Here is a 255,800-nt window from a genome sequence, read left to right as displayed (position 1 = left end):
AACTTACTTTCTGAGTTTTTAATTTTTTAATTTTTTTTAGTTTTCTGGTTCTAAAAATTCTGTAGATACTATTTTTCCTTTGTTTGTCTATACCCTATGTATCAAGCCAATCTGCTTGTATTGGTACTAAATTTTAGAAATTATAAAGAACACTAGCAACCTGTCATATGTTGCAAGCAAACACACTTCTTTACTTGTTTCAGAGTAGCAGCCGTGTTAGTCTGTATTCGCAAAAAGAAAAGGAATACTTGTGGCACCTTCGAGACTAACAAATTTATTGAGCATAAGCTTTCGTGAGCTACAGCTCACTTCATCGGATGCATTTGGTGTAGCTCACGAAAGCTTATGCTCAAATAAATTTGTTAGTCTCTAAGGTGCCACAAGTACTCCTTTTCTTTACTTGTGTATTAATAACACATTAAGGGATAGAATTTTTTTAAAAATCCAATTAACCTGTCAGTTTATGCTTATTTACTGCTCCTAGATGCAGGATGCTCATCTCTTCATTTACTTTCTGTATTTCTCTGTTTGGCTGAAAAATGTCACGTATAGAGTCTTCATGTTTGGGTTTCAAACACTGTTGGGTAATGATCTTTTGATTAAAGATAACTGTTTTCACTAGACATTTTTTTAAATACAAACATTTCTCTTTGGTCTTAGATGTTATGAAATTTGGGCAACATTTATGTTGATAAGGTCCCTTTTATAGAAGAACATAGTTTATTCCATCAAATGCTAAAATAGAGGAAGGGAATTGTTATATGTATTTACATTGCTATGCAATAGGAAGTGAAACCTGTCTTAAATGACCACTCAAAGGACTAACACAAATTGGGTTGGCCGGTAGAGATGGTCTTCAGAGATATCAAAAATGTACTGGAAACTCTAGGGGTATTTTAAAATGGTCACATAAGACAGGCGGATTGCTTATTGGAGGTGATCTTTAATGCAGGTTTCCCTTTATATCAAGGGACATACATTATATTATTGTTTTTGGTTATGCCTTCTGGTAGAGGTTGATATGCATATTGCTTGGAAGGACCGTTGGTGCAATCTTTGTGAAATTCTGTGTGTGTGTACTTTTATTTACTTCTTATTTTCTTTGTACAGATCCGTCGAAGGCGCCTTGCTCGGCTTGCAGGTGGACCATCTTCCCAGCCCACCACCCCCCTTACTTCTCCACAAAGAGAGAACCCACCCGGAACACCTGTAGTAGTGCCAGCCCCAGGTCCATCCCCCAATTTTGGCCTGAATGTCCATAATATGATCCCAGCTACCTCTCCAATTGGCGCATCAGGTAGGTTGCAACTTAATCACTGAAGAATTATTTTGTGGTGGTGGTTGTTGTGATTATTCTATTGAAGATTTTAAACCTATGATACAAGTGGTACAGTTGTTTCTGGTATAATTTGAAAGGAGTTGAGGAAAATGGATATTTTTTGATGTTGTATATATTTAATTATTTTCTGGTAAGCTATATACAATTGTTTAGGTGAATGCATTAACATATTTTAAATTACTTTAATTTTCTTTTGGCAACCAGTAAAGGAGAGAGCTCTTCTGTATAATTTTTTTTGGAGAGAGGGAATTACAAATGCTTCTAAAACAAAGTTTACTCAGAATTAAAACATGGTGTAGAGTGAAGTATCTAATTTAGATGATAGTTGACAATGCTTACATCTTCTGAGTAATCTGAACAAGAAAGAACATTTTTTTCCCATCTGCCTTTTAGATTATCTAAGATTTTAAATAACTTTTTTCTTTTTGTTTTGGTTTCTAGCTGGACTTCAACACTCAGTCCCAAAGTCCAGTTTTGTTTCAGATCGTGCATTACTAGTGTTTGGTGCATTTGAATGATGCATGTGGTATCTCTATGTATTGTTTATAGGAGCAAAGTGTGTGAAGTCAATAAATAAAGGGAAAAACAGTCTTCTAACATTTCTGGAGGGTAAAGGTAGAATCACTTTCAGTTACAACTCTTGTGAATCTAGGAGTCAGAAGGCTTGGAAAATGTCCAAACCAGACTAATTCCTTTTTATTTATTTATTTTATTTTTAAAATGAGCAGGTGAGAATGGGAAGAGGGATGTTCTTTTGTTGAGACAGAGTTAATTATGCAATTTTTACTTAAAATCTGGGTTTTGATCTAAACTTGGCACACTTGCCAAATATTATGAACTTCATCTGTAATCACAAATTATATTCCATGTTTATAGTTTTATGAAATGGGAGGCACTGAACTGAGATTTTTTTTTTTTAAATGTTCAGTATTTCAAAGGTGGTGATTTGCTATTTTTAGCAAACTGCTACTAAAAGATCAGAGAGACGTTAAATAGTTGGGGGATAATGAAAAATATTTTTCTATGCCTGTGCAGATCAAGCTAGCGCATGACTTATTTGCATTGTGAGCCTTTGTCTAATATGTTGGGTTGATGGTTATGTCCTTTGGAACATACATTCAGTAAAGTCAACCTAGAAGGCTGGAAACCTCCTCCTTTTATTACATACAGTCCTGTGTCAGGACTAGTTAGAACTCTGACTCCTTGTTATAGTGTTGACTTGTCATAATGGGTTGTTTTTTACCTATTCTTTCTACTGCCCATTTCTCTGCATTTCAGTTATGACAGAGAGTAGTTATTAAAAGCATTTCCAGAGAAAAGCTAATTACAGTTACAGTTTAAAACAGTACACTGGCCTTGTGATTAAAAAGAAATGAGACAGAAGCAAAGGTGATGAAAAAAAAAACAAAGAAACAACCTGATAGTCCTGTACGTAACTCAGTAGGAAGGGTGCAGAGTCCATGTAGTTTGTGTGATGGTTCTTGGAATACCCAGGAGGACTGGGAGTCACGTTATTACCCCCTGCTTCTAGCCAGAGAGAGAGAGAGAGACACTGACTTGTGTTTAACTGAGTATTGGGTCCTTGACATCACCAGCCTGCTGTTAGCCAGACAGACAATCTACTCTGGGCTATTCCAGGCCTTGCTTTGCCTTGCAGGTTAACAATAAATATCACCCAGTCCCTGAATTATTTTGAAGCATTCCCCTGTAGTGTCCAGTCCTTTATTTACTGAATGCTCACAGAAATACCAGGTCTGTGGTCCCCAAGAGAGCAGTATATACAACAGCTTGCCTGATTCAACTAAGGATCAGCATCTAGCTTCACACCACAGAACTGAGATATATTTATAGTGAAAACGGTAAATTTATTATCAAAGTTTCAAGAGTCCATGAGTAAGGATAATGGAAAAAAGGGGGTTGCATATAAAATAAAATCATAATAATCATCCTAGAGATTAATCTTAATTTACCAAGCTAACCGCCTGTCTAAAGAGTTCTTAACTCACCTGAAGCCTTTTGCAGTGTCTTCCACCATGGTAGGCAGAGATCCCATTTTCATCAATGTAAATGCGCTGTCCTTTTATTTCCTAGGTGAAGAATAAAGGTACACCTACTTCCTAGGTATCTGTCTTGCTTTCTCTTTGTATCTTACAAAGTTTATTTTCTGTACCCAGAGTTAGGATCACCAGCCATGGCTAATTCTCAGTGTGCTGCCTCCTTGTTGATTTCATACACACTCCCCTTCCCTCCACTTAACTCTGTGTAAATGATTCCCCATTGTGTTATCTTGCAATGCTTAATTTGTATGCCAGAGAGACAGGTGAATAAATATCTCGTCTGCCTTTGTAACTCTGTCTTGATACAGACTTTAAAACACATTTTCAGTATACATACATAATTCCTTACATAGTATCTGTACCTAGAATTCTCAATTATATTAATGACCAGTGTGACCTTGGCTTTCATTTAAGAACTCACATGACATTCTTTGGTGAACCAAAATATACATACCAGAATCAGGATATTCTTGTAACCCTCTTACCAGTTGGCATTGAGAGATTCATGGGTCACAGTTTGTTTACCTGGGGAGGTCAGTCTGGCAAATTTATTAGTCTGTTCTAGAAACCCATAGCCTAGGGATGCATGAGATGTTGGTTTGTCATGGCCAAAAGCATAAAATCATTAGTTAAAGTACAGTGTTCACTTTCCATAGTACTGATTACTGAAACAATGTTAGGTTTCAGAGTAGCAGCCGTGTTAGTCTGTATTCGCAAAAAGAAAAGGAGTACTTGTGGCATCTTAGAGACTAACAAATTTATTAGAGCATAAGCTTTCGTGAGCTACAGCTCACTTCATTGGATGCATTTGGTGGAAAAACCAGAGGGGAGATTGATATACACACACAGAGAACATGAAACAATGGGTTTATCATACACACTGTAAGGAGAGTGATCACTTAAGATAAGCCATCACCAGCAGCGGGGGGGGGGGGGGGGGGGAGGAGGAAAGCCTTTCATGGTGACAAGCAAGGTAGGCTATTTCCAGCAGTTAACAAGAATATCTGAGGAACAGTGGGGGGTGGGGTGGGATGGGGGGGAGAAATAACATGGGAAAATAGTTTTACTTTGTGTAATGACTCATCCATTCCCAGTCTCTATTCAACCCTAAGTTAATTGTATCCAGTTTGCAAATTAATTCCAATTCAGCAGTCTCTTGCTGGAGTCTGTTTCTGAAGCTTTTTTGTTGAAGGATAGCCACTCTTAGGTCTGTAATCGAGTGACCAGAGAGATTGACATGTTCTCCAACTGGTTTTTGAATGTTATAATTCTTGATGTCTGATTTGTGTCCATTCATTCTTTTACATAGAGACTGTCCAGTTTGACCAATGTACATGGCAGAGAGGCATTGCTGGCACATGATGGCATATATCACATTGGTAGATGCGCAGGTGAACGAGCCTCTGATAGTGTGGCTGATGTGATTAGGCCCTATGATGGTGTCCCCTGAATAGATATGTGGACAGAGTTGGCAACGTGCTTTGTTGCAAGGATAGGTTCCTGGGTTGGTGGTTCTGTTGTGTGGTGTGTGGTTGCTGGTGAGTATTTGCTTCAGCTTGGGGGGCTGTCTGTAAGCAAGGACTGGCCTGTCTCCCAAGATCTGTGAGAGTGATGGGTCATCCTTGAGGATAGGTTGTAGATCCTTGATGATGCGTTGGAGAGGTTTTAGTTGGGGGCTGAAGGTGATGGCTAGTGGCGTTCTGTTATTTTCTTTGTTGGGCCTGTCCTGTAGTAGGTGACTTCTGGGTACTCTTCTGGCTCTGTCAATCTGTTTCTTCACTTCAGCAGGTGGGTATTGTAGTTATAGGAATGCATGATAGAGATCTTGTAGGTGTTTGTCTCTGTCTGAGGGGTTGGAGCAAATGCGGTTATCTGGTAGAGCTTGGCTGTAGACAGTGGATCGTGTGGTATGATCTGGATGAAAGCTAGAGGCATGTAGGTAGGAATAGCGGTCAGTAGGTTTCCGATATAGGGTGGTGTTTCTGTGACCATCGCTTATTAGCACCGTAGTGTCCAGGAAGTGGATCTCTTGTGTGGACTGGTCCAGGCTGAGGTTGATGGTGGGATGGAAATTGTTGAAATCCTGGTGGAATTCCTCAAGGGCTTCTTTTTCATGGGTCCAGATGATGAAGATGTCATCAATGTAGCGCAAGTAGAGTAGGGGCATTAGGAGACGAGAGCTGAGGAAGTGTTGTTCTAATTCAGCCATAAAAATGTTGGCATACTGTGGGGCCAAGCGGGTACCCATCGCAGTGCCGCTGGTGATGGTTTATCTTAAGTGATCACTCTCCTTACAGTGTGTATGATAAACCCATTGTTTCATGTTCTCTGTGTGTGTATATCAATCTCCCCTCTGGTTTTTCCACCAAATGCATCTGATGAAGTGAGCTGTAGCTCACGAAAGCTTACGCTCAAATAAATTTGTTAGTCTCTAAGGTGCCACAAGTACTCCTTTTCTTTTTGCAAATACAGACTAATACGGCTGCTACTCTGAAACTAAAATGACTGCAGAGGATTTTAATTCCTTTAGATGTGAAGAGAGCAGCTCTAGCAAAATAATGTCCTAGTAAGTGTCCCTTTGTGTGAGGAGTTGCATACCATGGTGAGGTCAGAGCACAGGATCCATTTGGTGGAAAAGACTCTTATTACTTTGTCCCTATTTGAGAAGCATATTTAGAGACCCTGGAAATAATAAATAAAATAAGGGAGTGAGACACATACAACGTATGTGTTCAATGCACATCAATATGTATTTACAGTGTTTCCATTTGCATTCTTTTATTTTAAAGAGAGACTGAGTTTTGAAGGTCAAATGTTTCATGGAGTATTTGTTCCAGCACAATGCAGGTGTGAGGTGTTGTGCAAATTATCTCAAGATAGAAAGTGACAGGCGGTCTAGGGGCCCCTGATCCCAAACTGAGTATTGCAGTGTGACCACCAAGGTGCTTTTGTCTAATAGCAGGAGCAAGGCCCTGGGAGGCATGCAGAGCTTTGCACCTCATGAGCATGATGGAGGATCATGCTTACCACCTCCATTTTCTGCTCATAGGTCTATTCTCTCTGCCCCTGCATTGTCTGTAGATAATGAAGTAGGTGTACTGGCGCCATTGGGTCTTGTCTACATTAAGGACATTTGCGCTGAAGTTACTAAATGGATGTTTGCTCAGGCACTGTACTGAAACAAAGCAGGGGTTACACCAGGATACCTTAAACCAGACACGTAGTAATGTATCCTGCACTAATGTAAGGCTTGCTTTAAACTCGTGCAGCACGTTTACATAAAGGATTAGCACTGGTGTAACTACATCAATGTAGTTACACTGTTGCAAATTTCCTTAATGTAAATGAAGCCTTATGCTTGCTTTTACTAAGCGTTGAGGGGTATACCTGAGGTTTATGCTTCCTTGAGCTTGCATTTAGCCATCATTTGTGCTGGATTGCAACAGATTTGTGCATTTTGCAAGGATTTGCAAGATCAAGACTGTAGCATGCATTCCATAATCTCTCTCATTTCAGTGGGATTTATTTTTTCTCATCCATGAAGTTGAATAATTTGTGAATATCTAATGTTGACCGATGGGCATTGCAGCAAAATTTAACTTGTTTTACAGGATCCCAGATCCCACTTTTCCTCCTCATTTTTAGAGAATGCTTAATTGGCTGGTTTCAGAGAAGCAGCCATGTTAGTCTGTATCTGCAAAAAAGAAAAGGAGGACTTGTGGCACCTTAGAGACAAACAAATTTATTTGAGCATAAACTTTCGTGAGCTACAGCTCACTTCATCGGATGCATCCGATGAAGTGAGCTGTAGTTCACAAAGGCTGAGAATGCTGTTAGAAATGACACGCTAATTGTCAGCTTCAGCCCAACATAGATTGTTAAACCACACTTACCACATTCCTTTGTTTTTGTTCACAACTGTTAAATTTACCATGTAAATCGTGGCAGGAGTGAGTTACATATTCCTTCTGTGTTTTCATACCACTCTATAGAGGATACTTGTCTTTTCAGCCACAGAACTGTGATGTTTTGTTAATCTTAGTTTAACTGTATTTCTGGTATACATGCTAATTAATAATACCTTGCACATCTATTATGCCATTCTTCTAATGATCTCAGAGTACACTTCAGACACAAAACCTGTCTGAGGAAGTTAAGTATTATATGCACTTTGCACAAAGGGAAGTGGAGTCAGGAATAGTCTGGGCTCCTGGTGGTATGCTCTGGCCGCTAGACTGCATTCCTACCCCATTTGATTCAGAGGTTAAAGGCTTATGCCCTGTTCCTGGAGATATGGAGATTTGCTTTTTCCCCTTTTCAAGAGAGAGCGGTTATTACCCCGTCTTCTATGAACTCTTCTTTTTTTAAGGCCTCATTTCAAGGCCACAGAACTCCTGCTAAGCAGGGTTTGGACACACTGCCTGATCAGGCTTGGCAGGTGATGGTTTGCAAATCGTACTCATTAAAACGAAGTGCTTGTTCTGTTCCTTTTTATCTTGTCTTATTTTAGTTTGTAATTTTAAAACTATTAGTTTGCGTTGGGATTACCCTGTAAGTGGATGGAATCCAAAATGGTGGTTGAATTTACAGAACAGTGGCTATTCCAGGTCTACTTTGCTGCATGAATCTGCCATACTTTTCAGAAGAGAGCAGCTGCCATACTTTTCAGGAGAGAGCACTTGAGCTCTAATATTTGCCTCCTGCAAATCTGAACCTACTGGTACCTCTGTTAATACCTAGCATTTACATGGAACTTTAAATCTTCAAAAAGGTGCACAGACATTAGCTAATTAACTAACGTTGAGAAGGTATGATTACATTACATGTGGCTTTTAGCATATACAGTGAAATAAAAAGAAATGCACAAAAATATAGTGACTATAAAATTCTGTCCACACACAGATTTTGCCCAAAAGCTTCTCCTTCCATGCTGAAATGGGGAGGGTTGGCTGGGTTCACTCTAATTATTTATCTACTTTTTTTTTTAACAGAAGAGTCGATTACCATTGATAACTAGTTTCAGAGTAGCAGCCGTGTTAGTCTGTATCTGCAAAAAGAAAAGGAGTACTTGTGGCACCTTAGAGACTAACAAATTTATTTGAGGATAAGCTTTCGTGAGCTACAGCTCACTTCATCAGATGATTACTTTCAAGCCACCTAATCTGGGGAATTGGGAGGCTGACATAGTTTAGCAGTAAGAGCAAATAAATGTCCCCACTAGCTTCCATAAATAATTTAGAAGATTTTAAAACTGAGCTCTGCAATATGCATTTCAAATCATCCGAAGAAAGCATCTCAAAATTCCAGTTATACATTAACATTAAGAAATCTATTTTTGATGTAGAAGATGGCTTTGAGAGTAACCAGTTGGTGTACAGGTTTCAGAGTAGCAGCCGTGTTAGTCTGTATTCGCAAAAAGAAAAGGAGTACTTGTGGCACCTTAGAGACTAACAAATTTATTAGAGCATAAGCTTTCGTGAGCTACAGCTCACTTCATCGGATGCAAGTACAGTTGGTGTACTTAACTGTCAGCTGGTGTCTCTTCATCTGCCCTTAGCATGGCAAAGCTTTAAGGAGTGCATACTAATTTAGTGTTGCTCCATCCCCATCAAGTTACTGGGCCATCATTACACTTTGTCAATAGTTCAGTTCTTTTTGGAAGCTAAATCTGTACTTGTTATCAGAAGTGTTCCGAGAACTAAGACCCCAGGAAACCCATAGAAAAAGTTAACCTTCATTTTAAGGGGTGTTATAGAGACATAACTGTAACATTACAGGCCTAAAAATGGCAATTCTTCAACAAAAAAACTTCAAAAACAGACTCCAACGAGAGCCTGCTGAATTGGAATTAATTTGCAGACTGGATACAATTAACTTAGGCTTGAATAGAGACTGGGAGTGGATGGGTCATTACACAAAGTAAAACTATTTCCCCATGTTTATCCCCTCCCCCCCCCACTGTTCCTCACACATTCTTGTCAACTGCTGGAAATGGCTCACCTTGATTATCACTACAAAAGGTTCCCCCTTTCCCCCCCCACTGATAATAGCTCACCTTACCTGATCACTCTCCTTACAGTGTGTATGGTAACACCCATTGTTTCATGTTCTCTGTGTATATAAATCTCCCCACTGTATTTTCCACTGAATGCATCCGTTGAAGTGAGCTGTAAGCTCACAAAAGCTTATGCTCAAATAAATTTGTTAGTCTCTAAGGTGCCACAAGTACTCCTTTTCTTATAACTGTGACCCTTTTCAAAATATGCCCTATTTTTGGCTATTTGTTTCAATGTTACTGTGTATACCGGAATCATGTTAAGATACAATAGTACCCCCTCAAATTCTGATAGATGGGACCATGCTGTATTATAACATGATTCCCCCAACACGGTACTTTTTGTATGTGTATGTGTGGAGCTGATTTATTGACATCCTCTCTGCATTGCAGCTGAAACTTTCCTAACAATAACCATATGGTTGTTTCTAGTGTAGGTCCCTGACCAAGTTGAATAGGGATTTTTTTTGACCATTTAGCCAAATTATGCCAGAGTGCATACTGTCTTCCATACCATGTTTATAACGTGGATTTAAAAATACAAAAGTCCTTTTCCATATTGGACGAAGAAACTGCTAGAAACAAGGACATCTGACAACTTCTCACTTAATTAATTTATACCAGTGTAACTCCATTGAAGTCAATGGAATTACTCCAGATGTACACTCGTATGTAGAAAGAGAATCTGGCCCAACCCCATTTTTAAATAGCTATTGCTAACATTTTGTTATAAAGTGAGGATGCAACCAGATGCTTGTTTTTTTTTTAAAGTTTTGAGAAGTGTTTTATTTAACTTTTTCTTCATTTTGACCAAATGAAACAAAATGTTGTTGTTTTTTTTTTCAAATTGTATTCTTCTGCAGACTGGCCTTACTTTTGCTGTTTAGATTTTCTCATGAAGTTGAAATTTGTGTCAAGGCTTTGAAATATTTTGTGAAGAAACTGTTTAAAAAAAAAAAAAAAAACCACTTGCAGAAAAAATGGCCTAATCCTGGATCTGTTTTACTTCACTGTTCACATTAACTTGAAAATGTGATACTGCCATAGGCATGGGAGAAGCTACTACAGATTTTAGTAGTAGTGCTGGAACAGACCCAGTGCTAGAATTTAAAAGTAGATTGTCAGTCTGGTTTTATACTTTTAACCTGAAACTTAATACTATTCGGGGAATGTCTTGTAAATAACAGATGGAAAACCCTACAGGAGTGGAATTCACTGCTGCTTTCATATTAAACAAGCAGGCTAATACCTTTTTCTTTGCCTGGTCTTCAAAGAGCCCAGTTATCGGTACACAAGTATAATACCACAGAACTGCTACAATAACAGTTTGTAATTTATTAGTAGGCAAGACTTAACCTAACATCCCTCTCCCTGACCCAGTATCACCAGGCAGGAATTTTAGGAGTGTGCTGCACTTCAGCGCTGACCTCTATATGGATGTCAGTAGCACTCAGTCTGCTTTCAGTTGTTTGAATCCAAGGTTTATTCTGCATTAATATGAATTTTGTATGTGTATTTCTCTGTACACCCTAGAATGCTGGTGTGCACGCCGTCACATCAGAGAGAACCTGGCTGACTGGCACCCAGGTTAGCCTAGCCATATTGCATAGCTGCACTTCAATTATTTTATCCTCGCTGGTGCTGCACTCATCTGTTTGCATTTCTAGGATATCTGGGGCATATCCTGTGGTTCTTTGTGCTTTAGTAAGTTGAGCCACACTGGTTCTTTCCCACTGAGTTGTGGGAGAACTTGTTTGTCCTTCTGGGCACATGGAAGGAATCATGGGAAAACAACAAGCATTTGAATGGTCTTAGCCTGCATTCTCACGGCTAAGTGGGTAGGATGCCACCCAAGCGAAAGCCTCACTTGGGGTTGAGACTGTACTCCATGACCGGCCAGCTAGCTTGGGTTGAAAGCACCACTGAACTCAGGTTGGAGGTTTTAGTGTGTGGAGGAGAACCAGCTTATGGGCAACACTTGGGTCACAGCTGAGGTTAACTCTGCAGTAAAGACTAAAACTTTTGTGTTCATCTGAAGATAGATAAACAGACGGGGTTGGGATGACCTGGCAGTCTTTTGACATCATATAGCACTGTCTTAGAAGTGATCAGAGTTTGATAGTGAGCTTAGTTCCTCTCTTCCTTGCTTGGGAAGGTGGACTGGGGCTGCACTGGTGGGACCCAGAGATAACCGTACCCAACCTGCCTCAGACAGGAGAGTTGGGTCTCTGCAGAAGGGAGGCCTAGAGAGGGAAATTCCTTTTTTCTTCCTGCCCAACCCACAAAGGCAAAAATGAATTTGCATATAAACTGCTTTTGGTGCAAACTATTAGCTTGTGTGAGTGCATCTCTGAGGGTGATCTGTCCACATGAGGGATGGGGTCAGAGGGATGGACACACAGTGATACCTACACATATCTAATAATATATCTATAAACGACTCCATGAACTTTAAAACTTGGCAACAATTTGCTGTGAGGCACTTCTTCTGATTTGGTCAGTCACTTTCTACAGCCCAAGGGCTGTTTTGTTTTGTCTATTAACAGCATGTACCTTATTTACTTTAGGATTAATTTTTAGAAACTGGCTGACCTCACAAACCTGTAGGGAAATTGTATCAAAGCACCAGTATGGATTACCTTGGTCTCACATTAATCACTTCAGTGCAATTTTTTTGGAAGGAGGAGGGATGGGTGAAGGGTGTTATTGAGCTGGGTAAGTGTATTTGACATATCCATATTTCTTACCTGAGCAGGTTGGAAATGAGGAAAAATTCCCGTAGTCCTCTTTTTGAGCTCAGGTATAAATCACTGCCAACATGTAAATCTTTCGAATATGTAAACCTTGGTACAGTTAAAACATAGAATTACTACAGCTTCACATATCCCTCAGATGTACAGAACACAAAGAGTTTATTTAAAATCAAACAGTGCTTTTCTTAGAGGGAACCCTGAGCATTTCACAGACATGAATTAAGCTTCCATTCTCTAGTTCATGCTGCAGGTAAGCATTCTTACCTCTACTTCTACGGACAGGGAAGAGGAAGTAGAGGCAGACAAACTTGCCTGAGGCTATACAGTAATTCAGTGGCAACAATATTGTAATGCATTATCTGGAATCCTTAATAGCTGGCTTGAGAAATGATTGCAAAAAACTACATGGATCTCACTGGATAATTATGTGGTGGCTTCGAATCTCTGCAGCACTAATCTGGTTGTTGCTTTTCTTTAGGAGTAGCCCACCGAAGCCAGAGCAGTGAAGGAGTGAGTTCACTCAGCAGTTCCCCATCTAACAGCCTTGAAACACAATCTCAGTCTCTTTCCCGGTCCCAGAGCATGGATATTGATAGTGTCACCTGTGAGAAAAGGTAAAGAATGCTGCTTATACTACCAAGCAGATACTGCTCTACAGGCCATCTAAATATGTACAAAGAAAATACTCTTTATCCTCCCCTCCCAACCATGTTTAAGGTCAAGTTTAAAATGTTGTATTATTTCCTACAGTGTATAACCTTGTGCTATGCCCTGTCTTTTTAATGGAGTCTCCTTCTCCTAAACTGTTACAATACAGAGCGTCATCCTAGCCATTACAAGTGACCAGCATGCTAATGGGTGTGACTTAATAACTGTATTAAAAATAAATTGTAAGATGGAATGGGTGTATATTTTTCTTTGCCTGCTTAAGAAATTCAGAGTCATATTTCTTGTATTTAAAGCAAACATAATATGAGAGTCAGACCCAAAAGACCCATTTACTGACTAGTAACTTAATTGCCACATTTATGGATCTGGCTATTCCCATGCATCCGTCCTTTTTCCTGAGCAGTTTCCATTTAAAAGAACACTCCTTTAGTCAGCATCTTCATAAAGAACTATCTTTGGGTTTCCAGCAATTAATGAGCTCTTCTGTTCTTTCCTCTTACAGTATGTCCCAAGTGGATGTAGATTCAGGAATAGAGAACATGGAGGTCGATGAGAATGATCGCAGAGAGAAAAAGAGCCTGACTGATAAGGTTGGCTAGTCCCAGAGTCTTTCATTTCAGGCCAGATGTAGAAACTCTGTATTGTGACCTTTAGCTCTTGCATTTTATAAGCGCGCTTACTTGGATTATGCAACTTAATGTTTAAATTTAAAGCATGACTCTTTTGTTTAACGTAATGCATGCTACTGTTTCATAAAGTATTAAGTTTGTTTTACGAAGACTTTGTCTTAGACTCGGTCTACTGCCTTTTACTTGTATTAGTGAGGCAGATGGACTAATAGATGAGCATTATGATACTGGCTTTGCTCTCAATTTTTCCATGCAGATGTCTTGCTTTCCCTTTTACCGCTAGAAGTTTTAAATCAGACTTAGAGAAATGTCCCTAATCCAAATCAATCTTTGGTAGGCCCCCCAAAAGATGTGGAACAATAGTCAGATTGATGGAAGAGCAATATACAGTATTGCTCTTAATCTGTCTTCCATTGGATCACTCACCTTTGTACCACATAGATGTTTTTGAGGGGAAGTACCAAACCTTCAGGCTTCATCTGACTACGCTCCCTTCCTCAAATTCCCTGGTCAAACCTAAAAAAGACAGAGATAAGTTCATTATCTCATCTCATGAGATAAGATAAGAGATAATCTTATGAGATTATCATAAGAGATAATCATGATACCTCATGAGATATCATGAGATAATGAACTTTTGTAGCAAGCTATTGGATGGTCTCAGAGTGTTTTCTGCACAATAACTTCAGCATTCCAGTGGATGGACTCTGGGGAAAAATGCCCTTGAGACCTAGGGAGGGATAGTATACCTTGAAATAAAATTAGTTTAACCCTCAAAATCTGATTTTTCTGTGATGGGATTAGATCAAAGCAAACACTTGTTACAGGAAATAACTGGTATAATTTTGAAGACCATGTTCTCCTTTGTAAAACACTTTCAGATCTCCTAATGAAAAGCACTATATGAGTTAGGTATTATTATTATTATTTATTATTTATTACAAAAGAGAGAAAGAAGAGCAGCTAGCTCTCCCACACATCCAGACAAGGGCTGGGACCCTGAAGAGCAGAACAGGGGGGAACCAGACCCAAAGATCAGATTCATTCCAAAGTTATCACTTGATTCTGGGTCCAATGCTAGAAATGCGGCCTTAACGTGGGTATGGAGAGGCTTCCACCAACAATTTTCGCAGTGCTCCTTCTAAGCCTTTGTTTACCTCTGTACTGTCATTAATAAACTCAGTTGGTGAAAGTCTGGCTTTGAGCCATGTTGCAATAACTCTGATGCAGAACTAATTTTTCTGATCAGGCTCTGGTTGCAAGCCAGGCAGTCAGACAGCTTCCATTGTGCTGCTGTGAAATAAGTAGTTTAAAATCAAGGGTGGCTTGAATGGGGGGCTCAGTGAAGAGTACGAAGAAGCTTTGAAAACTTGGCTTGATTCCTCTTTAGCCTTCTGACTACTCTGAGTGAATGAATTGGAAAGGAGGCACCCCAAAACCATTTTATAAGTAGGAAATTTCCTTCCCTTCCTTCTGCATGGAAAATGTGGGTATTATTTTAGAATAACTTTGATATTTTGATAATGTCAGTATTGAAGCCTTTTTGTTTGCATGAAAAGGAAGCAGAAGAGTTTGGGGTTTAATTCCCTATAGGTTCTTGTGTTGTGTGAAATAGAAATAGTACCAGTTTAATTTTACATACCTTACAGTTGTTAATTGAATTTACACTAAGTTACCGTATCCTGCCCAAGCTTTTAGATTATTTGAGGTCCGTAGAAATGTATATTGTTTCTTGGTTGCAGAGGAGGGATGGAAAAATATGAAACAATAGTGGTAGATAACTTTTGTGGGAGTGGTAAGGAAATTGAGGCAATCTCTGCTGGATCTTGAGTGCTAACCTGTATCAGTTTTTTATTTTTTTTTTATTTTTCAGTTTTTTCCAGTTTGGATTTTCTCCCTCCCCTGCCAACCTTTCTTTTTTAAACAGAGCAGCTTCTTCAGAAGTTACTGAGTTATCCTGATACTTTTTAAAAAGCTCAATATCAGCTGAATACCTGATGTGTTCTATTTGATAACTATGCCATACTCTTCCAGGAGAATGGGCTTTGATCCAACAGGCTTTTTTCCATCTCTTAACTGTTGTGGCTTAAAATTGCATTTGCTGGTATTTTGTCATTGTGATGTGATCTGGTCTGTTTACTTTATGTAATTGACAACTTTAGCATGCATTGGAAACTGATGTATGGTAAAATGAGAACAAAGGCATATGGGTTTTGGCTATTCCAATGCTGACCACATCAGGTGACTTGTATTGTTTAAGTCAGTAGCTGCATTTGTTGCCATTAAAAAGTCAGCATTTGCTGATGAGAAGGAAAGAGAATAGAAAAGATGGCAGGTGTGTTGGGTTTTGGTGTGATGAAATTAGGAGAGTGGGGTGAGGATGGTCGAATCACCAATCCAGTAACCAGTGTGTCCCAACAAAAGGTGTTTGGGAACCGGTTGGACGTGCCCTACATCATAGAGCTCCAAGTGCAGGGTTCTTGCTGGGAAGTGCTAGAGAGAAAAAGAAGAAACAATTTTAGGCAGAAACCACTGACCTTTATGCAACAAGTATTGTCAGTGTTCTTGAGTGATTCTTGTGTCTAATTACAGTTAGCCTTGCCAGCCATGATGGAGAACAAAGGTTGCTGGTTACATATATGTTCTGGAAAGGGTTTTAAACACTATTAATTCCTCCCTCTATGCAAATGATGATTATCTGAAACTTGCTTCCCTTATTTCTTGAGCTACTTTTCCACTTATGCCCCCCAAAATCTGGCATCACCTTTGTAAAACTACCGTAATTCATTCCTTGTGTTAGCAATTATTTATTGTGACACCTTTTTGATGGGAGTAACTGCAGAGAAGCTTGTTTTGCCTTGGAATTGAATACAGTTAACTTGGCTTTACTAAGTGAAGGGAGGAGAGGAATGAGGCAGGCCTTTGAGTACTTTGTCCTGCTCTTTCCTCTTTCTAAAGAGAGGCAAAGCTTTGGGACTGGGTGGAACAAAAGCTAGATTGAGCAAGCAGCAGTTTGTAACAGTTCTCCCTAAGTTTTATGACCAAAAGTTTTCACTTGGTATCAGGATTAATTTTCTCAGTTTATTTTTTTTCTTGTATTCTCTGACAAAGTACTTATTAAATCTGCTGGGACCTATTAACATTCATTCAGGTCTCATCTAGCAACTGGAAATTCCCAGTTGCTTCCAGGCATCACAGTGTGCAGACTGCAGTTTCATTTACAGTGGAACTTGTGTGTAGAATTGTTTAAGAGACATTGACTTGTGCGAGAGACTGCTCCTACTCCCATTGAAGTCAATGGAAATACTCCCACTAACTTCAAAGAGGTGGGATCGGGCCATGAATAAAGAGCATTCCTCTGTATTTAACATTCTGCAAGCCAGCTAACTGGAAATGGTTTTTAACTGTTGTATCAACACAATTATTTTTCTTGGTCTTTCTTTGGTAAAACAAAGATTAAAAAGAGGGGGAAATCTTTAGGTTTTCATTTTGAGATGAAATCTTAAAAAATGGAGATCTTGTCTGGTCTGGGTGGACGTTAAATAAAATTAAAATCAACATAGAACTCCGTGTAAGAGTAGAGTTGTGCCAGTATCCAGGCTAAAATTTTTCTTCCTCCCACACTATTTTCTAATATGATGTATGCCAGTTGCTTAGCACCATATTGTTGTGTGCTATCGTTATTTCATTTCTCCTATAGCTCTTCTTTGTATCATTTTACTTTTTGAAATATCTTCTGATACTTGTATGACTGTCGTTTCATAAGCACCCAGAATCTGCTACCAGAGTCTAGTTGTGGCTTTCAAACTGACATGCAAGAATCCTTTCAGAACATTTTCTTTACAGAATGAATGGATAATAAGTGTTGGGTTTTGTTTGTCCTGTTTCCTTTTGGCCATCAGAGCTGATTTAAGGTATCATATTGTCCCTGTTGAAACTTTGACTTGCATAAGCCAAACCAAAATGAATGCAAAAAATGTTTCCCTTTTCCCTCAACAAGGAGCCTCCATCAGGATGGGAAGTATCCGAGGAGCAGGCCTTACAGATGGTCTGTAAGATCTTCAGAGTATCCTGGAAGGACCGAGACAGAGACGTCATCTTTCTCACTTCGTTCTCTGAGCAATTTAAGCAGAACCCAAAAGAAGGTAGGAACTTCAGTCGTTCCGATAGTGCTAGTTAGAGTATGAAAGAACAGATTGGAGGAGTCATGTCTCTGTTTTCAAAAATTAAGACGGTGTGGCTGGCTTGTTGTCCAGCTTCATCTCTCTCTTTTTGTTCGGCTGCAGTCATATAACTGATGCTGCAGTGATGCTTGATGCTTTTCTAGCTGCGTTCTTTGCTTGATGCAGATGTTATTGAGCACAAAATGCATTTGTCATCAGCAGGTGCCATTACAATGGGGTCACAATACATGGACAAAGGCAAGATCCTTCAAAGTGCTGAGCACCAGCAGCTCCCATTGAAGTCAACTGCCTTTATAAAATTGATCAATCTGTTATTGGGAAACTATTGTGCCAGCGTTGCAATGCTTCTGAATCTTTCAAAAACCCTTTTAAATTGAAGTATTCAATATTGTATCAGAATAGATATGGCTGCTGTTCATTTAATAAAACTAAGGAAGTCTGTTGTCTATTAGATTGATCACCATTTTGTCAGTTATAAATGACTGATTACTAGATACCTAAACACTTCATTGCTAATTTAAACTTGTGATTTCCCTTGACATTCTGTGACCTTATTCGACAAAAGGAAGGAAAATACAAGAGAGTTTAAAAAGAAAATTATCTGTAATGTCCACAATAATGACATTAGACCATGCACAATTCTTTACATTCTCCACAAACCTTGAGCTTGCATGTTGCTGTCTTCTCAAAACCCGAGATGATAGAGACCAAATGATTAATTTTTTGTTAAAATAAAGTAACCTAGTCTATTGCTATTGGCAACAATAGCATTTAATTTATGGAAATAGAAGAAAATATTTTGGTTGGGTTAACCACCGAGGTCCCTCAGGAGAATCCTCATCACCTCAGCAGTCCCTAATGTTCTTACTGTCCTCTTCAGTGTTCTCAGATTTTAAGGACTTGATTGGCCAGATTTTAATGGAAGTTCTGATGATGTCCACCCAGTCGAGGGACGAAAACCCATTTGCCAGCCTGACGGCCACATCCCAGCCAATTGCAGCAGCTGCCCGGTCACCTGACAGAAATCTGATTCTAAACACTGGCTCCAACCCAGGAACAAGTCCTATATTCTGTAATGTGGGCTCCTTTGGTTCCAGCTCCTTATCCAGGTAACTTTGGGTACACTAGAATGTTGGTTTTGTAAGTGTAGGTAAGGGGAGCCTTAGGCCAGGTCTACACTTAAAAGGTAGATTGACATAACTATGTAGCTCAAGGAGTGTGAAAAATGACACTCCCCTTACGTAGCTCTTCTGACTTAACCCCTGGTGTAGACATTGGTAGTTCAACAGAAGAATGCTTCTGTCAACCTCACTACCACAAATAGGTGGAGTTAGTGCCGTGACAGAACAACTCCTTCCTTTGCTGTAGTGTCTAAACGATGGGGTTACAGCAGCATAGCTACGGTGCCATAGTTATGCTGCTGTAGTGTAAACAAATCCTGAGTTCTTGCATTTAATGTCTCCTGCTTCATATGGGCCTCGAAATGCCACAAAAGCAATAAGTATAGAGCAGGGGTCGGCACCCTTTCAGAAGTGGTGTGCCGAGTCTTCATTTATTCACTCTAATTTAAGGTTTTGCATGCCAGTAATACATTTTAACATTTTTAGGTCTCTTTTTCTATAAGTCTCTATAATATATAACTAAATGATTGTTGTATGTAAAGTAAATAAGGTTTTTAAAATGATTAAGAAGCTTCATTTAAATTTAAATTAAAACGCAGAGCCCCCCGGACCAGTGGCCAGGACTCGGGCAGTGTGAGTGCCACTGCAAATCAGCTCGCGTGTCACCTTTGGCAAGCATGCCATAGGTTGTCTACCTTTGGTATAGAGGATTAAAAAAAAAAAAGTTTCATCCTGCTGCACCAGCATGTTCTTCCCACTTTTGACTGGATGCCCGTGGTTAAATGCACATTTGGTCATTAGGGCCAGATCCTCAGCTGATATAAACTGATATAGCTCCATTGAAGATAAATGGATATAAACTAGCCATCAACAAGTTTAGGCTTGAAATTGGACAAAGGTTTGTAACCATCAGAGAAGTGAAGTTCTGAAACAGCCTTCCAAGGGGAGTAGTGGGGACAAAAGAATCTAACTGGCTTCAAGACTGAACTTGATAAGTGTGTGGAGGGAGAGGTATGATGGGACAGTCTACAATGGCATATAGCTGATCTGTGGCAGCAGATATTTCCAACAGCAGGTCATGGGACACTGTATGAGAAGGACTCTGAGTTACAGAGAATTCTATCCCAGCTGTCTAGTTGGTAGGTCTTGCCCACGTACTCAGGGTCCAACCGATCCCCATATGTGGGGTCGGGAAGGAATTTCCCTCCACATCAGAGTAGCAGAGACCCTGGGATTTTTTCACCTTCCTCTGCAGCATGGGGCACGATCACTTGCTTGTTTAAACTAGTGTAAATGGTGATTCTCTGTAACTTGAAGTCTTTAAATCATGATTTGAGGACTTCAGTAACTCAGCCAGAGGTTGGGGTCTATTATAGGAATGGGTAGCCAAGGTTCTATAGACTGGAATGTGCAGGAGGTCAGACTAGAGATCATGATAGTCCCTTCTGACTTTTAGAATCAGAGACTATGACGTAATTGGAGCCTCACTAATTTAAGAGCCTGATCCTCAGATGAGTTAACTTTTAAATGTATAATCCAAGCAATGAAATTGATACATTGTTTAAATATTGCAAATGAGAATCAGTAAGTAAAAGCATTGTGTATGATGTGTTACGGGGAATATACATATACTGAATGGTTAATAGTAGCGGGGTGTTTCTGTTGTTAATTTTGTCTCTCTTGCCCTTCTTCTATGTATCCTAAATGGCTGCTTCTTTTCCTCCTTCTCCCCCCCCCCGCTTAATTGATTTAGTCTCTATGGGACTAGTCCAGCTTCTAGTAACAATTTCTCAAGCCACGTGCCAATGACTGGTTCATCTGTTACCCCACCAGCCAGTTCATTTGCCACCACATCTGTGCCTTCCATTTCTGTCAGCCCTCATCTCACAGCAGCAAGTCCTTCTGGAGTCCAGCCCTCCTCTCCGAGGTACCACCCATATACCGTCACCCACCCCTGGGGCTTTTCAGCTTCTCATATCCCACGCTCCTTGAGTATCTCCATCCCAGCTAGCTCACCAAGTCCTCCAGTCATGGCTACCAGTCCTCAAGCTGTGCCAGTCAGCTCGTCCAGACAGAGGCCCACAACAGTGGGTCCACCTTTGTCCACTTCTTTGCCCGGTACCTTGAGCAGGCGTTCTTCTTTCCTAAACAGGATTCCTTCTAGGTAATTCACAAGCACAAACAGTGTCTATTACATATGCAGTGCAGGGGGTGGTGCATTTATGCCATTTGGAAGAACTTGTCTCTATACTGAGCTCACTCTACTTACCAAGCGTTGATTTTTCTGTTTGTGTTGAGCTAATACGTTGCCTTGCTAACAAGCCCTGGCTGCCAAGGTACTCAACCTTTTTCTGTTGGTATTTGATATTTAACATAATTGGCATACAGGTAGCAATATCGTTATACGTTTCCCCTTCCTTTTATTCTTCTTTCCACCCGTCCTCACTGGTAAACTATCTTCCTTTGGTTTAAATTGCAGTTCAGTCACTCATGCTGGATAGTCTATCAAAGAGGTCTCCTGGTTTGTAATTAACTTGGTGTAGATCTTCACTTGGTTTGTTGAATGTTCTTGCTTGCTGGAGTATGTCAGATTTGACTCCTTTAGTGTAAGGATTTAAATGATTAGCTCCTCTTTGTCAGCAAAGACAGGTACTACTATCCTGTCCCTCTGCTAGCTGCTTCCGGGATCCCCAAGCCTCTGCAGGAGGGAGAAACCAACAAACAGCCTTTCTGGTGCTCTCATTTTACTCTGCAAATGCTGTGGTTCAGTTGAGCAGCTCAGAGCTCCGATTTTTAGTATTCAGTGAGATTGAAGGGCTTCCATTTATGCAGTAATTTTTCTAAAGACTTTCCTTGTTTACTTCATTAGTTGTGTGTGTAGGTTTTTATTTTGGTATGTGAATAACTCATAGTCAGTAGCGTCATGGCGCATGTTAGCTTAATTTTGTTTTTTCTAATATCATGGATTGAATTAACCATTGTTTGCTGCATGTTTAGGAAGAAGATTTTTGACAGATAATTTATAAAGGAAAATTATAGCAGTTTTACTTTTCTTGCTGTCTTTTCATTTTAAAATCTGCTTTGTTCTCTGATGGCCTTTTTCGCTTTTGTTGCGGTAGTATATACGACAACCCTTTCTCCCTCCTCTTCCTTGCCGTTTCTGATGTGTCTGGGGACAGTAGTGATGAAGAAAACGAAGATGGTGATTTTTCTTGTGTCCAGTTTGGGTCCAGGTATTGGAGAAATAGAATGTAACTTGCATGTTTGGGTGCTCTAGGAACTAACAGTTTGTGGAGCTTTAAGCGTTCTTCAGTGGAACTTCGGAAATAAGTAAAGAAGGAGATAACTTGGACAGGCCTTAATGGGAGATGAAGGATAAACATGCATAATGAGTCTCAGTTAGCCAGTTCTTCTTTTTTAAAAAGAGATGACTCAGAATAAAGGAAATGTTACTCATGTTGCCCTTCAGGTTTAATGACCACAAAGTCTGAAATGCCCATGTAAGTGGTACTCCTTATTGAATGCATATGAGGAATATTGCTCATCAAAAACTACATCTTTCAAAGGCAGTGCTATCTCCTGCACAAGCACTTCTTCTGAATACTTGAAAATGAGGACAGAGGTTAGAGGGGAGTAAAAGACAGAGCCAGATCCTCAACTAATGTAAATTGGTGCAGTTCCATTGAAGTTAATGGAGCTACAGCAATTTACTCCAGCTGAGCATCTTTCCTCTAATCTGTGAAGCGCATGTTACCTGATTCTCAAATGCACAAATAGAAATCAGCAGCCGGTGGAGACGAGGTGGTGAAGACTGATACATTTGGGACACTGAGTTGGGGAGAAAGATAGCTTATTGTGAATCCAAGACATACTGTGAAGTTCTTCAGTTTATATGGCACTAAAATATATGACAACAAAATGAGAATGGATATGTTCACTGCATGTGGAGGTTACCCATTAGCCTTGCAAATATAATTACAATTTGCTGAATACTGAATATGGAGGCAGGGAGATGCTTCTAGGAATGACAATGAAGGGCAGGATCTTCTGTAATGATATGTGTAGCTGGAGAAGAATAACAGCAAATGGCTGAATGCGTTATCAGTGTCTCTCAACCTCCTTTGAAACATTTTTGCTGTAGGATGCAGCTTCTGAAATGAAAAAATAAACTACTCCCTGAATGTGTGTTGTTCAGTTCTAGGTGATCTGTGTTCCAGGTCTGGCCCTGGCGATATTGGTTCCATTATCCCCATTAAACAAATATCTACAAGAAACATTTTTGGTATCTATTCTTTTCTTTTGCACATAGCCAAATTAGGAGATGGCTATAGGAATAGTATATGGGAAGCATGCCCTTTGGAGAAGGGGAGCTCTTTGGAAAACAGTAGCTCTATAACATTTCTAGTGTATTGAATTCTTTACACCTGTCTTCAGTTTCCTGACCCAGGCTGATGGCGGCCAGCCGCTCATCTGTCTTAGGATACTGTAACGGCTTCTTCATAGCAATACAAATCTAATCATCATGCTTGCAACATTGTGCTTATTGTCTCATGTATTCCAGATAGAGTGTTTATATCTTGAGTAGAACAAAGAGCAATGAGAATTTTTAAAAGGAGAATTTAGTCTGAATATTAATTTTTAAAAATTCCTAAATTAGGAAAATCTAATTAGGATTTGAAGTATCCTCCCAAGAGAAGTGTGTGGAAGCACCATTGCTTGGGACTTCTAAAACTAGACTAGACAAAGAACTGGAAAGTGCCATGTAGGGGAAATGCAGTCCTGCACAGGAGTGAAAGAAAGTCCTAGAAGACCTTTCCAGCTCTTATGTCTGTGGTTGTCCATGGTGGAACATTAGAACATAACTATTGTGACAAAGTTAAAAACTGTAGATTTAATAAATAGCTGTTGGAAGATTCTCAGGGAGGTGAGTTTAATAAACTCCCATCTTCCAATCCACACTGAGTAATTTCAGGAGAAATATTTTATGCAGATTGAAGTTTTGCATTTTGTGTACAGGGAATTCTGTGGTGTTTTGACCCTTTGCTTTAATTTCAAATCTTACACCTGTGCTATTGAAAACGTAGCCAAGATGTTAGTTAACACAATTCATGCAGTGTAATATCTTGTGGGACTACTACACTTCAGGTGACTTTGCTGGTATATTATGTCCTGACGTTCTGACTGACTGCAGTGGAATATCAGTTCGTCATGTTCGTACTTTAATCTAATGTTTATGCAACAACTTTCATTTTGAAGGTTCCAAAGCACTTTGCCTATGTAATAAACATATACAGCTGTGTATCGGAATAATTTCAGCCATTGCTAAAATGAAGTTGCCTACAAAGTAACTAACCTTGCCGTGAAAATATTTTTTGAAAAGAAGTTGATATTGTACAAATAAAGGTGGTGATCTTCAGGCTGGAGGTGAGAAATTCAAGGTACAAGAAAGAGACTACATGGAGAAACGCATATGTATGTGTAGTTTTACACTGGATCAAAGCCTGAACCAATAGTAGGGTTAAACTGGTCAGTAGGGTTAAACTGGTGATTGGGGTGGAGATGTTAGTAACGAGAGACAGACGGTAGGTCTACACAGCAAATAAACACCACGGCTGGCCCATGCCAGCTGACTTAGGCTTGTAGGGCTGTTTCATTGCTGTGTAGACTTCTGCGCTGGAGCCTGAGCTCTGAGACCCTCCCTCTCCACAAGGTCCTAGAGCCTGGGCTCCAGCCCAGTCTCTGGGTATGCCTACACAGCAGTGAAACAGCCATGCAGCCTGAACCCCATGAGCCCAAGTCGGCTGGTACGGGCCAGCTGCAGGTTTTTGTTTGCTGTGTAGACATACCCAGAGACCCTTAAAAATGGCCTTGTGAAGAATAGCTGTTTGACCACCCATATTGACAGGTTTTTTTTAAATTTTTTTTTAAACTTGTTACATGTAGTGACTATGTAGTTGTAAACCACTTTTATAAACTGGGATTTGCATGTTACATAAAATTGCCAAGTTTAAATTGGAGAGAGAGAGACTCAGGATAGAGGATCCAGGAGAAATGGGTTCTGTTCCTGTGTCTGCCATGGATTTCCTGTGTGAGCTTGGGCAAGTCCCTTCATCTCTCATTTTTCATGTCTGTAAAATAGAGGATGGTGATGACTGCTTATCCCAGGGGAATAAATATGAGATATTGCCAGAGACTGAGGTATCAAAAGGGAGGTGCTGGTATTAGTTGATAACCAAAAGCACCACATGTTGTCAGGACCAGATGGTATATCCAAGAATTCTGACAGAACAAAAGAATGCAATGGCTGAGCTGCTAATGAAAACAACCAGTCTCGTAAAAGTGAGCTGCTGTATTGGAGACCTGGAGGTAAGCAAATGGGGAACCTATCTTAAAAAAACAGAACACGCACCTACCAGAAGCCAGTCTAGTTACATAAACTTACATAACTTAGTACAAATTTACTTACAGGGAGGAAGAAACGACTTAAATTTCTGTGATTCACATTTCTGTGATTTGGAGAATTAAAGCCCAGTAAACATCGCTTCAGTCCCAGCCAAACTATTTGAAATTGTAACTTAAAAATAGAATTATGTTGCATGATAGAATAGGGAGAAATTAGCATGGCTTCTGTGACTGATTATACTAACCAAATGTGTGTACTCAAAAAATCTGAATAAAAAATTATACAAAAAAAAAGTGTGATTGTGGTTGAATTTACAATAGATGCCCAAGAGAGAATGTGAAGCAGCTGTGTGGAGGGGTTTTGTTACTTTTTCAATGTTGTTGGTCAGATAAGTTGGAAACCATAAAAAAGAGTGCAGGATAGGGTACAACTAGCTAGAAGCATTACTGCTTGAAGACTGGTATCTGCTTCACCTCTGTAATCCACAATTTGAGAATCACTTTTATACAGGCCCGTTATCGTTACATGCCTTTTACCCTCTGTCAGATATCTAGTCCGTCTTGATTCCCCTTTAGGAATTGCATTATGCTACTTGCTGTGCAAGCAGGGAGAGCGAATCATGTGAGAATATGGTCCAATCCCAAGATCTGGACAAAAACATTTAGCAGCTTCTGCTCAGGTCACACAAACATACTTACTTTTACAGGTCTTATCTGCATGAGTGTGGTGTGTTGGGATGGGGTTTTCTGCTACAAAGAAGTTGTTTGCCAGAGAAAGTTGGGAGCATGCAAAACATTGGTAGAAGAGGGATATACATCTTGATTTTCTTTTTCTCACTTTTTTTAAAGTGTGGGAGGCTCTGCTGGAGCAAGTGCTTGTGATTCCTGCAGTGACCATTTCAGCATTGAAACTTGTAAGGAGACAGAGATGCTGAACTACCTCATGGAGTGTTTTGACAGAGTTGGAATAGAGGAGAGAAAAGCACCAAAGGTATTGTAGAGAAGAGTAAAGCCATATTGGCAACAGCACTGAGGCTCAAACTGTCTTCTCTTACTTTACATTGCCCAGAAGGGAAAGATGGTTTGCAGCAGATGATAGCTCTATAAAAGTTTTGTGAGAAGTTTTGTTTTGTAAGTCTCATTACTTCAATTCCTATTTGGCCTTTTAAAGTTTGTGTTCAGAACCCCCATCTGTGTTAGTTTGATATCAGTAAAATTGACATTGTTTTGGGGACTGACATGCATCTATCTATTCCCTTGCATTTGCTTTAAATTGTTTATTCCACATAGAATCACATCTCTAAGACCATCAGCCTTTGCTGTTAATGGAAACCTAAACTTCTCCCTTGTAGACAGCAGTGGAATGGAAAATAATTAGTTCAGCTCATTAAATGTAATCTGAAGAATCTTTAGCTGGAAATATGCCATCTGTTTGCTTAGATTGCACGAATACAGAAGTTGTTCACTGCATTTCCTATGTGTCTTATCTATGAATGTTTTCATTCTGCATTAAAATGATTTCTTTCTTCTTCTTAGATGTGTAGCCAGCTAGCGGTTAGCCAGTTACTGAGCAACATCCGATCACAGTGCACTTCCCATGCTGCTTTGGTACTACAGGGATCCTTAACACAACCAAGGTGAGTAAAGTTGATGTTGGTCATGAAATATACAAATTCTTTGTTAGATGTGTGTCTGTTTACAGAAGTAGATAAAAATTGAATAAAATCAGCTACAGAAATGGGTCATCTTTTCAGTCAATATGTATAGTATGTATCATTACATACATACAAAATGGGAAATGATTGCCTAGAAAGGAGTACTGCGGAAAGGCATCTGGGGGTCATAGTGGATCACAGGGTAAAGATGAGTCAACAGTGTAACACTGTTGCAAAACGAACATCATTCTGGGATGTATTAGCAGGAGTGTAATAAGCAAGACGAGAAAATAATTCTTCTGCTCTACACTGCGCTGATTAGGCCTCAACTGGAATATTGTGTCCAGTTCTGGGCACCACATTTCAGGCAAGATGTGGACAAATTGGAGAAAGTCCAGAGAAGAGCAACAAAAATGATTAAAGGTCTAGAAATCATGACCTATGAGGAAAGATTGAAAAAATTGGGTTTGTTTAATGTGGAAAAGAGAAGACTGAGAAAGGACATAACAGTTTCTAGAACATAAAATGTTGTTACAAGGAGGAGGGAGAAAATTGTTGTTCTTAACCTTTGAGGACAGGACAAGAAGCTATGGGCTTAAATTGCAGCAAGGGTGGTTTAGGTTGGACATTAGGAAAAATTCCTAACTGTCAGGGTGGTTAAGCACTGGAATAAATTGCTTAGGGAGGTGGTGGAATCTCCATCGTTGGAGATTTTTAAGAGCAGGTTAGACAAATGCCTGTCAGGAATGGTCTATATAAGTCTTAGTCCTGCCATGAGTGCAGGGGACTGGACTAGATGACGTCTCGAGGTCCCTTCCAGTTCTATGATTACAGTGGCTCAGGGTTTGTCTATATGGGAAGATATACCAGCATAAACTAAGGTGTGAATTTAAACTGCTGTAATTCTACCAATATAACCCTCATGTGGACACTCTTATTCCAGTATAGGAGTGCCTTTATCCCATTCAGTTTGTCACTTTGGAAAGCAGTTTAAGCTAAACCAAAAAAGTCTCGTTTACTCTGGAGTAAGTGTGTCCACATGGGGATTTATATTGGTAGCTCTTCTGGTATAGACAAGCCATAAGTATTTAAAGGGGCAAAGTCAAACTAGAACACTGACCTGACTTTTTTTCCTATTTGCCAAAATCCAAGTAATTTACGTGTATCTATTCAAAACAAATACTTCAATAAGCGTCTCAAAAATAATGCGAGCCACCCACTTATATAAGTGAACAACCCTAGAGTAACTGTGTTTTTGTGTGTAATAGAGAAAAAGGCAACATTCAGTTTCAAGTTCATAGGATGTGCTTATAAAAAGTAAGTGTTAATTTGGAAAATACTGTGACTTCATCCTTTCCTTAAAGTTGGAAAAATGAACAGGTTGAGATTAGTGGAACAAACCTAATGCTGTTGCTTCACTAGGATGAACCTCACAAAGGGTCTTTTCAGTAGAAACGGATAGAGGGGAGAACCAATTCATTTATATAGGCCATAGTTTTCTTCTAACCACATTTGACCAAAGTGGGGTTTTGGCAGCAGCATCCCCTGCAGTATTATCTTTGTACAAGGACTTGGGGAGACTTAGTTGCTTCTGAAAGAAGTAATTGTCTCAGTCCTGACATTCCATTATTTGGATGTATCAATAAATGTGAGGCCAGTTTTTTCTGAAAGATCTCTCCCTCCCTCCAACTTTTTTTTTTTTTTTTTTAAATATATGAATAAAGGTCTTTGCAGCAGCAGTCTCTGTTGGTACCATACATGCTGTGTAGGAATCTTCCATTTGGCTTCATCCAAGAATTGGTGAGAACAACTCACCAGGATGAAGAGATGTTTAAACAGGTAAGAGGCTAGTTCAACTTGCAAGCATTAGCATACTCTACAACTTAGTGCCTGAACTATCCAAGGGAATGGCTCTCCAACTCTTTGTTCAGCAGATCACATTCTGAGACCACAGTTTGAGAACCATTGCTCCCTGGACTGGCAAGTAATTAAGTAATTGGGAGAGTTTGCTGTCTCTCTTGTTTCACTTGTTAAAGGGATTCAGAAAGAATGACTGAGCTTTGTATGAAGTTTTACTCAAAGTAAGCAAATCTATAAATCTATAGATTTGTTGTGTAAAGAAGATTGCATAATAAGCAGCACTTTTTTTTAATGAAACATTGAAGCATACTACCAGAAATTTTTTTGCATATGGTAGTATCCCATTGTAAGGCTTTGTCTTGGACTGTCACTTTTCAGATCATTCTATCCAAATTTCCCTGATCCATAAAATGGCAAACTTCCCAAATCACACACTTAGAAATGTTAGTTTTTGTCCATCTTGCCAAGGACAGAATGAATTAATAATATAATAGTTTCCATCTATAACACTTCCATCCCAAGGATTTATAAGCACTTTATGAAAATTAATTAAGGCCTCACAACACCCCTCTAAGTTAGGGAATCATTATTATCCTCCGTTAGAAATGAAGATGCTGAGACAGAGAGTAAACAGTTGCCCTAGATGTCGGGGGTGGGGTGGGGTGGTGTCAATGGGAGAGCCAGAAATTGGAATCCAGTTCTCCTGATTCCTAGTCCTGTGCTTTAATTACTAGGCCACGCTTCTACTTCACAGTTTAATGCCAAAGCAGGTCAGTCAGGTTGTTATTGGCTCTAATTAGCGCACCCACATGCTATGACATGATTTACTCACAGCAAAGAAGCACTCAGAATGGTATGAAATCTCTAGTATCTTTAGAACATGGTTCTCAAAATGCAGAGAAGAACACTTGGAGAGATACACAGCAGAGCTGGGGCCAGCCCCCATGGTGGGGCAGGGAGGGAGTGCCACACTTCCAGCCCCATTCTGCCTCCAGCCCCGCTTTGCCTCTTGGCCAAGCTACTCCTCCATCCCCATTTCTGCCCCCCAGCTCCATTGCTGAGGAAGCCTTGGCTGTGCAGTAACAGAGGTGGGACATGGACAGATTGTATACTAGTAAGGGGGGACATGACTGGAAAAGTTTGAGCACCACTGCTTTAGAAAATGTAGAGTAATTCTTACGTTGTATTAACTCCTGAAAATTATACTGATATGCGTGAGGAGCAAATGCATCAACACCAATAGGAACTGGCTTTTGGAAAAATATTTGATCACTACAGACTCCTCTGCTTTTAATTAACATGCTCATGTGAATGAGAGTCAGGAAGAAATATTATCGTTCCTATCTGGAATTAAATATCAGTTTGCAGAGTTAAAAGGTCACTTAATTTACGTGTTAACTCTTATTCGGGCTCTTGTTATCAAAGTGTGCTTTGACCTGGAGTGTGTCTAAGATACTGTGGGTATGTATACATTGCAGCTGGGATCCTCTCACGTGTTAGCTGTACTCAGGCTAGTCACTCAAGTTCAGATCCACAGTGTTGGGCAGGGTTGTACTCAGGTGGCTAGCCCATGCTCTTTTTAGGATTACTCTGGGAAATTCTGCGCCAAAAAATAAAAAATTCTGCACACAATTTTCAAATTCTGCAAAATTTTGCATATTTTATTTGTCAAAATGACACAATATAATCACACCAGTTTCAATTATTTTTGGTTATTTATTTCAAAATACCTGTCAGCAAGTATGTCTGTAACAATACAGACAACAAAAAAGAGTCAGAAAATGTTTTTTGAGAAATAGATTCCTTACTAGGCATATTAATACAGAACTCAGAGTAATAATTCATTTAAACTACAATACAGAACCGTATTTCCCACACTGCTCAGAAGCAGTGCAAATGCTTGGGGGAGTCGGGTAAAGAAGGTGCTGAGGGAGAGGGACGTAATTGCTCGAAAGGAGCCTGGGTGTGAACTTGGAGGGTTGTTGGGTATGAGTGAGAAGTATGGAACAGGGTTTTTTTGGGGCGGGGGGGACAGTTAGGGAGCTTCCCCCATACAGACCCTGGCTGACCCCTAGCCTTTCCCATTCAGTCAAGCACATCTGTCCTGTCCCCATGTGCCTGTGCACCCGTGTGTCTCTCCACCCCTTCCCTATCCCCATTTGTCTCTTTGCTCCCACTCAACAACTCCCCTGTCCCTATGTGTCCCTCCCCCCTTCCCCCTGTAGCGCTGTTCTCCCCTCCCCCTTTGCCCATGTGGCCCTGCACCTTCCTCCCCCTGTGATGCTGTGCCTCCACTCTCATTCAGCCCCTGCACCGTCTGTCCTCTTCCACTAGCCCTTATGAGCCCCTGTGTGGCCCCCCCAGCAGCCCCACACTCTGTCTCCCAAGCTGGCTCGCTATGAAGAAGGCTCTGCAGGCTCTTTCTCTTCACTCACTGGCTGGAAACAGCTGTTGTGGTTTATCGCCACAGCGCCTGCTGGTGGGCAAAAGGTGGAACTGCAGCAAGATTCCAGCCGAAGGTTTTTTTTTCTGTGCAAAAAATTAAAAATATGCACAGCTCATTAATTATGTGCATGCACAGTAGCACAGAATTTCCCCAGGAGTATAGCCTGCTTGCTTGAGCAGAGCTAACATGTATCTGTCCTCCCAGGTTGGGAGGCACACTCCAGCTGCAGTGTAGACATACCCTGTCAGGGAATGGCTATGGAACATGGTTAAGATCAAGATTGGAACCATGCCCCTAACTGGATTAGGGAACAACCTTGTTGTAATCAGGCTCCCTAACATGATTTGATGATTTTATATCTTTATCCAAGAGACCCAGTACAGTTCTATTTGGGTTCCAGTGGTCACTCCTGTATTTTGTAAAACAAATATTTGATTTTTATTCCAGAAGGAAAAATTCGATATATGATTGGGCTCTGGTAACTGGGTGGTGTTGCTTCTTGGTTCATCATTTTCTCCCTTCTTCCTTCCTCCTTTGTAGTCAGTGACTGCTGCTGTTTTGTTTATGCCTATCACAGTATTAAAATTTACCGACACAGGCATAAAATCTACTTGTCCCAAAAATACTATTCTGCTGTATATAATCACTATTAACTCCAAGTTAATGGGTCAATAGAGTACTGCAAGGCTGGGCTATCAAGCTCTTAAAGGAAGCCCCAGACTCTTTCTTCTTGGTAATAATCTCTCTTGTATTTTTATATTACATGATTTCCACCTGTGGAGAGTTTGCTAGATCAAGTCCCTAATCTTGTTGTGGCTTTACCATTGTTGATCAGCTATAGTGTGTCTCTATGTTCCACTAGCTCTATGACCAAGTCCAGATTAGTGTGGTGTTTGCATTGCTAGAATTTTTTAGACTATAATGTAGGTTCTTGGCACTGACCAGGAAAACTTTTCAAGTGCTCACATGTTTGGAATTTTTAATTGTTTGTACAAGTGAATTCTCATGTACAGACATCAAGTTGATCTATCATTTACACTGTATTTGGATGTGTTGAAGATTCATGCCAGATGCCCTTTTCAAAATGTAACCAAAAAGATGTTGTCTCACGGGCTGAACTTCATTGCCTTAAGCATGAAGAAACTGGATTCAGGTTGTTCTTCTAGGTTTGCTCCTCTTTTTACATTTAAACATTACTATTTATTTTGAAATAACTTACATAAACTGACAGAACAGACTATATATTTTGTTTCCTTCTGTGGACATATTAGTGTTTGAGATGTGAGCAGGGGTTTCATGCTGCCCGGGGCTGTGGCTTCACCTATGTCTTATTGGTTCCCATTCTGAAGTGTATAAGTAATGTACTTCTGTTTTTACAGATCTTTATCCCTATCTTACAAGGCCTGGCTCTTGCTTCCAAAGAGTGCTCCCTTGATAGTGACAATTTTAAATATCCCCTTATGGTAAGGACTATTCCTTTTTAGCAGCTCTTGCTTTAAGATACCCAATATTTGATGCAGACTCTGTTCAAAGTAACTTTAATTAACCCTGTTTTGGCTTGCTTCAAATGTCTTATTGAACATTGACCTCATGTTGGAAATTTCAAGTGTTATCAGGTGAGTAACAAAGAGTAATAATGACCAGCTGGAATCTGTGGCGCTCATAGTGTCTCAGGCTTAATGTACAGTAGACTTTATGCAAATTCTATTCAAATGTTTATATCCTGGTGATGCAGATGAGAGATGTTGTCTTGCCCATTAGTGCACATGCCATGTGTTTTAAAAACTAAATAAATCCCTTACTTGTTAAAAACCCTAAATTATCAGAAATGGAAAAAAAAATGTAATATACTTTCCACTATTTACTTCTGTTTGTTTTTTTGTTTTTTTGTATTGCTCTCAGCCTAGCCAATTAATGTCCATTATTCTATAAACAAAATGAATCGAACCCATGGCTGTCTACTGTAGGAAACTCATGGCAGTCTGACCACTGAAAAGTGACTTTATTTTACTCAATAGATCAACTTCCAATGTATCTTTGAGGCAGAACTGCTGATTTACTGACACAACCAAACTTTTATTCCTGTAGGCAACATTGCTGAGCCAAGTACAGATATAAAACAGCAAGCAGAATTCTCCTCTATCCCATTTATTGTAAATAAAATCAGATTGCAGGATCTCTTACTGATGATTTTTTGAACCAGAAAAAGGACTGCTTCAGATCTGGGTTGAGTTTGCACTTCTGCCAATTAGCTTAAACCACTTTGGGACTTAGCAAACTAAGCAAATTTGATGTCAATGATCCACATTTTAAAAAAAGCTTTCTCTGCTTGTTCCATGTTAGCCTAGTTTCAGGCTACCCCAAACTTAAATAATTTGAACCCCTTGTGAAATTCAGCTGTCAGCTTCAGCATAGGCTAACAACACTTGCTGGAGTCTCTTTTGCAGAGCCTTGAAGTGGGAAAGGGTGGAATAGTAGTTTACTTGATACACTGTAATAGAAGTATGAAAATATATAATACAAGGAGAGGAACATGTACAAGCTTACGTTATTTTTGCATTTTCAAAATCCTCCTTTATAGCCTCTTTATTTCCTTCTCCTCTGCAGTTTAGCTTGAGTTAGAGACTGTAGATAGGATTCTTTGTTTCAGGCCTCAACATTCATCTGACGATGTTCCACTTTCGGTCGGAAGACAAAGGCCTTCATGTGTATAGGAGAGTAGCTCTGTTTGTTACTCTTACTGACTCTTGTATGGCAGTTTAGGAGTTCACCAACATCATTATGTATCGAACAAGCAAATAACTTGCTCCGCTAATTTTTTTAAAAGTGTGATATTTGGCTTTCGTGAGGCAACTTGAAAAGACATAAAAGCTGAGATAGTTGCAAGGTGTGCATCAGCATATTTAGATCCTGTTTCCTTCGTAGACAATTAATGTTTTACCATTGACTTAACTGGAGCAGGATCTGGCCTTTTAAGCATTCTAGCATGTTTATCTTTTCACTGATAGCCAGGGTGCTCTAAGAAATGCACCTGAACGAACTGTCGTTGGTTTTTTTTTTTTGTTTTGTTTTGTTTTTTACAGGCATTATATGAACTGTGTGAAATCAAGTTTGGGAAAACGCACCCTATATGCAGTTTGGTAAGTGTCCGCACACCTAAACGTAACAATTTCTGCTACATAATACTTAACTTCTGCATAGCATTTTTGTTTTCAAAACATTCTGGAAACATTAGTTATTCTCACAACACCGTTAAAAGTTAGGTAGGTGGTATTCCTATTTTACAGTTTGGAAACTGAGGCACATAGAAGTCTCTTGCTCCAAAGCCAGACAAAACGTCCGTGGCTTCCAGTACTGGAAGCCATGAACTCATGGTTTCCATCCTCATATCCAGTCCATTAGGCCTACCTCATCTCTAATTTGCATGCAGTTCTTGCTGATGGCATGGTTTATTCTTTATATTCTTTGGCAATACCAATCTAGTTGAGAATTGCATCCATTAGATGATGGACCATCCACATTTCTTCAATAAGTTATTTGGGCCAGAGACTCTTGTTACGTGGTTGTGTAGCGTCTTGCACAATTGGACCCTCATCCTCATTGGGGGCACTCGGGAGCTATGGTATTTAATAGTAAGCAATAATTAAGATCTGTCCAAGGAAGAACAACGTCAATAAATTGAGTTGCCTCCCCTTGAGAAGAGAAATAACTGAAGTTCAGAGAGACATAAAACAAATATTGCTTTCTTAGCTTTCTGAAGCACTACAGACTTCACTATTTTGCTACGAGTGTGCTGGGATGATGAAGAATCAACAGAGTGAAATGCAAATAAGGAAAGAAGGCAGTGCAGATTGAAAAATGTCAGTGATTTGGCTGCCCTGTCAATGTCTTCCTGTTCCTTTTTTTTTTTTGGTAGGTCGTTTCTTTGCCCCTGTGGTTGCCTAAACCTGTAAGTCCAGGTGCAGGACGAGAGTTGCAAAGACTTTCTTATCTTGGAGCTTTCTTCAGTCTCTCTGTCTTTGCTGAAGATGATGTAAGTACTATGCTATTTGCAGTCTCTCATCTGGAAAAGAACCCAAAAGATGTGTTTGTACTCCTTGCAATTTTTTTTTCTTTCAGACTAAAGTGGTTGAAAAATATTTCTCAGGGCCTGCCATTACTCTTGAAAACACGCGGGTTGTTAGCCAGTCATTGCAGCATTACCTGGAATCTGCAAGGGTAAGTGTCCTGATATTTAATTGCTACCAGAGGATTTTTTATTTTATTTTATTTTTTTTACATTTTTGGTTTTTATAATATGGGTGAAGAGTGTTTTACAAAATATAGTCCATCCACTAAACAATAAATTAGTTAAGAAGAGGGGGAGTGAAAACCCAGCAAGAACAGTTTAACCAGAGAGCCACAAAATTGGAGATGTTTCTGTAAGCCCCCTACCCAAACCGAAGGAATATCGGTACTGTTATCACCAACTATTGATTATTCACAAACTTCTATCAACGTTCAGTTCTTGTGGGTGAATGAGTAAATAAACCTGGTACCTTTCCATAGTGATTATGTTGTCATGATTTTTAAGCTATAATCTTGTGTAGATAACATTCTTCTGTCAATAAATATTTTTCGTACCTGGGATAGCTGCGTTCTTTACAAGAACACTACAACAGAATAGTAGATTCTGTATAATACTTTGAATATGCACGTGTCTCCGTGCTGCTGTTTTCATGAACTTGCTGTTCAGTGACACAATTTTCACTTAAAATTTCAGCAAGAACTGTTTAAGATTCTACATAGTATTTTGCTGAATGGTGAAACTCGAGAGGCAGCTCTCAGTTACATGGCAGCTGTTGTTGATGCCAACATGAAGAAGGCACAGATGCAGGTAAAGACTGAACTTTATTCCTCTGATTCACAGATGTAGTTAGCACAAATAGTTCTAACAGAAGACAACAGACATTCTAGGGCCTGAAGCAACCAGGAGTTCCATCTAGGTCATTCTTTCAATATTATTTTTCCGTACGTTCTTTTTTTTAAATGAATCTAGTTTGCTCACTTTTCTCTGAGTACTGAAATACCTAAATTTGTTAGTACACGAGTTTGTGCCTTTTTATTGATATATGCTCTTCCTGGCTGCTTCCACCAACTGATTGCAATGAAAACTTGTTTTCTCCCCCAGTTAACAAAGTGCCAAGCACTCACTTTATTTGTGGCTCTTGTAAATTTGAGTAATCCCTGGTGAGAATTGGCACAATTCCACTGAAGCAACAGGGCTGATTTTTTTGGTCATTGGTTGGTTAGTTTTTGCCTTGGTATAACCTGGTTGTGAATCCTAAATGTGTGCAATTTGAGGTGTCAGTGTCTCGAAGTCCCCATTTTCCATAGAGGCAAACATTTTGAAACTATTTGCAGAACTGTTTTCTTCAAGTTGAAATGAAAAACTACTGGAAACGTTGCTTGTATGGTAAAATTTAAGAACTGAAGCTTCGCTACTTGATGAATCTTTCTTGTTCCTGGCTGTCCCTATGCTAAAAAATTTAAAAAAGTCTCTTTGAGACTCTTTCCCCCTCTTTTCTCTCCCCTAAATATGTGCGTTTAGTACTCATAACAATGACTGGTGTTGGATATACACAGGGCAGGGAAATGCTGTTAACAGTTACAGCTGCTCACATTCTAGTTAGCCTTAGAGGTCCTGATCCTTGTTTTGTTTGTTTTTTTTTAACCATGCATTGTGCATTAGCGATGGATGCTGAAATCCCAGGCCTGCCAACTGCAATGATCTGTTGCCTGCTGCTTTCTTCTAAGCCCTCTGTATTTTCCACCAAATGCATCCGATGAAGTTAGCTGTAGCTCACAAAAGCTTATGCTCAAATAAATTTGTTGGTCTCTAAGGTGCCACAAGTACTCCGTTTCTTTTTGCGAATACAGACTAACACGGCTGCTACTCTGAAACCTGTCAATTCTAGCGTACACTTTCTCTCCCTTGTCTTGCAGACTGATGATCGGATGGTGTCTACGGACGGTTTTATGCTCAACTTCCTGTGGGTGCTGCAGCAGCTTAGCATGAAGATAAAGCTAGAAACGGTTGATCCCACCTATATATTCCACCCCAGATGTCGCATCACCATCCCAATGGATGAGACAAGAGTAAAAGCAACAATGGAGGATGTTACAGGCTGGATGGCTGAGCTTTGTGAGTAAAGAGCATGCATTTTCTACCTTTTCTTCTGGTATTAGGGATATTCCAAAATATTCACTACTGTAAATGTTTTGCTTGGGACTGTCTGTTGCTTTTATAGCTTGTTTTAAGACTGCACAGAAGTGAGTTATTCGAAGTCTGAGCACTAATTCAGGGGTGGCCAACCAGTGGCTCCAGAGCCCCATGCAGCTCTTCAGAAGTTAATATGTGGCTCCTTGTATAGCCACCGACTCCCAGGCTGGAGCTACAGGTGCCAACTTTCCAATGTGCTGTGGGGTGCTCACTGCTCAATCCATGGCTCTGCCACAGGCCCTGCCCCCACTCCACCCCTTCCCGCCCCCTCCCCTGAGCCTGCCGTGCCCTCGCTCCTCACCCCTTTTCCCCCAGAGCCTCCTACATGCCACAAAACAGCTGATTGGGAGGTGCCAGTGGGTGAGAGGAACTGGAGCTGCTGACGTATTACTGTGGCTCTTTGGCAATGTACATTGGTAAATTCTGGCTCCTTCTCAGGCTAAGGTTGGCCACCCCTGCACTAATTCATGTAGCTTTTTTCTTACTCTCCTTCATCCTGTTTTGTTCTTTTTTTTGTAGACAGGGATCAGTCTCCATGTTCTGAACCGAAATTCCCAACAGAATGCTTCTTCCTAACCCTGCATGCCCATCACCTCTCCATCCTGCCAAGCTGCCGCCGCTACATCCGTAGACTGCGGGCCATCAGGGAGCTCAACAGGTTAGAAGTTGTGTTAGTTACTTAGCATGTGTTCTACAGTTTTCCCCGCCACCTTGAATAGTAGGTGCTTTCCTATGTATGATTATGGTTCTTGCAAATTTGATGGAAATTAAAACTACAACCTAAGTAAATCCATGCTGTGGAGTATTGGGGAGTTTTATTGACGAGTCAATCTGCTGCTTTGATAGCTCTTGCAGAGTATTTTGTGTCTGCAGGTTCTGGTTGTGCTAATGTGCAATGGCATCAGTCGTGAATGCGGTTTCTAGATAGGATCTCAAACTCTAGGGGTAGTCCTAGAGAGCACTAGACAGTTCTTGAAAGCATCATAGGTTGTACAGAGTTACAATGTTTTGATAGTTTAAACTTTGTTGAATAGTAAGTGGTATGATTGGGGATGTCAGTGCTTTAAGCCTTTTGCATTGCTGTGGAGGTGAATGCACATGTACCTCTGACATGCAGGTCATTGTAGTGGTTGCTTGATGAGGAGCATGGCATCTCCTATGTCTGGGATGTTGCATATCTGCCTGCAGAGCAGGTGTTTATCTGTTCCTTGTGGCTACTGTGCTGTTGGTGGATATCAGATGATCTCCTTCTTTGTATAAAAGCTTTCACAGTGAATTCTAAGGTAACTGCATATGTAATTCAACTACTGGTTAGCCATTTTAAAAAAACTGCTTAAGTTCTGACGCTGACATGAAGATGCTTTTGTTTTTCCTTTTTCTTGGCATGAATCCAAATAAACTTTTTATAGCTGCTGGATCTCTAAACCTCAAGGAACTTTCTCAGTTAAAATAAATAAGAGCAGATTGCACAGCATCAGTGTTTTCCACTATTTATAATTGCATTCACTTAGTAAAAGTCCCTTGACATTAAGATGGCAGGTTTGTTGGAGGATTTTTGAACTTTATTTACAGTGTAGACCTACAAAAGGTTAGAAAAGCTGTAGACATCTGTGTGAAAACAGTCAACACATGTTTTACACAAACAAGTGTTTTCAAATAAACCAGATCCTGGATTTAAAAAAGGAATCACTCCTCCTTTTTTTCCTTATTTGGAATGTAGTGTTGTCAATCATGAGTTATTTCCATGCATGGTCAACACTTACCAGGAAATGCTTAGCCCTCTGTAAACTCAGGCCATATATTTTGATGTCGCTAATGAAAGAATTAAGGTCAGATGATAATCTGCAGCAGATGGAGGCTGGGGTATGGAGAGAGACTAGTTTACATCCAGGTGTGGTAGGAAATAGAATCATAATAGTGTAGAATATAAAATCTAAAATACATTAAGATTAATACAACATACACAAAATATTAATCAGCTGCTACTTTAAATGAATTAGGTCCAAATGATGAGACTTGAATAGCTTCGTGTGGATGATGTGACATAGTCATTGCACTTAACTTTTATTCCGTGTTAGGTCTAGGCTGACTGTGACCATGGTGGAGGGGGCAAAACTTAATCTTTGTTATAATGATGGGCCTTGCACTGAAAGGGAGAGCATGAGAAGTTTTCCCATTTTTTGTGCTCTTTCCCCACAGGCTTGAATTGTAATGGGGGTTGTGCAGGGGGAAGGGGGCTGCCAAGAGAAATCTTTTATAGAAGGAGGTTGAGAGAGAGGTGCTGGAAGTGCATTTGTATCTGTCCTACAAAGGAGAGGAAGGTATTTTGAACCGTTCCTGATACCAACCTTCCTATCTTCCTCTAGTAGCTTCTGCTTTTCATCTCTCTGCTCTTACTTTGGGGGGTGAATGAGATATGGCCTTTGCTTGCCTGCCTGTCAGATGTTCTGGATCAGCCTTGCTCTAATACAGGGTTACTGTTCTTAATTACATGATTTTAACTTTGCTTTTTATAGAGATTGTGAATTTGGTATAAACCAAGTATTTGAAATGTGATAAAATGATGAATGTGTCTGGAGGGGAAATCCTTTTCCCCACTGTCTCCCCAGTCATATTTTTTTGCTGTGGTTCTTGTTTGCTTAATGGAGTCATCAATCGTGAAACTAGTGTACTTAGTGTATCCCAGCATTTGGCCTTGAAGAAGATTTTTGTCTTCCCTTTCAAAAGATGCAAGAGCAACTTGCTGTCCTGATGAATGTGAGGGATAGTTTCTACTAAGGTGATGAATTTTGTAATCTCATTTTTCTTTCTTTCCAAATTTGTTTCCTTTGTAAATTGAAATTAGGTAGAGTAAATGTTTTACCTGCTGTCCCCTTTACTGTCACCACTAGTGATTTCATGTGGTTTACAGAACTGTGGAAGATTTGAAAAACAATGAAAGTCAATGGAAGGAGTCTCCTCTAGCTACCAGACATCGAGAAATGCTGAAACGTTGTAAAACACAACTTAAGGTTTGTAACTACTTAGGATGACAATTAACTGGCCCTGTCAACCTGTGTGGTGGTGTGGTGGTGGTGGTAGTAGTAGTGGGTTTTTTTTTTTTGTTTTTGTTTTTTTCCAACTGAAGAGGTGTGCTAGCAACCATGTTTTCGTAGATGTTGGAAAATATCTTAAGTGTATAGGAGGATTGTTTTCAATATATTACACTGTTGTATGATACCTGTTGACCTAATAACACTATATAATATGCACAGTACAATACAGGATGAGACTGCTTAGCACTTATAGAGCAATTCAAAATATAAAAGCAGATGACAAGTCAGTTCTTGCAACACCTTCTGAGAAATGACAATGTTGCTGTTTCCATTTCTCGGATGGATAAATAACGGCAAAGAAGGTGAGTGACTTGCTCATGGCTTCAGACAATTTCTATTTAAACTGGATTTAGAACTCCAGAGCTCCTGACTCTGTCCTGAGCTCTTTACAAAGTAGATGCACTGGAATCCTTCATTATGAATTTCAGTACCCTGTTTAATCGTTGCAACTGTACATGGATGGCAGTTTTCTACTCTGTACCATCTAGACAGCTTTTTCTGATAATTTCTCAGATCTTCTAGCTTCTTAACTCTCCTGTTCTTATTGTTGGAGTGTTTGCTCCTTAACTACAAGTCAGTGAAGGTTTTCTCCTTGTGGATCTAGTTGAGTTGTACTCATCTGTCTTTATTGATATATATTGGGGGATTTTTTTAAGTGTCCTGTTCTTTGGGCCATGATAAAATATTGTGTGTGGAGGGAGGGGCAGAACTGTCTTAATTATTGGGAGTGTTGAGTGGAGTGGATGGATTTGATCTTTATACTGTGTTTCTTGTATCTTGCTCTTGATTAGCCTTTTGTGTGCATCTTCCCTCCTCCTGCAGAAACTGGTGCGGTGCAAGGCTTGTGCAGATGCTGGTTTGCTAGATGAGAACTTTCTGAGGAGGTGTCTGAATTTTTATGGTATGGTGATTCAGCTGTTGCTTCGAATCCTCGACCCTGCCTACCCCAAGTGAGTTTCAGGGCTGGGTGTGTAAATCACTATCTCAAATATCTGATACCAGCTGTCTCTACCTCAACATTACTACCTCCTGGGATTCCTAAATTTGTGATTGCTTCTTTTCAATGAATGACTGTTTTTAGACTGTAAGTCTGATTTTATGTTGTTGTTTCAGTTACAGCTGTAAAATCCTGAGTTATGTTTTGCTAATCGGAAGTGCTGAGATTTGAATTTTAAAACTTCAAATATTTATGAGGATATTTGTAAAGGGCCATTTGGCAATTATGTAGGAGAGTGCAGAAGATATTATTTAACCCTGATATTCTGCTGTCCTCCTTTTAACCCTGTCATTGTCTTTTCTATTCCACAGCATAATACTGCCTTTAAATCCTGATGTCCCGAAGATGTTTGCAGCACTGCCCGAGTTTTATGTGGAAGATGTTGCTGAATTTTTATTTTTTATTGTACAGTAAGTAAAGTCATGTTTTGAGGCAAACTATTATGCTTCCCACATCACAGATGGTGTCCTTGTAATTGTCTGTGGACTCCCCTCTCTACAACTGAAAACCAGTCAGAACTCTGAGCTAAGTCAGTTCTAGCGGAAAGGGAGGGACTAATAAGAAAATGTTCAGTGATCAGTGATTCTCTGGAGGGGAAAAAGGCAGAAAAAGAAGAGTGAGGGGAAGCAAACTGGTGAATATCAGTTGCTTAGACCTTGCAGGCCCCGCTGCATGCATGTCTGAGAGGGTAGATCAAGGGTTTGCTTTAGCTGTGCTTTTTTCCCCCTCTCTCTGGTCTTTTCCTACTTCTTGGGGCTTTTTATCTAATTGTCTTTCATTTCTCGATTTTTTTTCTTGCTTTTGTGAGTTTCTGTCCCTCTTTCCAGCTCACTAGAAGGCTGCATGCTGCCTGGGCAGATGGACTAAGCATCTGTTGGAGACTCCATACGGCTACGCTGGTTTCCTGTTGCACAAAGCTGTGCACCATGAGAGCCAAGAAGAGAAGCTTGTGGCAGTGGGCTGTTGCAGTTGCATGCAGCCCTCCACGTATTAGCTGCTTTTGTTGCTGACTGACTGCCTTCGGAGTCATTGCAGAAAGAGGAATGGGGCTGTGGACATGGCTTTCAAAGAGCCAATTTCTGCTTTACCCACAGGCACAGGAGCGTTTTTGCAAAGGAGATTGCCTTACTCTAGGTCTGCCCCAATCTCCTTTGCTGCCCATGTCTCTCTTAGAATAGTCTGTAGGGGGCTCACCAGTGACTCTGCCCTCCAGAATGGGAAATGGTTTCCTAGACTATTATAAATTGAATGTAGTACCACATGTTAAAAAGGCAATTTCTCTTTGATATCTTAATAAGGTCTGAGGTATTCACCATCTCTAGAGCAGTATTAAAGATAAGAAATGACACTCTAATAAACAAATGCACTTTAATTTGTAGATTTGCCAGAATCACATTAACTTTTAAGATTTACCTCATTAAAGCTGAATATGGTTGTTGCCTCAGATTTGTGGGTCCACTGGTGTTCATAGAATTCAAGAGATCTCAGTCATTTTCCTTCTTCAACCCCATGTCCAGCCCCTGTCTTTCTCACAGTGCTTCAAAAAGAGGCAGCAGTTGTCCCTGCATGCCGAGGAGGTAGCATTAAAGTGGCACTTGAAAGTAGTGTTGACGCCATATGAAATGCAACAACTGATTGTGGCTGTGCTTCAGAGGTGGTCCCAGGAAACTATTATTAGCAAGAGCGCCTAACATAACTTAATCAGAATTTAGTTTCCATAATGACTTATGCTTTTGCTAGGGCTAACAGGTAGTCTGACCTGAGTTGCCTGAGACAAGTATGTAGTTGAATCCTTTACAGGTTTTGCTTTTTTTTTTCCCTCCTCTTACCTCTCTTCAGATACTCTCCTCAGGTGCTTTATGAGCCCTGCACTCAGGACATTGTGATGTTCCTTGTTGTGATGCTGTGCAACCAGAACTACATCCGAAACCCATATCTGGTAGCAAAGCTGGTGGAGGTTATGTTCATGACAAACCCAGCTGTTCAGCCACGGACACAGAAGTTCTTTGAAATGATTGAGAATCATCCTCTCTCCACTAAATTGTTAGTTCCCTCGCTGATGAAGTTTTATACAGGTAAGATGTTGTGTTTGCAGGGTATTGATCAACACAGTGAGGGATGAAAGCGTTGTAAGGCAAGAGGTTCTGTCAGTCGGCTTAGGCTCTTTATTAAAAAAAAAAAAAAAAAATCAAGGGCAGTCCTTTGGAACATCTTTAGATGACGCCTTGTTATATTGCTTTCTGACAGTCTTTGTGCTGCTTTATTGTAGCTGGACACTAGCAGTGCTGCAGTGGCACTTTAATTCCAAGGCAGGAAAGGTTTTTTTGTTTTGTTTTGTTTGTTTGTTTTTTTCCATGTTTGGGGAGTGGGAGGGGGCGCTTGGAGCTGAAATTTTGTTGTGCATGAGCTTGTAAGTACCCTGATAGCCACATAAACCTTGGACAGCCCTTGTGGGCTCTGACTCTGGGATGTCATCAGTCCCCTTCAATCCCCTCTGATGTCCCATCTCTCCTAGCTCCCTTTTGCTTTTCAAACATACATCCCAGGGATCCAGTGAGTCTAAGTGGCCTTTTAGCTATCTCAGCTTCAAATCTACCATGATCTGCCAGCTTTATTGCACTGTGGAGCACAGAGTCATAGAACATATAAAGGTTGAATTGAATAGGGTAGCAAAGGAATTATATAGTCCTACACACATGCTATTTTTCTTTTCCTAAAAAAAAAAAAAAAAAAAACAAAGAAAAAGCCTACACTAATACAATATGCTGATACTTTAAATGCACAAAAATTAATTCATTTGAGTGTTCTGGCTTCTCCTTTTTTTCAGTTTTTTTCTTGCTTAATATCATTAATTGGTTACATCCTTCTGCCCTATTCTGTTGTATGTTAATGTGACCTTAACTTTTGTACAGTGCTACTTACTCTGGGATGGTCACTACAGCAGAATAAGTGTATAGTATAATCTCCACGCAGTTCAAAGTTCTCTCTCTAGTAAGCATTTATCGACTACACTGCGCATATTTTTACCCACTAATAACCATATTATTTTTCCCTGAAAAACATCAACCAATCAAACAAAAAAGCCCCCAAGTAAATTAATAAAATCTAAAAAAATCAAAACCAAAAGCAGTATGCCAAAAAGGGAGAAGAACCATACACCCCAGGAGGTACACTAGAGATTTCATTATTGCTATTGATTTTACATGGAAAGTGGCCAGATGCTGTGGTGATGAGCAGAAATATTAAACCCTGAGAGACATGGATATTCTTAAATCAGATTACTATACATTTGAAAGGGATCTACAGTTGATGTAGAAACAACTCAATTTACTGATTTTGGGACGGGGGCAGGGTGATTTAAATATTCAACATAATGTTGAGGTAGGTTTTTTTTTTTTTTTTTTTTTTGTATTCAGTAATTGAGTTTTTTTTTATGGGTCTCTATATTTACTTCAATTATTTGTCTTTACCATCTAACACATTGGAGAGCCCAAACAATGTGGGTTTTTTAAAACATGGAATAAAAGTAGTATGTAGGTATTCTTCTCCAAAAACGCTGCATCATGAAACTTGCTTTCCTTTGAAAGGAAGGTTGATTCTGAGAAATTAAGTGAAGGATGCCCCTTTAAAATGGGGACCAAATTGGAGTTTTACAAATGTATGATTTATTTTTTTGCAGCTTTCAGCTGTACCTGACCTATTAGATTGAGGGGGTGGGAAGTGTGGTACATAGGTTCCTAGTAATCGGCACAGCATACTGGAGGGAAATTTTGATGATGGGGTTCTAGTTTTAATACTGGGGTCTTCTATTTTCTTCTCAGATGTTGAGCACACTGGAGCCACCAGCGAGTTCTATGACAAATTTACAATCCGCTACCATATCAGCACCATTTTCAAAAGCCTTTGGCAGAACATAGCTCATCACGGCACCTTCATGGAAGAGTTCAAGTGAGTAAAATGTTGTAAATGCCAGAGATAACTGCTTAGACACTTGCCTTGGATTTCTGAATTGTGGAGACCACTGGAGTAAGGAACTGAGGCTGATCCCTCCAACTAGAATATGTAGCCGAAGAGCCAGACTACTCAAAGATATTTAGCTTCAGAACATGAAAAAAATGTACAAGACCCGTAAGTGCAAGAGGAAAACTTCCCCCCAGTATATATTTTCAAATGTGCCTCCCTATGATGATCTGCATAATGCTTGCTTCTCTGTCATGTTGGAGGGCACATCTTCTGCACTCTCCCCATGCGTTGGTCATGTTATGCCACAAATACTGTGGAAAATGCTTTTCTTTTAGTCTTTCTTAGCTGCTACCTTATGCTTCTTCTGAGTGTTTTCCTGAGCTCATGGTGGTGATCCCAGTTGGGAACCACTGTGTATTTTTCTGAGCATACTTCGTTTCCAGTTGTTAATGTCTGTCATCGTGTTGTAGTCCAAATGTGCAGAGACAGGGATTATCCCTTTCATCCTTTTATTCCTGCTGCTGGTCTGTCCCAGATTCCATTTCCAGACCCTGGTGATGTTTATTTGGGCCTCTCTTGTGAGTTCCTAGATATTTGACAATGTTTCTGTCACTGGCCAACAAGACCTGCTTTGTCCATTGAAGATGGATTTTCCCCCCTCCTGCTTTATTCTTGTTTAGGCTCTCTCTTGCTCTTACTTTGCTATTACTGTCAGGAAGGGGAAGGATACCTCGTTTGATCAGTCCCAGTTTACATGATTAGGCCTTTCCACTATAGCCATTCTAAACACAGAGGAATGTAGGGTGCCTCTGGACTCTGGTTCATCTGGCCTGTGGAGTGGGGGAATTAGTTATTCAAACTGTGGTATGAAGAAGGAATGTTGCTAGTGCTCCAGACTGAGGGACGTGTTCTGGATTGAATGCTCCTGTTGTACTGTGCAGCGATAAAGGCATTTTAATGTTTTCCAGCTCTGGGAAGCAGTTTGTTCGCTATATCAACATGCTGATAAACGACACCACTTTCTTGCTGGACGAGAGTCTGGAGTCCCTAAAACGGATCCATGAAGTTCAAGAGGAGATGAAGAACAAAGAACAGTGGGACCTGCTGCCTAGGGTGAGCATGTGTTTGTTTTTTTTTCCTCCCCCCACAGTACCCCTTCCTTTTGTATGCTAGGATTTCTTTGGCTAAGGGTAGCTCCAAAGAGCTGCTCTTGCAGAGCTGCCCTTGGAGATAGCATTGCTTGCTGCTACCATGGTCAGGGTCACTTTGGGCACTGCGTCCTGAAAGAGAATCCAGGCTGCAGAGCTACATTAGGGGGGAGGGTATATAAGACTTTTAAGAGATTGTGTATTTAAAATACTAAATGGAGAAATTGAGGCCTTTAATACTTTTTCAAAGGAAGTTCTAGAAGATGCCCACCAGCTGAATTCACTTCAAAGAACTGTTCCAGCTAAGAGCTTTTTTTCTCCTAATGTATTGAGCTCAAAGCAGACTTTGGGATGGAAAGAAAGAGAATAAATTTCAGGATTCAATGTCATTATACAATATTTGTATGCATTCACCCACCAATGTCAGATATTTTTATACTGAGGTTATTGATTTAAAAAATCTGAAATAAAAAAAATACATAGAAAGGGAAGATCCATTTTGCAGAGTTCCTTTCAGATAAGAATGTTCTAAAGTCTGTATTTTCCCTGCAGCGTTACTTCCTCTTTTTGATACAGATCAGCGTTAGTTACCCTAAAACTTTCACACAACAAGAATGTGGACAGATGGCTCAGATAGAGCACATGAGTGCAAATCTTGGAAGTGGATAATCCTTACAGTACAAACAGTGTTGCCAAAAAATAGAGCATTAAAGTCCAATGTAAAGTAGGCAGCTGGATTATTCTCTTCTTAAATAGTCTTGGATAAACTTAAAATTTACTAGGATAGTAAATGACTGTATGCAGTTGTCCTGGGATTCACTTACCATATAGTGGTGGAAATATTCTGCATGGTTGTAATCTTTGGTGCTTAGGTGGCTGCATGTGTATGTGTGAAGGAGAAGATTGAAGTTCCATTTTATAGTTGCAGTGGATTATCTAGTTGTAGACATGTTGTCTGTGATGTTTGTCACAGTGGGAAGAATACAAATTACTATAGTGTGTTAAAAGTTAGAGAGAGAAACGACCTTTTAGATTAGCGTCCAGTCCATTGACAAGTGCAGGATATAATCCCCTGATAAAAGATTTACCAAATATTAAACTGACAACTGCACTTGGCTGTAGTCAGCAACACTGTCTTCTTTTCATATTGCAGCAATAACTGTAAAATATGAATAATGCTATACAAAGGGACTGTAAAGAGGGCTGCTTTAGTATGTAAATATAAGGATAGTGTAAAAGCTGATGGGTCTGGAAATTAAGACCATTTCCTGGTCATCTCTTGTGCTATTTTCATAACATTTGTATTGATTAAAACTACTTTGTCTTTGTTTCAATCTAGAAGTGGCTCCAACACAGCACCCTGTATGGAATTAGCATTTAGAACTCTCTCTCAGGGTTTTGGATCAGCAGAGGCTGATCTAGCCCTTGGCAGGTGGGGGGATAGCTCCCTGCCTGATGAAGGTCTCAAAGGTCCAACTGTTCCTCACTTTAGATCTAACTTTCCTTCTGGACTTCAATTACTTAGTGTCGTTCTCACATTTGTTGTTGTCACCTAGTGGAACTCCCTATATGAGGAATGTCTATATTCCATGTTGATAATTGAAGTCAGACTGACTGAGTGTATGATTGTAAATAACATTCTTCCATACAACTTGTATGGAATTAGAGTTGGAACAGTTCTATTTGTCCTCCAGTCCAGCCCCCAGCTAGGGCAGAATAGTTCACTGTAATGTATTCTCCAGCACTTTTTTGTCAAGTAGTTTTAATAGAAGATTCGGAGATCATTAATAGGTTGTGACATATATGTCATGAGTCATGTTTCAAATCTAGAGGAACTTTACCTTTCAAGTGTCAAACAGCATGACCTCAACACCTGACAGTCCTGTAGGAGCTTGCTGCTAATCGTTCAGAGCTGAAAGTTGTGCAATAACTCATCCACATGACTTTCTGTGATTTACCTTTCAAAGATGTGTGGATCTGAGAGCCCTTATGTCTTCCCCATAAAAGTAATTAAGAAAAAAGATTCAAAGTGAAGTTCTGGGTCAGCAAAATGACTCTCTAAAAAATCACCTTCACAGCTTCTGCTTCATGTGTTCAGTCAGAATCAGGTTTGCTCTTCTGAAGCCTTTATAACAGTTTACTACTGTTAGCATGGCAGAGCCATTACTAGGTGAAGGAGTGTATTGGTACATCTAAAGAATTGTCCCAATTTTAGAAACTTTATTACCTGTGTTAATGAACAAGCCAGAAAGAACCCAGCTGACTCTCAGCTCCAACATTGACTCTGCAGTGCTGGTATTTGGGATGGGGGAGAAACCTAACCCACCCTTTTAATTGTACGTTGAGCAAATTGGATATGGAATCAGTGAGACTCGCTAAACATGGGACCCCACCACAATATCATTTGTACAGTCCTTTTTTTTGAGTGATACAGCACTTTACAGCCTTGATACTATCCACTTTTACACCCCTCCACCACACCAGACTTTTGTCTAGGACATGCTACTGAAGGGGAGCTGTACCTTAAATAAAGGAGCAGCTTCTTAATACAACTTGAACCACAGTCTGTCACTCTGCTCCCTGCCAAAAGGATATTAGATCATGTCTGTTTAGCTATTGAGTAGGGAGTTATAAGGACTTGTAATTGTGGCATGTTTATTTTCTAGGACCAGCAACAGGCTCGGCAGTCTCAGCTTGCTCAGGATGAGCGTGTCTCTCGCTCATATCTTGCCCTGGCAACAGAAACTGTTGATATGTTCCATATCCTTACCAAGCAGGTTCAAAAGCCTTTCCTCAGACCTGTAAGTATAAACTGTTCTGCTCTAGTGTTCCTCATTGCCTGGCTGGTTTCTAGCTTCTTTAATATGTGGGTTGGCTCTTTTTCTTTACTGGATAAAATCCTGGAGATAAGCTGTAATGTTATCCACAGTGCACTGAAATCTAATTCTAAGCATATGTATTATTGGTAGCAATGATTTGGTGCTATAAAATGCATTTCCTTAGTCCCTGAGATGTTAATGCTGCTTTTAGACATGTCATAGATTCCCTCTGTGTTGGGATTATAACAAGCCTGTTACAATGATGCCAAGATTGGATGGTAGGAAGGGCATTCTAGGATTTACGTTTGTGGAGACAGTTTCTGTCCTTCTGGCCTGAGAAAAGTCACCAGGATTGTAGCACTCTGAAGAGGGATGTAGGCATGTGATGTTTTCATCTTGTCACCAGCAGAAACACCACCTGGAATTATATTACCAACACTTTTTTTTTAAATGTGTATTTTTGAGCAGATGTTCACTAAAAGTTGCATGGTTTTCTACTTCATATGATGAATACTTGAGTTTGGATATAAGTATAACTGCTTGGAGAAATAGCAGTCAGGAAAGGCTCACCGTGTGAAACTTATGAAACCGGTGGCAGTCTTCCTGAAGAGAAATCATAGTCTCGAATTCCTGAGCCAGATGCATGTGGGCCTTAAGGTGGTGTCCCTTCCCCAGTGCCTCCTCGTTTTCATTTGTACTTTATTTTGACCTTCTAGGAACTTGGTCCACGATTGGCTGCTATGCTGAACTTTAACCTTCAGCAATTGTGCGGCCCCAAGTGCCGTGACCTGAAAGTTGAAAACCCTGAAAAATATGGGTTTGAACCAAAGAAGCTCTTGGACCAACTGACTGATATTTACCTGCAGTTAGATTGTGCTCGCTTTGCTAAAGCAATTGCTGACGACCAGGTGAGCTCCAGAAAAAGAGGTGGGTGTGGTGGTGGTGTGGGTAAACAGAACTGGCAGAGCTTTCCAGAATTACTCCTGGAAGAGCTTGCCCACTACCTGTGCACTGCCAACCAATCTCCTTCAATTTACTTTCCGTGATTAATCTCTGCATGGGCACTCTTTTCTCCTTTGAGATAGATACGTTTATAAAGTGATTTGCAAACCTATAGTGCTATATAAATAATACATAGTCGTTCATAGAATATATGTAGCACTTTACATATGCAGAGCATTTTACAAACATTAACTTTTAGCTGCTTAGCCTCCTATGTGAGGTAGGAGTAATAGTAGTATTGTCCCCACTTTAGAGGGGAAACCAAGGCACAAGAGTGATTCTAATCATGCCTGAGGTCATGACCACACAGATGGTCTCTGGCAGAACTGGGATTGTGATCGAAGGGCCTCTTCTCACAAATCTAGGCTCATTCCTCTAGAACATAGTTCCTTCCAACAGTAATCATTAGAGTGACACTTCTATGTTTATAAATAGCGTTGTGTGTGTGATCGATCATATAGGTAAACTATGGCTCATCTGTAACCTTGGTTCCTTGTCCTGTTGTCTGAGAGTTGAAAGGACAAATGTTGGTCCAGGGTTTTGTTTTGTACAAAGCCAAGCTTTTCAGAATCCAAAGACCAATAGAAATGTTTCTAGGGCTGCTTAGAATTCTGATGGAAATGGTTTTAAAATAAGTAAATATTCCCCTTTGAGTGTGCTCCTCCAAGCAGCAGAACTGTGGAAGTGGCTTGATTGATTTCTCTCCCCCCCGCCCCCCCGACTAGGCTGAGAAATACAGGAAACTAACAGTATAAATGGAGAAAAGTAAATTGGATTTTTAAGCTTTTTCCATTCTGATGATCTCACATGGTGTCAGTAATGTAGGTAAAAAGATGCCTTTTGTTAGCTATCTATAACTTCTAAATTGACAGTGTCCCTTTAACACTATTCCAGTTCCTGCACCAATATGCTTTATTTTAGTTTGTCACCACCTTGCTGCTATGCATTTGAGTTGTAATTAGTACAGATGAGTTAATGTTGGATAACACAAAGTGGCTTCTCATTTAAAAAAAAAAAAAAGTGGGGGAGTGACTAGCGTCTTGGCAATAACAGGAAGGAAAATCCAAGAAAACACATGATGCTGAAATAGCGATTGGGTAAAAAGTATGTTCTAAAAGGTCACCTGTATGTAGCAGAGATGTTCTAAAGCATTTTGTTGGGTCTCTTGATTTGCAATCCTAGCATGTAGAAGAAATTTAAAGAGCTTCGCCAGCCCCCAGGCACAGTTCCATAGTTATGTTCTCCTCTCCAGGTTGGCATGGAGTTTGGGTGGGCACACTGTGTCCTGAGCATTGAATACAATGTTTCAGTGAGATCTGTAATACAGAGTAGAGAATTACCACTGTGTTTAGAACAAATTCCCAAAGAAAACAGAATCTCGTAAAACCCAGTATGTTAAATCGTGTTTGTTGCTTAACTCGGTCTCATACTGCGTAGTTTAAATAGGTGTTTGTTAAAAGAGGGCTTTTAAAACTATGAAAATAAATTTTAAAAGGCTTATTTCAAAGCCCAGCACTCTGAAGTTACATGTAGGTGGCTTTATAGTCTCCAGAACATGAGCAGTTTGCAAAAGTTCTTGTATATAGCTTTATTCTTAGTTTTTGATTAAACTGATGCATAAGTCAGTTGAAGCTGTAAAGTATGCGTTCTGCCTGTGGCAGGTGTAGCTGCGCAGTTCTAGAAGCAGTGTGCTGCATGGTGCATCGAACTGGCAGGCTCCCAGCAGGTACCAACTCCTTCACTGAGACTTCTTGCTAATTTTTGCAGCAGGATTTTTAAGGATCATTCCTCTTCTATCTCTTCCCAGAATTGTCTTCCACTGTGTCACAGATAAACAGATCATCAGCCTATCCCTTATAGCAACTGCATGCCCATTTTTAGCTGGTGAATCTGATTTTTTTTTTCCCAGTGCACCTGATTACCAGTATCATGCTGGTGGGTGGGCTAGATATTCTGTGCTTTCATCCTTGTTTTCTAGATTTCTCCAGTGTCATACTGATTCCCACATCCCAACACTTGCATGGCATGTAACAACCCTTGACAATAATTATAGCAGTTAATAATTCAGAAAAGCCAAACTATAGGTGATGTTTCCACCAACATGTGCGAATTCATTTCTGTTTGTATTGTGCCTTGTGGAAAAAGATGACTCTATTCTAATCAGTTAAGTTATCCCACTGTTGCAAGGCAGGGTGGGAGATTTGGGCACACTGCTGTTCCTCCTTACTGCATCACCTTGTGCCATGATCATCTCACAAGCAAATCAGGGTTGGGATGAATCCATTATTGGAAGAATACCTAAAAGAAATGATTGGGTGAGAGTAGTGGTGATTCAGTCGATGACACTCTTCCCTCTGAAAGCCTGTGTAGCTGAAGCTGCCATCCTTTTAGATGAAATAGAAAATATACCACTTGTGTTCATAGTATGTGTCACAAAAGTAAGGGTGGTAAACCAGGGATTCTGAGTAAACACCAACTCTGACAATTAAGTTTGGCCTCCATAAACTCCTCTACAACTCTAATTGGATACAGTACTCTTCATTTCCTATCCTACATAGATACACAGTGGTCCAGAAGCTGCACTCCATCCCAGAGGTGGCTACATTTCAGTGCTCAGTGAAGTGACTCCTATATACCTCTTGTCTACCTCACATTCGTGTTAAGGCTTAATTAGTTTATTTTTATGAAGTGTTTTAAGATCGTTAGATGAAAGATGCTGTAACTGAGCAAAGTTGTCAGTAGTTCACATTTTCTCCTTATGCTGCTTGTTTGCAGAGGTCCTACAGCAAAGAGCTATTTGAGGAGGTTATTTCAAAGATGAGGAAGGCTGGAATCAAGTCCACGATAGCAATAGAAAAATTCAAACTACTGGCAGAGAAAGTGGAGGAAATTGTTGCCAAGAATGCCCGTGCAGAAATCGATTATAGTGATGCGCCAGATGAATTCAGAGGCAGGTTGATTTTTTTAAATAACTTTTTGGGGGGAGTGCAGTTGCTTAAAGTATATATGATATGTATAATTTAGACCTGTGATTTCTAATGGAAACAGCCTACTGTTCTCTGTAGTCCTGAATCTTCCACCAATTCAGTGAAAACCGTTCAGGTTTGAGTGAAGAGAGCAAAGTTGTTCAGGGACTTATTCATACCTAGCCATGTGCTTAGACCAGCTTTGCAAACATGGGTCATAAAACAGTACAAGATCTCTGAGAGCATAGTGAAATGCTCGCACTTTACACTTTGTTCTCCTTCCGAAGTTTACATGAATGGCCAGCTCTGCATTCTAGGGCAGCCTTCATCCCAGCAATTCCCCATTTCCAGCAGCAGTTGCCCACCTATATGAGATCTAATCTGATGGTGCCTTCACTCCAATTCTGGATCTGTTGGCAGGAGACACCTAAGAACGCTGCTTTTTCTCCCTTTGGGGTACCGTGTCACTTCAATAATGTATCTGGTCCTCAATGATCCAGAGAGATTCTCCAGGTCACTTCTGCGCTGTGAGGCATCAGGAAATCACTTATTTTTTTCCGTTTCTTTAATTTAATTTCATAAGCTTCATCTGTCTCTTCAGATCCACTCATGGACACTCTTATGACCGATCCTGTGAGGCTGCCGTCTGGAACGATCATGGACAGATCAATCATCCTGCGACACCTGCTGAACTCCTCCACTGACCCCTTCAATCGGCAGCCACTGACAGAAAATATGCTAGAACCAGGTAGCTCTGCCTTTTATTGATGGAGGGTTGTACGGGTATGTCTCAGACTTCTGTAGGGTAGTGTCATAGCCTGGATAGAACAGCAGTCCAGTTCTGCCCTCCCCACTCTCAGCTTTGGCCCCGTGTCTCTCAGAAAATGTCTGTTTTATTCTTTGCGGTCAGTCTTTGTATTTTTCCCTTCTTTATCTGAATGAGTCCAGAGCTCCCACCATTTAGGCTAATGCATCTTATAATGGTAGGTAAATATTATTTTCACTTCGTAGATAGATAAAGTGAGGCAGAGAGAGATTAAGTGATTTGCCTGAAGCTGCATGACAAATTCATTATCAGTGCAGAAAATACAGCTCTGGGGTTCCCTCTTCATTCTCTGTCCTAACCAAAGGACAGCACTATTTGTCCTATAGTGGTTTCTCAGTTTAATGTTTCTATAACTTCGCAAATTTCACATTAACTATTTAAATTTTTTTCTCTCTTCATTCCAAGTGCCAGAACTGAAAGAGCAAATCCAAGCCTGGATGAGAGACAAGCAGAACACTGATCATTAAAAACTCCCTTGCAGTGCACGCCAAGGCCAATGAGAAGAGCAGGGCATGGACTGATGCAGTGATGATGGTGCATATAATCCATTGGAAGCTGAAGACGGAATTAACGTTCAGGGTGCCCACCACCACTGACTTGTAATAATGACCAGAAGCATGTGGACGAGAAGAAAAGCAGCTTAATTCTTGTACATATATTTAAGTCGTAACAATGGTCAATAGTGTGGAGGACAAATTAGGAAGTTTCTAATGTTACAAAACAAAGTCCTTGAATATGTCACAATTTGGGGGTTTTACAGCTGAATTATTTTAGCAAAAATGAATGGATCAGGGCAGCATCCCTTCAACTTTATTTTTTACAGCCAGATATTCATTAATTTGATTGTGGTTAGAACCTTGGACACTTTGCTGCTAAAATAACATTTTTCCCTCCCCTTTATCCCCCAAAACCTGCACTGCTGTCTTTCTTTTTTCTTTGTAATGCAAACAAAAACAAAACTCCACAGTGAAAATAGTCCTTCCCCTGCCCCAGGAGAACATATTCTGTGAGATAATTGTGCCTGCAACAAAGTGTTAATCTTGGGATCGTATTTTTATATTATACATATTCGCATATTTGTTTTTTAATTGGTGTTAGCTGACACAAGAATAATAATTTAAAAAATTTTTGACATACGGATTTTAAGTTCTTTGAGATGTCCCTTTTCTTTGTGTTGAATAGAGAAAATCTTGATGCTCTGGTATTTTTGAAAAGCCTTATGATAGAACATGTTGAAACAGCTGCTACCAAGGAGGTGTTTGGGAATGCCAGGACTTCAGTGACTTAAAATAAATAAATAAATTCTTTTAAAGCCGGAGACATAGTATGCTAAGTGACAGTTCTGAGCCGTGACACTTCGTCTCCGGAGAGTGGATCCTTTTATTCTTGGAACCTGTAATTTGGGGTGGGGGTCATTTTTATGTTGCGTACCAGTTTGTATCCATGGCTTGGCCTTACCAAAGCAAAAAGGGTGCAGGAAATGTAGAATTTTTTTAAAAAAAAAAAACTAAAAAACCAACAAAAAACATTTTTGTATTACTGCCCCCTGCTTAAGATACTTGAATTTCCTTTTTAAAAAGGATTTGAAACCGCAGTGTTTTAAAATTAAGCCTGTAAAAAAAAAAAGTTGTTTGTTTTGTTTTTCGCTGACAGTGTCCTCTGTTCAGTTCCTGACTCTTAAACTAAAATAAATGGTGATACACATTCGCAAGGAACCTTCTGTCTCCCCATCTTTCAGTGACTTGTTGAAGGAGGGGAAAGGATGGAATGGTTAGGTGGGAATAGCCTATTTTGCTGCTGGAAATCTTGCTGATGATCAGTTAGGGTTCCAGAGGAAAAGCAATTAGACATGAAAAGCTGCATAAACATAAATGCAGATTCTCCTCTTGTGGGACCTTCAAGCTAATGCTCCTTTTCCCAACTGGGAGAGCCTCACCCCACTTCACATCCATTTCATAGCTGAGTAGGGAGTGAGGTGGACAGCTCAGAACAGAGGCTTGTTCAGCCTCTTCAGTCAGCCACAATGTAGATCCTTGAGAGATGTGGGGTAAATGAGAAGAGAAAAAATGAAGGGAGGAGTATTTCTCTGCATTGCTAGTGAGATGGAGAATACTGGGGTGTGCGGATGAAGAGTCTGTTCTATCACTTCTTGGCTGATTTATCCATAACTCATGACACTGAGGACTTTAAAAACAAAACAAACCCACACCAAAAAAGCTACCCCTGAAGGAGCACTTATCCTCACACTTGGTCATGGCTTTTGGGTTCTGCCATAACTGTGTGATGTTCAATAAGGAATGTCCCTTTCACAAACTCAATTTTTGTAAAGATAAGGCCTAATTAATTTTCTGTGTGTAAACACTGATTAATCTTACTACTTCCAATAGGGAAGACATCTAATTATCAAAGGTTTATTGCTTAAAGCTATTAGAAAAGCTCTGCAAGAGTTATGAATTCAACATTAGTTTGCTGGAAGAGGCATATTCAGTAATGTGCATGTTTGTTTTTAATGCATGATCTTCACATTTTCATGGTTTCACCTTGACAGGCTCTGAACGTGTGTTTGGAGAAAGGAGAGATGGAAAAATTCTTAGTTCCCATTCAGCTGTTCCAAATTAGGTATTTGCATTGATAGATTTGTCTCTTCTCTTGTGGCTCACCTGCTTTCTGGGCTAAGGATGCCTGAAACCATAAGCAATCTCATGCAGATTTAGGACTGATGATTAAAATGTGAAAAGTGCAAACAAAGACAGCGGATCCCTCCTTCATTGATGGAAACCGAGACTAAGTCAACTACATTCCTCACGAATTACAAGTATATCTTGTCTCGGCCCTGAGAGCTCCTATTGTCTACGTGGACAGAAATCTCACTGCTATTTCACTTTGAGTACTGTGTCCAGTGCTTAATTTTTGCCTCGGCTGATTTTTGACACCCTTGGGTTTGACAGTTCATAGCCCTGGTACCTCTGGGCTTGCTGCATCAGTTAGGAATGTAAAACAATTGGTTGAGCTCTGGCACCTCTTTCATTACAAATTAAACATTGAAAGTATTCAATAGACTGATCCACAGTGGAATCTTATGCAGAAGGGTTATTGTTTGACCACCCTTTTCAATGGAAAAGCACAATAGAAATCTCAGTCTTTAGTCTATATAAATAGTAGTTATGACATATGTGCATTTTCTTCCACTTACCATCCAAGCATCAACAGAATGACTCATTAGAATGAACTCAGAGCTGATCTATTCTACAAAATTAGGTTGGTTTAACTACATTGCTCAGGGCTGTGAAAAATTTCACACCTGAAGTTGACCTAAGCCATGTTACTATTTGTGGGTAATGGAACAGACATGTCTAGCTCTCCTCCCCCCGTCCCCAACCAAAGTGGGGCAGCCATTGGACCCATGCTGCAACTGAAAACGGGGGACAACAAATGAAAAACAGGAACAGAAGTGATGTCAAAGCTTGAAAATCAGGGATCCAGAGGAGGACACAGAGCAAAGAACCCCTGCCAGTGGTACAACTCTGCAGGTACACAGAGGTCTTTCCAGGGTTCCATCAACCATCTAGATTGCCTAGTTTTACAACAGGCTACGTAAAAAGCACTAGTGAAGTCAATACAAAGTAAAATTTTATGACTTGTTTATACTGCTCTATATGCTATACACTGAAAAGTACGTACAATATTTACACCCCAATTTATTTTATAATTGTATGGTAAAAATGAGAAAAGCAATTTTTCAGTAATAGCATGCTGAGACATTTTTTTTAGTTCTGATTTTGTAAGTAAGTAATTTTTAAGTGAAGTGAAACTTGGGGGTACACGACGCATCAGACTCCTGAAAGGGGTATAGTAGTCTGGAAAGGTTGAGAACCACTGGGATAAGGGACCAGAAATAGACCCCACAGTCACAGAACATGCCTGCTCCCCAGCTTTCCTCCTCCTAGTGTGATGGAGGGCTATCTTGGCCAGCAGGGGGTTGACAAAGAGATCTTGCAACTCCAAAGGGCCACAGCTGCAGTGTGTAAAATCAGGAGGTGTGAGAAGAAGTGCAGCCAGAACCTCAGTATGAGGTGCTGAAGGAGAACAAAGCCCTGATCAAGCAGAGACCAAGAGCTACCTACTTACTGCCTCTGAGAAGTGGATTTACTATTGACACAAGAACTCCTTCCATTGCTGTAGTAGGTGTCTACACGATGGCACCACTGCAGCAGCTGTGCTGCTGTAGCATTTCTTGTGTTGTCACACCTTTAGGAAGTTTCATTAGACTTATCCTGGAGAAGGGCATGTGGTATGTATTCTTGTTGCAGGATTTACAAGCCTATAGATGAAGTAATTTACTGTGGTTGATTTGGCTTTTTACTAGTGTAATCAAGATCAGAATTTGACCTGGAACGCCTGAAGTGCTGCATTATGCTGCAGAACTACCATGGACATCAGTTATAACTCATCAAGGAAAAGCAGACAAAGGAAATAATTGTGTTTTGAGAAAACAATACCAAATGTTTCAGAAAGGCATAGAATTAAGGAAGTCATCAAATCAAGCACAATAGCTTTTTGAAAGTTCAGCATTCATAGTGTGCTAGACCTAAGAAGGTAAGAAAATTATATGAAATTTAGCATAAATGTCATTACCATTTGAAACAGTGCCATCTTCATCTGGAATGGATTCAGGAACCTTTGATGAGCATGTGCAGTTGAAGGCTAATGCGTATCTTAATGAACATGTAAGGGAAATAATATAAATTAAAATCCCAAGTAAGCAGTCTTCAAATGAGGAACAACAATTCAGTTGAATAAAAGCAGCTGGTCCCACCTTTGCTACGTACAGCTGGAGCTGAAATATGGGGGAAATAGGTGGCTAAAACTTAGAGAAGCAGCCTCCCCTGCATACGTAGAGCAGATAGCGCAAACTATGCTTTAGTGAATTAAAGCAGGAATCAGTTTGATGCTTGCTATAATATTATGGCTGGGCATTTCAAAAAGATGTCTGCAAATGAGTTTATTAAACTTGCTGATCTGCATGTGTGAAGCTAGAGCCTGAGTTAAGGCTCCTAGGAAAGTTTCCTTAAATGTTCATGAGGCCACCTCCACAGCACCCCTGGCCTCAGTCAGAGGAGAACTGAAGCCCAAATAAGAGCTTTTGGTTTTCAAAGTGGCAACAGAAAGCAATGGTACTTTCCAATCTGCTCTGTCTGCAGGGGCGGAGGGATAGCTCACTGGTTGAGCATTGGCCTGCTAAACCCAGGAGTGTGAGCTCAATCCTGGAGGGGTCCATTTAGGGAGCTGGGGCAAAAATTGGGGATTGGTTCTGCTTTGAGCAGGGGGTAGGACTAGATGACCTCCTGAGGTCCCTTCTAAACCCTGATATTCTAGGAAATAAAATTTAACTTCCCCTGCCCCCCATATGAACAAATTATGACTGTCCTAAGCACTTGGTTTTTCACAGCAATCCAATTCATGGCTTCCAATCCAAAGCAGACTTTGATATTTGCATACTTGTCAACTGAAAAACAGTATTGTGATTGTAACATTAGTGCTGTTTGGAAAGCATCCCATTCTTTCTGAGGGATTAGTTAAAGATCATCAAACTGGATTTATAGCAGGCATCTAATAATACCAATAACCTGCATGATTCATATCATCATGCATGGAAATAAGGCAAAAGTTTTTAATAGGGAGAGTAATTAATCATTGGAACAACTTACCAAGGGTTATGGTGGATTCTCCATCACTGACTTTTTAAATCAAGATTGAATGTTTTTCTAAAATCTGGTCTAGGAATTATTTTGAGGAAATTCTATGGCCTATATTAGCAGTTCTCAACCAGGAATACAGGTATCCCTGGGGGTACGCAGAGGTCTTCCAGGGGGTTCATCAACTCATCTAGATATTTGCCTAGTTTTACAACAGACTACATAAAAAGTGAAGGCAGTACAAACTAAAATTCCAGACAATGACTTGTTTAGACTGCTCTATATACCATACACTGAAATGTAAGTACAATATTTGTTCCAATCCATTTATTTTATAATTATATGGTAAAAATGAATAAGTACTACTTCACTAATATTGTGCTATGACACTTTTGTATTTTTATGTCTGATTGTGTAAGCAAGTAGTTTAAGGTGTAACTTGGGGGTACAAAATCAGACTCTTGAAAGGGGTACAGTAGTCTGAAAAGGTTTAGAGCCACTAGCCTACTTCCACCAAATAGCCGTCCATTCTCCTCTCCCTGGAGAGGTTTCTTGTATGACAGAATATAGCATCTTCATAGAAAGGGCTATCTTAGTGCATTTCTAGAACACCATGTAAAATTTCCCACGCTATATAATGATTTCATAGTAATACAGCCTACTATAGTCAAAGGGTCAGATTGGGCTATTATATGGCAGTATGATACATCACTACCTTTTTACTACCGCCTTCTCATTCTCCAGGGAAAATAGATTAAGGCCAGAAGGGACCATAACAATGTTGTCTGACTCCTGCATGACAAATCCATCACCAAATGATTCCTGTATTAAGTCCATAACTTCTGGATTTGCTAGAGCATATCTTTTAGAAAGACATCATGTGATGGAGAAGCTATCCTCTCCTTCTAAGTTGTTCCAATGTTTAATTACTCTTCTATAAGAAGTCTGATTTCTAGTATGAATTTATCTAATTTCATATCCAGTTACTGGATCTCAGACATTTGTCTGCTAGATTAAAGAAATCTCTTACTGTCAATCTTTCCCACCCACATTGATACCTAGGCCAGGTCTACACTTAGTGCTAGAGCTGCGCAGCTGTACAACATGTGCTGAAGACATTCTATGACAATTAAAGAGAGCGCTCATCAGCATAAAAAAAACACCCCTGGGAGCGGTATAAATTATGTCAGCAAGAGAAGCTCTCCCACCAACACAGCACTGTGCACCTTAGCACTTATGTTAGTGTAACTTCTGTCACTCAGGGGGGTGAAATATTCACCCCCGAATGTACATTTTGCTGACATAAGTGGTAGTGTAGATATAGCCTTAGATCATGATCTCTTTAACCTTTTCTTTGTTAAGCTAATTAGATTGTGAGCCCTTCTCTAGGAGTAAACTTCTTTAAAGTGCAGACATGAGAAGTGGACACACTCTTCCAGTAACTATCTCAGCACTGATGCATGCAGTGGTGGTAACATCTCCCTCCTTCTACATAATATTCGCCTACTTACACAAATAAGTTTATTGCCTTTGCTCTCTTAACCAATTGCATCATACTGTCAGCTCATGTTCAACTGGTTATCCACATAACACAAAGCCCTGTGGAGTCACTGCCTTCCAAAATACTATCCTCCACCCTGTGTGACCTACATTCTGGTTTCTACTATATATAAACCTTGCATTTAATTGTATTAAAGTGCATGTTGTTCAACAGACTACTCTGTAGAATTGAACTGTCATTTATTCCTCCACTGTTTGTCTGTATTACCAGGAATGATAAGTGTTCTTCCAAGTTGGATTGATAGAGAGATTAAACAGGATTGGACCAAAAACAGATTAATGTGGGGGGCCCCACTGGATGAGGATTTCCCCATTTATAATTAGTTAAGGATGTGTCATCCAGTTGATGGCTTGCTACTGTTAATTTCCGGGATTCAGAACATCCTCATGCTGTCATCAAAAGGCATTGCTGCTTCAGTCACTGAAGGAGCCCCTTCTATTCCTGGGGGCTTCATATTAAAAATAAAGTTTCTCCAACTCATTTAAGCACAGGAATATAAAAACAAACCCTTACCCCTCTCTAACGATTTAGGGAGCACATCAAATTCATGTTTTGGTGGCACTCAACTATACTTGTATGTATTAAACTAGTGCAGATGTATGCAACGGTTACAAGAAAAATGAGGAAATGTTATGTAACAAGACTATATGATAAATTTTTAATCTGAGTTTGGGGTTTTGCAAGTTATTCTAGGAGCCCTGGAAGCTTCTTTTCTATTACATTTTTCCTCTTTAAATCCACACCTATTCAAAAGCTCTGTATTGTAGTGATCAGCCATCCCAGCATCAGAGTCTGGATTATCTGGAATCCATCAGCATTTCCCCTTCATTTGGTCAGAAGTACCTCAAAGAGCAGCATCAAGGGGCTCCAGCACCTTACAGAAGTGAAGAACTAAGACTAAAATGTTTGATCCAATAGGGTTCCACTCTGCCTGCTGGCGTCATGGGCAACTTGTGCATGGGGGAGTGTGCAAATGAGCAGCTCTGCTCTCAGTGTCAATCCAGCTGTGCATGGGATATTGGGTTAATCCTCCATTATGACATTTTAGGAGCTAGTCGTTTTGGGATGTTAGAGAAGGACTGCCAAAATGATGATTCTAATGGAATAGTTAGATGACAAGGTACAATGCCTAAATACAGACAGTGTCCTGTATTTAGCAGAGGCTGCCAAAGGAGACACAAAGAATTTAACATTTAAGCACTTCCCAAACGGAAAAAAACAAAAATCACTATTCTGAGACTTAAGAATCTCCATGTCTTCTCTCATGTTGCTACCTGTACGTAGAAAGAACCACCTCAATTCTGCATGCCATACAACCTCCCGCCTCAATATCCACCTTTTCCCCCTACCATCTCTAAATTGATTCTCTAATTATATCCCTTTAAACAATTTTAAAAGTTACTCTAAATAAACCAAAACTTAAGAACTAGGGTACTGCAACTGTACTACGCAAACAACCTCAGCCTTATTCTACATATTCCTCCTTCCTTCCCTCCTCTCCCCTGCTTCTCCTTCTTTCCCACTGTTCTGGATAAATTTAGAAGTTAATTCCTATTCAGAGGAACTTATGTCACGTACCATATACACTTAACTGAATATTAAAGAAATATGTTAACCATTGCAATTTGTAGTGGGGATGTTCTGTAATCAGACTAAAGCTTTGGATGCATTGCGTCTCTACTATACAACAAATCTGTGTTGTAGCCAGGTTAGGGGACAAATGTCTTAACTGTAGTGTAGATATTATCTTAAGAAGCTTGTATACTGTAATCCCATGTTAAAATATATCCTTTCACTTAAAGAAACCTCTATTTGACTCCCTTAATAGAAAAAAGGACCTATATAAAAAAAGTTCCTGAGGTCAGTCATTATAGGATTCATAAGACAGAAAAACTGATCTTTGAAAATGATACAGAAACTAACATTCTTCAATTACTGTCCAAAACAACCAAGCTACCCTCAAACAAAATATGGGATCAATCCAGTACCTTTTGAAAGGGCTCATGTTACTGGACTCCTCTTACCGAGTGTGTGTCTGGAGGAAGCTATTGTTGCTGACAATGACTGATACACTGGAAGAAGAGATCAGAGGAGAAAAAAAATAGTAGAAAATGGAGAAGTTATACCTAAAAAGGTATTAAAAAAAACCCCTCTGAAATAATACTTACCTCTCTCAAAATCCTCAGAATGGGGGACACGTTTTCTCTCCTGTATTCAGAGCTTTTTATTTTTATTCCTCCATGCTGAATTTTCATCTAAATTTTTTTAAACACAGAGGAAGGGCTGATGATTCATGCTGCGTCACATACACCAAAAAGAGCAGTTTTGTCCTGAATTTTTAAGGGCATCTTGGAAATGTGTTATGCCAAGACATTTTTGGCAGTCCCAGTTCAGATGCTTTTTACTGTCATTGTTTTACTGCCTTGGGAGAATGCAATTTTTTACAACAGCTCTTCCATTATTTTCTACCTGTCTCCAGTCACATTGCTGTAATTGCTGGATCTGCTTTCGCCAATGTTATTCTACCAAACTGTCTCCAGCGACAACAGAGTGATAATTTCCTTCTCTTCTGCTATTCAAATCAGATGAAATTCATCCCTGTACATGCGGGATACCACAATACATATGCATCACTTCAATCCCACTTAAACCTTCAAAAGATGGGGTCCTTCAGAAGAGGCGGTAGGACTCATCTAGTGCATAGGCCATGAGTTCAGGTGACATATGCATATACCTAATGTTGACCCCTTACACAGGGGTAAATTTTATCCACAGTGAGTTTTGTGTTCTGAGTGGAAGAAGGGATGGACTCTGGAATCAGAAGACTGCATATGCTTTGAAAAAAACAGATGGAAATGGATAGTTTGAGATAGGCTCTTCTCACTGAGCAAACTGGAAGCATCAGGAAGGAGTGGCTAGTAGGAATGTGTAATTTCAGAAAAGGAACCAGACAGGAATTACTCCCCAGGAAAAGATAATAGGAATATACAGATGCTCCTGATTTTCTCTCTGGGTTGCACTGAAAAAGGTTTGAAATGCTTCCCCAAACTGTTCTGGCATAACATAAAAAACAAAAACATTTTCTCCTCCTTTGGCTAAAATCTAAGTTCTGGCGAAGGAGAAATGAGTTCCAGGAGTAATATTGCTAATGTTGTTTGTTTTGTAAAGTATTTTGTAAAGTATTTCCTGCACTACACAGATAATTTAGATGACATTGCATGGGGATTTAGGGTCAGAGACGCAAATGATTAGATCAACAGATACCAGGTCACTTGCACCTAGATATGCAACTTTACTGAGCATTGTAAGAAATTTCACCTGCATCCATTGATGTCACTCTGTTGCATTTGTATTCAGGACTGTTCATAAACACAGCATTTAAAGAGCTGGTGTGGGGATGGTTGTTTTGTAGCTTAGGAAGTTCTGGGTTATTTTGAATGGACACAGTGTAAGTCAATTACGTTAACTATATAGTCTATAACTGCTCCACATTATATCAGTCAGAACATAAAATCACTAATTACCTACAAGCTGATATAGGGTCAAGCTGCAGCATTGAAACAGACAGTAACACATGCTTGGAGTATGGGGATTGTCAATCTGCAATTTTGGTTCATTTCATTAGTTGAACAGGAGCTAGTCATGAAGTTTGGCTCTGGACTCTCCTAAATTTCAAGGTTGTTTGGATCTGGGTTTCTGTTCACGTCCATTTCTAATTATAAGTTTAAAACAACCAACAAAAAATTTGTTTGTTAGTGTTTGGGAAAAATTTATCCATGACTTAACTTCAGTTACTTCAATGGAGTTTTACCAGGGACCACTTTGGCCCATTCAGTTTACCCTTCTTCCCCCACAGTATCATCCCTCAGGTGAACTAGCTCATACTTAGTTCACACAAAGAATGTATTTTATATTCCTTGTGACTGACAAAGAAAAAACCAAACACTTAAGAACCTGCATGTAATGCCACTCCATATGGAGACAGTTTAAGCCTCAAGTTATCTCCTCCTCATATCCTTTTTATCCTTTACAGAAAAGCGATTATCCCAACACACACTCGAGGAGCACACCATGCTATTCCTTTTTGTAATCAATCCTTAGGTATGGTTATATTTGTTCAGTTTACAGACTTGTATGAAATTTGGTGGCGAGCCTCCTGAAGGCCCTTTCCTTCTTCTGCCCAAGTGTTTGGAGACCATCTGTCACTGCACAGAAATTCCTATAAATAACAACTTGGGATTTTTTTAAATCATGGTTTTAAGACCTAAATTAACTGATATGAAGTTGTTCCTAATTATTAAAAAATGTCTGTTATAGAAAAATTATGCATGAACTGCAGTTCAGGAGAGACAAATGGTTCACAGGATCTTTGAGTGAAATTAAACACCTCCAGCTGTTGCCAGGGAAAACTGTGGGATATGGTGACAACAAAACATATCTAGTATTTACAATTTATAGTAGGCTTTTAAAGATAGGATTTTTAAGAAGGCAATGTCAAACTCTAAGCACCAGATTCAATCTTGCTTAGAATCTGGATAAATATCCAGATTCTTTATTTACTTCTCAATCTAATACTCTCATCAACAAGAACTTGAAAACCATAACAATGGTATTTTATAAGACCTATAAAACCACATTTTGTTCTTGCTTTGCAGGTTCTGCAGCAATGTTTAATTAGTAAGTAATGTTTCCACATCTGTACCGACAATCATACTACCATGCAAAGAATCACTATGAATGCAAGTTAAAATTGTAGCTGCTAAACAAAAACCACTTATGCTCATGTCAACTTCATCCAAAATCACATGGGGGGGGGGGGGAAATAAATGTTTGCCAAATAGAAAAGGGTTTAAATAATAAAATCCCCCACCCCATTTTCAAGCTTTTTAGAATGTGTTAAAAGGAATTCAGATTAATACAAATAAATATTGAACACTGTGACTGAAAGGAACAAAAATAAATCTTGTACTGGATATAAAAATCTTGGGTATCAAACATTTGCAAAAGAAATTGTTCTTAATAAAGGACCAGCATGATAGTACAACTCTTCAATTTGTTGTTTTATGTTCTAGAATGTTTAAGTCTATGATGTTGTGGTGAGAGAGACTGCTTTGCAACATTCAACAGCATCCCTCCCGTTAACTCAGAAGGAAAATTCAGTTCTCAAGGGAGTCCCATCCATTTCATCTCTGCCAAAAGGACAGTGCTGCAAGCAAAGGCCTGGAGAAATACAAGCAGGCAGTCTCAGAGCTCCAGCAGATATACAGAGTAAACACACTCCACACGAGATTTAATCTTAATTTAAAATATAGTTTCAAAAACTAAGATTTAAATACAAAGACAGCAGGAAGATTTGGGGTGTTAGGATGATACTGAGAGACTGGGTTTCAATCTCTAGAACCACTCAAGTTTTAGTTGTGGAAAGGGTATGAAATTTTGCAGTTGGAAAGCTGAGGGATTGGAATGTGATTAGAATCTCTGTGAAAGATGAACAGACTATCAAAAGCAATATGCAGACTCTGAGGTCTGCTAAAATGAACATCAAGACATATTGATGCAATAGGTAAATATTGACCTTAGTTTTACTTTAGTAAATAAACAGTTACCTTGATGAACAATAAAGCCTGATGGCCACCAAAAAACAAAGGCCATATATGTATTGTTGCACATGTGCTGAACAACAAACCATAGGTTGAAGCTGGAAATAATTTCTATGGCTGAAGGTATTTCACAATTGTGAATTCTTCCTTTTCAACTAATGAGAGAGAGTTAAAGATACAACAAAGATACAGCAAAATTATTATTCACCTCTGATAGGCAAGAAGGAGACATTTGCATATCTATCATCCAGTTGGCTCATCAGAAGTACAAATAATAATTTTCACTGAATTTAGTTGCATTCAGGATGCATTTGTTTTACATAGATGATCTGCATAGTTAACATTGCTCCAGACCTCACTATTACTTTCTTGGTAGAATCTGACATTAATGTTTTTATCAGTTCATGAATGAGAATTTTCTTCTGCAACTACTATTTTTCTACCCTGCAGGAAGCCTGGCAACAAGATCAGGCTGGGGAGAATGCTAACTAAAACAAGGAACACAACACTGAACAGAAGAGACACTAACATCAACATTTTCAGGACTGCCCCCGATTTATGTGCCACTTTGGGCCTGATTTTCAGGAATAATGAGAATCCATGTCTGCTTTTGAAGTGGTAGGTGCTCGGCACTTATATCAGAACCTAACATGTCTCAAAAGAACCTAACATGTCTCAAATGGAGCACCAAAAGTTGAGGCACCCAGAACTAATTGCCACTTTTGAATATTTTGGCCTTATTTGTGCAAAATGCTTCCACCTCTGACACAACCGAGTATTACATGTTAATCACTCTGAGGATCAGAAGCAAGAGAGAGCCTCATGGCCACATACAGCACAGCACAGGATCCCCTCCTGACAGTTCCAAAAAAAAATCTGTGACTTCATCCTTCTTTATTGGATGACCTCAGACAACAGTGGTTCTGAAAAAATTGAACTTGAAATGGTCTGCTAGGATTCAAAATCTTGACACTTTGCTTACTAAATCTGTAAATGGAGTTTTGTGGAACAGGTAGAAAACCAGACTTTATTCATGCATGCAAGATTTTTCTCTACATTTTGATACAGGTATACATGCATTCACTTACACTGCAAATATCTAGCAATTAACCACATAACTTATATGTCTGTGTCTATCCAAGTATCAGGAAGAAAGGAGTGCACTGCACTGAAAGCCCTTATTAGCAGACTAGGAAGATATTTTAAACCCAACTTGGACAACCAAATGTATCCTGGGCTGATGTGATTTAATTGTCCTAATGCTTCAAAACTGTGAAGCTTTAGCAGGACTACAGACTGGAAATTTGTAATAGTTTAAAAACGTCACACCACCTCTTTAAAAGTGTTGATTAAATTAAAATTTCGGTGGGCCAAGAAAAGTGCCATTTCTCCCATCCATAACACTGTACTTTCCCTCAAAGGAAGAACTGTGAGTTTTGACTTCCCTCTTATTAATTCACTCATTGCCTTTGCTCAAGGGCATATGTTGAGCTTTCCCCTCCTTCCAATCCATTTTTTCCTAAAGTAGCATGGGCCAATCTATATAGAGCTAGAAAGAGTTTTTGAGCAGATTGTCACTACAGATCAATTTTTAGCATGAAGCAGTAAGACATACCATGAATATTTAAAGCACTCAAATATAACTTTAGATTACACAACAAGTTTATAAAAGATACTTACACATTCACAGGAAAACAAATAGCCATGAGAATGTGTAAAGAAGATGCCAGTTTGTAGCTCTAGACAACTCAAGCTGTCTCGTACCCAAAAACGCCCTTCTAAAGAGAAGACTACAATATATTTTCTGTACGTGAAATTTACTTTCATTGGGCCCAATCCAGCACTCACTGCTATAGGTTAAAAACTTTCCAAAGGGCCTAACTGCCTAGGAATCACTGGTTTACCCTTTTATAGCTTCTCCCAGCATGCCTGTGTGGTAACTGCCCCTTTAAATTTGGAAGAAACAATCAGCGGCATTGCTAAAGCAATTATTTTGCCTCTGCCTACTATAGGTAGCCCTTCTCTTCCTTCTACCTAATAAGTGCATAGCTCCTTTTACGTTGCTTTCTTACAGTTAAAAAAAAAAAAGTATCCTCTTTCCATTTATCTATAGTTTTTACACAAATGAAATGTTAAGGATTACCCAGGGTCCAGAGTAACATACATATTTGTGAGTAAAATTACTGACCTATGTAAGAAGATATGGTATGTAAACATACTGAACAAATTAAATCTTGATGTGGAATTACATTAAAATAAGTTTGGAGATGCTGTTACACTAGTAATTTATTTGACTCACTAAAGAATATGAGTTTTGCAAACTGATTTTAGTGAGTCTTGGGATAGCTGATATTTTTATTCAAGCTGCAACTTCTGGAGCCATGTGACTAAGTGAGACTCTCAGCTTTAATTTTAGAAGTAAATTTATAGTCTTCAGGAGTTACAGAAAAAAGCCTGAAAATGTGAACCCTAAGGACTCAAAAACCAAAAGGCATATACAAAGAACCCAAAGTGTATTAGGTTTTAAAATCTAATGAGTTTGAGCCAAGCAAGTCTTTTGGGGACCTGACTCATGAGTTGGCAATAGGTATATCTGGGTCACGAATAGCTGGCCTAAAATACAGCTCCTCTCTCCATATAACTCTCTTCCAGGATTAGGGTTAAGGTAAAAGGGCTTGTGGGGGAGAGGAGATGGAGAACAGCTCCCCCTCCTTTGCTAACAGCAGAATTGAAGCTACCCTTCTTTTGCTGGCCTGGGAGCAGTTCTTCCTTCTCCTTACCCAGCATAGCCAGAGGGGTACCTCCTTTTTAACAGCCAACTAGCAACCCTCAAACTATCATGTAGGATTTTATGACTGCCCTTTTCCCTTCAGCAAGGAAGCTGATCAAGAACACATTACTCCAGTGTGCAATTAGAAACCCTGATCTTGCCGTGAGATGGGGCTTTGTCTGGGACTGCAAAAACTGGGGCCATGGCCTGGAGTGATGGAGATGCCCCTGTTGCCAGGCGATCTGAGTTAGTCTCAGCGGCTGGGACACGGAAGAACTTCCCCCCGTGAAGCAGCCTGTCCCCCCCAATTCATTACCCTTATCATGGGGCAGGCACCCTTAATTAGGGGTGGCAGCGGGTTGTGTTACAACCATGGCAGAACTAGGCCTCGAGCCACAGCTCTACCAGGCAGGGTCCCAGACCTGAATCCCCATCCCCTGCCCCCGGGATAGCCGCCCGACCCCCCCCTTCCCCACCTCCCTCCCCCGGGATAGCCGCCCCCTTCCCCGGGATAGCCACCTGACCCTCCCCCTGGATAGCTGCCCGACCCCCCCTTCCCCACCTCCCTCCCCCGGGATAGCCTCCCGACCCTCCCCCCCTTCCCCGCCTCCCTCCCCCGGGATAGCCACCTGACCCTCCCCTGGATAGCTGCCCGACCCCCCCTTCCCCACCTCCCTCCCCCGGGATAGCCTCCCGACCCTCCCCCCCTTCCCCGCCTCCCTCCCCCCGGGGATAGCCACCTGACCCTCCCCCTGGATAGCTGCCCGACCCCCCCTTCCCCACCTCCCTCCCCCGGGATAGCCTCCCGACCCTCCCCCCCTTCCCCGCCTCCCTCCCCCGGGATAGCCACCTGACCCTCCCCCTGGATAGCTGCCCGACCCCCCCTTCCCCACCTCCCTCCCCCGGGATAGCCTCCCGACCCTCCCCCCCTTCCCCGCCTCCCTCCCCCGGGATAGCCTCCCGACCCTCCCCACCTCCCCCCCCGGGATAGCCTCCCGACCCTCCCCCCTCCCTCCCCCGGGATAGCCTCCCGACCCTCCCCCCCCTTCCCCGCCTCCCTCCCCCGGGATAGCCTCCCGACCCTCCCCCCTTCCCCACCTCCCTCCCCCGGGATAGCCTCCCGACCCCACCTCCCTCTCCCCCACCGAGGCCGACTCCCCTTCTTTCCCGGCCCTGGGCCCTGCGGCGGTACCCCACTGTTAACGACCGCCTCCTCAGCCGCTAGGGGGCGTAGGTCCGGGCCGGTGCTCTTCCGCAGCCGGACGGGAGAGTCGACGAGCCAACAGCCCCTCGTTCCCCTTCATAGGCGAGGGAAGAAAGGAGAATCGCTTTCGAACGCTGATTGGCCAAAGAGACGAAGGGGCGGACTCTTAACGCCGTTTCGCAGTGGGATTGGTCAAGGAGGCAGCTCCTCTCCCCCCCCCCATGAGTGGCGTTGAGTTAGACGAGTCTATTCCTCTGTTTCGGGCTGTGATTGGAGCAGTGGCGCGATGTGATTGGGCGCTCAGCCCACGTCGCCGCGCTGGGATGGGGGGGAAGGGGCGTCGCCGCGCTGGGATTGGTGGCGGGTGGCGTTGCTTGGGGCTGTGGGCGGGGCGCTGGCGGGCTGAGGGATCGCCGCCGTCAGTCCGCCCGCGGGGCTCCGAGGCAGCGCAGCTGCTGGTGTTTCCTCCCGGGGGTTCGCTCGCTCGCGCTCTCTCTCTCCCGATCCGGGCGGGCCCTGGGCTCCCTGCCTGTCCCGGGGCACCGTGATGGGGCTGGGCGGCCCTTTTCTTCTCCTCTCCCTCGTTCTGCGTGTCTTCGTCGGCGCCTCCTGCTGCTGACTGCGCCGCGGACCCCGCTGGAGCCCCATCGTCCGCGGCCTGCGGCCCCGCTCCGAGGTGAGCCCCTGGGGGGCGATGGGGAAGCCGCCCGTGACAGGGGGGCAACAGCCCAGGGGCGGGGGTGGGAGGGAGAGAGTCTAGGGTCGGGGGAGGTAGGCGCCATAATGCGGCGGGGATGGGCGGGGGCCGCTTGTTTCCCCGGGGGTGGGGGCCGCTGGGTAGCTTTGGAAGGGGTTCGGGGGAGCCCCCCGGCGGCTCTGGCAGGGGACGCTGGTCCTGGAGCTTTGCGGGCAGGGGAGATTCCCCGGAGCTGTCAGTGCAGCGGCCCAAGGGCGTGGAGCTCGCTCGCAGCCTTGCCTCCTCCCTGCTGCGCCTGCCAGACCCGGCGCATCAGTCTCCCCTTTCCCCCGGGAGAAGCTCGGTGCCAGAGCCTCTGCGGTCTCCCCGGACCTCGCTCCCCAGATCCTCCTTTCTCCCCAAAGTGCGGGTCGAGCCGCATCTCTGCATCCTCATCTTCCAGGGTGCCTGGGGGAGGCTGTATTTGCTCCCTCCAGGGTTGTGAGTGAAGGAAGGTCCCAGAGCATCTGCTGAGGAAGGGAGGGGGGAGGAGACCAGAAGGGAAGGGGATTTACAGCGTTTTGGGACCCATCCATAGTGCTTGCATCGTCTGTATTCAGTACAGCAGAATTACCAGGGCAGCCATATTGGGATGATGAACGGACAATCCTCTAGGAACTAAATCGGGAGAGGGAAGGAGGGGGCAGGAGACGGAGAATGCAGAGGCTTAGCCGCTGTGGGGTCACGGACCGAATACAGCCGCTAAATCCAGGGTGCGGATTAGTACTACCAGTCACTGATGTCGGGTTGAATTTTACCTTTTTTTGTTGTTGTTGTTGTTGTTTTTGTTTTTTTTTTAATGCAGAATCAAGCTTAGGAGTGAAGTTATGTTCATAGTCCATTATTCAATGTCTTTCAACTAATAGTTTTTCCTTTCAGTGCTGTGTGTGTTGTTGCAGTTGTTTGCAGTCCTATATTTATTTCCTTTCGCATTCCTGTGGGGGGGGGGGGAAAGACCTTGTAATGACAGGGCTTTTGACACTGTATCCAGGTTCCACTGTATTCAGTATTTTAGCTGGCTTCAGTGCTTTCATTTAAACTGGGGAAAAAAAAATCAAAGTAGTTTGGCAGCCTGCACTGCAGCAATCCAGCTGATGTCTCAGGCTGTTATTTTTGTCTGATAGTTGGTGGAGTACCCAAAATTGGAGTCCTTATGGTTCTCTTGTTCATGGAGTCTTATTGCTTTGAACAGCTGCTCTGCTAACTTTCCACAGGCTAATCTCTCTGCTTGCCCCTGTTATCTTTTTAATGATGGTGCAGTGATTAGGTTACAGTTACCTAGGAGCCCATTTTTAATTTAAAAAGTAACACACTGTGCTAGGCAAATCCTAAGAGATGTAGAACTCAGAATTTGTTTTCAGTTATTGTGTAGTCACCAGTTTGGCTTAATCAGAGATGATACAATAGTTTGTCATTTCTCAAATATCTATCCTGTATCGAGATCCTAAGCTCCTTTTGCTACTTGAAGATGGAGGTCTGGCTATAAGACCATCAACTTGGATTTAAGCTGTGTAACTGGTTTTTTTCAGCTTGTCACTATTTATTTATTCACCCAAGTCCCTAATATCGTTGTCTTCAAGTTCCATTCTGCCCTTAGTTTCCATTTAACTAAAATAGATGTTCTTTTTTGGGGACAAAATAAAAATTAGTGACTGCAAGGAGAGCCTGAATCCTTGTGTTCCTGAAGATACTGTTGTGACTAGTAACTTACAAAATTGCTTTAGATAGCTGAAAACTTCATTTAAAGGGAAACTCTCAGCTACTTATAGGCCTCACATCTAGGTCTTGTATTTTTAAGTGGTTGTATAAAACTATATATAGAAATTTTTGAGTCTTTAAGCTTTAGCAAAAAAGAAAAATTTAAATGCGCTCATGTTTTTAACCCAAACATTGTACTAGTAACAGTGTATTAGAAGCCCAGAGGACACTGACCAGTGTATTGTATTTGTCACCTTGCGTAATGTGAAAAATGGTAAAAAGTAAACACTTCTGAAACTTGCTTGTTATTGACAAATTTAGATATTTAAATGCTCGGAGGTGGGGGTGAAATTAGTAGTAGTTTGAAATATGTAAATATAAATATGATAGGAGGCAGCAAACAGGTTTATTTCTCTCTTGACAAATACCTAGTTAGATGCTCAGGTGTTGCTCACCTTTAAGTTTGAGAACCAGGTAATGGTTCATCTTAAAGACGTAATAAAAGAATTGACAGTGCAGTTCATGATTTATGGGAGAGGTAATTGTTGAATTAGTTCTAAGTGGCTCACAGGATCTGGTCCAAGAGGTGAATATGACTGAAATATTTAATGTAATTAAATTTAACGTCCTTATAACAGGGAAAATACCAAAGATGCCCATCTCAGTCGCATTTAACTCCTAAAAGGGGAACAACACAAAAATGAGAAGCTAGTTAAACAGAAACTAAAATGGAAGAGTCGCAAGATTGAAACACGCCTGCCAACTGCATGGAAACGTCACACAATGCACAGTCAACCTGTGGAAGTAGTTGCCAGGAGATGTTGTGAAGGCCACAAGTATAAGTGGGTTTAAAGACAGAAAAAGAGAAGTTCGTGGAGGATAGGTTCATCAATGGCTATTAGCCAAGATTGTCAGGGATGTAACCCTATGCTTTGGGTATCCCTCAGTCTCTGACTGCCATAAACTGGAACTCGATCCATCCAGGAGATGGATCACTCAGAAATTGCTCTGTTCTGTTCCCTCTAAAGCATCTGGCCACTATTGCAAGACTGGATTCTGTGCTAGACGCACCATGGGTCTGACCTAGTATAGCCATATTCTTATTTTCTTATGAAAGTATTCAGTCTTTTACTTCACTTTTGTCCCAGTTTGATACCATGCAGAAGAAATGCCTAAGAATAGACCTTTAACAAACTCTTTCCAAGTCATTAGGAAAATGATTCATTCTGGGATGAATCTATTGGTAACTTTCTATGTGATATAAGGAACAAATCTGAGTTTGTGAATCTTATTGACCTAAACACCTATCAAAGTCTATGAACTCCAGCTGCTATTTTCTTGCAAGATGCATCTCTTGTGACAACTCCGTAGGGAGGCTGTGTTCTGTAGCGGTAAGAGTATCGGGAGCTAGAGAATCTGGGGTCTATTTCTAATTCACCGCTGGCAGCGGATGTCATACCATGGGTAAGTAACTTAACCTTGCTATTCTTCGGTATGTTAGAAAGGCATGAACCCATCTTAAGTGTTTTGAGGTCTGATTAAAATTGTTGTATAAATACAAACCATTGACTCTAATTTCAGCAAAACTTGAAGCTAATGGAGTCTTAGGTTACATGCTGTATCAATGTATTGGAAAGCGACCTTGTTCAGTGAGACAGTAACGAACCTGTATGGAATCCACTTGTAACCCTACATAAACAACTTTAATTTGTTTTTAGCTGTGAAAAGTAGCAGAGCTGAGATTGAGGTAAAATGAGGTGCAGTGTAATTACAACTGTAGGAAAAGAGTCTGAAAACATGTAGACAATTTATAATCAAAACCAGCTCATTGGTGTGTCCTATGGACTGTTTTGTTGTTTTAGTGATCCAGTTGTGTCTGAACTTCATTTTCTTGATTTCTGCCTTTAGAACAGGGTATACTTCAGCCTACAGTTGAGTCATGATGTCCTGCATATGACAGGCATCCTGTCAGTGTGTAGAGCCTTTTAACGTGAATAAGGTGTATCTATTTATAAAATTAGTTGACTATAGTTGAATGTGGTATCTGAAAATATGGCATGACTAATAAGAATGAAAAACCCAGTATTGTTTTGAGGCCCTTTGTTGTCCCTGGAAAGCTGTGATTAAACTCATCTGCTGCTGTTGGAGAGAGCATTGCAAAAGTACACCCAGGAGCAGTACCTGGCTTTTTGTATTCCAATTGTGGGTGGTTGTGTGCTGATCGGGCCTCACTCCCCATACTCCTTCAAATAATCTCATGTGGGATCTCCAGAGGTTGAGAGATATCCAGCTGCTTCCATTTTTCATGAATTTGGTTGTCTGCAGCATTGCTGCTGGAAGTATAGAGGGAACTCATTTTTATGGGGGGGAGTTATTGAAAAGAACAGAGTACAAAATACATTTGAACAAAGTATTTCATATGTTCAGCTTGGAGCATGCAAAGCTGACTTGATAGTGGTTAATCTGGGTTTTGAAGGAAGGGAATTGATTTCTCTTAGACGCTCCAGCAGGAAACTTACTTGTTTTAAAAAAAAATTCTGATCCACCAATAAGCAATGTCATTACTAAAGAGAAACCTGTCAGAAAGCATTTTGTCCTTGTGGGTTTTTTTTTTCCGTGCAAAAGGGCCAGCAGATGACTGAGACTTTTAGATAAATGGTTGAACTGTTTTCTTGAGGTTTTGATAGAATTAGGTACTGGAGGGTGTGAGGGAAGAAACATGACCCAAATCATTTTATGCTCTAAAGCATTAATGAGTGGAAAAGTTCAAATGAAGTAAAATACTTGACCTGCAGTACAAGTGAGGGCTTCTAGAACTTCCATTACACCATTCTGCTGTTGTGATGCTCGTAAATGTGTCACAAAGGGAGAAAAGCAGGCCAGTCTGGCAGCCAGATTCTATACCAGGGAAGGTTCTAAATGAATAGTATTGTGAGTGGTAGCATTGTCCTCACTTCTGGAACTGCACATCCCACACTTGATAAAGTTAAAGCTTGCACATTTTGCAGTCTTTTGATCTTCTTTACCATTTTTATTGGGGAGAGAGGGCTGGTGTTTTTATAATTGTCACTTCCCCCATTTAAACCCAATTTCAGTGAAGAATCCATTGGTATGTGTAAATCAAGATTCCTGATGATGCAATACAGCCTCCTATCATCCAGGTGTGCTTCTATCACAAGCACTTGCTGGGGGACAGTGACAGTGAGGACTAAAGCTTCAGCGTAGGCCACCCATGGGTTTGGTATTTTCAGAATGAATGGTACTTTCAACTAAAATTTTACACATAGCCGTAAACTGTCTACTAAAATTCAGTCTTATGCAGGGCTCTGAAGTTCCAGGGATAGGAGAAGGGACAGTTATTTGACTGCTTCAATAATGTGGTTGGAAGGAAAAATAAGCAATAATGCAAACCAAGGATTTTTATGAAATTAAACAACTTCAAAAGTTTAGGAAATTTACCTTCTAAAAAAAATCCTCTTAGCTGATGGCCCTGCTTATTTACCCTGGATTTGCTAGGACTTGTAGTTAGCAGCTTAACAAAATGTCAAAAATATTTCAAGTTCTTTATCAGGATGGGTGGGGGGAGTAGAAAGAAAAGAACCACTCAGCAAAATGCCTCGTAAAATTTCAGATAGCACATTCTTAGCAAAAAGCTCTATGTCCCCTTTATGAAATCTAGTTCTAGTTCTGTTATGTGAGAATGTACCATATAACTATTTTAGGCAATCACCTTTCTCCTCTATTGGGCCAAATGGATCCATTGTCTATTAATTTTGTACCAGGTTAATCTAGGGAGTGCTGAATCTTTCCCTAAACTGGATTTCATGACTAATTCAGCAAATTGCTTCTATTCAGGCAGGTTGCTATCTTCAGCAGCAGTATGCAGTTTCACTTGAGCATTAGTTTGACATAATGTATTTTTCCTTAGAGTGTACTGGTATCTGTGGGGATCATATCACTTTAGGAGGTGAAGGGGTGTGTGTGTGTGTGTGTGTGTGTGTGTGTGTGTGTGTGTTTAAAGTCATCTGATAAGGGTAAGGAATGGTGATGAAGTCCTATGTTTGTTGCTACCTGCCATGCAGGGAATGTTCTGTAGTGTTGGACTGCAGTGAATAACCATCTGGGGAGGGTAATCTATATGTGAAATACAGATCACTCTGCAGATCATCATAGGCCACTCAGAGTTGCTCTGGTTGGATTGGACTTTACTCTGTGGAAGAGCTTTTCCTGAGACTTGGTTTAAACTCTGTTTGTCTTAGCAGCAATTGAGAAGGAGGTATCAACCCTGTGCATATCTGTGACTTGTCACGTTCTGTCACCTTAGTTACATTGTTACCCAGTTGCATGTTATTGATTACAGTAGACAACTAAAATTGTAACAATTACCTGGTTAGCTACCTTGATAAACCCTTGAGAGGAGCAACATCCTTGTTAAATAACTTGTCCTGTTTTCTGGGATGAGACAACCTTTCCCTCTCTGTGATGCAGTGTCATCCTCTGTCATTAGTGAGGTGAAGTAATACAATTTTAATTAAATACGACTGTGCCATGTAAAAATATCAGAGAATGAATTAGGCCATGCCTAAGACTTTTTTTTTTTTTAAACCAGCTGGTGAATCACTTTTGTACTTCCTGGTCCAAGCCTGGAATAAAAATGCTCTTTCACTGGAGATTCAGAGTTTAATTAACTATGGGATCAATTTCTGGGTGCTCTGACCCATATATCCACACTTACAGAGCTATATCCAGCACAGACCCAGCCTTGGCAGAAGGAATTGGGACTTTACCTGTTTAATAAAATAGTATTTAAGGAGAGATGTCGAAGGTTCCAGGGTGTACTGGTTCCAGCCTGCACAGTTATCTGGAGTGGACTTGCCTCCTGATTTAGAACTGGATGCAGTGCATTGTTTTGTGCACTAAAAATGCTCAATCATTTGGATGTGACAAGAGTTGAGCCATAAATATTTTTATTGTGATTTGAGCAGATGAGTATATTGGTTAACATCTGATGAGGTAGAAATTTTAGGTGGGAAATCCCTTTGAAAGGCAAGTCTCTTAGAGTAGTGTCTGCTTGAAGGACACTAGATGTGCAAGCAGTAACCTAAGATTTTAATTTACTTTTGAACAGAGGAAATCCCTGGGTGTTTGCCGTGTTCTCTAAGCTTCTATGTGCCAGTGAAAAGAGCAAACGGCACAAAGACCTGGGGTCCTTTTCTCTGATGCTATGGGCAGAGCAAGAGATGCCAGTAGTGCTAGTCTTCACTCTTTCTGGGAAGGGAGGCAAGGAGTGAAAACACTTATTTGTTCACTTCAAGAGCAGTCTGCATTGGGTGACCATGGGCATTGACTAAGAGCATGATGGGGATATCTCTAGCTTTGGATTCTCTGAATAGACATAAAAACTTGTGATGTGTTATGTGTTAATCTGAGGCAAGATTACAGATTAATGTAATCTGACTTGAATGTATTTTTAAAGTAACTGAATCTCACTTTCTCTTTAGAAAACTACAAGAGATCATAAAAAGGAGAAAAAAACCCCACCTTTGCATCTGATTTCTGGACTCAACACTATAGGACATCAAAATGTCGGGAGCTTCTGTGAAGGTGGCTGTCCGGGTCAGGCCCTTCAATTCCAGAGAGACCAGCAAAGAATCCAAATGCATCATCCAGATGCAAGGCAACTCAACCAGTAAGTTCATTCTGACCTCCTAATAAAATCTACCCCTCCCTGTTCCCCTCCTTTGTCCTCTTCTTTGATCAAAGTAAACTGAGTACTGTGAACATTACAGCATCTGGAATTACCCTTTTAGGGAACCTGTTTCCTCTTGCAAGGCTCTTATGGGTGATTTCATTATTTTTGTATTTGACTAAAGAAGGCTGAATCCTGGGTATCTTGATTTTTGCGGCAGGTAATGTTAGCTGGTGGTGAACTGAGAGCTCTGGGGGAGGAATATGATGTTGAAGTGAATGTTAGGGCTTGTCCACATGGCTGAGTAATTTGTGCTATGGGGGTGTGATTTCTAAAGTGCCCTAATATTTGTCATTAATTGGTTCATGTAGGCCCTGGTGGTGCACACTAAAGGTTACTGTTTGAGTCATTTAATCAAATGAGGGGTTACTTGGAGTTGGGATAGTTTTAGCCTCTGGGACCATCTTCCCCCTGCAGTTCTCCTTCATGGTTGGTTGACTGAGGAGGCCCAGAGTTGGAGGGACAGGTAGTTGGGAGACAAAGCGGGAGCTGTTCACTAAATGTAAACTAAATCAAAAACCTATACCCACCCTTTTTTATGTAGCTTTTAATTTTCAGCCAACTTCCTCTGAATACTGACTGCTTCCCTACTGGTGTGTTCCTTGGGGCAGACTGCCCAACACTACATTATTGGGTAACCAGAAGTAAACATACACCATTTACTTGGATGTTACTTGCTTATGTTTAGGTAACTGGTAATATTCAGTAACTGGGGCTCTCTCTCCTTTTGAGCTGAGTTTCTCCTTCAGACTGATCCTGCACTGACGTGTTAAATCTGTTTGTGACATCAGTTTATTCTTATGATGGTGGTTGTGACATCACCAAAAGAGATGGGCCATGCACAAGACAGCCTTAATCTCAGCACAAATACTTCTAACTACTGGCATGATGGAAGATCTTGGAAAGATGAAATTCAAGTTTTCTGTCTAGTAGATTTGAAAGTCCCCCTAAAAACAAAATGAAAACTGGGACTTAAAATATTGTAGATGCAGTTTACTTCCCAATAAGTATTTTAATGTTTAAATAAATCCTTTATCTAAAGATTGCGTGCCAGATTACAGCTCAGTGCGATTTAGATTGGGAGAACTAAAAGCCCTATCAGATGGCATTTATAATGGGAATGCTACACAGGCATGGAGTTAGAAGACCTTAACTCAAGCCTCTCCTTTAACCCTGAAATGAGGTCTGTGTGGGGTTTTTTTTTGTCTGTTTTTTGTTTTCCCTTCCTTCTTGCTGGGTTGGTATCTTGAAGCAGTAATTTTCAAGTTAAAGCACAGGCTTGAGTTAAGATCTTCCAACTCCAGGTCTGTGTGGAAATGTCTTGCTTATGGTCCAGTGACAAGGGTGCCTGGGTTCCAGCCTAAGTTAATATAACTTATACTGCTCAGGGGTGTAAAAAATCCTCCCCCCCCCCCCATTTCCCCCAAACAACACAAGCTTTGCACTGTCCACACCAGCGCTATGTTGGCAGGAGATGCTCTCTCACTGATATAGCTTCCGCTTCTCATTGAGGTGGAGTAATTAGGCCAACAGGGGGGTCTTCCATCAGCACAGCATGTCTTCACCAGACGTGCCACAGCTGTGCTGATGTAGCATTGTAGTGTAGATTTGCCCTGGGTCTCACACAAGTTGGCTGAGATGATCCAGTTTAAATGACCAAGGCCATTTAAAGACTGGGGGAAGGGAGTCTTAAATTGCAATGGTTCTGGAATCATTGCAGTTTGAATCGGGGGTTGGGGGGAAGAGAATTAGCTCTCAACCTTCACAGTAGAAGGAAAATATGTCAGGAATCTAGAGGGGTGGGGGGAACAAGAGTTTTCTTAAATGAAAAGAACAGGTTTTCAAGATGATAAAATATGGGGGAAAAGAAATGGGAGGGAGGAATGACATGTCTTGCTGCGATTGGTCACTAAAGAGTCTATAGGAGGCTTTGGTCTGACCATATCCAATTTAAAGTTAGGGTTTTCCTCTTGTGTGCAGATGGCCTAGACATTAGATCTGTGGATACAGATTTAAGACTTCTGGGTTCTATTCCTGGCTGTCATTGACTCATTTTGACTTTGTGCAAGTCATTTAACCTTGCCAAGACTGCTTTCACTGACATAAAATAATTGTAAAAGTTAGGCTTGGCCTGTACTGTCTTAAAAAATGAATTCAGAAAAGGGCATAAGCTTAGTTTAAACTCCAATTTCTCTCTAGTTAGTATCCAAAGAAGAGCTCTGTGTAAGCTTCTCTCTCATTATCAGAAGTTGGTCCAATAAAAACTACTACCCCACACATCTTGTTTCTCTAGGGACCAAAGAATGCCATACAAGTCCTGTAGTTTTGGTAAGAATCTCTCCTGATACCTGATTTTTGAACATACGGTAGTAGAACTCTCAGTAACGAACACTTTAGGAATGCAGGTTGTTTGTAACTATGAACAAAATGCTATGGTGGTTCTTTCAAAAGTTTACAACTGAACATTGACTTAATACAGCTCTGAAATTTTATAATGCAGAAGAAAAATGCTGTTTTTAACCATCTTTATTTAAATGAAACAAGCTCAGGAACAGTTTTCATACTTGTCAAATCTTTTTTTAAACTTTCCTTTTATTTTTTTAGTAGTTTACACTTAACACTGTACTGTACTGTATTTGCTTTTTTGTCTCTGCTGCTGCCAAATTGCATTCTTCCAGTTTCAAATGTGGTGTGTTATTGACTGTCAGTTTGTAACTCTGAGGTTCTCCTGTATTTCTCACATGGTCCCTCCCTACTTATGCTAGTTGGGCAAGCCAGTGATAGGCTATATAATTTAAATTGTGTTCAAGCTTGATTTTTAAACATCTCATTAAATGGTGCAGACAGGAGTCTATCTAAGGGCTTGTCTACACTGTTACTTTACAGCTCTGCAACTTTCTCACTTAGGGGTGTGAAAAAACACGCTCGGAGCGCTGTAAGTTTCAGCGCTGTAAAGTGCCAATGTAGACAGTGCACCAGTGCTGGGAGTTGTTCCCCTCCTGGAGGCTGGTGCCGCGACTACACAGCCACCTTAAAGCACTTTGGTCCTTCCACCTGATGATCGTATAGAAATGCAGAGTAGCCAGTAGCAAACATACCAATGACGATCACTCCCCATCTTCATTATCTGCTTTTTAGGCAAGTGAAAAAATTTAAGAAAAGCTCTACCCCAAATTTCTTGAAACCTCTTTTAAGGCATGGCTACACTGGCACTTTACAGCGCTGCAACTTTCTCACTCAGGGGTGTGAAAAAACACCTCCGTGAGTGCAGCAAGTTACAGTGCTGTAAAGCGCCAGTGTAAATGGTGCCCCAATGCTGGGAGCCACGCTCCTATTGCTCTAAGCTAATCCCCTCGTGGAGGTGGAGTACCAGGAACACTGGGAGATCTTTCTCCCAGTGCTGGCACTCGACCACACTCGCACTTCAAAGCGCTGCTGCGGGAGCGCTCCCGTGGCAGCATTTTGAAGTTTTGAGTGTAGCCATGCCCAAAATGTTGTTGTAATTGCAGGCAGGGTTGTTCTTTGCTATAGTGCCTTTGTAACTGCAGGGTTTATAGGCTGGCTTCTTAGGCTGTTAAACTTTTTGCCAGTCAGTGCCTAGCAGTGTTGTTGGGGTTGCTACCTAGCAAGAGAACCCAGTGAGATTAAGTGTAACCTCGTGGGCAGCGGGTGAACCCCAGGCTCCGGGAGACTAGCCCCTTGCCCGGACTAGCTGCTGGAACACAGAGTTCCTCACCGGTCCACGGCAGCCAGTCCCCCCGCCTCCAGCCGCTCTCTGGCCAGGAGCTGGCCACAGCAGGTCCATGCTGGAGCCGGTGGGGAGGCAACCCTCTCCCTTGGCTGTGGCCCTGAGCCCCTGTGCAGGGCTTAATAGGCAGCTGCGTGGCCTTGCAGCTTAGAGGGAATTTAGATCCACACTAGGAGTTCTATTAGTATAACTATCTTGGTACCCTCTCCTCTCCCACTCCCAAAATATCGCACCTCTATTTGAAAGTTATAATAAATCTTCAAGTAATGGATTGGGAGAACATGTGATGTGGTGGTGTCTCTTGACTGAGTTCTTTAGAACATGTGGCTTGTCGTATGTTTCTCTTAATGTGAATTTGAGTCATGTAGGGTGGCGTGAAGGAGCTTGTCACAAGTCAGTGATCTTGGTGTAAGACGGCAAACAAAAGCACTGGAAATAAGAAAAAATTCCAACTATGAAGAGTCAAGTTTAGATATGATAGCTTGAATGCCTGCTTGAAAATATCATTTCAAAAGCATCCGAAATTTTTTTAGAAAGGGGATGCTAATAGTTCAGATCCCAAAATTTAATTCATACAATAAGTCTTTACAAAATATAGCATGTGCAAATATGTTCACAAAATATTTTAAAATGTCAATTAAAGTATTTGGTATTTATTCTATTCTTGATTCAGTGTTGAAAACGCAATTACATTGTGCTAATACATGTAAAACAAAAAATGGGTTCTCTTGTTTTAGTTTCGGTTGAGTTTCACGGTTTAGGCTGAGTGAATTTAAGTAAATAGCATAAATGGTGAAAAACAAACTATTTGTAAAATGTTTCTGTAAAGTTGCTAAAAATACAAGTAACAGACCTTTTAAAAAAAAATATTGCCCTCTAATTATAGAGGTAACTGAGTCTTAAATTTTAAAAGGCTTTTGATATGCCTTCATAGTACAAATGACACAGAAATATGAAACTGTAGAGGAAGCATGCTTTACTTGGTAAGGTACTAACTGGGGATCAGACTTGGGTTCTATTCTCAGTTCAGCCACTGACCTGCTGTGACTCTAGGCAAGTTACTTGCAATCTTAATTAACACCACAAAAGAGAACAGAGGTAAACACTTGGGGTAGGAATTGTTTTACTGTCCTGTGGTGTTTGTACAGTGATTCGCTTAATAGGTCCCCAGTCAATCTTGTTTGGGGCTTATAGGTTTAAATAATAAAATGCTGGTAGTCATACTGATTGGTCCCTTCAAACATACATTTTAAAATGCCAGAATAGCTTGTTTCATACTAGGGACTTGAACCTATGATGTTTAATTAAAGAACTTCAAATAATTGGGGGCAGGGGAATGCTTTTTTTTTTAAATTTTCAAATGAGTAACTGGGTCTGTTTCACTTTCTAGAAACTTCTGAGCAACTTAAATAAACTTTGGACCTGAGACCTTGTCTAGTAAGTTCTGTTCTAGGGTCAGTGTTAGAGCAGTATGTTAAAGCATTAGAAATCTGATATTAAGCATTTCCATTATAATTATAAGGTGGATAATGACTCCCTATTATACCCACAAATGTTATGTGTATTTATAGAAATAACTTCACCAACCAGTGAAAGAGCTATTCCATGGCAATTACTTAACAGCACATAGCAAAACTATGCAGTAGGTACAGACAAATAAAGAATACTATAGCCACCTAAAGCTGCAAGATGCTGAGGATGATATACTTACTCTTGCAGAAAGTTCTGAGGGATTTTAAGTATCATGAGTAGCCAAGATTTTGAGTTCTGAAAAGGGTAGGTAGAAAGTACCATGGGAATTTTCACATCAGTTCTGTGAACATATTTATTAAATGCATTTTCTGTAGCTGTGTATTAAGTTTTCTCTCTTAATATGCTAGCTTATAGTGTAAATTTTGTTTGGCCCTGGTGATGCACGGAGACTGCAGGAATAACAGTCAACCCAAGTATAATACTGTGTATTTAAGGAGTTGTGTGAATGAATCATCTTTTCAGAACTGAAATATATTCTGGAAAGGCTGAAATCCTGCAGTCCAGCTGAAGTCATGTGCTCACTGCATTAAGGGACTGGTACGTTGGCAGCAAGCCTGAGCTGCTTGTTGAGATCATAGTTGATTGCAGATGGTATGCAGCTGAATGTTACTGCCATAAGGTCTTTGGAAATTGAAGAGGAGAATAGAGAAATTGTTGGAGATGTTCATGGGCATGGAGAACTGAGAAGTTACTAAACAGTACTGTTTAGGCACTTAATTTAAAAAAGCAGCAGGGTTCAGGTCAAGGCCAAAGTAGTGTGTGTGTTGGTTTTTTTTGTTCTGTTTTGGTGCTTGGATCTTCATTTAATTCACTGAGTTCCAGGCTCATTCCAGCCAAGGAAGTTCTAACTTCTTCCTAGGATCTGATGAAGATTTGGTGTTAATATTGAAGAATGAAAATGAAGACTTAGAAATATTTGCAAAAACCATCTTAGTATGGAAAGTTGATTTAAGGAATTGCTACATTTTAGTGATGAGTAAGTGAAATGACCCCTGCATCTAATGCATGGAAAGAAAGGCATGCTCTACATGTAATAGTCATTATTTTTACAGTGGTTATAGAGATCTGTCAAACGTAAATATATTGAGATTTTCTTTCTTTGTTTATTGGATATGCGAGCTCAACTCTTATGTATTTAAGAAGCTCTGTGTTGCTTTACTTCAGTGGAAATGATTGGGTAAGCTCTCTGTCCAGACACTTAAGAGAGACGTAAGGCCAGGTTTCTGAATAACAAAAGAATATGGTTAAAGTCAGGTTTGAGCAATGGCTGAAGCTGGAAGAGAGAAGACCCCATTTAAATACACGTTCAGCTAGCAAAGAATGCAATTATTGCTTATAAAATTCTAGTTATTCAGCTTGTAAATATTAATACACCAACACATCCCTTTTCTTAAGTCAATTTGAAGAGAATGTTAGTCAAATAACTGGAAGTGAAAGAACCACAAAAAACTCGACTCCCAAATTAGCTGCTGGCTGGAATAGCAGCAATTTTTGTTTTTAAAGAGTTTTAGATACTTTTGTTTTCATTTAGAATCAGATTCATTTAAAAAAAAATAGCCACCAAAAAGATGGTTTTCTGGGATTAAAAAATTGAACAAAAACTAAACAATCATTGATTTTTGCAGCTTTCCTAGCTGACATACGGCAGCTTTTTACAACTCCTTGGAATTTTTTTTTTTTTTTTTTTGGCTGGGTACAGTTAGGTACACATGCACAGCACACCTGATTATTCAGCTAGATGAGAAGGAAACTGACAACATGTAACACTCGGGCCTGGGCGGCACAAAGGAGGGGTTGAAGTAAGATACGCAACTTCAGCTACGCTATTCGTGTAGCTGAAATCGAAGTATCTTAATTTGACTTACCTGGCCATCCTCACGGTGGCCTGTCAACCGTGGCGGCTCCCCTATCGACTCTGCTTAGTCCTCCTGCCAAGGTGGAGTACATGCGTCGATTCGGGGATCAATTTATCGATCACTACCCCCCGATACAGACATTCCTTAAGCTTTGACTGCTGCTTGCATAGTTGACCACCCCCTTGAAATGGTCACATTCCACAAATCTCTGCTTTAGGTTTCAAGGCTTAACCCCTTGAGTTCATTCTGCAGTTTTTTCTTTCACAGAGTTGGACAGTGATCATGAAAACTTGGCTGTTCTATAACCATTGAGCCAGGTGATCATTTGTATTGAGATAGTGTTTTCTGCATATGGGGCATCATCTTCAGTTAGCCTTCTGCTTGCGATTTCTATGTTTTCATTCCCTCCCACTGTCATTCTACCATGTGCTCTTAAAATCTATTTCTATACCAAAATGTTATGCTATTTTAAAACCAGTTTACCAGGAACCTGAAGTAACTAACATTCCTTTAAGTGTAAACATTTCTGTGTATTGGTAGCATGCTGTATGGCACACTGTCATGTGATTTCGGTAAGCCCTCCAAACAACGCTTCAGGAAACATAATGAAGTTAGCTGTAGCTCACGAAAGCTTGTGCTCAAATAAATGTGTTAGTCTCTAAGGTGCCACGAGTACTCCTTTTATTTTTGTGAATACAGACTAACATGGCTGCTACTCTGAAACCTATCATAATGGAGTTAGTGGATTTTCATTTTTTGAGTTAGGTGCATCTGTTGCTTAGCAGAGTGCTGCTTTGGGATAGGCAATGGGTACTGTGGTGAGTCAGCATGAGGCAAACTAAGTCACGTATCCCCAGGGATATGACTTGTGGCTTTGACTATGGTTTAAGTAGCTGCTATTTGGAGTGTGGGACTGAGGAGTTGGGATTGGTATTCATTGAAAGATTGGTAGAATAAAGGAATCAGATCAATAATTCTCAATAGCTACCCTAGATAAATTGACTGGGATGTCTTTTAAATTCTGCCCATTGTTGATTTGGAACATCTTATGGTTGTGGAAAATATTATCCTCCACTGTATTAACTTAAAAAAAAAAAAGGGTACTTGTGGCACCTTAGAGACTAACAAGTTTATATTTGAGCATAAGCTTTTGTGAGCTACAGCTCACTTCATCGGATGCATTGGATGAAGTGAGCTGTAGCTCATGAAAGCTTATGCTCAAATAAATGTTAGTCTCTAAGGTGCCACAAGTACTCCGTTTCTTTTTGCGAATACAGACTAACATGGCTGCTATGCTGAAACCCGTAGAAACTTAGTTGCAAATAAAAATATTTGACTAGTAGCTCTGAAGATGTTTGTTAGCTTCTTGTCCCTTATTGTGACAGTGATCTGAGTTTAGGTTTATTTTTTTAAATAGAGAAAACTACAATATATTCAGTGGCTTTTTTTTTTTTAAAAGCCCCAAAAACCCAACCAACTAAACCTAAAAATCAGATAGTATTCTTCCTCCCTAATAGCATTATAAAACCTGAGGTTGGATATGAGTGACCTGATGCCAAAGCCTAATGAATTTAGGCTCTCCCAAGCTACTTCGTATGATTTTATTAAAGTCTTAGGGCATGGCTACACTGGAAACTTCAAAGTGCTGTTGTGGGAACACTCCTGCAGCAGCACTTTGAAGTGCGAGTGTGGTAGCTCCCGAGCGCTCCTGGTAATCCACCTCCAAGAAGGGATTAGCTCCAAGCTCTGGGAGCCTGTTTACACTAGTGCTTTAAAGCACTCGAAGTTGCTGCGCTCAGGGGGGTGATTTTTCACACCCGTGAGCCAGCAAGTTAGAGCACCATAAAATGTTAGTGTAGCCAAGCCCTTAGTCTAATTGAAATAGTTGGGTCTGAATTTGTGGTGAGACCAGTGTTGCTTGGCAGAGACTGGCTTTTATCTACACTAGGATCAAGGTCACTTAGGAGGAGACATAGGAGAGTTTATTTAACTGCTGCTTGTCCTCTCTAGTCTTGTGAGGGCCTTGGGAGGGGCAGAAAGAGGTAACAAAAGACTTGGGGCTTGTCTACACTTAAAGCTGCAGTGGTGCCACTGTGTTTCAGTGAAGACACTATTTATACTGATGGGAGAGCTTCTTGCATTGGTGTAGGTAATCTTCTCCCTTGTGGGGGGTAGCTAGATTGATGGAATTCTCCCACCAACCTTGTGCTGTCTGCACTAGACATTGGGTTGTTCTTACTTAATCATTCGGGGTGTGGGTTTTTCATGCCTGTGAATGACGTAGTTATGCCGACCTAATTTCCTAGTGTAGATCAGGCCTTGATTGTAACCTGTCTGTCCCAATAATCCTATGAGCCCAAGCTTTGCAATCAACATTTCCTGCTTTTTCTCTTAAAAGAATTGTGTGGTTTTGGCAGCCAGGAGAGATTAGAATAGGTGGAAGTGTCCATTTTCATAAACTAATACCATTCTTGACGACTGCTGTCTTCTGAAATGTACAATTTGTGGATGTCAGTAGTAAAACTGGCAGTATCCCATCAGTGTGACATGAAATGCATGACATGCCTGCCAGGAAATGTTGGCGCTCAAGACATTTTTCCTCTTCGTTTTTTCTCTTGGGCAATCTGAATCTCAAATTGATTATTTTTTTCTACTTACACCCATTTTTTAATGTTTGTACTGTTTTTGTGGACCTTGGGGTAATGAACTATAAATATGGTGATCAGAAAACTTCAGAGCACTGAAACCTGACGATGCCTTAGGATGGCATTTCCTTGAACCATTGGCCTGTTTGACAAGTGAATAGCTCAAGGTGTGGCACATTGTTGCTGTACCTAGGAACTCATCTCCCTGCTTGAGATGTGAAGGTTATATTTAGATCGTTGTGAATAATAATACTAGGAGTCAATTGGGCTCTGATGTGCCAGCTTCATTCTTCTGTATAACTTTACAGTGCTCAAGCATTCTCTGTGGTTAGAACATATACTGAGATTCTGGAATCCTTGTTTTGTTCCCAATGCTGCAGATGTGTTGCTCTATGACCTTGGGCAAGTCACTTAAACAAGTGGATAGTTATCTATAAAATGGGTGGAATACTTCTACCTCAAACGCTTGTTTTGAGGTTTAATGCTTGTTTGTCTTAACTTTTTTTTAGCAAATAACTCTGATGTTATCTGTGTAAAAATGAGGTTTAGTGAAATCCAGAAATATTTCACTGGCTGGCAGAGGAACTGATGTCCCATCTTTCTTCTATACTTTACAGTGGGGCAAACAAGGAACTTCTGTGGTTATGATGCACTATTTTCATTTCTGTTTTGTGCTGTCACAGTTCAATGGCATACACCTACACGGTCCATGTCGGGGAAAGAGTCATAGAATAGGGTTTTAAAGGAAGTTTTAAAAAAAAAAAAGCAGCTTGTATTATGGGCTGAGCCAAAATCCTTTGCTAGTTTGTTTAAAAAAAACCCACCTGTCTGTTCTTTAAAGCCCTCTTGTCTGTTTTATTGGAAGGTGAGAGGAGCTTCTTTGCATAAGAATAATTCTTAGGTGAGCTTTTAAGGATTCCCAAATCACTTGACTTCCTGTAAAAGCACTGGACTGAGAGGCAGACCTGGTGAAGTCACATGATTTCTCTCCTGGCCTTCTCCATCTGTAAAATGAATATTTGAATATCTCGTAACTGTGTAGATGTTTCTAAAATTTGTTGTGATGCTCCCATGAAAGGCATTTAGAAATGTTATCAGAATGGTGTGTGGGAGAAGATAAATTGGTTCTCCTGTTTTGGGATACATAGGTGTCGTCAACTTTTGAAAGCATCTTGAATCAGAAAATAGGACAAAATTATAGCAAAGCTAAGTGTCCCAAAGATCAGGGAGTGACTCACCAGCCACCACCTACTTTGTTGAAAATGCATCGGCAAGAAAGCAGCACAAGCTGGCCTCAAACAAGGAACAGTCAGTAATTGTCATGTAAAAAGAGGGAGTCCTCTTTGATTGATGCTAGATGATGAATCAGCCTCATTTTATTTTAAGTTATTGTATAATTTCCACCAAATGCATTCGATAAAGTGAGCTGTAGCTCACGAAAGCTTATGCTCAAATAAATTTGTTAGTCTCTAAGGTGCCACAAGTACTCCTTTTCTTTTTGCGAATACAGACCAACACGGCTGCTACTCTGAAACTTGTATAATGACTGTGGTTGGGGAGGGGGAATTAATCAGAAAAGCAGGTGTCTTGTTTATGCAGCACTTTTAATGTCACTTTAACATAATTTTAAAATGCTGTTTTTTTAATTTTTAATTGAATTCTAGTTTCCAAATGCAACTTGACACAAATCATGAGTCAAAAATTAATCTGTAGTAAATGAATTTGTTCAGTTTCCTAATGTAATGCAAAAATATAAAAATTAAGAATCTGAATAAAGGTATGGCAATCTATGGATTGGTTACATTATATCTAAACATATTTATCCTCCTGGTTAGCAAAAGTACCATATTTAGTGTAAAGGTTATATTTAGTTTAAAATCAACATTTTAATGGTTACCAACCAATGAGAAGCCACCTTTCTTTAGGAAAATAAGTACAAATGCAAAACAGGATTGAAATTTATTAATTAAGTCAAAGTTTCCTACTTGCTGATTTAAATGATTTAAAATTGGTGAGTGAAATCAATCCACTCCATTATGTCCTGTTAGCTCAGCCTTTATCCATTTCTAAAGACCACAATATCTTTTTGAGAGATGGAGTCAAAAGTGAAAGGTAAAAATGATTTCCTTAATAGCTGGCTAATGGTTTTATTGTATATCTTACAGATGTTTGGAGGTAGCTAAGTACATAAAATACGTATTTAGCTTCTGAGATATTAGTACATCTGAAGTGTTCAAGGGACAAAACTGGAGGTCTGGACAGGGATTTAGTCAAGATTGCTAAACAGTTAGGATGATATGGTTCAAGTAACTAGCTCCCACTTGAGGCAAAGTCTGCTGGCATGGTGTCTTCCCAAAACGCCAGCTGCAGCGATGGTATTTATAGCAACTGGATCTGCAAGAGCAGCTGAGGATGAGACTGCTTTCCAGCAGCTTCTGTGGGCAAGCATTTGCCTAGCATTGATACTATTCTGCATCACTCCCTCCCCCCACCCAGCCTTCCTCAAAATGCAGGGATGGAATTCCTCATATGGGGAGTGAATCTTGTTGAATTCTAGTTGGAGCTGTTCTTAGTCTGTATCTGCAAAAAGAGGAGGAGGACTTGTGGCACCTTAGACCAACAAATCATATGCTCAAATAAATTTGTTAGTCTCTAAGGTGCCACAAGTCGTCCTTCTCTTTTTGCAGATACAGACTAACATGGCTGCTACTCTGAAACCAGTCTGTATTTGGTTTCCTTTCTTTCTGATGGGTTGAAAAATGCAAACCATGTCTTGATTGAAAGCAAACTGTATTTTGCAGGCTGGAAGTGTCCATGTCCTTACATTTGTTTCTTGTAATATTAACTCTGGTTTTTCAAGCCTTTCTCTCTCGTATTAAAAACGAGGTAGCCAAATCTCTTTAATTGATGTTGCATTGTATCTGTGAGAGAGAGAGCCTGTACTAAACAGGAGTGTGTGTGGTCTTAATCATGTTCTAATTCATAGGAGTCTCATTCCACCCTTCTCTCAGTAACAAACTTGTTTCCATTGTTGCTATCTGCTCTGAGGGTGTGAATCTACATTTTCCAAACAGACTTGCATTTTGTCTCTAACATTGGTTTAGTCTTCTGGGTCTGATGCTGAGGGCCCCCAATCTCTCCCTAATCTGTCCCAATTACATTGGCTACATAGGCATGTAAAAAATACTATGTTTTACTTCAGCAATCCTCTATTAATATGGGGCGAGGTGGAGTGGAAAAGGCTCCTTCAGATTCCATTTCCTTAAATATATCTGAATTTTAAACCTGCTGGTAACATCCTTCCCCTAAAAGATTGTCAACACTAGCATTCTCTCTTCCCTGCCCCCCACCCCAAACAAAATCTCTAAATATTGCTCTACCCATGATGCAGTTCACTTGAGGTTATTTAAAAATGTTCAGTTAACCCTAAGTAAATATAAATGGCAGTGGTAAAAATACCTTTGCTTTTGTCTAGGCTAATGCTTCCACCATTGCTCTACCACCAGTGGGAGCCTTAGCCTGTGTGAGGACTGATTGGTGAAGTAGGAACTTGGAGCAAAGCTCTTAGTCTTTCCCTAAGAATGTGTGTTCTTCCAGTTCTGGTAGATATGGAAGAAGCAGCAGCATGAATGTCTGAATTTATTTTAATCCATTAATTACAAAAGGAACCTGCCTGGAATCAGATAGATGACAGGAGACTTACTGAATGGCACAAAAGATGGAAAATCAACTTCCCAAACTGTACATATGCTTTTTGCCTCTTACTGGCCTTTAAAAATAAAAATAATTAAAAAAAAAATCCAGCAATTGATGGAGTCCTTGCTGGATTTTAATCTCTCAATCCATTCCCCCACCCCCCTGAATGTTTCAGAGTAGCAGCCGTGTTAGTCTGTATTCGCAAAAAAGAAAAGGAGGACTTGTGGCACCTTAGAGACTAACAAATTTATTTGCGCATAAGCTTTTGTGAGCTACAGCTCACTTCATCGGATGCCCCCTGAATGTACGTCTCATAATCCAGGGATTGAGCCCCAGTTAGTTCCATCTGCTGGTTCTTATTTGAAGGGCAAACTGGAGTTAGCTAATTCTTCACTGGAGTGAATATATAGAGGGAGTGGCATGTCTCTTGGTATGATGCCCTGTAACCTGTCTGATCACTGATGGAGGATGAGGATGCCAAATGTGGTGTGTGTACTTTAAATGAGATGAGGAACATAGTAAGTGATGGCTTCTTTTCTTTTATGTGCTGTCCCCACCCCTCAGTCAGTCTTTCTGTGAAAACATCCCTTCTTTGTACTACAGCATTCCAGAGATTTTTTTTTTCAGTGAGCTATTCATAGGTCCACACAATGGGCTGCCCAGGACTCTCTGGGGACTGTGGCTGTCTGACTTTAAAATAAGTGAGGTTCATGTCAGCTATCTCTCTTGTGGTCCTTTATCCAGTGGTGACTGTAGGAATGAGTAGAGCCCTATCCGCAAATGTGGTCTGCAAATATCCACAGATTTGCAGGGCTCTAGGGATGAGTACATGTTTGAGAGTAAATTTTACTCTTTTTTTAACATGAGGTTCTGCAAGGGTTGTGTGAAGTATAAGATAAATATATATTTTATTAAAATACACAATGAAAAATTCAGGTGTATATGATTGCTGTTCAGATGCAATATCTACTTGGTTTCTTAAATTCAGAATATCCAGGGATTAAGTTGGTCCACTAACTTTGAAAGGCTGCAACTTTATCTACTTGCTACACCAAAATGATGGAGCAGACTGAGTAGATGGGGATAGTAAGAAAACTATTGTGGGGATTGAGTAGTGCTGCAGAGGATGGTCTATAAAAGTGTCTGATTCCAAGGAACAGGAGTTACCTGTTGAAGTGCGCAAGAATAGTTACAATTAAGCATCTTTCAAACAAATAAGGCTGCCAGTGCTTCCCTAGCACATCCAAGCTAATTCTTCCACCCCTTGATCTGCTGTTGCAGCTGCTGCACCTCGGTTCTAGTCAGGCATCCCTCGCTATACTTGACACTGGCTTTTCCTGCACAAAGACTGACAGGTCAAACTGTGTGTGGGTATTCATCCCTTTGTAAGCCAAGGCTGCTTTGTGGACCATCTGTCCTATTATGAATAAAGTAATCTTCTGTAGTTATCAGTACACTTAAGCTGCATCTCAAAGCAAAGAAATGGTGAGGAGAAAAACCTTTTGTCCGTTGTATTGCATTAGCTAGCTGTGTCAGTCATCAGCTGGACTGGGGAGCAAGGCTGGTATTGCTCTTTTGTTTTGTAGGTGATTGTGGGAACAAAGGTTATATAACTATCATTCTGTCTTCATGGCTAATGATCTGTAGGTCATTTTGTAGCTTGTTCTTGCCCCAGGAGCTCTCCAGTTGCATAATCTCAGTTTTCTTTTTAGAATGGACCCTAAGAATGTGAAACTAACCTTTCTAAAGCCAGGGTGCTCACTTCTGACTTTTGACAGTCAGACTGCTATTACAGGGACCATTGCTATGAGCTGCCTTTTAGGACTCTGACTGCATATGGCTTTTGGACCACACATTGGGAGTCTTAAATATTTAATAACCTTCCTTCCTCCAGGAAAAAAATACAAAACATAATGTTCCCATACTTTAATATTGGTGTACAGTATTTAGTTCAGCTTTTGACATTTCTTTATAGAAGATGTAACAAACCCATTCTATAAATGGGGACCAGTTATGCTTTTAATTATGGTTTGTGAATTCATTACAAGAGGAGGGCTGAATACTTGCATCATTTTCAGAGAATGATCCACTGTGAACTGGGAGGGTTTGAACAAAGGTCAAGGGTAACATATGGCCTTTGTTATAACTAAATTTCCTATTAAAATGTTGCATTCATTATCACTTATTAGGTGGAATAATATTTTAGGACTGTTTGTCTTCCCCTTTGGTTATTGGCATATGTAAGTAATTTGTGTACATGGATGCAGTAGGGAGCACACAAAGCAGGCATACAATTATGTGCTCCCTTTTATTTGAAAATCTGGTCCTATAGGTTTCAAAACATGCAGAAAAATAGCGTGTGCAGGTCCCACTTCCTGGAGCTGTTTCAGACTAAGAAGGCACTTTATGGCGCATCTTCACAACCATAAGGGATAGAAACTTTTTAAATGAAAGTTGACTTTCTACAGAATCTGAATCTGCCTGGGGTGAGACACCTCAAGTGCAATGGGAGGTTCCACACCCCTGCCCTCAAGTGTTTTGCAATCCAAACTGTGTAACATTGAATTTTTAATTCCTCATGAAACTTAAACATTCTCCAAGCTGAAAAACTGAAAATGTGTAGCTTAAGTAAACAGAAGTGTTTATCCAATATTGGCGTTTGTAAAATTAAAAAATATAATTCATTTAAAAGAACCAAAATGGACTCCAATGCAAGTCATCAAGCTGGACAGAGCATAAACTTAATATCCCACCCTTTCCATGCCTCGCTCTCCACCTTTTAATTCCCGAGAAAAGAGGTGGACCTTACAGTGTGGTCTCAATACACAAGTAAGGGCATTTGTTAAATGGTTTCTAACATGACCGTATCCCCATAAGTCTTAGTTTGGGTTTCTTCAGTGATCACAGAAGTATCTGTAACAATCTTTTTGGAAATTAAAACTACTTTTCCCCTACTCTCTACTTCTAGAGTACTTCTCCATTAGAGGAGAAGTATTAGTGTCCCTTTAAAATCGTAATATTGGCTTTATAAGAGATACTTAAAAACACAGTATCCCTTTAGTTACCCCTACTTAAAATCTAGGATCTGGAACAGGTGAAAATTACACCGAAGGTAGCAGAAAGGGTCTACATGACATAAGAAATTGACTCTAGCTTCAGAAAGGGTCCTGGAAAAGGGATTGGGTTTCTCAAACTGGCTGTTTAGGTTAACTCAGTGTTCAAAGTTACTGCAGTGTCACTCCCATGAAAATTAAATATAGCTGCAACACAAAAACCTTTGTGTCAGTTTGCAAACAGAATAGTTAATTGCCACACTGGGCCTTTGAAATGGCAGATAAACAAGTTTTTTCTGTAAAATAACAAGGCCAGTAATGTGGGCCCTGATGTAATTGTCTGCCTTATTGCCGTTCTCATTTCCTAGGACTTAGTTCTTAAACCGTTAACCTGTGTAGGGTGCAGTGAAGCAGCACTGGAGCAGTAAGACATGGGTAGGAAATGGGACAGTTGCATAGATCATGACTCACTAATGTTTCATCCTGACGTTACATGGATTGCAAAAAAAAAAAAAAAAAAAAAAGACTTTTAATGTTGAGTGGGATTTTTTTTTGGGCGGGGGGGGTGGAGTTGATGCTCCAGTTTTTTAATTCTAGCATGTTTTTTCATTTTTTCCCAGTCAAAGTACAGCTTTCCAGTTGTTCACAAAAATGTCAAATGTTGCCAACAGTGTCAGATTATTGCATGATCATGGGTTCTTTTAGGTTGGTTCTTACTGTTCTGCAGTTGTCTGCACTATCAGATTCTAGACTGAGATTTATATATTCAAAGCAATATTACCTATTTTCTCCAGAAGTCCTAGCCAGTGTCCTTCATAAATGGCCAGATTCCATCCATCTACCTATCCCGTAAAGGAATCAGTTGGTGTGTACTGTATGATGCCTAAGTTCTACGTGGCACTTTCTTAAAACAATATTCCTAATTCTTAGCTGCCTTTCTGTCTCTTGTCAGGTGTTTGACTTCAGAAAACCTCTTACCTGCATCAGTCATGACTGAAAGGTGTCATCTAATGACAGCTTGCTGTCTTACACGAAGATGGTGTCAGTTCATTTCTAATGAGCTGATGTTCACATCCCGCAAAATAGCTTTTACAATTGGGGCCCTCTTGTTTCCAGCCTTAGTAGAGAGATTGAGGATTGACTAGCTAATAGTGACTGAATTCCACTCTTGTCCTTGGAGACAGTACATCAAGTGCAAGTTTGAAACAAACAGATGGAACTATGTCAGAAGTTTGCACTGTATCTGCAGGTACCATACTTGTTCTCTGGATGGAAGCCTTCAATTTCCTGAACTATAAATAATGACACCTTTTAATGAGCAGAGAATTGAGTCAAATACTTTATTTCAGAGTAGCAGCTGTTAGTCTGTATCCACAAAAAGAATAGGAGTATTTGTGGCACCTTAGAGACTAACAAATTTATTAGAGCATAAGCTTTCATGGGCTACAGCTCACTTCATCGAATGCATGTGGGCTGTGGCCCACGAAAGCTTATGCTCTAATAAATTTGTTAGTCTCTAAGGTACCACAAGTACTCCTGCTCTTTTTTTCAAAATACTTTGTTACTCTTCTGTGAATTGAAACACTCAGCTTTCATTTTCCATCATCAATAGACTTCAGCTGTACTGAACTTCCCTGTAAGTGTTCTGTATTCATTTTAATGTTGTTGGACATTGTTTCAACCAAAATTTCTTGCTGTGCCATCCTGGGGCTAAAGTATCTGCATGGGGCCCTAATGTATTCAGCACCTCGGGATGCAGTATTGAGGGCAGTACGTCAGTTACTGCTTCAAACCCTTAACCTTTTGATTTGGTTTCTTTAGCGAAATGCTCTAGCCTGTTGCCATAGAAATACTGAGGTGAAAATCTTTAGTTACCAAGGTCCTTAGTAGACTTGGAGATGAGTCAGGTTGCAGCTCCAGGAGATGGTCCTATTTGCATTGTCTTGCATACATCAAGAAATGCTCCTGTTGCTTTTAAATGATCAGTAGTGGTGTGGTGCTGCTTTTCTCACAGCAAAATATCTTGTATGGCAGGGAAGTGAGGTGGATAGATTTAATGTCTCCTACAGAATCCAGAGTAAACATTCCTTTTGGGGTTAAGTATTTAACCCTCTGAAAGGAGATTAGCTATCAGTTTCACTAGCAAAAGCAATTTTCTTCTTTGTATGGAACAGAATAGCAAGGACAGCTCAGTCTTGCCCTAGTTCTGCCCCTTCCCCCTCCCCCCCAGTCTGACTACTGCACAATCAGTGTTGCCTAGACACAGCTCTGATGTGGGGGTGCTTAACTACTAAAACTCAGCCAGAAATTCACCATGCGGTTCAGTCGTGCAATATAGATTAAACCAAATTGTGCTAAATCCCTTGAACAGTCTCCCCAGATGGTAGATTTTTATAATGTTGACAGGTCCATAAATGGGACAGCCTATTTGGTATCGTTGGTCATTATTCCATGAAATACTTGTAGTGTGTGACAAGTAATACTGTTGATGGCGACCATAGTGTTTTTAAACAAACCTGTTGAAAGTAAGTCTTGTTATTTAAAGGTAGGGAGGAAGGGGGCACAGGCTGATGTCAAGGTGTAGATATACACCGGACCCTCACTAGAACATGTCTATATAGCGCAAATTCACATATAACGTGATTGCAGCCATGGATCCCAAATTTAATTACTTTAATTGCAAATCACTTTAATGTGGTCCCCGCTATAACACGGTACTGCACATGGATCCCAAATCCCGTGTTCTAGCAAGAGTCTGGTGTAATTGTGTTGTGTCCCACAGCAAAGGGCCCACCCAAACTTTGAGTCAAACTCACAACAGCAAGATCCCTAAAAGGTGGGTGGCATGAGTGCAGTGCCCGTTAGTATAAGGCTTGAGATGGTTACTTATAAACTATTTAGGACAGGGATTTTTTAATGTTATATCTAGTGCCATTGCAGCAACAGTCCTAACCTCAATATCCATATCTTTTTAAATATGGGAGTTTTGAAGACTCTTCATTAAGAGGGACACTAGCACCTGCTTTCTTGTCTTTTTGTGACAGCAGTTGGCTGTCATTAAATATCTTTTAAAGAAATGCATTAAGTGAGATGCCTTATGATAAATTTTAGATGGCTTTATTTCAGCAGCTAGTATGGCAAAATTAGCTTTGGGGAATACTAGAATGATTATTTTAGGACTTGCATCTGCCATGGAGATTGGTATTTTCATCTGCCTAGGTTTTAAGGAGTTCTGTTCCAAGTGCCAGAACTAGCTGGGAAATGCTAAACCTATTTAGGAGGATTATAGGACTTTTTTTTTTTTAAATATTATTTCTTGCAAGGTAGATTTGATTTAAATTGCTAGTCAGGAAGACTCGATTTAATCATGGATTTTGACATAAAAGTGCATTCTTGTTGGTTGTTATAACCTTAATACATATTCTTCACAACCCAGAGATAGATGTAAGTTTCAGTTTTAGAAGGTACATACTATGCATTTTTAAAGATAGGTTTCAGAGTAGCAGCCACGTTAGTCTGTATTCGCAAAAAGAAAGGGAGTACTTGTGGCACCTTAGAGACTAATAAATTTATTTGAGCATAAGTTTCGTGAGCTACAGCTCACTTCATCGGATGCATTTGGTGGAAAATACAGTGGGGAGATTTATATATACACGCACAGAGAACATGAAACAATGGGTTTTATCATACACACTGTAAGGAGAGCGATCACTTAAGATGAGCCATCACCAGCAAGAGGGGGTGGGGGTCAAGCATTATAACATTCAAAAACCAGTTGGAGAATACTTCAGTCTCTCCGGTCACTGGATTACAGACCGGAGAGTGGCTATCCTTCAACAAAAAAAACTTCAAAAACAGACTCCAGCGAGAGACTGCTGAATTGGAATTAATTTGCAAACTGGATACAGTTAATTTAGGCTTGAATAGAGACTGGGAGTGGATGAGTCATTACACAAAGTAAAACTATTTCCCCTTGTTATTTCTCCCCCCCCCCCCCCCCCCCCCCCGCTGTTCCTCAGACTTCCTTGTTAACTGCTGGAAATGGCCCACCTTGCTTGTCACCATGAAAGGTCCCCCCCCCCCCCCACTAGTGATGGCTCATGTTAAGTGATCACTCTCCTTACAGTGTGTACGATAAAACCCATTGTTTCGTGTGTGTGTGTGTGTGTGTGTGTATAAATCTCCCCACTGTATTTTCCACCGAATGCATCCGATGAAGGGAGCTGTAGCTCACGAAAGTTTATGCTCAAATAAATTTGTTAGCCTCTAAGGTGCCGCAAGTATTCCTTTTCTTTTTACATTTTTAAAGTGATTGATTTATTTTGAAAACTTTTCAGATTAGTATTACAGCTATATCAGAAAATGAGTGATTGGTTATTTCATTAACCAAAGGTAATTGAAGCAGATATTTATGAAGTCAGTGGGAGGTGAACTGTCTCCAGTTCAATAGGTTAATCATTAATATTTAGAAGATTTTCTTGCCATGCTGTATTAAGAGAACATCTCCAGATAGACATTTAAATTGTTTTATTTAATGAAAACAATGTTGTGTATTCTGGATTTTTTTCTTCAACAGAAAACATATAATATAATTAACAAAACAAGCATATGAATTTTTGAATTTAAACATTCAAGTTTTTTAAAATCAGGTTTTGTTTATGTCAAAATTGTTTTAACAAAAATAGCTACATGAAATTTAAAAAAAAACAACACAAAAATTAAATTGACTGTCAGCCAGATCAACATGAGAAACTTTTTAAATATTGGCTTCTGCAGCTATCTGTCTTCACCTTCATTTTCCTGTTTGTTCATAATCTGGAAAAGAAAAACTCATGTTTTTTCAGGCCCCAAATGATTTCTCAGTTTGGAATGAATTAGTCCAAAGGAAAAAAATAATCTTTCTACACCGGCAGAAGAAGCTACTGCTGTTAAAAGTGAGATCATCACTTCAACAGTCTCTGAATCCAAGTGCTTTAGTGACTTCCACCAGTTCACTGGTGTTACTTTCTTAAAAACCTCATCAGCAAACAAATTTCTTGAATGGTTCACCCTGAGCTCTGAAGTTTGATGGTTGGCATTACAGAAGGATGTTTGCTGGATGTCCATGTCACAGCTAGCTCCTCTTCTTCAGCAGTTAAGGTCTGACCCTGGTACCGAGTATTGAGAATATTTGCAAGAAAATGAGCTGGAGATAGTGCTTGTCCCTTTTTTTTTTTAAATGCTTGTAATTTAACTCTGTCATTGCATATTTCTCTCTAAGATCTCGCTCAGTTCCTTCCAAATTTCAACAGTATCAGCAATAAAACATCTATTTTCCTGCATTTTGCAAGGCTAGAGAAATAGGCTTCAGGGTACTCAGCCAGTGTTCAACATTTCTCTTAAGCTCAATGTTGAGAACTTTGGCTGTGACAGGGCCATCTATTTTTTCACTATTTTGTTCAGAAACAAATTATTAGGCCAGTTCTTGATACAGTGCTCAAAACAGTCCACTACTAAGTTCCATTGCACATCTTGTGCGAGAGTTAACTTCGTTCCTCCCACTTTTTCAGAGCAGCTGCTGCAAAGTGGTTGTTACGGAAGTATTTTGCAAGTTCAACAACATTAGCCTTTATTTCTGGAACACTGAAGTCTTTGGCTAGGAGGTGCATCAAATGAGCACTGCAACCGTACGTTATTAGCTTGGGACTCTCTCTTCTAAATTTCTTCTGTAAGGAAGACATTCTCTTCTTCTTCTTTTATACAAGCGCATACAACAGGATCATTGTGGACATTGCTCCACCCATTAAGACTCAGGTTAACAATTTTGCCCTCTAGACTTTTAGCACACTGCTCAATTTCTCTTTCATAAACTTTATCTAGGAATTTGCCTGTGACATCTGCTCTGTTGGGTGGACTGTATCCTGGTGTTAATGAAGTGTAGGTTCTCAATGCTAGGAAAAGGAGAGTTTGTTGCATAAACAAACTGGGCAATTTTTTCATCTATTACCTCTTTTTGTAATCTGTTGGCTTTTATCACAAACTTATCTATGGTTGTTTCTGGATGACGGGAGATTTTCTTTCTTTCTTTTTGCTACAGGTGATGTACTGTGGCTGTGTGACATACATGATGTGACTGAAACACTGTCATTGGCAGATAACTCTGAAACTATAGAAAATGATGGTGATCTTGAAGGCGGATAGTCTTCAGAATCCTGTATGTTGAGGATAGATTCTCCTAAACAAAATAAGTCAATGCAGTTATTTAATTTATTATTACCATACTGCTCATTTAGTATTGCTCATTATATTCACTGACACTCCATACTACTTGAAAGGTGAAATTGTAAAGGAAGATTTGCCTATTTTGGCTATTTTTTTATCACAACTGCATCTAAAATAATAGTACCATAGAGTAACAACTATATTTTTTGCTCAAACATGAGAATTCAAGAGTAGTCCAGAAGGAAGACAGGCAGTCCTTAAGAAGTATGAAATAAAAAAGTTTACCAACCTGAAGATCCTGCATGTTCAGACATGTCATCTTCAACACAGTTTTCTTCTGAGAAGGAACGCGTCTCATGATGTTTCATTTGGGCAGCCAGGCCTTGCATTTCTTTGTTGTGCTGTTTGCATTTTGCACGCATGCCTGTCTTACCCACAGATAGAGGAATGTCATTAAAATATTCCCAAACTGGGTCTCTTACAGTCTGCTGCCATTATAGGTTTTCCCTTTTAGTGAGAGAATGGTATGGTAGATCTCAAATCAGTGAAGGCTACACTCACAAGACCTCAAGACTTCTGGAATATGCTACTCTAACAGTTTCACTTTTGTTTCTACTGCCTGTCTCTCCCTTCTCACATTTATCTCCAGACTACTTCTCCTTGTCCAGTTCTATTCCGCCCCCAACAATCTTGTATTCATTGAACTTATTGAAACTTTGCACTTTAAGAGAGGTAATGGATTGACTCTGTGTACACAAATTTGCAGAGGGACAGTAGGGTTGAGGTCTGTTGTTTCTCACCTCTATATATTTATTTATTTTTAAAACCTTTTTGTTGTTAACAAGCATGTTATCTCTGGAGACACAAATCCACAGTTTGAGAATTGCAAAACTAGAGCCTCTCTGATGGTATCTTCTAGACTGAGCGCTGAGTCCCATTGGGTAGATAGAAACATTATCCTAAATCTATACAGAAGCCCTTGGAACCCCATAAGATTGGGTCCCTAATTCATGAACTATTGGAACTCATTTACAAAACTTCTCTTAAACATTCCATGAATATGTTGTCTCATACTATAGAATTAGAATTTATAATCCCTATTCCATGATGAGATATGATCTATAATGTATCTTACTTAAATGCTCAAAAAAGATAGTTTATCAAAAAAATCCAATTTTAAATAAAATCTGATGTATATATTTTTAAATCATTGATTTTTATCCCCCCTGGTTTCTTGGAGGTGGTGAGTAGCTAACTTCACCATTGACTGTCTGTATACTGCTAAATCCCATATATATCAGATATGTGACTAGGAGAAACTAGATCTTTGTGGTTTTTTGAAAGGTGACCATTCTGGATAACCATTTTGTCTTTGTCTTCAAGACACAACATGTGCAACAGTAGTCAAGACGTCCCCAACATGGTATTTGTGTACCTCAACTTTTTCATGGAAGGAATGACTCTGGGACAAAAGCGTAGTTGCTTCTTTGACTTCTCTGAGGCTGTAATGATCATGCTAGTTAGTGTTGATTATAAAATGCTAATCTGGGGCAAAATTTAAACTCTGACTTGTGAAAGGTCCTCATTCCCTGGATGATAAATTGTATAGCTCTCTTAAAATTCTTGGCTCCTTGTGCATGCATCCTACTCCTTTATGAGAATAATTGTTTGAGGAAATAAGGGTGTTTAAAATAAGCAGCTATTACCTAATTGCTTAAAAGAAGTTAACCTTCTCATTGATTTCTTCATGTTCCATAGTCTTTCATCACCTGCTTGAACCAGGCTCTTAGTGCATTAGATAAATGCTTTCTATCTGTCTGTCCGGCAATCGAGCATCTTTTTGGAGATTAAGGTTAATGCTCTTACAATTCACAGTTCACTTTCTCAACAAACTTATCTTTGAGTAACCCTAAACAGTTCCTGCTGCTTATTCTGTTTTCAGTGTTACTGAGGGCTTGTCTACACTTATATTTTAAAGCTCTCTAATTTGCTGGCTCAGGGGTGTGAAAAATCACCCCCCCCGAGTGCAGCAAGTCAGAGCCCTTTAAAGCGCTAGTGTAGACAGGCTCGAGCACGACCACACTTGCACTTCAAAGCGCTGCCGTGGGAGTGTTCTTGCGACAGTGCTTTCAAGTTTCCAGTGTAGCTATGTCCTAAGACACAGAGTCTTAAAATGCAATGTTAACTCTTGTGCAAGTGTAGGCATTGCCTTCGCTGACAGAAAGGTGTGTTTACAGAGAGATAACTGATACACGACGATTGTCTCTAAAATCCTAAATGGCAACAAGGCATGGGCAAATTTTTACCCTGAGGTAGCTAAGTCAGGTCTGCATAATACTGTCTACCCATAGTGGACCTTGCCTAGTTGACCTACTGGGAAAACTACAGTGCCTTGTCGTCTTTATGTTTTACAGCAGGATAGCTAACATTTTTTTATCCTGTAGTAAAAACACACACTTTTGTTAGTGAAGATATGGCCACGTTTCTGTTGCTTAATGCTAGTCCATTCCTGGCTTTGCATGTCAGGAGGAGCAATATGGAATGTGTCAGAGTGCCAGATATGGAAGAGGGGATAGCAGCTTCTTTCCCTCAGCCTTTTACTCCTCTTGCATTTGTAGTACCTGTAGAGTTTGGGCTGGCAGTGGCATGGTATTGGGATTATTAAGTGACATAGTGAAATATAATTGTCAGGACAGTTAGCATTATTGCATCTGCCTTTCTATCTGCTTGGAGTCGCTATCAAGCTAAGGCAGTGGTTCTTAACCTTTACAGCAGCCTGCACCCCTTTGGTTCTCAAAATATGTTTTTGCACCCCTTATCAAAAATGGTTGAAGTAGTTCAGTTCTTTAAACCTAGGTATATTTACTGTTTGTATATTACAGTAATCGTTAAATACATAGGTTTGATAAAACAAAGTAGTTGTACTTGTGTGCCTGTGATTAATTTGCGTTTTCGATTTACCTTATAAAAAAATCTGGCATCTCACACCCCCAGAAAGGGCATCTCACACCCCCAGGGAGTGCATGCACCCCAGGTTAAGAACCACTGAGCTAAGGTGTACTTGAGAGAGATGGGAATGGATTCTATCAATTTCTGCACTTAATGGTGAAAATTATTTTCACTTATAAACTTTGGCTTTGAAATCAGTCAAATAGCCTACTCACTCATAAGGATGTTACTTTGAACTCATTTGGTAACTAGTTTTAGTAATCCTTTCTTGTGAGCACAAAATTTCTGTTCCTTGCAAGGAGGTACAGCCTCTCATCACCTTTCAGTGCTGTGGATGGTGATGGTTATGAATGAGTGGGGTGTGGGGAGGTAATAATAAGAGCAAGGACAGCATCATAAGAATGGAACCCTGAAAACTGAACCAAAGGGATTGGTTTTGGGTTTTTCTGATTTCTAGAAATGGTTGAAATGTGTGTGCCGTAGAATTGTTATGGCTTGGCTGAGACGATTAAAGGGAGACTGAAGCCACATTTGATTGCTTAGGTTACCAGTTTGTTTTTTGTTACTAATGTTACGATGCCCACGTTGCTATCCAAAGGAACATGTCTTTGCCATGTGACAGCATACTGGTGTAAAGCATATTAATCCTTGGCTTTGCATGTCTGTCAGCTTTTATAAGGCAGGAATGTCAGCACAGGGCAAATCTAAGCCAAGTGGAATTGGCCAGGAAAAATACAGTAGCAACTGCTGCTATTTGTGGCCAAAACAGCAGTCTGGGGCAGAGATCCCCTTCCCATCCCATAGCCTTGGATAGTAGTCTTGCTTAGGGAAGCAGCATCTGGTATAGCTGTTAAATCTTGGAAGGGAATTTTGAGGTTATATGTTTTCAAAGGGCTCAGTTCCCCTTGGAATTCAGTTTTGTAATGACTGAGGTAAGAGATTAGGGTGTTGTAGAATAGGACACCCTTATAGGAAAAAGGGTTAAGCTTTCCTACAAGTATAGGGTACCTAGGCTAAATATTTAAGAAATAAATGACCTTTAGTGAGGAAGATCAAAGTTTGGCTTCAGGGTATAAACTGTCTGTAGGAGCAGGAAGAACTCCCACTTCCACCCCGATATATCCCTGCACAACTGGTTAGGTCCTTGGTGGGTTTTGCATTCTTTCATATTGGTTATGGATCACTGCCAGAGGCAGGATGCCACTGAGGTGGAGGGGGGATATGTAAACCACACTATCAAAGCTGACTTTTGGGACCCAAAAGAATAATCTTTTATTTTTAAAAATAGATGTCTAACCCTTTGCCTTGTGGAGATGGTCTTGAAAGCATGTAACTTGCAACCAAGCAATGTGAAATCAAATTAAGCCAATCACTATGGTTGAAAGGAGGAAGCAAGTGAACTCTACTGCTGTAGCAAGAGGCTGTAAAGATTGTTCCATTTGAAAGATACAATCCACAGACCTTCCCTAAAATCAAAGATTTGTGTAAACTTCAGCCCCTTGGACGTTGAGGTTGATTTAGCAGCTGCTTACTCGGGCCTGGATTCAGACTGTACTTGTAGTCCTGAGTGTAGGGCAGCATGCAGATGCATCAGTCCCAGAACAGCTCCAAAAACAATTGTGACACAGATGCATCCCTCGGAGTCAGGTATTTCCATGTTATACAAGGTGGAGAGAGTATGCTGCATTGACCCATTGCCAGTTGCTGCATGCCCCCTCAATGTCCAGTCTGCTCCTCTGGCTGGTACGTTGGGCGGGGGGAGCGGAACCATGGCCAGCACTCTCCCATCCAATCTTAATGTTCACAGAGATAAATTAGCAGCCCTATAAAACCTACTTGTCTTCTCTCCCCTCTCCCCTAATGCCTGGACTCCTCATCCTGATAAGCCTGCCCAGGGGATTGGCAGAGTGACCTCTTACTCACCTGCATGGCTGTCTTAGGCTGCGTCATAGTCAGTCCTCTGGTAGCTGCCAGGCTGCTGATATACCTGTTATCTCTTTTGCAAAGGGATCCTTTCCTCCTGCTTTCTCCACTAGAGCTACTTGGAGTGCACATGGGATATTATTCATCCCCTTTCCCCTCCTGCCTGTCTTTCCAGCAGGGCACTAGGAGGAGAGGCGAGGCTAAATTGCTGTTTCACTGAGTGGCAATCCTGTTGCTCAATTCTTCCCATCAGTACTTGCTTGCCCAACCTCAGCCTGCAGTTTGAACACTGGAATCTTGTTCTGTCTGTCCCTCAAACTAACCAGAGAAGACTTGATCACACGCCAACTAGGGAAGGCTTTTCTCATCTTAAGAACCAAAGAGCATTGCAGCCTACAACTCATTTAGGGCTCATTCCACAATCGATCCCCACCCTCCCCATCAGACGCCATATGACACCTTCCTATTGCTGCAAAAAGCTGCTAGGTAGCGGAGCCCCCTAGGAGAACTGAATTTTTAGGGAGTGGTCAATCTGGTGGATTGAGAGAGGTCTGGGGGGAAATGTGGGTGGGTGGATGGATTTGGGGAAAGGGAAAGAGTATGGAACTGATGAGTGTTTTGGTGTGTGCCTGGAGGGGAGAGGAATGCTACGTGTAGGCTTAGTAGAATTTGATTTTTATTTTTCATAATTTCCCAAATCTATTTAAACATTCATTTAGATTTGTATGTATTTACATTTTCATAATTGCGGAAAATTAAGGGGGGGGAAGCCCAGACAATTTAATTGCAGTAGACATTGAGATTCAAAAAGTTAAAGCATTAAACACCCATTGTTAACACGGCAACTATACAAACTAAATATCTTTAAATCAAGCAAGTTCTCAAGCAGCATTTTTCTTTGGACATCTGTAAGTTTCTATTATCATGGAAATATTTTGTCAGTGTACAGTGAAATAAGCATTTACCAATAAAAATCTAACCCTCTAAGCCTACATATGTGTATCACTGACTGAAGCAAAACATTTAAAAGTCCATTTTTAAAATATTGGCACATCACTGCAAGAGTCCATATTAGATGAACTAATGGTTTGATCTTTTGGCATATCTTAAATCTGGGGAGGCCACGCTGTGACTTGCGAGCCACATATGGCTCTTTTACCATTAAATTGCAGCTGGCAGAGTCCCCTGGCCCCACCATTCTCTACCTATCAGATTGAGGGGGAGGGGGAAGAGAAGAGCTTGGGACTCTGTCTTGCAGCAAGGTGGCGGGGTAGTAGCGTCTGCCAAGCAGGGAGGAGGGCCATGGGGTCTTCAGTCCCACGGGGCGCACCTGCCAGGGCTTAGGGCGTCAGCAGGAGCGGGGCTGAAGCCCCAAATCCCGGCCCCCGACAGGTGTGCCTCAGCTCTTGAACTTCTGAAGATTGTTGTATGTGGCTTAGAAGGCCAGTAAGTTTGGCCACCCATATCTTAAGTTCTTACTTTCAGTACCTTAGTGAGATTGTAGTAAGGAGACTAGCTCTGTTAAGACTGTTTGGGGTTTAAACTTGTAGAGAGGTCCTCCCAGAAGGCTGTAACAAATTATAGATGTGATATTCTTTTATTGTCTGCTGACATAGTTTACACAAATCAAACCAGGAATGGGGTCACCTTAAAAAGTAAATTATATTGATGGTTTCAAAGGGTAAAATGTTGCCTTGTTGCTGTGATCTGGGAATAAAAGCAAGGTTTGATTTGGGTTTCTATGGGATTGAATAGCCATATGCAGAAGGCAAGGTTTACAAATAGTTTGGCGTAGTTCATTTAACGTCAGTCCTATTAAAATCTCCATGTGGGCTCTGCACATTTTATTTGTAGAAGAATGTTGTAATATGTCATATCAGTGTAATCCCTGAAATGTTTGTAGATCCTCCTCCACCTCCTTTCATTGCCTCCCACGATGTCGTATAGAATCCTGAGCCTCTGAAAAAAAAAATCCGTAGGCCAAGGGCTTTTATCCTTATACTGTAACGTGAATTTCCAAATAAGCTTCAGTCATCCTGCTGTGAAATCCCGGGGCTCTTGAGCTTTTCATTATTGAAGTGCCTTGAGCTTTTGTGGGTTTTGGCTCTTCCTTTAATATTCCTCCTTGCACCCCTCCCTCCACTTAAGTCTCCTCCATCGCTGCTTATTATGAACTTTGTTTAGTAGGTGTGTTCCCTTATGACTGATCTGCCTTTTCGTGACCTGCTTCACAGAGCCCCTACAGATGTATTGTTTGTTGTGAGGTTGTGATATGAACACCCATCCTGATCTTATGTCCTTCAGTGTAATTTATGAGCACTCTGGCTGTGCAGAGACATCCATATTGACTGGGTCTGAGGGTCAAGTTTCATAACGTTTCTTGCTGCAACTCATGATCTGACTCTCTTGGTTTTCATTTTATGTCCCTAAATGTTTTGGATAGCTGAATATGATTTTTATTTCTTCTAGGTATTATCAACCCAAAGAACCCCAAGGAAGCACCAAAGTCCTTCAGCTTTGACTACTCCTACTGGTCTCACACCTCAGTAAGTTTCTGAATGCACTGTAGCAAAAATCACTGTTTACCCGTCAGACTGGCCTGGATTGTCTCCCGACACCCCACTTCAACCAGCTGCTCCTACTATGACTTTATTGTACTTTTGAGTGATAAAAGTTCAGAGCTCTGTTTCTATCTTCTAGCTTTTTTTCCATCCTGGGAATGCGAACGAGTAAGGTCTGGGGGTCTGAGAACATAGTCTGGGTATGTGTTTGAAGGAGGGGGAAGATGTAGAAAAATGTGTGTGTTCAAGCAGCTGCAGAGTGGAATTTGAGCCACAAAAGTAACTTTTCAGTTCTAATTTATGCTGGAAAAAGTGAAGACTGGGGGGGGGGGGGGGGAAGTGAGCTGGATTCCACTGGCTTACCAGGAAAAGGCAGAGTAGTGATCCACATTTCCTATAATTGTAAAAGCAATACATTTTTGTCCTCTAAGCATTCTGCCCCACCTCTCCAGAGAGCAAGATCTGAAGTCTTGTTGACTTCCAGTGATTGTTTTATAGCAGAGCTCTACAGTTCTGCATTAGGTCCCCTCCCCTGTTTTCTTGAAAGGTGAAGGAGATGATTTCCCCCCCCCCCCCCCATCAGCTAAACATCAGTATTTAGTCTGGCTGATGGGAAAGGAATTTGACATTTTCTGCACTGGTTGACACCCTCAGATAATGTGTTCTTGACCAAAGCTTAAACTTTATATATCCACAGAGCTTTTAATGAAATCTCTTTATTGAATAAAGCAGTTGTGAAGAAACCATACAATTATATTACATAGATCAAGCAGAGAAGCAAAAACACCATGAGCACTATATAGACTAAACCCTAATAGATGAAAACATCACTTTTTATATCCACAGCTTTTGCTGTCATTTTAGGTCATGCACATCTTCAGGAAGAACTTACTATTATAAAAGTTTCAGTCTAACATTAAAATCAGCCAGCACTATTACATCATGACCATTCTTCAAAAAAAAAAAATGAAAACAAATGCTGTCAGTGCCCACTGCTATGAGGGGAGAGAGAATATTTGAGTAATCACTAAAAGTATATTCCTACAAAAAGTGTTCTGATTTTACACCATCAATGTAATCTTTTCTAATTGATGCAGCAGAAAACACTTAGTCTCACTTGTAATGTATAATATGTTGCATAAAGAAAACAGTTGCCAAATAATTGAACAAGGGCTTCTCCAGCTAGCCAAGGGAGAAGGGGAGCATGTCAACAAAAGGGGATGTTAATATACACAGTGAATTCTGTTAGTTGACTTTTTGTGTCCTAGACCTTGCTTTGAGCATCATCTTGGGTAGAGTGAAGTAGTTGGATGCCAATGTCTGATCCCAAAATAGAATGATTTCTCACTGAAAGTGGCAGAACTTCACCAGGTACAAAATGGAGGATTCAGTTCTTTGTTTAGAAAAAGTCTTAGGATAGCCTCTGAGGTTGCACTCCGATCTGGGTAATACACCAGTTTGACCCCATGTAAATTGCCCTTTTTGTAGTACATTCAGCAAGCAAAACTCTACCTTGATCCTTCTGATCAGACAGTTATGATGGTGCTTCCTCTCTAGGGCTTTTTGATGGCTTCCTGTTGTAGGAGTGTAGTAGTTTTTTTTCAAAGTCAAATCTTTTACCCTTGGATTCAGGCCTTTTGGCATCGTACTTCCCAGAGAAGAAAACAGGCCTGAGAGGGGGAACAATTGCTTTATTTTGGGATCTTGATTTGATGGTCTGTAACCATACTGCCCTCTGCTAGTTTTGTCATAACCCCTCTTTGTTCAGCATCATGGTTTCAGATAATTTAATCCTATTGTCCAAGTGCTGTACTTTTCCACAGTGTGTCTCTGGTTTCCAGTTTAGTCAAATTATTAAAAATCCCCTCAATGTTGTTTTCCATAGAGGAGCTGGCAGAGCAAATAACTTTGGAATTGATCTGCTCTACTATTTCTTGGACTGGAAAATGCTCTATCAGCTGGTGCTGTGAAAGAGGCCTTAGATTGAAAGAAGTCTTGATTATTTTTAGTGGTCATGACAGGGATCTCCATATTCAGCATAAGGATTTTGAGGCTATATTTGCTTTCTGTCATTCAGTAAAATAAATGAAAATCAAACTTCTCACATTGATTTAACAGGAACAAGATTGTTCATGCTTCCACTTGACTCTCAAGCAGAGCTCTTGATATTTTCCCTCCCAAGTACATTAATGCCACACACTTATATTTTAGGAATTCTAAGATCCTTTAAAATAGTTTAAAAATTTGCTAATTTGTGCATACATAAACAGTGGTCTCCCTTCTCTGCAAAACTTTAGTAATAGATGAGGCTGTAGTAAGTTCTTGTGTTAGTAGGGCTTCATTGTTTTACATCATGCTGAATTTTAGATAAGCACAATACAAATGCCTAGAGAGGCAAAATATACATCAGTTAAGTGTTATCAATACTAAACTATCGTTGCCAAAATCTTTTTGATACATTGTCCTGATTCTTGCTTTGTTCACCTACTTGCTAACTTGGAAAAGTATATCCATTCACAGTGGGTTTGTAGTCATTAATACAAATTTTGTTAAATTGTACTGTAATTATAAATCTAGATTGGGATTTAGAAAATGGAATCTGACAGATGCAAAACAGGTTAATTCGTTTTCATGGCTTGTTGAGAGTGGTAACTGGAACTCAAATACAATTTTCACTCTCTCCCCCCCCCCATGCTGTCTCCCCCCCCCCCAGGTCCCTGTCCAGCCTTAACCCATCTGAGATTTTCTGCCCCATCTCTTCTTTGTTAACTTTGATCCTCTTTTTAACTCTGTGCTTGTTCTGCCTTCCTAGACACTCAAAATACTGTCTGTGGGATTTTGCACAGAACTTCTTCAGCAGTATCAGCAATGGTAATAGATTGCTTCCCCACCAGCAGATTGACATTGCCTAAAATAGTTGTTTTCGTTCCTCTTCAACTGGTACTGTCTTGAGAAAACCGGTCTGTAAGAGAAGCACCAACATTACCTTCCACTGTGGGTTGATCCACAAGGTTTCTTTAAGTGTGGAACAACTCTTAATACCTTTCTGAATTTAGACCTCTGGGGTGTGAGTAGAGGGCAGTATTTATTCTCTTTTCATCTTTACAGCCTGAAGATCCCTGCTTTGCATCTCAGAACCGTGTGTACAATGATATTGGGAAGGAGATGCTGTTACATGCCTTTGAGGGCTACAATGTGTGTATCTTCGCTTATGGGCAGACTGGAGCTGGGAAATCCTACACCATGATGGGTAAACAGGAGGAAAGCCAGGCAGGCATCATCCCACAGGTAACAAAGCCCAGGCTGGGTATTTACTTCACAAAACATATTTAAATATTTGCTAGTGTATGATTTGTTAGCTTGCAGTAATGATTCACAAATAACCAAATCTTACTTTTCAGGAGGGAAAGACCTTGGATCTGGTTCAGTCAGACTTGACATAGGCTACCACTGCTGTCTAACATGACTCTAAAATCATGTTTTCTGTCCATACTTGCAAGAAACAAACAAGATACAGCACAGCTTGGTTGCAAACATACATCTCAACTGTTTTAAACTTAGCTGTTTTTGTAGAATAAATGGAGCTTATATCTTGAGTGTAGATTGTTCAGAGGATATACATGTTTCTGTCATGTTTAACCTCTACCACAGGCAATTAAAAAGAACTGTAAGAATGAGTGACTCAGATTTAGGAGAAGTAGAAAGAAAAGGAGTACTTGTGGCACCTTAGACTAACAAATTTATTTGAGCATAAGCTTTGGTGAGCTGCAGCTCACTTCATCGGATGCATGTAGTGGAAAATACATATAGTAGAGAAATTATTCCAAAGAGAATAGTTCTACAGAATTTAAAACCAAGAACAAAATACTTAGTGCACTATCTGCCCTTTGTAATTCTTCCTAAAACAAAAATAACTCAGTAAAGTAATATAAATGTCTGATTCCACTGAGTTTTCTGGCTTTTGCTCTGATTGTTGACAGGACAGTACAAGAATACTTATTCAGTAAGAGTCCAAGAGGTGGTGTCATTGATAGAACGCTCAATAGAGAGAGGGGTCTGGAGAATCTGTCTTGTCTTTCCACCCTGGGAAACGAATGTCTCGCTGTCTTAGCGGTGTGTGTATGTGTGTGTCTATATTTACATATAGATTACTAAGTGAGAAAATAGGTAGGAATGTTGAGATACTGATTTGTATAAACGCACTAAATTAACCCTATCCCCAAGAAAGCATTTATTTTGAGACAAGTTTTAGTCCATGACAACATAAAGAGCCTGAAAGAATGCTCTGGGAAATTCATGGCTGATAATATTTCATTAAGGCTGTACCAGGTGTGTCTAATGTTCAAGATGATGTAGCTGTTGGTTGCATGGTGCTTTTGCCATACCTCAGCCCCACTCTCATGTTGTCCTGGCATTACTGATATGTTGTGTGCATGTTTTGGAAGGAGTTTTCCCATTAAAGTGGAGATTGGGTTTCAGCCTCAATAAATAAATTTGCTGACTAGTCTGTCATCGTTCTGCTATAGGATCAGCAGCAGGAGTTACTGGCTCTATGCCCCAGGTATGAAATAGACAATGGAAAGCATTGCTCTCTGCTAATGGCTCAAACCTCTGCAGTCAAATGCATAATAAGTGTTCTGTTGCCACTAGCAGTGGCACATAGGTTAGATATAAATGTCAACCACATGCTTGGGAGACGGTTACTCATAGATGTGTTCAGAGCATAGTTAATAAGGAATGTTGTTCATACATCTAACACCTTTTTGAGCATAACACCTGAAATGGGTCCAAAGCCTTTATACAGCAACTTGATGTTTCTTCATTTGCTGTTTCCACTGTAAATTTGGCGATGCTACATTCATCTTTCTAGCTCCCTAAGGTTATACAAATCAAAGGCCTTGTTAAAAACGAGCTAACCAGAATATTTCTCCTGTTATCTACTTTAGGTTCTTAGGACCCTCTCCTCCCCTCCCTCCAGTTGCATCTTGTTGAGAGATTATACCACAGAAGAAAAAAACCAGTTAACTACATAGAAGGGAAAGCCATTATTTCTGTATGAAATATACTCACTGGTTTCTCTGCCTTCCCTGCCCAAAAAAATACTCGGGGAGGCAAAATTGTCCTCCATGCACAAATGTAGTCTGTGGTCTTCCACTTTCTCATGTTCACTGGATTCCCCTACCAACCAACCTCTGACACATCTATGTGGAGGTCTAAAATAGTCATATCTTAAAACCATGCACTGACTTAACTGTTCAGAGTGTGTGCTCCTGGCACTCTGTCCACACGGTTGCATATCTTGTGTGCAATGGCTTGTTTAGGTACTGTTGCTCGTGAGGCCTAATTCTATCCTCTATCCTTTTTTCATACCCATGCTTTCCCCCCATGCAATCCCAATTCTTCTAATGCATTTCCAGCTATAACATATGCTGCTCCACTATTGGTAGCTTCATTTGTTATCTTAATTTTAAGTAAGCAAAATACAGGCCTCAAACACAGCAGAATCTCTCCTATAGAGTCTGTCTAGGTAGCTTCAGCATCCTTCATATGAAGTTACTAGCTGATTTTAAGCATCTACTAGTTGCCTCAAATCTGATTCCTTGAACTTTGTCAAACCAATGGACTCTGAGGATTATTCTCCTAAAAATAACCATATATAGCCAGATGGGAGAGGATTTAATATTTTTAATCATCTCATTCTCTGGAATTTATAATCTGTTTTTCTTATTTCAATTGTTAGACTGTCATTTTTGTATTGTGGTGCTGTAGCTGTGTTGATCCTAAGATATTGGAGAGACAAGGTGGGTGAGGTAATACTATTGGACCAACTTCTGTTGATAGGAAAAAGATGAATTACAGAGCTTTTTCTTCAGTCTGGGAAAGGTTCTCAGTGTCACCGCTAAATACAAAGCGGAACAGTTAGAGTTAACACGTGTTGCAAAAGACCCGTTCAAGGTGAAGTGGGCAGTTAATACCTTTGCAGTTACAGGAGAGAACCTGCTTCAGTGGGGGAGGGGGGGATGGCCCCTAGTTGTCATCTACCACCCCATAATGGAACCCTTATGGGGCATCATTAAACAGTTATAACTCGTGCTCAACAGAGATCACATCCAATTTTTCCTGAACCCCCTTCTTCTGGCCCTCAGAACCCCCCCCCACCTCACCAAGCTCATAGAATGGTGGGGGAGGGATAGCTCGGTGGTTTTGAGCATTGACCTGCTAAACCCAAGGTTGTGAGTTCAATCCTTGAGGGGGCCATTTAGGGATCGGGGCAAAAACTGGGGGTTGGTCCTGCTTTGAGCAGGGGGTTGGACTAGATGACCTCCTGAGGTCCCTTCCAACCTTGGTATTCTATGAATCAAACTCCCCAAAGACCAGGACACACCAACTCAAAGTGACATGAGCCACTGCTATAACATTTTTTGCAAAAGAAACATTCCGTATCTGACTTCTAAAACCACATCCTCAAAGGAACCCTGCACAATACATTCAAAAGATGATCCTGGGAATTTAAATTCATTACTTTGCTAGATACCGAAAACCATGAACTTAATACAGAAAAAAAGAAAAGGAGTACTTGTGGCACCTTAGAGACTAACAAATTTATTTGAGCATAGGCTAGTCTCTAACGTGCCACAAGTACTCCTTTTCTTTTTGCAAATACAGACTAACACGGCTGCTACTCTGAAACCTTAATACAGACACTGGATTTGAGGTTCATGGCAACAATCTGTAACTGTTTATCTCTTTGTCCTACAACTGTGGAGATGTTAAATGCCCACTTCACCTTGAAAGATCTCTTGCCACATGTTAACTACTTATATGGTCCATCTTTTATTTAGTTCTGACACAGAACACCTTTCCTAGACCCAAAGAAAAGCTCTGTGTAAGCTCAAAAGTTCGTTTTTCACCAACAGAAGTTGGTCCAATAGACTACTAGACGATATTACCTCTTGTCTTACCAACCTTGTCTTTTTATTTCTTATGTTAAGTAACTCTGTTTTTGTATTGCAGATTAATGTTGAACTGAGGCATAGTTGATGAGAGAAAAATAAAACGATTGAATACTAGTGATTGTGGATGGAGTTTAACTGCATATTTACTGGACACTGTTTGGTGGTTGTCATTAAAGTGACTTTTGTAGATGGGAAGGATAAAAGGAGAACAGATTGAGTCAGTCTGATACTTGTCATTGCTCACTCATGTCTGACTCAGGCTTAATCTCTCTCTAGCTGTGTGAAGAGCTGTTTGAGCAAATCAATGACAACAGTAATGAGGAGATATCCTATTCTGTGGAGGTGAGTACACTGGTGGACTGAGGCACGTTCCTGTTAGTGGGTATGATGCTGCTGATCTGAAGAAGCTGCTACATTGTTGGTATTGTTTTCTGCTTTATATGTTGATGAACACTCAAGTCTTCCCCTTTCTCACCTGACACAAATGTATGAACAAAGCCTTTCTAAGGTAAACTAGTCTGTATGAATGTTAATGCACCTTCCCTGAACTCTGAGTGGTGAGTAAAAGGTGTGAATTCTAAAAGCTAGCCTTATAGCCGCTTTCTTGGATTCTAGGCCTGAAAAACCTTAATGAATTTGCAAACATTTTACCACTGTTGGTTGGGAAACCTATTCAGTGTGTTCTCTTAATCAGTTCTTATTAAATGTAGGCCTAGTTTAGAATATCTGATGTTGCAATCTTACACAGGAATCTTTTGTTAGCCTGCTACTGGGGGGTGCCATTCTCTTGCATAAATGGATGCAGAATATATACTAGGGGGAAAAATGACAGGAAGATAATGTTATAGACTGGGCCCCAACTGACCAAACTAGCCCTCTGTGTTAAGTCCTAGAACAAAGGCAATTTCCAGGCTACTAGCCAAGTGAATGTGCAGGAAGATCTGTATGTTCGTAGTTGGCAAAGGATTAAAATGTGGACTGTAAAAACAGCACTTTAGTTGGCAGATCTGCTCTGTGTGTTTAGATATAATTGCTCACTTTCCAGACAAATAAGTGTATTCCTGTTAGTCCCGAAGTCAGCACAGTTAAGAGATAATCAGCTGGATTCTTTTCTGGGTCACACAAGTTTTTTGTAACCAAGTTCTGACTGCAGAATCTTTTCAGACAGGTGATGGGGTAAATCAGAGTGCAGTTTGAGTCTTAGCTCCTAGAGTGAAATTGCAGGGCATTTAGTAAAATGATCTTTTACATGTGTAAACTAAACAAATTTAACAGCTAGTCATTGAGAACATTTGTGGAACTCAAATCCATTTTAAGTTAGTTTTCAGAGCAGACCCCATTTTAAGATTTTCAGTTCAAAAAAGTCAGTTACAGATTGTTACTCCATAAAAATAATTTAGAACCTGTTTGCACAAGGAATTTGGTTGAAGGCATTAACTTTGAGGTGACTATCTTCATCTGACTTGGTCCAGAATGTTTAGAATGCCCTCTTCTTTTCAGAAGCAAGGTGGGCTAGGGTAATTTTTTTTTTTTTTTTTTTTTGGGACCAACTTCTGTTGCTAAGAAAGACAAGCTTTTGAGCTCATACAGTGCTCTTCTTCAGGTCTCATCTTTTCATATAGCTTCCTGAAATCCTTTTTAGTAACTTTTTCAACCTATCTTTCGCATTTGGGGTCAGAGTATGCAATTGGGAAAAATGTAAAAACTCTAAAAGGGAAAATATTTGCACTGATTTTAATGGACCAGTTAACATAAACCAGAATAATGTGCTGAAGCACTGAAATAAAGAAATCAAATACAACTTAATTATCTTGGTTTTGTATCCATTTATTTTAAGTAAGCAGATGATTCCAATTATTAGTTTTTAGTGAACTCTAGAGCTGTGAAAAGGTTACTGATTTACAGTCAAGAAAGTTGGTCAGTTTAATAGGTTTTAAAGCATTGGGTCATTTTGGAACTTGAGTTTAATCGGAAGGTGGGACTGTCACTGGGACAACGTGCTTAATACTTGTGAAAGGAAAGAGCAACATACTTTCAAACTGTTTTCGCTATTTGATGCAAGAGTGGATGATGAGTCCAGAGAGCTGTGCAAGGAAGCCAGAAAAATGATCTTTATTATGATGGAAGGCTCTGAGAGTGGACATGGGACAAACTGGGTGGGGGAAAGGCTAGAAATGGGTTGCAGAAATTATTCTGTAAATGTTAAAATAAATCTTTACTTGTGCAACAGTGACCACTTGATATTTTAAGTTCTTTTGTCTCTGTTTTGGTCCTGGTTTAGATATTTTGGATTCCTTTTTGTATTTCTAAAACTGCTGCTTCCAGCTGAATTCTTCCCACAGAATGAAAGTGAATAATTTACTGTTTCATTTAATATCTTGGATGCTGAAGTCACTAAGTATCTGTTAACATGGGAAAAGCTTGGTGCCCTGAGAAACACGCCAATTAAAATTTATGCCTTAAGAATTTTAGCTTTGTAATTGTGCTGGAGTTAGTATGCAGGTATGACATGTAATTATGGTTTGCATTGTTAGCTGCATTGGAGGTTTGGGATTATCTGACCTGCAGAGTGTGTTGCTATAAATACTAGAGAGCCAAAAGCGGCTCCTCAATGAAAAGGAATATTACTTTAAACCTTTTGTTCTGGGTCCAGAAGGAAGGTTCCCTGAAAGCAAATTGCTTTCCCTCCCCTCCAGTTAACAAACATGATTAAACATTAAGCCCCATATTATGCTTTATCTCAAAGATATTTTACTAACTCTCCATTTCATCATGGAACTACAAAAGTAGTGGATTTTAATTAAGTGGCACAATTTCTGGAAAGTAAGATTTGCAGCACGGATATTAGTTTGAACCAACCAGATTCGTTGTGGTTGTGTGAAAGAAAGTCAAAGGAAAAAGTTGAGGAGAGAAACTGCTGTGGATAGAGAGTGTGAAGCTTACATTATAGACCTAATGTGGGCTTGCTCTCACCTTCTCCCCATGAGTTTGTCAAGCGGTGACATATCATAATTGTGGATGCACCTTTTAAATGAAGGACTCCTTCCTAATGGTGGTGCTCTAAAATTCTGCAGAGCTTCTCTCAACAGAAAATGAGGCCTTCAAGACCTGTAAATTATCCATGCAAATCTATTCACAGGTCAGTTACATGGAGATTTATTGTGAGAGAGTCAGAGACTTATTGAACCCGAAGAACAAGGGGAACTTGCGAGTGCGAGAGCACCCTCTGCTCGGACCCTATGTGGAGGACCTGTCCAAGTTAGCAGTCACGTCTTATACAGACATTGCAGACCTCATGGATGCTGGGAACAAAGCCAGGTTGGTTATGATGTAGATGTGCACTCAGTACCAGTTGGGGGAGGGGGGAGGAAGGGTTCTTGCTCCACATCTGGAACCATGACATATAGTGCCAGTTTTGGAATCGCCTTTAGCTTTTGTCATATGTGGAGCTCGAACTTGCTTTAAATATTGCTAAAAGAATTAAACCTGGTGTGAAAATAAACTTTTGTGCATTAATGCAATTTAGAGGTAAACACTAATTTGTATTATGAAATGGTTTCACAAGTCATTTTATTGATGTCTTATGCTTGCAGTAGTTTTGGTAAAATACACTAGTAGTTGCAGTTCCTTCTGGTAACATGCCTTTTAATTCTAGCTTTCTCTTTATACAAAAATACAGTGATAAATCAGTTAAAATAAAATCTACTTCTCGCCACCCAAAAGGTGCCAAACAAGAAAGTTGGCCTGTCAGCCATACTCTGGTTGGTTAATCCATATAGCAGGCTGTGGAGAAAGGAAGGGTGATGTAACTGGATGGAGGCTGGTACAGAGGGAGGAGTGGGTGTAGCATTAGGGAAGCACAGATAATTGTGTAGATTGATAGTACTCAGTATAAACTGTTGAGAACTAGTTGCAGCATGGAGCCTACTGATCATTTAAAAAAAATGAATGTCTGACTTTATTTTTTAGGACCGTGGCAGCTACAAACATGAATGAAACAAGTAGCCGCTCTCATGCTGTGTTTACGATTGTCTTTACTCAGAAGAGACATGACACAGAAACTGACCTTTGCACAGAGAAGGTAGAGGAGTGAGGAAAACTGACCATCACCTTAATTCTGCTTTCAATTACCTCATTTTACTGGGGGTGGAAGTAGTTCTCTCATCCTGATGTACTCTCAGTGGGGGAGAATTTGCTTATATGCTTATATATCAACCCTGTCAGAGCACTTATATTACTGTTTTTTTGCTGGGCTCTGTTCCTAAACTGTGTTTGAAGTAGTGGCTGAGATGGGGAAAGCAGGAATGGCAAAGATATAGAGGTGGCAGGGTCGGGAGGGGGAAGGAAAGTAGACCAAGCAAGAGGAAAGATGGAATGAGCTGGGAAGTAAAATTTCCTCCTGCTTGTATACAGAAGCTTCAGTGTTTCTGCTTGGCAGGGCCCAACTAATTACTGCTTCATTAACTATCCTCTACAGCCTCTTTCAGGCATAGGCCTGCTTTAGTAGGGATGCAGTGGTACTCAGGCAAAATAAAACGGTGGAATTTGCATGTTAAAAGGAAGTACATTGTGTATGAGTGGAGATGTTTGGCCATTCGTTTGGGTAGTGGAAGAGCAAAGAGGCTCTGTATGCATAAGTGTCTATATAAAAAAACGAACCATCTTCACATATCTGCTCCCAGTGTGTATTTTGGGTCAGGTCTGTTGCCGGTGCTGATAAAACCCAAGCTTTCTCTCCTGAATTGTTTTGGCTCTTCAGGGTTATGAGATGGTGACCTACATTTTATTCTGCAATTGTCCCAGTTCTTTATTACTGATTGACCATATACAAATATGGATAAAACATAGCATGCCTTTTTTCTTTCTCATCCTAGGTTATTTGCAGCACTAGCAGTTAAATTATCTTTTGACTCAGTTTGCTCTGGAAGTCCTTAAATACTTAAACAATATTCTTTCTTTTAGTTATTTTTCAGAGTGTAGCTGCACTTTAAAACAGAATGTATTTATATTAATGCAGAAACAACTTTGTTTCTCTGAAATTGATTGCCAATGAAAACAGTACAGCTGTAGAATCTATAGCAGGCTATAGTGATTTTGGACAGTAGACTACTTCATGAATCATGTGGCATCAGAATTATTTTTCTCTTGCTCTAATTCCACCAGAACTAGTTCTGACTATTGCTATGTTCCCTCTTTAGGTCAGCAAGATTAGCCTTGTGGATCTAGCTGGGAGTGAGAGAGCAGACTCAACTGGTGCCAAAGGGACTCGATTAAAGGTAGTGGGATTGCCTTGGGCCACTGCTGTATGGGGGAGGAAGGAGAAATGGTGTATTATCAGTCTGAGGATGTTCTTCTGCTTATTAAGTAATGAACAGAGAAGAAAATAACTAAAATAAAAATATAAAAAATTCAGTCCCATCAAATATCCAGAACTTCAGCCCCGTTGATCAATGATGCTGTGGAATAGTAAGAATTTGATTTTTTGTTTAGTCTTTCTATGGCTGGTGTAATGGGTATGTTACAGTAGTCCTTTTGTTCTTGAACACATTAGCTATTGTGTGAAAATGAGATCTCTTTGGTATGCTGTCAAGAACCAAAGAGGCCCCCTTTTTCAGAGACTGATTATTTATTCAGTTGTGTGACGATTGTCGTATTGGGATACTTAAAAGAAAAACGTAACACACTGCATGAAAATGCTTGTGGGTTCGGTTTTAATTCTGATACTTTAAAATATCTAATTTTGCCTTCACTAGTATGTGTGATTTTTATATGGTGAGTGTAAGGGTTATTTCTTCATGAGGTAGCTTGTTTTACACTGGTAACCCATGTTTTGGTCAAGCTTTAGATGATAAAATTAGTGGAGGTACCTGTGTGAGAAATCAGTGTTAAGCTCCAGATAATCATGGCAGTGTGGTCACAGTAAAACTAATTTTATTGTGAATCTAAGACTTTCTAGTCTTAGGAATCTGCTTTCACAATGATACCTGCCATGATCTCCAGCTCCTTTTAGTCTGGACCAGAGTTCCTGTATGAGTAGTGTGAATCACCACATCAAATGATTGTCTTTCCAGGAAGGAGCAAATATCAACAAGTCTCTCACAACGCTGGGCAAAGTAATTTCAGCCTTGGCAGAGGTGGTAAGTACAGTATTGCATCTATCTAGAGGAAGTTGTCGTCTTTACAAACCTTCCAGTTCTTGGTGGTAATCTGGAACTGCAAGAGACCTTACAGTCCAGCAAGGCCCTTACATCTACTTTGCTAATCTCAGTATTTGGCCTAGCTGAGCTTTTTTTTTTTTTTTTTGATAGTGACATGCAAGGATGTTAATATCTATTAATCTCGTAGGTTCTGGTGCAGGACTTGCTCACATTAAGACAGGAGCATTGATTTACTTAGCCGGGAAGAAAACTTGAAGTACAAATGTTTGTAGGCTTCTGCATAAAATTTTTAAGAAGTAAAGCAAACAGAGTACATGTTTACATACTGAATTTTGTGATTTTTTTTTTTTGATTTTTTTAAAGCAAATTTTTTTTTTTTAATTAAAAGAACAACTTTATACAACCTGTTGAGTTTTCTTGATTTGAATGATAAGGGGTCGTATGCAGTCATTTGGTCTTTGGGTTATTCTACTGAAAAACTGAAATTTTTATCCTGATGTCTAAACTACAGGAAAGTATCCTATAATCTAAACAGGTAATCACAGAATAGCATAAAAATGTTTTCTTTTTACTTCTTTCATTGCAGTTGCAATGGAACAGCATGTTGGAAAAACTGCTGCTGTGCACTAAAGTTACACAAGATTTAACCTTTGGGACAGTCTGTCTGGACTTAAGTGCTTTCTAATTAATTTAAATGTTTTCTGGGAGATTCAATTCTCATTTATTTGGTTCCTCAGAAAAGCAATATTCAATGTATATCCTCCAGCGTAACAATTTGAATGGTCTAGTCTGTCTTGTTCAGACACTCATCTTGTGTTCTTTCTTCCTCTTCTTTTAATGCTTTCAACTTTAGGATAACTGCACCAATAAGGTATGGTGGGGCTGAGTAACCATGAATGTTAAGTGCTAGTACACTGATGTAGAGACAGATGTGCTTCACCTAGGAAACCAAGAGCAGGGATCTGTCAAGAGCTCTTATGACAAATTGATTTGAGTTGTAGACTGAACTTTACTTAGTGACGAGGCTTATTGGTGTGACCATGAAGTAATGAGGACTATCGGTACTAAAACTCAAAATAAAAATGTTTTTTTAGGGTTGGGGAAGAAAGAGAAAAATGCAGGTGTAACGAATGTTTAAGAATAAGTAAAATTTTATAGCATATCCCTGCTCCTGATTTGTGGGTGACATTTTTCTTAGGAATACTTAATATCTTAATGTCTTTGCTTACTACATGTGGTCTCCCATACTTTTTTTCTTCGCTCCAAAGGATGCCTCACAAGTTGCTGTTTATGCTAACCTTATAAAATTGCCATGGAAAATTTACAAGTCTTGATGTGCAGTTTTTACTCACTTTTCTTGTCCATCAAAAGGTTACTCACCTGAGGCAAGTAGGAGAAAAGAATTTTTATAAGGCTGGTATTCACTCTTTTGTGCAGTAATCACCTTTTGAGTGCTAGTAAGATGACTTTCACATAACATCTAGTCAAAACTACTATTGCACTATCAAATCTTATATTAGTGTCTTGTAGAATTAAACTTTTGGCAGTACTTGAAACTAGATGTATGTATGCTAATCTCCCTCCCTGCTCTCTTGCACATGTCAGCAGATGACAAAGTACCCCATTCTGCAGAGCTCTTTCATGGATGACCCCTAATTGCTGCTCATGTATCAAAATCAAGTTGGGAAGCTAAGAAGGATGGGGATGGAAAATATTTACAGTGGAATTTGTAGGGAAGTCTGTTCCTTACCCACAAAGGAATCCTTCTTATAACCTTTTATGAAGACCTTGATTGACAGAATGCTTAAAGACTTGGGGAGCTGTCTGCGTTGTGAGCTTGTGTTTTTTGTTTGAGCAGTCCCCAGATCCTGCTAATCTGCAGCCAGGTACAAGGCTACTTAAAAATCAAACAATAAAACAAAACACCCTTTGTTCTCATGTTTCTAATTTCATTGGCTCAGTCTTACTGTCCTTTTTGACCTCTCCCTTCTCGTCACCTTTCCTAATAATTTTTGCGTTTTCCTGAGTCACTTATTAAATGTCCTTCTACCTGTTCCCTCCAGCCCTGTCTCTTCCAAATTGCTTTTCTGGCTTTCCAGAAAGCATAAATCCCTACAACCTGAAAGGGAAAGTGAGTTTTAGCTTGAGAGCCTTTCCCTTGTGTATTAAGATTTATTATTATCTAAATTTAAAAATCCTGATAATAGTGCTGGAGAATTTAACCACTGTATAATAACCCTTTCTTTAAGGAGTATTCTGAGCAAGACATGGGCTCATTATTCTTTGCATTCCCACTGTGAGTCTGTCAGGAGAGTTTAAAATTGCAACAAATAAAATATTTATCCTGGCTCATGGAGTGTAAATTGCATTGGCATTTAACATCCAAAGAAAACTTCAGTTCTGTGTCCAAGTACAGGTTGCATGGGATTTTTTTAATGATCTAAACGTCAGTAATGTTTCTACTGACCGCTATTCCTACCTACCTGCCTCTAGCTTTCATCCAGATCATACCACACGATCCATTGTCTACAGCCAAGCTCTACGATATAACAGCATTTGCTCCAACCCCTCAGACAGAGACAAACACCTACAAGATCTCTATCGTGCATTCCTACAACTACGATACCCACCTGCTGAAGTGAAGAAACAGATTGACAGAGCCAGAAGAGTACCCAGAAGTCACCTACTACAGGACAGGCCCAACAAAGAAAACAACAGAACGCCACTAGCCATCACCTTCAGCCCCCAACTAAAACCTCTCCAACGCATCATCAAGGATCTACAACCTATCCTGAAGGACGACCCATCGCTCTCACAGATCTTGGGAGACAGGCCAGTCCTTGCTTACAGACAGCCCCCCAATCTGAAGCAAATACTCACCAGCAACCACACAACAGAACCACTAACCCAGGAACCTATCCTTGCAACAAAGCCCGTTGCCAACTCTGTCCACGTATCTATTCAGGGGACACCATCATATGGCCTAATCACATCAGCCACGCTATCAGAGGCTCGTTCACCTGCGCATCTACCAATGTGATATATGCCATCATGTGCCAGCAATGCCCCTCTGCCATGTACAGTGGCCAAACTGGACAGTCTCTACGTAAAAGAATAAATGGACACAAATCAGACGTCAAGAATTATAACATTCAAAAACCAGTTGGAGAACACTTCAATCTCTCTGGTCACTCGATTACAGACCTGAGAGTGGCTATCCTTCAACAAAAAAGCTTCAGAAACAGATTCCAACGAGAGACTGCTGAATTGGAATTAATTTGCAAACTGGATACAATTAACTTAGGCTTGAATAGAGACTGGGAATGGATGAGTCATTACACAAAGGAAAACTATTTCCCCATGGTATTTCTCCCCCCCACCCCACCCCACCCCCCACTGTTCCTCAGATGTTCTTGTTAACTGCTGAAAATAGCCTACCTTGCTTGTCACCATGAAAGGTTTTCCTCCTTTCCCCCCCCTGCTGCTGGTGATGGCTTATCTTAAGTGATCACTCTCCTTACAGTGTGTATGATAAACCCATTGTTTCATGTTCTCTGTGTGTGTATATCCATCTCCCCTCTGTATTTTCCACCAAATGTATCCGATGAAGTGAGCTGTAGCTCACGAAAGCTTATGCTCTAATAAATTTGTTAGTCTCTAAGGTGCCACAAGTACTCCTTTTCTTTTTGTGAATACAGACTAACACGGCAGCTACTCTGAAACCTGTCAGTAATGTTTCTGTGTGGAAGCAGGGCTGTTCATCCTGTTTTGGTTCCTTCACCTGTCCATTTATACATTTATATAAATATTTATCTTACGCTTTCCAGTTAGTTTCTGATTGTACTTCAAATTTGATTTTAAAAAGTAGCGTGTGAAAACACTACCTAGATGGATCACTATTTGTGGCCTGCTCCATCTCTGGTGGAGGAGGGATAATGCAGCCGAAGCACTTATATTGCAATTTATGGATGAAGGAAATAACAAAACCAGAGATTTCAGAGTAGCAGCCTTATTAGTCTGTATCCGCAAAAAGAAAAGGAGTATTTACGGCACCTTAGAGACTAACGCATTTATTTGAGCATAAGCTTTTGGGAGCTACAGCTCTCCTTACCTGATCACTCTAGTTACAGTGTGTATGGTAACACCCATTGTTTCATGTTCTCTGTGTATATAAAATCTCCCCCCTCTATTTTTCCACTGCATACATCCGATGAAGTGAGCTGTAGCTCACGAAAGCTTATGCTCAAATAAAAATCAGAGAGAGTAAAGTAGTTGAGCAGAAATGTCAAAAGTAAGAAAATGGAGGAACTACATTTATAGTTGTGTGTGGTTCAATTTATGGTGATGCTGTTGGTAGTGTTTAATTTTCCAGTCCTTTGTTTGGCTCATAGCATTAGGATGACCAGATAGCAAATGTGAAAAATCAAGCCACATGGGGGTGGCATGCGGGGTGGAGGTATACCTGTGTACATAAGGCAAAGCCCCTAACATCTGGATGGTCCTGACAATATCGGGACATCTGGTCACCCTGTGTAGCATCCACTGTCTTCTATCCCTTTAGAGTTTATAGCTCTTTCATTTCTCATTTTCCCTCTTGAGCTGCTATTCTAATTACATTTCCCCAACCTCTCCTTTCTCTGACCCTAAAGTTCCTTTATCATCTTCATAGTCTGTTGTATACTTTTTTTGCAAAGGTCAGTACAGTATCTGTCCTTTAATATAGTGTATGGAATTTGATGTATGGCTTTATCAGCCTTGTTGTCCAGCATCTTAATAATTTTCTCTTCTGATGTGTGCTCTGATTCTCTTGTGTACATAGCAGCCCCCTTCAACTGCTGCCAGACATTGACATGATCACCCCAGATTCTTAGTCCTAATCAGCAATTTGCAGCCTGCGACAGATTAAGTTCCACTTCTTCTTCCAATCTTGTTCTCATTGCATTCAACTTTCTACAATAAACTGCATATACTTTTCCATCTCCTTAAAAATTAAAGCATCTAAGAAAAGCGATCTGTTCAATTATGATTTCTGCCTTTTGCCTAAACTCAATTTTTCATTATCCAGATACTACTATTCAGTAATAAGTGTCGTCTTTTTTGTAGAGTAAAAAAAAGAAGAAGACAGACTTTATCCCATACAGGGATTCTGTGCTAACATGGCTACTTCGGGAAAATCTAGGTATGACTATTCTGACTATGGAAAAATTCCCCTGAATATTGGCCTCCATTTTCATGTGTTTCATAGCAATTTTCTGCCTCAATCCATTGTATGATAGGGTATTAAATATGGAGGTATCTATTTTTAAGTTATACTATTGTTACAGCTGTTTCATTTACCCTGGGTTTACTCTTTGTGTAATTACTGCTTTGTGTAATTTTGTTGAACACTCTGTAATATGGATATTGTTTAGGCTGGGAAATACTGACATTCAGTAATATACTTATTACAAGGTGCCAGTGCAGCTTCATTTAGGACCTTGCTTGTGCATTATAGGTGGAAACTCCAGAACTGCCATGGTTGCTGCTCTGAGTCCGGCAGATATCAACTATGATGAAACGTTGAGCACTTTAAGGTACTTTAGCCTCTCATCTGGAGTGGAAATGTTTGGCTTTCAGCTCGGGTATCTAGGTGCCCATCCTTCCTATTGTGAAATATGCGTTAGGCAAAACTGAGAGCATTCCAGGGGACTACACTGTGTACTGTAAAATCCATCATTCTAAAGTGAACCCCAATCCTGTGGTGTGTGAACAAGAGGAAAAGGTGTAGTTGCTTCACTTAATCAGCTAAGTTCAGTTTGACCAGTTCCAAGTTATCTGTACTTATAGATGAGGATGAAATTTGTCTAATGGTGCAAAGGAGAAATAATCTTACGCATGAAGAGAACCCAGTTTAAAATGGCTTCACTTGTAAGACCTAGGCCTGATTTTTTTTCAAAGGTATTTGAGTACCTAAAACTTCAGTGGAGTCTAGGGAGTAGCTGGAGCTTAAAACCTTTCAGTGTGGCTCCTGCTCCTTACTCTACACACTTCTGAGGTAGAGCTGCTTGATTCAGTATATTGTTGGAGCCTGAAATAAAGGCAGGGCCTTCTATAGGACTATAGAGAGTTGCTGCATATGTCCCATATAAAACCAAACACGCACGTCTTTTGGCTACTTCCAGATATGCAGATCGTGCAAAGCAGATCAAATGCAATGCTGTTATCAACGAGGACCCCAATGCCAAGCTGGTGCGTGAGCTGAAGGAGGAGGTGACGAGGCTCAAGGATCTCCTGCGTGCCCAAGGGCTAGGAGATATTATTGATAGTAAGTGGATTCGGCAGTCCAGTCCTTTCCATCATGGGACTGTGCTCTGCTGCAGGAAATAAGCAAATTACCAAGGCTCTAGAGCTGGAGAAAGCTGGGCTTGTGTGGGAAGGGGGTGTAGCCATTAAATTTCAGTACTTCACAGTTTAACTTAATTTTTCACATTGCTTTGGTGAGTCATCTCTATCCCCTTCTGTAAATAACAAGTCCTAGCACCTTTTTATGTTTCTGCTACATCAGATTCAAACTCTCTCCTCTGTCTCTTGCTTGCAAAGAAAAGCTTGAGGATGCTGAAGAGATGGGGTTGTGAAATCCCTTTTGCACTAATCTGTGGTGATGACCCTTCCTGATTAAGGAGCAGCCTTGGGTGGGCTCTGAAAGACATTAGCCCATCCTCTGTGAAAAGGATGGTAGCTGTGACGAGGGGAAAATAACTTCATAAGGAGGACAGAAACGATGCCGTATCCCAGGGGTTCTCAGACTTTTTTGTACTGGTGACCCCTTTCACACAGCAAGCCTCGGAGTGTGATTTTTTCCTCCCCCCTCCCCCCCATACATGCTGGAGGCAAAGCGGGATTTGGGGTGGAGGGTGGCAGCTCATGACTCCCCCATGTAATAACCTTGCAACCCCCAGTTTGAGAAGCCCTGCCCTATCCCTTTTTTAAGAATTAACTCCCGTCTTGTTACCTTTAGTTCAGATACTGTTTAGTCCCTAGGAGGATGATAGTTAACCGCTGTAAGACAATTGCCCAAATGGCACAACCATCACACCATTTGCTCTGCATTTGGAATAATAGCTTCTTGAAGGGCAAAATTTTGAGGAATGTTGGAAGAACTGTATAGTGGGAGCTTGCACGTTATGTGCTGTCATTACCCTAGCTTTGCCAATGCTAATACTACGTCTCAGGATACCAAGACAAAAGACAGGTTTCAGAGTAGCAGCCGTGTTAGTCTGTATTCACAAAAAGAAAAGGAGTACTTGTGGCACCTTAGGGACTAACAAATTTATTTTAGCATAAGTTTTTGTGAAAGCTTATTCTCAAATAAATTTGTTAGTCTCTAAGGTGCCACAATACTCCTTTTCTTTTTAAGACAAAAGAGACTCTGATGATACTGTCTTGGATTTGTCCTGTTTTTCTGACCTTCACCTCCAACACAGAAAACAAGTTAAAATCTTTCATGCTAAATTCTCTGAGAATTAGGGCTGTGACTTAATTCCTTTTACAGGAGCTGCCTTTAAGTGTTAGTGTTAGTTTTTGTGGCAAACTGGTTTTCCTTTAGTTTATAGTAGAAAAATCTCTGTGAAAATGTATTTAAAGAGTGAATGTTGCATTTGTTTATCTGATTTTCGGTGCTTATTTTCCTGTGAAGGGAAGACCCTGATTTAATCACAGGCAATGCGAAGTGTGTAACTTGTATGTATCTTCTGTCGTTATTTGTTCAAGAGAATGGATTAAGAAAAAAACTCAGCTCAAATTCAGAAGTGTTCACATTTGATGCAGTCTTTGTTTTAGGTTCAAAAACGGAACTTTCTGCTGGATTGGAACAAATCAAAACAAAAATTTTGATGTGAAATTGAAAACCGTTTTTGTCTTTTCAAATGCCAAGTATTCTCTTCCCTTTCTGTGTCACTGTTGATCCTGAAGTTTGATCCTCCTTGTATTTCCCTCTTGCTTCCCTTCAGTTGATCCAATGGGAGATGATTACTCTGGAAGTGGAGGCAAATGTGTGTATTGTGTGGTTCTATAGCTCTACTTGCTAATCTGCTTCTGCTGGGCCAGCTTTTAACTGAGCTTTGCATGCCAGCATTCCTCACAGGGAAATCCCAGACAGAGCAGTTGCTGCTGAATCTAATATTTCGTGAAAATGAAATGAATCTCCATCTCCCTTACTGAGCCATCCTTTGGTAAAAGCACAAAGTTGAAACCATTCTTTAATACGTCTATTGCTTCCTTGTTTTTGGGAGACTGAGGATGGAAATACTTCAACATATATATATATATAATATAATTTTTTTTTTTTTTTTTACAAATAATGGTTCTGATTTGAAGTTTCAAAATCTATTTTCTTTTAGAATATTTTTTTTCAAGTTCATAAGTTAAACCGGTTCCCTTCCCCCTTGACATATTTTCTTATCCAGAATGTGTTTTAATATTTTATATTTGAGAATTGATTCATTAAACTAAAGTAAAATGAAACCATAACAATTTCCTCCGAGGGAATGTTTCTTTGAAAGCCTCTGCACATGTGTGGTGTTGGGTGCTTTGTGCTGATAGCAATCTCTTTGTTTGAACTCTTATTTGTCTTTGGTATCAGTATAGCTGCTGTCTAGAACATAGATTTGTTTTCCTCTGGAGGAAGGAATCTTAATGTGAGGAAACTGATAAGGATTAGGTAGTAGGCTCAGAGAACAACAGTCAGTAAAACAGCACTTTTCTTTCTGACCTCACCAACTATTTCTGTGAAAGGCAATGTACTTCCTTTATAATCCACTTCAGAGAAATGTCTTGCTTCTGTGAACTGATGAATTCTCTGTAGATTTTCTTTTTTGGGGGCGGGGGGGTTTGGGTGAGTAGGCAAGTCTCAAGCAGACTTTTTTGGTTTTGTTTTGGACCTTGCCTGTGCCCTTTTCAAAAGTCCCTTGCTCACCCCAAAACAATACTGAACAGAAAAGATCTGTCTGAAATTTCCTGAACTCAGATACTGGTGGTGTAAAGACTCAGCCTGGCCTTCCTTTTTTGGTGCTGCTTAAAGCTTGTTTCCTAAAAATCTGTCATCTCCATGAGCAGCTGCAGCATCACCCAGAAAAATGTGCATGATGTTGAGCGATAGGTTCTGTATGGACTCTGCAACAGCCAAAGTGATTGCAAATGCTACCTCCTTTGTCCCTTGGGAGTGCATGTGCCCGTTGGCCTTTCAAGACCCCATCCTCCCTGCTCTGTCCTACCCGCTTGCCTCCACCTGGCAGCTCTCCCTCTTCTGTATTTTTCCGATTCCTATATCTGCAGATGGCGGTTTTCAAACTGAGTTGAAGCAGCTACTAACTACAGGCTAAAGTGGTGTGAAATAGGACAGAAGGTTATGTTAGCAGGATTGTTCTGGGTGGGAAGAAAGGAGTAAGGGCGCTCAGTGAGGCCTGAGCTACTTAATTGTCTAACATCTGCATGTTAGCAGTTTTTGACACAAGTGAAGATTTTTGTGAGCTGTATTTGGAGTGGATTCAGATCAGAGTAAAAGGTCTCTGGATAACTTTTAATGGAAGGAAAGGTACACAAATGACCCGTATTTTCCACTTTCATAGACATCTTCAGGCCTTCTGGGTTTTCAGTATTTAGAGTATAGGAGCTGCCTCAAACTCCAGGCATCTCTTGAAATGCTTCCCTGTGTTCATTCTAAGTCCTGATCAAGAGACTTAAAAGTGCCACCTCTTCAAGCCATTTGCACAGGTATCTGAGCAGAAAGGTAACCTATTGTATATTGTGGATCCTTTTTCCACAACAGGTTACAACGGGTGTTGGTATAAACATGAGCCCATGCTCCTATCACTCATCCTGTCAAGGACTGGATAGGTGGTTACAGCACCCTGTTAGGGAACTTGACCTACAGGCAGTTATAGTTACTCTTGTGCTCTGTGTAGCATCTCAGCAGGAGTATTACCTTTGGAGACTGATTCAGCAAATCATGATTTTTATTACTGTTTTCCTTTCAGATTCCTTAGTTATGAGGTTGATTGAATTTAGCAGCTCAGGCTTTTTGGCCCAGTAGTACGCTTCCTGATAACTGGCCATCTCTGTTCCCAGCTTTCAGCTCCACAGCTCATCACTGTGACAATGCCCGATTGTGTTAAAAGGCTGAAGGTATCGAATAGGGCAGTGCACAGCTGTTACCTAGATCAGGGGGATCCTTTTGGTTTACAGTGTCTTGTTGACTGTTTGACTTTGTTTTGGCAGGAGTTTACTGGTAACATTAGTTTACACTGGAGTCCTTATTTACAGTTCTCAAGGACTGAATGGAACTTTTTATCTCGGGGATATCTGTTTTAAAGGATTTGTTTCAGAACTGCCATCTAAAACTATTAATCTTGTCTGTGTTGCAGCTTAAATGCTTTCCTCTTACACTAGTGTTTCCTTCCTGTCTTCCTTTTTCCCTTTTCTCTGCTCCTTGTCTCTTCCTTTCTGCCTTCCCTTCTGTCTGTCTGTCTCCCAGATCTGAAAGATTTTCAGAACAATAAACATAGGTACTTGCTAGCCTCCGAGAATCAACGCCCTGGCAATTTTTCCACAGCCTCCATGGGGTCCCTCAGTGCATCTCCATCTTCCTGCTCTCTCAGTAGTCAGGTGGGCTTAACATCTGTGTCCAGTATACAGGAGAGGATCATGTCTACACCTGGAGGAGAGGAAGCCATTGAACGTTTGAAGGTATGTACCATTGCAGACTGAGCCGGATGTAATTTTGGCTGACTGGGAAGCTGGGTAATGGGGAGATGAACAGACTGTACTACTTCCTATGAAAACATAACCTATGCCTTTCTATTTCTGCCTTTACACCCCAGAAAGTGAAGCTGGGTTGGACAAGATGGGGAGTGGGTTCATGTATAAGCTTTTCATTCATGAAGATCTGGGCTTGATTTTGCCTTTAGCCACAATGAAATAAACTTGGCAAGAGCAAACTATATAATCCAAATGCACACTTGCTGACAATCTTATGTGGTAACAACAGAGGATTGAATAGCAGAGTAGCCAAGGGGAGTTTTGGGAGACCTGTTCAGCATCTCCCTGAACTGGCCAATGCAATGAGCTTTTAAAAAAACCTAAATGTGCCCAAACTAAAAAAAGAACAGCATAACTCTGTCACTGTCTTCACCCTACCCCCACAGATTAAAATGTGAAGCACACAGAATAGCTTGCCTTATCCAGACAATAGGAGCCTTGTCCTAAATGTGTGTGAATTGAACAGCATCAAAAGTGCATTACAGTGAAGGGTTTCTTTCATTTTTACCAAAGCTCCAAGCCCTCATGGGTGGGTGAGTGGGGGAAGCTGGCTATGTTGAATGTGAGTGTTGCGTTCTCATGTCTTTTTTTTTTTTTTCCAAGAGACACTGCCTGGGGGGGAGGGGGTTTGGATGGGCTGGAATACATGCACATCCTCCTTCCATTAGAAACCTGCTGTTGCCATGGAGATAATGGCGCTGTCTCTGCAGTCCCCTGACACCCAGTCACTGAATGACGTCTATAAACCAGATTTAAAAAAACCCAACACTCATAAGGTGGTTTGAAATCTGAGTGAGGCTGCCAGGGAAAAGTCTTTTTCCTTTCCCATCAATATTCAAAGCAATTTCTCCTTGTAAAACGCCACTGGGAAGGGCAACACAATTTGACAACTTAATGACTACAAGTATTGAGGGGTTTTAGAGCCAAAAACAAATGGAAACGGAATTAAACTTGTGGATACCTTTATTTTTGCTCCCCTGTGGGATTTTGGGCAGACTAGCTTTTCTGGAAGAAGAAAGAATAAATGGGGAGGGGGGAGGTGTGCCTGTAAAATGAGTTCTGGATTTTCTTACACAGATGTGATTTCCTGTTTGGGTGAGATTTTTGATGTCTTCCACTTTGCTCCATTGTCATACATTATGCTTTAGTCTTAAGCTGCTTCAGAGAGTAGAGAAATAACTGTTTCTCTAAATTCAAAACACTGGATGGAGTGGAGAGGGGAAGAAACATTCCCCTTTATCTCTGTCTAGAGAAAAGAAATGGTCTCTTGTCCTAAAGCTATGTAAATGCTGTAGCTATTGAAAAGGCTCCTGTGAAAAGCTTCTTGGGAAAAAATGCTGCCAGAGAAGCTGTTGGCTTCAGGTTTGTAAGATGGTGATGAAACCCTCTTACAGTGGTAGTAAATGCCACACTGAATCTTACTGATTATTGTGGGGATGGGGAGCTACTAGTGTCCTGCTCGGTCCTCAGTACCAGAGCGAGAGAGAATTGAGCCCCCATTCAGCTTGATGCTCACAGCCTCATTTACTAAAATTCTTGGACACTTGACAACCTATTGCCCAGTGCTGCTGGAGCTCTTATGCCAAACTTTCTCTGAGAGCGCTAGTCCATTGATTTGATAGAAGGGCTGGACTAAAGACAGCAGGCCCTCAGAATTCCTTGAAATAGATGCCCATTTGGGCGAGGGGCGGGTGTGTGTGTGTGTGTGTGTGTGTGTGTGTGTGTGTGTCAGAAATGGAATGAAGTCTGGAAGGTGATATAGGAAGTGATAATTTATGGGGCTGAGGGAATTCAGTTTTAATTGCCATGCCTCCCTCATAGGGAGTCTCTATGGTATGAGGGTTCTGTTGCCTGTACTTGGCTTTAATAGTGACAGTAGTCAAGGATCACTTTAATGTTGGCCTGCATATATTATGATAAGTATTTGATCTGAATATTTGTCGCGTACAAGGGCTCAGAGTCCTTGAGGAGGTTTTATGATTTAAAATGTATTCTTTTAATACAACTTTAGGCTGAATTGAGAGAAATTTTTCCCTTCCCCAGCTTTATTCAGGGGAGAAGAGTCTCTGTATGACTTTTTGCTTTCATTCCTGTGTATCCCTAATGCAGCAGTGCATTCCACTGAAGCATAAATGCTTTAACTCTGCTTTTTCTTTTATGAATGGAGAGAATTCCTCGGGGGCAGACCTGTTCATTTTTAATCCTGCTTTTAGATAAATTTTCAGTCTTTTGTGCTGTAGCTTGCAGATGTGTTCTTTAATATTTCCATTATGAGTGTGCACGTGTGTGTGTGTGCGCGCGCGCATGCGCGCAGGGAGAGAGGGAGCTGCATTCCTGAAAGATTACATTGCTAGAGGAGCATGGAGGGTGATTAAAAAATGGAAAAGGGAAGGCTAATGAGCTTCCTAATTTTCTCATCACCTCTACCACCATCAGTGGTTCAGTCTATTGCACAGCAATGTGGTTGGTGCAAGTCCGCAAAAGGCTACTTTTGGTAAACAGTTGGCCACAGCCTTTTGCAGCCAGCTGTTCACAATACGTTTAAAATATGCTCTTTATTTATTTGCACATTTGTCCTTGAATGTAGCTTTGCTGAGGAAGTGTAGGTTAAGGGCTGAGGTTTATTATGAAATAGCTTGGACTAGAATATCAATCTGACTGGCTGAGAATGCAGAGCAGATTCCAAGGTGAAACTGGTAAAAATAACCCCTTCCTAAGTGCAGCAAGTACAAACTACACAGCCTGGTATGTATCATATGCTGAAGGCATTTGACTTGTCACCTTGTCCATTATGATGAAGCTGATTTTTGGGTATGTGGCATCCTTAACCATACCCTGTTGTGTATTGTCTTTGGCGCTCAAGTTGTATACATATAGCTCCAGGAATATGCAAGAACAAATAATAAATGTTATGACGCCCATTTATATAACACTTTTCATCCAGAAGGCTCCAGAATGCATTACAAACTAATTTACAGGACGAGATACTAAAATCGGAGACTTACTAGTTATTATGATATCAAGACTGCTACAGGCAAAAAATTCTCAGCAGACAGGAGCTGTTCCTGCTTTGTCTAGCAAGATTCCTTTCCTGGAGACTTAAACAGCACCCATTATGTCTTGACTATATAATCTTCTGGATGCTTATAGCCCAGTGTCTTGGAATTGAAGCTGCTTGCAGGGTTTTTTGTAGCTAATCACTAGGCTGGTCAGGCCCTGGCCAGTACGAATGTATTGAGCTTTGGGAATAACAGTAGACTTCAAAGGTAGAGGTTCTTAGTTATTGTAGGTTTCTGCAAAAATGGGTATTGTAGGAGGAGTCTGGGTTGCCCAGAGATACTTTGTGTTAATAACTTTGCATTGATGATGAGGCTTAAAATTAGCACTTGAGTATTTGCTGCTGGGTCCTAATAATTCAGATCACGTTTAGTCTGAAATACTTGTTTAGCCCTGTTTTTTTGAGATGTGGTGTTAAATCGGGGGGCTCCATATCATCCCCCTTCAGTCTGTTAATTCTATACTGGGATTTTACACAGGAATCGGAGAAGATCATTGCAGAGCTGAATGAGACATGGGAGGAGAAGCTGCGGAAGACGGAGGCCATTAGGATGGAGAGGTCAGGAGCAAGAAATGCTGTGGATGTCCTCGGGGGTGGGAGGGGAGAAGAAGAGTATAGTCAAAAGTTGAACTTCCCTAGAAAACCAGAGCATTGAAGCAGCTAGCACACTTCTTGGTGGCATGCCATTTGCTCTTTGTATTCCACTATGGCAGGTGAGTGGGTAATGTGGACAGAAGCAGTATTTCAATACCATACCTCAAGGACACTGCTTAGAATTGTCATAGAAGATACTCCTGTTTGGTTAAGGTTGGGACTGAACATCTAGATGTGGGACAACATCTAGAGTTGCTGCATCAGCCTTCTGGGGTTTCAATCCAGGACGGCACAGAAAAGAGGATTGGTCGTTAGCATCTTAACTGTCTTTGAATTTTTAGGGTGATTTAATCTAGTGGAGGGAGTAGACTAGTTATAGAATGAACCAGAAAAATAAACTCAAGCTTTTCTAATTTATCTAGCTTACCCATACTTGTTTACCATGAATAAATGTTGCCATTTAGAACAGATCTTAGCTTTTTCCTAAGGGATAGGATAGGCAGATTTATGGAATAAATATTGTAAAAGGTGCTCACTCTTGTGATGCATCACTGCCTGCCCTAAACTGGAGTGTCAGACTTACATAAATTCTGCTTCTTCAGTTCTGCAGCCCTCTGTGTTATGGAGCTAAAGGATAGGAGTTAATCCTGTTGCATATGTAAGATACCACCCTTGGCTGGTGGCCAATCAGGATGCAGACTGGTTGGTAGCACACTACATTATACAATGACTAGAGCCCTACCAAATTCACAGTCCATTTTGGTCAATCTCACAGTCGTAGGATTTAAAAAATAATAAATTTCATGATTTCAGATATTTAAATCTGAAATTTCATGGTTGTAACAGGAGAGGTCCTGACCTAAAAGGGTGTTGTGGTGGTGGATTACCAGGTTATTGTAGGGGCATTGTGGTATTGCCATCGTTACTTCTGTGCTGCTGGGGTGGGGGTGCTGCCTTCAAAGCTGGGCAGCTGGAGAGCAGCAACTGCTGGCTGGGAGCCCAACTCTGAAGGCAGTGCTGCTACCAGCAGCAGTGCAGAAGTAAAGATGGCATGACATGGTATGGTATGGTATTGCCACCCTTACTTCTGTGCTGTTGCTTACAGCTGCTGCTCTCCAGCTGCACTGCCTTCAGAGCTGGGTGCCTGGCCAGCAGCTGCTGTTCTCAGATCACCAAACTCTGAAGGCAGTGCAGAAGTAAGGTTTGCAATACCATCTCATGCACACGCAAAATAACTTTGCAACTCCCCTGCGACCTCCTTTTAGGTCAGGACCCCCAGTTTGAGAAACACTGGTCTCCCTTGTGAAATCTGTGTATTATAAGGTAAAAGTACACAAAAGACCAGATTTTACAGTCCGTGACTCGTTTTTCATGGCTGTGAATTTGGTAGGGCCCTAACAATGATAAGTTGAAACTTTCATTTGGATCAGATTTGCACCAGTTGGGCTACAAAGCACCTCCGTCACTTCTTGCTTTCCTCTCTTTGTAGGGAGGCCTTGTTGGCCGAGATGGGAGTTGCCATTCGGGAAGATGGAGGAACACTGGGGGTCTTCTCCCCTAAAAAGGTACAGAATATTGATGATAAACGTTGAGTCAATTCTGGAACAGGCTGGTCAGCCAGGTGGGACCACCCTTCACATAGAGCAGGGGTGAGCAAACTTTTTGGCCTGAGGGCCACATCGGGGTATGGAAATTGTATGGCAAGCCATGAATGCTCACGGAATTGAGAGGGGTGCGGGAGGGGGTGAGGACTCCGGCTGAGGATGCGGGCTCTGGCGTGGGGCCAGAAATGAGGAGTTCAGGGTGTGGAAAGGGGCTCCAGCTTGGGGTGGGGCTGGGGGTGAAGGGTTTGGGGTGGAGGAGGGAGCTCCACGCTGGGACTGAGAGGTTCAGGGGGATCAGGGCTGGGGCAGAAGATTGGGGTACAAGGGAGGGATGTGAGGGCTCCAGCTGGGGGGCGTGGGCTCTGAGGTGGGGCTGGGGATGAGGGGTTTGGGGTGCAGGAGGGTGCTCTGGGCTGGGACCAATGGGTTCAGAGGGGGTGTGGGTGTGAGAGAGCGTTCTGGCTGGGGGTGCGGGCAGGGGCAGTGCGCAGAGCCACCTGGCCATATCTCTACCTACTATATAGCAGCTGGAAGGGGGGTCATGCCGGCTGCTTCCTGGGAGCTGCGTGGAGCGGGGCAAGCCCCTGACCCCACTCCCCAGTGGGAGCCGAGGGCCAGATTAAATGGCTTGATGGGCCAAATGTGGCCCGCGGGCCATAGTTTGCCCACCCCAGACATGGAGGCTGGTTTCTTTGTAAGCTACAGAGACACTCTAGTGGTCTTTGGTCCCCAAGTAATGGATACCTTTCGCAGAGTTTTTGGATAACCATTAGTTGTTGGTAAAAGCTACATTTCATGATTTATACTACTTGTAAATTTCTGCAACACTTCAGTCTTGAAGGATCTCAGTACTCTGTATGCAGGGATTTCTTCCCCCACTGCTGAAATACACTCACCTAAAAAGTGAAAACTGTCACTTGACACCTGCAACACTAAACAGGAGTTAGTGCTCTTAGGAGGCGAAGTAAAGAATTATGTCCACAGTGCTTTCTGCTGATTATTATGGTAGGCAGAATGTATTCTACATGCTAGCCTCAATTTAGAAAAGAAACTGGAGCAGTATGAGAAGTACTATAAGACTATCATGTCCAAAAGTGGCTGAGAGATCTAATGTTCCTTTAGAAAGAGAACACTTCTGAGAGCAGGATCTCTTGCTGTATGCTAGGCCACTGATTCGGTATTGACTCAGATGTGCTACCAACTAGCTTGCCAATATCACTTCCTGTAACAACTGTTGCTTAGTAAGGCTGCCATTAAATCACATCCCAAGATATTCTGGTTCCATTTTCTTTATAAAATGTCCATTAATTTGTCACTGAGCATTTATCGGCATGGGGGTGGGTGGGTGGGTGGGAGGGTGCAGTGTTCCTTTAGTCCATATCAATCACCTTTCACTAACATTTAAGTGGAACTAGAGAGGCACAACTATGGAAATATAATAAATCTAATGTCACCTGAACTTCTGCATGGGAAGAGGGAGCTGTGGGAGGAGTTATTCATTCAGTGAACACAGTAATTATTAGTTACAAGAACTGAAACAAGACTTTTCTACCCCCTTAAAACAAATCTTAGCCTAGCTTTTAGATTGAGACCTGGGCATCATTACCTAAGTGCATAATAAATCTGAGAACCCCCAGTGTTGCTGTGTTAACTAGGACCCTTCTGAAGACTTTGCACAGAAACCCAGGAGGGAGATTTATTGATTTGCCTTTAGCTGAAATGATATCTGTTGTTTTTCCTGATGTGTTTAAATGAACATATTTCATTTACAAATGATTTTTGGTTTGTCTTTTGTAACTTACTACCAAAGCATCTCAGGTTCATAATGTTTCTTCGTTCTCATGACACATTTCCTTGATTTTTTTTTTCTCTTCTCACATTGTGGATTGTATCACCATGTAGATTTTCCCTGAGAGGCCATCTACTCTGTTTAATGACTCTTTTGATGCATTTTCAGCTGACCAGGTTTGTTTATGAAAGCTATTAGGGATGTGTAGTTGCTTCAATAGAAGTTAGCAAGTTCTACCTGTGGAAACATGTACTAGAGAAAATAAGCCCATTAAACCACTGATCTGTTACTAGTTCCCTCTGCTCCTGTTCCTTACTACCCACTTAGATTAGTTTTTATAGTTCTTCCTGTGGTAATTGGTAGCAGTAGCTGTGAAAGTATTAGCGCTCTAGATAGAAAATTAAAATGTTTTATAAAGCTTTTTACTTCTGAGTCACTAGTATGAATCTATGATAGTTTGTGTTCGTGCCCATCTCTGTGGTATTGGAGTACTTCCGTAGTATCTGTATCAGCTTTACAAATCAAATGACATAAAATGAATTGTCTGTCTAGTTCCTGAATGGAAAGGTATCCACATCACTAACATAACCATCTCCACAATTTGTTTTCTTGGTGGCAGGGTACTGTTTGAAATGAACTGTGGAAACTGAACTATAATGTCGGCCCTGGAGGGGTGGGAGCAGGGGAGATCTTTCTAGATCCTTGAGGAACACTGGGCATGGAATGCTTGCACGGATGTTGATGGGCATATCTATTGTGCAGAAAAACAATGGACTTCAGGGTGGTTGAATTGCCCACTTTACCAGTACCAAACATCTTTCAAATTGCCAAATTTTCTTGATTTCAAAGCTTTCTGATTTAGGGTTACCCAGTGACAGGGCAGTTTGACTTTCACTAAAAACTAGTACAGGCAGTCCTCGACTTTGCCATTCATCGTAAGTCAAACATGGTACTTTTGATGTTTCTGAATTGACACCCTGATTCACTTCTGACAATCAGTTTTGACTTTGTGATGCTCGGTCCCGCAATGGAGTGGATTGTGGTTCCGAGTTATGATGCTTCAACTCACGACACAATTTTCAGGAACCAATTGTGTCATAAGTCCGAGGACTGCCTATTTGAAGCAGTGCACCAAAATACACACGTCTAAACCACGGGGCACTTTTTTCTAAATGTCCATACGGTGTTAATCCCTTAATGCTATTTGTGGTAGCTGAGCCTTCATGTAGGATTTGGCTTCTTTCAGTAGATTACAGCAGCAATTTCTAACACTTCTACAACTCTAAATGCCTTCCTTTTGCACACTGAGCAGCGGTAATGCAGTGTGTGGCATATCTTCTCTTGTAGTGTTTTGTTATCTTTATCTTTTTTTGGGATGAGGAAGAGTCCTGTTTTATTTATCTGTGCCCCCTCTAACTCTGTCATTGGGCCACAGAGGCTCCCTTCAGAGCTAGACTATTCCATTATGGGTTTCTGGTGAGAGGAGTCACTTGACTCTGAACACCCACTAGGACTGCTGGGAGGGGAATCCAAAGCATAGAGGACTGGAGCCTGAACCGAGTCCAGCTACTGCCCCAATTTTGAGGTTTCTAGCCACAATCTCAGGGCTCAGATTTTCTATCTGGCACCTCTGCCAAGTGTTGGAACCCAGTGTCCAGCCACCTAATCCCCAGTGCTGACCCTTAAGATTCTGTGGTGTTTAAACTCGCCCCTCCCCCAGAACTCCACCATAAAAGTATGACACTTCTGGTTACATTTAAATTCTCTGTGGCATGCAGTAGTTGTGAAGCAGTCAATACCCATGCAAGCTTTTTGCTCAGTCTAACACTTTTGTGCTCTTATCCTTAATCATGTAAAGCGCAGGAGATACAGATCATACAAAACAATAAACATTTGAAACCGTGATATCCCTCACTTTCTATCTCCCCATTCCCTTATGCGCCCTTGGAGAGGGATCTGGGTCCAGGAAGGCAGGCAGGCAGGATGGCACTCATTCAAATTGGGCCCAGCGGCTGCCCCGTTAGGCCTCCTGGGCCAACCCAGAGCAATGTTATGTGCCAGGGGCAAGATTGCGACACTCAGAGCAGGGAGCTGAGTCCAGCCAGCATTGTGGGACTAGAGCTACTTCAAGTCGGACAAAGGGATTTGTGTTTCAAAGTGGGGAAAGTCCAAAAAACCCAAGGGCTACTTAGAACAGTGGTTCTCAAACTGTTGCATTGGTGACCCCTTTCACACAGCAAACCTCTGAGTGCGATCCCCCGTATAAATTAAAAACACTTTTTTTGTTTGTTTTTTTTTTTGTTTTTGTTTTTATGTTTAACACTATGATAAATACTGGAGGCAAAACATGGTTTGGGACTGATGGCTCATGACCCTCCCCACCCATAATTGAGAACCCGAATTTAGAAGATTTGCCACATGAAGGCAAACAAGCCATAGAGAGGGCAAAAGACTGCACATTCAAAATGGAGTTTGCAGCCACACACACACACACACACACACACACACACACACACACACACACACACACAGAGTTCATAATCTCATATACAATTCATAAATTGTACAGACATATTCCTGAATTATCTCACTTACTCCTCTCTGATCTGTTGCTGGTTGGTATGTTTTTTTTTTTGTTTGTTTTGATGCTCAGCCTATCTGCTCTCCTATTGACTTTTCTTAACTTTATTCTCTAACCCGCATGGTGCCTTGCCCTTGGCTAGATTTTCACACCAAGGCCACAGGACTTGTTTGATTCTGGTGGGACGTTTTCACCAAAGAAGGTTTGTTTTAATCAGTTCAGATTTTTGTGAAGCTCTAAACTGAGCTCTCTAGCTGCCAGTAGCAGGAAGTGTCAATAGGTTAGAATTTTTCAGATCTAATATCTAGAAAACAGACGCAAAAAGAGTATCTCCTTTATGAAAAATTTATACAAATAATTCTAATATGTTAGGTACTATAAAACAAAAATAATACATCATGCCAACTTTGTATTTCTTTCTTTGCATGAGCATGCAGCTTTCACCCTAATGTGTACTCCGATCATTTATTTTGTCATAAAGAAATCCTGGATTTCTGAGTGCAGTAAAACTTTTTCAGTGTATGAATATTTATTTAATAGTAAGTGCTGTCATTACACTTCACCTTTATTTCCATTTATCATTTTCATAAATAACCCCCATTCAAAGTGAATTAGTAAATTGGTATGTGGGTACTTACATGATTTCAAGAAGGTCACTTTCTGCACTGAACTGACCTCCCATATTTGTTCAGCTAACTCCCCAAAATACAGAAGCCCAGGGACCGTTTATTGTTGGATGACATAGCTGCCTGGTTTCAGAGTAGCAGCCGTGTTAGTCTGTATTTGCAAAAAGAAAAGGAGTACTTGTGGCACCTCAGAGACTAACTGCATCCGATGAAGTGAGCTGTAGCTCACAAAAGCTTTCCTCTGTTTTTTCCACCAAATGCATCCGATGAAGTGAGCTGTAGCTCACGAAAGCTTATGCTCTAATAAATTTGTTAGTCTCTAAGGTGCCACAAGTACTCCTTTTCTTTTTGCGAATACAGACTAACACGGCTGCTACTCTGAAACCTGTCAAATAAATTTGTTAGTCTCTAAGGTGCCACAAGTACTCCTTTTCTTATAGCTGCCTGGGCATTTTTTACTTTTAGACATGAGAAAGGATTTTTTTCTCTGAAATGGTTTGACTGAATCTGTAGTCTATAATCCCATTTGGTGCAAACAGTGAGCCAAACACGATTCCTTTCAGACATGGTGCTCAGTCCACACTTGACCATGGACAGTATGAATTCCTTGTTTGTGTTGCAGAATACTTTTCTCAGTGGTGGCTAATGGAAGCAGTTTTAATTTGACAAGGCCTGTCCCATGGGGAGGCACATGGGAGCAAACATTGCAGGGGCTATAGTTCCCATTGCTAGTGCACGGGTGCCATGTAAATAGTATACTTTAATTTCTAGGTGAAGGTTATTGCTTTGTCTCTCAGATAGCATGCACCAGCTCAGCTGTCTTGTCTCGTATGTAAATATCCTTTGAGCTTCCATGAATTGTATGCTACTACATATCTAATGAGTAAACTCCTTTTGGAGTTACTATAAACTGATGGAGCTAAACATTCCTAAGGGAATGATCCAAACAGATCTGCTCAGTTGTAGGTTACAAGAAACTGGCTTGTGAATATTTTCATTGTCCTTTGGTCTGATTCTTTGCTGTCTGGTTGACCCTTGTTTCTTACCCTTCTTTTGTGTTCTTTAAACTGTGATTTGCTGCTATCTCATTGGCCAGATTTTCACACGAAGGCCATGTGACTTGTTTGCTGATTCCAGTGGGGTGTTTTCACCGAAGAAGGTTGGTTTAATAATTGTAGAGACTACGTTGAGTAGCACTGTAGGTGAAGAGATTCTTAGCTGCTTGTATGAGGAAGTATCAGTAGTTTAGATATCCTTTCCAGGTTTAGAAGCTCTGGAGATGGAGTATAAGGAGGGTCTGTTCTTTATATTAAAACAAAAACAAAACAACCCCCCCTTCCCCCCCAAATTCCACAAGAGTCTAGATTTTCACACCAAAGCATATGGAAGAATGCTGCTGTTGAACTTTCCCTTCCTCTCACCTTTATCAAAACTTGCTGAGACAGGGAATCCGTAATTCTTCAGTATAAAATATTTTCTTCCCTGCATTCTTTACATACTTTAGAATATTAGCCAACTGGAGCTGTGATTTTACTGGCTGATACTTGTCCCCTGTCCTGAGATGGGTCTCTGCCTGTGTGAAAAAGTTTTCATTTCATTTACAAATGCAGGTTTTTTTGGAAAAATCTGGAGTTTCACTGATGTATGTGATGAAGCGGTTGGGTTCCTTTACAGTCTCCACAGCAGGCAGAGCCGTTGAAGGTACTCAGCTCTCAATTAACATGTTGTGTATTTTGTTGCAGACACCTCATCTTGTGAACCTTAATGAAGATCCACTCATGTCAGAATGTCTGCTTTACTATATCAAAGATGGCATCACTAGGTGAGATTTGGCTCTATTACACTTAAGAGACTTCTTGTTAAAGGCAGATCAGTTTAAATTACTCTTCTCTTTTGAACTGGTTTACTTGCTGTTGCAAATAAGAGCTAAGATTACCATAAATTACAGATTAGAGAAATATGTTTTGTTTAGTTTATACTTTAATAGTACAGTGTATTGTCACTCAGCTTCCCTAGATGTTTTCCACTGGGTCTTTCACAGAGCAACAAGAAAGAGAAACCGCTTTGAAAATATAGAAAATACTGAAAATACAGTGTAATTTATAGTAAAACTGCATAAAATGGGGGACTTGGGTAAGTGGAGTACTCAAAACTGCTCAGCTCTGTAAAGACAGTTAGATTTCTAGTGTCGCCTTAAATTAAACTGAAAATAGTTCTCTATTCTTGTTTTTCCACACTTTCCCCCTTTTTAAGCACAACACCTAAACCCAGATATGTTGTTTTCTTGAATAGCAGTGTAGACACACACTTGACATCAGTCCTTGTTCATGTGCGCAGGATTAAATTTAGTTGCTGGATTTGGAGTTGAGAAGGCATTTTTTTCCATAGTGTATTGGCAGGAGAGCTGGGAGAAGAAGAGAAGGAGGGGTTGATCTTTGTCTAGAACACAGAGTAGTGTTCAGCTGCTAGGTGGGCATAGTCCTCCTGGAATAGATGGAGAGTAATACAAAATTAAAGTATGCCATTATATAGATCCTCTTCCCTGCACAGTGCTCCTCCACACCTTGCCTTCCCACCCCCCAAAAAATGTGCATCATCTGGTGAACCATTCAAAAGCCAATGTTAAGCATAATATCCTGCTGGCACAGGGGTGCATTGTCTCAACTCTTAAAAGGTAAGGGATAATAGTCTGTAGTATTTTATTCCCACAATAGCCAGAGAAATGTATCTGCTGTATGGGCTATAAAGTAGACAATGTTTGAGTTGTGACTGAAATGCTGTCTGTTGGGTGCAGGGTTGGACAGGCAGATGCTGAACGGCGACAAGACATTGTGCTGAGTGGGGCTCACATTAAAGAGGAACACTGTCTCTTCCGAAGTGAAAGGAACCACAATGGTGATGGTGAGATGGCACTTACAATTCCTACATGTAAATGCAGGAGTAAGCGCTGCTTTCTCCATGAAAGTGGTCTTCAGCACTGGATAGTTTTTGAGTCTTTCAAAAAACAGATCTGTGTACTAGCAGCTGTGGTCCGAAATGTGTGTTTGAAGTGTGGAGGGGAGAAGAGCTGAGAGGCTAGATGGGATCTGAATAGCCCTTGTGCATCAGATCAGTGAAGTTATTTTCTCTGTGGGTTTGATGAGACTTAGTTATTGGAGGTAAATCTATAACTATAGTAATGCAGTACTAAGATTTTACATTTCTGTATTGCATCCTTTGGCTCAGATGCTGGCCCAAAGCAGGAGTGCTACCATTCATATCCAGTCTTGATCCTTTGTGCTGTGACCAGGTGGAATGGGTAGTACAGTTTAGACAATTCTTTGGATGAAACTGTAAATGGTGTTTCCTTTTGTTCTGCTCTGGGTGTCTGGGTTGCCTCTTGAAAAAAGTGGAACTGAACCCATGATGGGGGTAGTCGGAGGATAACAGTGGGAGTTCACTTAAAACCTGAGTTTTAATCCTGGCTTTGACCGAATCCCCCAGTGGCCTGAGACAAATCGCTTACCCCTCTGCTTTAGTCCCCTCACCTATAATACAGGGATAATACTTGCTTATCTTGGGTATTGAGGATTTAGTGTTTATAAGGGGTGGTTTAGTTATTGCTATAGAAGTATTTAATTTTTTGGCAACTCTGGAGTCTTAGCCAATGTTCCCTCTAGCTGCCTGTGGTGTTACTGAGGCAGATATAATCTAATCATGAGATGCTGAGCCCCTGTGAGTCCCAGTTATTTCAGTAGGAACAGTGTGCTTAGTACATCTCGGGATCAGGCCCATAATGCTTGTCACATCTGCCTACAATAATTACAGTGCTGAAATCCATTACAAAGAAATGAAAGGGCTGATGTGTGAAATGTACTAAGTTCATTATTCAAACCTTATAACAAGGCATCTGTGTGACTGACCAAGGTTTAGGCAGTGCAAATATCTAGGATGACAGCACAGTCATTACACCATGAAAAAACGAGGAGAAAAAACAAAACAACCCTAGCAAATGAGTTAGATGGATACCTGTACTACCTGGGTGGTCAAATACTGGCTGAATAACTGCACCACTTTGTCATGTGCTACTATCCATTTCTAACCGGGATGTGATATCAAAGAATAACCTCCCTGGAATCTTTGTGGAAGAAGTAGGCAGCAGTGCATTGTCTGCTTATATGCAATGTGTTGGTAGGCAGGGGATGTGAAGATCTCTGGGCTTTCTGCATTTTCTCTCTATGGAACACTCACTAAATAAACTGAGTTCTGTGGCATTAATACTGTTGTGTTTCTTCTAGTTATTGTTACTCTGGAGCCTTGTGAACGGTCGGAAACGTATGTCAATGGCAAGAGGGTTGTGCAGCCTGTGCAATTGCGCTCGGGTAAGAGACTTCTGAAGTTTCACTTTTTTTGACAGATTGTTCCTCAGGAATTTTCCATAGAGGATATTTCTTGTGGGATTAGTGAGGAAAATTGGATGCTCCTAAGATAAGGGATGTATTCTTTTTTGTAGTGGAGGTACCATATAGGAGTTAACCTCATTTATCTCCATTAGTGACTGTTCCTGCTTTTCTTATTATCTCAGGCTCTTCACATTGCAGCAAATGAAAGCCGGATTTAAATGTTCACTGCAACACAGGACGCTCTCTGCTTGCGTCTCTCTCCCTACTTACTCTGATATTCATTCAGTATGTACTTAGCCAAGATTGCTGCCCTTGGCAGTTGCGATGTGAGAGAGCAGACTGCCAGCTGCTGATGGAAAATCCCTAGCTTCTCTGGCAGAGCTAAGATGTGACCCCATGCAGGAGCACAACAGCGTGTCCTTCTTTTTTTAACTCTGTGTACTCAGTAACCTGGTTAGATCTCCACATGTCCCTCATGTTTCAGGGGCCAAGGAGAGCATATGTTCTTCTAGTCCTGAAATGCAATCTAGTGCAATGGAGTCTGGACTGTAAGTGGATGCTTGCAAGGAATTAAGTGCATCAACTTCAGCAGAATGCTGGATGTGGGGATGGAAGTTGGTTTCCAGTTTTTTTTTTCTCTCTCTCTCTCTCCCTCCCCCCAACCATTCCACACTCTTAAAAAAATGCTGGTGGAAGCTGGGCATGTCCTGCAGAGGGGGAACTGCTACTCATGTTCTCTTACAAGCTATCTTAAAAAATAGCTTTCTATACATCTCTTTTCAGTGCTTATTGCTTGACAATTACATCACTAAAACTATTGATTAAAAATCATTAACCTCTTTAGAAGGCAGTTGTTTTACTAGTAGGTTCACAGTGACGGTCTTGATTGCTCTGGAGGTTCATTTATGTTGCATGGAGAGAGCAGAAGTATTTTATCAATTATATTAGGCACTTGTTTTAAATTTCCTGTACATCTGATTCCAGTAGCACTTAGATGCAATTCTTACCTTACCACTTAACTGTGGCTCTTACTTGCACTATGGAGAATGAAGTAGTAAATGCCTCCCCAGAAATTCCACGAATTAGGACTTGAGTAGAAACTTAAGTGACATATTGGGCCGATCTCTACTAAAAAATGTAAAGCATCCATTCTTCAGATGGTTGAGGTTAGATTATCTAAACCAGAAATGTTTGTAGGGTGGCTCTTGCCCATGATTTCCGCACCTCTTTTAAAAAATTAGTTGACTAGCTGACTTGTTGCAGCTATCAATCCATCAGCAAGACATTCTTTATTTTGTGGTACGTTTCTGCAGGGGTTTAAATCTGGCGCTATAGACAAGTTTTCTTATGTGAGCGTTTTCTGGGGCAGGCAATGGGATATACAGTTTAACCTCCTCTGCGCTAAGTAGGGTGTTGCTTTTGTCCATTTGGCCACCTACTATTAAATGTTTAAATATTGTCCAAATTCTCATTGGGCAATCCTGTCTTCTGTTGCTCAGGTTACCTAAACAGCTTAGAGTAAACTTCACTGGATACTAAACTTCATCTCTTACTGGTTCTAGTGTTAAGCTGAAGAGTTAACTTTTTTTTTGTTACTGTTTTAGGAAATCGTATCATCATGGGTAAAAATCACGTTTTCCGATTCAACCATCCTGAGCAAGCACGAGCAGAGAGGGAGAAGACTCCATCAGCTGAAACTCCCTCTGAACCAGTAGACTGGACATTTGCTCAGAGAGAACTCTTGGAGAAACAGGGCATTGATATGAAGCAGGAGATGGAGAAGAGGTAAGTGGACTAAACTAACTCAGTTATTTTACTTGGCATGTCTGATGTATTTTGTTAGACCTGTTTAGGGTTGCGTCACCTCTTACATCAGTCTGAAGTTAAATAAATGCCTGCTTTTCTCTAGGAAAGGCTGGTTAATTCCTACCTCCCGTGAAATGAGGGCACCAGAGCCAGACTTTGCCCCCCACTTCAAAAAAAAAAAAAAAAAAAATCCAGACAAAGCTAGATTAACACAAACATACTCCTATTTTGTACTGTAGAGTGTCTCTGAGAGAGTTGCCCATATTTTTTTGTGATCTAAAGCTGGATCTGCCAAGGGGGCCCTCTGCTCCCAAAGTGGAGAAGATCAGGCTACTTGCTCATATTTGTCCCTATCTCTTTATTTTAGGAATCTACTTCTTTAAAATTCCACTTATACCCCCTAAGCTATCAAATTTATGGCCAATGCAGGTAGTATAGGGGGAGCAATTGGATGGTCTCTTGACACATCTGTTCTTAAACTGACAAAGAAGGAATGCTGGAAAATTATGCCATCTGGGACTTCCCTGAGTTTTTGTCTCCAGAAGACTGTCTGCATATAAGGGTTAAGAGGACCAGAAATCATTCAGATATGGTGCTTCAGTATGGTGCTTTGTTGACTGAGACTTCTCCTTGCTTTGTATTTGGAAGAAACTAAACCCCTGGGTTGCTAATAAATCAAACTATTAAATATACAAACTAGCAATAGTACTTGTGACTTCTCACACACAGTAAGAATTACACTTTGCAGCCTTAATTGTATGCTGTGACATGTCGTCTAATTGTATGTAATCCTTTATTTTAGTTCAGTTACAGAATTGATGTTTTCATGCTTGTGGACCATTTGCTTAAATAAGGCTTTTTGTACGCTTCGGAGAGTACAGTCACTAATATAGGCAGTAGTGGAACAGAATAGGTCAAATTCTTGGTCGCACAGATCTAGGGTAATTTTCATTCCAAGTGAACTGAGAAGTGTCTAGTTTGAAGGAGGCAAGAAGTATAGTACCTTTCATGCTAGGGTATTGACACTCACATGTACACCCCAGACTTGCCCATGTCTCTGTTACTTAACAGAGTCTGTGCACAGAGACTAACACAAATAATGGTTTACATGGCTGCTTCTCCTTCCCTTGTGATTTTTCTCTCCAGGTTACAAGAAATGGAGATTTTGTACAAGAAGGAGAAAGAGGAAGCAGATCTCTTGTTGGAGCAACAGAGGCTGGTAGGTGTCAATTCTTCTGGTTGCTTGTATTGTTGGCAAAGGTTAACTGCTGCCTTTATTTACCCTAAAGTCCAGGAAACTTGCTTGGGCTGTCTGCATAAAGCACAATTCTCTCCCTTACCCCTCCCCCCCTTACACTATCTACAGTAGTGAAAATTAGAGTGGCTAAATGGACACATCTCATGCTTTACTCTTATTAATGTGGAGATTATATTTACCCACCTGTGGGCACTAAGCAGTGCTTGGGAGGGCTGGTCAAGTTTGCTGAATTGTAACTTGGGTCAACAGGAGGATGTTTCTTCATTGTCATTGCTTTGAAGTTACTTTTCTATAGTTTGATTAGTTGTTGTGAATGTTGGAACTCTGAATGTTTGTCTTGGATCACCAGGAAGTACTAATTTTGTGCTACCAAAACACTTAGACTATGTTCATGTGCTAGGTTTTACAAATTATGTCTGAAAATGTTGCTGCACTGTGCATGTTTTAACCCTGCTCCCTCCTTCTGCATGGAGTCTGAATCCCTTGCAAGGGTCTTCATGGCATAATACTGATTGAGGGCAGGTGTGTTGAAAAGAAGTTTTAATTCTTCCAAACCCATGGGGAAAAAACACCACCTATATAGCTAGGAAGTCCAATAAATAGTCCTGTTTCAACTTGAGTGTTCATTGTGTAGTAATTGGGGGCAGGAATTCCTTGCTTATACAGTCAGATATGTTCTAATGGAACATAGCTTTTAAAATGCAATACAGATACATACAGAATCCAGGCCTCCTGTCAACCAGAAGAGCAAGTGTGAGCCCAGCAATCAAGTCTGATCTTCCTGAGTAACACTGGGTCAATTATATCTGCTCTTTATTATTTTGGTTAGCCACAGGACAACGTTAACCTTGGTGAAAAGAACTTTAGGGGTTGCAGTTTGTTGTTAAGAAGAGTCTGAGATCCTGGGAGACCCTAGAAGCTCTGGAAGAGTTGAATGAATTTCTGGATTTGTCACAAGGCTCTTTCCCCAAAGCAGAGAGAGGAGCTAGGACTCCTGTGGCATCCATTCCTTGCTAGACAAGCTGTGTGAGAGTTAACATTATTTTTCATTAACTACAATATCAAGTGGCCTTAACTCCCACCCAGAGTTATTCTTCAAAAGGGATAACTTTGAGAATGGAGAGGCACAACTGCAAATTGAGCCAGAACACAGTTTGATGGGACTAGTCACTAGTGTTTGATCTTGGCGACTTTGTATTGAAAGTAAAACTAGGAAGGAGTGAATTGAATGCATGAGATAAGGAAATAGTCTAGGTAAAGAGTAGCCATTGGGTGTTTGCTTGGAGCCACAGGAGATGAGAAGTGGTGTTCCCTCCTTAAAACTTAGCTTAGGAAGAGGTGGATATAGCTTCAAGATGGGGCAGCATTTTATCCCTGAAAAGCACATGTGTAGTTAACAAATTGTGTGAAATAGACATGCCAAAACTGTTTAAATTATTTTGAGGCCTGTTTAAAACAAGGCTGCATTTGTAAAAGTTCTGTAAAGCAGGGTTCATTTCCCTGTTCTGTGTATATTCCTATGGAAAAATAGTTAATACTGTAATAAAAGTAATTTCTATAAACTCAGTTTATTTTTGTTTATCTTAAGGGGGCAAGGTTGGAAGATGTCATTCTAAATTATCAGTGATGAGATTATTTAAAAATTGTTTACCTAAGGCTGAGAAATTATAATAAATCAGATCACTGGTCTATCTGAACAGTATGCAGCTTTTGGCAATGGCCAATACCCAGTGCTTCAGAAATGCCCACACAGTGCATTGGCCATTTCTGCAGTATTGTATGTGGGGTTGGGGGCGTGGATAAGGTAAATACCTTCCTGACCCTTAAAAACAATTGGTTAATGTTCTAAAGCATGGGCACTGATTAACTTCAGCTTCTGTAACTGGCAAATGTTTATGATGGTTACGGTATCATCCAACCACAGTATCAGACTTTGTGACCTACTGCCATAGTGAATTCAACATTTGGTAATTGTGAAATGGTATTTTTTTCTGTTTGTTCTTAACTTAACAGCAGCAAGGGTCTCCCAATCAAGATTAGTATCAACAATTTATTTTGTGGCAGGCTTAGATGTCAACCAGGTTGGGCTCCTGTTGTGATAGAAGCTTCACAAACGTATAGTAAATTACAATTCCTGACCCCAAATGTTATAACTGTATATTTGGATGTCTTGCTGGCATGACCAGGGGGCGAGGCGTGCCAGACTTCCTTTCAAATTTGGAGTGAAAATGAATATGTACTTCTCAGATAATCTCCACATCTGACTTGCTGCCCCTAGGTGGCCATTCCCACGAAGCGGCCACTGGGAATTTTGACATTGGTAGCGGTGCCAAATGGATTAGAGTTAATTTTTGAGTTCATGTAGGAGAATGACCACATAGTGTGTCATTTTGTGCTATTATTAAATGTATGAGTAATATTGGTGACATCAAGAGTGATGAATGACTTTTTCTTTCTGGATAAAGCCTTGAACTCATATAGCCTGTACAGTGTGCAGTGTCTTTCTGTTGGGTGTCTTCCATTTCCACTGCACGATGCAGTATGGTAGTAACACTACTTTTTGAGGCTCCAGATTTTGCCTGCCATAAACTCATAATGAGTTATTGTCAGATTCTAATTTTTTTTTTTTTTTTTTTAAAGAATTCACCATTATTTTACTGATATTTTCTGGCCTAAACGGAGAACATGGTTTAAATGATTTTTATTACAAATCTTAAGATAATATAAGGTCACAAGCAGTACACATAATGTTAATAAGAAAAAAGTTTTTGACCCTAGAGAACAAAACTTTCTCTAATATCCATCTCATCATTCCCAGAAGCAGAATATATTGTATTGCGTATACCCTGCTCTTTATTGCTCAACTATTCCCAGTAGGGTCTTTTAAATTGTCTGTCAATCAGTGATTTAGAACCAGAAATGCGTATTTCCCTAGCATGTAATTGACGGTTATTGTTCTTGATTTTTCATGTATTCTGTAATTCTTTTGTCTGAAAAACTTGCGAGTTGCAGTTACTTCAACAGAGATTGACTCTTGCAGTCTTTTGAAGGAGATACAAGCTCTAGAGAATCAGATTAACAACCAGAAATGGACAATATATTGAAGAGTGATCTCAAAGTTTAAAAAACCCACCTTTTTAAAAATAGGCTGATTTAATTCTAGGTTGCAGTTATAAGTGATGAATACACTTAGTTTTTGGTGCATTTATCTCTCAAATAACCATTCATAGTTTATAGAAACCTGAAGAGTTTCTCAATAAAATGATTTCATAAGAGTGACCTCTTCAGAAATCCTGCTGGAAAACTTGGAACAATGAAGCAAATCAAGTGCAACCCTTAGCAAACGTATGGCAGCTGCAGGTGCAAATTAGTTAAATGTTTACTAAGGTTTGAGAAGATGGGAAGAAAACTGGGTATCGAATAGCATTTTTATTGGTTAAATCAATTTTTAAAAGTTACTACAACATTCTTCTGATGCTGACTCTTCAGACATTCAAGCCTGTCAATATTTTTAAAATACACAGCAAGGTGGCAAATGGAAAAACCCTTTGGGACTCTGATTCTTGATATCCCACTAGCTTGTAACAAGTCTTCCTTGGATTATGAAACGTCTTCACCTGTCATAGTAGCACTTATAGTACTTTTAACATCGACCCTATTGGCTGCTTCTGTTTTTATTATTTCTTATCCTCTTAACACTTCTCTGGCTGCTCTTGTAGTAAAGTGGATTCTAAACTCAAGCATCCCAGCACCATATACAACATTACTAACCAGTGTTAACCCGACTTACTCTGGCTGCTCATCCCATCATTCTACGATGGCTGTTGTGTTCACTCACTGGGGGAGGATTTTCTGAAAGAAGCAACATCAGTAACCAAGGCACATGTGTGTGGCATGGAATTGCATGTCTTCGTAACATATGTGGGGTGCAGTTTACACCTTGTTTTTTGCGCAGGGACTTCAGTTCTGTTTAAAGACTTTGGAGGGGGGCTGGGAGGGGATGAACTTAGGTTAGAGGTAGTATTTTTAAGTTAGATTTAAATGTAAATTTTAGTAGACTGGAGAACTTATATTTTCAAGAAAGGGAGGCTGACAGAAATGTTAATGTCCTTACACTCAGTCGTGAGAGACATCCATATGATTTGTTCTGTTTAGTTTTTATTTGTTTTAGTTTTCTTTGCCTGTTTTTATTTAGTTTTTCCATTTTTTTTTTCAATTTTAATTTTGGTTGTTTTGGGGCCACTTCTTGATTTTTGTTTTTCCAAAGGATGCAGACTCTGATAGTGGGGATGATTCGGACAAGAGATCGTGTGAGGAGAGCTGGAGACTGATCACCTCCCTGAGAGAGAAGCTGCCCCCCAGCAAGCTGCAGACCATTGTAAAAAAGTGTGGTCTCCCCAGCAGTGGGAAGAAGCGAGAGCCTATTAAAATGTACCAGATACCACAACGCCGGCGTCTTAGCAAAGACTCAAAATGGGTCACCATCTCAGACTTAAAGATACAGGCTGTGAAGGAGATCTGCTATGAGGTAGCCCTTAATGACTTCAGGCACACTAGGCAGGAGATTGAGGCACTGGCCATTGTTAAAATGAAAGAGCTTTGTGCCATGTACGGAAAGAAAGATCCCAATGAGCGTGACTCGTGGCGAGCTGTTGCCCGGGATGTCTGGGATACTGTGGGAGTTGGAGATGAGAGGATTGAAGATGTCATGGCCAGTGGGAAGGGAGTAACTGATGTGGATGACCTCAAGGTACATATAGACAAATTGGAAGATATTTTGCAGGAAGTGAAAAGGCAGAACAACATGAAGGATGAGGAAATAAAAGTTCTCCGAAATAAGATGCTAAAAATGGAGAGGGTTTTACCACTGATAGGGTCACAAGAGCTGAGAGCCCAGTCAACCACAGCTAATGCTGCTAATGTTAAAAATCCAAACTCTGTGAGAGTGGTGGATGATGACAAGAAGTATGCGAATGCTTTGAAAAAAGATGAGAATGATGAGTTTGATAAAGAGGAGCGTGTTTCCCAATTAATGGAAGATGACCCAGCCTTCAGGCGTGGGCGGTTGCACTGGATGAGGCAAGAGCAAATTCGGTTTAAGAACTTGCAACAGCAGGAAATCGCCAAACAGCTCCGTCGACAAAACATGCCTCACCGATTTATCCCACCTGAAAACCGTAAGCCCCGGTTTCCATTTAAGAGCAACCCCAAACACAGAAACTCATGGAGTCCAGGTACTCACATAATTATCACAGAGGATGAGGTTATTGAGGTCCGAATTCCAAAGGAGGAAGAGAAAGAGAACAAAGAAGAGAACAGAGAAAAAGGTGGCAGTGCTGTCTCCCAGGATCCTCGGCAACTGTGGAACCTACATGACTCACAAAGGAGTCAAGATCATATCCAGATTAACTGGCAACAGCTAAACACTCAGCCACAGCCTAGCAATCAGCAACAGACACCACCTCAGTTACGCTGGAGAAGCAATTCTCTCAACAATGGCTACCAGAAAAGCTTGCGCCATCAGACATCTGGCTCATCTGAATCACTGCACTCCCACAGTGGGCACCAGAACCCAGACCTGCAGAAGTTCCAGCAGAAACGCCACATCCACCAGCACCATCAATCCTATTGCAATCACAACAATGGAGACAATACAGAGAGCAATGCAGTTAACATCCACCCAAAACAGATTAACGGACGCAGCCGTTATGACCAGTTTGTGACACCTCCACGGATGAGACGACAATTCTCTGCACCTAACCTCAAAGCTGGCAGAGAAACTACAGTATGATTCACTGGACATGGGAGAAGGGGTCGGTGCTGGCTTATCATTCAGACGCGTTGTATTGCGACAGTTTTGACCACTATCTACCTTGGGTTTCAGTTGGCCAATTAGAACTTGAGTGACTTGATGTACAAAGCACAAGATATTGGTATTTCAACACATCCGTTTTGCTTATGAATCATGGTGCAATTTTCAAGACTTCGGAGAAATATTGTGAAAAATGTTGAGACCCCTTTATAGATTAGAAGACTGTGGAAAAGAAGGTACCCTATTAGCTCGTGTACTTTCCTTATTTTTTGTCATGGAGATTTTTCTAAAGCTGAAAATACTGTCTGGAATATATAAAGAACTGCTTCCCTCCATGTTTTTATGTAGACAATCAAAAGGGGAATCTCGTTTATAGAGTTGAATGTCTCTTGTGACCTTTTGGTTAGAAATGAAGAAACCGATCATTTGTATTGTAAGCTTAGCTCTGGCTCTTCAATTCAATTCAGTTTTCACCTCCTAACCCATGTTTTTAAATAATTATTGATAAACCAAAAGCTGTCAGCTGGCAAGACAATATGTGGCTTTTTGTAGATGTGCTGTCTCCTTTACACAAACTTGAGAGCTACTTGGACACTTGACCCTCTCCCCTTTCTCCCCCCCCAACTCCTTAGAGAGTACTATGCCTTTTGTCCTCCTGCCTAGTTTCATCAACATCAGTATGAAATTGCCATGACTGTAGAAATCTGCTTCTAAATGGGGTTATATGGGGGACTGTGCATATGGCCAGAGCCATGTTATGGAAATAAGCTTTTTCTCATTCCCATTTTGTCTCTATTATAACGGTTTTTAGTTATAACTTACCATACTGAGATTATAGACGTGCACTGCACTTTTTTGATCTTTAATGGTGCAGTAAATGCACTGTGAGCTGATTTCTTCCACTGCAGTAGTTAGGCTTTGGGTCTCAGATGTATTACTGGTGAGGATTTAGAATACTATCGTGAATTGGAGGGGGCAGAGAAAGGAGGGCTAGAGAACTGATTCATTTTACATAATACCTCATTCTAGTGCCTTCTAGTTTCAGATTGCTCTCTTTTTCAAGTCTTTAAGGGGAAATCACATTTGTCGTCATTTACTCCCCATCTCTCAGAAAAGTACAGTTTAGATGCAGTATTTTAACTTGTACCATAAACAAAGGTACCTAACTTTACAAATGAAAACACCATAAACACTTGCAAACCCTGTGATCCTACTTCAAATCTCCCGGAACAAATGACACTAAAAATAGTGGACAAAAAAGCAGATGCTGTTTGACTAAGAAGTAGGTTTATGGGTTTTTGGAGTTTTTTATGTTGATTGGAAAGTGCTACTTTTAACTATGGGACTTGTTTCTTTGCTTTTGAAAACGTAGTCTTTTCATTAATTTTTATTTACTTAAATTGTTTTTGGACTTGAATTTTTAGGACAAATCTGAATCTTTGGAGGGAAACTTGGTTTACTGTAAGGTTTAACCTGAATGCAATTTTTAAAATGAACTTGAGTATTTATGGCTGATTTTAGTGTGGTTGGGTCACGTTCTGTGTTACATTTGTACAGTTAAAAGACTTGTGCTGTGTTGCACAAATATCCTTGACTTCACTACTTGAGGTCATTTTCCTTGTGTTTAAACATAAGCCCTACTGGTAACAGTTTTACTTTTGCATGTTTCAGCATAGCTATAGATGAGCAGAAATTGCCTCCAACTTACCTCCCCTTTATTATTTCCTGCCTACATATTTTCTTCCCTTCTGATCTATATTATTACAAAGGTGCTGGTTGTAACTCCATGGTTAAATTGCAACCAGAGACTTACTGCTTTGGTATCAGTCATTCAGGTCTCAACACTGCAGGCCGGTCACATAAATGTTTCCTGACACATTATGATCTCTGGGATTTAGGAGGTTCAATAGCGTTGCTTCCCAGATGGCTCTAAACTGATGACATGGTTAATTTTCTGTCCAAAATGGTGATGCCAATTGCATCTGTTCCATATTTCAATCTACGTGAACAATGGAAACACTGAAATCCCTGATCCTTCAAAGAAAGGAAGCCCTTGTACAAAGGCAGCACTTTTCTTTCAGCTTGAGTCAGCACTCTAATTTTTTTTTTTGGGGCTACACATAATCTTGTGCTGTTAGCTTTACTATAGAATTCTGTGTAAATAGTTTGTCCCATTCCTACTATTTGGCAATAATGAGTGATATGATTTGTCCCTCTGCCATCCTTTTCAAATGTCTTATGACCTGCTCTGTTTTGTGGCAAGCAGGGAGAGATGAAAACAATGAGTATCTGGGGAAATTCCCATGTGCCTTCATATGGAACATTCCAGCCAAGCAGAGATTATCCTGGATAGGAGCCAGGCACAAGGGAAAGACCCAACAAGTCTATTTTGTGTGTCCCCCTTCTGTTTGCGCAATATAGCAATAACCTATGCAAAACCAGCACATGGCTGAGGTATGCAAAAGGAACATGCCGCATGCAGTTTTTTTGAAATCCACTCAAGTATGTATTTTGAAATGGGATAAAATCATATACTAATTTGATTTTTAAATCCCAGACTTTAACTAAAAGTCTTGTCAATGTGTGTTGGCTTAAAATTACCTTGAAAGAAATGTTCTCCTTAGCTCTAAATATCTGATGGGGGAATGGGTTTTAAACCCATCACTCTATTACCCAAGACTGTTAGTGTTTTTTGGTGCAGCACTGAAAAAACACCCAGTTTGTTTGAATTCTGCATCAGTTACCTAGCAAATGCTGTCCACATAAATTGCTTCTTAATTTTCGTGCATGACTTGAAAAAAGCAAAATACAGTAACTGCCGAGTGGAGCCAAAATTGGGCAGGGGAAGCTGGCTTTCTTTCAAACTTTTAAAAGGCTATTACAAACCATGTAGGGTGAAACCTAAAAACTATTAAATTATCCCTTTCTATCATGCAGATGGAATTAACCAACACTAAAACAGTCAATTTCCTATACAAGTGTGAAAAAGGCTTACGTGCTAATGGAAAAATGCAGCATCCATGATGCAGGTGCCTTTTCAGGAAGTTAATTGCCAAGGGCTGATATTCTGTTTGCTTTGTTGGCAGCTGACTTGCATGCACCAGTGCCTTAGCATGAGGTTTTCTTGTCCTTAAAGAAATCTCACTGGGGACTTGGGATGGGAGGGAAATGCTTCTTATTTTTTCACTTCAGTGTCCTTTTTCAGGCTATCTGACTTAAGAAATTTGTCAAATTAGGGGGAGAGCTTTGTATAAGTGTTATGAACATATTTTCAGTATCTTTCCCCATTCATTCTTGTAAGCTGTGTGTTTTTTAAAACCCAGATACTTGCCTCTGAACCACTTTAAGAACTGCCAGATGAGAAATCCATGTTTACCCATTGTTACTCTAAAGGAGGTAGTAAGTCTCCTTCCAATGAAATTATGGGATTTTCAGATCTGTCCAGTTCACGTTTTTTTTTAAAAAAAAAGTTTGATTGTCTTGAGAGCAAATGCTTTCCTCCTGAAAAGCAGAGCTGGTTTGTATTGTAACAAGTGCTTTTTCAATAAACTATGAAATACTCTTGTAAGCGTCTGACTTATCTCTGGTATATTCAGTAGCAAAAAACTTTAGCCTTTCTGATTTATTTATTTTTTTTAAAATTTTTAACTTTTTTTTTGTCTTTGTGGTCCATTCTAGTTGAGTTCCATTTAAAATTTCTTCCTCTTTAAGTTGTTCCTCAAACTGACCCATGTAAAATTAAATTACTCTTGAGACAGATATAGCAGGGGCCCCATTTGCTTCTACCACGATGTTATGAAACTTCATTTACAGTGTGGGAAGGATATGGGCTGTAATCTTGTTGCCTACATTAGTTTAAATTCTGAGGAAGCACAGCAGGGAATTCACAATTTCCTTTATAGACTAAGGAATAGGAAAGTTGCATCTTTACCATCTTGCTATTCCCGAAGAATGAGGCACAGAAATTCAGGAGAGACATGACTGTACCATGATGTGTTCTTGGAGCAGCAGACCCCACTCAGGCATTTAAAAAAAAAATCCTATCACACATTTGAAAATAAAAGGCTTTAAGGATTTTTCAAAGGGGTCTTGTTTTCTCTATACAGTTTTTTTGTTCTGTTATACCACACAGTTTTTTTTCAGTTGAAAGCTACCACTCAGATAAAAAGAGAGAGTACTCGTGGCACCTTAGAGACTGTGCCACAAGTACTCTTTTTCTTTTTGCGAATACAGACTATCACACTCTGCTACTCTGAAACCACTCAGATAAAGTATCCAACACTTGGCCTGAATCTCTTTCCACTGTGTGGGTTTAAAAAAAAAAAGTCAATAACCAGTATCAAAGCCCAGCAATCCCATCACATGGTCTGTGAATCAAGATGCCTGTTCATCCTTCTATTCAGTATTGAAAGCCAGGCTGCCTGATAGCTTAAACACTAGAGTACTGCCAGTTGCCGGGAAACAGTCCTATCTTACAAGAATATTTATTTAACTGGTGAGATGTTCCCTTATTCTCGGAAAATATGCCTGATCTAGTGCACTTAAAAAACAAACCTGTTTCTTTTTGTAAGATGAGGATAAAGGGAAAAAAATTACGTACTGTGAACATGTTCATACCTTTAGATATCTGTCTATATATGATTTTTGGTTTTAGTCCACATTAAAAAAAAAAAGGGGGGGGGGTCACTACAAAAAAGGAGACAAAGGATGAGTTACTGTGTCCTTATTGTACCCAAATAATATGTTTGTACTCAAGTACTAACAGAAACAAGCTTTGTGATGGAACATTTTTGATGCTGCAACCCTTCTTTCTGTCAACCTTCCTTTCAGCTTCTCTGAAAGAGCCAGAACAAAGATTCTTCTTTTCAGGGATACTGAAGGAGTTGGTGGATAATGCACCGCTATTGTAAGCACTGCTTGAAATGCATCTTCCTTAGATTCTGCTTCTCCCACAGCACCTCTGTCTCTGTAAACAGGAAGTCAGGAGACCACTAAAATGTCATCTTCATATTAATAGTTTCTCTGAAAGCTCCAGACCAACTCCAGGAAAATGAATCCTACCTTTCATGTTTGACTGTTTGACTTGTTTGTTGTTTGTTCTCCCATCCTTCACCCCACTGCTCCATATCTGAGTTTCAAATGACAGTGTTATAGTCACTTAGGGGGGAAAAAGTGATTTCTAGAAGACAGCTGTCTTTTATATTGAAATGTATTTAGAGTTCTAGGTATTCTATGTCGCTGTCAAACTTGGTGCAGCTTGGAGCCTTCATCTCTCTCTACCACCCCACCCACCAGGCAAACAAACAGAATCCCTTCCTTACAGAGCAGAAATCATGAACTTCTGCATGGGACACAATGTTTAAAAAAAAAATCTGTTTTACCTATGGCTCTTATTCCAAAGGGATAATTAATAAACAGATATATCATCAGAGGAACAGAGGAATCCCTTCATCTCCCACTGAAATGCAACCCCTTGTGGAGAGAATGTAGCAACTACAGTTTAGGATGAATGAATTTTCTTCAGCTGAAAGTTTAAGGAAAAACAAGGAGTTGAAACGTGGTCCAGAGAAAGAAATGCCCTTTGTCCTTTTTTTTTAAAGGCTCGGGGGGCTTTAATGACCTCAAGTGGTCAGGACGTCTGTTTCAATGTCTTTAGAATAAGACAGCGGTCACCTCCCTAATGCCATCACCTTGTGGGAATGGTGCCACCTGCTGGAATTCTAAAGTTCATTGCTTCTGCGTGCTCCTTCATTCTTCCATCAAAGTACTGAACTGGTGTGATAAGATATACTATGGGTGCACGAGGTGTTTAGCTTAACTAGGGGCTTGTCTACACAGGGACACTCAAAGATCATTCACATGTTTAGTTAATGTGTATTAAGTTTCCTGGGTGTCCCCATGTAAATAAGCCTGAAAAATTTTGTTTAAGTAGGGCTTAAAACAATGTAACACTGAGGTTTGGGCACTAGGCTCCATTGGGATGGGGAACAATGCAGTGCTGTCAATTTCATAACAATTCGGCTTTAGAATGTGGCATTAGAAGAAATGCATTAAGGGAAAGAATGATTTCTAGGATTTTGGATCATGGACTAGCAAAGAGGTTTGAAATGCAACCTAAATATCTGCATAAATTCTTCCAAAGAACCCAGTAACACCCTCTGCACTTTCTGAAGTATTGGTGTGTATATGCCCCTTGATCCCCACATAAAAATCTTAAGAATTAAATTCATGTTGCATTTATATGCTTGAAAGTGTCTTTAAAAAAGACAAGTGAGTTCTGAGATCTGGAGCAGAGATGAGACAAGCTGGAATCTTCGAAGATCTTGAAATAGGGGATGATTGAAGTGCAAAGTTCATGGCTGTGAGAAATGCACATACCACCAACTAAAAAATAATCACCATGCCTTGGTGGGCAATAAGTGGTGATCTTCAGCATCAAGGAGATCCACAGATGATCCAGTGTGGGCCCCGTTCATGCAATGCAAGTACCTAAGGTCTTGAAGTCCATTTCAGTTCATATACAACTAGAGCCTCATAAACCACTGCCTCTTCATTCTCTCATATTGATGTATCCAGTGTTATGGGGACTTAGTTTCCAAAACTTTTTTGGGGAGCAGGGGGTGGCCAAGAGTGCTGGAGTAGGGAGGATGAAGGCAGAAAGATTAAAAGCATGTCGCATGAGGAACCAACAAATTCATAATCTGTGAAATTGTTTCTTCTGTTGAAACACTGTTCTGGGTTCTGCTCCTGTTTTTCTCCCAGGCTCACAATAAGACTGAGATTCTGTCAGTGCTAGGGTGTGTGTGTATATTTATATTACATATAATGTGTTAAAGTAAGGTATGTAATCCCTTAATCATCCTCATTTTGGTACAGTGTGAAGCTGAAATTATGTTCCAGTGCTGAAAACTTATTAATAGCGTTGCTGCTTTTAGTTACATATGGGACCTCTTTGCCTTTGCCACCCTTTCTGTTAAGAGGTTATAAAATCAACTTAACTGTTACTGTGAAAAGGTTTTCCCTTCATCTCCTGTATGCTTCTCCACCAAGAATGTCTTGTTGGTTCAAAAGCAGAACTATCCATTCAAACCAGATTTAACGCTGCAGATGTCTTGACCAAGCTCCTATAAATCACCCAATTTCTTACCACTTTCCTCCTCTTTTACAAAACCTACACCAGTTGAGAAATGAAAGTAGTAATTACTGCATGTTTCTAAAGTAAACACTCTTCAAAGCTTCTCTTTTTTTAAAAAAAAATGTAAAAAAAGGAAAAAAACACCCCAAAGCTATTTTCTTCAGTAAGGATACATGCTTACAAGTGGGAAAGATGCATATGTATGTGTCAAACCCTCACATGTCCTAAGACAATCTAGTATAGTGGGGCTGAACTGTGTATGTTCAAGGAAAATAAATTTGTCCACAAATGAGGAGGGATAGCTCAGTGGTTTGAGCGTTGGCCTGCTAAACCCAGGGTTGTGAGCTCAATCCTTGAGGGGGCCATTTGGGATCTGGGGCAAAAATTGGGGATTGGTCCTGCTTTGAGCAGGGGGTTGGACTAGATAACCTCCTGAAGTCCCTTCCAACCCTGATATTCTATGAAAAGAGAAATGCCCGCTTGTGGAGTACCAGATGGTTTGACAGATGCTCTTGGCAGTTTTATCTCCTTTGCATTCCCCAAAGCACCCACCTGACTCAGTCATAACTAAGCCCCTTAATACCCAGAAACTAGAGTCCATAGATTTCCTTGACCTCTCAAGAGTATTGTTTTAATGACAGCTAGTGACAGAACATTAGTCTATAGTGGGGATAGAAGTGGCAAGTGTAGGGACATACGACACGGCGAATTAACTAGTTAAGGGATTCCATGGCCTCGTATGTTACAAGGGCTGGCTACTGAAAGAGCCCATCATCTCACTGGTAAAACAAATCAAACCATGAAATAAGGGGAGGCCATCTAAAACATGAGAATTCCCTCACAGATCTTTTCTCCCCTTTTTACTCTGTCCAGCAGTCTGGAGCTATGTTTATTTTATCCTTTTCAAAAGAACACCCTGGCTACTAGGACTATAGCACTGCAGTGGTGCTCTGTGGTGGAGAGGTCTCCTGATCCATGTTAAATTGGATATGTTTGCAACTTTTATTACCAAAGTGAATTTTAGGTAGTTTTTACAGAGGGGCCAGTTTTAAGAGCATCCAGCAAACACCCATTTAGACATCTAAGTAAGTGTACCGACATTCAAAAGTGGGAGCTACAAGGTGCTGAGTACTTCTGAAAATCTGGTCCATAGCATCTTCCCTACCTCTTAGGCTGGATGAAATTCTCTGGTCCAAACCCCTTCTCTCACATGCATCTCCACAGCCAGGTAGTCAGCCGTTCACAATTAATAACTTTCTTATTGACATTTAGGATGTCAGTGTATTCTGTTAAGCTTCTATCTTCTCCTGTACCCAAGTTGGCATCTGATCTAGAGCCTGAGATACACCTTTGAGTAAATGCCCATTTGTCTTATTGTTTTTTTTTTCTGTATTTCCATGAATATCAGTATTTTCTTTCGTTTATTTGAGTAAGCCTTTTGCAGAGTCCTCTGCAAATTAGCAGGATATACTAACTTTCACTTCTAATGCTGCTCATAGGGGAGCTCCAAGAGAAATTGTTTTCCTGTGCTGTCCTTCTCCTTCTCTCCACCCACTGGGAGAAGGAACTTGGTGGTGGTAACAGGACACTTTATCTCACTTTGTCCAAGCAATTACTCTTGCAAGATACAACATCCTAAACATTTTTCTACTAGGATGGGTCTGAATCTTTTCCAAACACTTAAGAGTCAGAAAAATACCTCTGGTCCATTTCTGCACTTCACATGATATGGATAAATTTTTCACTCCCTGCACGCCCTTATCAGTGGGACCACAGTATGCTTGGAACCAAACCTGCTTTGGCCTAAGCACAATTAGTCTTATCTGTATAAACAACCTAAAACTATTTTCTTCCTGTGTGAAATTAAATATACATAATGATGTGTTGCACTCACACCCGAGGTGGTGAGAACTTGATAAAGGAATAAACTTCATTTAAAGCATACCATTAATTCCATTGCACCAAAAGACGAAACTCAATGGAATTACTAACTCTTCACGGTCTTGGTTAAATGAAGATACACCATCTCTCCAGTCCATCTCCATGTAGCCTAACTAAATAATATAGAGAACAGTGCAGAAATGTTAACTGCATAAAACTGTTTCACAAACACTTTAATCTGAGGCACTTAACCTCAATTTCTAAGCACTGATCTTCAGCTTTTCTATGTTTTATAATCCCACTTTGGTCATTATTCCACTATTTAGTTTGTATCAGCAGTGAGTTTTCCATTTTAATGACTTTTATGGTGTGTGAGGGTTGGAATAGTGGGGCATGGATCCATTGGCCCTGCACATTTTTATGCAAAATGTGCACTGTCACCAGAAGTACTTTCAAAACTAGGTAAATTATACCTACAAATTTACAGATGCCCTCTTGACATTCCAATTTTGAGTTCTTTCCCGCCGGAAAAAAAAAAAGCCCTCCACTGTCTAAGGCCATTGTGTGTATGGGGGTCTTATAATAAGGAAAACACATGGCAGACATACCAGCATTTCTTACAGACACCCTTGTCTTCTCCTTTCCACTCTTCTAGAAGGAAAAGTTCCAAAGATGTCTAGTATGTTGTTGAATTCAATTTCAGAGGAGTCTGAGCTCTTTGAGAGTTAAATGGAAATATTTGTGCATATCTCCTCTCCACTTGTGTGTCTGTCACTCCTGAAGTGTTTATCTCTCTCTGGCTGTCTCCTCTTCACTTTCATGTCTGTCTTTTTCCTACACGGTATCTCCTGTCTTCCCACAGGACTATGAGAGTAAACTGCAGGCCTTGCAGAAGCAGGTTGAGACACGATCCCTAGCTGCTGAGATGACAGAGGAGGAAGAGGAAGAGGAGGAAGGTGAGTTTGAGACTGGAAACAATTCTGGCTGTTTCCAAATTTTTGGTGCAAAGGAAGGTGTACTACAGAGACATTTTCCATAAGATGGAAAACCAACTTTGGAACTTGTGAAAAAGTGATGGCCTCTTAAAGAGCAAATTTGACAGCCATATAGACTGAAATTCTGTATCCACAGAACAGGTTCTGAATGATCATTGAACAAAGGAACTGGACCAGAACCCTCAAATTTATTTAAGCTACCCAGCAGCCATTGGATGGGAATGAGCTTTGGGCTTCATATTCTGGTGCCAGTCCACAGAGCTCTAGTGTCCTAAACAGAGATTATTCGTGTATTTGCAGTAGGATTCTCTAATCTGTGGGCTGGTCTACACTACCGTATAAGGCAATCTAATTTAAATTGCTCAGGGGTGTGAAAAAGACATTTCCTGAGCGATGTAAATTACATCGACCTAAATGCTGTCCACACCAGCACTATGTCGGCAAGAGACCCCACTGACATAGCTTCTGCCTCTTGCGGAGGTGGAGTAATTATGTCAACAGGAGAGCGCTCTCCCATTGGCATAGCGTGTCTTCACCAGACATGCTCCAGAGGTAGTGTAGCGCTGTAGTGTAGACTTGCCTTGTGTAAGAACTCCTGATTGGGTCTAGTGTAAGTGAGAGCATCTTATGCTGCTAACTCCTCTCTGCTACAGAACACCCAGGAAGGGAGGAGTGATTCAACAGATGTAGAGCTTAACGGTCTTCTCCCCGGGTATTTGCTTTCTCTTTTTGTTAGCATTTTACCCTTCTGGATTTCTACAGATCAAGTAACCAGAGCTTGCTTAGTTTTTTGTTTTGGTCTAGCTACTCCAAATGCTTTAGAGCAGGGGTCGGCAACCTTTTAGAAGTGGTGTGCCGAGTCTTCATTTGTTTACTTTAATTTAAGGTTTTGCGTGCCAGTAATGCATTCTAATGTTTTTTAGAAGGTCTCTCTCTTTCAGTCTATGTATTATATAACTAAACTATTGTTGTATCTAAACAAGGTTTTCAAAATGTTTTAAGAAGCTTCATTTAAAATTAAATTAAAATGCTGATCTTATATTGCCCGCTCGCTCAGTCCTCTGCCGGCCTGGGGTTCCGTTCACCTAGGCTGGCAGCAGGCTCAGGGGGGCCTGCGGCCAGGACCCTGGCTGGTAAGGGGCCGGCGGTCGGGACCCCAGACTGGCAGTGGGCTGAGCGGGGCCGGTGGCCAGGACCCCAGACGGGCAGTGGGCTGAGCAGCTCAGCCCACTGCTGCTCAGCCCGCTGTTGGTCTGGGGTTCTGTCCGCCAGCTCCTGCCAGCCAGGGTCCCGGCTGCTAGCCCCACTCAGCCCGCTGCCGGTCTGGAGTCCCGGCCCTGTCCACATAGAGTAGGTACCTACCTTCTCCCTGGTTCTAGCCCATTCTCTTCCTCTCTCTGCACTGAGCTGAGGGTGGGAGTGCACTGAGAACAGGGCTGAGGGTGAAGAAGCAGGTTCGGTTGCAGGGTCTGGCCAGGAGCTGGAATGAGGGAGGGGCTTAGAGTTGGGACAGGAGGTTTGGGTGTGGAGTGCTTAACTGGGCAGCTCCCATTTGGTGTGAGGGGTGCAGGTGGGAATGTGGGGGGTGTGCAGGAGCTCCCGTTTGGTGCAAAGGGTGGGAGTGGGGATGTGGGGGGTTGCAAGAGTCGGGGGGATGGGTATGTGTGGGGGGTGCAGGATTCAGGGCAGGGGGTTGGAGGGGGCTGGGTATGTGTGGGGGGTGCCGGAGTCGGGGCACAGGGCTGGGGGTGTGTAAGAGGGGTGCAGGGGTAAGGGCACGGGGGCTGGAGGTGTGGGCTGGGGTCGTGGGGGTGCTCCCAGCCCCCTGCTCTGAGCGGCTCACAGCAGGGGGCTGGAGGGGATATGCCCTGATTCCACCCCCTTCCCCAAGGTCCCCGGAGCAGAGAGTGTGCTGCGGCTCTGCTTTTACCTCTCCCGCTTGCTCGTAGTAAGGGCCATCAGCTGACCAGCTGCAGGGCGGGAGAGAAGGAGGGGCAGGAACCAGCACGCTGGTGGAAGAGGCAGGGGAAAGGGGAAGCTTGCCTGCCCTGCAAGGAGAGAGCGGTGGGCTGGGGGGCGGAAAAGAGCAGGCCGGACCGGGCAGGATTTTTAGTGGCATGCTACTGTCCGCCTGCCCGGGTCTGGCAGACAGCAGCGTGCCAATAACAATTGGCTCGTGTGCAATAGGTTGCCGACCCCTGCTTTATAGGTTAAGCTTCCACTGCTTGGAGTGGAAGATCAGAGCTAGTTACCCATTGAGCAATGAGTACAACCTATCTCCTTTCCATGCTCTCTTTTCAGTGACAACATTAAGAATTTTATAAGAAAATGAGAAGTAAATAACCTCTGAATGGGTGTGTTGGAGGGAAAACCATTACATTTGACTAAGCTATTTCCTTGCTTTCTTCAGTGCCCTGGACTCAGCATGAATATGAAATGGCCCAGTGGGCGTTCAGGAAATGGAAGTTTCACCAGTTCACTTCATTAAGGGACCAGCTCTGGGGCAATGCAGTCTATCTGAAAGAGGCCAATGCAATCAGCGTGGAATTAAAGAAGAAGGTAAGATTGTACAGACCACCAAACTCCTAGATGGTGTCTGTATACTGATCCTGGTTTGATGTATTATACTTATTTTTCTTGCCTTTAACCCACCATACCTCGTGGTTTATATTTTGGTATACGAAGTGCTTTGAGGCTTGACTGCCATGATTCGGATTCCATACTGAATTTGTATTTCTTTCAATCCATTTTTGTATACTTCATCTCCCCTACATTGTCTCCCCAGTCCCCATTCCAGTTATCCTTTAAAGCCTGTATTAAGATAGAAAAGAAAAGGCATCTTATCTCTAACTTCATGTTGGGTCATTCATTTTTATCAAAAAGTGAATGCTAGATCTAGAGGCCCAACATGGCAGTATTATATGCTGTTGTTAGACTACCAGACTGTTCCTTAAATGTTTTGAACTTAAAAAATTGGTGCTGCTCTCAGACATAAAAATCAAGTTGTTTCCTTCTTTCGTTAGGTGGGTCCCGGTCTCATTTTAATGAGGCTTTTTGGGAGTGTTTTTGCTGCTAGGGTTAAATAGAAGCCCCCTTGTGCCTGATTTCTATGAATATATTTGTTTTTCTCCATTCAGGTGCAGTTTCAGTTTGTCCTGCTGACCAACACGCTTTATTCCCCTCTGCCCCCTGAGCTGCTGCCCAATGAGTCAGAGAAGACTCGGAACAACAGACCTTCCCCTCGGACAGTAGTGGCTGTGGAAGTCCAGGATGTGAAGAATGGAGCAACACATTACTGGTCCCTGGAGAAACTCAAGTAGGGTCTAGTTCAAAATTACTAGGGTTTTTTTTTCTTAAGGTCTCTCTAGACTTGTCCCAGTTCATCTCACTGCCTTAATATTTGTTTCCTCCACTTGTCTGGTACTCATTCATTCTCTTCTGCTTCAATAACTCTACCACTGATAAACATAATTAAAAGGTAAAACTTCAGTAATGGAGATCTGCCCTTAGAAAAACCTCCCAAATTTTAACAGTCTCAAGTCTGAGGTGGTGGTTTTCATCATTCTTGTGCCATGTGCACAAGATAGGCCAAGGTTTCCTACTCGTTTGTGTGACTATGGATTCTTCCATTTATTTTTGCATTTCTAGAGTGTAATCCAAGGATTTTGAAACATAAACCTTAAATAATCCTCTGTATGCTTGAGGTTTATAGTGGGGTCACTTCACCAAGTACTGAAATGCAGCCACTTTTTTGAATGGAATGTGACAGCTGTTCAGTAGAGCACACCAACACAATACATTGGTTCAGTGCAGAAAGTAAAGAATGTGCCTAGATGAAACTGCAGGAGGAATTTGGGGAGGCAGAATGTAATGACTGAAGCTTGAATTTGACCAGAGCCTCAGGGCTTAACTTGCTCTTATGAAAAGAGCCATGGGATATTTATTGACCTTGACTGGCATGTGTTCTGCATTTCTTCTAAAAGATGGCATCTCCCACAGCACAGTGACCCCTAACATTATGGTAGAGCATTAGTATAGTAGAGATGAACTGGCCCCTTACCTCTTTGTACCCCCCTTCCCCTTACCTGTTTTAGGACGGTACTTTATTCTGTCCCTGTAATATGCATGCTCCTTTAGAAAAATGACCACAGCATCTCTGTACTAATGTCCTCATTCATCATACTGTAGAAGCAAATTCTTAGTTTCTTTCTCTTGACAATTTTTTGGGGGACTTTTTGCTGTGTAGGCAGAGGTTGGAGCTGATGCGGGAGATGTATGACAGGGCTGGAGAAATGGCGTCCAATGCCCAGGATGAGAATGAGAGCACAATGACTGGTAGTGACCCCTTCTACGATCGATTCCATTGGTTCAAACTGGTTGGTAGGTACGTGATGACAATTCTATCTCCTGGCACATTCACCTACTCATTGCTGGGAGAAAGCTGTGACTTTGAATAGAGTTTTAGGCTGTGTAGTCATATTAGCCATGTATGTGGGGTCTCAGGATTGATGATCCAACTTCTGGATCTTATTGATTGTCTTGCATCACCAAAACACTGGTAAGAAGCAGGAAATGCTGCCTAAAACTTTCTTGATACAGATTTAACCAGAGGGTAAGTGTTTGAATTCACCCTTAATCATACTTAAGATTTATTTCTAAAAGGAAGGGATTGAAATAACTAGTTAAGTGTTGTCTGAAGTTGTTGGAGTAGTGCTGTGAGAGAGACTGCAGACTTATGGAAATACCAAGGGAAAACTGGTCCAGAGCTTGAGGGCTTTGTGTGGATGTGACACTAAAGCAGTTTTGTTGCTTTTTTTTTCTGGAAGGATTTAAACACCTAGTGAGAGGAGACCGAGATTCATTAAGTGTCTGATGCTGAGCTACTCCTTTATTTTTAAAGTGCCTTATGGTGGATATACAGATTGTAGATATGCTAAGTGAGCTAATAAGAACAATGTAAATAACCATACATGATTAGCCTTGTTTGTCTTCATGTTTCCTTTGCTTTTTGCTCAGTCCAAGGATTCAGTCTTTCCCTAACGATGTCAGCAATCCCCTTCTTCCCATCTCATCTCAATCCAGATGGTCTAAAGCTTTTGCTTGCTGTTATGGTGGGGTCTGTTCTGACTGCAGCAGTATGATCTGTGTTATGAAGCATTCCTCTCTCCCCTTGCTGTGTTAATCAAAGTGTTCCGTTAACTGATATCTAGCTCCCCCATTTTCCATGGCTGCGTGAATGAGCGCCTTGCTGACCGCACACCCTCCCCCACTTTCTCCACGGCTGACTCCGACATAACCGAACTGGCCGATGAGCAGCAGGATGAGATGGAAGACTTTGATGATGAGGCCTTTGTGGATGATACTGGCTCCGACGCTGGAACAGAGGAGGGATCCGACCTCTTCAATGATGGGCACGACCCGTTTTACGACCGGTCCCCTTGGTTCATTTTAGTGGGAAGGTTGGTGAGGTTACTGTGAGAATAGCCAAAAGGGACCAGCTCTTGACATAGGCTGCAGAGGCTTTGCCTTTCAGAATGGAGAAGGTTAATCAAGCCCAGCCATATCTAGAAATGGAACTCATCAGACCTACTCAGGCAGTCTGTCAGTTTTAAGATTATAATGCAAATCTTACACATTAAAGGGCCCAAGGAGCCGTTGAGAATACAAGCTTTACCCATCAATACGTAAAACCAATTCCTTTTCCCTTGCTTGTAGTAATTAGGGTGTTGTTTACCTGGACACCATACTTGATTTGCAGAGATTACGGAAGTATTGCTCTGACTCTTCTTTTCTCTAAAGGAGCATTCCAGCGAATATGAAGGAAACTGTATCATCTAATTTAATAAATCCTCCTTTGGAAAACTCATTTAACATCCTCTTTGTGACTGGGGTAGAATGGGAGGAAAGTTGAAGGCCTGAAAATAGCTCATCCCAAGGTTCCTGTCTGGACTAGGAGAAATAATTGGAATTTTAAAACATCTCAGTTAACTGTTTAACATAGTTTTTAAATACCACATACCATGTTGTGTAGACAGGGTTTCACACCTTTAAAACATGTTAGCTAGTTTTCTGCATGTTTCAAAGGTGTTAAACCCTGTCTACTCTATATGCTATGTGGAGTTTAAAAACATGTTTTTAGAACATCAACTATTTTCATAGTCTAGATATGCTCTAGCGAGTCGTAAAGACTCTCGTGTAGACACAGCCACATACAGCATGTTACACGGATAATACTTGCGTGTTTTGATCACAAAAAGTGTTCACAAATTTCCTGTTAAATATCCAGTAGGCAGGTTAGCCAGATTTTACTGGTGGGGAAATTTGAGAACAGGATTGTTGAGTGACTTGCTTAGGCTATAGAGAGAGCTCATAAGTGATTGGAATTGTGATTGGAGCTCAGAAGTTCTTAAACCCCCCTTAAACCCTGAGGAATAAAAACTTTAATTCTTAAAGATGCAAGGAAGCAGACAATTCCTGTTCCCTGAGAAATATTGTATCCTACCTCTCAACACCTGAAAGTCACATTAGAAAGCACAACTATTTCAGGTTAATCTAACACACAGATTTGTCAGTTTTGGTGTGGAGTTTTCTTTAATTGTCCTGTATGTGCAGCAACTACTTGCAGTAGCAAGAACCACGCTTTCACAATAGTGCCAGCAGGCTGAGTGTATTATGCTATTGTGTATATTCAATTAGTGTGTGAGTGCTTGGGAAAACTTTGAACTATTCATCTTCATTTCATAGTCCTAATGTCCAGACTCCACAGGAAGTACTGTATACAGGCTGAGCAAATGCCGCTTATGAAAAGAACACTTGTGCTTCTTTGCAGTTAGGTAACTTACACTCTATATCCACATATAAAAAGAATCCAGATCTCTAAATCTCTAGATGTATATAAGGCCATCTGATCTCCTGTAAATTGCCTCTATTATATAACTCCACTTTTGATCATACAGGATTTTAATGAAACTGAATTAATAGTTTGATGAGTTTCCATCTGTCCTCTGACTGCAATTGAATTGGAAGCTATCCCCCTAACTATAGATTTAGTTTTATCAGTTTGTATAACCTTATGCTGGTTGTAACAGCAGTAACCTGCTGCTGTTCTTTGACTAGACTATAGCTGGAGATTGGGCATCACCAGAGTTCAACTGATTTCCATTCCTTAGTATTTTCCAGCATGTATCCTGTTTTGTAAACTTTGCATATGGACAAGTAACTTGGCCTACCATCTAGGCAGATATTGTCTCCAACAGTGGTGATTGCTTGATACAGACTGAGACAAAACCCCATAGTACACTTAATTAGCTGTGCATTGCTGTGTAAAAGGAACACAATGGGACAGAATAGCATTCTTTCCTGACCTCAACAGTGATGAATTTTGTCATGAAAGGGAGAGTTAAAATACTGAGGTTTAGTCATAGATTCATAGATACTAAGGTCAGAAGGGACCATTCTGATCATCTAGTCCGACCTCCTGCACAACGCAGGCCACAGAATCTCACCCACCCACTCCTACGAAAAACCTCACCTATGTCTGAGCTATTGAAGTCCTTAAATCATGGTTTAAAGACTTCAAGGAGCAGAGAAGCCTCCCTCAAGTCAACCATGCCCCATGCTACAGGGGAAGGTGAAAAACCTCCAGGGCCTCTCCAATGTGCCCTGGAGGAAAATTCCTTCCCGACCCCAAATATGGCAATCAGCTAAACCCTGAGCATATGGGCAAGATTCACCAGCCAGATACTACAGAAAATTCTTTCCTGGGTAACTCAGATCCCATCCATCTAATATCCCATCTCAGGGGATTAGTCCTATTTACCCTGAATATTTAAGATCAATTACTTACCAAAATCCCATTATCCCATCATACCATCTCCTCCATAAACTTATCGAGTAGAATCTTAAAACCAGATAGATCTTTTGCCCCCACTGCTTCCCTTGGAAGGCTATTCCAAAACTTCAGTCCTCTGATGGTTAGAAACCTTCGTCTAATTTCAAGTCTAAACTTCCTGGTGGCCAGTTTATACCCATTTGTTCTTGTGTCCAGATTGGTGCTGAGCTGAAATAATTCCTCTCCCTCTCCTGTATTTATCCCTCTGATATATTTATAGAGAGCAATCATATCTCCCCTCAACCTTCTTTTAGTCATTCAATTACCCAGCCCTTCTTAAAATCAAACTACAATATTTTATACTGCCTTCTATCTGAACTGTAGTCTTTTCTTTTTCAAAGAGCTGGTCCCTTTAGCCATCTCTTCTGGCATGTTGGGATGTTAAGTCTGACTGTTTAATGGGGTGAAATATCAAAACATTTGGTTTGTTTTGAGGGAGGCGGAAGAGGGTTATGCTGTATTTTCTTCAAATCCTGAATTGATGTTGTGTATATTTAAAGAGGAAAAATTCCATGATCATTCTGAGTTCTGTTGTTGTCTTTATGTTTGGTAAAAATTTCTGTTTGTAAAATTTCATTTCTAGTTTTGTTGTGAATATGCCATTTTACCTCACCAATCTTTCTGCTAATACAGTTCCCCTCTTTCAGTCTGCTGGGCTAAAGTGCAGGGGGATACTTGAAGATGGGGATGATTGGGGGGGAGTGGGACAATTCTCCAATGTGAGGGGGAGAGGTGAAACATAACCTTAATCTTTCATCCACTCCCAGCTTGGCATACTCCTGTAGTGTAACAGGTGGAGGAAGGTGGTATTGCTGGATAAAGACAGCTTTTCTCTGTACAGCCACAGCAGCCAATGTGCCATTGCTGTTCATGCCACACAGGATCCAGCATTTCTTACACCAGATGGGAACCCTAAAAGATTCTTTGTATACATAAATTTCTTTACCTGATTTAAAACAATTACCTATAGCTGGTAACTGGATAGAAGGAAGTGGAAGACAAAAGGGGTGTGTGTGTGTGGGTGTGTGTGTGTGTGTGTGTGTGTGTGGGTGACTCTCAAATTGCAGCTGACCATCTAAAACCTGAATGCATTTGGATTTGCATCTGTTGGATCATAACTTCAAAACCTGGGTCATGTGCATAAATATATTTTCATTTGCCATCTTGGGATAGAATGTTCAGGTAGCCTTAGCTTTAGAGCGGGAAGGCCTTTTGTAGAGACTGCCTGTGAGACTGTCTCTTATTGTATATGCACACAGATATGAGGCTAGCTAGATTCCTGCTGGTGGAGAGATGAGGAGAACTGGGTGTGTGTGTCTACTTTCCCTGGACTTAATGTTGTTTTTTAAACTGCGTGTATTATTGGTAATGATGGTGATATTGTACCTCCCTGAACTCCTACCCTGGTCCAGTCAGTGTAAATGATTTGAGTTCATTACTGTTTTGTTTGGCTTCTTTCCCTTCAGATTAGCACTACCTGAAAATTTTGGGTTTAAAGTCACCATTATTTTGTAAATAACTTTTCTTTTTCTGACTTAAGTTTTAATCTCCCCTCCTCACCCTGTTTTATCATCAGGAGGGCCCTACCAAATTCATGGCCATGAAAATGCGTCATGGTCTGTGAAATCTGGTCGGTCTCTCTCTCTCTCTCTCTCTCTCTCTCTCTTTCGTGTGCTTTTACCCTATACTATACAGATTTCACAGGGGAGACCAGGTTTCTCAAACTGGGTGTCCTGACCCAAAAGGGAGTTGCAAGGTTATTTTTTGGGGGGGGTCACAGCAGTGCAGAAGTAAGGGTAGCAATACCTTCACAACTGGGCGGCCAGAGAGCAGCAGCTGTTGGCTGGGCGGCCAGTTCTGCAGGCAGCGCAGAAGTAAGGGTGGCAGTACCATACCATGCCACCCTTACTTCTGCATTGCTGCCTTCAGAGCTGGGTAGCCAGAGAGTGGTGGCTGCTGACTGAGGGCCCATCTCTGCAGACAGCAGCACAGAAGTAAGGGTGGCAATCCCACACCATGCCAGCCTTCTGTGCTGCTGCTGGCAGCAGCTCTGCCTTCAGAGCTGGACTTCTGGCCAACAACTGCTGCTCTCCGCTACCCAGCTCTGAAGGCAGCACCGCCACCAGCAGCAGCCCAGAAGTAAGGATAGCAGTACCACACCCTCCCTACAATAACCTTGCAAACCCCCCAACTCCTTTTTTGGTCAGGACCCCTACAGTTACAACACTGAAATTTCAGATTTAAGTAGCTGAAATCATGAAATTCATGATTTAAAAAAATCCTAAAACCATGAAATTGACCCAAACGGACCATGAATTTGGTAGGGCCCTATTTATCAGTGTTTACCTCACTTTGGAGCAGACTGAAAAGGAAGTAGATCCTAATTTTATTTATTCGTGTGCTGAGTTGTGATTGTTTTTGTTGTATATTTCTCTTCATGTCTCTTTTTTTTTTTTTGCTCTTACAGCTTTATTAATCCTTTTCTTCTGTACTGCATTTTGTCATCGCTTTATTTTAGCAGAATTATTTTAGTCTCTTTAGTTTGTAATTGACAAATGCCTACCCCCTCCTCATTTCAAAAAAACCCTTATGTTGAGGAGGTGAGGCCCAGGGAGGAATGGCCTCTTATTTTATCTAATTTGGGTTCTTGACTATGGGGCAAAAGGCACTGAGTTCACCTCTATTTTTTTCATCTGTTTTCCTGTTTCTGGTGAACACACGGTACATATGAGGGCACTGGTCAGAGGCAGCAGGGATCCATATTGCTTACCCTGTACACAGAATAATAATTGTTATAAGCTTTATTTTTGATTGTACTGGATATAAAGGCCAAGAGGAAAACTGAGTGTACGTGAAAGGAAATCCATGTGTTCAGTGCTGTAGTATAACTGTCAGCTCAACTAGAACCATCTGAATGAAACAGTCATCATGTAGATTTTTAGTTAATGAAGTATAAGGAAATTGTAGCTAGGAGTATTACTTACCCTCCCTGCATTCTTCCATTGAATTCTGAAACATCTCATAATACTGTCTTTCTCAACTCACTTAAAATCCCTTATCCTGCCTTCCTTGTTGAGAGCTATCCGTGGACTAATCTTTTAGGCTTCTCTGCATTTAGATATTTACTTTGATTGGGGGGTACTCTTTCCACACTGAAACTTGCATTTTAAGAGCCCTTTACAATTTTAAGTTGTGCTATTTAAAAGAAAAAATTTAATGAGCTTTCTAATATAACTCAAAGTATAAAACATACTTTGCTTAAAGTATAATTTGAAAGTTGTGAACAATAAATTGGTCAAACTACTAATCCAAAATAAGACGCCCCCCCCATTTGGTGTTAAAATTTTCAGTTCTAATAAGCATTGTAATATCTTCCAGTACTGGTCCAAAATGCTGCGTTCACTCTGTTGTAAGCTGCAGTGTTTTGGACTGTTGCTTTAGAATTTCAAGGTGGCTTGTTATATGGCAGTGGGCAATCTAATATATTCCAAGCTACTTATCTAAAGAAACTACTGTAGCTCCCCCAATACTAAGTATCTAATCTTCTTCTTAGAAGCCTAAAAGATGCTTTATAATTCACTGGGGAATTTTTATAGTTACTTCACATATATATATAGTGTATTATAAAATATGCATAGAGGAGAGAAAATGCTTAGTCAAAAATCTGTTTTAAATGCTTGTATATATTCAAGTTAAACATTTGTTAGATTGCTAAACAGTCTCTCCTTTTAATTTGTCATCTCTAATTATCTTTAAACTACAATCACAGGATGGAAGGTTCCTAATGATGCTTTGTATGCAGTAGAGTCTCTTGAGTTTTTAAGGTCTTTCTAACAATGCTGTTTACAACTGTATTGCATCAAAAGTCATCTTTCATAAGCCAACATCTTAAATGTCTCCTCTATATACTTTATAACTCACTAATGTAGGCCTGTTGGCTCCAGCCAGCTCTGGTTTAAAGTGTGTCTGTGTTTTCACACAATTTAGCTTGAAAATACTGCAGGAGCTCTTTAAGGGCAGTGTGAAAATAGCAGTACATAGTAAAAGATAATGTGTTACAGCAGAACTGCAGACACTAGGCTGTATAAAGGCATTTGTGTCCCGTCAGCCAATCAAATACAAAGTTCTCTCTGCAAGTGGTGGTCTCATGTTGTTTTTCACTCCTATTACCAGGGCATTCGTATACCTGAGCAATCTACTATACCCAGTGCCCCTTATCCACAGAGTGGCAGTTGTCAGTGAGAAGGGGGAGGTTCGAGGATTTCTGCGTGTGGCAGTGCAAGCAATAGCAGGTAAAAGTGTGGGAGTGCTCTTTGGGTGGCTTTTGAACAGCTGTATTTTAAAAATAAAATAAAATTAAAAAATGGGCGAACGGGGCAGGGGCGCTGGCTTCAAAATGTTTGCTTTTTTGCTGCATTTGGTTCTAGACCAGCTTTAAGATCTGGTACTTGTAAGCCTCCCAGGACACTTACTCTGTCACATTAGAAAGACGGGGTTGTATTCTTTCCAGTGATATAAAGCTTTTGGCCAAAGCTGACTAGCAAATTTGACCAATTAATGTGTAGAAAATGTATCCTCTCTTTTAGAGGTTTTGAAATATTCACTGTCTACCACTCTGAGATTTGTATGTGGTAACTAAGACAACCTGAGGTGTAGAGACTGGGGATGGAGGAGAGGAAAGATTGTATGGATATATATTTCAAAACACTTTTTTAAAAAATGTCTTTCCTCTACAGTATGGCATAAACATAATAAGTGATGGTGCATGTGACTGCGTGTGAGAGTATAAAGGCTTGAATGGCACTATTTTTGGATGACCTGCAGAACTAGCTTGTGGCTCTTATGTCTTGAGTCTCATGTGCTTGTCCCAAATAAACACCCATGAAACCTTTACTTCATTACGTACCATATATTCATCCTGATTTCAGTCTTTCCCGTCTTTATAAATCACGTACAAAGTGCTCTACCATCTTTATATTATATTCTCCTCTCTATGGATAAAGGCACCTCTAGAGATTGGGGAAGGAGTAGAGTTAGCATTAATTCCTCAGTTACTAATAGGCCAGATCAGTGTCCCTCAGCATCCAAAGAAAAGAATAAACCTTTGTCTTTGTATAGTGGCTGAGGGTCTTTTGTTTCTCCCTCCTCTAGGGTGGTTTCCCTTACCCTTATAGCAGGTATTGTAGAGAACTACATGCTAGCCTCACCCTCTTCAGTTTTGCATGGGACAATGTTGGTTTGACTAGTTGGGGCTGCTGGGTAAGGACAAAAAAATTCCTATTTCTTTTCAGGGAAAACTTGATTTAAAGGGGGAGGAGGGGTGGAATATCTAGCTAAGATGACCCTTCTCTTTGCTGATTTTGAGAAAGAGGAAGAGGTAATAAATTTCCTTTGACTAGGTCTTTGATCTGCCAACCAGTTGGTGGCATTTTGTCCTTTTTTCCCCACACTGAAATGAACTAGTCAAGGTTTATCCCTGATATTTGATCGTGCACCATTCATCCTGGTGAGAGCTCAGATACTTCTTGTAATTTATCTGCTCTTTCTAGCAATGGCTAACTTCCAACCATTGTCTCTTGTATTGGAAGACAACCCTACCGGTCTTATTCTCCATGGGAACATGTAATGAAGTCTCAGACACGGAGTCTGTGGGATTCACTCTGGCTGAAGCTCAAATGGCAGATGAAACATTTTAATACACTCAAAAGTTTTACTTCTAGCCTGGTTTGCTTTCCTTGTCATTGACACTTTAATACCTACAGTCAAATGGATGATACGAAAGAGCAAACCATGGCTATTACAAATTGATTTTGCAACATCTCTTTGAAATATGTCATGGCTTTATTTAGTCCAAGTGATATTTCAAGATGGCATTTTTAATTTTGTGATCACTTCTGTAAGTATGTGTCTCCTATTAGAAAATATCTCACCCCTATCTGGGCACCCCCTCCTCTCTTATTGTCAGTCTCAGCAGAGACTGGGCTGAATGGGCCATAGAGACCAAAGTAGTCTCTTGCTTTGAGAGTCTCTCTGGATCAATATGGCACATGGAAGCTGTGCCATTGTGGGTGCTCACTCTGAGGTAGAGGATTTTAGTTTTCAGGACTGTAAATCTGGCTGTTTGTTCTTTCTTGAAAGACCATCATCCCTGATGGTCCGAGGGATTGCTGACTAATCTGGCAATGTTCATAATTACTAAACTCTCTGTAAAAAACCTTGGATTGCTTTTTATCCCTTTCTGTAAAGCTGCTTATTGCACTGGGTGTCTTGTCATGGTCAAACTGTCATTAATATACACCTTGTGTCATGGCAGGAAAGGGTTATAAAGCTATTACCCCAGTGAACTGGGCGTGACTATCTAGATGAATAAGGTAAAGAAATTAAAATGGCTGTAAACTACCTTCATTATCGATATATTCTTCACTATGTAGCAAGAATCCCCTATAGATAAGGATCTTGAGGTGTGACAAGGTCAGTGGTTGCATTGGAACTAGTGTGGGGACAGGAATTGAAAATCTGTTCTCTGCTAATCAAGCCATGGATCCTTCCTGTTTAGGGTTATATTTAATGTTTCACATGTTTCCAGTTGGAAAAATCTCTACGATATTCTCATCTCTGATTGTTGGTCTTTTCACTCATCATGTTGTACACTTTTGCCCATTCATTTTGGATGTAACCTATTTAGAAACCAAGCAATTAAACAGTAAATATGGAAATAAATTTTTAACCCAGGAATTATCAAACTCCAGCATATTAACTTTGAATCTTCTGAGTATCACTAACCTGTTTTGCTGGTCTTTTCCATTCCCTTCCCAAAAGCCAGTGCTAGGTAGTTCTTTACTGTATTTTATCTAGCAACTTGTTCCAGTGTAAATGACGCAAGTGATGGGGTATCCACCACTTGGGAGACTAGTATCCCATCGAGTCATTCTTGCCATTGGAATTTGTTTCCAATATTATATTTTCTTTGCCTTTCTAGCTGATGAAGAAGCCCCAGATTATGGATCTGGCATTCGGCAATCTGGCACAGCTAAAATTTCTTTTGATGATGAATACTTTAATAAGGTAAGAAACGTTAATTGGTTTGGAGAGATTTGTGAAGGGAGGGGAACAATGTCTTGTTCTAGATACAAATCAATTAGGGTGGGTTAAAAAGTACAAGGGGCAAATTGGAAGCTGCAGGGCTCTCATCTGCAGCCCCTGTCTTGTGTTCCTCAGAGTGACTTTTCTTCGGTTGCCATGACTCGTTCTGGATTGTCACTAGAAGAGCTGAGAATTGTGGAAGGGCAAGGTCAGAGTTCAGAGGTCATCACTCCTCCGGAAGAAGTTAACAGAATGAATGACCTGGGTAGGTGGGCACTGCTTCTGGGACTTGAAGGGACAAATTTGGGGCTGTTCTGATTCTTTATGAAAAGGGGCTCTGGGCCTTATTCGGAAGTGTGCTACAGGTGAAGGAATGTTGTCCTTAGAGTGCCAGGGTACATAATGGTGACTGCACTTCGCTGAGATCACTGTGTCTTGTCTACACCAGGATTTTTTTTATAATTTAATTTTTCAAGTGCAGCTTGTTAGGTGGTAGCCTTGGTGATGACTGTAGTGTAGACAAGGTTCAGAAGAACCCAGGCACTTTTACCACTGTCACCTAACTCTGCTCTGAGTTGTTAGACACTTTGGAACAACACTTGAGCCTTGACTACCCTACCATTTTTATCAGTGCTACCACTAGTGAAGCTGCATGTATTGTGAATTAAAGCTTTGAAAAATGCTTTTGTAGATAAACTACCGGAGATCAAGTGTTCGGGGGTGGGGGATTAAATCCCTCCTTTGCTGGGTCAAGTATCTGCAGATATAGTAAATCTGAATATTTCATGGAGGTCTTTGTGTCTCTTTAAGGCCTGAAGTCAGGCACTTTGTTGGATGGGAAGATGGTGATGGAAGGGTTTACTGAGGAGGCTGGCGACCACCTGAAACTGGGTAGTGTGTTCATCTTCCGTGTGACAGTGCTGCAGGCCAGTGGCATCCTCCCAGAATATGCAGATATCTTCTGTCAGTTCAAGTAAGAATCTCTCCTTGGTAGTACAGGGTGGGGAAGACTTCTGCAGTGAAGAGGAGTAACTGATGCTAGATACTGGGAAAATGGAGATAAAACTGGAGTGATTTTTAGGAGTCAGTATGGCAGTGTCCTGTGGGACAGGAGTCAGAAATCTGTGTAGCCATCAGATCTTGTGCCCTGACCAAACATCTGCTTTGTGTTAACGTGGCATCATGGAGTAAAGCTTTGTAGAAAGGGAATAAGAATCAACTTTTAAAAGCCACACATCCAATGCCTCTTGTCCTAGGCATCCCAAGGTCTTTTGTAGAAGAGTCTTTGAGGTCCTCTAATGAAAAGTGCTATAGAAGTCTAAAGTCCTAATACCCAGTAAATTGGTTTATATTTATTACATTTATAAGGTCCAAATCAATGGGCATTTAAACACCCGATAATGATACCTATGTATAACTTTAAAATTAAAACCATCCCATGCATACACCCAGCGTGAATCAAATGGTCTGGAATTAGGGCAAATTCAGCCGCTCTCAAATGAGAGCTCTGTCCCCATTTAGATTCCAAAGGATAAGGATGAGAAGAGGAGTTACCAAACATACAAACCAATAAAACGGTAGAGGGAGCGCCAAAGTTTTTTAGAATAAACCGGCCTAAATAAGATTGGTCAAGGCCTAAAAGGTAGCCAGCAGAGCAGAGATATGCAGGTTTCTCTAAGAGGTGGAGCTCATAGCTGAGCAGTTTTCACTAATTTGATCTGTTTTGGTTTCTTTTAGTTTTTTACATCGACACGATGAAGCTTTCTCTACTGAACCTCTCAAAAACAATGGCCGGGGGAGTCCTCTTGGGTTTTACCATGTTCAGAATGTAAGTGAAGCTTGGTGATCCTGTATGAAGCGTGAGTGAGTGTCCATAATACAGTGCTATTTAGGTTGATTTCAGTGCTGGGGAATGCTTGTAGCCTTCCTGTCAGCCTCCTCAGTGAGACATGTGCAGGAAAGGGGTGGGGGATACAGATGAATAAACAGAGGGGGAGTGATCAAATGAGTGATATAATCCTTTGTGTAGAGCATAATGCCTATTAGTAAATTACAGAGCATTTAAGGAAGTGTGTGTAGAGGCTATATGAATCTTTTCCCTTCCCTTAGTTCTGAATTCCTTGTGTTTCCATTTCACCCATCAGAATATTGGGAAGTGCAATAAAAACCTCTCTAGAGGTGCAGAGCACCGACCGGCAGCTCCCTGGTCCCAGCTCACCTCTGCTCCGCCTCTGAACACGCCGCCCCGCTCTGCTTCTCCGCCCCCCCTCCCCAGCTCACCTCCGCCTCCCTGGGCCTGAGCAGGAAGCCGCCACTTCCTTCTCAGCCAGCCCCGGCTTCCTGCGTGAACAGCTGATTCGCGGGAAGCCGGGCGGAGAAGCAGAGCGGGGCGGTGTGTTCAGAGGCGGAGCAGAGGTGAGCTGGGACCAGGGAGCTGCCGGTCGGTGCTCTGCACCCACTGAATTTTCCCCTTGGGTGCTCCAGGGCTGGAGCACCCGTGGAGTCAGCATCTAAGGCGCCACTTTTGGCTGGTTAAATTTAGAAGCCCTTTTAGAACTGGTTGTCCCTCTCAGAACAACCAGTTCTAAAAGGGCTTCTAAATTTAACAACCGGTTCTAGTGAACCGGCTCCAGCTCACCACTGAGTATGTCTCCCTTTGCTGGGATTGGCTCTAGTCAAGCTATCAGCCACGGGATAAGAAATGTTTGAGTAGCAGCCAAGTTAGTCTGTATTTGCAAAAAGAAAAGGAGGACTTGTGGCACCTTAGAGGCTAACAAATGAAAGCATAAGCTTTCATGAGCTACAGCTCACTTCATTGGATGCATTCAGATGTAGAACCCTGGACTCTAATCTTGGCAGATATAAGGTTTTCATTTGATCTCTGCCCTGACTCTTTCTTTCCTTTCCTTTTTTGCTAGATTGCTGTGGAAGTGACAGAATCTTTTGTGGAGTACATCAAAACTAAGCCTATTGTGTTTGAAGTCTTTGGGCACTACCAGCAGCACCCTCTCCATCTGCAGGGACAGGATCTCAACAGGTATTGACTAGTTCAGAAGTACAAGTGTCCTTCCCCTCATACTTCTCAGCAGAAGGAAAAAATCTTGAATGGGAAGTAGACACCACATACCCCATCCCTTTGCTTCCTGAATTCCATGCCTCACATGGAAGTCTTGCTACTTAGCATTCGTCCCAAGTGTGCCCTAAGCAGATTCTAATATTAGACAAGTGACAGCCCCCCTCACCCATATAATGGGTACCACGTAGGTGATAAGAATACATATTTAAAGCCAAAAGAACCCTGTACAAAATGAAACTTGCTTCAAACTTCTCATGACTTCCAGAAGCACAGCAGCCAAGGCTGCTGAGCACCTTAAATGTTCTGAGTCAGGGAAAGGTTTCCTAGTCTTCTTGCTCTTTGGTGTGAGGGGAGAGGATGATGCATGGATTCCTGGGTTTGGCTTGGATTGGTGGAGACAGTAGCTGCAAAGAGGAACCACATGTGGGTGTTAAAAGGAAGAACCAGCAGAGGTTTGTATCCTTGTATAAAGTCATTTTCAGGAAATGCATCTCTCTTCCTGTTTTCCCTTAAGCAGAGACTAGGGAAAGGGCAGTTGAAAATATTAAAAGGTAATCCATCTTTGCTTAAAGCTGTGCAAAATTGATCTGGAATGGAAAAAGGGGTACGTGTGTGTTGGAGCAGGGCAACGAGTCCTGGGTTATGTATGTTCCAGACATGTCCCGTGTGAGATTGGGCACATCTGTACTTGTTACCTTCTTTGTAGAATGGAGGTTGTATGTATCTGCCTCATAGGGTTGTGAGGCTCACTGTTTTTTTGTAGAGTGTTCAGAGATCCCTGGGTGGGAAACACCAAAAGTAACTGCTCCCCTTTCTCTGCAGCCCTCCTCAGCCATCCCGACGATTCTTTCCACCTCCCATGCCTCTCTCAAAGCCAGGTGAGAACAAACATGTTCTATGTAGGTGTCTGTAAACTTATCACATAGAACTAGGGTGTGAAATACTCGGAACCGCAATCATTTTGAAATTGAGAAATAAAATGAATAAGCAGTGCAAAGGGCATTGGAACATCCTCGCTGGCTGTGTTCCTTCCCAGGTGTTCAACCTCATCTCAAAGCAAAAGTAAAGGAGTACTTGTGGCACCTTAGAGACTAACAAATTTATTAGAGCATAAGCTTTCGTGAGCTACAGCTCACTTCATCGGTTTCTCAGGGCAGTTGGGGGGAGAGTTGCATCTATGAATCATTCTGCTCTGCTTTTTCTAATGTTGCTTGCACTTTCATGCACTAAGCCAACCTTGCTGAAATGATCCCTCAATTTTCTTTAATTTAACTGTGCATGTTGAACTTTTTTTTTCTTTTTTTTCCCCTGTCCTTTTATCTCCTTTCCCTTGTTCCCATCACCTGCTTATCTCCACCACTCCCATTTTTGTTCTCCATTCCCTTTTCAGACCATGAGAGAAAAATTGAGTTGATTAGGTATCTCATGTCTGGCTATGTAAATGTGCATGTGCTGAACACACTGTCTGAGCACGCCAATGTGCTTGCGTCCTCTGCTGTGGCTGCATTCCAGGATGGGGCTGACCAGCTGCCACCTTTTCTTTTTCTGCCTGTTCCCAGCTGCCAAAGGGAGTGGGTTCCCAAAAGAGATGGTTAGTAGTCAAATTCGATCTACGGTAGATGTAGAAATAACTCCTAATCTTGACCCCAAAGCAGTTTGTCCACACCTTTACCCTGTGGTGTGCTGAGTACCAGAAACTACCTTGGGTTCTGTGCTCGTTGTGGAGTGATGAAGCTTCTAGAATAAGCAACATCTAGTGTCTAGAGTGGAGTATGGGGAATCTGAATTTGTATGCCACTCCCAGCTCTGCCACTGATTTATTGTGACTTTGTCATCTAACTTTGCTTAGTCTCAGTTGTCCCATCTGTAAAATAGAAATATTTACCCCTTGCCCTTTGTAAAGTGCTTTGAGATCATTGATGCAAGGTGCAAAGTATTATGTAGTAAGTTATAAAATTGAGGGGTAGAGAGCATTTTCTTTCGAGGTTCTGTAAAAATTCTCCTTCCTGCTTACCATTATCTAGCTTCATTTCCCCCCGTACCTAAAAGCCAGCTGTTTGGGTTGGAGTAGACCCAATCTTTATCTTGCTGACCCAGCCAATGAATATTTTTAGAACAGGCCTGCACATAAATTTTCAAACCCGACTTAGTGTGTTGGGTTTTCTTTTCTGGTGCAGCTGAATTCTTCTGCTTGGTTCAGACTTCAGTGGTTTGTGTCCCTGACCTTCCTCCTGACTAGCATCAACAGCTCTGAGTCCAGCTGTCATAAGCTCATGGATGCTATGAGCACAGCTGCAGCTGTTTGTTTTGGTGGTATGGTGGGGGTGTAAGAAGGTGATGTCAGTTACTTAAGGTATGAATGAGAGAGGGCAAGTGAAGTCACTGGAGCTCACTACCTAGCATGACAGTCTTGGCCTGCTGTGTACCTCTTTCATTCTTGTAGTAAAGTCTGTCTGCACCTTTGTGTTAACTATTCACAGTTATCTGAACAAGGAGTAGACAGAACACAAATCTCAAGTGAAAGAGATTACCTATCTTGCGTGCATACACAGGCACCTCAACTGACTAAGTGCCAGCTGTAAAGCTGGATTTTTGTCTCTTATCAGTGGGTTGTAATTGAGATATTATGAAAATGAAGAGAGGCTGAGGCAGGAATGGGAGAACCTAAAGAACACTAAATTAAGGTTTATCTTCAATAAATGGCGGGATGGGGACTTGAGAGGCTACAGAAAACATTGACTGTATTAATTAAAACAACTAAATAAACATTAAAACCAAGGGAATGGGGAGAAAGTTGCAAAGTTGAACACACTCCTGTATTTAGGGTGCAGTGGAACAGAACCCTCATAAGTACCTTGTCTGCTCCCAAGAACAGAGTAGGGAGGCAAAGTGGAGGTAGTGGAAAAGGTAGAAAAAAATTCTGTAAACGTAGGGCTTGTCTACATAGCCCTGCAATTCAAACTACAGCCAGGTGAATTACAGGGGTGCACTAGTGTGCTGCACTGTAGCTCACCCATGGGGATCTATGGGTGCAAAATAAAAGGTATCTAGGTGGCGTTAACCAAGGCCTAGTCTACACTAAAAAGTTCAATCGGCCCAGCAGTGTCGCTCAGAGATGTGAAAAATCCACACTCCGGAATGACGTAGTAAGCCAATCTAACCCCTGGTATAGACAGCACTAGGTTGATGAAAGAATTCTGTTGACATAGCTACTTCCTCTCAGGGAGAAGGATTACCTATGTTGATGGGAGAACTCTTTCCACCAGCATAGGTAGCATTTACACTGAAGTGCTGCAGCTGTAGTGTTGCCAGTGTAAACAAGCCCTTAATCCTGTTTTTAAATAGGACTAAATTAATTCAAATGAGGTACCTTTTAATTCCACAGTATCTACATGGGATAGTTAGAGCACAGCACACTAGTGTGCACTGCAGTTTGCACTCCTGTAGTTTGAACTACAGGGCTGTGTAGACATGGCCTCAAAGAGGGGAAGACTGGAGTATTGCTAGAACCTGTCCATTTCCTGTGATTACCAGTTACTAGAAGCACTATTTGTCCATTCGGTATTTGAGGAGTTAAGGTATCCCTGTAAAGCTAGTGAGTCTTGAAGCACTAATTTACCAGTAATACTGAAATATAGGAAGCCAAGGCTTCCAGGACTTTTGCTCTGGGTTAACTCCTGTTAAATTCCCTTAGGTGCACATGCCCATCCTGTATGTTAGCGATCCCAGCTGAATGTACTACTGTGTGCAGTAAAGTGAAGTCACTAACAGCAAGAATCATCTAAAATACCTACAGGTCCTGTAGAAAGTGCATCAACCTTAAATTTCTGCAGGAATCCTTGGGATCTTGACTTGCTCCTTTCATTCAGAGACTCAGAACTGTGATGCAGGAATATGTATGAACAGACCTAGACTCCCCTGAATTCCACACATGCATGTTGGAACTCTTTAAAAACTGGTCTCAATATAGGTCAGAAAGGACCTACGTGTTGGGATGTCGTTTTGACAACACTCTGAAGCATCTGACTTCCCTGCCATATTTGAATGATTCTAAACTATGCTTTAGGTTAGCCTGTTCCAAAAATGGATCTTTGAGGTGGCTTAGGATTCTCCCATGTATGAATCTATAGAGGTTGCCTATTTTCACAAGACTCTCCTAGTTAGAGTTCATTTCTTTCTTTGTAACCTGTCAAGTGCCAACATTTTGCCAAGCAGTAGTTTGGGGGAAAGTGCCATAAATGCCCACCTTTCCTTCATGGTGCGAATGACCTAATGGGATCAGGTTTGTTTGAGCTTCTACAGTTTATGTAAAACATGTCCCTTACTGCACTAGGAAATGACCACCTGTCTTGCAGGGTCTGGTGCAGTATTTGAGCAGTATAGGGGTGGTGGAAGGATTAGACTTTCTTGTATTTACATGTAGGGGATTTAGTAATCTTTTCTCAGTTTTTGCAGGAGTAGTGAAATCCCTCAAACAAATAGTGCTTCATAATTGCCAGTCAGTCTCCTAACTGCTTGTAAAGTCACTTGGATTGGGGGAGCACTGTGGGTTTAAAACTAGACTCCTTGGTTCCATAAACAAACCTGTGACTGAAGTTTTCTTCCTGCTTTTTTGACTGCAGGTGTCTTTGCTATATTACCTGCACATACATAAGTAGAAATATTACACTGCTTTGATGTGATAAGAAGCACTGAAATTACATTGTGGAACTCAAGTACTGTAATAGCATTACCTGTGTGTGTGCAGTTTTTGTGAATAATTTTTGTATTCTTTTAAGTGCCAGCCACAAAGCTAAACACTATGAGCAAAACTAACCTGGGCCAGAGCATGAGCAAATACGACCTCCTTGTCTGGTTTGAGATCAGCGAGCTGGAGCCAACAGGAGAGTGAGTTCAACTTTTATCTCTCTTTTGTATAAAGAGGGAAAATGGCTAGTGGGAGTGAATCCCTTCATCTTTAGGTCTTTGATTTAGATCAGCCCAGATTTATAACATTTGGCTATTCCCATCTGTAAGATGCCTGGTTCTGTATGGAATAAAGTGGTCCCAATCCAGTTCCCAGTGAATAGATATCAGTGACACAACTGGCATTAGTTGGCCCCATTGTTCGCAGTCTAATCAGAGTGGCCAAAGATGGAAGAAGTATGGAGAGTGACCTTCTTTCTCACTCCTAGATGTGATCCCTTCAGGTCAGTGGCTGGGTACGCTGGCAGAGCAGTGCACAGGGGAAGCTTGTGCAGCTACAGATCATGTGATGCCTGGTCTCTTATTAACTAAAGAGTTCTGTCTCCAGAGGTCAGTCCAATAAGAACTGCCATACCAGGTCCATTTAGCCTACTATCCTGTCTTCCGAAAGTGGCCAGTGCCAGGTGCCCCAGAGGGAATGAACAGAACAGGTCATAATCAAATAATCCATCCCCTGTCACCCATTCCTAGCCCCTAGCAAACAGAGGCTAGGGATACCATCCCTGCCCATCCTGGTTAATAGCCATTGATGGACCTATCTTCCATGAACTTACCTAGTTCTTTTTTGAACCTGTTATAACAAGAACTATATTGAGTTTAACCCTGCAACATAGAGGGAGTTCCCCGACAGACCTTTGGGAACTACATTATAGGGTCATTCTGCAGTTTTACAAAGGAATGTTAATATGTGACGTGATACTTAATGATGATCTAAAGTCCAATAGAGAGGCTGATTTTGGAGTCAGTGGAAGCAGCCTTATTTTTATTAGGATATTCTACAGAAGAATGTGTTGGTGGTAGAGCAAAGCAGCAGCATTATCTAGTGTCCTGCTCTGTTAAACACACCATCTCTAACCCAGGATGTTCATTTTTGTTTCACACAGATACATCCCTGCTATTGTTGACCACACTGGAGGCCTACCCTGCCAAGGAACGTTCTTGCTTCACCAGGTACTAGCAGAGGCTAGAAGGAGGCAGCTAAAATACTTTTTGTATGTAGCGGGCAGACGTCTCATGTACTGAATTTCACATCCATTTTATCTTCTAGTTCTGTCTTACCACATACCTGTCTGTCTCTCTTACTATAGCTCTTGGGTCAGTCATCTTTCTGTCTGTACCCTTATCTTCCAAGCTTGAGTCTTTGTTGGTAGGAAGTTTGGCGTCTAAATTCTGCTCTTTCAAGTGTTTAGTCATATATATATATTCCACTCCTAGTACTCATTCAAGATTGGAATCTTTTGACCAGCAGTGCCTTCTGGGGCTACACGTGCACCTTTAATGTCCTCATGCTCCTGTATCTAGGCATAGAGTGGTGCAGGCTCGGACACCACTTAGTTCCTTTTCACCGCCTCTGGCTGTGAGGTTGAGCTCAGCAGTGTTTGCATCTTGATGCGCTCTTCCAGAGACAACTTGAAGATATTTGTGTATATTAGTGTGTTAGTGATGGCTTACTTAGCATGGTTTCCCCTTAGCATGCTTGGGATGTTTACCTACCTTATTTGATTTTCTTTTGTTGTGAAGTTCTTCCTGGTACTGGGGCTTTAAGTATTGTCCCTCCTTTGAGGCTGTAATACCCATTAATGCTAGGCACACCAGATGCCATTTTTGTCTCCCCAACAAATGCTGTACATATAAATCCTTTTCTAAAAGGAGTTGGAAGGTGAAAGGCATGCCTTAACCTTTCTTTGTTAGGCTGTTCCATGCAACCTGCTTCTGATTTGGACAGGGAGCCCCCTTAGACTAGTTCCATTTCAGTTCAGAAGTGCCCCTGTAAATTCTAAATCCACTGTCTCCCAGGCTCCATCTTCAGAAACTGTCTCGGGGTGGACTCGTATCGGACCAAAAAAATAGATCTTTGGAGAAAAGGGAGTATCTCCTTTGGGGCAGGTCCCCATTGGGAATACCCAGTAAAAAAAGGTCCACTCCCACTTTAAGGAGATTCCATGGCTCAAGATGGGTACCACTGGAGCTCTGAGGTTGCACAGTTCTGGAACTCTAGCACCATCTCAAGAATAAGCATACGAAGTGGTCATGTGCACACATCTGATTATTTCCTAGGGTTTGTGAGACCTACTCTTATATACCCTCAAGGTACATGTACCTTCCCTGGAAGTTTAGAGACAGACAGTTCTAGGAGTATTTTGGATGAAATAAACATCCCCTTGTGGTATGTGAAGGGAACAAGATGAGTTCTGCTCTGTAATATGAAAGGATTCTTCCTGTATTAGGTTATATTCAGGGCCCAGAAGGACATGGAAGTTTGTTTCCCATTATGAGCCTGCTGACAGGTGACATTTACATTTTCATGTCTCAGCCATGGTTTCCCTATGGAAATGACTTAATGGAGCGATTTATTTAATAATTGAAAAAAAAGTCTAAGCTGCGCCTTTTTAACTCCACCAGGGAATCCAGCGTAGGATCACAGTCACCATTATCCATGAGAGAGGCAGTGAATTGCACTGGAAAGATGTGCGAGAACTGGTTGTTGGTGAGTATCTCCCTTCCATCATCATCATGAATTACTGAATAGAGGTGGGGTAGTGTCACCTATTGAGGGGGATTCAAAGGGAAAAGTTCTTGGTTTGAGACTGCCTGTTAGAGCTACAGGTCTTAAACCTCCAGTATAAAATGCCATTTGGCAATGAGAATTCCTTCTGAGAGCCTTTCAGGTTAGGTTTAATTGGTACTGAAATTCATTTATCTTCAGGACGAATCAGAAACAAAGCTGAGGTAGATGAAGTTGCTGTGGATGCCATTCTGTCTTTGAATATAATCTCTGCGAAGTACCTGAAGTCTTCTCACAGCTCCAACAGGTAGGCAGACGTAAAGTGCTTTTGGTGCTATTTACATGACTTCTCTCCATTGATAAGCACCATGAAAGGAGGAAGAAAGAATGGTTTGAAAGGAGGATCAGCATTTCACCCGGGAGTTGAAAAATTGAAATTTAAAATACAAGGACAATCCCATGGGTGAATCAGGCAGCCATGCACATCCCTGCATTACAGTGGGAACAAGCATACGGTGATCTAACAAAGCCTGTTGTGTTAAAACATTACTCCTGCTCTGATAAACTCTTAGTCTGTGCTTTTCAGTGCCACCGGTGAGTCACGGGGGTGAGGGGCGGGGAGGTGAAGTGCACTTATGCAGATGTCACAAATGGCTCTTCTAATGTATTTATGTATTGTGATATCAGAGCAGCCTTTAAGCAATGTTTCATTGGAGCTCTGGCGACCTGCAGTCTTCATTCTTACATCCAGTGGGGATCTAACTCTCAACAGTTGCTCTGAGCATCACTTATCAGGGAAAGAGGTATCCTCCCGAAGTGAATATTCTTCATTGTGGGACGGGGCAGTCTTTCCAGGGAGGATTTGTGGCTCGGGGTGTGTCTGTGGGGTGCATTGTTAATGAGATTTCATGAACTGTATAGTCCTGTGCTTCAGGGTCTGCAACAAAGGGCTGTAAAGCAGAATTCTGTATTGTGGGCAGAGCTCCTCCCCTCCAGAACATCAGCCAAGTCACTGACTCGCTCTTTATTTTCTGTCAACTGGGAAATCGGGAGGAAAACGCACACCTTTCTGAAAAATCAGATTCTGCATCCGATTTTAAGGTGGGGGAGGACATGATTTGCAGCCTGCCTGCCATCAGTTTTCAGTAGTCTAGCTGGAGAAAGTAATTCCAGATTACTCTGGACTTTGTGTTGTCAATAACTGGGTCTGGCGCTGTCCCCTAGTGTCAGTGAGTACTGAATTTTATAACTCTGGTATTTTGGCTATTACCACCTAATGTCTCATCTCGTGCAAGGTGAAAATAAAACTCCAAAATATTGAGTAACTTTTTCTTGGTTAAGGGGGGAGGTAATTCTTTATAGAAAGGAGGAGGGAAGTGGGGAGAAGAAATAGGGCTTACATGGAGATTTTTATCCCTTGTCTTGTAAGAAATTTGAAGGGCACTCTGTAATAGAAAAATTGCTCTGTGTGGGCTGACATTTACTGCTGACATCTGCTGCCAGTGTTCACCACTGAATTCTTTCTTTCTCATAGTCATAGAATAAGTCTCTAAATTCCCCTGGTAGTCAGCCTAGATATTTTATGCTGACTATTTCTTAAAAACAGGCAGCAATGAGCATGACTATTAATGTGGGCCTTGGAAAGCTTTAGAACGTGCACAGCTGTCGAGTCAAAAGGGAATAAAACTTCAGGAGAGATGGAAAGGCACCTTAAAATCATTTCATAGCTCTGATGGAGGGATTCATATAACCCAACTGATTAGTTGTTTATACATTTTAATGTGATTTAACTTTTAGCGTCTTGGCATTGATCTGTCAGCATAACCGGACTGGGAGGGAACAGTTGGTTCATTCCCATCTGATCTACTTGATTTGCAGTAGGAAGATCACATCTCCTCCCTTGCTCCTTACTTCCAAATAAATTGCAGTATGGCCCCAAAAATCTCTATCTGAGGTTCTTGGAAGTGGGATGGGGGTGAGTGAGGGCTCCGGTAGCATTTGTGTATAGTTGGTACCCTGTCTTTACCCAAATGCCAGAGTTTGGTCTCTAGGTGTGTGGAGGGGTGGGGAGCAAAGAGGGGCCAATGCCACAGTCAGGGATGTGTGTTCTGTTTGCTCACTGTCTGCAGACTTGTTTTCTCATTGCTGTTTTTTGTTTGCTTGTTCTCCTTTCAGCTGTTGCTTCTCTGTTCTGCCTTTTGCTGCACTAACAAAAGCTCTTTCTATGTTTTTACAGGCTCTTTCTTGATAAGGATATGCCTAGGTATTTTCTGTTTGCTTCCTTTTGCACATAAAGGTTCTTGTGGATAGAATGCTTTATGTCTCACTTGTGTTGCTACCATTTCCCTTTTAGTTTTTAGTGGATTTTGTCAGCAAACCTCTTGGCTCTTCTGGGAGTGGCGTATTTCCTCCTCGTGTGCTGGGAATTTGTCCATGTACAGTTCAGTAGGTGAACACATGAAGACAAATTTCCTTCATTGTTCAACAGAGACAGCTTACGATGATCCTTGCTTTATTCTTTCAAAGGTATCAACAGAACATAACTCCTCCCCCCTTCTCTCTCTTTGTCTGTCAGCAGACAACCATGGCCAGCAGTTAGTATCTCTGACAATTTGTAACATAGTTGCTACATTGGAAATCCCAGGACTGGGACTGAATGGCCAGGTTACTGGTTCAAATCTAGTCCAAGATGATAGTGAACAAAGCCTGTTGCCATCAGGTGATGGTTTGATGGCATTCAATTTGTTGTTGCATCCTGAAATTATCATTGCAGTGGCTATTAATTGGCCTGCCTAGGGGCTGAGAAGCCAAGAATTGAAAGGAGACACTGACTAGTCTCCCCTTTGATACGTGCTTCTCCAGTTCGTGGCCAAGGCTTGCTGGCTGAGCAGTGTGGGGGAACTTGCACTGCTGCTGCCTATACTCTGCCTGTTTAGACAAAGAAGCAACTTTCACTAACACTGAAGTTCACTTTAAAATGGAATCTAAATAAGTCTTAGATTCCCATCTCAGCTCCTACCTTCTTCCTTGCTTTGCCTTGTTCTGCCCTCTCCTCGCTCCCAGGTATCACTTGTCACCTGCTCTCTCTGTTGAAAGCACAAGAGGTTTGCTCACTTTGAGTTTTCATTTGTTTGCCTCCTTATTTGTTTTAGCAAGATCTGGTTTGAATGAGGTAGGGGTATATGTATTCATCCCACGACCAGAACAAATGCAGTAGAGTGACTGTTTAAGTCTCACTTTCACTTGGCGATTGGGATTGCACTGACTTGTTCACCCACATTTCCTCACTTTGCTGATGTAGCTTTGCCCTACTGAACGATTACTCCTGTCTCTATTCTTTGGGTCTTAATAAAGCTGTGGAGTTCTATTGAACAGCACAGACCACAAAGCTTGTGGGGGAGTTTTAGTGCACTTGTGGCCCATCTCTGGAGACCTGGTTTACATTTGAGTTCTCAGCTTGAGGAGTTTCGTGAGCTTGATCCAGTCCCTGTTTTCTACTCCCATGACAAACGTGCGCACCTGATGGTCCATATTCAGAAGTGGTTCCTGATTCACATGGTAGAGGGGGTATTGCAGTTGCTGATTGAGTGGCACTTTGTGAGTGAAGCCCATGCAACACTTGCCTGCACTGTGCCCTCTTCCATCAATGCTACATCTGCTTCATGAAAATGAAAATTCACCTTTGCTAATCCGAGGTACCCAGGATCTCCATTATGGCATTATAATTCTGTTGCACTGATTAGTGCATGCTGTCTAACTGCATTAATGTGGATTGCACGTTTTGGCACCAACTTCTTAGACATTATATAGACCTCCGGAGTAACTGAGCATTTGAGGGCCCAGCAGGAAGAAGCTCTACACCAAGCTGAGTGCGGTAATTACCATGCAGCACTTTCGGCTGAGAAGTGAGGGATAAGAGCATCAGAATATGGGTGAAGGGGACTCGATCTGAATTTTCTCTGTCAGGCAATCCAGAGCAGCACATACTTTGGCTCAGAAAAGTTGCACTTCTGCTTCTGTAGCTGAAGGGTAAAAGTCTCCGTCAAAATGGGTGTGGGACAAAAGATTAAAATACAAGGTTCAATTAACACCACTCTGTAAAGGATTAGAAGACAAGCTGCTTTCTGTCACTGATCTCTTGTTCTGGCTGAGGAAGTGAGGTCCCTTTACACTGTAGTGCCCCTCGGATCTCTGCTTCTCTAGGCTTCAGCCCCTGCTCCTTTGGCACAGGGCTCTTCCGGGTCACTGTTTTTCTTATTTTTAGTTAAGGCAGGCCAGGCAGCAATATTTTTGTAAAGATAGAATGTAATGGTGTTTAGCACCACTGAATTGGATTGGCTGATTGCATGGCCCTCTTGGGCTACTGAATCCCCTTTGAGCTCTGTTGACCTTATGTAATCCATCTAGGGAGAGGGGGGATTTATAGGATGCTAGTTTTAAGTCGGGCACTCATGTCTCTGCCCTGTCTGCTCTCAAGTTATTTCTCATCCTGCCTTTTTTTGTCTTTCTTTATTTTGTTTTCTCTCTAATTTTGCCTCTAGTTTCTTTTCTCATCTTTCTGGAGTAGCTCTGGGCACTAGCACAGGAGTTCTTTACAGGTGGAGCTGGCTTATAGAATGCAACTTTACTAGGCTCATAACACATGAGTATACCTCTTCCTTGCAGCCCATACTCCCAATTTATTAGTGGAGGGGGCTGTCGTACCTAGACTACTTCTCAGCTACTGATATTTGGGGAGGGGGCACTTGAGAGTGTGTGGAGAGGATGATCAAAGTGAGATTACAAGAGACCTTTGTGCAGCAGGCCACAGCTGCCCTTCTCCCTGCACACCCAGTTGAAAAATCTTCCTTATTTCAGCTTGTAATTGGTCTGGAAAGCTTCATCTGAGGGATAGGTTGGAGTGGGCATGAGAATAGTTTGGGAATAAACAGCTTGTGTTTCCTAATAGGCTTACAGGAGAAGAAATCCTTGTTGCCTTAATTAAAGACTTAGACCTGTTTTGGAGTTATTCTGATCGCCTGAAGAAGCTATTGTGTTTTATTGCTTAGTGCTACCAGCTTCTCTCCTCCGTTTTGTTTTGTGAGCCTGATCAGCACTATGGTGTATTCCTGTATGCCACCCCAAGACATACCTCAGACTAAGGACAATGGTTACAGAAAGAATCCTTCCATGTGTCTTGGAATCCTATCCTAGGCACTTGGAAAGAGCTGAATCCATTTTTAAACTGTCCTCTCATCCCAACTTCCCTCATGGTTTTATGGTGCTTTTCTTTCCCTCGTCTTTTCTTCTACAGTCTCTCAATTCAACTCCTTCCTCTGAGCTTTAAGAGGAGTCTTCATCTCATAACAGGCCAGGGCACGTTCAACTCCAGGTAAATTTAAATGTAGATGGATAGTCTTGGATGCTTCAGGAAGCTGGTGGGTAAGGACATCCTGGAGCTCTTCAAATGTTGGTGAAGATGGGGCTTTACTACTGGTGTTCGCTGTCTAACCAACCCTGCTTAATAAAAAAAAAACCACATCATTAGATGGAGTCCAGGAGGAGGTGCTTTGCTCTCATTTGCAGTAGAGACAGAGGTGCTTTTACTATTAAGCTTTTGTTTTACTTTCTTCAGGACTTTCTATCGTTTTGAGGCTGTTTGGGATAGCTCCTTGCATAACTCTCTTCTCCTCAATCGAGTGACACCCTATGGAGAGAAGATCTATATGACTTTGTCTGCATATCTGGAGGTGAGCATATTGTGCCCCACACTCATGTATGGAATTGGGTGGAGGGAAGCAGCCAGTATAGGTCAGTAATATGTATCCTAGATAAAATTGTGCTTAATAGAATGTGATCATTGCCAGAGGATGCAGCTAGAAATCTAGCTAGTTATGTGTGTTTTAAAAAAAAAAAAAAAAAAAATTCTGATGAGTAAGGCATTACTTAATTTGAGATATTGTGGAAATTGTGAATCCCACAATATTAGGCTTCCACTGCAACTTTGTCAGCCACCTGGCTGACAGTGGGAGCGGGTTTTTCAAATTATTGCAAATAATCAAGGTCCATTGCTACTTTTCTGTGATTTTCCCTATCTTGTCCGCAACTCAGCCACAATTATTTGACAGTCATCCCACAATTCAAGTAGCGTCTTAATAAAGAAGAATAAACAATGTCACGACCAAGACAGTGAAACTGAATGTTTTTGGTATGTATGGATGTAGGCCCGTAGACATCCTTTGCTTGGTGTTTGACAGCCATTTGTTTCTTTGTTCTAGCTTGACCACTGCATCCAACCAGCTGTGATTACCAAGGATGTCTGTATGGTCTTCTACTCACGAGATGCCAAGATCTCACCACCACGCTCGCTGCGCAATCTCTTTGGCAGCGGCTACTCCAAATCCCCAGACTCGTAAGTTTAATCGGCAATTTCAGTTGCTTTTGATTAACAGCAGAGTGTAGTTCTTCTATTATATGATGCTATAGGTTCTCCACTATAGGATGTGCATGCGCTTGTGTGCTCTCAACTGGAGATCGTAAAGTGGTGTCCATAGGGTGGCCAACTTTCTAATTTGTGAAAACGGGACACTGAGTGCCGGAACCTCCCCTACTCCTTTCTCCACCTCTTCCCCTAAGGCACCGACCCCTGCTCTGCCTCTTTTCCCCTCCATCCCCTGCTTGCTACTCTCTCCACCACCCTCCCCCTGCCCACTGAGCAGGGCTCCTAGGGGTGGAGGAGTGAATGGAGAGAGCCAGGCTCAGGGGGTGAGTAACTGGGGCAAGATGGGGGAGGGAGAGCTGCACTCTGGGGGTGGGGGAGGTGAGTGGGGCAGGGCAGGGGAGGGAGAGCTGCACTCGGGGCAGGATGGGAGGTACCATTGGTACCTCTCTCCGCTGGAGCTGTTGCTGAGTGTTCGCCTGCTCCTCCAGGCTCCAGCAGCAGCTGCTGCTTTTCCTGCCCCCTGGTGATGGAGGCCAGTTACTGCGGGCAATCGGACTTCAGTGTCTGGACAGCACTGCTGACTGGACACTGCCGGGTTCCCTTTTTGACTGGACTTGGTGTGCGGAGCAGCTCCTCATGCTCCCCTATGAAGGCATATAGGGAAGCGTGAACGCACTGCCATCAATTACTTCTCAGCCGCCTGCAGCTTGAGATGGAGTATTGAGATGGAGCAATGTTTTACAGCGTCCTGCCTTTTTCACGTATAGTGAAATTTCTTATTTAGTTACCTACTTTGTTTTTGTCAAATTAAATTTATTTTTATTTAATTGCAGCACCATTGTGCTTTCAGTTGAGTTCCCCACCATCACCCCCATCTCTTTTTCAAGACTTTAGTGCTTTGGCACACTGGATTATGCTTAACACCTTGGGGTTTAAGCCCTGCCAGAGATTTTTTTTTTTTTTTTTTTTTTTTTCCCCTCTCCTCGCAGTGACAGGCACTGTGTACCAGTCTCCAGTGCTTAGGAGACACCCACATTTTGTCAAAGTGCAAGGTGGTCTCAGGGTTTAAAGGCAGGTATAAAAAGGACAGCAAGACTATGTTGATACTACACCTAATGAAGTGCTCCCTAGCTCGTGAGGTGTCCGCACCCCTCCTATACGTGAGCCCCAACATCTCAGGCTGCTTCAGTGATTGCTGGAGCCTCGGCAGGAGGCCCAGGGACCAAGACTTCCAGGAAAAAGAAGCCTCTTTCATCTGCCAGGGAAACAGAGAGGTAGGTCACTATATAAATTCCACTTCCGGGAGACCTTGCATCCTGTAAGGGATACTACTTATGCTCCAACCAACTCTGGTACTGAATCGTTGGTACTGCATAAAAAGTCATGTGCAGAGAAGTTTTCTGCTCTCAGGCAGTTCCTACATCAGTACTGTCTGACATCTCTCAGCACAGTGGTGTACATAGGGCTATTCTGATGCCATCGCCTTCTTATAGCTATAAGGTCAGAGAAGCTCCCTTGTTGAATTCTCCAGTACCGCATTCACCATCTCCTCACCAATCTGTATTCCCAACACTGGTACCGATTCAAGCTTTGGCCATAGACTGTCATAGCCCTCCACCACCTTCCAGATTCCTTTCCGTGCAAGACCTTGTTGCACACAAACCAGAGTTCTCTTTATCAAGGAGGTCTACTAGAGCCCCTGCCCCAGCAGCTGCAACCTGACAGTCAGATGGGCTTCTATTCCTTTACCAGCAACAGTGCCTGTGGGGGGCCCCCTTAGCCCAGAAGATACTTCAGACACTGAAATCTCAGAACAGGGCTTCAGTGTGGTGCTATAGCATCACGCTGCCATGAGTCCGTTTATTGAAGAGGACCTTCCAGAGCCCACCAGGCGTCTTAGACCTCGGATGTGTGTACCCTTGGGAACCCATTCCCCAACTGAATGTGCTTACCAGAACTCCAGGGGGCACTTGGCTGAACAGTTCTACAGAGTACCAGCTGGGAAGAAATCCCAGCATCTCTGGTACCACATCATCCACAGGCACCAATGGACCATCCTCCGGTACCATATGCCCCATCAGTACTGGAAGAGAAACAAGAGGCACAGACTGTTACTTCCTTCAGCCAAGTCATCGTCCTCCCTGGATGAGATGATGATGCCATCACCAGCTTCTTATGCGGATGACTTTTGGGCTTTTCAGGATCTCATTAAATGCCTGGAGGACTCCCTCCAGACTCCTTTAGAAGAGGTCCAGGAGTCTCAGCACTCCCTAGGTGACATTTTAAATATCACCCGCAGAGGAAAATTGCCCTACCAACTAATGAGGCACTGTTATCTCCTATATGCACTATATGCCAAACACCTGACACAATTCCAGCCACCTGCAAGCGGGCAGATCATAAATATTATATTCCAGCAAAAGAAATAAACACTTCTCCCACCCCACCCCTTACTCTTTAGTGGTGGATGCAGTCAATGAAAGGAATTGTCAGGTCCATTTTAGACTCTCTGCCTTGGAAAAGTCCAAGCAACTGGTCCTACTGGGCAGAAAGAGCTACTCATCAGTGACTTTTCAGTTTCAAGTCTCAAAGTTACCCTGCCTTTATAGCAAAATATGATTTTAACCATTCTACATTGACATGCTTTATTGAACACCTGCCATAAGACCTAAGAGACCAGTTTCAGTCTCATCCCGGAGGGTCAGTTAATTGCAAAAGCCTTCCAGCAGGCTACTCTCACTGCTGTTGCCACAACTTGTAGATCTAGAGCTACTGCTGTGGTTATGCAAAGAGCATTTTGGCTCCAGTCTTCTGGACTCCTGAGAGAGATGCAGAAGAACTGACAGGACCTTATCTGAACTAGCAGGAGATCTACTACTTGCAAAACTTACTTCAAAAGTGGAAATGCTTTCATTCCTGGTTTTCTCTTCACTCCTGTCAAACATCAGAAGCGCTGCTCTCCAAAATATTAACTACCTGTTGGACTTAGATACTGGGTCTGTGTGTGAGCTCAGTCAGGGTACATTTGGCTGCTATCACTGCCTTCCACTCGCTGAGTGCTTCTCAGTTTTTGCCCACTCTACTGTGACTAGATTCCTTAAGGGATTACACAACTTTAGTCCTGTACAGAACCTGGCCCCACAATGCAATCTTAATTTGGTTCCCAGTGCCCTGAGGAAACCTCCCTTTGAACCAATGGCTATCTGCTCTCTCCTCCAACTCTCCCTCAAGACTTCATTCCTTAAAGCTATCATTTAGGTTAGATGAATGGGAGAACCCAGCTTTTACTGTCTTCTACAGAGATAAGGTTACACAACCTCCCATCCTCTCTCCCTCCCTAAGGTCTCTTTGGAATACCATATTAAGCAGGAAATCCATCTACTGGTATTCTATCCAAAGCCTCATGTCTCCAAGGAGAAAACCAACTAACATACACTAGATGTCAGGATGGCTCTTGGCTTCTTCCTTGACCGGACTAAGACCTTCTAGGCCTCTCCCAGCCTGTTAGGGGGCTTATTCCTTCACCCACTTACTTCCCTGGTCCTTCTCGCATGAACAGAGAGCAACAATACCCAAAGTCCAAAGGTGCAAACAGTTCGATGTTTATTGGGGTGAACTTCAAGCAAGCATAATTCCAGTTTCCTTCCTTAGTGTCCCCCCTTCCCAGCTCTGACACCACAGAGCCTTACACCTGTGTCCCTGGTCCCATTCCTGCCCTTAGCAAAACATGATTCCAGTTTCCCCACCCCCCATTCCCCTCCCCACACACACTTCCTGATTGACTGCAGACTATATAGTAAAACTTGAGTTCTACTTAGCTGAATCTTAACCAATCATTTTACTGAAATTTAACTAACCAATCCTAACCTATTGTAACATGATTGGTTAACCAATTATATCCCACCACCTTAATTAGTTTATGCCCAGCAAAATTAATTATACAGCAGACAGAAACGATCACAGAACCAGACAGAGATTATACAGACAAACAATAGGGAAATGGGGACTACAGTGATGGAACAACAAAGAAATGAGGATTTCACATCCCAGCTATTGATAAATGAGTTCTTGCCAGACAGAATGCTATCACACTAAGTTTCCTTTTACATCTTCTAGGCACTTCCCTTTCTCTGGAGGCGATAGGCATGATCAGGACAGGATTGTATCCTAACAGCCCAATAGCACCTTATTTCAGTGTGACTAGTTTGGAGATGAGAGGATCTGACCATTTGCTTCCTAGCTTATGGCTGCCTCTGCTGCTTAGCCAAAGGCCTTAGCCTAAGCACAGGGCCTCAGACTGTCACAGGGAGAGAAGGCCCTTATACCGGCAGACAGTGATTTTGATTCTTTCTTTTATACCTCTATAACTAGCTAAGTGATAAGAATACAACTAAGTTCTTAGAATATAGGCCTTTACAGACAGGCCTGAATATCTAGGCTAAAAGTCGAGTAGAGTTGGACCTTGCAAAGGGAATTAAAACCAATAGTAAAAGGTTCTATAGCCATATAAATAAGAAGAAAGCTAAGAAAGAAGAAGTGGGGCCGCTTAACACTGAGGATGGAGTGGAGGTTAAAGATAATCTAGGCATGGCCCAATATCTAAACAAATACTTTGCCTCAGTCTTTAATAAGGTTAAAGAGGATCTTGGGGATAATGGTAGCATGACAAATGGGAATGAGGATATAGAGGTAGATATTACCATATCTGATGTAGAAGCAAAACTGAAACAGCTTAATGGGACTAAATCGGGGGGCCCAGATAATCTTCATCCAAGAATATTAAAGGAATTGGCACCTGAAATTGCAAGCCCATTAGCAAGAATTTTTAATGAATCTGTAAACTCAGGAGTAGTACCGAATGATTGGAGAATTGCTAATATAGTTCCTATTTTTAAGAAAGGAAAAAAAGTGATCCACGTAACTACAGGCCAGTTAGTTTGACGTCTGTAGTATGCAAGGTCCTGGAAAAAAATTTTGAAGGAGAAATTAGTTAAGGACATTGAAGTCAATGGTAAATGGGACAAAATACAACATGGTTTTACAAAAGGTAGATCGTGCCAAACCAACCTGATCTCCTTTTTTGAAAAAGTAACAGATTTTTTAGATTAAGGAAACGCAGTGGATCTAATTTACCTAGATTTCAGTAAGGCATTTGATACTGTGCCACATGGGGAATTATTAGTTAAATTGGAGAAGATGGGGATCAATATGAACATCAAAAGGTGGATAAGGAATTGGTTAAAGGGGAGACTGCAACGGGTCCTACTGAAAGGCGAACTGTCAGGTTGGAGGGAGGTTACCAGTGGAGTTCCTCAGGGATCGGTTTTGGGACCAATCTTATTTAATCTTTTTATTACTGACCTTGGCACAAAAAGTGGGAGTGTGCTAATAAAGTTTGCAGATGATACAAAGCTGGGAGGTATTGCCAATTCGGAGAAGGATCGGGATATTATACAGGAGGATCTGGATGACCTTGTAAACTGGAGTAATAGTAATAGGATGAAATTTAATAGTGAGAAGTGTAAGGTTATGCATTTAGGGATTAATAACAAGAATTTTAGTTATAAGTTGGGGACGCATCAATTAGAAGTAACGGAAGAGGAGAAGGACCTTGGAGTATTGGTTGATCATAGGATGACTATGAGCTGCCAATGTGATATGGCTGTGAAAAAAGCTAATGCGTTTTTGGGATGCATCAGGAGAGGCATTTCCAGTAGGGATAAGGAGGTTTTAGTACCGTTATACAAGGCACTGGTGAGACCTCACCTAGAATACTGTGTGCAGTTCTGGTCTCCCATGTTTAAAAAGGATGAATTCAAACTGGAGCAGGTACAGAGAAGGGCTACTAGGATGATCCGAGGAATGGAAAACTTGTCTTATGAAAGGAGACTTAAGGAGCTTGGCTTGTTTAGCCTAACAAAAAGAAGGTTGAGGGGAGATATGATTGCTCTCTATAAATATATCAGAGGGATTAAATACAGGAGAGGGAGAGGAATTATTTCAGCTCAGCACCAATGTGGACATAAGAACAAATGGGTATAAACTGGCCACCAGGAAGTTTAGACTTGAAATTAGAGGAAGGTTTCTAACCATCAGAGGAGTGAAGTTTTGGAATAGCCTTCCAAGGGAAGCAGTGGGGGCAAAAGATCTATCTGGTTTTAAGATTCTACTCGATAAGTTTATGGAGGAGATGGTATGATGGGATAATGGGATTTTGGTAAGTAATTGATCTTAAATATTCAGGGTAAATAGGCCAAATCGCCTGAGATGGGATATTAGATGGATGGGATCTGAGTTACCCAGGAAAGAATTTTCTGTAGTATCTGGCTGGTGAATCTTGCCCATATGCTCAGGGTTTAGCTGATTGCCATATTTGGGGTCGGGAAGGAATTTTCCTCCAGGGCAGATTGGAGAGGCCCTGGAGGTTTTTCGCCTTCCTCTGTAGCATGGGGCATGGTTGACTTGAGGGAGGCTTCTCTGCTCCTTGAAGTCTTTGAACCATGATTTAAGGACTTCCATAGCTCAGACATAGGTGGGGTTTTTCATAGGAGTGGGTGGGTGAGATTCTGTGGCCTGCGTTGTGCAGGAAGTCGGACTAGACGATCAGAATGGTCCCTTCTGACCTCAGTATCTATGAATCTATATCCTAACACAGCCTATTTTTATCTTTTAAAGACATGATGAAGGGACAGCCCATTTCCAGGTAGAGACTGTCAAAGTGGGCCTCGAGTTGCATATTAATCTGCTATGAGACTGCCAGGGTATCATCCTTTCATAGAGTGACAGCACACTCCCCTAGGGCTCACTCCACATCTATAGCCCTCTTGAAAGATGGATGCATTGCAGAAATCTGCAGAATTGCAACTTGGTCCTCCATCCATACGTTCACCAAGCATTATACTATCTTACCTGCTTGACATGATTGGTGACTAAGTCCTCTGAACTGTCTTAGACTGGCTTCCTCAGCACCCATGTCCATTTTAAGTTACTTTGGGAGTCTCCTACAGTGGATCACTCACAGGGACATATACTCAAAGAAGTAGGAGAGGTTACTCACCTGTACAGCAACTTGAGTTCTTTGGGATGTTTTGTCCCTATGGGTGCGCCAGCTTCTGTTGTCCTTCCCCTCTGCTGCAGAGTCTCTGGCTTTGCGGTGAAGAAGGTACTGGGTGGTGGTGAGTCCACACCTCTCTGTGTGTCCTCATAGGGGAGCATTAGGAGCTGCACTGCTTTACAATTTCCAGTCAAGAGTGCACAGGCACATTCATGTCCTACAGTGGAGATAAAACTTCTTGAACTCAAGTTACTATACAGGTAAGTAACCTCTCATTTTTCATATACAGACTGAAATAGAGAATGCAGTGTGGTAGTTTGGAAGGCTCTTAATTGAAAGCCTGCTTAGCTGCAGTTCCCAGCTCTATTGGAGGGCATTAAATGTTCCTCCTTTGTTAGGTTTACCTCAGTAAAAACCAAACAGACTATCCCTTAGATTTCCTCTCCTCCAGACTTGCCTCTGTAACCAGCACTTGAAAAGATATTTGGATGTTTTAATGGAGGGGAAGCACATTTTCCAGTTGGCCTATGGAGGATATTAGTCCTTAACTGTAATTTGCTTAATCAGCAGCTTCCTAAGGATAATGGGCTAGAAACAGGGAAAGACAGGAGAAAGAGTGGAGGTGCCATATTTGGGGAACTGGTAGCCTGGCTAGTTTATCTGTCAAGCTTACAGTGGACAAGGGTCTCTGCTTTTTCAAATACAAGTTTATTTCTATTTTGGGGGCAAAGGGTCCTCTGAATTTTTAAGATGTAAACCTTTTCAGAGACCGTGTACTTTATCTTGATTTATTTCTTGAGATGTAACAAATTTCCTCTCTGTGGTGTTTTGTAAACAGCAATCGAGTAACTGGAATCTATGAGCTGAGTTTATGCAAAATGGCAGACACGGGAAGCCCAGGTAAGCAGGAACAGCATGTACATTCAAATGTTAGGGGTGTGTAAGTTTCTAAGAGTGATTATGGCAGATGGAGAGACTGCAAATAAGACGTGTGGACAAGAGGGAATAAATTGCCATATTGAGAAGAAGTAGCTCCTATGAGGTGCAGAAGTTCTTTCATAGCTTTGGAGCAAGCATTGCTGTTTTTTGTGGAAACCTTAAACTGCCTCTTACCTCTGATTTAGATGTATATTCAAAGCACTGTCAATCCCTGCATCAAAACATTTTAAACTCCCTACTCCCTTACACTTTCTCTCATAGAAGTGTTAGAAGAAATTGGGCAATGTAGCTGATGAGGCACTGAGCCTTATCTTACGAGTTCAGTTTAGAGATCTAAATAAAGTAAGTAGTGTTCGCAGTTCAGGTCACTGTGGAGCTGCTTCTCTCTGGAGGGGTCTTGTCATCTTGCCTGCAGGACTGTGTTTTATCCATATCCTTGTATGCTGGGAATACTTAAGTCCCTCCAGGCAGTCTGTTGTTCAGACATTGGGAGGATTATTCAGTTGTTTCTTTGAGAAATGGAGTGGATTTTTTAACGTAGAAATTCCCAGTATAATCCTAACCAAAAGGGAGGAGAGGAAAGATGTAAATGAGAGAACACCTACGATGAATAGATATGGTGTAGTAATGGCCCGACAACACTAGTCCCCCTGTGAATTGGGGCCTAATCTATGCCATCTGTGCTGTTTATAGTTGAGGGAAGACAGCTCCAATTAACAAGCGGTTGTGTGTTGGGGTCCAGGAAGGAAGGGCACCATAGATAGCATCTTCAAATTAGTGTAGTTGGGACTTGGGGGAGCAGTATCAGGGGGTGAGGGGGAATTGTCAATGGTTTTTCCTCCCACCCTTTCCTAAGAACTGAAAATCAGAGCTTGCAAATACCGGATACAATCATTCACAGCTATTTATCTTGAAGCTCCCATAATATCACCAGGCCTTGGAGAAAAATGCATTTTAATGTTTCTGTTGAATTGGACTGAACAGGGTTCAGGCAGTTATGGAGGTTTACGGGAAAGATATTTCTGGGCTAGGGCAGAGGGCGGAACTAAAAGGATGCTGTCGCACCCACCCCTCCTCCCCCTGTCTGGAATGTGGTGTGTGACTGATGGAGGCATTGCCACTGATGTAATCCTGGTTATTTTATCTACACCAAGTTGAGCTGGGGGATGTGGGTTCCCTGCCAGTTGCTGTACATTAAATCTGTATTGTATCTTTTCCCAATCTGCTGTTTTTAACCTGTGCCAATACTCTGTACTTGATTCCTCAGGAATGCAGAGGAGGAGAAGGAAAGTACTGGATACGTCTGTGGCATATGTCCGTGGGGAAGAGAACCTGGCAGGTTGGAGGCCCCGTGGTGACAGCCTCATTCTAGAGCACCAGTGGGAACTGGAGAAGCTGGAGCTGCTGCATGAGGTACACAAAGGAAGGGGGAAAGAGCAAGACAGAATTAAATCTTCCAGCAGCCTTTTATGCTGACTGTAACCTCCAAATTGGGAGGGCCTTGCAAGGGAATTTTTGTTTTTAGCATATTCAGCAAGGCGAGGCCTTGGGTAGGTTCCCCACTACATGGGTACAGAGAGGCTGTTCATGCTAGTGAAAACAGCCTTCAGATCTCAATGCATTCAGCAAAAGCAATGATTAACTTTTTAGCAGTGTTGCCAGTTATTTTTGCTCCCCAGCTTCATGACTCTCTGGTAGATATCCTGTTGAGTGAGAGAGGAATTCCCATGCTCTTGAGGGTGAAGAATATCCTAGAATTGATGCTTAATTCTGTTGATTCTCAGGTGGAAAAGACTCGTCACTTCCTGCTACTGCGTGAGAAACTTGGCGACAGCATCCCCAAATCCTTGAGTGACTCGCTGTCCCCCAGTCTGAGCAGTGGGACCCTCAGCACCTCCACCAGCATCTCCTCCCAAATTTCCACTACCACTCTTGAGAGTGCTGTCACGCCCAGTGAAAGCAGCGGCTATGACTCTGCAGACATCGAGAGCCTGGTGGATAGGGAGAAAGAGCTGGCAACCAAGGTACGTGCTGCCCAGAGAACAGAACAGGTCCAGATTATGGCACTGAAGATGCTTTAAAGATGTTGTAACAAGAAAGAGTTAAAATATCTAGGGCTTAATCATTGAAGGAACCACAAAAGCCTTTCACCTGCACTACTTGGGCCATACAAAAAATATCTGATGGACCTCTGTATCATTCCCAACTGGGACAAATGATCAGATGGGGAAGAGGGACAATGAGCTGACATTCTCTTGTTTTTTAGCTGGTACCTTTTTGGTTTTATACATTAGATGTATTAAATCCTTCTGCTAGATCTTCTCCAGTTCAGGGGATACTTGGCTTAAAGTGCACTTTAGGACCAGAAACTAGTCTTTTGTCGTCTCGTGTCCTTTTCTTTTGCTTTTCCATACTCCACCCTTATATTACATGGCGAATGTGCTGTGTTCTATACAGAACCTTTTTAAATAAGCTGCATAACTAAAGTTCTCCTCTCAAACCAGCCAGTCGATGTCTCCCTTCAGTGAAATTTAAAGAGATGACTGGGGTTGCATTGTTTAATGCCATACCCAGCACTTACCTTGGTGCTCCTGCATATGGAAGTGTTGGGTAGTGTAATCATAGGAATTGTATGACTGACATCTGTTTTTCTTGTTTGTGTCATCACACTTAGTCTTAGGCAGACTGTAGTTCACTAATTCTTGAGTGGGTCTTGGTAGATTGCCTGTTATGAGTGCTCTATTGCTATCTAAAATGTAATTGGAAACACCTGTTGTCTTTTTTGCTTTTTTCTCAGTGCCTGCAGCTTCTTACCCACACTTTCAACCGGGAGTTTAACCAGGTGTACAACAGCATCAGTGATTGTAAGGTAAGGTGCTTGCTGTAGCTGCTGTGACAAGCAGCCAAACATACAACAGGCCTGTTTTTTTTCCTACAGTACCTTTTCTGCCCTCTATTTAATCTGCTGGAGTCTTAGAATACTACATATTCTCTACCTTGAAGTATGATTTGTAGATACTGTACAATTGTGTCTTGAAAGGCTGCCTGTTTGTGTAAAGTAAAGATTCTCATGCCATCGTGGTGAAAACACAAGAGAGAGTTGCACCTGAATATGATACAACTGATATTGGATTCAAATCATTTTGTTTCACTTCAGTCTATTGGGGTATTGTTCAAAGGCCCCCCCAAGTTCCAAAGTGTAGGGAGAGCAATTTGAATGGTGCAGGAGAAGTCTCTTCTGGGTTTAGTACTAATGCTCCGGCTTGTATTATAGTTCACCTTGTGGCATGAGGTGCTCATTATCATCATGTTCCTCAGCTTCCCAGCAACAAAGGATAAACTGAACTAATTTGAGAACTGACTTTAGATACAAATGACAATAAAGAAATGAATCTGATGTTATAAAACTGACCACCTAATGTTGTATTGATGGATTCTGTATGCAGATCATCAGATGTCTAGCACACTGTCAGACAATGCCCACAGAAGTGCTACCATATATGCTTTTCAAACAAGAAGATTTCTACAAAGAGGGATTAGGTGAAAAAAATATGGCTGTAGTGGTATTTATCTAATAGAGTAATTAGTATTGGTAGAAATAGTCCACTGAGCACTCCTAATTATGGATACTCTGAGTGCAATGTTATCTTACCAAGGTGACGGACGCCAACTACAAAAATCTTATGCTGCAGTGTTTTGTGTGTGTTCTTGTAGCTATCTGATATCTCTCCAATCGGGCGGGACCCATCAGTGTCCAGTTTCAGCAGTGCCACCCTCACACCTTCATCCACCTGTCCCTCTCTGGCAGATTCAAGGTGCAATTCAGTGGATCAGAAGTAAGTAGAGATTGGGTGGGGGGATTCTAAACAAACACTTCCACTCTGCTGCTTCTCTTGATCTTGTCCTTTGATTTCTCGTTCATTTTTTCTTTCTGCTTCTTCTCCTTTCCGCATATGCTTCCTCATTCTGTTTCCTGCTCTCTCTTCTCTGCATTTATTCTCTTCCCCTTCTTTCCTCTTCAGGTGAACACATTGTGTGTTATGGACACCACTGCGTTTTTAACATGTAAAACCCACTGTGGTTCTGGGGACTCTGTCAAGAGAACAGATTATGATAGGCCAATTTGGCGAGTGACCTCTGTTGCTTGGTTTCTCATAGTTATGAAGGATGTTTTAGATAAAATTGGGGCTCACTTTTCACTGAAGGACAGTTTGGTGCCTTCCTTGTTCTTTAGTCCTCCTTGAGAGCAGTGCTGACCAGGAAGTGCCTTCCTAGTATCTACTCAGCTATAATTTGGGCACAGCCCCTTAGTGTTGTGGACTGTGCTTGGAGAGGGATGCAAGGAAGAAATGGTCTGAAGCAACCTACGGGTGGGCAGATCACTTGTTCTGAGTTGAGGCCTCAAGCTTGTGGTAAATACTATTCGGGAGTTGTACAAAAGGCTTCCATGGGTCATGGTATGGCATATAGTCACTCTGAAACTGGTGGCTCATTGCAGAACAGAAGAGCATCTTATGGGAGAAGACAGGCTTCAGAAATGCTTTCAGTTCTGCCGTCACAACCAGTTGCTTTGTAGTGATTACTTTTCTCCCCCATCATTTTTTTAAAAGGACTCCAGAAGCAAATTCCCGTGCCTCCAGCCCCTGCCCAGAGTTGGAACAATTCCAGCTGGTTCCAACAGTGGAAACCTCCTTCCTGGCCAGAGCTGGAAAGAATGAATTCCTGAACCTTGTTCCAGATATTGAGGAAATCAGACCAGGGTAAGTCAATTGCTGCAGTTTGTCTTTCCTGCGCTCTCTAAAGCAGGGGCTTTCTTAGGTTTCCAGTAGTCCTGCCTCATCTGAGGAAGATGAACACAATAGCTACCAAGATTTCTGCTGGCCGTACTAAAGCAGCAGCCTGCAAGAGACACTCAGAGACTACTAGCAGGGTAGGGAAGAGTTGTTGATCTGTCTTCCATAGTGCTCAATCCTGCAAACACTTCATGCACAGAACTAGTTCTGTTACAGAATCTGACCTGTTATCTGTTACTGCAGCATAGCTCTCTGTGCATCACTTGTTCCATGTGCACAGGTAGGTGTCCTTTTGGAATGGGAGATGGGGTTAAGCTTTCCTCTGAAGAAACTGACATTGGCTGGGATGGAAGACAGGACTGTAGACCCACTGGTCTGTTTGTATAGCCTTATTACCATTTCACTCTGTTATTGGGCCATCCTTGCAGGGGCTAATTCACTTCATACTTTCTTGGATAAATATATTTTCTCTGTCTGTTTTTTCAGCTCTGTGGTCTCAAAGAAGGGGTACCTTCACTTCAAGGAGCCACTCTCCAGCTCCTGGGCCAAGCACTTTGTGATAGTCCGCCGTCCATACGTCTTTATTTACAACAGTGACAAAGACCCTGTGGAGAGGGGGATCATAAACCTGTCCACAGCTCAGGTGGAGTACAGCGAGGATCAGCAGGCAATGGTGAAGGTCAGTCTAAGTGCCTGGAAACTGAAGTCCTCTGTTTATTCACAGAACAAGGGCAGAATGCTGATGCAAGCTTGCCCCATGCTGCCCTGCTAATCTGACTGATCTCTGATCTGGAGTAACCGCCTCTAGGATTTAGTGAGATCAGTCTCAATGGTAGTTCAACCATTGACGCTTCTGCTGAGGCTGCCAACAAGGTTCCCAGTTAGTGCAGATGTGCATGCAAACCCACAGGGAGATGGACTGAGACTATTGGTCCACTATCAGTCACCATCAGTCTGGGCGAGATTCAGATTGAGAGGTTTAAGGCTGTCCCCTTTACCAGTCTCCTGATTCCTCTCGTCCCTGACATATACATTATATAGTGGATTGACTACAGCAGACTGACTTCAATAGCTTTATTTGCATTATTGTAGCACCTAGGAGTCCACATAATGGACCAAGGCCCTCTTGTGTTAGGTGCAGTGCACACAGAACAAAAAAAGATTGTCCCTGCCCCAAAGATTTTACCAAAGGATCCGGGTCCACAAGTAGTGGAACATCGCTGTGAAATACACTCTTGTTAATAGCTTTGGGGCTGAACAATATGGACACATCTAATGCATCTTGGAGGAAAGAAAAGTATGTCGGTTGTCTGAATGTCTCCTAGGAAACTGCTGCTGGGACCGGCACGTTCCAGTAGCAATGAAGGGGTGTTAACCCCATGTATAACTAATCTCTGCATCTACAGGCTTGGTTACTTGAGAACTGTCTGTTTAAATATTTCAGACCCCCAATACCTTTGCTGTGTGCACAAAGCACCGTGGGGTCCTGCTCCAGGCCATCAACGACAAAGATATGAACGACTGGTTATACGCCTTCAATCCTCTTCTTGCTGGCACAATACGGTAAGAGGCAGCTGTGCCTGAGTGAGCAGACATTGCAGAGCAGAGATGTGGTTAGTGTGATGTGGGCAGGCACCCTATCGCATTGGTTAGCAGATTTGCTCTGAGGGGATGAGGGAGCCGATTCCAGTGAGCACTCAGTCTACTGGTGTGGGGAAAAAAAGCCAGCCCTAAAGCCTAGAAAGTGCAGTGGATGCTATCTGTTCACCAGCTTCTTACCAGACAAATCACATTTAAATATATGCAGGACGCTGTGTGTGATATAGATATGAAGAGCTTAAAATGGCCTCCTGGACTTTCTCCCTTTTTACAAATATATTAGACTTTTCACTGCCTAGCTGCTGGTAGGTCTGGGCTGCTTCTCTGTTTGGCCAGGTTGTAGGGTGACACAGAAGAACTCTCCCTCCTCCTTCCCCTGGCTGGCTTTCTCCCAAGAGTTCCTGCATTCTAGCCCACACCCAAAGTGCCACCTTGACAGCTGTGCTACGGAGGTTCCTGGCTCTCTCTTAACGGCACCTAACACAGTACTGCTAGATAAAACTCAGTCTTCGTTTTACTAAAAAGTTCATTGAAAACCCAACTGTGTTATCAGTATAGAGAGAGGAGCTCTTAAACTACAGTTCCTACCTGATCCCATCTCCCTAACAAGGACACTGGGGCAGCACGTACAGCATCCAAGTTATCACTGTTACATATCTTCACCTTTGTAAAAAAAAAAACAAAAAAAAAAAAAAAAAAAAAAAACATCAAGATGTGGCAAAAAAGAAGGTGAAGTATGAGGCTCAGGAGGTAATGCCAAGCTAGCTAATCCTTTTTCCTTTTTTTTTTGTGCAGGTCAAAACTGGCCCGAAGACGCACCGGCCTGCTGAAGTACTGAGTCCATGTGACGTTCTCATCTGTTCTAACTCGCCTTCTGATAGATAAAGTGTTACCTCTCATTTCTTTGTGTAATTCTTGATGGTTTCTCTTGTATGTAATCCTGTGGCTTAACTTCCCTTCCCTCCCCACCTCCTTCAGCACTTTTTCTAGCTATTCTAACCCTACCCCTTTTTCTTTTCATCTGTGTTGAGAATCCTATTAGTAGCATGTGGCCAAAACAAAAGGAAAAAACAAAAAAAGGATCCAGTGAATATTGCACGACTTTAAAAAGAAAAGTTATTTATTTTTTTTTGTTTTTTCCTTAACACTATTGGTTTCCCATTCCAACTGACTCTTTGATGTCTGTACCACTGTCCTCGGTGTTATCTGTCTGAAATACTTTAGGTTTTTCTTTCTTTTATAACTTTGCAGTAACCACAATGCTGTCCTCAGGACGAGATTCTTAGGCTAGGGAAAAATGGTTCCTTCTAAGCGCCTAAATGTGGCGTTACCCAGCGAGAAGCTGCCGCTGCTCTTGACGCTTCCTTAGTCTTGCTTGTCATTTAACCCCCTGTGAGAGCTGACACACAAAATAAATTAACCCATCCAGGTTGGGCTTGAATCTCAGACCTCAGATATCCAGGAATTTGTGTTAATTCTGGAAATGGAGGAGGAGTTGTTAGTGTTCAGTAGGTCAGAGCAAGGTCTGCTGCTGTTGAGATTGAGGGGAGGAGAACAGGAGCAGACCCTGAGTGATGTAGCAGCAGGCTGGAAGCAACTGCCCCATGGGCTCTTGCCATCGGGGTCTAGATTGGCACTGTTTGTTTATAAAGTTCCCCAAAATATTAGCAGAGCAGGTGGAGTTTGTGGTAACTCTGTGCAGGCAATATGGCCATGTCCCTCCTGATAGAGAAAGGAGGTTGTCACTGAAGCATTGGGTGCAAATCCTGAAATTTGAAGGGCTCAGCCTTTTCTTTGAAGTGATGCTAATGAAGGGAAGTAGAAAAATCCCTGTGTGGTAGTTCTCTGGAGCATATGCAGGAATTAACCAGAAGGCTGAGGAGATGCTTCCCTTTTCTCTCTCCCTTTCTTTGGTCTTGAGAGTTATTGTATCAGTGACTTTTCCCTTCCCTGTCTGATAAGCTTTAAAACAGAAACCAGCGTTGCCTGAAAGGCTACTCTGAAAAATGCATCTGGCATATACTCTTGGAGTACCTCTGAAATGGGGGCCTCCCTGCTCCCACCTTGTGCATACTACCCTCCTTTCTTCAATTCAAATGGTATCCAGTCTGATGATTGGAAAATATCTTCTCTCCACTGTCTCCTTTTAAAACCTAGTGCTTGCAGCACTCTCCAGCCACTGCATGTGCCAGGGTGGGAGGGAGCTTTGGCTTCTCTTTGGAAAAAAGAACACATCGCTGCTTGTATCACCACCACTGTCTTCTCCTCCTCCTCCTCTTCTTCAACTGCCTCCAACCCTTCCCCCTAAATTCTGTGGGCAGGAAGATAGTCCCTTCTGAAGAGAGACTAAGCAGACTCCTATTCCTGGTCACCAATGTGTAACAAGTGCCTGTTGTAAGATTCCCCTGGACAGCAGCAGCAGCTATTGCTAATTTGATATAAGGTCTCTTAGACAAACCTTGACCCCTTGCCCCTTCAGGCCTTCCACCAAAGACACAGTAAGTTTGTTTTTTTTGTTTTGTTTTTTTTCTCTGGGAGGTGAATTTCCAGCTTAGGTTTCTTGGTCGCTGCAGGGGAGTTATTTTTAGCATCCATCAAAACCCCTTCATTATACTTCAGTGGCTCACTCTGGGGAGTGGAAAGCCGTGGGCGGGGGCTGGAGGGTCAGGATGTACAGAGCTCTCATTAAGTTTATAGCCCTTGGGAGTGGCAAAGGGGGTTTATTTCACTATCCTAGGCATATGCAAGAAAAGGTCCTCTGATCACTCCACCTCAGGAAGGTAGTTTCATTTAGATCACTCCTTGTCACCTAATCATGCCCCCACTTAAGTTTCTGTGGCCAGAAGCATGAAGGGTTCTCAATAGAGCAACTTTATTTCAGCTTCATGCACTGCTTTGCTTCTGCCACAAAGCGTAATGCATAGTGGGACCTCCTAAAAGCTTAGTTAAAAAAGGAGCAGGAAGATGAACTCTGATGCTTGCTAGGACATATCTTTGTACCTTACATGATGGTAATCAAGCTAAGCTGTGAGCTCACCTCTTTTCCTGCAGTCCCCTAACTCCTTTGAGAACAGGAATCTGAGGTGGGGGAGTGTTATAGGGATCCAAGAGCATCACACAGAAAGCATTTGTTTGTAGCATTTTGTTCTTTAATTGTGTGACCCTAACACAGTGAGAATGTTCTTTGTTATGTAACAGATACAATATGCACTTCCAGTGTGTGCACAAACCAAGACTGCTAGTGCAGGAAGAGGCTCCCTGAGCTGGAGTTAAGCAGATTTCAATACACTTCTAAGAATGAACTAGAGGTTAATCTTAAGCACTAAATCGCTGCTGCTGCCATCATCGGTAACGAAAGTGGTTCCTGTCTGAGAAGGGGAGGGAAGATGTCAATTAGATGGTGGTATTATGTGACGCACTGAGAACATTTATTTATTTTTTTTTTAGAAATAACTAGAACAAAACTAGTTTGAAAAGTCTTTGCTTTGGATAGGCCAGAAGCTGGAAAATTAGCTAAATTGTATTTATAAATATAGGTATTGTATATAAACATGATTAAGGAACCCTCCTTAGGAAACAGGAGGTGGCAGATGGGTATCTTATTACCACAGAACTGGAAATGTTACAAATGTGTTGCATAAATTTCACCCTCCTATATTTGAGGACTGCAGGCAGCTTCTGGTGGCCTGATCTGTATGTGGATCAAAGGTCACTGGAAGTGTAAAATTCTATTTTTAAGTTTCTACATTTTTTTAAAGCCCCATAATCTCTAGAGAGTTCAGAGGAGGCAGTACCACCTTCCAGTCTGATGTAAGAGAGATGTTGAATCTCCTACTGAATCTCTCACTAGTAATGGAGCTCTGCTGTGGAATGGCAGTGTTCCTTGGTCCTTAAAGTAGGAAGTAGAAACTTTTTTTTTAATTAATTAAAATTCATATTTTTGTACAGGCTTCCTGTTCTACCCCAAAGAGTTTAACATGGAAAAAATACAAGGGGCAGTGAAAACTGTTGCCCCTCCTTTAGTTTAAAAATCCAACTGAGCTGGTGTGCAGTTTAGCTGCATGCAGGCTGCCCTGGAGTCAGCCAGCTCTTGGGACTTGCTGCTGGAAAGTGGGCACCATGCCATGGGCCAGCCAACCTTTTGAGCATGGACACTGATCCTAAAGGATGTCCCTTGGAAAAAGTTAAGATTGCAGGCACACCTCTAGTTTGGGTTTTTAATTTAATCAAATAATGGAAGGGAAGAAATGACCCAAAGACCCGTGAAAATACGACACTAGTGTTTAAGTTCCACAAGCCATTTTATTTTAAAAAGAATTGATACTGTATTTTAGAGATGCCCTTTAAGTTTTTAAAACAAAATCCTTTATCCTGGGATGTAGAACGGAAGGGAGAGGATTTCCAAACCATTGGGAAGGTTTGTCATGCCCCTGTCGAAAATCTTTACTACTGCTTAGTGAGGTGTTTCAAAGCAAAGACTTTACTTTCTGCTGCTTGTTATCTAATTTACAGGGATATTTAATTTTTTATGTAATGTATTGTATATTTATACATCTCTAATTGCACATTAGATAAGGAAGAGAGCATTATCCTGGGTATAGAACCCGTTGGTACTCTGCAATTAATATTGCCTATGCATCACTCTGGTACTTACGCAGCATCAGTTTGTGTTAGTTGTATTGTTCTGGATTTTTTCTCTTTTGTTAAAGATGCAGTTGTTAACCTGCTACTTAAAGGAAGGATACTAATGCTGCTGCTCTTGGAAGGTTTGCAGAATGTATTTAAATGGGACTCTAACTTGTGTGTTGCATCTCTCCGTTGTGGCTAATTACCCCATATGTGGTCTGAACTGTACTGTATGTAGCAGGAATGTATTACTTTTGTGCTTCCTTGTTAAACAGAAACATCAGCTGTTCGAGAACAGAAATGAGAGTTTTGTTCAGAAGGCCATTTATGAGTTCTAAGTATTGGAGGCCTAAAAACAGTTTAACACTTAACCATGTGGCAATATTAATTTTAAATTTGCTTCAATCAGTGAGAGAAGCTGTGCACTCCAACTTGTGGGTCTGGAGGGTTAAAGGACCTCTATTTTTAATGTTGCCAAATTAGTGGCCTGACCTGAGGTACTGAGCTACCCCTACCTCCTGTTGAAACCAAGGGTTTGGAACTGGGGAAGTTATGGATGCTTAGCACTTCTCAGGATGAGGCCTTAATTTTCACTCTGCTTGTTCAGAGCACATACTCCATGTGCAGTCTGATAATGTTCTTGACTTTGGACATTAGAAATGCTGTTGCACTGAAATTCCTATTTTTTTAACTGTTTCCATCTCCCTATTCAAGTCCTCCACACATGGTAGACACGATAGCATCAGTAGCCTTCTTGAACAAATCTCTTTGAAAACTGATCTCATCCCAGCAAAGGAGTGCATCAGCAACACTGTACATTATTAATTTGATTTTCATTCTCATGTTTTATTTTGTAAATATATCTGATGTTTGGAGCTTGAGTATACAAAATGTAAATATAGTTCATGTATTTGTACTAATTCTGATCCATTTGCTGTATAGGCTTAGGTGTGCAATGCAGATATCTAACTGTGTATGGTAACCTTGCACCATGGAACTGTTAGTGAACAGGGTGAAACAATAAAGGTACAACCAGTGCATTAGCAGGCATTGTATGCGCTGCTTTCTTCACTTACTATCTTTTACCATTCGTTTCTTGGCTTGATCCCTGAAAGCTGTTGAACTCTGATCTGAACAAGCTCATTCAGCGAGTACAGACATTCCTCTCTGCCTGATTCTGGGTGTTTGTCAGAGACCCTTCTTCAGCTTTTCTATCACCATTCCCCTCAAACACGATCAACTAGCAGTTCTAATTATTCAGTCACTTTCAGTGTAAAAGCTGCTAACTATAGTAGGCCTGGTGGTGGTTGTCACAAGTGACTAGGAGCTCCTTAAATAGAGGCCACTGAAATTTGACCCTGAGGTTACTAGCTGTATCAAACATGACCACGGTGCATGGACTTTCCCACACGTCAAACTTCCAAAGCCCTGTCCAAGTCGGTGTAAAACCTTACAAAAATTCTGACTGTTCAAAACTGCAGTGAGGTCCTTAAAATATTTCAGCTCCTGAAGTCCCCCAAGAGTTGCCAGGCATCCGGTTTTTGAGGGGAATGCCCCGTTGAAAAGGGACCCTGGCAGTTCTGGTCAGCATCACTGACCGGGCCATTAGAAGTCCAGTCAGTGGTGCAGCAGGGCTAAGGTAGGCTCCTTACCTGCCCTGGCTCTGTGCAGCACCTTGACAGCGGCCGGCCTGTCTGCCTCCTAAGCACGGGGTGATCAGGGAAGCTCTGCATGCTGCCCCCACCCGCAGGGCTGGGTCCCCAGCTCCCATTAGTGGGGATGTGGAGGGGTGGGCACCGTGCAGAGCTGCTTGGCTGCACCTCCACTTAGGGGCTGGACATGCCGGCTGCTTCCTGGAGCAGCATGGAACCAGGGCAGGCAGGGAACCTGCCTTAGCCCCACTGCACCATGGACCGGGAGCTGCCTCAGGTAAGAGCTCACACCCTAAGCCCCCTACCCAGCTTGGAACCCCCTCCTGCACCTTTAACTTGCTCCTAAACCCCCTGCCCCACGTTGGAACTCCCCTGCCTCCAAACTCCCACCCCTGCCTGCACCCCACCCCATCCCTAAGCCCCCTCCTGCCCTCTAAACCCCACAGCCCTGAATCCCTACCCCCACCCCTAACCAGTGCTTGCACCCCAGCCCTGAGCCCTCTCCTACACTTCATATCCCTTGGTCCTAGCCCTGTGCTCCCTTGTGCACTACAAACCCCTTCTCCCCAGCTGCATCCCCCCACCAGAGCCCTCACCTCCTCCCATACCTCAAGGCCCGGCCGAGTCCCCTCCCCTGCCCATAGCTCCTTCTTTCTAGCTTTAACCTGGAGCCTACACCCCCAGCTGGAGCCTGCACCTCAACCCTGATCCTCCTTGCCCAGTGCAAGTGATAAAATTGGGGGGCTGGAGGGAGGGGCTTCAAGGGGGCAGGCAAAGGTGTTTGGGTTTGTGCAATTAGAAAGAGGTCAACCCTCTGGATTTAGCATTGATACGTCCAGCCACGCTGTGGAGATAGGCTGTGCCTCATTTTGCATGAGGGAGAGGGGCCCAGCAGCCTAGACTCCCCGGCTGCGGCCTGCCACCCCCCCTACTGCAAGGCCTTGGACGACCCTGTAAAGGACGATGCGATCGGCGCGCGGCTGGGCCCGTCTGAGCCAGCAGCCCACAGATGGGGCGGAACTAGGCGAGGACGAGCCCCTAAGTCCCGCCCTCCCGAGAGGCGGAAGCGGCCTTGAGCCAATGGGAGCGGAGCTGGGCGAGTACAGCTGGCCCGGCCGCGCCACCCCCTGCCCAGTCCCTCACCAGCCCAGCGAGGGGAGTCGCCGCTGCCGCCGCCACCGCCGCCATGGCACAGTGAGTCCCGCAGGCGGTCCTAGGCCTGGCGCTGGAGCCGCCTGCCACCCACCCAGGCGGGCGGGGGCGCTCGGTCCGGGGCAGTGCGTGGCCTTGACCTGAAGCGCGCTGGGCTGGCTGGTCCCCGCGGCGGCGAGGCCCCGGGCCCTGGGAATGACCAGGCGGGTCGAGTACGAGGAGGCCGGCCCTGCACGGTTGTTTTCCTGGCTGGCTGGCTCAGAAGAGGGGAACCGGATGGTTGGGGTTGGGAGGTTCGTGTGCAGGAGGTTAGGCCAGGTCAGTGGTTTTCAACTGTTGCGTTTGCGGACGCCTAAAACATTCCGAACGGAGGTGCGGACCCCTTTGGAAATCTTGGACACAGTCGCAGACCCTCAGGGGTCCATGGATCACAGGTTGAAAACCACTGGACTAGGGGATCACAGACGCTCCCTTCTGGCCTTAAAGTCTGTGAGTCAGGGTTTTTTTCTTTCAGAGTAGCAGCCGTGTTAGTCTGTATTCGCAAAAAGAAAAGGAGTACTTGTGGCACCTTAGAGACTAACAAATTTATTAGAGCATAAGTTTTCGTGAGCTACAGCTCACTTCATCGGATGCATTACATCGTTTTTTTTCTTGGGGCTGAGAGGAGGCTCTCCCGTCTGCCCCGCACCCCCAGGAGACTGGAACCATCTTGCTCAAACTTTGACCCGAGCCTTCCGGGGCTCATTTTGCCCATCCCACGGTGATGCCCAGGGACCACTGACATGGGCCACTCTCGGGTAGGATTGAGGGGGGGGTGGCAGTGAAGAGTTCTGCTTAGCACTCGCCGGTGAGAAGGCATCAGAATTTGATGAGAGCTGAATTGTTGCCTTCAGTGACTTTCTTAATGGCACTCAAGCTGCATGCTAAAGCAATAGTCAGTTACTAATTCAGTTTGTCATCCTGCTGCATATGCAAATAGAGTCAGAAAATATGCGGATGCTTTGTAGCTTCTGGCTGAAGTTCTCATCAATTATTTCACTTTTCTTTTTTCTTATTGACTTAATAAGTTGAGAAACATTACTCACCAGAACAGTGTTGCCAAATATATTGTCCTACTGGAAATTGTCAGGTTACAGATGGACTTGTACAGGGCAAAGGAATTCAAGGGCATGAACAGAAGGGGAAAAGACAGGTTGTGAATGTGCTGGGGCAATACTACTCTCCTGTCTGACCTGTTGGGTATTTCAGGGTCCTGAACTTGGAGACAATTGTCCTCCCTCGTTGATCTTTCTCTAGAATATACAGTACAGCCTTTAATTATCAGCCTCAGATGTCAGGGTGGGGGGCAGGATGACTCCCAAAACAAATGGATAATCAGGTGAACCATCAAGCTGATGTGGAAGAGAGAGAAGATTCCTGGCAGAGTGAAGAGGGGACAGGGCAGACATTAGTCATATGAAGACTTCTGCACAGAAGTCTCTCTTTGCATAAGGTAGATCATCTCTTCCTTGCAGAGTTTGGGGAAGTTGGTGGCTCTGGTAGTTCCTCCCAACTTCTTTCTGCAGTGTCCTGTGCAGTAAACCACAGGACATTGGGGAGAGAGGACATGATAATCAAGTGGCTCAGTGAGCTGGATTTCTGCCAGTTGAAGTGGACTGATGTGCTTTGTCAGAGGCCTGAGGCAAAATCCAGGTGCTGCTGGGCGTGGAGCCCTGACGTTGTCAAAATGACATCTGCGGTATTGATTGCCCTGTCATCCTGAAACAGCCCCATATGTCCCCATTAACTCTTTTTAAATCAGTCTCCAGCACTACTTCATTCCCTCCTCCATTCCTGCTGGGGCAGTGATACCAGCCTTGGAGAGCCTCCTTGGCACCTGTTGAAGATGCAGCGAAATACAGAAATAAAAAGTGATGTCCAGATGTTGTGTCTGACACAGTGTCATTGGTTGGGGGCTGCACTGCCACAGTGTGAGCACTCCAGATCTGTGTTGCGGTATTGTGCTACTCGGTCTGACTCCATTTGGCACAATATCACCTCTTGCTCCTCCTCTCACCTCCCCTCTAGTTGCTGGTGGGGTATTTTCCTTCTCTCTTCCTTCCAGGGCTTGTTTGCCTTGGTAGTTGGGATGGGATCCTGGCAGGCCAAGATCACTTGGTATGCACTGTGGAGAGCTCTGCTGTGTTTACCTCTCCACTGTCTCTGCCTGAGACTAGAATCAGTTAATCATGTGGGCTCACACTGTTGTATAGAGTTCGCTATAGTATATGTAAGAGCAGGGAGAATATATGTACGCTCTCACCAGCACAGGTTCACTGAACAGTTCAACCAAAATAGCCTGGTAGATCATGAAAGGATCATTGTTAATGACAGTTGAAATCTTTCTGATATTAGTGTGGTGTTGTTCTACTTTTCAGAGCTGACATTGCTTTGATTGGACTGGCTGTAATGGGTCAGAACCTGGTTTTAAACATGAACGACCATGGCTTTGTGGTGAGTGAAGGAAATTGGGGAATTATTTGTCATTTCCAAGGGCTAAATCCCTAGTGTCCAAGAGCAGCAGCTGGGCATTTTAATTTGTGTGGGAGGTGATGTATGTGAACAGTGTCTTGAGTTCAGATTCCTTCCCTTTTATCACAGCCTTTGTTGCTGCTCATAAAGGAAGGGATTGGAGGAAAGGGCTGTAGTGGTCTGTGTCTAGCCAGGAATTGTGATCACGCATGGATTTGTTAGACATCAATTCATCCTTCGGGGGTTGCAATTGCACTTGGAACATCCTGTTAGCGATTAAACGTAATGCAAAGACGTACAGAAAAGCTGCAAGAGTATCACTGACATGGGCTTCTTGGAGGGCGGAAGCAGGAGAGAAGTGTATAATGCTGGAGCTAGCCGACTGTTGATTGATATGGACAACATCAGGTTTCTTGCTTTCCCAGGTTTGTGCGTTTAACAGGACGGTGTCCAAAGTGGATGCCTTTCTGGCCAATGAGGCCAAGGGAACCAAAGTGATTGGGGCTCACAGTCTACAGGAGATGGTCTCCAAGCTGAAAAAGCCCCGTCGGATCATCTTGCTGGTGAAAGCTGGAAGTGCAGTGGATGACTTCATCAAAAGTCTGGTGAGGATAGTTTCCTTCCTAGCTGGTACTGGCCCCTTGTTCTTTGCTGCCGCCATGCCAGCTCCACCTTCCCATTGTTGCAGAGACAATCTAACAGACTGCTAACTTGGCATTGCTTAAAGTCACTTGCATATGAGAACTCGTGGGGATTAAAATCAGTTAGAAGACTGCTTTGAAATAAAGGTTTGGTTGTTAGAACTTTACAGACACTAATTATGCCCAAGTAGATATGGTGATGTCTCTGCTTTATAGATGGGGAAAACACACACACACACACACACACACACACTCTCTCTCTCTCTCTCTCTCTCTTTCTCCCCCCCCCCCCCCCTTCCTTGTTTTAGCCTTTGGATTCTGTTGTTGAGGAGCCCAATCTAGTGATGAGCCCTTAATAAATCTGGCCCCTAAAAGGAGGGTTGCTTGTGATTAAGGCAATATCATCTGGAATAGGTTCTGATGAATTTACTCTGACCTTTCAGGGATCTCAGCTGCAGATCAGTTCTAAGTTTTTTTCCTATATGGACCAAATAATAATGCTGATTGAGTTTATTTTTTCTTTTCTGGTTGCAGGTGCCATTGCTGGAAACTGGAGACATCATAATTGATGGAGGGAATTCAGAGTACAGGGACACCACGGTAAGCCTGATCCTGCCTTCTAGACCCCTTCCTCTAGGTGAATGGGCTGAGAATGTCCTGACAGTGTTTCTTTCCTCCCAGAAATGGGTGAACCAGAACTGCTGTATACATGGATGCCTTTTAGTCTCCTTGTTGGGGGGAACCAAACCAAATTCTGTCTGCAGTGGAGCCCCCTTACTGGCAGACCTGTTAAAGAGCTATGTTAGGGTTGCTAGGTCCTTATTTTAGGAGCAGACCTGTGAAAGGTGTATGTTTGTGTCCAGAAATATAGCAATAAAAACACTGGCCTCGTTAGAATGAAGCCCCTTTGCAAATGCATCTGTTCTAATCACTGGCGCTCCAAGGTCTCAAATCTCGTCAAGGAGAGTTGAGGAAGCCAGGATGCTTATAGCAGAGCTATTGCCTGAGAGGAACATGAGGTCATAGAATATATGCTAATGGGCAATATTGGTGTCATTTCACTGACCATGTATCCCATGAGCGTGGGAATGGTACAGGAATAATTCACTTGGATAAAACTGCCGTGTGCCAAGAGGTGGGGTTTTTTTTCATAGATTCATAGATACTAAGGTCAGAAGTCAGATCATCTAGTCTGACCTCCTGCACAACGCAGGCCACAGAATCTCACTCACCCACTCCTGCGAAAAACCTCACCTATGTCTGAGCTATTGCAGTCCTCAAACCGTAGTTTAAAGACTTCAAGGAGCAGAGAATCCTCCAGCAAGTGACCCGTGCCCAATGCTACAGAGGAAGGCAAAAAACCTCCAGGGCCTCTTCCAATCTGCCCTGGAGGAACATTTCTTCCCGACCCCAAATATGGCGATCTGCTAAACCCTGAGCATATGGGCAAGATTCACCAGCCAGATACTACAGAAAATTCTTTCCTGGGTAACTCGGATCCCACCCCATCTAACATCCCATCACAAGCCAATAGGCCTATTTACCATGAATATTTAAAGATCAATTAACTACCAAAATCATGTTATCCCATCATACCATCTCCTCCATAAACTTATCGAGTTTAATCTTAAAGCCAAATAAATCTTTTGCCTCCACTGCTTCCCTTGGAAGGTTCTTCCAAAACTTCACTCCTCTGATGGTTAGAAATCTTCCTCTAATTTCAAGTCTAAACTTTCTGGTGACCAGTTTATATCCATTTGTTCTTGTGTCCACATTGGTGCTGAGCTTAAATACTTCCTCTCCCTCTCCGGTATTTATCCCTCTGATATATTTATAGAGAGCAATCATATCTCCCCTCAACCTTCTTTTAGTTAGGCTAAACAATCCAAGCTCCTTGAGTCTCCTTTGATGAGACAGGTTTTCTATTCCTCGGATCATCCTAGTAGCCCTTCTCTGTACCTGTTCCAGTTTGAATTCATCCTTTTTAAACATGGGAGACCAGAACTGCACACAGTATTCCAGGTGAGGTCTCACCAATGCCTTGTATAATGGTATTAAAACCTCCTTATCCCTACTGGAAATACCTCTCCTGATGCATCCCAAGACCGCATTAGCTTTTTTCACAGCCATATCACATTGAGAGCTCACAGTCATCCTATGATCAACCAATACTCCAAAGTCCTTTTCCTTCTCCATTACTGCTAATTGATGTGTCCCCAGTTTATAACTAAAATTCTTGTTATTAATCCCTAAATGCATAACCTTACACTTCTCACTATTAAATTTCATCCTATTACTATTACTCCAGTTTACAAGGTCATTCAGATCCTCCTGTATGATATCCCGGTCCTTCTCTAAATTGGCAATACCTCCCAGCTTTGTATCATCCGCAAACTTTAATAGCACACACCCACTTTTTGTGCTGACGTCAGTAATAAAAAGATTGGTCCCAAAACTGATCCTTGAGGAACCCAACTGGTAACCTCCCTCCAGCCTGACAGTTCACCTTTTAGTAGGACTCGTTGTAGTCTCCCCTTTAACCAATTCCTTATCCACCTTTCAATGTTCATATTGATCCCCATCTTTTCCAATTTAACTAATAATTCCCCATGTGGCACGGTATCAAATGCCTTACTAAAATCTAGGTAAATTAGATCCTCTGCATTTCCTTTGTCTAAAAATCTGTTACCTTCTCAAGGAGATCAGGTTGGTTTGGCACAATCTACCTTTTGTAAAACCATGTTGTATTTTGTCCCATTTACCACAGACTTCAACGTCCTTAACTACTTTCTCCTTCAAATTTTTTTCCAAGACCTTGCATACTACAGATGTCAAATTAACCAGGCCTGTAGTTACCCGGATCACGTTTTTTCCCTTTCTTAAAAATAGGAACTATGTTAGCAATTCTCCAATCATACGATACAACTCCTGAGTTTACAGATTCATTAAAAATTCTTGCTAATGGGCTTGCAATTTCGGGTGCCGATTCCTTTAATTTTCTTGGATGAAGATTATCTGGGCCCCCCAATTTAGTCCCATTAAGCTGTTTGAGTTTCGCTTCTATCTCAGATATGGTAATATCTACCTCCATATCCTCATTCCTATTTGTCATGCTACCATTATCCCTAAGATCCTCCTTAGCCTTATTAAAGACTGAGGCAAAGTATTTGTTTAGATATTGGGCCATGCCTAGATTATCCTTAACCTCCACTCCATCCTCAGTGTTTAGCGGTCCCACTTCTTCTTTCTTTGTTTTCTTCTTATTTATATGGCTATAGAACTTTTTACTATTGGTTTTAATTCCCTTTGCAAGGTCCAACTCTAATTGACTTTTAGCCTGTCTCACTTTATCCCTACATGTTCTGACCTCAATAAGGTAGCTTTCCTTGCTGATCCCTCAGCTGGTTGTGCTTGTAATGAATACCTGACATGCATTGAGTCAGTTGTCCTTGTTGCCTTGTTTTTGGAACAACAGAGGCCTGTTAAATGAGCTAATGATAATGTCATGTCTATAGTATATTTCACCTGGGTATCTTAGAGCACCTCCCAAACATGGATGAATCCTCACAATGCCCCAAGAGGAAAGTTGATATTATCATCTCAGAGAAAGAAATCAAGGCAGAGAGCTTGTGACTTGCCCAAAGCCACAGAAGAAACCAATATCAGATTCCGGATTAATATTGAGGAGTTTCTGGCTCCTAGTTCTGAGTTCAGGCTACTGGACTATGTCACTCTCCCATGGAGAGAGCATCAGTGTTCATGATGGCGTGTTCTCTCTCTCTTGCTCTCTCTCTGTCTAATGGGCTCATTGGCTCCTCTTGGGATTGATCCTCCCCCCCCTCGCACCCTCATACCTTTGCATACAGCACGTATCATCTAGCATCTAAGGCTCTGAGCCTTTACAAATCCTGCATCCCATTTGCCAACATGTGACATTTTCACACACAGAGGGCCAGATCCTTATCTTCTCTTTGCAAGGACCCATGTCAGTGAGGTAGCAAGGGGAAATTTCCTAATGTTCAAAGTACAGCCTGTGTGTATGTTCCTCTTTGATTCCACATATCGCCATGACCAAAGCAGAATTGAAAAAACTATTTTTGGGCCCAAATGGTGCCATCTCTGTCCTGGCTCTATCCTGACCCCATGAGTGTTTGAAGTAAAATGCAGGATTCCCCCTCCTCTGTTTCAGAGAAGCTTTTTTTGAATACTATTTCTCTCTCTCCCATTCAGAGGCGCTGTAAAGAACTCCAAGAAAAGGGCATCTTGTTCGTAGGAAGCGGTGTTAGTGGGGGAGAGGAGGGTGCCAGGTACGGACCCTCACTCATGCCAGGAGGAGACAAAGAGGCTTGGTAAGTATCAGCCCTCCCATTCCCACCAGCTCCTCTTGTAGACTGGTCATGTAGTAACAAAGTCGTCTCTGGATGTTGGGAGCACAGAGTACTGGTGAGGGTGGGATGTGTCTAGATGAAGAGAAAATTGATGTTTCCTGGGGGCTCAGAACTTCTCAGCCCAGCAGAGGTCACAGGCAGTCTTGGCTGTTCATGGCAGTCAAGGCTTATCCAGTTTTCTTCTCAGTAGTGTGCAGGTGGAGGTAGCAACTTTACAGGGGAGAGGAGAATGGGGAACCTGATCAGATATACCAGAGACCTTTATTTGACTCTTTTGGGACTCCGTGCCAACTGAGAAATTGCTAGTTATAACATGGGCAGCAACAGGAGCTGCTGCAGTGACTCATAGCTCAAAGGAGGCTTAGTTTGCTCTTCAGTGTCTCTGAACTGTTAATAGGATGCATGCTCCTTCTCCCACCCCCATGTCACTGGAAGGGATGGTGCAGCAATTACTGTGGTGACTTTTTTTTCCTGTGTGTCTGGAGAGAGATTTTGTTTTCTGGGCCTATTCTTGGCTCAAGGAAAAGACAGATTTAGAAACTGAAAAGTCCTGTCGCTTCACATCAGCTTTACCTCTCAGATCAGTTTGTTCTAACTTGATGGTGCCAAGTTGGCAACTACAAGAGTAATATGTTTTTCTTTTCATCCTAAACACGTGGATAAAGGCTGCTCGTTTCTTCCATCCCCACCTAGAATTCCGTCCTCCTCTCTTCCTGCACCCCGTTCTATGTTCATGCTCCTCTCAGGTGGCTCTTTTCACCCACTCCTGACTCAGTGGTCTTTCATACCATGTCATCTGCATGGCACAACCTCCCAGTTAACGTTTGTTAAGTCTCCCCCTTCTCCCCTTCCAAATCGGCTAAGACTGATGATGTGGTTAATGTGTAGGGCTGCAAGCCAGAGAATCTGGGTTCTGTTCAGGCTCTGCCACTGACTCACTATATGACCTTGGGCATGAGATTTAATCTTTCTCTGCCTCAGCTTTCCTATCTGCAAAATGGAGGGGATAACAGTTGTCACCTTTGTGACGTGCATTGACTGCCTCCTCAACAAGGCGCTGTATAAATGCACAGCTTGTGCGGTTTGCTATTTCCTGCATAGGGTGACTAATCCTTGAGGAATTTTGCCTTTATTTTGATTTTGATGGAGATGTCTGGTAGCCACGTCCCCTCTCCCCATTTGGCCTGGGGGTGAGTTACAGTGGCAGTACAACATCGATAAATTTTCTCTATTGTAATATTTGTGTCCAGCTGCTGAGTTATATCATTCCTCTCCATAGGCCTCACATCAAGAAGATATTTCAAAGCATCGCTGCTAAAGTGAACACTGGGGAACCCTGTTGTGACTGGGCAAGTACGGACAGACATCGATAGACCTTGGAATATGATTAGATCCATCTCTTGGTTTTTAGGCCACTGAAATCTCTGTGTGTATGTGCGTGTCACAAATGTATTCTTTAACAAAGCAGGGCTGCTTTTTGCATTGATCCTTCAGTCTGCTGCACCCATTACAGATTTTCTGTTCTGTGGTACTTCACCCTTCCCATGCTCTCTGTCCACATGGACCCATGTCCACAGCAGTGAAGCCACCATCACAGATATTTCCCTTTTTAACAGTCTCAGCAGAGACCAAGGAAGGAATTGGTTGTAGAGAATGAACTCCCCTCTTATCCCAGGTGGGGCACATTGCTGGGGCAATGTGAGGGAAGCTGCCCCGCAGTGTCTACACACAAACAGCGGTTTGGTGTGTCCAGGGTGCCTTTCCCCAGTACTAAACTCACAAAGCCGTACTAAGCAAAGGGAAACTATGGGCAGGTATTTAGTAGCGGTGGCAGCAGTGTCTCTGAAGGCACCCTGTGATGTCTCTTTGGCAGGTAGGAGAAGAAGGTGCTGGGCACTTTGTGAAGATGGTGCACAATGGGATTGAATATGGAGACATGCAGCTGATCTGTGAGGCCTACCACCTGATGAAGGATGTACTGGGAATGGAACATGATGAGATGGCAACGGTGAGCCACAGGGCCCCACCCTCCCCCCACCCTCTGGTCTATCTCACCTCTGACCTGAGACCTAGCAAGTGACTGGTCTGCTTTGAAGGCAATTAGGATGGAGCATAGCTAATGTCTGTAGTAGAATCCTCTACCAGATCTTCTGCTAGGGCCAGTGGGGAAATGTGCATGGGCACCAACTGAGGTGGGTCTTAAACCTTGAACACTTTTAGACCATGCTTCAGATCTTTCATTCCCCATGTGCCTCTTGCCCTGGGAAAGAATCTGTCTTGGTCAGATCTGAAGTGTTTCTACTTGTTGGTCCCTTGTTCCTTGACTTGGGCTGAAGAAGCTAATGAACCTCCTCCATATGAGCCAATAATGTAGGTCACAGAGATCCCTTAAAGCAGGGTGGGATTCAATAAAGTGGATAGATAATCCTTATAGAGACCTGATTAATCTTGGGATGAGCCGTAACTAGTCAAAGTGCCAAGAGTGTGGTGTCATGGTATAAGGCGTTTCCACTCCCCGTATGGCTCAAGATTGTAGTATCAGGCCAGAATATGCCTGTATGTTTCTGTTTGGAGATGGCTGCTTTGCAGCTCCATGCACCTAGGGTACCTCTGACATGGGGACATGCTAGTTCCTCTTCTGAGCTATTGAGTAGATGCCAGGCAAATGGGCTAAGATCGTCAGTGGGTTTGAAGGGGTGCCAGGAATTTGAGCTCGGATGAGTATCCCTCTTGGAATCCCATTGTTGGTTTCTCCATCAAGGTGTTCGGAGAATGGAATAAGACGGAGCTGGACTCTTTCCTGATTGAAATCACAGCCAACATCCTCAAGTTCAGGGACTCTGATGGCAAACACCTGCTCCCAAAGATCAAGGACAGTGCAGGTCAAAAAGGCACTGGGAAGTGGACAGCCATCTCGGCCCTGGAATATGGAGTTTCTGTCACACTCATCGGTAACTGACTTGTCAGTCTGACTGATATCACTGTCTCTTGTTCTACCGGTCTAACAGCATGTTAGCCATGGAACACTTAGCAGTAGAGGGGATAAGCCTATGATGAAGGTGCTTCTGTCTCTGTTATCCTTGGTCTAACAGTTAAGGCCCTTTTACAGTATTGCTCCCTGCCTTTTGCTTATCTTCTGTGGGAATTCTCCCTAATCATCTGTCCCAGTTGTACTGTCAACACCTCTTTGCCCCCACCATGGTATTTGGTAGTTCCTTAGCTGGTGGTGACTCAATGCCAGACCAAGACGTAGGATAAGGTTTTTAATATTTACTACTCTAGTTTGGTTCAGCCCTGTTCTAAGTAATCTTCCCTCCCCCGGTGCCCGATGCTGAGTCATATCACAGCCTTGAAAATGTGTGGAATAAGAAACTCCTATTTCTGCTATAGCTTTATAAGAACTTGCATCTTCCTGAAGATGTAGGAATTATTTTTCCATCATCCCTGTACCTTTCTCCTCCCCCATTTCCATGTGATAGTTTTAGCAGAGCTCGAGTGACACAGTATCGATCTGACCAGACAGGGACACTTAGGCCTTGTCCGCGCTATGGCTTGAACAGCACTAATCCCCCCAGCTTTCTTTGAAAATGGATTTTGAGCATTTATCTGTAAGAAGCATAGTTGCTATCTATGTTCCAACATGATGGTGGTTTGCATGGTTTCTCTATGCAATGTGAACAGATTTTTTTTTTTTAAACTGCTTTGGTTAGCTTACGGTCTGACCTAAAGCCCATTGAAGTCAGTGGGAATCTTTTCATTGACTTCAGTAGGCTTTGGGTCAGGCCCCTAAAGTATGCCTGAAAAGTAGCCACCCACATAATTACCCACCTACCACTGATGGTTGTCTCTAGCATAGTTTCTGAACACAGCTGTGAAATTGCAGGTGCGTTAGGGGTAGACACCCAAACTATGTTACAGATGTGTTTAAATTCATGGTACAAGCTCTAGTGTGGACTTTAACTTTGGGAAGTTACATCTGTTGTCAGAATTTGCTTTATTTTTCCTGCTCTTTTTCCCACCTCTTCTCTCCCCTGTTTTAGAAGATAAATTGTATTGATCATTCCCTATGTGGCCAGCTGAATCCAGTTTATTGGAGAAGCTTGGCTGCACTGCAACAAAAAACGTTTTTACAAAGTAGGGCTGAGGCTGCTATTTGCTGAATAATTTAAATATTATACCAGAGCTTTAAATCTCTGAGATTTGTTTACTTTTAAATTGTTGTGTCCTCCATTTGGTTGATAAAGTTCCCTTGCTTGGGCTCCTGCTTTTGCAAGGATCATGGGTGGAAGCATTTCCCAAATATAATTCTGTGCTGCAGAAGTGGTTTGTGGAGTTAGTGCCTCACAATCCCTGTGCAAATACTGGACATTCTTAATGCAGTTGCTACATCTTTCTCCTTGCATCAGGGTGACTTGCAACTTCCTCCCTGCAATAGCAGAGTCATGCTCCCTCCACAATAAAGCAGAAGGAAACGGGTTGGGCAAGAATGAAAAGGAGTGGCTTGTTCTGATTATGATAAAGTATAATGACCTATGACAGGGAAGTCCTGTGCAAACCTATGACTCATTCACAGGTGTATGAAAGAAAGACTTTTTTATAACCGGAGATTCATTGTAAAGGAAGAAAGTCTTGTATGCTTTCATATTTCTGTCAGTCCCCTGAAAGGTGACCTCAAATGCTAAAAAGTAAAGGAAACTGTTTAAATTCCCAGTTCTTTCCCTGAATATCTGTACAATCTTAAATTAAATTGAATACACTTTAAAATAACATATTTGTGAGTTAGTTTTGCCTTTACTTATCTGCCAGGACAAGAATTCGGGGTTTTGGCTTCCATGCAAGAGTTGATGATATTGCTTGCTTCTACAGCTCTCTGAGGAACGCAGCTCCCTACCTTGCTTAGTGATGTGTACAACTCTTGCATGGGCCTCTGACTGCCAGAACTAAGATAACAGATAAAAATTTTCACTTCCCCTATGAAGTCAATTTATTTGTAATGTTTGTCTGCAGCATTTTTGTGTGTGCTGAGGATTACATAGAAAAGCATCTCCAATTAATGTGCATCATACTTGGTATTTGTGTAAGTGCTTCTCACCTTCAAAGCACTGTGCAAGTATTTATTTAGTTTCCTAACCCCACCTCTCCCTAAGATATACTGTGATACAAAATTGTCTGTATTTTATGGATGAAGGAAACTGAGACCAAAAGATTGAAATTCCTTTCACAAATAAGGAAACATTGATTATTTCTGACAAGGACTCCTGTCATATAGTAGATGCCTTATGTTGTTTTAAGAACTATATCAGGCCAAGCAATGCTGCCCAAAACTGCTCTAGCCCAGTGGCTGTGTTTCTGGCTGATATTCTGATAATTCGTCCAAAAAACCTAAGTAAATGGTTCATTGGAAACCACCTTTCTTTCCTTGGACTCTAGATCTCAGAGTGTAGGGTATTCCTCACTCAATCCCTTTCTCTCCTCCTCCTCCACCCCTCACTCTCTGCTATTTTTAGATCCTCCCTTCTGCATTTCTGATGATCCTCTATTAATATGAGTTCTCTGGCTAGACTAGATTGTGGAGACTCAGCCCCACACTGTGACTCAGCTGCCAGGGGGTGCTTGATAAAAGGTCCTCTTCCTGTAGACAAAGGAAATTCCCTTTGGTGTGGCCAATGGGAGTTCTCTGAAATTCCTAAACCTGACCTTCCTTGCATGGCAATGTGGCCTGCTGCTGTCATCCCATCTCTATAAACACCTGTCCCCATGCCTTGGCTCTGCATGCAATAGGCTAGAAAGGCCTCATTGTTTGGCTTGTGCTTGCTAAATGTCTTCTCTTTCCTTCTCTGAGTAAAGGTGAGGCTGTCTTTGCACGGTGCTTGTCTTCCCTCAAGGATGAGAGGGTACAGGCCAGCAAACGGTTGGATGGGCCCAAAATGACTCAGTTCAGTGGGAACAAGAAGGTATTTCTGGAAGATATTCGCAAGGTGAGTCAGGGCTTCTAATCAGAGCTCTGCATTAGAACTGCGGGGACAAAGTGAGCTTATGCTGTGAGTCCGGGCTCTGAATGGGACACGTGTTGGCTGTGCTCTTGTGCTGTCCTTGTTTCCAGCCATTGGAGCCTGCCCTGGACCACCTCCTGTCATGCCCATTTCTCTCAGTGTGTGCCAACTGAGATGCAATAAAATATGATTAATGGGGAACTTGTTCATGGACCAGAGAAAGAACCCAGTTGGGATGAAGGGTGATACAGGCACAAGACTGGAGAGCAATGGAGATGGTATTTCACTTTCTGTCCATTGGAGAGGCTACATTTATTAACACTTAGAAAGCACGTTGAGCTTTTCAGATGGAATGTGCTAGAGAAGTGCCAAAAATTTATTATTGCAGGAAAATCTGCCTGGCAAAAGCTCGGGGAATAAAAGGAGACAAAGAGATGTATGTGTGTGTGTGTTCCTGTGCATGATCCAGATTAATTGAAGAGTGCTTACTTGGTCTTTTAGCAGTCTCCCTTTCTGTGATACCCATACAGTCTGGGGAAAACTACTGGAATAGATGCACCAAAAAAAAAACCAAAAACCCCAAGCAAAACCATAACTCTGACTAAAACTAAGTAGAATTTGACTGTATCTTTTTCTTCATGTTCAAGTAATAGATGAGGGTAGCACTAACGCAAGAAAATGGTGATATTTTGATGTTAGTTGTCCGAACTGCAAAGGAGAGAGATTTATCAAGTACCTATTGACCTGGATCAACTATATTATTTTGAACTGTGAGATTGAAAAGGCTTTGACCATCAGAGGTAGTAGTTAGGAGTGTTTGGAATTCAGTAAGTGAGTTTGTTACATATAACTAGAGTATTGCCCCTGAGATGGACCTTGGTGTGACTTGTGTGCTCTGCATGTGAGTCTGATTGTAAAGTTCTTCTATCAGAGTTTGTGGGCTGCTTCCCTAAATATGATTTGTCTCTCTCTAGGCACTCTATGCCTCCAAGATTATCTCCTATGCTCAAGGCTTCATGCTGCTGAGACAGGCAGCCAAAGAATTTGGTTGGACGATTAACTATGGTGGCATTGCATTGATGTGGAGGGGAGGCTGCATCATCAGAAGGTAAGAGAGCAATTGGGGCAGGGAATGCTGACCAGAGAGCAGTTTGGTTTGCCTTGTGCTGGACTGGCCCACTCAGAGATCTCTGTGGAAGATCTCCTATATTTTATCTGCTAATATGATATTGGGATGCTGCTGCCTATGTCAACACTGGAGCTCATGCAACCCGATATCAAGTTGATATGTTACTCAGCCACTGCTGACCTCTTCATTTTTTCACTTTGTCATTTTCCCCTAGGTGTTGGTGTTTGGAATCTGTTGATTGGCTGAGTTCTGTAAACACTGTGCCTTACTGGCTGCCTGTCAAATCCCAGTCCTTAGCCCTTTGGATTCTAGGCAATTCACAGCTCCCACCACTGATACCTAATTCCAGCTTTGTGTCTGTCCTGTTTAGTGCATTCCTGGGGAAGATCAAAGATGCTTTTGACCGAAACCCCGATCTCCAGAACCTGCTATTGGATGACTTCTTTAAGAAGGCTGTGGAGGACTGTCAGGTGTGTCTCTGAAGAAGGGAGAGCACAAAGGCAACAATTTACAAACAGTACATGCCCCAAAACACCCCTTCTGCAATGTGGTTAGGTCCAAGAAGAGAGAGGGCAGAGAAAAATGTCTTTAAAATATCTTTTATATAACACCCTTAATCCCAAAGAGCTTTAGGTAATCCTAAAGCACTTTGGGATTGTGTGTGTGTGTGTGTGTGTGTGTGTGTGTGAATACAATGTATGCATCTAGGAATCACTCATCCACCATTGAAATGCAGCATCTCCATGGTGGGACATGCCAGCTGTTTAGCACTACCACTGTGTACAGCGAAGAACAGGAAATGAAACATAATCATAACCAGCTGAAACTGCACCATCGTAACCGTGGTGAGGCAAAATGTAATTATCCAAATTAAAATTTGACCTGGACACCAAAGTTAACACCCACACTGTTGTAAAAATATCCACATGAAGTCAAGACCTTTCATTTCCATCTCATCAGAAAGATTGAGGTATTACATCTAAATAAAGGAAAAAAGGGAGAGAGTTTGACTGTAATGGGTAAAGTACTACCCTATAATTTTGGCATCCAAATGAATCGAGAGCTGAGCTGAACTGAATTCTTCCTAGACTATAGGATTTGGAGGTGGTGATGTTCTGCAAGGGTACCTCTTCCTAGACTTGCCATAAAGTGTCAAATGTAACTCACATCTCCTTGTGTGTCAAAGTATTAATATGATCTCCCCAGAAGTAATATACAGGCAAACAAATGTTCAGTTCTTTGCCCCTAATTCACATTAATTCATCCTCAGCTAATATGACTCATCAGTTTCTAAAATGTAATTTACTGACACCATTTAACCAGTTGCTCATCCTGGGAGTTCCATTAGTAGCAACCATGAAACTTTGCCATTCCATTTTCATGTGAAATCATCAGACAGGAGTGCAGTAGTTTGGAAGAATTGTGGTCCTAGAAACTACTTTTTTCTTCCTCTTTCTTTTGTCTAACAAGGTGAAACCACATTCTCATCACTGACCATGCCTTTTGCCTTGGAAAGGGCCTGCTGTTCGGAGTTTGGATTACAATTTTGTAGCTAAAAAATTCTGCTGTTAGTAAAAAAGAAAAGGAGTACTTGTGGCATCTTAGAGATATTTTCCACCGAATGCATCCGATGAAGTGAGCTGTAGCTCACGAAAGCTTATGCTCAAATAAATGTTAGTCTCTAAGGTGCCACAAGTACTCTTTCTTTTTTGCCAATACAGACTAACACGGCTGCTACTCTGAAATCTGCTGTTAGTGTATGCAGTAGCATAGTATCAGCAATGTACTAGGCTCTTAATTCACTAGACCTAGGACTGTCCAAATAAAGTGTTCTGATCTGGGCAGGAGACAAGTCCAGTTAGAACTATAAACAGTGTCTGTATGGCCAATTGAGTCATTTTATTATGACTTAATTCCATTCACTAAAGTTGAATATCCTATGCATGTTACTAAATAAGAGACAAAAGATTGTCCACATACCTTTCTGAAGCGACGTACTAGTCTCTTATGTCCTTGCGGAGTCATTGTGCTCTTTTTCATTAGGATTACTGAAAACGCCTTATTTACTCAGTGTTCTGCTTATTATATTCTTCTCTTTGGAATTTGTTCTCCCTGCATATGTAATAGAGCAGAGTTCCTGCCTGAGTTTTAGATCTGATTGTGTATACAGTATAGGGTACTGCTTTTACTGTGCGTGTCTTGTTTAATTGTTGGGCAGCACTCTGGACTGCTTTTGTTTATGAATACTGACTGGAAAATCTGCTCACTTGATCCAGGGTGGTGATTGCCAATAGGAACATGCCATTAGACTAGTAACCTCTGCTGTAGTCCTGCATGCTGCTGGCTAAATAGTCTGTTTCCTTCTTTCTCTTTATTCTCCATCAGGACTCCTGGCGACGTGTGATCAGCACTGGAGTCCAGATTGGCATCCCTATGCCCTGCTTCACTACGGCACTTTCTTTTTATGATGGATATAGGCATGAGATGCTGCCAGCTAACTTGATTCAGGTAAGCACCCAAGATGCCACATTGAGACCTGTGAGGCTGAAATTTAAGCCCAAGGAAGAAAAAAACCAAAACAGCACATCAGTGTGTGAAGGATCATTTGCCAAAAGCTTTTCTTCCGTATTGCCACCTCTTCTATGCGTTATTTCTGGGTTCACACCCTGAAATCTTAAATTACCTCATACTTCGATAGCACTAAAATGTTGTGCAGTCAGGTTACTTCTCTCCCTCTCCCCACCCCTTATCCTGCTTGTGTTCTCCAGTCTGAATCTGCTTTCCTGAAGGTTTTGCTATCATATAACAGATTACATGTACACATTCTAGACATGTTCACTTTGTAAGATTTGCCCCAAATCTCATATATTTCTTTTAAAATGGGTGTCACTCAGACACCATGGCAATGGACTTGGTATGAGAACCTAAATAGGTACCTACATACATAAGTGGGATGTAAGGTGCAATATCTCAGCGATGTTGGTATTTGATTGTGTTGTTCCTGTGTGTTTCATCATCTAGGCACAGCGTGATTACTTTGGTGCTCATACCTATGAACTGTTATCGAAACCAGGGGAATTTATCCATACTAACTGGACAGGTCATGGAGGAAACGTGTCCTCTTCATCCTACAATGCCTAGTGGAAATATTTCATCTGGAAGCCAAGATACTGTGTAGATCTGAGACATTCCTCTTGATGGCAACACTTTGCTTATACTGCATTTGGCTAGAGTTTGTCTGGGTACTTTTATAATAACTTGTATGTACGTGTCTTATAAGAAAGGTAAATAAACTCACTTATAAATGTATTGTGGGGTGTTTTCTTCTCTTCCTGCTTTCCCCTCTCTCAAGTCAGATGGCCAGAAACACGAATTGATTCATGGAACACATTTAATTCCCCATTCATATTTTGTATTCTTATTGTTCACAAGCCTTAAGAGCTTCACTAACGATATAGATAAAGAAAAACTGAAATGCAGCCACCTCATAGGTAGAGGGTGGTAAACCATGAATGTAAAGGAACACTTCACAATGGTGGAGGGAGGTAATTAAAGTGCTATGAAATTTTTAATGTCCATTCAAGATCTTGGTTCTAAAGGTCTTATTTTAAAGCACTCACTCTCTCTAACTTGACCATCTCAAGCTCCATACATCTTCCTTGGAAAGGTAAAGGGCTGAGTTGATCTAGGACAGATTCAAACCAGTGGTTCCAAGGATTCTAAATATTTCAAGACTGATACTAAAGTCACTAAGCCATCACCTCTGGCTTTAGGTCCCCTGCTATGCTGGAGGTTTAAGATGATGCTTTTTCACAATTCGGCTTTTAAAATGATCATATTAATGTGCAAAACTTGCCTCTCCCTGTTAGCTTCTCACTGCTACATATTCTTCAAACCAGTATCCTTAAGACTCCTGAGAACTCAAGAGAACTGAGCCTGCAGGCTGTTGGTGGTGCTCAGTTCATGTCATCTCGACCCTTTCTTCACTCTAAACCCTGCTAAGTGTCAAGCTTTGTGCAGAGTTCTTACAGGCATACCTTGTCCTTGTTGTTTATTTGTGTTAAGACACGTAATGGCTTTCAGACAAAGGCAACTATCAATTAACTAAAAAAAGCAGTACTTGTAGCACCTTAGATACTTTAACAAATTTATTAGAGCATAAGCTTTCGTGAGCTACAGCTCACTTCATCGGATGCATCCGATGAAGTGAGCTGTAGCTCACGAAAGCTTATGCTCTAATAAATTTGTTGTCTCTAAGGTGCCACAAGTACTGCTTTTCTTTTTGCGAATACAGACTAACACGGCTGCTACTCTGAAACCTATCAATTAACTGTCACTATGACTATCAAGAGATTAGTGTCAAGTGATAACGTCCTCTTGGGAATAGCAGTCTGCATTTTAAGTTCTAAGAAGTCAATTGTACAAAACAAGATCTTGCCAGATGAGTTGAAGGAAGTGGCATTAACTGAGTGGGCATGAGAAAATCCCATCTGTTGCACTCACCTGCAGGTGACTTGTTAGCCCTACTACTATGCCCTGCAGCTTGAACTGAGCTAGCCACAACCATCTTGGAAAATGGTTGTCAAGCATAGTTCTGCCAGGGAACCGTTTTCCAACACTAGAATATTTTCTGCGTGGACAGGGCTTTTTCAATTTTTGTTTGAAATTCCCCTAATCTTATCCATCTATTCTTAGTACTTAGTAGCATCTAGATGCTTCATTCAAGATTTGGAGTCCCATTGTGCTTGGCACTGTAGCTCACGAAAGCTTATGCTCAAATAAATTTGTTAGTCTCTAAGGTGCCACAAGTATTCCTTTTCTTTTTGCGAATACATGGCTGCTACTCTGAAACCTGTATGAACACAGTGAGAAACAATCTTTGCTCCAGTTGTATGTTTATAACATGAGCAAGGTGAGCAGGATTTGGCTCGTTGTTTGTAATCTCATTATAGCTCTGTTGAGCCATAACAAACTTTGGGGGATGGGGGGGAAGTGCTCCTTTATCTTCCTATTTGATCAACTGTTGTTGAATTCTTCTGTCTGACACATTCACCAGTAAGAGAAGGCAGCCATGTACCCGTCGTGTTTGGGGTACCATAACTCCCAGTGTAATCATTGTTAGAAACTAGACTGGTGAATGATTGGAGACACATACCTAAGGCAGTGGTTCTTAAATTGCTCTGCGATCACTTCCTTGTGCTCAGCTATTTATCTAGGTTCTTTTATGGCACCCATCACTATAGTTTGATGACTCATCTGCTGTTGCTTCTGTCACAGTGATGAAGCATCTTCAAGCGGTGATACTTCCTGCTAGTATGTAGCCAGGAATTGTAGATTTTTGCAGAGGCTTCCTTGACCAACTACATATTTCTCTGCAACCTGCATGGCTGTAGCTACTTCATGTCTTTCTTTGCCTTGTGTTTCTTAGGTGTAAATCCAATCAGGATCAAATTTACAGGAGACACCAGATCAGAGGGTGTAGCAAGTGTCCATTCCTAGCCCTGTGTCCCTCACTTCCCCTCCTAACTAAACCCAACCTCCCCACTAAATAAACACACAAACATGGAACTAACATGATGTTTGCAGCCATCTAATTGTTCCCTCTACTTGTATTATACTTCTTCCCACACTATGTATTGTCTTGTCTATTTAGACTCTTTGGGACACAATAGGGCATCAGTCTTGGTTGGCTGTTAAGCACTATCCTAATAAACATGTTAAATAATAATAATGTGACCTAGAAGCAAAGGGATTCATAGACTCCTAGGGTTAGAAGGGACCACAAGGGTCATCTCATCTAACCACCTGCCAAGATACTGTATATGGGATTTGTTGTGTCTATCATTTCATAACCACTGTTGGATTGAGATACAACAATATATCCCAAGGGTGGGCAAAATACAGCCCAGGAGTCACATCTGGCCCTCCGGATGTTTTATTCTAGTTCTCAAGCTCCCGCCAGGTAGCAGGGTTGGGGGCTTGCGCCACTCCATGTGGCTCCTGGAAGCAGAAGCATGTCCCATCTCCGGCTCCTACACATAGGGGCAGCCAAGGGGCTCTGCACACTGCCCTCGCCCCAATCGCTGCCCCTGCAGCTCCCATTGACGGGAACCACATCCAATGGGAGCTGAAGGGGTGGTGCCTGCGGCCGGGGCAGCACACAGAGCTACCTGGCCATGCCGCTGTGTAGGAGCTGGAGAGGGGACGTGCCGCTGCTTTTGGGAGCTGCTTCAAGTAAGCACCCCTGAGAGTCTGCACCCTTGACCCCCTCCCGTGGCCCAACCCCCTGCCCAAGCCCTGATCCTCCTCCTGCCCTCCGAACCCCTCAGTCCCAACCCAGAGCACCCTCCTGCACCCCCAACCCCTCATGCCCAGCACCATCCCAGAGCCTGTACCCCTAGCTGGAGCCCCCGCACCCCAACCCCGAATTTCATGAGCATTCAAGGCCCACTATACAATTTCCATACCCAGATGTGGCCCTCAGGCCAAAAGGTTTGCCTACCCCTAATATATCCCATTCCTAATCCAATCACTCTAGTATTTAACAGAGCTGTATATTTCTAGTTTAGAAATTAGATACATTATTTCAGCACCAACAATTTTAAAAAATATTTATAAAAATAAACTTCCATAGTTAGTACAATTACTTGTGTTTTTACCTGAGCACACGGTGTTTACATAAGTATCTCAGATGAGCTGCCATCACAAATAAATGTCCTCAGCTCGCAGACGGCCAATGTAATGTGACAGAGCCAAGTCTCACAACCTAGCTAAGCTTGGCAACGTTGCCGTCAAACTTTTCAGTCTGATGAACACCAGAAAACGGAAAGGGTTTACAGTTAAAAACTGCTGCTTTTGGCTTATTTTGGGGTTGTAATTTAGGGTTGTCAATTTTGTATTCCTGGAGGTTTCATCACATGACAATCTTTACTTAAAGATTAATCTTTAATTCCTGGAGACTCCAGGACAATCCTGAAGGGTTGTAATTTCTGATTTTACGTATGTTGAACATTATTGCTAGAAGTTCTGTGCATCTCAGGACACGATAAAGGCAAGGCTCTTCCTGGTGCTACAGGATTATACCCTTTATGTTTTCTTAAAATGAAAATTAAGGAGTAAGAGGAGAATAATTCATGGTATGAAATTATCAAAATGTATTGTATAGGAAAATGATGACATCTAGTGGCTAGTAGCTCACGAAAGCTTATGCTCAAATAAATTTGTTAGTCTCTAAGGTGCCACAAGTCCTCCTTTTCTTTTTGCGAATACAGACTAACACGGCTGCTACTCTGAAACCTGAATCAAGACAGTTTTACAGTGGAAAAAGAGGGGGAGACAAACGGGGAAAGACCCTGGCAATGGACAGGGGTAGAGCTTGAACAGATTCGATGAAAAGGGGGGGGATAGAACAGAAATATGGAGCATAATAAATGGGGCGGAGAAGGTAAATCGAGTGCTCCTTTTCCTCTGTCACTATAAGAACAAGGTGACATTCAGTGAAACTGTTACAAGCAACCCCTATAACACTGAATTATTTTGATGCATCTGAATGAACCTGTGGGATTGACGGCCGTTGTCTATTATTGAGGCCAAGCGCCCTGTAGATATTTTAAAGGTTGAGAGGGCCAGAGGATTTTTTTTTTTTTTTTTTTATAAAAATGTTTCCTATGCTCCCTTCTCTTTCCCCTTCCCATCCGCCCCCCGGCTCCTCGGCCCTCTGCTCCTCACACCCCATCCCTCCCCTCTCACCTTTCTCCTCCACGCCGGGTCAGCGCCGTATCCCGCCCGCGGGCGGCCCCGCCCCCCATGGGCGCTGGGCGGGAGATTTGGGCTCCACCGGTGGCGCGCGCGCGCGCGCGACAGCGGGCCGGGCGCGCCATGGAGCCGGAGGGAGAGCAGGAGCGCGAGCGTCTCTTACACAGCCAGGTACAGGGTGAGGTGGCGCCAGGCTGTCAGGAGCGGAGGGGACTGGCCGCCCCTCTCTTATATCCCGCGTCTTCCCCCCTCCCCCGTATATACACAGCCCCTGTGGGTGCTGTCCCTTCCCCCAGTCACCCTGGGGCGCTCCTGCCTCCCCCAAGCCCCTTGGGATAGGAGCCCCCATTTCCCATCACTTCGGGGTGGCCTCTCCCAGCTCATTCCTTGCGTCGTGTTCCTCCACGCCCAGCTGCCCTAACTCTGCTCCCTCTCCCTAACTATTCCCCTCCCCCAGCCTGCTTTTAGGAGTAGCTCTGTTTTTCCCCTCCCCATCCATCCCCATGGATGCTGTTCCCACCCCTGTTTAGAGAATGGAGATCCCCGGGCGGAGGGTATTTTATATGGGGGGGGGGAGGATTCCCATTGGTGCCTTTGAAAATCTCTGTGCCCTATAAAGTCCCTTTCTAGAGCTATGGTGTCCCCTCCAGTTATTTCCCACCCACTTCCACTGTGGGATGTTGCTTTTCTATCTTCTTCCCATGTGTTTCTATGCTGGACAGGGTATGTCCAATAATTTTATGCCAGTATCTGAACTGGTACATGACTAGTCTCTTTTGTGCTATAATGCAGTAAATGGTTCTATGTTATATAATTCACAGTATATTTCTGGAAGACCCTAAACCTAAAATTAAGTCGCTAAATTGTCAGCTTCGTAATGGAAGAATCAAAATAGAATCAAATTGTCCAGAGGAAACGAAAAAAGTCCAGCATTTAAATATGAGTACACCTCAACAATATGAGAAGGCCTCAGAGCACCAAAGATGCTGTCCTTTAATTTATGTTTTTAATATTTTGTATTGTGCTTTTTCTGGCTCTCTCCCACAAAATTAAGTTGTGGATATTGGACAGAGCATACATCTCCACTCAAATCTTGATTCTTCAGCCACTTGGCACCTGCTGCAGTGCTTAGTACTGAGGGTAATCTCATAGATTCTTCAGAGTAGCTAACTCTACATAATGACAAGTTTCAGAGTAGCAGCCGTGTTAGTCTGTATTCGCACAAAGAAAAGGAGGACTTGTGGCACCTTAGAGACTAACAAATTTATTAGAGCATAAGCTTTCGTGAGCTACAGCTCACTTCATCGGATGCATTTGGTGGAAAAAACAGAGCTTATGCTCTACATAAGCATACAAGGCCCAGATCCTCATAGGTATTTAGGTTCCTAACGTCAATTGAAATAATTGAAAGTTAGGAGCCTAAATACCTTTGAGGATCTGGGCCTAAGTATTTGTCAGATGGATCAGGCCCTAAGGATGTCCTTGCAGCTGCTGAGCATCTGCAACTCCTCCTTAAGTTAATGGGAGATAAAGATGCTAAGCATCTCCCTGGATCAGGCCCATAAATAGGATTTGCTTTTGTATACACACGCACAGTACAAATGAGATCAATTGTACAAAGGTGGTCTGAGATTGTTGTAAACTAAAAAAAAAAAAAAAATGTTGGTTTCAAACCTAAGTAAACAGAAACTATCATAGGTAATTTGTAATGGAAAAGCAAAGGGCAAGATGTCATTGATGCTGTGATTTGATCGAACATTCATTACTTGAAATTTTAATAATAAATATTAATAATTTGTTTTAAAGTCTTTGATGTCCTTAAGGGACATAGACCTTTCCCAATATATTTTATGTTGATTCTATTGTCCTTTCCCATCTTGTTTTTTTCCAATTTAATTTAGACTGTAACCCTTAAGGGTAAGGGAATCCATTTTTGTCTGCATTTTAAAGCATCATACCCACTTATGGCACTACACACTTCATAAATGTGCTGTCGCAATAATTTTGTTCTGTATTGTTAAACAATGATGTATGTTTTATCTTTTCAGTCAGTGAGTGTTTCTTTATAATTTACTTGAGAGGTGGTGTATTGGTATGTAAAGTCAACTGTGTAATTGTTTTGGATTGTTTCAGAGGCTAAAGGCTGCAGTTCACTACACTGTTGGTTGTTTGTGCCAAGAAGTTGCAGAAGACAAAGGCATTCAGTTCAGCAAACAAACCATTGCAGCTATTTCAGAGATCACCTTCAGGCAATGTGGTATGTCCATACATATCTATATTTGTACACAGGAACAATCAGTGGAGATTAAGTGCTTTTTAAAAAATAGAACTGGAATTAGACTGTGTCTTGGGTCACTTTTAAAGAGTACAAGAAATATTAACTTTATTTTCCTGGCATGAAAGGGGTACTTAACGCAAGGTTTGTGAAACCTCAGATATGTTCTCATCTATGCAACAAAATGGCCCACATTAAGAAACTGGTCTTAAGAATGTATATTGATAATGGTTCCAGATAACATGGTTGTTCTGGCTGATGCCTGATAGCGCAAAGCAGAGAGAGCCTTTTCAGACTGTGGGGATGAGGCTTGTCTTTCTTATTGTATGTGCAGCTATTCAGTCTCTTGAAATACAGTGTTTTCTGCACTTCATTTTTTTTTTTTTGTAAATTGAAAATGTTTCAAGTGGTTTTGCATGATAACTGCTATATAAATTCTTAGGCCATCTGGGGAGCTTATGCTTGCTTAGCATTTCTCTGATCTGGGTTTACTTACCAAGTCAGCTTATTGTTCATTTCTCCCCTTAACTAGAAATTATCGTGTATAATGGTCCAGCAGCCTTCACTGCTATTTTATATCTAGTCTTTGAAATAAATAAATGCAATTAATGGAATGTGGGTTTTTTTTTAAAACAAGGCCATGGCTACTTTGTATGCACTCTTTGTAACAGTTGGGTATTAGCCCCAAAAGGTATCATTTTCTCCCCAGGTACAACTTCTGCCATAGAGCCACAATGTGGACTGGGCCTCTCCAGCCGTGTCACATGAAATCATAATAATGTTTAGCACTGATAGAGGTTTATAAACATTAATCACTTGAGATTAGCCAGAGGTGTTTGGCCAACGTAGATGGCTTAAGGGTCTAATATTCAAGTTTGTAATACTTGAACTCATGGGACCACAGTTTCAAATTCTAGCAGAACAACGCAACCTATCATACTTTCAAGGTACATAAGTTGAATATAATGCTGTTTGTGTCTTTCAGACCGAGACCTTAAAAATGTGAGGTCATTTTTGCTCTGCATGGATGTAAAAGGTCCCAGGGCAATGTCTGTAAGAGCAGAAGTTTATTGTTATTATATAATCATACACAGAAACTTGCCCTGCTGTCCCTATCCAAAAATATCCATTGTGCATCATATTTTACACTGCTGTTTGCAAGGGTGCTGCCCTTTATACCTAAGGATGGTGACCTTACAAGCAACAATGCTGAATGTATTTTCTGTAATACTTTGAGTCAAATGGTGTTCTGTACATGAGACATTATTGGCCACAATGATTGCTATAGAAATGAAATAGATTTAATCTTGTTGACTTTAGGAAGTGTTTTAACTGTATGAAATGTATTTTTAAAATTTTTCTTTCAGAAAATTTTGCAAAAGACCTTGAAATGTTTGCAAGGTAGGTACTGCAAGAACGCTTAATCCTTACAAAGTCTTGGTTTTTTGCTCTCACTCAGTGATATATTTGGATACAGAATGACCTCTCTTTCCTTTTCCCCCATCCCATTGTATTTGAGAGCGCCTGTATGTTCTGCATTTTTCAAGGGGCCCAGCCTGCTTTTCATTTGGTGGGGGATTGTGAGGTTAGGTAACAGATACTGAAGCTATTCTGAATTAGAATGTAGCTCTTATTCAGTGCTCATTGTTTGGTTGGGGTCAAGAGTGTAATGTTTTTTCATCTGAATGGACTTTCTGTATTGGTAATGTTGATTCAAAACTGTCAGGGCATTTTCCAAAGTTTGCCAAGTGCTTGACTCAGAAACTGTTTAATGGATGTGAGTAGTGTCTTAAGGACTCTGGATAATACTGTGGCTTGTGTTTCCCCCTCCTATCTGTTGGTCTCAGAATTGCTTTGTCAGTTTGTACCAAGGAAGGAAAAAAACATACACAATACAAAATAAATAAATTACCTAGAGAATAATAAAGCCCTTGTATTGAAACTTGCTTCATGAGTGTAGTCTTGTGTGTGAATTGTGTTCTCTCTAATGTAATTGCATGCAGGTGTCTGGATAAATACAGCACAGTAACCACAGTCAGAGGTTATGATTTTGCTGTGCTTGTTAGCATTAGTCGTACTTCTCAAAGAACCGATTAATAGTAGTTGGTTTTACGCTTGTAAAACTTCTGTTGTGTGATGTGCCAGTGATTTGTGCTCATCTGTTCAGTTAGAACTGTGAGTAACAGAAAATTATTGTTATTGAAAGTTTTTATGAAACCACTTGAATGACTGAGGACTGTAGAGGCTGAAGCTTTTCAGTGTACCAACAAGTCAGGTTTGATGCCAACAGTCCTTCCTCCCCATTGTATTATTTCTGTATGCAAAAACCCTGTGGATTTAAAATCTCTGTTTTGGGTCATCTGTGTATTTGCTTTAAATGGATGGGTATCTAACTCTACTCGGTAGCAGATGACAGAACGAGGAGTAATGGTCTCAAGTTGCAGTGGGGGAGGTTTAAGTTGGATGTTAGGAAAAACTTTTTCATTAGGAGAGTGGTGAAACACTGGAATGTGTTATCTAGGGAGGTGGTGGAATCTCCTTCCTTAGAAGTTTTTAAGGTCAGGTTTGACGAAGCCCTGGCTGGGATGATTTAGTTGGGGATGGGTCCTGCTTTGAGCAGGGGGTTGGACTAGATGACCTCCTGAGGTCCCTTCCAACCCTGATATTCTATGATTCTATACTTTTATAACATGAAGTGCCCAAGCATCCTTGTATCTGTGCTCTCTCAACATCCCTTCATTTATTGCCACTCCTCCGCTTGTACAAAGCCCTACTGCTAAAATTGCCTTCCTTTCCCAGCTCTAGGGACTGTGTCATTCCCCTCTTTGAATCCCACATATTAGAAATCAAGTTCCAGCTTGTTGTCTCCTCCATCAAGACCCTGCACAACTTCACCCCATCTACAACTTTACTCTCATTGCTCTTCCAAGGCTTCTTTCCTAAACACCCCCTGCAGCCTCCTCACTCTTGTCTTACACCTTGTTCTGTAAAAAGAAAAGGAGTACTTGTGGCACCTTAGAGACTAACAAATTTATTAGAGCATAAGCTTTCGTGAGCTACAGCTCACTTCATCGGATGCATTACATCGGATTCATTATTATGAAGGTGCCACAAGTACTCCTTTTCTTTTTGCGAATACAGACTAACACGGCTGCTACTCTGAAACCTTGTTCTGTGCTGCTTTCTCTTTCAGAATTGCTTTCTCTTGGCCTCTCTTTTCTCTCAAGAGGCCTTCCCCTCCCAGTGTTACATCATCTGCCTGTGTGGCTGCCTGCCAGCACATTTCTTCCTCTGGGTCACTGGAAGGGTTTATTTTTTTTCAAGTGATAGCTTTAAATCAGTGTCTTTAGATGACAGGGAAATGCATTATCATCTAAATGAGTGGGACTAGATGACTCACAAGCTCTCAACGCTTAGCAGTATGGGGGTATCTTATCCAGCTGAACTAGGGAGCTTAAAGTGGTGCCGGGGATGCAGTAGGTGGCACTCTGAGTCAAGACTGATCCAGTAATCTAAGATGCTGTTAGAGGGAGCTGCGTTGTTTGAGGTGCCAGTTTTCAGTTATTCATAGATATTAAGGTCAGAAGGGACCATTATGATCATCTAGTCTGACCTCGTGCACGACGCAGGCCACAGAATCTCACCCACCCACTCCTATGAAAAACCTCTCACCTATGTCTAAGCTATTGAAGTCCTCAAATCGTGGTTTTTAAGACTTCAAGGAGCAGAGAATCCTCCAGCAAGTGACCTGTGCCCCACCCTGAGCATATGGGCAAGATTTACCAGCCAGATACCCAGGAAAGAATTTTCTGTGGTAACTCAGATCCCACCCTATATAACATCCCATCGGGCCTATTTACCATGAATATTTAAAGATCAATTAATTGCCAAAATCATGTTCTATATAGGTTTTTCTATTGCCATCATCACCATAGAATCTGAGCATCTTCTATTAAATCATTAAGTGGTGTGACTAACATTTGTCATGTGTGGTTCATTGTCTCTCTAATTCTCTTCCTAGAGAGGAAATTGTGTGTAGTGTTTGGGTAGATTTTTTTTTTTTTTTTGCTACTCTGTTTGTGTTAGAGAAGGCTAGCTGAAGAAATGTGCCTTGCACTTGAAGTGAATGGTGGTGAGTGTGATAGAATGGAATGTCTATGTCAGATTATGAACTTACTTCATACTATGTGTGGAAATATTGGGTGCTGTGACTGCACAATCCTGGACATGCTCACTGCCTGGGAAAGGTGTTTAATATCTCATTGAAGGACTGAAAAGCCATCAAGACTGCGATCTAACGCTGCCGATTTTGATTGTCTCAACTACTGGCACACCCCCGTAGAACAGTGGTCTCGCTACATAGGGGCCCACAAGAAAGGGGCAAAGTTGACTCCCAGGTCTGGAGCTTCTCAGTGCGAGTACGTGGCAGAGAGATGGAGGTACTATTTAAAAGCAAGGACTTTCTCTGTGCAGGGGTGCCGACTGTCACAGTGTGTAACAAAGACTTGCAGGACGAGTGAGATCGGATGATTGGAGGGTGTGTCTCAGGACTTTTTGTTGTTTTCCAGGAACTGGGACTCTCGAGTGCCTTAAGAGAAAAGTTTCTGTGGTTAAGAACTTCCTTTCTGAATCTGTGTTCCTTGCTTTCCTGCTATGTTGTCTCCAAAGGGGGTAAACTGAAAGCCAAAGTTCCCACAGCTCAAGTGGAACTCTCAGGGTGCATGTATGAGTGACTGGGAGGCTTAGGAAATCTAAGACACTGGTTTCAGGGTCTAGGCAGCTGTATTACAGTATCCCACATCCCAAGGAAGGATGTCAGCAAGGTCACACTCTTAAACTCGGACCGATAGACCCAGAGTTAGAAATAGTGACTAGCTAGGACCCAGACATAGGCAACTGGAAATGGTAGAAAATGTTTCTCATAGATGCTGTTTTGTGAGAGCTTAGTATCAGCGAGGACTCGAGAGACCTCTTAAACAATGGACTGAATTGTCCAGTTATAGCTGTGTACCTTCAACCAAAAGAGACTGCACCATAACTGCAAATTCCTCAAAGTGTTTTCCTCTTCCCACCAGCATCACCTTAGTCTTGCTTGGGTTCAGCTTGAACCAGCTTCTGTTCGTCCATGAGCTGATTTAATCAAAGCCCTGGGCCATCTTAGCAGTGGTGGTACAGTCACATGTGGTAAAGGAGAAGTAGAGCCATGTGTCGTCGGCGTATTGCTGGCGCAGGAGTCTGTCATCTTACCAATTCTCATAATGGCTAATAGGTGAATAGGACTGGCGACATAATTGAACCTTGTGGGATTCTGCACATGAGGGGTCTGGTTCAGAGGTACAGTTTCCCATCACTATTTTTTGGATATGTTCCTCAAGGAAGGACTTTAAAACCATTTTAACATGTTCCATAGACACTGCCACCTTTTTCAGGTGAGGACATGGGAGTTTATCTCAAGAACAGCAGAGCTTTAGGAGACTGCTTGGGTTCAAACAACTGTGGCTTAGAGCAGGATCTGTGAGCCAGGACCACTTGGGTTTCAGACCACTTGGGTTTGTTCCTAATTCTGAAATTGATTCACTATGTGAGTTTTAGACAAGTGGCTTGAACACTTATGCCTGTTTTCCTCATCAATTTAACTTGTAAGATCTTTGTGGCAGGGACTGTTTATTTTTAAGTCTTCTGTGAAATGCTTAGCACCCTAAGGGGTGTTGCAAAATCGGGATAATATCCATATTTATACAGAGCGTGGAAACCCTTGGATAAAAATAAAGGTGCTGTCTAAATATCACTTATTATCATAAATAAGAGTGGCTGGGGACTCTTGCTGATCTATCTCGTTCTAAGATGGTCAGATACAGGTGAGAGAGCCCATGGTTAGGTGTACAGACCTTTTTACTTAGTGTTTTTTAACACCCCTTTGCTACAGATCTCAGCAAACATACTGCAAACTGGTTGTTTTTTTAATTTCATGCAGGCATGGAAAACGAACTGTAATCAATTCAGAAGATGTGAAGCTATTGGCCAGGAGGAGCAACTCTTTGGTGAGATTAACACCTTTCCCTCCCCCCATTTTATTCCTAATAAATTACACGAGTATTCCCAAGAGCATCTGCATAAAAACAGTTGGTGAAATTATTAACACCTACTTTTAAATTATAACCCAGAAAAAGATATGGATGGTGGGCTGCCAAGACCAATCTCCCAACCAGCATCCTTAGTGATCAGTTTGATTTTTTTTTTTTTTATCCTGCTCTAGTTTTTGACATTTCTTCCTCAGTATAGTAGCACAGATCTGATTACAGCTGGAGCAGCAGCCATGTTCTAGATACAGCAAAGCTGCTGAGGCTCCAGGTACAGAACATAACCTCCAATGAACATATTATAATATCTTCAGACTTGGAAAGAGATTCTTTTGTTTTTCCTGTCATGTTTTTGAGTTTTGGATCAGGGAAATCTCATCAAAGCTGCTAAATGACCTAACACATCAGTAAAGTGGAGATTATTCTTCCCAGATTTCTGTAAATATTCTGTCATATGATGACCTGTATGAGATCCGATGTGCATTCCTCATAATTTAGCTGTTACATGTAACAGCTATCCTGGTAAGCATCTAAACGTCATCAGGAAGAGAACATAAATCCTGCACATTAGAACAAGTATTCGTTAAGCACCAACATTGTGTTTGGCACTGCACAGAAACCAGAGATACAGTCCTTGTTCTGAGGAGTTTACAGTCTAAACAGATACTTCTGTGCAACCTTGTACACTTCTCTGCAAACGTGCCTCAGCTGCTAATTTTAGCCTTATCAGGGTAATTTTTTCTTTCCATGTGGGACATGTGACACAAGCCCATCTCAGAAGAATTGGTGAGGACTGGAGCTTTATTTTATATCCTAACTACCAGATGCAGTTTAACTTAATTGGGTGTGGAGTGTCTGTGAGGAGAAACAAGATTATTGTGCTGTCTCCATACTGGAACCACAACTGTGCTAGCTACAAATCTGTGTAAACATAGCTGTTACTAACTGTGTGCTATTAAGGGAACAGGGTACAGCATCAACGCCAAGGCCCTGATCCAGCACTGGAATCTCAGCTCTCTAGGATGTTTCTACAGAAAATCCAAATAAAAATGAAGGTTTTATTCAAAAAATAGGACAGCTGGTGCCTGGCCCTACTGGTGAGTGGAATGTTTCTGTCTGTAGACAGGAAGTTGGCCAGCTTTTTTTTCTTAGGGTGTGTGAACAGGCAGATCACTGATTAATTCTCTGTTGTTAGCTAATCCCCAACAGGTGACTGATTAATAATTCTCTGTTGTTAGCTAAGGTATATCACCCAGAAGAGTGAAGAGCTTGCATTGAATAATCTGGAACAAAAGGAGAGGAAGAAAAAGAAGTCCAGCGCAGCAAAAGGAAGAAGAACCTCTGATGAGCCCGTGGAGGCTGCTATGGCTGAGAGTGAGGATTCCAACATGGCATGATCTTCCTCTCAAACCACTTCTTTGCTTGCAATCTGCTTTGAAACATGGAGCAGTAAGGATCCAATACTATCCTAGGGAAACAATTGCAGCCTATATGTATGGCAACTCCATTGGGAGTTGTCTTTGTGGGGTAGCTACAGCATTGAGTCCTTAGGTTTTAGGTGAACACGATTAATGTTTTAGTTCCATCTGCAAAAACAGGCATCAATACCAAAAGCTTTTTAGAGGTCATCAAAGGAAGGCTTACAAAGACAAATATTGCCATATTTTCATGTTTTTCTATTTATATTTCCCAAAAGAGAATTTATTATTGAGTGCTTGAAACTCTAAAGCAAGGTATCCTTTGCCTCGCCACATAAAAGAATATAGACTGTGAAGGGTGCTTTCTGGCAATCCTCCATGTCATTTGTGGTTGGCTTCTTCAAATTGCCAGTCTGAATTGTGATACTGCACGCTTGTTGGTTGCTGCTTTATTGAAGTGTATAAACATTTTTCAGCCATAACTCATGCTTGTCATTCTTTTTGGCTATTAAAGTAGATTTTCCTGCATCATTTTCCCAAGTGAAATTACTTGTGTACAACACTCTCATTTTAATTAGAAGGAACAAGCTGTACTTCAAGCCCTTGTGTTTAGATGAAACAGAAGATACTGACAATATATCCTAAGATTAGTTCATCTCCTCTGCTGCTGCCAGACCTTCTGGCTAAAGTCAAATGTAGCATTGGATTAGTATTGGATGTGTCCTCAACCTTCTTCACTGGTGAACCTATGATTCAGGGTCATTTCTAAATAATTATTCTGATTCTAATATATAGGGGGATAAGACTGGCCTCTTTAGTAGCTTCTTTTTTGCCCTTTCCTGAACATAGACTTATCTTGTGCCGCTCAGTCATCCTGAGCTGTTTCCAGTTAGCACTCTGCCTTATGGACTTTCTCAGCTCAATGAACCTGTGTCTATTTGAACATGTGATGCAGTTGCAAAAAAGATTAATATCATTCTGGGGCATATTAAGATGAATGTCATATGTAAGACCTGGGAGGTAATTGTCCCATTCTGCTTACCCCTGGTAAGGCCTCAGCTGGATAACTTGTCTAATTCTGGGTGCCACACACTGTGCTCCTCTGCTTTAGCTAAGACTGAGTGTGGAGCTTCCAAACAAGTTTTGTTCCTCAAAGGTCCCTACAGTCCCCAGTGAACTTTGAAATAGCAGCTCTTCTGAGCTTCAGTGCTGTTTCCAAAGCAACCAGCAGGGGATCGCTATCTAGCCGAGTGTGACACCTCCATAGCATTGTCACCTTCAGAAGGGCTGGGAAATGGTGGTTATATCTGAAAATTAAACTGGAGTCTCTAGAGTCATAATGGTGCAGAGCACTACCCACTATGCCAGCTAACCAGATCAGAAATATTTGGAATTCTGAAACATGTGGCTGACTGGGCTGATTATGACCCCAAAATTCTGGTGTTATATCCTTAAGAACATTTGTGCCATTGATGTTGTTCAGTCTTTTTGTCATTTGGGTCCTCATGCAATTCCATGTGATATTTAATTTATTCACTTTTTTAATCAGATTATTTATTTAGCCATTCTGGGGAAGAGGCTATAAAATAAAGTCCAGAGAAGTATCTAATGTTGATATTGATCTGCCTTTTGATACTGTCTGCTCCACAGAATTTCTGGTGCTGTGTGAATTTGATCCTCTATGAGCTGTGGAAGGCTTCAGCTGTTGAATTTTTGGGTGGAACTGACTCCATGAGGAGTGAGTCTCTTTAAACTACTATTTCAGACTGCCTCACTCAGCATGGAGTTGTCTTTAACTGCTTCTTAGCATTATGGCAACTGAGACAGTGTTGCCAACACCTGTGATATTTGGTGTTTTTCATAAAGCCTGAGCTCCTGGAGTGAAGTGATTTCATAAGAATCTCTGCTTTCATTTAAAAAAAAAAGTTTCTAGCTCTCATAGTTGTGAAAAAAAGCTTGAAAATAAGACTAAGTGTACCCTAAAGGCTCAGAAACTAGAAGGCAAATATAAAGAACCCCAAATCTATTTTTAAAAAATAAACATGACTCATGATTTTTGAAGGTTCAGGGTTGGCAAGACTGCAGAGACAGGATAATATTTTTAGAATTAGGATCTAAAAGTAGCATAGCAAAGACTATTGATTAGAGAAGGGGCTTCAGAATCAGGATTTCTAAAATCCATTCCCAGTTCTAATATTGTCTTGCCATGTGATTCTGTGCAACCTTTCTCGGCTTTAGTTTTACCATCTCTAGAAAGAGGATAATCATCTGTCATCATAGGAATGAGCACAGAATTTAAGAGCTAGGAATGACTGAGTATTATTTCCTTCCCTAATATTACTCTCCCCGTCTACATTAAAGAATTAACTTAGGGGGAGGGAGGAGAATAGACCCATGCTGATTAGTGTTCTGAACTATTCCACACTAGCACTCTTCTGAACAGTTTAGTGGCAGTGTTCTCTGGAAGAAGAAAAGGAGTACTTGTGGCACCTTAGCGACTAATAAATTTATTAGAGCATAAGCTTTCGAGAGCTACAGCTCACTTCATCAGATGCATTTGGTGGAAAAAACAGAGGAGAGATTTATATACACACACACAGAGAACATGAAACAATGGGTTTATCATACACACTGTAAGGAGAGTGATCACTTAAGATAAGCCATCACCAACAGCAGGGGGGGGAAAGGAGGAAAACCTTTCATGGTGACAAGCAGGTAGGCTAATTCCAGCAGTTAACAAGAATATCAGAAAGAAAAGGAGTACTTGTGGCACCTTAGAGACTAACAAATTTATTAGAGCATAAGCTTTTGTGAGCTACAGCTCACTTCATCGGATGCATTTTAGCTCACGAAAGCTTATGCTCTAATAAATTTGTTAGTCTCTAAGGTGCCACAAGTACTCCTTTTCTTTTTGCGAATACAGACTAACACGGCTGCTACTCTGAAACCTAAGAATATCAGAGGAACAGTGGGGGGTGGGGTGGGAGGGAGAAATAC

The 255,800-nt window shown here is 41.5% G+C and overlaps 4 protein-coding genes across 22 annotated transcripts; all 4 read left to right on the top strand.

Annotated features, from left to right (window-relative positions):
- Positions 1-1,077: 1,077 nt before the first annotated feature.
- UBE4B (ubiquitination factor E4B) lies at positions 1,078-55,963 on the top strand (the record flags this gene model as incomplete). Its single annotated transcript, XM_043499808.1, has 28 exons — positions 1,078-1,297; positions 12,683-12,818; positions 13,376-13,463; positions 17,503-17,647; positions 18,567-18,795; positions 20,561-20,971; positions 21,927-22,040; positions 26,059-26,200; positions 26,746-26,846; positions 28,589-28,703; positions 32,550-32,633; positions 34,254-34,310; positions 35,087-35,203; positions 35,290-35,388; positions 35,933-36,046; positions 37,156-37,354; positions 37,952-38,090; positions 40,344-40,443; positions 41,350-41,477; positions 41,836-41,934; positions 43,364-43,599; positions 45,346-45,472; positions 46,456-46,600; positions 49,302-49,436; positions 50,171-50,362; positions 53,232-53,406; positions 54,024-54,170; positions 54,654-55,963. Coding segments are annotated over 28 exons (4,056 nt in total), but the record flags the coding sequence as incomplete, so codon positions are not given.
- Positions 55,964-71,468: 15,505 nt separating this feature from the next.
- KIF1B (kinesin family member 1B) lies at positions 71,469-218,855 on the top strand. 19 transcript variants are annotated; one of them, XM_043499959.1, is made up of 50 exons: positions 71,473-71,755; positions 79,015-79,202; positions 109,336-109,412; positions 112,536-112,715; positions 116,660-116,725; positions 119,523-119,701; positions 120,353-120,464; positions 121,582-121,659; positions 122,455-122,520; positions 123,395-123,412; positions 127,645-127,720; positions 128,036-128,114; positions 128,703-128,845; positions 130,530-130,571; positions 133,130-133,263; positions 136,872-136,951; positions 138,477-138,552; positions 145,330-145,409; positions 146,382-146,488; positions 147,865-147,948; positions 149,574-149,754; positions 150,922-150,994; positions 166,724-166,817; positions 169,267-169,415; positions 169,994-170,172; positions 171,103-171,240; positions 172,067-172,315; positions 178,921-179,039; positions 181,727-181,812; positions 181,966-182,095; positions 182,641-182,803; positions 183,568-183,658; positions 184,749-184,867; positions 185,729-185,784; positions 189,685-189,793; positions 190,756-190,822; positions 192,275-192,359; positions 192,579-192,684; positions 194,614-194,640; positions 197,992-198,106; positions 198,635-198,768; positions 206,691-206,752; positions 208,059-208,204; positions 208,576-208,815; positions 209,589-209,660; positions 210,506-210,627; positions 211,402-211,551; positions 212,071-212,263; positions 213,029-213,147; positions 213,979-218,855. In XM_043499959.1, exons 2-50 carry the CDS (start codon positions 79,097-79,099, stop codon positions 214,019-214,021), a joined length of 5,400 nt encoding a protein of 1,799 aa, XP_043355894.1. In that variant the 5' UTR covers positions 71,473-71,755; positions 79,015-79,096; the 3' UTR covers positions 214,022-218,855. The 19 variants fall into 19 exon arrangements, with proteins under 19 accessions (XP_038232540.1, XP_043355905.1, XP_038232541.1 ...); XM_043499955.1 differs by having other exon boundaries at positions 133,052-133,263; XM_043499956.1 differs by lacking the exon at positions 123,395-123,412 and having other exon boundaries at positions 133,052-133,263.
- Positions 218,856-220,509: 1,654 nt separating this feature from the next.
- Positions 220,510-238,584, top strand: PGD (phosphogluconate dehydrogenase). The gene is made up of 13 exons (XM_038376614.2): positions 220,510-220,655; positions 223,031-223,106; positions 223,550-223,729; positions 224,300-224,365; positions 227,996-228,114; positions 229,433-229,502; positions 230,027-230,161; positions 230,915-231,104; positions 234,001-234,131; positions 235,121-235,254; positions 235,646-235,745; positions 237,661-237,783; positions 238,297-238,584. Exons 1-13 carry the CDS (start codon positions 220,648-220,650, stop codon positions 238,414-238,416), a joined length of 1,452 nt encoding a protein of 483 aa, XP_038232542.1. The 5' UTR covers positions 220,510-220,647; the 3' UTR covers positions 238,417-238,584.
- Positions 238,585-243,075: 4,491 nt separating this feature from the next.
- On the top strand, positions 243,076-253,331 carry CENPS (centromere protein S). The gene is made up of 5 exons (XM_038376618.2): positions 243,076-243,201; positions 245,164-245,287; positions 246,673-246,706; positions 251,280-251,346; positions 252,624-253,331. Exons 1-5 carry the CDS (start codon positions 243,082-243,084, stop codon positions 252,780-252,782), a joined length of 504 nt encoding a protein of 167 aa, XP_038232546.1. The 5' UTR covers positions 243,076-243,081; the 3' UTR covers positions 252,783-253,331.
- The last annotated feature ends 2,469 nt before the right edge of the window (positions 253,332-255,800 follow it).

The sequence above is a fragment of the Dermochelys coriacea genome, chromosome 18 (genome assembly GCF_009764565.3).
Source record: "Dermochelys coriacea isolate rDerCor1 chromosome 18, rDerCor1.pri.v4, whole genome shotgun sequence".
In the NCBI taxonomy this organism is placed as follows: domain Eukaryota; kingdom Metazoa; phylum Chordata; order Testudines; family Dermochelyidae; genus Dermochelys; species Dermochelys coriacea.
This window is presented reverse-complemented; position numbering and strand designations above follow the sequence as displayed.

Bases quoted from the DNA above. Each gene is read 5' to 3' on its own strand.
- CENPS (XM_038376618.2), top strand. From the start codon at position 243,082: ATGGGCGCTGGGCGGGAGATTTGGGCTCCACCGGTGGCGCGCGCGCGC. The intron at 243,202-245,163 runs GTACAGGGTGAG...GGATTGTTTCAG, and splicing joins AGCGTCTCTTACACAGCCAG to AGGCTAAAGGCTGCAGTTCA. The intron at 251,347-252,623 runs GTGAGATTAACA...CTCTGTTGTTAG, and splicing joins CCAGGAGGAGCAACTCTTTG to CTAAGGTATATCACCCAGAA.
- PGD (XM_038376614.2), top strand. The intron at 229,503-230,026 runs GCAAGTACGGAC...TCTCTTTGGCAG, and splicing joins GGGAACCCTGTTGTGACTGG to GTAGGAGAAGAAGGTGCTGG. The intron at 235,746-237,660 runs GTGTGTCTCTGA...ATTCTCCATCAG, and splicing joins AGGCTGTGGAGGACTGTCAG to GACTCCTGGCGACGTGTGAT.
- KIF1B (XM_043499955.1), top strand. From the start codon at position 79,097: ATGTCGGGAGCTTCTGTGAAGGTGGCTGTCCGGGTCAGGCCCTTCAAT. The intron at 121,660-122,454 runs GTAGTGGGATTG...TTGTCTTTCCAG, and splicing joins CCAAAGGGACTCGATTAAAG to GAAGGAGCAAATATCAACAA. The intron at 128,846-130,529 runs GTAAGTGGATTC...GCTTCCCTTCAG, and splicing joins GCTAGGAGATATTATTGATA to TTGATCCAATGGGAGATGAT.